The 288,358-nt window shown below is 40.0% G+C and overlaps 4 protein-coding genes, 1 non-coding gene and 1 pseudogene across 8 annotated transcripts; 1 reads left to right on the top strand and 5 right to left on the bottom strand.

Annotated features, from left to right (window-relative positions):
• Positions 1-39,107: 39,107 nt before the first annotated feature.
• On the bottom strand, positions 39,108-46,846 carry SPIC (Spi-C transcription factor). Its single transcript, XM_077111774.1, has 6 exons — positions 46,749-46,846; positions 45,388-45,413; positions 44,714-44,807; positions 43,693-43,805; positions 41,686-41,794; positions 39,108-39,673 (listed from the first exon to the last, which is right to left on the bottom strand). Exons 2-6 carry the CDS (start codon positions 45,388-45,390, stop codon positions 39,243-39,245), a joined length of 750 nt encoding a protein of 249 aa, XP_076967889.1. The 5' UTR covers positions 45,391-45,413; positions 46,749-46,846; the 3' UTR covers positions 39,108-39,242.
• Positions 46,847-62,009: 15,163 nt separating this feature from the next.
• On the bottom strand, positions 62,010-63,007 carry LOC143690316 (nucleoporin NUP35 pseudogene; annotated as a pseudogene).
• Positions 63,008-64,477: 1,470 nt separating this feature from the next.
• On the bottom strand, positions 64,478-121,678 carry LOC143690733 (uncharacterized). The gene is made up of 2 exons (XM_077168294.1): positions 121,227-121,678; positions 64,478-64,983 (listed from the first exon to the last, which is right to left on the bottom strand). Exons 1-2 carry the CDS (start codon positions 121,676-121,678, stop codon positions 64,857-64,859), a joined length of 579 nt encoding a protein of 192 aa, XP_077024409.1. The 3' UTR covers positions 64,478-64,856.
• LOC143642974 (U6 spliceosomal RNA) lies at positions 98,818-98,924 on the bottom strand. Its single transcript, XR_013156031.1, has one exon. It is a non-coding gene; the product is annotated as a U6 spliceosomal RNA (small nuclear RNA).
• A 207-nt stretch (positions 121,679-121,885) lies between the features above and the next one.
• ARL1 (ARF like GTPase 1) lies at positions 121,886-131,470 on the top strand. Of its 3 annotated transcripts, none has more exons than XM_077111770.1 (6): positions 121,886-122,069; positions 124,492-124,629; positions 126,584-126,665; positions 127,262-127,373; positions 130,227-130,405; positions 131,049-131,470. In XM_077111770.1, exons 1-6 carry the CDS (start codon positions 122,066-122,068, stop codon positions 131,077-131,079), a joined length of 546 nt encoding a protein of 181 aa, XP_076967885.1. In that variant the 5' UTR covers positions 121,886-122,065; the 3' UTR covers positions 131,080-131,470. The 3 variants fall into 3 exon arrangements, with proteins under 3 accessions (XP_076967885.1, XP_076967888.1, XP_076967886.1); XM_077111771.1 differs by lacking the exon at positions 121,886-122,069 and adding an exon at positions 122,114-122,377; XM_077111773.1 differs by lacking the exon at positions 124,492-124,629.
• Positions 131,471-148,091: 16,621 nt separating this feature from the next.
• Positions 148,092-269,980, bottom strand: UTP20 (UTP20 small subunit processome component). Of its 2 annotated transcripts, XM_077111768.1 has the most exons (62): positions 269,731-269,978; positions 262,154-262,234; positions 260,021-260,087; positions 259,775-259,907; positions 259,125-259,313; positions 256,646-256,727; positions 255,830-255,967; positions 255,254-255,409; positions 254,544-254,690; positions 254,315-254,449; positions 253,066-253,143; positions 251,120-251,298; positions 247,077-247,232; positions 246,851-246,939; positions 245,220-245,325; positions 243,860-244,010; positions 243,060-243,122; positions 241,616-241,774; positions 234,287-234,363; positions 232,793-232,872; positions 231,924-232,167; positions 228,351-228,536; positions 225,800-225,890; positions 224,637-224,722; positions 223,959-224,084; positions 213,134-213,300; positions 209,597-209,805; positions 204,631-204,774; positions 203,833-203,912; positions 196,839-197,065; positions 196,121-196,265; positions 194,862-194,949; positions 193,785-193,928; positions 193,544-193,594; positions 193,281-193,433; positions 191,956-192,111; positions 191,460-191,600; positions 190,887-191,024; positions 179,223-179,362; positions 178,854-178,936; positions 178,389-178,645; positions 177,238-177,377; positions 176,868-177,024; positions 171,971-172,069; positions 170,908-171,075; positions 169,267-169,433; positions 167,768-167,909; positions 166,796-166,912; positions 165,362-165,532; positions 164,988-165,119; positions 164,516-164,626; positions 162,636-162,715; positions 162,158-162,227; positions 161,865-162,047; positions 161,027-161,158; positions 160,427-160,559; positions 158,672-158,859; positions 157,953-158,024; positions 155,590-155,886; positions 155,205-155,331; positions 152,445-152,590; positions 148,092-152,187 (listed from the first exon to the last, which is right to left on the bottom strand). In XM_077111768.1, the coding sequence occupies exons 1-62, from the start codon at positions 269,773-269,775 to the stop codon at positions 152,032-152,034; spliced, it is 8,355 nt and encodes a 2,784-aa protein (XP_076967883.1). In that variant the 5' UTR covers positions 269,776-269,978; the 3' UTR covers positions 148,092-152,031. The 2 variants fall into 2 exon arrangements, with proteins under 2 accessions (XP_076967883.1, XP_076967884.1); XM_077111769.1 differs by lacking the exons at positions 148,092-152,187; positions 152,445-152,590 and adding an exon at positions 153,984-154,690 and having other exon boundaries at positions 269,731-269,980.
• Between the last annotated feature and the right edge of the window lie 18,378 nt (positions 269,981-288,358).

The following is a 288,358-nucleotide window of genomic DNA, read 5'->3' as shown; positions in this document are numbered from 1 at the left end:
TAACAAATCTAACAATAAAAAAAAGTTAAAAAAAAAGTTAAAAAAAAAAATAACAAATCACACTAAGGAAATTGAAGATATGGCCCAGTCAAAGGAACAAACCAACAATTCAAATGACATACAGGAGCTGAAACAACTAATTCAGAATATACGAACAGACATGGAAAACCTCATCAAAAACCAAATCAATGAATTAAGGGAGGATATAAAAAAGGCAAGGAAGGAACAAAAAGAAGAAACTGAAAGTCAAAAAACAAATCACAGAACTTATGGGAATGAAAGACACAGTAGAAGAGATGAAAAAAAACAATGGAAACCTACAATGGTAGATTTCGAGAGGCAGAACATAGGATTAATGAACCGGAGGACAGAACATCTGAAATCCAACAAGAAACAGAAACTATAGGGAAAAAATGGAAAAATATGAGCAGGGACTCAGGGAATTGAAAGACAATATGAAGTGCACGAATATATGTGTTGTGGGTGTCCCAGAAGGAGAAAAGAATGGAAAAGGAGGAGAAAAACTAATGGAGGACATTATCACTGAAAATTTCCCAACTCTTATGAAAGACTTAAAATTACAGATCCAAGAAGTGCAGCGTACCCCAAAGAGAACAGATCCAAATAGACATACTCCAAGACATTTAATAATCAGAATGTCCAAGGTCAAAGAGAAAGAAAGGATCTTGAAAGCAGCAAGAGAAAAGCAATCCATCACATACAAGGGAAGCCCAATAAGACTATGCGCAGATCTCTCAGCAGAAACCATGGAGGCGAGAAGACAGTGGGATAATATATTTAAATTATTAAAAGAGAAAAACTGCCAACCAAGAATTCTATATCCAGCAAAATTGTCCTTCAAAAATGAGGGAGAAATGAAAACATTTTCAGACAAAAAATCACTGAGAGAATTTGTGACCAAGAGACCAGCTCTGCAAGAAATACTAAAGGGAACACTAGAGACAGATACGAAGACAGAAGAGAGAGGTGTGGAGAAGAGTGTAGAAAGGAAGACTATGAGTAAAGGTAACAGGAAGGAAAATTAGATATGACATATAAAATCCAGAAAGCAAAATAGTAGAAGAAAGTACTACCCATACAGTAATAACACTGAATGTTAATGGATTAAACTCTCCAATCAAAAGACATAGTCTGGCAGAATGGTTTAAAAAACAGCACCCATGTATATGCTGTCTCTACTCAAAGGTCACGAGGCCAAGGACACAAATGGACATTTACATGTTTATAGCAGCATTATTAACAATTACCAAGTGATGGAAACAGCCAAAATGTCCATCAACAGACAGTTGACTAAGCAAACTGTGACATTTACATAAGATGGAATATTATGCAGCTGTAAGACAGAATAAAGTTATGAAGTATGTAACAACATGAATGGACCTTAAGGACATTATGCTGAGTGTGATTAGCCAGAAACGAAAGGACAAATACTGTATGGTCTCACTGATATGAACTGACATTAGTGAATAAACTTGGAATATTTCCTTGGTAACAGAGACCATCAGGAGATAGAAATAGGGTGAGATATTGGGTGATTGGAGCTGAAGGGATACAGATTGTGCAACAGGACTGAATATAAAATCTCAGATATGGACAGCACAATACTACCTAACAGTAATGTAATTATGTTAAAACACTGAATGAACCTGCATGTGAGAATGATAGGACTGGGGACATAAATGAAATCAGAAAGAAAGATAGATGGTAAATCTCGAGATGGTATAATCTAGGAATGCCTAGAGTGTATAATAATAGTGAAATGTACAATGTACAAATTTAAGAAATGTTTTTGCCTGAGGAAGAACAAAGGGATGTCATTATTGCAGGGTGTAGAAAATAGATGATAATTAATACTTTAAAATGTCACCTTATGTGTGAGACTAAAGCAAAAAATGTTTATTTGTTACAAAATTTATATTTTGACTAGAGCATTTCCTAATATAACTCATGTAGATAGTTTGACTGAATGCCATAAGTACTAGGAATCTCAGGTAGGACATGAGGTTTTGTTGGTTTGTCCAGAGTGATGCCCCAATGAATCCCAGAGTGATTTGATCAGTGACTGGAAAAGTATTTGCAAGCCCCCTTCGGGGAATGGTAAGAGTGGGGAGAAATTCAACTTCCCCAAGTTGAATTCTTGATATTCTCACAAGCAGTGTGGAAAACCAAAGCTATAGGCTGAGCCCCCAGGCTTGGGGTTTGTTCACATGAAACTTAACCCCACAAAGGATAGGTCAAGTCTACTTAAAATTTAGGCCTAAGAGTCACCCCCAGGAGAGCCTCTTTTGTTGCTCAGATGTGGCCTCTCTCTCCAGCCAACACAACGAGCATTCTCACCACCCTCCCCCTCTCTGCGTGGGACATGACTCCCAGGGGTGTGGACCTTCCTGGCAATGTGGGACAGAGATCCTGGAATGAGCTGAGACTCAGTGTCAAGGGACTGAGACAAACCCTAGAATGAGCTGAGAATTAACATCAGGGGATTGAGGGAACCTTCTCGACCAAAGGGGGAAGAGTGAAATGAGACTAAGTGTCAATGGCTGAAAGATTCCAAACAGAGTTGAGAGGTTATCCTGGAGGTTATTCTTATGCATTAAGTAGATATCATCTTGTTGTTCAAAATGTAGTGGAGAGGCTGGAGGGAACTGCCTGAAAATGTAGAGCTGTGTTCCAGTAGCCATGTTTCTTGATGATGACTGAACAATGATATAGCTTTCACAATGAGACTCTGTGAATGTGAAAACCTTGTGTCTGATGCTCCTTTTAGCTACTATATCAGCAGAAGAGTAGAACATACGGAATAAAAATAAATAATAGGGGGAACAAATGTTAAAATAAATTTAGTTTGAAATGCTAGTGGTAAATGAAAGCGAGGGGTAAGGGGTATGGTATGTATAATCTTGTTTTTCTCTGTTATCGTTTTATTTCTTTTTCTGTTGTCTTTTTACTTCTTTTTCTAAATTGATGCAAATGTTCTAAGAAATGATGAATATGCAACTATGTGATGATATTAAGAATTACCGATTGTATATGTAGAATGGAATGATCTCTTAATGTTTTGTTTGTTAATTTTTTTTAATTAATAAAAAAAGTTAAAAAAACAAACAAAAAAAGTATAGAGAATTGAAAACTCTATAGCTCCTCTCTAAACCTGCCCTGCGATTTATAGGGAGCAGCAAGTACAAAAGAAGAGCTGGCCAGGCTGGCCTCAGGGCACACATAGCCTGTACCCCTGACCTTCTCTTCCCAGCTTCGAGGACTCCTGTGCGTGTCGCCAGGATCTCTTACCCCCGTGGAGACAGGAGGCTGGCCAGCTCCGCGCGTCTGCATTCCCACTTGCTGTCCCAAGGGTCCAGCTGCCGGCAGCTTCCAGCATTATGTCCTGATCGCTCACTCAGGTCTGGCACAGGGGCAGAGAGACTGCAAGGCCTCGTTGTCGAGAATTCTTGCTGGCCAGCTAGCACGGACGAGATGCCGGCATGCTAAAAGAGGGAGTGCTATTTCTGAATCTCTTCAAGTAAGGTTTCACGGTGGGAAAGTGATGGCAAGCAGCATCGGACTGTGACCCGACACGAGTTACAGCTCAGGTGTCAGTGTCCTGGGTTTCTATTTTTATTGCTAAAACTTGCGGTTTGAACTCTAAAAAGTCCGGCCGCTGGGACAGAGGTAAAAGTGGGTGTGCAATATAGAAAATCTTCTGGAAAATGTCGTAAATGAAGATTGGAGGGTTAGTCTGTGGAACGTATCATAATACAACTCTATAAAGAAATACCACACAGTTATTTAAATGATAATATGGAGCTCTATTTGATGAAAAGGAAATATGTCCATGTACATTTTCCCATGAAAAGAGTTGATCATAAAACACAGTGTACATTATGGCATAATTTTTGTAAAATAAATGCATGTTTATATGTGTACGGAGTAACTTTGATGGAATACATGCAAAAATGTAGACGGTGGTTATTTGTGTCTTGTGCTGGTCTGAAGCTATTACATACCCCAGAAAAGCCATGTCCTTTTCATCCTAATCCAATCTTGTGGGAGCAAACCTATTATTTGGGTGGGACCTTTTGATTAGATTATTTCCATTGAAATGTGACCCCACCATTCAAAGTGGGTCTTAATTAGCTTACTGGAGTCCTTAAAGGAACTGACACAGAGAGCAGAGAGATGAAACCAAGACACAAACATTTGGAGATGCTAAACTAAGAGATAGATCTCAGAGTTTGCCCTGAAGACGCTAAGAGAAGATCCACAGAAGCTCAGAGAGGAGGCCACTGGAAGTGGGAGCTGAAAGCAAAGGGCCAGCAGATGTCACCATGTGACTTCCCACGTCACAGAGAAACCCGGGAGTGATCGGCCTTTCCATAGTGAAGGTAGCCTCTTGTTAAGGCCTTAATTTGGGTCTTTTCATGGCCTTAGAATTGTAAATTTGTTCTAACTTAATAAGTCCCCTTTGTGAAAGCCAATCTATTTCTGGTATATTGCATTCTGGCATCATTAGCAAACTGAAATATGCCTTTAAATGTATTTTATGAATTTTTCATAAGTAGCAATGGATTATGTATATATAATTGAAAATAAAGCAGTTTTCATCTTAAAGGGAAAAGATGGTGATGGAAGGGTTCCCTGAACAAGTAACGAAGGGAACTATGTGGGAAAAGGATTGGGTAAGCAAGGGGTAAAGTTCTCAGCTCAAGCTTTGTTTCTAGAGTTCCTATGAAAGCAGAGTGCTCTGTGGCCCCAAATTGTTTATATTATGTGGATTCGAGTGAGGTATAGATTAGCTATGTATGTTTATGTTGAAAAACATTTTAAAAATCAGCCAGGGAGAAAGGAAGAAAGAGTTCACAAATGTAAAATTAATTAGTGATAACATCCACAAATATATAGTGAGTGCATAGGAACTAATTAACTCTGAATGCTTCAGTGGAGGCCAGGACCACTAGAACTCTGCTAAGGCAGAGAGATAAGGTGTGGATTAACTCTAAGATAGGAGATGAAAGTGCTTCCAGCATCTTGACTATGAGAGTCAATATGGAAAATACATTGCAGAGGGGAAATGGAAAGCTTATCTCACCATCCCACATTCAATTTTCCTCACTTTTCAATTTAGAGTGTCCCCACCCCCCTGCCACCTGCTGCTGAATTTACCCTCTACTGGATATTTTGCCTAAATGTTGACATATTTGAACGACAAAAGATATTTTGAGTAAATATTTAACTGGAAAGACATTTCCTCATCAAGACTTTGTAAAATATAGTAAGTATATATTAAGTATTATGCAACTTCCAGTATGTAACACAAAGTTCTATGTGGATATATCCTAATGATATATTCATCTCTACCAGCAGGCATTTCAGATGGGTCATCACATTCTCCTCATTTACGTGGGAATGTCATGGAAACTAACAAGTGAAGGGCTTGCCCAAGATCAGTTAGAGGAGACGCTGCATCCATGTTCTCTTCCTAGATCTGAGTGCTTCTCAGATCTCAACCAAAATTGTTAGAACATCGCAGATGGTAAAGCCGTATGTCTTGATCTAACCAACCCTTTGCTTGGAATGCAAACTTTTCTACCCTGGCGTTGAAGGGTGTTTTAGTTTGCAAGCTGCCAGAATCAATATACCTGAAATGGAATGGCTTTTAAAAGGAGGAATTTAATAAGCTACAAGTTTACTAAGTTTTAAGGAAGTGAAAGTATCCAAAGTAAGGCACCAACAAGAGGTTACCTTCACCCAAGAAAGGCTGATGGGTCAGGAACACCTCTGTCAGCTGGGAAGTCATGTGGCTGCATCTGCTGGTCCCTTGCTCCTGGGCTCTGTTGCTTTCAGCCTCTGTTCCTGTGGGGGTTCCTCACTTTGCTTCCCTGGGTCTGACTTTCATCTCTTGGCTTCCCTTGGCTCACTCCAGGTTCTGGCTTGCTTAATATGTCATGGTGATGTCTGCTGGGCTCCACGCATCTCCAGACATCCATGTCTCTGTTCTCCACATGTCCACATCTGTGTCAGCTCTACTGTGAAATTTCTGACAATTCTGAGGCTTCTGTCATTTCCCGCAGTTCTGTCATTTCTGAGGTTTCTCCAAAACGTTTCCTCTTTTAAAGGATTCCGGTAATCTAATTAAGACCCAGCTGGAATTGGTGGAGCCACATCTCCATTTAATCAAAAGTTAATACCACAGATGCTCATAAGAGCAACAAATAGTTGCTCTTGCTCTTTGGTTTTCCCAACCATAGTCAAGTGAGTTTTCAAAGTGGATTCAGGGAGAGTGGCATTTTGGTTGTTAAAAGCTGCCAGCATGCAATATACAAGAAATGGTTGGATTTCATAAAGGGGATTTATGAAGTCACTTATTACAACTGTAAGACCATGAAAATGTCCACATTAAGGCAACAACAAGAGGATACCTTCTTGGAGGAAAGACTGCTGGCATCAGGTTTCTCTGTCACGTGGGAAGGCACATGGTGACATCCACTGTCCTTCTCTCCTGGTTTCTGGTTTCAAATGGCTCTCTCAGCGTCTAGCGTCTGCTGGAGAGTTTTACCTCTGCATTTCCAAATGTCTGTGTCTGAGCTTTCTCCAAAACGCTTCCCTCTTAAAGGACTCCAGCAAGCTGATTAACATCCACCTTGAGTGGGCTGGGCCACATCTCCACAGAAACCGCTTAATCAGAAGATCCCACCCCAAAATAGGTCTACCCCACAAGATGGAATTTTAAAATGTGGCTTTTCTGGAGTGCATAACGGTTTCATACCAGCACAGTGGGCATCCCTGGGGAGTGAAGTATTAATGCACCAAGGAGAGACAAGGTTAAACAAATAGTGCAAATGCAGTTCCTCCAATATTGCTCCTCAAAAAACATGTCTTGTATTCTGGGGCACTCCCAAAACTATACGACACAACTCTTTTTGGGAAAGAAATACTTGCCTGAACCCACCTCAATCAAGGTTAGTCTTAACAAAATTGGTAAAAAACGGAGGCAAAATATTGAACACAGATTTAGTCATTATTCTTAAGAATGTAACTTCACAATTGTGAGTGATGGATGTTGGTGCAACAAGTTTTTTTAGCATTTTCTTTATAAATCAATGTAAAATATAAATTGACGTAATGTTAGCAAATGAGTACTTGCCTTTGAGTAAACTGTCTCAAGATAGAACCATAACTTATTCAAGCAGACCTATAGAGCAAAAATTCAGAGGGTAGGGAAAAATTGGGTTGTTACAAAGTGGTTCCTTGGCCTGGATGCAAAGGATGCATGTAAAAGTATGAATAAAAATATTTCAAAGAACATGAATGCTATTAAGAAAATCAACATTTCTGAATTAGTATTTATATTATTGATATAATTGCAAATTATTATTTATTTTGCATATGTAATTCTAACTATGTATGAGGAACAAAATCCTTATACTAAATATGAATAGTTATTTGGCTAGTTATTTGAAACCCTAGATTTCACATTACTAAACACTTATTTTTCTAACTTCATATTGAGAAAATGAGGGATTGAGTTATATTTGGGATTTGCTTTTATTTGGGGTGAACATGGTATTTTTTGAAGCACATATGTCATTTATCCTTCAGAACAACCTTATAAGAGAGATGGTAATATCTACATTATAATATGAATAAATTGTGTCTCAGGTGATTTAATTCACTTAACCAAGAGTGAAGATTCAAACTCAGATTTTTCTACTCTAAGTCTGGAGAACAGTCACAGAGGAAACCAAATACTCCTTAACATTACACATCTTTTAAAAACGCAATGCCTCCATATTTGGTTATATCAGTAACTGTCACAACATTTCTATGTCATAAGCCTCATAGTAACACACTTTTTTCTATTTAATATACTTGCAATTTCTTTTCCCCTAAAACTTAATCTCCAGGCAGCCACATTCTCCTCATCAAAAAGCCTATGCCTTGAGATTTTGTTGGTTTGTCCAGAGTGATGCCCCGATGAATCCCAGAGTGATTTGAACAGTGAATAAAAAAGTATCTGCAAAGTCCCCTTCAGGGAATGGTGAGAAAAGGGGAAAATTCATCTTCCCCAAGTTGAATTCTTGATATTCTCACAAACAGTATGGACAACCAAAGCTTTACGCTGAGCCCCCAGTCTTGGGGTTTGTTCATATGAAACTTAACCCCACAAAGGAGAGGTCAAGCCTACTTAAAATTAGGTCTAATAGTCACCCCCCAGAGAACCTCTTTTATTGCTCAGATGTGGCCTCTCTCTCCAGCCAACACAATAAGCAAACTCACCACCCTCCCCCTGTCTATGTGGGACATGACTCCCAGGGGTGTGGACCTTCTTGGCAAAGTGGGACAGAAATCCTAGAATGAGTTGAGACTCAGCATCAAGAGATTGAGAAAACCTTCTTGACCAAAAGAGGGAAGATTGAAATGAGACAAAATAAAGTGTCAGTGGCTGAGAGAGTCCAAGCAGAGTCGAGAGGCTATCCTGGAGGTTATTCTTACGCATTAAGTAGATATCACCTTGTTATTCAAGATGTTAATGGAGAGGCTGGAGGGAACTGCCTGAAAATGTAGAGCTGTGTTCCAGTAGTCATGTTTCTTGAAGATGATTGTATAATGATATAACTTTCACAATGTGACTGTGTGATTGTGAAAGCCTTGTGTCTGATGCTCCTTTTATCTGCCTTATCAACAGACGAGTAAAACATGGAATAAAAATAAATAATGGGGGGAACAAATGTTAAAATAAATTTAGATTGAAATACTAGTGATCAGTGAAAGGAAGGGTAAGGGGTATGGTATGTATAAATTTTTTCTTGTCTTTTTATTTCTTTTTCTGAATTGATGCAAATGTTCTAAGAAATGTTCATGATGATGAATATGCAACTATGTGATGATATTGTGAATTACTGATTATATATGTAGAACAGAATGATCAAAAGTTAAGAATGTTTGTGTGTGTTTGTTGTTATATTTTTTTAAAAAATTTTTTAATTAAAAAAAAAAAAGAAGCCAGGAGAGAAAACTAGCAGACTTCATCATGTTTCCTTCCAGCTGTCAGAGAAACCCTGAACTTTATTGGCCTTTTTTGAGTGATGGTAACCTCTTGTTGGTGCCTTAATTTGGACATTTTCATAGCCTTAGAACTGTGAACTTGCAACTTAATAAATTCCTTTAAAAAAAAGTCCTATGCCTAATGTTCTAAGAAATGATCATGATGATAAATATGCAACTATGTGATGATATTGTGAATTACTGATTATATAGGTAGAACAGAAAAAAAATTTCTGCCAATAAAAAAATGAATTGTAGAAAAAAAATCCTACGCCAATTAAAAAAGATTTCCAACTTATTTTAAAGTTTTCTCATTTATTGCAATAAAAATGAATCTCTGTAACAAAAGCAAATGAACTGAATAAATTATTCAGCATGTGGTAATAAGATAGCAAAAATATTTTTATGAGTTGGATTGACATATTCCTTCTGCCATTCAGGGAACATGATAGAGATATTCTTACTTTGCAAAAATGTTTTTACGTCATCCTGCTATCATGTAGTCCCTTCATATAAATGCTTCTAAAAATATCCACAGTAAATGTAGGGTTGCTTTAGCCTCTGAAAAATTTGTATGGGGAAATCTAAAAGAAATCCTAATTACCTGTATCCAAATTAGTTAACACTGATGGTTTTCCTTGTATTTTAAAGTGCCACACAAAATTAATAAATCATGCCACTGTCTTTGAAGACAACTCATTCAGTTATATTTGACTTACAAAAAAAATTATGAATAAAAGAATCAATGCAAAGTTATATATATGTGTATGTGTGTATACAAAAGAGAGGTAATTGTACCAGACACCATGAATGGGAGTGTTTTAGTAAGTACATTAATAATTTAATGGGATTTATTATTACTGAGTGTCTATTACATGACTTTCTTAATTTCCTTGCAATCAGTGCAATACGGAAGGATAAGGAAGTGAAATAAGATGTAATCAGTAGTTCTCAAACTTTTCTCTAAAGCATTAAATGTTCAAAGAAAATGAAACAGTCCACTAGAATTGAGAAATCATTTTATAATTTACCATTAGAATTCATGGAGACATTGCATTCTATACATTAATGCATTAGAATTGGTTTTAATGGGAAAAAAACTTATATTGTCCTTAACTGTGAGTAGAATTTGTTCTCCTGAATGATGTATTGTGATTATCACCATGTTCCCACAACATGGTACATTTTCTCTGAGTCATGGAAATAAATACACATAATTTGAGAAGCATAGATTTGCAGTTTTAAAATCATATGACAGGCAAAGTCCATTGGAGGATGAGAGAAAATATATGAAACTATTAAACTTCACCACTGGGGAACCCCTTGATACTGTGTCAGACATTAGGGGCACACAAATCATTAGGCCAAGCCCTTGATCTTGAGTCTTGCTCTTGTGAAGTTTATGTATATAGTAGAGAAGCTCAGACTACCTATAGGTATGCCTGAGTGTTACTTCTGGAGGACCTCTTTTGTTGCTCAGATGTGGCCTCAGTCTCTCTAAGCCCAACTCTGCACGTGAAATCATTGCCCTCCCCCTACATGGGACATGACATCCAGGAGTGAAAGTCTCCCTGACAGCATGGGAGGTGACGCCAAGGGATGAATCTGGCCCCGGCACTGTGGGATCAACAGTACCATCCTGACCAAAAGGGGGAAAAGAAGTGTAACCAATAAAGCATCGTGGCTGAAAGAGTTCAAATGGAGTCAAGAGGCTACTCTGGAGGTCACTCTTACACAAGCTTTAGTTAGACATTGCTACCTATCGCAACCTGCCAAAACCCAACCAAAACCATCTCTGCCAATCCTAAAGAACGCCTAGGGCAATATTTAATATTCTACAATGTTTCCGTGCATTGGAGTAACTTTCCAGAAACCTGCAATCTCCAAATGGGTGCCTGGACCAGATAAGTCCTGAAATGCAGAGAGGCCAGCCTCTCCAGAACATCCACTAGTTCCATCCCCCTATCCCATATTATTGGGATATCCCTTCCAACATGAAGTTAGAATAGACATAGCCCTAAAGAGTGGGAGAAAGATCAAAGGTGATGGTGGAGTTACACAGAGAAGGTAGGGTTTAGCAAATGAGGATGAGTCCTGAATCATTAAACTGATATTTCTTTTAGTCTCTAGTATCTTAAAGGAGCTAGAAGGAAAACCTAAAATTGTGGAATTGTAACCCATACCAAACTTTTCACACACACACACACGAAAGTTGGTTATGATGAAAAAGAACAGTGATTACTAAACGAGAAGCCCAGAGAAGAGGATGGGGAAACACAGAAGGAAACCTGGAATGGCTAAAGGATCTGGTGCTTGTTTCACTTCACTCTCATTGAATGACAACAGAGAAATATGTGGGGAAATTGTGAAACCCACTTTTGGTTGCAACTTTAGACTGAGCTCCTTGAGGACAAGTTGAATAAATGTTTAACTGAAAAAAAAATTCTAGAAGGATAATTCTGGATCAATATTTAGGCATAGCTGGAAGATTTCCATACATTGCCCATTTTTATAATTTCACATAATCAGGAAAACAATTTTAAGATATTTTTACCATTCCATTAGATTAAGTCTTATTGTGGATTTGATAAAAATTCTAATTTTATAGGTGTTTATTTGTGATTTGCGTTCTTTTTTATATAAATTCTTTTTTTTTCAAAAAAATTATACAACAGAGTTTTTTGAATTCAAAACAGTTTAACAGTAAAGAATAAAGAAGAAATCTCAATAACGTATTTCTAGCATTCAAAGTTTGACTCTTCAAATTTGAAAACTTAGCATAAACAGTTTTCATGACTGCAAGAAGCGGTAGCAACAAAATATAATTATCTATTTGTCTCAATACAACCACAATTTTCAGGTAACATGAAATTCTTACATATTTAGGGCAAAATATAAAAATATAAATAATGAGGGTGGGCCACAGTGGCTCAGCAGGCAAGAATGCTTGCCTGCCATGCCAGAGGACCCGGGTTCAATTCCCGGTGCCTGCCCATGTAAAAAATATATATAAATATATATATATATATATATATACATATATAAATAATGAAACAAATTCATTGTGCAACTACAAAAATTTTTCAATTTCTAGATATAGTTTGGCTCTTTGGAAAATAAGAATTAAAAAAATTAACTATAAGTTCAAGGTTATTAGTCTCATTAATTACATGGATTTTCTGAAGTTAAACAAGTAGCTTTTCTGCTTTCTTTATTTTTTTCTTCCTATCTATTTTAGCAATTGTGGTCCAAGAATCATCCTGTATTTTTCTCATGGCTCCAACGTCAGCGTAGACCCAGGGATTATTAGAGAGGAAGGGTCTTTTTTGATTGAAGCAGAAAGATCAGAGGCAGGTGGATTATTATTCTTGTAGATTTTTAAAAATGTTTCTTCCTCTGAAACTGTGTTCAAAAGATCAGTTATCTGAATTAATATCGAATTCAAAGACCATTTTTCTCTTTTTAATAAATGCTTCAATGGTTAAATTCCGATTTTCTCTTTGCTGTGTTTTTACCTTCGTTGGCATCTTCACAGTATATTCCTGTGGTGATGGTATAAAGTACTTTTGGCAGATGTCCTCAGATAGTCTTTTTTATTTTTGGATTTTCCATTATCAGCTGGTGTAAATTTTTGAGATATGCTCTGTGAAGGATCTGCTTAAGGATCAAATTTCTGATAACTATTTTTAGGAGTTTCCAATCAAGACAGTCTGTGTTTAGTTGTCCTTTTTTTCTTTGAGAGTAACTGTGTTTTCTTTTGCATCTCTTTGGAATTTTTATTTTTCTTCTCTTTCTCGGTCAAGTGTTTCTTACTGGATAGAAGTTCATTTTTGAGGTCGGATAGTTCAACTTATGTTCTTGTTCTTCGGTCTTATAAAATCCAAATTCTGAGTCTCTTTCTTCAACAATTTTATCATATTGGTATGACACTCAAGAAAGGCCAATGATATTGTGTAATATATGTTATAAGCACAATATTATCTTTCTCAGATCCAAAAATTCTGAGTTCCAAAACATATCTGGCCCTAAAGGTTTCAGACAAGAGATTGTGGACTTTTAGAACGATTCATTTTTTATGTTCCTCTGACAAGGTGGAACATTTATGTGTCTATTAAAAATAATAACTCAAGGTTCCGGGTCAAGATGGCGGCTTAACAACGTGTGCGTTTTAGTTCGTCCTCCAGAACAACTGCTAAATAACCAGAAACAGTACCAAACAGCTCCTGGGGCCACGTCAGTGACCAGACACACAGCGTACCCCAGTCTGGACCAGCCGGACCGGCTGCGAGCACCCACCAAAACCGTGAGTTCCCAAAGCTGTGGCAGCCAGTGCTCCTCCCCCACAGGCCACTTCCCAGAGGGGAAAGGAAAGGACTTTACCAGCAGCAGTGACTGGGCACAATCAAACGCCAATTGTGGAATTAATTAACAAATTCTGACTACTAAAAATAGGCCCCCAGCTTAGGTGAATCCGATCAAAGCGGAGGTTGCTCATTTTTGCCCCGGCACCAAGTGGGCAGGACTGACAGAAAAAGGGGGAAAAAAAAGAAGGAAACAGGTTTTTGTAGCTGTGTATCTACAAAGGCTTGACTGCCTCTGGATACAGAAGCAGGACTTTTCAGGCTGCAACTGCCCCAGACATAGGCAGAAGTGAGCTCTTTTAGGGCTTATCTGGAGCCTGTGCCTTCCCCAGGGGAGGGGTGAAGGCCCACCCAGGTGGAATCCCTCCATCAAGGAATTCAGACCCCAGGGCTTGGTAATTTGAAGCCATTAAAACCAGCCTACAACCTCTCCTCTGTCTCCAACAACCCCCCAGCCAAAGTTGAAGGTACCGCATCATCTTATGCTGGTGGGACCTGCAGTCAGACAAGCGCCACACACAGGGCAGGATAAGAAAAGCAGAGTCCAGAGACTTCACAGGAAAGTCTTTCAACCTGCTGGGTCTCACCCTCAGGGAAAAACGATGCAGGTGACTCTTTCTTCCTGATAGGAGGCCAGTTTGGTCTGGGAAAATCTGGCTGGGGTCTACAATATCTAAGCAGACCCTTCTAAGTGAGTGTGGGGGAAAGGTACCACACAAGCAGGGCAAGAAACAAGAAAACAAGAACTGAAAAATTCTCCTCTGTTAAACAAAACTTAAGCTAAAGGTTCAGATAAAGCTGAACAGAATGTCAAAGAACAGATAGACAACAAATTCATCCAGCAAGAAAACCCTAGATAAAAGAAGTGAAAGCAATCTCCAGAATAAACTAATTAAGGTAATTAAATGCCTAGACGCCAGCAAAAAATAAAAATTCACACTAAGGAAATTGAAGATATGGCCCAGTCAAAGGAACAAACCAACAATTCAAATGACATACAGGAGCTGAAACAACTAATTCAGAATATACGAACAGACATGGAAAACCTCATCAAAAACCAAATCAATGAATTGAGGGAGGATATAAAAAAGGCAAGGAAGGAACAAAAAGAAGAAACTGAAAGTCTGAAAAAACAAATCACAGAACTTATGGGAATGAAAGACACAGTAGAAGAGATGAAAAAAACAATGGAAACCTACAATGGTAGATTTCGAGAGGCAGAACATAGGATTAATGAACCGGAGGACAGAACATCTGAAATCCAACAAGAAACAGAAACTATAGGGAAAAAAATGGAAAAATATGAGCAGGGACTCAGGGAATTGAAAGACAATATGAAGCGCATGAATATACGTGTTGTGGGTGTCCCAGAAGGAGAAGAGAAGGGAAAAGGAGGAGAAAAACTAATGGAGGAAATTATCACTGAAAATTTCCCAACTCTTATGAAAGACTTAAAATTACAGATCCAAGAAGTGCAGCGTACCCCAAAGAGAACAGATCCAAATAGACATACTCCAAGACATTTAATAATCAGAATGTCCAAGGTCAAAGAGAAAGAGAGGATCTTGACAGCAGCAAGAGAAAAACAATCCATCACATACAAGGGAAGCCCAATAAGACTATGTGCAGATCTCTCAGCAGAAACTATGGAGGCAAGAAGACAGTGGGATAATATATTTAAATTATTAAAAGAGAAAAACTGCCAACCAAGAATTCTATATCCAGCAAAATTGTCCTTCAAAAATGAGGGAGAAATGAAAACATTTTCCGGCAAAAAATCACTGAGAGAATTTGTGACCAAGAGACCAGCTCTGCAAGAAATACTAAAGGGAACACTAGAGACAGATACGAAGACAGAAGAGAGAGGTGTGGAGAAGAGTGTAGAAAGGAAGACTATGAGTAAAGGTAACAGGAAGGAAAATTAGATATGACATATAAAATCCAGAAGGCAAAATAGTAGAAGAAAGTACTACCCATACAGTAATAACACTGAATGTTAATGGATTAAACTCTCCAATCAAAAGACATAGTCTGGCAGAATGGTTTAAAAAACAGGACCCATGTATATGCTGTCTCTACTCAAAGGTCACGAGGCCAAGGACACAAATGGACATTTACATGTTTATAGCAGCATTATTAACAATTACCAAGTGATGGAAACAGTCAAAATGTCCATCAACAGACAGTTGACTAAACAAACTGTGACATTTACATAAGATGGAATATTATGCAGCTGTAAGACAGAATAAAGTTATGAAGTATGTAACAACATGAATGGACCTTAAGGACATTATGCTGAGTGTGATTAGCCAGAAACGAAAGGACAAATACTGTATGGTCTCACTGGCATGAACTGACATTAGTGAATAAACTTAGAATATTTCCTTGGTAACAGAGACCATCAGGAGATAGAAATAGGGTGAGATATTGGGTGATTGGAGCTGAAGGGATACAGATTGTGCAACAGGACTGAATATAAAAACTCAGAAATGGACAGCACAATACTACCTAACAGTAATGTAATTATGTTAAAACACTGAATGAACCTGCATGTGAGAATGATAGAGGGAGGAGGACTGGGGACATAAATGAAATCAGAAAGAAAGATAGATGGTAAAGATCGAGATGGTATAATCTAGGAATGCCTAGAGTGTATAATAATAGTGATATGTACAATGTACAAATTTAAGAAATGTTTTTGCCTGAGGAAGAACAAAAGAATGTCATTATTGCAGGGTGTTGAAAATAGATGATAATTAATACTTTAAAATGTCACCTTATGTGTGAGACTAAAGCAAAAAAATGTTTATTTGGCACAAAATTTATGTTTTGACTAGAGCATTTTCTAATATAACTCATGTAAATAGTTTGATTGAATGTCATAAGTACTTGGAACCTCAGGTAGGACATGAGGTTTTGTTGGTTTGTCCAGAGTGATGCCCCGATGAATCCCAGAGTGATTTGATCAGTGACTGGAAACGTATTTGCAAGCCCCCTTCGGGGAATGGTAAGAGTGGGGAGAAATTCAACTTCCCCAAGTTGAATTCTTGATATTCTCACAAGCAGTGTGGACAACCAAAGCTATAGGCTGAGCCTCCAGGCTTGGGGTTTGTTCACATGAAACTTAACCCCACAAAGAATAGGTCAAGTCTACTTAAAATTTAGGCCTAAGAGTCACCCCCAGGAGAGCCTCTTTTGTTGATCAGATGTGGCCCCTCTCTCCAGCCAACACAACGAGCAGTCTCACCACCCTCCCCCTCTCTGCGTGGGACATGACTCCCAGGGTTGTGGACCTTCCTGGCAACGTGGGACGGGGATCCTGGAATGAGCTGAGACTCAGCATTAAGGGACTGAGAAAAACCCTAGAATGAACTGAGAATTAACATCAGGGGATTGAGAGAAACTTCTCGACCAAAGGGGGAAGAGTGAAATGAGACTAAGTGTCAATGGCTGAGAGATTTCAAACAGAGTTGAGAGGTTATCCTGGAGGTTATTCTTGTGCATTAAGTAGATATCACCTTGTTGTTCAAGATGTAGTGGAGAGGCTGGAGGTAACTGCCTGAAAATGTAGAGCTGTGTTCCAGTAGCCATGTTTCTTGATGATGACTGAACAATGATACAGCTTTCACAATGAGACTCTGCGAATGTGAAAACCTTGTGTCTGATGCTCCTTTTAGCTACTATATCAGCAGAAGAGTAGAACATATGGAATTAAAATAAATAATAGGGGGAACAAATGTTAAAATAAATTTAGTTTGAAATGCTAGTGGTAAATGAAAGCGAGGGGTAAGGGGTATGGTATGTATAATCTTGTTTTTCTCTGTTATCGTTTTATTTCTTTTTCTGTTGTCTTTTTATTTCTTTTTCTAAATCGATGCAAATGTTCTAAGAAATGATGAATATGCAACTATGTGATGATATTCAGAATTACCGATTGTATATGTAGAATGGAATGATCTGAATGTTTTGTTTGTTAATTTTTTTAATAATAAAAAAACTTAAAAAAAATAATAATAACTCAATAACAAAAATGCAAGCAACAGTTTGCATTAAACTATTAGAAATGATTTTAAAATGGGAAAATGAATTGAATAGACATTTTTCCAAAGATTTACAAATAGCCAACAATAACATGAAAAGATGCTCAACATTGTTAATTATTAGAAAAATACAAATCAAAACCACACTGATGTGCCACTTCAGACACACTAGGGGGCCATTAGGGCCCCCCTACAACAATGAAACTGACAATGAAACTACAACAATGAAAATAACAAGGGTTGGCAAAGATGCAAAGAAACTAAGTCTCATATATTGCTACTGGGAATATAAAATGGAGCAGTTATCAGTGGCTAAGAGATTTCAAGTAGAGTTGAAAGGCTCTCCTGGAGGTTACCACTATGCAAGCTTCAGCAAGATATTGCAAAATGCTATGGTAGGCCAAGCTTCAACCACAGTATTCCTGAAAACCCTAAAGAATACCCAGGGCTCTATCTGAGACTGTATAAAAGTTTCATTCACTAAGTTTGTTTTTCAGAAGCTTAAAACCACCAGATGGTTCCTAGGCCAGATAAGACCTGAAGCCCAGAGGCACCCATCTCTCCAAGAACATCAACCAGTTACATCCCCCACCCCATAATTTCAACACCCCATTTCAATAGGAAGTTTGAATGGTCATTGCCCAAATATCCTAAAGATTGAGAGAAGAATCAGATGAGAAGGAAGAGTTGTAACAGAGAAGATAGGATTTAACATATGGTTATGACGACTGAATCATTATATTGATATTTCTTTTTAGTCTCCAGTGTCTTGGAGCAGCTAGAAGGAAATACCTGAAACTGTAGTACTGTAACCCATACGATACTTTGAAATGGGTTCTTTAACTACTTGTTAAAATGTACTTTGAAATTTATCACTTTCTTGCATATATATTTCATAATTAAAAAAATGTTAAAAAATTGTGCAGTTGTTTTAGAAAACAGTTTAGCAGTTCAAAAAGTTCACTTAGAGCTTCCATATAATCCAGTAATTCCATTCCTAAGTATATACCCAAACAAATGAAAATTAGTACTCTAATACATGTACATTTACATTCATAACAGCACTATTCATAACAGCAAAAGGTGGAAGTAGTATAACTGTCCATCAATTGATAACCATATACACAAATTGGGATAGATCCATACAATGGAATATTATTCATCCATAAAAAGGAATGGACAATGGATACATGCTATAACATGGATGAACCCGTAAACATCATGCTAATTTAAAGAAGCTAGACACAAACAGCCACGCAGCCGGAATAGGTAACTCCATAGCGACGGAACACAGACTGATGGTCGCCGGAATAGGTGACTCCATAGCGATGGAACACAGACTGATGGTCGCCGGAATAGGTGACTCCATAGCGACGGAACACAGACTGATGGTCGCCGGAATAGGTGACTCCATAGCGACGGAACACAGACTGATGGTCGCCAGAGGCTGTGGGAAGAGAGTAAAGGGAAGCAACTGCTTAATTGGTATCAGGTTTCCTTTTGGGGTGATAAAAATGTTTTGAAATTATACAGAGGTAGTGGTTATACAATACTGTGAATTTACTAGATGCTACTGAACTGAATTGTCCACTTTAAAATAGTAACTTTATGTTATGTGAATCACTCAATAAAATTAAAAAGTAATATACAATAAGAATTATTTTACATAAAATAAAAAAAAAAAAGAAAGGCCAATGAAGTTTGGGGTTTCTCTCTCAGCTGGAGGGCACGTGGTGACATCTGCTAGCTTTCTCTCCAGGCTTCTTGTTTCATGAAGCTCCCCTTGGGGTGTTTTCCTTCTTCATCTCCAAAGGTCTCTGGCTGCATGGCCTCCGTTGATTCCGGTAGCTCTACAACAGACTTTTTAAAATGAGACATGTTGATGTAAGTTTGGTTCATATGCAGAAAAGTGCATATACTGCATATATGCATCGAGCACAATGGGTCAATTAGCACAAAGTGAACATCCTCATGAAGTGAATACCCAGATCACAAAACAGAACTTTGCTACAAAATCAGAAGCTCCATCTGCCTCTTCCTGGTCATTGCCCACTGGAAAAATAAGAACAATTATCTTGAATTCTCTCCCTATGTAGTGTTTTTGTCTGTTTTGAATGTCATGATTGAAATCTGATAGCATATACTCTTTTCTGAGCAGCCGCTCTTGCTTAATAATTGATTGTAAGATTCGATTGTATTGTTACTTATGCTGGTCTATTTCTGAACTCTCTATTCTGTGCATTGGTCTGTTTTTCTATCTTTGAACTAAATCACTTTCTTAATTTCTATAGTTTATAGCTATTGTTTAATATATGGTAGCATAAGTCCCCCAACTTTGTACTTCTTGTTTAAGATTGTCTTTAGGATTCTAAGTCTTGCATTTTTCCAAACACTATTTAAAATCAACTTTCCAATTTCCACACAGACACAAACATCTGCTGGTATTTTATTTGAATTGTCAATTTTTAACAATATTAAGTCTTCCATCTTCCATAAACATTTATTTATACCTTTTCAATTTTGGGCAGTAATATTTTGTAGTTTCCTGTGTGGAGAACTTGCACATTTTTCTTCGATTTAGTCTTATGAATTTGATATTTAAAATTTTCGTTGCAAGTATATAGCAGCACAATTGATTTTTGTATTTTGACCTTTTATTCAGAAATCTTGCTAAATTTACTTATTAATTCTAATTATTTATGTGGCTTCATAATTAGATTGCCTGTTTTCAGTCATATTGTCTACCAATAATGACAATTTAATTCATTTCCAAGTCTTATGCTTTTTGTTTCTTTTTCTTGCCTATTGCACTTGATTGTCCTCCAGGACAAAGTCAATAGGAGTCAAATCCCAACCTAGAGAAAAAACTCCAGTATTTCAGCAAGATAATGTTTGCTGAAGGCATGTTGTAAATACCCTTCACTAAGATTAAGAAAATGCCTGCTGTCTGTGGCACTCCACCATGAATGCACCAGATCTTGTCCGATCTCGGAGGCTAAGCAGGGTCGGGAGAAAATACCTACTCTCGATGGGAGAAAATACCGACTTTGCTAAGGGTCTATTTTATCACCAGTGCAGTTGAATTTAATAAAATGATTTGGTATCTCTATTGAGGTGACTTTTTCCTTCTTTGTTCTGTTAATGAGGTGAATTATATTGACTGATTTTCAAATCCTAAACCAAACTGGCTTTCTGAAATAAGCCCAGCTCAGTACTGTTTGCTGTGTGCTTTGTTTTATTTCATTAGTCTATTTTTAAAAAAGATTTTTGGTTTTACATGATAGAAATTGGTGTGTAATTGGCCTACTGGCCTATTTTCTTTCTTTTTTAAAAAAATTGCCTATTTGGGTTTGGTATCAAGGTTGACCTGGCTTCATAAAATGAATTGGGAAACATCTGTCTTATCTATTTTCTGGAAAGAAAAATTATGTAATGTTATTATTTCTTAAATGTTATTATCTCTTAAATAATTCATGGTGAAGTCATCTGGGCCTAGAGTTCTCTGTGTGGGAAGATTAATTAATTTAATTAGGATTCAGTTGTTACAGGAATATTCAGGTATTCTTTTTTAGGGTGTCACTTTTGGTAAGTTGTGTTTTTCAAGAAATCAGTCAATTTCATTTAATTAAAAGTTTTGGCTTGGGCAGTGTGACGGTGGCTCAGTGGCAGAGTTCTCACCTGCCATGCCAGAGACCTGGGTTTGGTTCCCAGTGCCAGCCCATGCAAACAAAAAAATTTGGCCTAAGGTTATTCACAACATCATTTTATAATCTTTTCAATTTCTGTAGGATCTTTAGGGATATTCCCTTTTTTATTTCTGATACAGGTAATTTTTGCCTTTTCCCTTTTTTCTTGACTAGTACTGTTCAGATCTATCAATTTCTTTAGTCTTTTCCAAAGTCTCAGCTTTTCATAACTATCCTCCTTATCAAAATGTACATATATGTCAATGATACAATGTCAGAGATCAGTAATAGAAAGAAAAACATGTTCACCTCTAAATGTTAACATTAGTGATTTCCAGCTGCAATACAGATGTTTTTGTTTAAGAATGCTTCCTTAAACTTATAAATTTAAACTTAAGTACACTTGTCAAGTGTACTTCCTATTTTCTTTACAACAGCCATGGATTGTTTTTGGAATATATGTTTAAGATACTTTATTAAAGGCATGTTTTTCAAAAAGTAGATGAAAAGAGGCTCACTGTTGTCTTTAGGTTAGATTTACAGCTCTGCATATTCTAAATGCGTTCGACTATGTATGATTTATCTTACATTCCCTTCCAATTTACTATTAATTTGAAAAAAAAGAATCAGTTTTTGATGTTAGATTTTTCTCTATTTTAAATTTGCTTTATATTTTTTAATCACTTCATCTCCTTCTTTTGACTTACTCTATATTTAATTTGCTATCCTTTTCTTTAAAAATTTTTTATAAGACAGCTTGTGGGTTTATAGAAAAAGCATGAAGAAAATAGAGTTGCTGTATACTCTTCCTCAGACACACAGTTTTCCCTATTATTAATACTTTGCATTACTCTGATACATGAGTTATAATTGATGGGACAATGTTATAATTATGCTATTAAATGTAGTCCACAGTTCCTTTAGGGTTCACTGTTTGTGTTGTACAATCATACTGTTTGTTTACATTTTTATTCTCGTAACACATATGCAACCCCAAATTTCTCCTTTTAACCACATTCAAATATATAATTCACTGGTGTTAATTACGTTTATAATGATGTGCTACCATAACCACCATCAATTACCAAAACTTTCCCATCACCCCAGGCAGAAACCCTATACCAGTTAAGTGTTGCCTTCCAATTCCCCACCTCCCACCTCGGCTCCTGGTACCCTCCATTCTAGTTTCTGACTCTATGAATTTGCATATCCTAATAGCTCATATCAGTGATATCCTACTACATTTGTCCTTTTCTGTGTGGCTTTCCCCGCTCAACATGATGTCTTCAAGGTTCATCCATGTTGTCATATGTATCAGACTTCATTCCTTTTTATGGCTGAATAATATTCCATTCTATTTATCTACCATATTTTGTTTATCCATTCACATACTGATGGGCATTTGGGTTGCTTCCAACATTTAGCAGTCGTGAATCATGCTTCTAGAATGTGATGGCTACTATCTGGGTTCCCACTTTCTATTCTTTTGGGTATATTGCTGGGGTAAAAAAAAGAATATGTGCTCTGGAATCAAACTATCTGGGTTCAAGTTCCAGATTTTTGCTTTTTAGCTATGTAACATGTTTCACATGTCTTTAAACTCTCTGACACTCAATTTCCTCTTTTTAAAACTAGATATTATCTCAAAAGATTACTGTGAGATGAAATAAGAAAAGTGCTTAGTAGAGTGCTAATCTCTTAGTAAGAACCAATAAATATTTGCCATTATCATTCTATTTTGGGGGGTCTTCTAATAATTCCTTCAATGAACAGTCATTTACATTTTAAGTACTTTTTTTTTTTTTTTTTTAATATGGGCAGTCACGGGGAAACTAACCCAGGTCTCTGGCATGGCAGGTGAGAACTCTGCCCCTGAACCATGGTTGCCTGCCCAGTACATTTGTTTTTGAAAGTGTTTAGCCATAGAATAAATTCCTAGTTGAGAACTTTTTAGATGAAAAATATTTTAAAAGCCTTTCAATTAAACATATTAGATTGGCTTATGAATTTATCTCTCCTTCCTCATGAGATATAATGGGGGGAGTGAAGTCATACAAAAAAGGTATAAAATGATAAAATAAAAAAGAATGTTAAAAGAAACACCAGTGGACAAGAGGTTTTGTCAAATTTTCAAAGAGGCAAAAGAATAGACGGGGTAGTAACTGACTTGGCCAATAAAGGAAAGTTCCAGTCTACATATCCAGAGAAGGGGAAACTTAAGAGCCAAGCTGATGTGCCTCTGCCTGAGAAGCTCAGAATTTGGAGGGCCCAGGGAGGGGAGAACGTAAGTTTGGAAACAGGGTGATCATTTGAAAGTGTTTCAACAGAATATTTGCATTCCCAATTCTCCTCCCTGGGTAAGTAACCTTTCCATCTGGTAAAGATCACAGATGTGTTACCTGGAGAAATTGAATCAGGAAAGTTCCAACTTGGGGGCTATGGGTAGCAGAGGGCAGGGTGAAGTGTGAGGCTGAAAACACAAGTGTTAAGTGAATGTTTGCTCATCGGAAGATCCCCAGACATGCCTCAACCTGCTCTGAGAACCACAAGAGCCAGGCATAAGCCCCTCTAGTTAGGAGATTGGAGGATTCTTCTCGGGAAGATTCTTCTCCATGTAGTGGTATGTGGGTTCGCCAAAGAAATAGCCAGCTCCCAACCACATCATCTTAAAATGAAGCCCTATAATTTGAAAATTCTACCCATGAACACTTTTTAATGCTCACACTTACATATTGGTGGTAGGACAAGAATCACCAGACATTTGAAGACAGTTATGAGCATAAAAGAGAGGGAAAAGCACATAGGAAGAAATAAAGGGGAGGGGGTGCTTAGAAAAGGGAGAAGCTTTACTAGAAATGAAGAAAACTTAAAGTTGCTTCTACTTAAAAGCCTTAGAAAGAAAGTAAAGGATAATGTATTCATAAAACAAACAAAAAGATATAGAAAATAAAACAATCAGAAAACAAGATAAAACACTTGGAAGTTATAAAAATATGGCAAAAATAATTTAATTGAAAAGTTGAGAAAATCTCCTAGGATGTAGAACAGAAAAGAGATGAATAAAAGAAGAGAAATGATAAAAGTTACAGGATCAATTCATGAGGTCTAACAATTTCAAATTGAGAGAAAATAGTAGGAGAGAAATTTTCAGAGGAATAATAAGAAAAATGTCTTAGAATTGAAGAACCTAGGTCTTCATGTTGAAAAGGCCCATCAATTGCACATTACAACATATTTTAAAAATACCCACATCAGTGAAAATAGATGGTGTATGGGAAAAAGTACAATCAATGTAAGCTAGGGTCTATAGTCAACAGTAACATTGCAATATGCTTCCATTGAATGTAACAAAGGCATTATGCCAAAACTAAATGTCAACTGGTGGGGGGGTTGGGAAACGGGTATGGATTCTTTGTAGAAGAAAAGGAAAATTAGGCTGGATTGTATGATGTGTGACTAAAACTGTTTAAAAATGAACAGAGAGAAGTGCTGGAGAAAATGCAGAGAAAGAGACGTACCTTTTCACTGACAGGAGGGAAGAAAACTTGTGCAGCCCTTGGTGGGCAGTGTGGTGATTCCATAGGAGGCTAGGGGTGGGGTTACCATATGAGTCTGAAGCTCAGTATATACCTGGAGGAGCTGAGAGTGGGGACACGAATGGACATTTGCAAACTGGCAGCAGTGTTCACAATCCACAATGGATGGAGATGACCTAAGGATACAACAACTGAGGAATGGAAGGTGGAACTATGGTGTTTACATACTGTGGACTACTGAGTGGCCATAAGAAGGAATGAAGCTGTGAGGCATGCAGTTAGGTGAATGAACCTTAAGAGCTGTATGTTGAAGGAAATGTCAGGAAAAAAGACAAACTTTATCATGCCTCAATCATATGGGCTAACTATAATATAAAATTCAGTGAAATAAAGTCAAGAGCATGGGTTATCATGTTGGGGCTTATTGTAAATTGTCCTAGGTTGTAAGCTCTTATAGCAGTCACACATATTCAGGAGGTGTCATTGTTGATTCTAAATTCTGAAATACTGAGCTGTTTGTATATATCATGGTCGTTCCCAGAAACTTTAGGTACTTACGTGACACCTGAGACTCAGAGTTAGAGCTCTGGAGCTATGAACATCAGCAGTGCCCCACACGGGAACTGTGTGTAAAAGCTGAAAAAGAGATCAGACATCACCTAGAGATATGAATGAAGCTGAAATGGATAGGACTAAGGTATATGAGAAGGCTGGATAAAGGATGATATCGTCCATATTTTAAAACCTCAACTTCTGGGTGAGACTAAAGGATGAGATGTTTATGTACAAAATTTATACTTTGAATAGAGCATTTTTTTAATTTAACTTGTATGGTCAGTCTAGTTGAGCACCATAAATACATGGAATCGAATAGGGGCATGGGGAGAAAGGAGGAAATATCTCCCCATTTGGAGAATTTCTAATACTCTTGCAAGCAATGGGGACAACCAAATCAATAGGCTGAGCCCTCGATTTGGGATTTACCCCCATGAAACTTGTTCCTACAAAGGATAGGTTAAGCCTACTTAAAATTAGGTCTAAGAGTCACTCCCAGAGAACCTCTTTTATTGCTCAAATGTGGCCTCTCTCTTTAAGCCAGCTTAGCATGTGAACGCACTGCCCTCCCTCCTAGGTGGGACTGACTCCCAGAAGTGTAAACCTCCCTGGCAACATGGGACAGAAAGCCTGGCATAAGCCAGGACTCAGTATCAAGAGGTTTAGAAAGCCTTCTTAACCAAAAGGGGGAAGAGAGAAATGAGACAAAATAAAGTGTCAGTGGCTAAGAGAGTTCAAACAGAGTCAAGAGGTTATCCTGGAGATTATTCTTATGCATTATATAGATATCCGTTTTTAGTTTATGAGGTATTGGAGTGGCTGGAGGCAAGTACCTGAAACTGTTGAGCTGTTTTCCAATAGTCTAGATTCTTAAAGAGAACTGTATAAAGATATAACGTTTACAATGTGACTGTGGGATTGTGAGAAACTTGTGTCTGATGCTCCTTATATCCAGGGTATGGACAGATGAGTAAAAAATATGGATATAAATAAATAAATAATAGGGGGGGAAAGGTAAAATAAATTGGGTAGATGGAAACACTCATGGTCAATGAGAGGGAGGGGTAAGGTGGTATGCTATGTTTGAGTTTATTCTTTTTTCTTTTTATTTCTTTTTCTGGAGTGATGCAAATATTCTAAAAAATGATCATGGTGATGAATACACAACTATGTGATGATATTGTGAGCCATTGATTGTACACCATGTATGGAATGTTTGTATGTCAAGTATGTTCCTATGTTAAGGTTTTACAATAAAATAAAAACATTAAAAAAAAATACCCACACCAGGTGAAGGTAACATGGAATTATGATAATAATTAGCAGTGCTAAATGGTGTGTGAGTGTAGTAAAAAGGGGAACTTTAGAGTCCAGAAGGAAAGTTGGAGGTTAAAACAAGGAATATATAACACAGTGAATTTTGTGGTGGATAATGTCCATGATTAACTCTACAAATATTAAAAAGTTCTTTCATGAACTACAGCAAATGTACAACACTGTTCTAAGGAGCTCATTATAGAGGGTACGTGGGGAAAATGCACGTACTGCAAACTATGGACTACAGTTAACAGTAGTATTTAATATTCTTTCACCAACAAGAACAGATGTACCACACCAGTACTATGGATCAAAATGGGGGTAAGGACAATGAGGGAATTGGGGGTTTCTTTTTTATCCTCATTTCTTTTCTGGGGTAATGAAAATATTCTAAAATTGACCATTGGCAATGTATACACAACTATGTGATGACCCCGGGAGCCAGTGATTGTGTACTTTGGGTGGTTTGTATGGCACATGAATATATCTCAATAAAACTGCATTTAAAAAATATTTTAAAAAGTATTAACACCAGGACACAAATCAAGAAATTTTCTGGTACACAGGATAAGAAGATCCCCAAGCTTTTAGAAAGGAAAATAAAAGGCCACTTACAAAGGACCTGCTATCAGAGTGACACTTGAGGTCTCAAAAAAAGTGACTCTGAGAAGGCAATGGAGAAAGGCCTTCAGTTTGGAAGGAAAACAGTTTTCAACATTTAAGTCTTTCCTCAGTCAAACTATAAAATCATATATGAGAGGAAAAATGAAGATACTTTTCAACAAACAGACTGAAAACATTTACCTACTATGAAGTTATATTAAGACACTCTTTGAATCTGTGTTTTATAGACGTCTGATATCATATGAGTTGGGACCCAGCACATACAAGAAAATAGTAAGCTGATTATGTCAATTGGTAACATCTAAAATTAGGAAACTAAGAAAAGGCAGGATGAGCATCTATTTAGATAGTTATAGTACATCGGAAAAAGAGCCGGGAGTGGTTGTCTCTGGAGACCAAGACCAGAAAAGAAGTTTGCATCAGAGAACTACGCTTTTTATTTTAAGCCTTTCAGAACTATTTGAAGCTTAAAATCTGTACATAAATACCTTAACAAATTAAAAAATAATTTTCAGTCATTTAAAAACTTTGATTACTTTTGCTTCCTTGCCCTCTAATAGGTGGCTGTTTTGTATATGATCTTTGTTAATAGTTGAGTAAACTCAGCAAAAGTTTTCTGCAAAATGAGAATGTTCTGAAGCGCTAGCATTGGCGTGGTTAGAGAACCTCCAGGAACGTGTGATAAGACAGCCCTTACATCGGTGGGCAGTGTGGCACAGCAACAAGAAAAAAGATGAAACTGAGTTCAAATCGTCTCCAAGACACCCACTAACTGAATGACTTTGAAAAGATATTTAAATTCTCCCAGCATCAGTTTCTCTATGTGTGAAATGGAGCTACCACCCACCCTAATTCATGGTGCAAACATGTGTCAGTGCAAACATACTAGTATTTCATAAGCTGCAACTTCCTCCACTGCAACTGGCTGGTAATTGAGTTATCTGAGAGCCACAAGTAGATCTGATTCAGTTAATGACTTGAGTTGGTTCCTCTCCTGCTTACCTAAAATAGACTTTGAAATAAGAATGTAAATATTAGTACTTTATTTGAGAGGTTATCCCAGAAAAGCACCCGCAGGGGATAGGAAGGGAAGATAGTGAAGGGAAGAAAACAAACTAAGGGCAAGCTACTCTAGAAGACGGTTTGGAACGTATCTCAGTTATCCCAACTAAGAGGTGAGGAGGGAGAGCTGTGTATGTGCCAGCTCCCAGGGGCTGCTCTAGGATTCACATTCCCGGCACTTCCAAGGTACCCCTCCCAAATTCAGAGGGAGCTTTGGCAACCAGAAAATGCTGCTGGCAAAAATTCAGCATCAGTTATCTTTTGTAATTGTAACTGAAGTTGAAATTGGTTGATTGTATTATTTAAAGATCTTCAAACTTAATTCAGTGAAATTAAGTCATGCACTTAAAAAATTATAAGACCTTCCACAAAGAAGGAAAACAGTTATACAACACCTTCATGTTGTGAAAGTTAGAAATTATAGGTTTTTAATTTCTTAAATTAGCTTCCGTTAAAGAAATGTAAGTTACAATTTTACTTGGTTGTTAAAATTGCCTTTCCAGAAAGATAAGAAAAAGTAGTTTAGGGACTAGATAAATTCCTTTGGCCACAGAAGTACTAGGAACAAAAAGACTTTTTTGGACATTGGCCAGGTGGGGGGCAAAGGTTTTTAGAATTAAGCTATATATATCCTGACCCTTGTTACTGTGGTTAAGAATTCTGATGCGCATTTCTCATTTTTTTTGGCTGCCCAGCATCTGAACCCCTTCCCATGTTGGGAAATTTTCATCCTTACAAGCCTTGGTAGGAAGCAGAAATATGTCTCCCATTCTAAGAGTTGAAAATGTCAGAGACATTTTTCTGGCTTTCTTTATAGCCCAGCAGGACACAGGACCAGGGTCAGGTGGTCAGAAACCCTCTTTCCAGAATTTGAAAGGGGAGCTAGTGTAGACAGAAGCAGGGATGGTGGAGAAGTCTCTCTGAATGCAATGGTACCTGCAGCAAGGTAGTTTCTGGGGCCAGCAGGGATGCTCAGGGACAGAGTGATTGCCGACACCCATAGGTGTATCCTCACTTCCCCAGATGTTTGGTGTGCACTGGGACTTGGTGTCTGGCTGCATGATCTCCAGCCCTCTCAGAAATTCTGGAAGCAGTGCAATACTTCTCAACAAATTCCTTTTCTACTTAAATTAGTCAAAGCAGATTTAAATTAGTTACAACCAAGAAAGTTTGCTGCTTCAAAATTTGGTACCAAGAATATGGTGCTATTGGTAGGAAATCCTAAAAATGTGGAATTGGCAATTCCAGAGCAGGGAACTCTTATTAACAGGTTTCTATAGCGTTATGTAGTACTAAGAAAATGCATCTCTCTAAAGCCTATCTCAGATAAGACCACAGAGGAGAATAAATAGGGAGAATATCTCAGAAGGCAGGACCAAGGATCTTGAAGGACATGATAAAGAGCATTTCCAGAAGAAAGCAGAAATAGGGTCAGTCAGATTGACTGACCAAGGAACTTACTCCTGTTCTAGGCAACTTCACCACTCCTGTGTAGGAGGATAAATGTGCCATGGACAAGTGACTGCAAGTTGCTTTCTGCTCTTGCCTTTTCTAAAGCAGATGCTATATTGTGGTTCATTTCCAGACCATGAAGAGTAGATACAAGCATGGATCCTGGGAGAAAATTAAACCTTCCTCAGCAATCCTGGACTTAGTAACCTACAGTCTGGATGACTTCCCAGCTGACAGAGTGTTCCAGACCCATTGACCTCCCTTGAGTTAAGGTATCTTTTCCTGGATGCCTTAGTTTGGACATTTTCATATGTTTAGAACTGCAAGCTTATAACTTATAAAATTCCCTTTATAAAAGCCATTCCATTTCAGGTATATTGCATTCTAGCAACTTAAACTAAAATAGTAGTGAACTTTGTTGGTTTCATACTTGTTGGTTTCATCCTTTCAGGCAAAATCCCAGTTTTCTGTAGGCATCCACCCTTTCACCTGTGACTCAAGGGGCATTAACCCTTTCCTTCTTCCAGGGTAAATCCTATTTAATCTAAGCCAGTCACAGCTGACCTTTTCCCCTTGCCCATGATTGTTTAGGGCTAGATATAGAACTGATTTCTTGTCAATAGACATGATAAGAAGTGTCCTAGGGGCTCTGGGAGATTTCTTCATGCATACAAGAAAGGAACACTAGAAGACATAACCCTTTCTGCTCCTTTGCTGTGGCAGGATGTGGCCTGCAACTGAGCAGTCACCACACTCCCCCCCTGCAGACAAGTTCAGTGGCAAACCGTGAAGCCAGAGTAATGATGTATCATGACTGGATCACGAATGAACTTCTTGATCTGTGAGATAATGGATTTTATTATAACAAAGAGTTCTGGGTCAGGGTTTTTTGCTACATCATGCCCAAAACATACCACCTGACCTCCCTGATCCCACTAAGAGTTGATGAGAATAAATGAAGTATTCTAGGAGACATCATTTGGACCCCAAAACTTATATATGTGACCACTGACCACATGACCTGCTATAATTTAATTGCTTACATAAAATATGTTTGTTATATGCGTTTTTATCTGTTCACCTATGTCATAAAATGTTTATTATGAGAAAGTGAATTTGTTCACTATACTGCATATGAACTCACTGGCATCTTGTTGATTACTCCAGCACTACAAATCCTAGATGGGTTTGCCTGTCAAAGGGCGGCTTCACTAGCTGTACAGGTATAGAAAATAAAGCTATCTCTGATAGTGCGCATGCAAACACTATGAAAGCGTTGTTCTCCCGCCATTTGTATGTGGTCATATTTGAATAACGTTTGACTTCTCTGGCACCATGATTGACTCAGCACATCACTATTAAAATATTCACATGGTCCTCTGCCTTACTTTCCTAGGTCTGTTGTTCAAATCACCACAAACTTGTGGTTGGATGACTGCCCCAAGAGTCATTCCAGCTCTTTAGAGAGCAGGTATTGATGACATTTGAATGAAGCAACACTATCCGTGTGAACCCATGAATGTTCAGGGGTCAGTTTATATCTAAAAAGTCCAGCAACTAAAGGAGAAATTTCAGGGCTGTTAAAAATAAAATTGAGATTGTCCTTTAAAGAGCAGGGGCTGAGGGGGTGCATGGATGGTTCAGTGGTAGAGTATTCACCTTCCATGTGGAGACCTGGGATCAATTCCTGGACCATGCACTCCCCTCAAAAACAAACAGTTATAAAAAGAGCAGGGATTGAAAAGCATAAAAAAAGAAAAAAATTCTTGTACATACAGTAACATTGATAAGCTTCATAAATATTAGAACAAGGGAAATAAAGTCAGACTCAAAAGAGTACATACTGCATGATATCCAAGAACAGGCAAATTGAATCAATGATGATAGAAGTCAGAATAATGGTTATCCCTGAGGGTGAGAATAGACTGGGAAGAGGCATGAGGAAACATCATGGGGTGCTAGAAATGTTCTAAATCTTGATCTGGGTGATGGTTATAAAAGTTAATATTAGTGTACTTCACACACTTTACTGTGTATGTGTATATGATAACTCAAAAAATATCACATGCTGAATTTAACAAAGCTGGTATCTACTTGATGCCAGCAAGCAGGAGTCTTAGAACAACTTCAAATTAGATATATCTTTGAATATTTGAGATTGGAAAATAATAAGAAAGTGTTTAAATAGAATAGCATATGCCTCAAGGCATTTGTGCTAGTTTGAAACTGTTATGTACCCCACTAAAAGCCATATTCTTTTCTAATCCAATTTTGTGGGAACAGACCCATCGATTGGGGTGGAAACTTTGATTGGATCATTTCCACGGAGATGTGACATGCCCAACTGTGGACGTGAACCTGGATGGAGATATGGCTCTGCCTGTTCGAGGTGGATCTGACTAGCTTACTGCAGTCCTCTAAAAAGGGAACAAAATCACAGTTGCTTCAGAGCCGACAGAGACACAGATGCTTGGAGATGCTTGGAGTGCCAAAAGAGAGAACAGATGCCTAGACACGGATGTTTGGATATGTAGAACCCAACTGATATTGCCGTGTGCCTTCCCATGAGATGCTAAGAAAGCCAGATCCCAGAGTTTTGCCCCAGTGCAGCTAAGTCAGGACCCACAAATGCTTAGAGAAGAAGCCACTGGAAGCAGGAGCTGGAAGTAATGAAACCAGGAACACAGAAGACACCAGCCACATGCCTTCTCGTGTGACAGACACCATCCTTCTCTTCAAAGTCAAAGGATCTTTCTCTGGATGCTTTGGATTGGACATTTTTATGGACTTAGAACTGTAGATTTGTAACTCAATAAACCCCTTTATAAAAGCCATTCTGGTATATAGCACACTGGCAGTATTAGCAAACTAAAACAGCATTCTTAGTTTGTTTTATATTTATGAGCTACAGGAGCTATAGATTGTTTCTCTCTGCCATAGGTTTTGAAGTTGATCCAGTTAAATTATATATATGAATTCCACTCATTTGAATGAACACAAGTCAGATTATTTAACTTCTCAGTGTCTCGGTTTGCTTATTTGTAAAACGATTGTTTAAAACAATTCATGTAAGATGGTGATAGTAGTGCAATGTTGTAAAAGTAATTAATGTCACTGAATTGTACACTTAAAATGGTTAAAATGGCAACTTTTAATTCAGATATTTGCCACAATTTAAAAAATCTAAAAACAAAAACTTATTTTATAGGACTTGTGAAAATAAAATGTTAAGTACTTAGCAGAATGCCTGGCAATAAAAGTACCCAATCAACATTAGTCTTTGTTGTCATTAAGTAAGTGGCCCCAAGGTGAGCTCACCAGTCAGCCTTGTTCCAGCTGTGCCGGCTTCAGCCCTCTGTAGAGCTACTCGTGTCGCTTCTGGCAGAAGGGGAGAGGGACCCAGTAAGAAGAAGGAAACAGTCAGAGAAGGTGATGGAGAAAAGACTTGGGGAACAAAGCTGCTCTTAGCAAGATGGAAGGAGAAAGTGGCAAACAACCCTAATAAGAGCAGAAAGCACTGAGCCACGCAGTAGCACATGGATGTGCCTGTCACCAAGAGAACTGGCTGAGAAAGCAGCAGTCACTCAAAGGGTCTCTTCTCCTTTACCTATTTTAAATGAGATGATATCACTACTTTGCAGGTGGCAGCATTTACTGCAACTCTAAGCTTGGAATTTGTACTGACTTTTGCTCTAGGAAATACCATCATTGTATGCACAGCCACATTTATTTTTTAAAATAGGGCTGTTAAGGAAGGGAGCCCAAGTACTAGCGATTGAAGTGAAGGACACTGTTTTCATTTGCTAATGCTGCTGGACCGAAATATAACAGAAATGGAATGGATTTATTAAGTTACAAGTTTACAGTTTTAAGGTCTTAAAAATGTCTGAACTATGGAATCCAGAGAAAAATGCCTTGACTCTGAAGAAAGGCCGATGTTTGTCACATGGGAAGACACATGGCTGGCATCTGCTGATCCTTGTTCCTGGTTCCATTGCTTCCAGCTTCTGATTTCAGTGGCTTCCTCTCTAAGCATCAGTGGGTCCTCACTTGGCTATTCCAGAGCAAACCTCTGGGTTTCATCTCTTAGCCTAGCATCTCCAGACATCTGATCTCTGTATCAGCTACCCAAGCATCTGCGTCAGCAGTCCAAGCATCTCTGTTGGCACTCCAAGCTGACTATGTCTATGTCAGTTCTGAAATCTTTCCCTCCTCAGGAGCTCTCTTAAAGACTCGAATAAACTAATTATGACCCACCTTGGATGGGCGGAGTCACATTTCCATCTAATCAAAAGGTGACACCCACAATTGTGTGTGTCACATCTCCATGGAAACAATCTAATCAAGAGGTCCTGCCCCGCACTATTGGATCAGGATTACAGGCACACAGCTGCCCCGCAGATGGGATTAGGGTTAGAAGAACACGGCTTTTCTGGGGTACATAACAGTTTCAAACCAGCACAGATGCCCAGGGAAATGACTGCTCATTTCAGAACAAATATCTAGGAGTAAATCTCACCAAGGATATGAAAGACTTCTACACAATAAACTATGAAACATTGCTAAAAGATATTAAAGACCTACATAAAGGGACCTAAAAAAAAATGTTCATGGCTTGAAGGTTAAATATCATTAAGATGCTATTATTACCCAAAGCAATTTATAGACTCAATGTAATCCCACTAAAAATTCCAACAATCTTCTTTGCAGAAATGGAAAAGCTACCATCAAATTTATATGGGACAGTAATGGTCTCGAATAGCTAAAGCCACCTTGAAAAACAAGAATGAAGTTGTAAGTCTCACACGTCCAGATCTTGAACCTTATTACAAAGCCACAGTAATCCAAACAGCACGGTACTGGCACAAGGACAGACATACAGACATAGAGATCAGTGGAATAGAACTGAGAGCTCACAATCAACCCTCACATTTATGGCCAACTGACTTTTGACAAGCAGCGAAGACCACTCAATTGGGGAAAACTGGATCTCCACTTGCGAAAAAAAAAAGGAGGACCCCCTACCTCACAAATACACAAAATATACAAAAATCAACTCAAAATAGATCATGACCTAAATATAAGAGAACTATAAAACTCCTGAAAGAAAATGCAGGAAAGTGTCTTCAGTACCCTGTGTTGTGCAATTGTTTCATAGACTTTATACCCAAAGCGCAAACAACAAATGAGACCTCATTAAAAAAAAAATGTTCCTTTAAGGACTTTACTATGAAAGGATAAAGGTATCCTACACAATGGGAGAAAATATTTGGAAACCTCATATCCAATAAAGGATGTATATAAAGAAATACTTCAACTTAACAACAACAAAAAACCCAGTTTAAAAATGGGCAGAAGACTTGCATAGACATCACTCCTAAGAACTACAAATGGTCAAAAAAACACATGAAAAGAAAAGGATGCTCAATATCATCAGCCACACTAAAGCAAATCAAAACCATGAGATACCATTTCACACCCATTAGAATGGCTACTATTTAAAAAAATGGAAACTAGGGGAAGATGGCTGACGAAGAGGCACTCGAGATTACCCTGCTCCACAGAAAAGTTAGAGAAGGGACAGGAGGGAGACTGAGGCAGCGATTCGGGAGTGCGGCTGGCCTGGGAGAGGGTCTGTGCCACATGCGGCAGCCCTGGTTGCAGGGGCCGAGGACCTGAGAGGCAGAGAGCTGGAGCCTGGCGTGGAGACACGGAGCCCGCGGGAGTGCACGGATGGGAACTCGGGCCTAGGAAGCGAGCCAGGCCCGTTTCTTGGGCGCTACCCTCACCAGCGCAGCCCCATGACCGGTGACTCACCCCACACTCCATGCACCCGAACTTCATCACCCACTCCCATTCCCCGCGTTCCAGAAGCCCCACCCCACCAGGGCCCGGTGCACGTAGCTGCCTCACAGCCCCACCCCTAGTGCAGCCCAGCCCGCCCCTCCTGCACCCCTCCCAAGCACTGCCTCCCCACCTCCCTGTTCCCTGCAGGCTTTTGCCAGCACATAAAGGCTGCCGGCACTGACCTCCATCCCAGGCTACCCCTGCCCCCCACCCATAGTGCCGCACAGCCTCACCCCGCCCTCCCTGAGCTGGGCGCATCCCTTTACGGCACTTCCAGGCCCACGCATGCGCACGGGCCCCCAACACGTCACTCAGCTCTGGGAACCGCGCTTTACAGCAGTCCTAGAATGGCACGTGCGCACAACCCTCAGCCTCACTTCCCAGCTCTGAGGAAGAGCCAACCGCACAGCTGGGTCACAGCTGCCTCCAGTCCACAAAGTTGTAATGCCCACCTGCGGCCACAGCTCTGCGCATGCGCACACAGGGCCCCATGCCTTAGACCAGTGCACACCAGGGTTACGCCCCCCAGACCCGTGCACCCGCACAGCTTCTTCCTCCCTGGCCACTGGGCGCCCACGTTCACAAGTGCCAGTGTAACATCCCCAACCTGTGCCCATACCTGCCCTGAAACAAATCACTGCACTGAGTGCCCCACCCCGTGCCCTGCTCCCTGCTGTACAACCATCCCACAAACACAAGGCCTTAGACTACTGAAAGAAATCAACTCCCAAAGTAAATCAATCAGGATATTTACATGCCACGAAGACAGCAGAAGATCACTAAGCATATCACAATGCAGACAGATACAGCCCTGCCTAATGACCAAATGAAAACACCAGAGAAGACACAGATGCTGGGACAACTAATCAGAGATGTTCATACAAATCTACTTAATAAAATAAGTGGGACAGCAAATGGCATAAAGGAGATGAAGAAGACAGTAGAAGAGCACAAAGAGGAATTTGAAAGAATTAATACAAAAATAGCAGATATCACAGAGATGAAAGATTCTGTTGACCAAATAAAAGACATACTAGAGTTACACAACACCAGACTTGAAGAGACAGAAGAAAGAATAAGTGATATAGAGGTCAGGATAACTGATTGTGAACACTCAAAACAGCAAATGGCAAAAAAGGTGGGAAAACTTGAATTGGATCTCAGGCAAATGACAGACAAAACAACACACACAAATATAAGAATCATCGGTGTCCCAGAAGGAGAAGAGAGGAGTACAGGGCTAGGAAGAATAGTTGAGGATAAAATGGAAAAATATGAGAGATCATGTGGTTAGCCTATGACAAACTCTGGGATCTGTCCCGTAAATACTTTTTGAAGAGTGCTTTAAAAACTATTGATTTTTACTTCTTTGCTTTATATATATGTTATACTATACAACAAAAAAAGTTAAAAAAAAAAAAGTTAGAATGGGCAGAGCCTAAATACCCCTAGAAAATGTGAGAAAGATCAGAGGTGATGGTGGAATTATACAGAGAAAGCTGGGTTTAGCGAATGAGTGCTGAATCATTATACTGATATTTCTTTTAGCCCCCAGTACCTTTGAGCAGCTAGAAATAAAAACCTAATATTGTGGAATTGTAACTCATACCAAACTGTCAAATCTGTTCTACAACTATTTGTTGCGATGTACTTTGAAATGTATTGCTTTTAGGTATATATGTTGTTTAAAGAGAAGGAGTATAACAGAGAAGATAGGATCTAACAAATGAGTATGACTGCTGAATCAATGTATTGACATTTCTGTCGTTCTCCAGTGTCTTGGAGGCAATAGAAGGAAAAACCTGAAATTGTGGAACTATAACCCATACCAAACTGTGAAATCTATTCCATAGCTACTTCTTAGAATGTACACTGAAATTTATTGCTTTTTTGTATATATTTCACAATAAAATAACATTAAACATTAAAAAAAAAAGGAAAATAAGTGTTGGAGAGGATGTGGAGAAATAGGAACACTCATATATTGCTGGAAGCAATACAAGATGGTGCAGCCAGTATGGAAGACAGTCTGGTGGAAAGCTAAGTATAGAGCCACCATATGACCCTCAGTCCCACTACACAGTATATACACAAAAGAATGGAAAGGAGCGGCTCCAACAGATATTTGCACACCAATTGTCATAGCAGCATTATTCAAAACTGCCAAAAGATGAAAGCAACCCACGTGTCCACCAACCAATAAATGGATAAATGAAATGTGGAGTTCACATTTCATTTGTGCAGCCAGATGTCCAACCAGATGAAAAGTTGGAGTTGGGATACACCCGGGAACAGGGCAGAAGTCTCTCTCCCTCCTCCTTGGGTGGCAACAGGGAAGAGTAGCCCTGTTTATCATTTTCCATGATATATGAAGAGAGTTTAGTCCCTGCGCCGTTGGACTAGAGTGTTTCTTTTATAAGGAAGCACCTCCTTGTGAAAATGGGATTTGGTCGGCCCACTCATGGGTGGAAGGCAGAGCCCAGGTGTCTGAGGAAGCAACTCTGCTTTATGGCACAGAGTTGCAGCTGATTGGGGGTTCTTGGAAGATCTGTGAAGGACAGGTCCTGCTGAAGTTGGCACTAGGTGTGAGAGGGACTACGGGGAACCCTCTTCATTATTTCACTTCTGGAATCTTTGGTAAAATCTGCATTGCTTTCTAATGCTTTATAAAGTATATTTTCTTTGGGGAGGAGTGAGGGTAAATGCTAAATCCTGTTTCGAGGTTGAAACCCAGACTATATGTGGAAACGTTTGATAGTCACACTGAGCCTAGGATTTTGTGGAGCAGGCTCCAGAAGGACACAAAGGAAAAGGCTGGGAAATCTTCCCTCTTGGGCTGGACTGAGGACAGTCCATTATCTAGAAAGCTTCCCTGCTCTGTATTAATAGGAAACAGGGTTTCTTCCCAGTGCCCCTTGTGGAATATGGAAAGTAAGCCATATCCATCAAGACAGACTGCCTAAACCCCAATTTAGGTTTATGATTTTCTAGTCCTTTTTTTGTCCCCTGATTGCAGCCTTGGTCTCAACTGGGCTAGGTCAAGGGTAAAAGGAAGAGATCTTGTCCCAAGGTTGAGCCATCTCCCTGTGGCCAAGTGGTGGGACAGCAGTGGACAGCAAGAAATGTCAGCCAGTTTCTTCTACCCAAGTTAAAAGTGAAATGCAAAGAGGTGGCTTGTGGAAGGTGCATGTTTCTGAGTTTTATTATTAAGGAGGGTGGCATTTCCCTTAGACGTGTTTCTTTAGCTCCAGATCATGAGAGGACGTGCAGAGGAAATACAGGTTTAGGGTAGCCCTGGAAGTCTTTGACATCATGAACTTATTTTGGCATAAAGTTTGTATCATATGCAGTCAGTTTTTGTTTTCTCATTAAAGCCATCAGATATTCAAGTGATTTTTTTCACCTAAGTTTATGATAGGCAAATACCACATAAACCAAACCATCTCTGTTGACATGGTTAATCTAGAAGAATGCAGTTGCATAGAAAGTAGTAAGACGAAGGACGTACTTTCAAGTGGAGCTTGGTCATTTAAAGTTTTTCCCAGACAGAATTTTCCACCAAGTCAGTATAGATGATGTGTTTTTAATAAAAATAGCAACCACAAAATTAATCATTATTTTTTCTCTTCAATATTTAAGAGGAAAATTCTGAAGCCTGCAGGGATTTCTGATGCCAGAAAATGATTACATGTAAGTTTGTATTTAGCAACCAGGGTTATTTAACTCATGGTAATTGGGACATGGGTAATTAAAATTTGCAGCATTCCAGTTATTTAAACTATGATATTCTTGGTTAGGTTGAACAAAATGTGAATAGAAGATCTCTTTCCCCAAGAAATAAGATGGAGAGAGTCTTTGGAGAACGGCCTCACTGAACTGGTAAGTTAGCTTTCTCCGGATTTTGGTGATTTCCCCAGTTCTTCCATAATTCCTCAGTGCTCTGGCCATTTTCTGGTAGGTCATGGTTTTCCGGTTGCCTTTTCGTTTCCCCCAAAGTTCTGCAAGTTTTTCTTTGTTCTTCGATACAAACTGAAAGATGCCTTTGGGCCTGTCCACCCACTGAATGCAGGCCGCCATGTCAGGGTTGCACAGGGAATCGTAGAGGTACTCGTACAGCCGGAGCTTTTTCCTGCCTGGAACAGAGGGGAACAACATCAGGCGGTGGGGGCGCTGCACGCAGGCATCACAGAACTAGGACAGCAGAGGTTCTGGCCTCCGACTCACCCACCCCCTCTGAAATTCCCTTAGGGCATCATTTCTGGGGCGTTGAAGGCGAGGGGCTCCTTGGCCTTTCTTTGTTGGGGATGTTGTGGGAAACTTAGTACTGCCCTCCGCTGGGCCAGAGGAGGCTGGAGCCTCCTGACCTCCCATTTGCCATGAGGTCTTTTTTCACAGTTAAGTCTTGACCACCGGGTTTGTGGTCAACAAATGCGAATCTTTCTACAGAACAGCAAAACTGAGCAAATTGACTGCAGAGTTCAGTGGTTTTAAAGAGAAACCTCAAAAGCCACTTCCAGAAAGCAAGTCCTTCGAAGGGACTTCATTGAAATGAACTAAGCTAAAGGAGGTAGGGGATGAGTGCATTTTGTAAAATGCAAAACAGGATGCAAATATAAGGTAATATTAGTGAACTTAATAACAATGGCAGGTAAAAAGGCTAACCCTGGGTTTGCATGATTACTGGGAAGTTTTTAAAAACTGGGGTGGAAAATGCCAAAAGTATTTCCATGGGATTTTGACGTTTTCCGTGAGCACTGACAATGAGCATTGTGATATGTTTCATTGCCATGAAATTCAATGAAACTACCAGAGTCCTTTTTCTTTTTATAAATACAGCTATTTATAGTTCAAATTAGCTAGATAGGAAACCTTGACAGGATTTATTGTGGGTTTTTGTTCAATTGGACTTCTTTGGCCTGACTGACTACTCGTGAGTGTGACAGTCCATTTGGCCATGCCTGCCTGAATCGGCCTGAAAATACCATGAACCACCAGAAGCTAAAAGACGTGCAGCCAAATCCCATTTTTCCATTAAGAAACTAAAACAGCGGGTTCCCAAAGTGCTGCATCAGTCTCTGGGGAGTCATATTCTTTCATCAGTCATTATTCATCCAAAAACTTCAAAGGGTCTTACAAAGATTATATTTTACATTACATTATCTTGAGTTTGGAACTTGAGAAATGTAAGGGACTTACCAAAAAGCACATCATAAATTAAAGTCACAGAACTTTTCTGTCTCTTATGCAATGACTGAGTCCATTCTAACGGATTGCCATTTCTAAACATTTGTTTTTATTTTTTCTTAACCATTTATATACAACTCTGAGTTACCCATTCTAGCCACTTTCAGATGTATCATTGAAAGTGGCATTAATTACAGTCACAGTAGTGTGCTACCATCACCAATTAATATTACTCTAACTTTTCCATCACCTCAAGCGGAAGTCCTGCACCCATTAAGCCAGAACTGCTTTCTTTTGTTCTCCCCATTCCCAGCCCCTGGTAACCTATAAGCTAATATCTGTCTCTATGAAATTCACTTAGTCTAGATCGAGATCATACAATATTTGTCTTTTTGTGTCTGGGTTATTTTTCTCAACGTGAGGTCTATACATTTTATCCACATTGTTGAACTTCCTTTTTATGACTGAAAAATATTCCAATATGTGAATATGCCACATTTTGTTATTCCAGTCATCTGTTGATGAACGCTTGGGTTGCCCCCACCTTTTGGCTGTTATGAATAATGCTGATATAAATACTGATGTACCTCTTGTTCAAATTTTTTTACAAATTTTGTGCCAAATTTTCAAAATTAAATTTTTATTAAAAACAGTCATATATGCTCATGGTAAGAGTCAGATGGTATACATATAAAGGGAAAGTAAAAGTTCCTGTCTATCCTACATAGTTCTAGAAAACTTGACATATTTCCAGAAAAAGTTATTTTATAAAAATGCATGATAAGGGCCGTGCAACAGTGGCTCAGGGGCAGAGTTCTCACCTGCCATGCCCGAGACCCGGGGTTCGATTCCCGGAACCTGCCCATGCCAAAAAAAAAAAAAAAAAAACCATGATAAAATTGTGATACTTCTTATCCCTCTCTGGTTCTTTTATCTCCATAAGAACTGAAGGATCACATACCTTTTCCCCCCTTCTGCTGGAGGGCAGCAGGTTGTACTAGTTGGTTTTCAGCGGCATTCTGTAGAGCTTGATGAATATTTCCTTCAAAGTAGAAGTCTGCGGCACTGTTCTGTATAAATAATGCAGCAGGATGTTAAGTGGGGTGTTCCCTGGAGCCCCGGATTGGTGGCTATAGTTCAAAATAGAGGGCAAAAAGTGCTAAGCATCCTCCAAATTCTAAAAGGTGCCGTTCCCAACTGCAGCCAGACGTCTCCCCAGGAGGAACTAGCCTCAAGCATCAAATCCCCTTTCCCTCCCCACATACAAGCCCATCTAAGTAGAGACCAGAGGCAGAGGAGAATCTCTGGCTTAGTGGGAGTTCCTGTTGTCTCCTCCTTATGAAACAGGGAGTTTTCCTCTTTCCCCCGAAAAAGCTCAGTGAGAGAGGAGACTCCAAAAGAATCATTAAGCCACTGCATTGTACACTTTAAGCTGGCTACTTTTATGTTGTGTGAATTTCACCTCAACAACAACAAAAAGAATCGTTAATGGAGACTGAGGTCAGAGAGGAGGGAAGGTGGGTTTCCATTCCTGTGTAGGATGCCATCTAGACAAGAGGGATTAACAGGAAAAAGATGGTGGTCAAGGGAGGGCAAGGCCAAGAGAGGGGTCAGCATGCCCACCTATGTGACAATCAAGGGGGTAGACAATGGTCCGACCACATGCGGTTAGAACTTGTGGGTTCCAAAGGTCAGGGAGACACTGTGGAAACAGCTGGGGCCGAGCCATGCTCCAGTGGGCATGAGGGCTGGCCAGCAGGCAAGGTCCCCAACCACAATGGGCTATGCAGCGTATGCTGGGGAGGGGGGGGTTGAAGTGGAGGTAGGATGTCCAGATTTAGCAAATAAAGGTATTAGGCGTGCTGCATTTTACCTTCCAACCCTAAGACGGAAGAGGTTAGGCTGGATCTAAAATTCCCTCCTCAAAGAAAAGTCTTGTGGAGAGGCCCTGAGAGAATGAGGTTTATACACACATCTTACAGAACCACCTCAGGCTGCAAGGCTCCTCAGGGAAGCTGATGCAAACAGAAATAGTCAAAGACGGGGCTACCAATGTACCTTGCTAAGTAATAAGACATTTGACATTTTCCCCTTGTTCTTCCTTCTTCCACTCCCCCAATTCCCTAAGCCGGACCCAGAAGAGGGATGGGCAGGAAGGCAAGATGAGAGTCCGCCCTCTAGGTCAGGTCTCTCTGCACGGGCAAAAGCTGTGCTGGAAAGACAGGCTTCAAGTTGGGTTTGAGACTGAGGTTTGGAACTGGGCATTTAATAACAAAATACCACTGGGAAAGTTGTAGAATCTGCCCAAGATGTCGCTAAAGGGACAGGAAAGCGCATTTAACAACGGATGGTGGAAGAAGTTACTAAAGAAAACTAAAAACCATTTCATTTTTATCCCCCACCACATTTAGACTCCTTAATACACTAGGTGCATGAAGAAAACAATGTACAAGAGCAGATGAATGGAGAGATGGTGGGGACATTTCTCTTTGCAGGGAGCTTTTGAAATATAAGTGAACTGGTCGAATGCATGTCGCTAGCTGTGTACCTGGGAGGGAAAATGGAACAGATAATATAAAATGGTAAGTAAAGCCAAATCAGGGAAAATCTGGGCCTTTGCCCCGCAGTGTTTAAGGGAACCATCATTTTTTGCAGTTTTCTGGATAGACTAAGGAGTCACCATAGCTCGAGAACCCTCAAAGTACCAACCCTTTGCCTGATTGCTTTACAGAACCAGGCGAGGCTGCGTGAAGAGCAGTGACAAGGGGCAATTTCTTCTTGACAGATTTGCTGATTTTCAACCACACTGACGGTCAAGCGGAGACCACTACTGATGACCGCGGGTAGTATGTGTACAATCTGTGCGGCCTTTAAGCCGGGGTTCTGGTAGCCTACACCAAACGGATGGCTAGTGCAAACGGAAAACATGCCCGCTACCCAGGAGTGGTCTCCTCAGAAATACACTCACAATTACGGTTCTCCAATTATAGACAGGTTCCTCTGGAGGCAGCATTCCATAGCAGTTGGAATTTCCTCTGACATGAGGGCAATGGTTGATGAAAGCCAGGTAATTTTTGTAATCTAATTAAAAATCAGAAAGAAACAGAAACAGCCAAAAGTGTAAAAATCAAAGTTTTACGTAAAACAGCTTTCCTAGAACAATTGCTCCCTTCTATGTCCCTGACCACTTTGTGGTTTATTTCACATGGTGCTGGTGTTACAGAGACTTGTTTATACACCCCAGTCCCCTTGCAGGCTGAGGCCATGATCCTTTTATCTTAGTGTCCAAGCCCCACCCTCCGCCCCCAATTCCATGTCTGAATTCAACAGGAAAAATATTTGCATCTCACTTAGATTCCATCTCTATAGTCTCGTTCTTCCGAGTAGAATATATTCTTGGGTGGGTGGAGGGGCTCTAACATAAATCACAACAATTGAAAAGCCGTTGCCGAATGGTTGAAATAATGCTCATTAGATAAATAAATGCCAACAAGGTATTCTTCTTTTGTTTGTTTGTTTTGTTTTTATTTTTTTAATTTATTTTTTATTTATGATACATAATCACATGCAAACACAAACATTCTTATCATATGATCATTCCAGAAAAAGCAGTAAAAAGAAAACATCAATTCAGAAAAAGCAGTAAAAAGAAAACAGAAAAAAATTCATACATACCATACCCCTTACCCCTCGCCTTCACCGATCACCAGCATTTCAATCTAGTAAATTTATTTTCCCAACAAGGTATTCTTAACGGAGATAATAATCTGTTTTCATATTCCTGTGTGGAATGTCATCCTCTGCATTTTTCTATGTAAGACTTTAAATTTAATTAGGCTGCGTAAACCTGGATGCTTTTTTGCCTTTGTCTTAGAGTTAATCTAGATGCTTTAGGTAAAAGTGATCTCTTCCCTTTGGCTCATTGTCATTACATGTGTGGATCGACAAGCTATCTCATGTGCCAGTGGAAGGGAATGGCTTTGCTTTACCTGGGGTGGACTGAAGATCTGCAGATGAATGTTGTCTTAGTACTTCAAAGGCATCTTCAAATGCTTGGCCCAGCTTGTCTTGTTCAACGCAATTCTGTTGGAGCAATGGCAGAATGCTGGAGTTATAAAATTATCAGTTAATTTCCCCAATATAAATTAGCATTTGGTCTATAGGAGTGTTTCTTGACCTCAGTACTGTTGACATTTGGGGCAGGATAAAACTTCGATGTGGGGGACTGACCTGGCCACTGTAGGATGCTCAGCGGCATCCATGGCTTCTCCCATCCAGAAGCCAGTAGCCCCCCACCCCCCGCCCCCGCCCTCAGCTGTGACAACCAGACACTGCCAAGTGTTCCTGGGAAGGCAAAACGACCCTGATTGAGGACCACCATGCTGTAGGACAGCAGAGAAAATGGTATTCCTTCTATGATACAGTGTTTAATGATCTTGAGATTATTTTAGGGTAGAGAAGGTTGACTTGGGAAAAAGGGCCAAGGAAACATCTTTAATCAAATAGAATCTATGAATCATTACTTCAAAGTGAAAATACTCTTAATTTCAAAGGACCAAGATTGAACTGCTTTGCAAATCATTTCTTCCCCTTATTAATACAATCCAAATATTTTAACTTCAAGATGAAGAGAGAGAAAGGAGATTTTAAAATGCCAACTTACCATTCTTCATTAATAAGTTGATGATTCTGAAAAAGTTTAATATTTAAAAAGCAAAATTAAATACAGTCTTTTAATTTGTCTGAGTTAAAAGATCTTGCTCAAAAAACACTTTCTGAAAATATCTTACACAAAAAATACTATATGAATTTCTTTTGATGAGTACAAAGTTTCTTTCTACAAAATTTCCTGCAGACATTTCTTTATCCTTTTCTATCATTACAAAAAAACGTTAGCATTAAAAATGGACCTACAAGTTTTGACATTAAACTTTATTATCTAAATGCTTAACTTAATAAGACATTATAAGATAAATAACTTGGGAGTATATACCAAAAACATTTAAGTACTTCAAAATTCCTGAAGCAACAAAATCCTTTTTACTTTAGCATAGCTCTCCACTTATAATAAGGATTTCAAAAGTCTTTTTGGTGTCGTGGAGCCTTTGAGCAGCTGATGAAAGGTATGCTTCTCCTCTCACAGAAAGTGCATTTACATTACAAATAAAATTAAGCCTATGAAGTCCATCCACGGACTTCCCAGAATCCTAGGCTCAGAACCCCAGTCTATAATTTTATATTACCTATCTTCTTTTTTCACGTAAGTGATTTAGATTTTGTTTTAATTTGATTGTTGTTCTCACACAGTCCCCGGTAAAATGCTATTTAACTCTATGTTCTATAGAACTACACAAACAAACAAACCCACTTAAGAGTGTGCTAAAGATTCCAACATTCTTTATCATTCAATTTAGCACATCTAACAACTCCATTAATCCAATTTCTTAGCATTTACTCTGCAAGCATAGTCAGCTTACTCTTAAGTCTTTAACATTATGCAATACACTGAGTTAATATGATTTATATCAATTATACACATATCCATAATGTATAGGTATAATGTCAAATATCAAAATTCTGTTCCTGTCTTTGAAATCACTATATCACATCAGCTAAAAGAGAGTATGAGAACAAAATGCACAGACCACTGTTTGGGATTTGGTCCATAATGAGTGTTATCAGTTGCACATATTTTTTAAAAAGTCATGTCACTGTCTCAGTCAACTGTGCCTCAGTTTGTAAGCAACAAAGCAACGACATAACACAAGCGTTGTACATTTTGAATTGATTACATTAAGCTGCTCTCTTTAACTAAAATTCCCCCATTCACTAAGACTATTAGTAAGTCTTTTTAAAATATCAAACTCAAAGGGAAGAAAAAAGATCGAAAGCATTATTGATGACTTCAGTAGCCCAATATTTCCTAAAACAGAAGACGCAGTCAATGGGAAACACTTAATTAGCACAAAGGAAAAATGGGCAGTTATTTTAATGTATTTTGAAATCTATAAACTGAACACTTACCAGTAATGCACTTCAGCTCTTTACAAAGATGTTTCATTAATATCAGAAGTGTGAAAGACAGAATTGTTCAAGAGCGCACTGGCAGAGTTGCATTAAATAGCTGTTTTTAAGGAAGTGCTACAAAGGGGAATTTTTTTAAAAGATACAGAGCCTTCGTAATTTCCATGTCATGATACAGCCGGCAGACAGCTGGGGCTATTATTTTGAAGAGGTACATAATCCTCTGCGCCCGGTGGACCCAAAGCATCGTGGCCGGACCCCCTGCCCAGCATGGGTTGCAGATCATCTAGCCCACACAGACCCAACTTTGACTTGGACAGCTTGCATCCATCCCTTCTTAATTATTTTGATTAATTCCCCCCAATTCTGGGCCTTATATTGCCCATCTTGCTTGGACTATTAGCAACTTCATTCCAGCCTCCACATGTTGGAGCCCTTGCCTCTGACACCCCTAGACTCACACTGACCGTGCTATCTAGAGCTCTTCGAGGCTTCGGGCCCTCAGCCTGGCAGTGGGGCTCTCCGTGTCTGGCCTCGGCTGTATCTCCCACCGCGCATTCCCCAGGGGGAGTGAGTCCAGGCTTCCGTGCAGCCTCCACATCTAGACCCAGCCGAGGCCCCAGAGCGATGGGGAGAGGCTCACGGGTGGCATCTGGTACGACCTGCCTCAAAGCTGTTGCACTGGCAGAGCCAGCCCAGTCCTGAACTGGGTTGGAGGGCTTATGTGGGATATCGTTGGGTGGCTCCCAGGGAAATTGGGGACCAGAGAGCTCAAACCTCTCACCAAGCTACCTCCAGGCGCTGGTCCTGTAAGCTCCTGACTTGCCAGCTTAGCCACTGCTCCCTCCACCTGCAATCTTTCCCCTCAGCCCACACACCTACCCATTCACCCACTCTGTCTTACCTGTCCATCAGAGTCCAGTCTAGCGCCCGCACCGTCTCTTCTGAAACACGTCGCTGCCTCGCCCTGGCCTATCTCGTAACCTTCTGCCATTTTAATGACTGTCACATTTGGCCAGGGGGGATACTGCCTCAAGTTTTTTGGTAAATCTCCTGGGTGGGGAGGGGTAGGAGGAGGGTGGGATTTCAAAGCTGCCAGTGATTTTCTGTTTTGCATTGTTGGGACCTGAGCTCACCTCTGATATGGGACTATTGTTCTGGACCAACTCCTTTTTCAAGTCAATTTGTTATGCAAATGAAACAGTAATCCCCCCTTGTGAAATGTAGATGTTATAATAGCAAGCATGAAACCGTAATCACCAATGGTGATTTTTTATCTGTACTCGCTCCTTGTTTACACCCTTTACAGTCTGCCTGATTGCATTTATTTCATTCATTCAGCAAGTATGCATTACTGAGCATTTTACTTTGCTGGGCAATGCCTTGCACCTGGGAATACAGCCCTGCACAGGTTCTGGTAAGAAATGATAAACAAAGAAGCAAAGGAAATGATAAACAAAAATATATAAAAATATATAAAAGAAATGATAAACAAATAAGCAAAGGAGAAAATGATCAGAGCGCGGTAAGTGCTGAGAAAACAAACAGAGAAAGTGGCTGTAGAGAATGTGTGGAGTTGTGGTAAATGGCCGGGAAAAGTTTCTGAGAAGTGAGTGCATGAGCTGAAACCAGAGGAGTGAGCAAAAAAAAAAAAAAGAAAAGTAGATTCAAAGGTCTGGAAGCTGTGCCTCCTGGCAGGGGAAACAAGTGCAAACAGCCTCAAATGGAAACGTGGTGGCCTTTTCAAGGCACAGAAGGAAAGCCAGTGGGGCTGGAGCAAAGTGAGCCTGGAGCTAAGAGAAATATTATCCAGCTGTGAAAAGGGAATGCCATTCTGATACATGCGAAAAACATGGAGGAACCTTGGTGGTACCATGTTGAGTGAAATGAGCCAGACACAAAAGGACAAATATTGTGTGATCTCACTGATATGAAATTAGAATAAGCAAATTCATAGAGTCAGAAACTAGAACACCAGGTTACCAGAGGGCTGGTTTAGGAGATGGGGAGTTAATTATTATTTTTAATGCAATTTTATTGAGATACATCCACACACCAAAAATCCATCCAAAGTATACAATCAATGGCTCACAGTATCATTACTGTGTTTCATCACCACAATCAATTTTAGGACATTTTCAGTCCAAGAAAACACTAAAAATAAAAAAGAATACTGAAAACATCCCGTACTCCTCACTCTCCCTCCCATGATTTATTTATTTATTTTGCCTTTATTTTATCGCTCATCTGCCTAATCACTGAATAAAGGGAGTGTCAGTCATGAGGTTTTCACAATTGCACGGTCCCACAGTAAAAGTTATATGGTTGTTCATTCATCATCAGGGATACAGTCTGCTGGTTTAGGGGAGTTAACTCTGAATTGGTGGAGAGTTTCTGTTTTGAATGATGGAAAATTTTTGGTAATGTTTAGTGGGGTGATGAGGTCACAACACTGTGAATGTAATGAACTGATTTGTATGTCTGAATGTGATTAATAGCAGGAAGTTTTAGGTGCCATATATGTTGCTAGAATAAAAATTAACAACTACAAAAAATGACTGTAGGACCGTAGTACACCAACAGTGAATCCTAATATAAACTATGGACTATGGCTAATATTGCAGTTATAATAATATTCTCTCAGTAGTTGTAACAGAGTTACCTCACTAATGCAAACGTTGAAGATGGGAGCTCTGTATTTTGTATAAGATCTTTCTGTAAATCTCTAAAAAAAAGGAAGATTGGGTAAGGAGAATCTAGATATCTGTTCATGAAGCCTAAAAAGAACCAAAACTCACATATGGCAGTGGTTGCTTCCATTACCCCATCTCACAGATGAAGATCTGAACCAAGGCTCAAAGATGTTCATTGGTTTTCCTAAGACCCAGCTGCCAATGAGAGGTCAACTGGGGTCACACCTGGGACCTTTGAACCTGAAGCACGCACGCTCAGCTGCCCAGCTGCCCAGCTGGGCCCCAGGTCTGCACTCCAGGTTCCATTCAAACAGGGTTCTCATTCTGAGCCAGATTTCATGGCTACCTGGGAGCACTTGGATAAGTATTTGAGCTGAAGGAAAAAAATAAACAAGTGAACTTTCTAAACCAGCATTTCCCCAACTGGTGTCTCCAGAGCTTTCTTCTACAAGATATTAATAAATAGACCCTGAGGAAGTTGTTGCATGGACGCCAAGGTTCCTGCCTATAACTTCTTTAATGAAGCCAGTGAGTGCATTGAACGTGTTTTGATATGACCCTGTATTAGAAATGCAGCCTTGGGGTCCTTTGGAGGGCTAATATGGGAAGATGCTTTCAATGACTGGAAAAGAAAATGTGATAGTCCTTTTAGCATTTTAGACGTCAAGTGTCCCCCCTTCCTTTAGAATCTTATCAAAGTCATGCGTCCTCTCCCCAGGAAAATGCCATTAGCATGTGTGTTTTCAGGCAAACGGTCCCAGTAGCACCCATGGGCCCCAGTTTAGCTGCCGCTGCCATATTTGATTTTCAAAGGCCTCTTATTTAAGGACTCAGGTCTGCCTCTTGAGACATTAGTACCCAACACACACGGCATGTGTTTTTAAAAGTTTTTGGAGGGGGAGGGGAAGAGTGATGGAGAAGGCAGGAATATCATTTCACAAGTGAGCTCTGAAAACAAGATTTCTGATTGACAAATTCTCTTTTGCAGAAGTTCATTGTCCCCAGTGGCAATTGAGATTATTTTAGAAAATCTTAAGCATCACATACGCTAGTGTCTAAATCATAACGTATCAAGCTTCAGGTGGAAGATGGCATTTTCTGAGAATAGGGAATGAAATAACAGAGTAAAAGGGAAACTAAATTTGAGCTTTTATCACTCCTAGCAGTTTCTATTTAAATAATTCAATAGATTAAGAGCTTTAAAAACTGGGTCCGATCTCTGGAAACCTAGTAAGCAAATAATAATAATTGTTAGTAGACTGGGGAAAAGGTGCTAGAAAATTCCCCATGTTACAATAGGAGAACTCACAGAACCATGGATTCAATGAGACAAATAGCTAACCCTTACCCTCATCTTAATAATAATTACCTGTAATAATAAAATACCCATAATAGATTATTCTTTGAAGTATACTGAAACTAATTTTGTGGCCCAACACAGAGTCTATCTTGATAAATGTTCCATTTACACATGAAATAACGTATATTTTGCAGTTATTATATGTAATGCCCTATAAATGTCAATTAGCTCTATTTGGTTAATAATGTGCAAATCCTATCCTTTTTGTGTGTGTTGTCTTTTGGTTTTACTCTATCAATTAAACTCTCTAGTGATGTTTGTGCATTTGTCTACTTGTCCTTTTAGTTCTATCAACTTTTCCTTCATGTCTTTTGAAGCCCTGTCATTAGGTCCGTACTCATTTAGAATCTTTATGTGTTTTTGATGAATTAAGCTTTTGATCATAAAAGTTCTGGATTTCGTTCTGGTAACCCTCCATCTCTTGAAGTCTACTTTGATAGTAACCATATCGATATACTCATCCTTACTGTCTGTATAATGTATTTTACTTTCACCCTGTCCAACATGCCCGCGCTTGTATTTCAAGTATGTTTGTTTTAAGCAGCATATGACTAAATATTGCTTTTTTTAATCCAGTTTGCCAATCTGTCTGTTTGTTTAGTCCAATTTAGTAACTACTGATATAGTTGGCCTTGGTTGCTATTTGTTTTCTATTTGATCCATTTATTTTTTGTTCTTTGTTCTTCTTTTCCTGCCTTCTTTTGGATTAAACATTTTTATTATTTCAATTTATTTCCTCTATTAGCTTTTTATAATGGGATATGATATGCTGTATAATAGGATAGACTTATGTAATTGTTAGTGGTTCCTCTCCAGGGATTATAATAAGCACCCTTAACTTATCACAGTCTACTTTGAGTTAATACTATGCACTTTAGGTATAATGTAAGAACTGATTACAGTATAATTCCATTTATACCCCCTTTCCATCCTTTGTGCTACTCTTGTCATATATTTACTTCTACCTATGTTATTGCAATAGGTTATTTAAATGTTACTTTAGTGGTGCGAGGTAGGATTACTTTTCCTGAGCTCAAATTGTGCTCCACATCTCTTAGCTGTGCAAACTGGGACAAATTACTTAACCTCACAGTTCCTCTTCCATAAATGTGAATAAGAATTTTACTCATCACATGGGGTTACTGTGAAAATTACATAAGCAGGTCCATGTAATGTTCGTGGGAGAATCCCAGCACTTAATAAGTGACCAACAAATCTTAACGCCAACTTTATAATTATCCCCATTTTACAGATGAAGAGACAGGAGGCTCTGGGAGGCAAGGTAGTTCACCCAAGGTCACAAGCTAGCCTCCGCAGAGGTGAAGGTTTTCAAACCAGTTCTATCTGACTTTAACCAAAGACTTCTAACCATTTAACCAGACTTTGCTTCCTTATCTACTGAGTGGGAATGCGAATGCGAATGCGATAACGGCCTTATGAAAGGTTTTGCTGAAATAATGCATGGGAGAGTAGTAAATATGTACTAAGGTAACTGTTATTATCACAAACAACACTTCAGTTTACGTGATCCGGGACCTGCAGATAAGCTGGTAGGTGGCAGAGCCACAACTCAAACCCAGGTCTTCATTTGCCAAATCTGCTATCTCTTCCCAATAACGAGGCTAGTCTCTGTGTACTTTAATAGCTCCTACTGGTGTTGCTACAATGCAGGAGACACCTCTGACTCAAACCTAGTAGAAAACCACCCAGCTCCACAGTGAAGGTTGAGTCAACAGAACTCCTGGCATGTCCCCAGAGACGCACCAGAGAATTCAGGATTTGTAAGTCCTTGTGTTCTGCACCTTGATTGATCCTGTACAAGGAAACTCTCTGGCCTTTAAGTCAGCCAAACCCTGATGACCTACTGGTATACCTGACTGCATTCTGGGCAGGGAGAGGGGAGCCAAACCCAACCAGGTACTTTATACATTTTTGTATCCTGGATCTCTCCACTGAACACACATCTCTCCATGGTAGTCCTTCAGGTCTCAGGAGCTTCTAGATCTAAAGTGACCACCAGCTTGGGAGAGAGAAGAGAGGAAGATACCCCCCTTCTTCTTTTAGTGGGCTCAAAATTTCTCTTTTCATTTTCTGGTTCACCGAGAAGACAGGCTGGCAAATGATTCCTTTCAGATGGAATATTTTTTTCTAGCGATTTATGAATGACAACTCTTTATGGTTAGCAGCATCCCGTCCCTACAGAGGTTAGCTGGTTAACTGTGGGGAGGATCTTCTGAGCTCAAAAAGTTGGGGAAACGGGCACATTGATGGGCTCCCAAGTCATATCTTTGTGTCTATAATTGGCTATAAATTTCTGGTACCAGTTGACATTCATTATTAAACACATGGTCTATTTATAATCACCTCATATGAGATAAATGCAATTGACAATGAAAATATCTGTTATTAAAAATCTAGATGTACCTTTGGTAAGGCTAGGAGAGGAAGAGAAACATTCCAAAGAGCTTCTTTAAGGAGCTCTCAGGATTGCTTTGCTCCTGTTTTTGCTTTATAATACAATTTTATAACTATCAAGCAATCTTACTGATAATCACTACCACCACCATTTAGCCTTAAAACTTTGCACATTTGTTGGACTATGTCATTTTTAACATTATCATCACTATGTTGGTTTGACCGTTCCAGAGGGAAAACAGATCAGTTTTCACATGTTTTTTGCTTTCCCAAAGCTAGGGGCAAACATAACCCAACAGAGAGCTAAATAAGAGCAGGATGAATAAACCTAAAAATTCGTTCACTCTATCACCTGGATTGGTGGGAATTCTCCACATTATTCCACACTGGTGGTAGTCTAAATTGTTATAACCGTGTAGGAAAACAATTATCAATACATGCATGCATTTTCCAGCCCGTGCTCAAGAGAAACCTTCATACACGAACCCAGAAGGACATACTTAGAAGAATGATGCTGGAATACTAGTTTATGATGGGAAAAACTGCAAACAACTACGGAACCCTGAAAATGAAGGAATAGCAGCTGAATGCAATGATGCGGAAGAATGATGCATGTTCAATGGTCAGTGAAATAGAGAACACCTAGAAGGCTCCTTACAAAATGATAGAATTTCTACAGAGCTCAAAAACAAGCAAAACTAAACATTATATTTTTAGCCAGCCATGTATTCATGTATTTGTGCATGTGTGTGTGTGTATAAAGTAAGGAAATGATAGGGACAACATTTGGGGCAGTGGATGCATATGGGAATAGGGAGATAGGAAGATAGTCTAAGGAGAATTATGTAATTTAGTAAAAACTTTGTAGTTGTTATTCCGTTACATGAACACACCACAATATTGTTAATGTAATTAATGCCACTGAATTGTGCACTTAGAAATGGTTAAAATGACAAATTTTATGTGATACATATATCACCACAATAAAAAAAATTCTATGGTGCAACAAATAGATGCTGATTTGGTTGCCTGAGGTAGATCAATGGATGAAGCAAACAGAGACCCGTCTTCCCATTTTTGCTGATATGACACTCCTGGCTTTGGGTGGTGCGGTGGTAGAAGGCGCACCCTCCATGCAGGAGACCCGGGTGCGATTGCCGGACCATGCACCAAAAAAAAAAAAAAAGAAAGAAAGAAAGAAAGAAAAGAAGAGAAAAAACTACAACCTGGCATGCTGCATAAGTAAATTTATACAGCAGAGTGGAAGATGTATAGTTTATGGGGAATAAAGAGAAAGCTCAGCATGATACAGGGAATCAGGAATAGTGGGGTTCCAGTTTTAAATAGGGTGACACCCTCCCTGTCCCACAGCTTGTCAAACCTTTTTTTTTTTTTACCAACTACATATCGTCTTGTCCTCAAGGGGAATTCTGAGAAGTATGTGCCGGCAGCGCCGCACACACCTCCCCAGGCTCCTCATCTGTGGTGAGTTCTTTGCAGGTTGTTGCTGTTCCCGAGCCCCCCGGCCGGGTCCCTCCACATCTGGCTGGGCATCTCATCCCAAGGGGTGGCCTCTTCTGATGCCTGGAATAGTCTCACGTCCACCAGCCCTACATCCATCCCCGTCCCCATGACTCTGCCCAGAATTGCGATTCCTTCCTTCTGCAGAATGGTTTTGGGATGGTTTGCCCAAAGGCTTCTTCCTCTGGTCTCACAATTAGCAGCCCTTCCTTCCAAATGCCTCGTTCCCACTCCTTTCGGATAGTCTGATGGCCATTTTCCTTCCGCGCTCAGCAGGTGGCCATGGGATCTGACTCCGTTTCCCAGTTCCTGAGACCCTCACCCCCTGCACCGCCAGGGCCTGTCAGGTCCGGGTCCATTAGGCTTGTTATCCACGACCACAGGCGCTGGCATCTGCATAGAGAGCGTCCTCTTGCCCTCAGAAGCTGGGGAGTCACAGTGCGCAAACAAAAGGAAAACAGCGGAGGGGGTGCCAGGGTGGCTCAGTGGTAAAATTCCCCCTGCCACGCTGGAGACCCGTGTTTGATTCCTGGCCCATGCACTTCCAAAAAAACAAGCAAACAAGGACACAGAAAAACAAATATTCAACAAATGGTGCTGCAGTGATGGGATACTCACATGGAAAGAGAATGAAATGTGACGCCCGCCATACAGCATACAAAGAAAAAAAAGGAAAATAATTTAGCTCTTTTTTCCTCATTAAATATTTTTGTTAGTCTCTCTTGTTCCTCATTAAGCAAAATAAAGCAGAGCATAGGGGATGTACCAAATAGGTTTAAAACCTGTAAGCATGTATACTTTTTGATTTTCCATTGTAAAACACCAAGAAACATGAATGTAGAGAGTCCATGTATTAGATGGCAAAATTATTCCCATTTGAGTATAGAGTGCTAAACAAAAAAATGTCATTAGAAATTGATTAGGCATTGAGATTGGGGGACAGAATTGATTTTCAAAATGGTCACAATTTATTTCTGTCATCAATATGCACAGGTTATGTTTAAATCAGGTAGGAGTTTTATAGACTGAAAAATGCAATTTACAACCCTGATAAGAATGCTTTTTCTGTTCAAAGCAAACTTATTCCCCTAGAATTTTCTGTTTTGAGACTTCGCTTACTCTTTTAAGTTGACCCTCTTCTTCTTTTTTTTCTTTTGTCACTGGTGTTCGTTATTATTTGGGGTGTGTTATTTGAAACATGGAAAAGCATATATGCAAACAACAGCAAAAAAGTTTAATGAGCCATGGGGTGGGGATGGGAAGTGAGAGCCCTGACAGATATCTTTCTGTGTCCACAAAGGTCTCTTTTATTCATTCAACAAAAAAACCCTCAAAATGTGGCATAGACGTCGAATGGAATGTCATTCTGCCATAAAAAGGAATGAAGCTCTGATACATGTTATAACATGGAGGAACCTAGAAAATATGAAAGAAGTGAAAGGAGCCAGACACAGGACACATGCACCAGGAGTCCACTTCCATGAAATATCTAAAATAAGCACATTCAGAGGCAGAAAGCAGATGACAGCCTGCCAGGGGCTGTGGGGAGAGGGGAAAGGAGAGCTGCTGCTTAGAGGGTACAGAGCTGTGCTGGAGACGATGAAAGCGTTTTGGTAATGGATGGTGGTAATGGCTCACAGCATTGTCAATGTAATTAGTGCTCCAGAATTGTACACTTAAAAATAGTAAAAATGACACATTTTATGTTATATATCTTACCACAATTAAAAAAAAAAACAACGCATAAAGAAAAACAAATTTAAAAACTATTGAGCACCAAACAGATGTGGTTCTAAATATTTGGTGGGTATTAAGGGGGAAGCAGTCAGAGCTCTCGTCTTTGTGGCGCTGTGTTCCTGCGGGACTGAGGGCATGGCGAATAAGTAAGTCCCGAGGCATGAGTGGCTCAAGAAAAAACCAGAAAGCTCAGCAGGGTCAGGGGAATCAGTAATGAGAGGGGGTCCCCTTTAAAATGGCGTCATAAGGCCACGCAACGTGAAGAAGATGACAACTGGGCGAAGCCTTGAAGAGGGAAGAGTGGCGCACATGGACATCTGTGGGAAGAGAACCTGGGCCGAGGGAGCAGCGGGTGGGACTGTAGGTCATGGGGTGAGAGGGTAGGTCACTGGATGAGGAGGGGGGATGGGAGTGAAGGAGTGGAGACTCGGCTGCCCTTTCAGGGAGGGAGTATCCCATCAGTTGCAGGGTGATTCCGGTTGCTCGCGGGCAATGATGAAAGTGATCTTTATTCCACCCTTCCTGCAGGCAGAACTCACTTCTGAGTACTTTAAATGTTGAATTGAAATTTAAGCGGTCTGAGATGGTGCACCATCCCATTTGTTTCCATCTCTTCCTTTGCCATGAATATCCCGCGTGACTTGCTCAACCCAGGCTCTCCACACACCTACTGCAGGAGACTTGGCCTCCCTTCCAAGGTCAGAAGGTGCTGCCTCCTGGACCGCGGCTATTTTAGTGCCTGTGATGGTGAATTCTCATCACAAATAGTGCCATGGATTGGGTTGTGCTCTGGTTTTCCGTGCAGCTGACATTCTTAATTTCACACCTGGCTCTTTAGTCATTCCCCAGCCCCTACGGGGCACCTTCTTCCAGTTAAAGGGAACTCTTCCTGTCAGTTTTGTCAGACTTAACAGTTTGGCATTTATTTCATGCTCTATGTTCTGTTCAGCCCACCAGTTCGTTTCTCTTTGCGCCAGTGCCTCAGTGAACAAATTACTACTGCTCCATCATGTCCTGATATTTTTTAAAATGTCCCTTTTCCTTATCCAGAGTAAGGTTCCTCTCAGCCCCTTGCTCTTCCATATAAATTCGATAATAAATGCCAAAAGTTCCATAGAAAATCTTTTTGATTTGGGGATTGATAGCCTTAGGACGGTAAGTCTTTTCTACAGATGAACACAGGCTAATGCTCCAACTCTTTAATGTTCCATAATGTTTTTCAGCAAAGCTTTATAATTTTTGCTATGGAAATCTTACAAACTCCTTATTAAAATGGTTGTAATACGTGCTACAGCATGGATGAACCCTGAAGACACATGGTCAGTGAAATAAGGCAGACCCAAAAAGACAGTTTATATGAGCTCACGTATATGAAATAATTATATAACTATTTCATTTATAGTGTCAGAAATTAGAATACAGGTCGTGGGTGGCAGAGGAGAAGGTGGGGAATAGCAAGTGAGTGCTCAGCGGGCACAGGACTTCTGTCTGGGGTGGTGGAAAACTGTAGGAAATGGCGGTGTTGATGGTGGGACTATGTTGTGAATGTAATTAACAGCCCAAACTGTGTACTTGAAAGGGGTTAAAATGGGAAATTTTATGATGTGTATGTGCTACCATAAGAAAAAAAAAAAGTAAAAATCCAAGAACTGTACAACACAAAAAGTAAACCCTAATGTAAACTATGGATTTTAGTTAATAATATAACTATGAGAATATTGATTCATCAGTTGTACCTAATGTAACATACTAATGCAAAATGTTAATAATAGGGAAAACTGTGGGGTGCGCTGCAGGGATATGGGAATGCCGTGCTTTCTGCATGGTTTTTCTGTAACCCTACAATGACTCTGAATATAAATTTAAAAAATGTATCCCAAAGTATTTTCCAGCTTTGTTCTATTATAAACGTTGTCTTTTTAATGATGCTGGTGCATAGAAATGCAATTGATCTTCAGAAATTGTCCGAAGGATCGTTCCAGACCATCTTTCACTGAAGACAGCTAGAAATGCTAGAGAAAAATAAAAATTAAATTCTGTTTGGAGATATTGAAGAGCTAACAAGGAAATGAAGAATTATTGTACCATGAATCAAGAGAGGAAGGAAATCCAGACATGGGCTTTCTCGGGAGCATTTGTCAATTCTGGGAAAGTGGGCTGGAACCCGAGCAAGGCTTTTTGGCATCTCACCGGGATGGACGGGCAGAGGCTGGAGTCCAGGCCCTACCAAGGGTTGGGAGAGCTGAACTCCTCCCTGGTGCTTCGGGTTAGAAGCCTGAGGACATGCACTTTAGGGGTAGGTTGAACTGGAAGTAGCCCTGCCCTCCCAGAGGCTGAAGCCAGGGTGTGTGGCGACCATCCCAGAGGTGAAGATTAAGCCAAAGTTGCTGGTGCGCCCTTCGGGCAGGAGATAACATCATGATCTCAGATGATCGTAGGGGTTTCCAATACAACGCCTAATCTATGTTAAAAAATAGCTGCTTGCCAAAAGATGGAAACAATCTAGTGCCCGTCAATGGATGAATGGATAAGCAAATGTGGTCTACAGATTGGATGGAATTCAGCAGTAGGAAGAAATGAAGTCCTGGGAGCCTGCGGCAATGGGCGAACCTTGAGGATACTATGAAATGTCAGACGCCGAAGGACAAATGTGTGATTTCGCTAACATGAATGAATTATAAGACGTAAACTCAAAGTCATAAAATCTAGAATATACATAACCAAGAGACAGAATGAAGCTAGAGAGTGGGGAGCAGTTGCTCAGTCTGTACAGACTGTTTAACTAAGCTGAGCTAGGCTGGGCAGAGGGGCAGAAGCGTTAAGTGGTGTTGGAAGGATAAGTGATACTCCTGCATTGTCTGTGAAGGGGGTTGAAAGGGGCGGTCTAGGGATAAGTGTTTTGTCACCAGAAGGAAAGGAGAGATTAAAATACGGGAACACATAACACAGTAGTACATGGGGAAAAATACACCTATGGCAAACCACAGACTAGAGTTAACAGTAATATCTTACTATTCTCTGTAGCAGACGTACCACACCAAAATTAGGGGTCAACAGCGGGTGGGAAGGATAAGGGAAGGGGGTGTTTGGGGTTTTCTTTTTTATGTCTATTTCTAATTTTTCTTTTTGGAGTCATGAAGACATTCTAAAATTGATTGTGGTGATGATGTTTGCACAACTATGTGATGATACAGTAGCCATCGACTGCATATGTCCCATGGATAATACGGTACGTGTAACTATCTCAATACAATTTGCATTAAAAAAATAACAAGGCATGTAAGAAAATTAGGCTAGTTGAAGGAGAATCAATAGTGACAATGGACAAGAAAATCACGCACACAAGGACTCCTGATTTGGGGGTTGTCTGCCACAGACTTTCCATGCTTCTTTTTATCTTTTTGGGTGCACAGGCCAGGAATAGAACCCGGGTCTCCACGTGGCAGGCGAATGGCCTACCACTGAACCGCCGTGTGTCCTGCCGCAGACTTATTTAGTTATACATATAGGGAGGGAGAAGTCAAGATGGAGAATTTCAGCAGAGAACTGGAAGCTTTTTTTTTTTAATGGCCAGGGGTAGGGGAAGGACGTAGCAGATGGGAAAAAGAATCAAGTAAAAATTCTACAACTGAGAAAAACATAGTAGCCAAAAATAATAACTCAACACATCTATTCATGCTTTTTCTATTTTAAAAAGCAAAATTATTTTGATGATCATTTCAGTCATTTGACTTTGTTGATATTCACTGTTGTTTTTACTCATTCTCACCTTTATTATCACCTTCCTATATTTTCTAGATATAGTCTGTTTCTTTTCTAATTTCTTATTGGATGTATGTCATTAGTTTTCAGCATTTAAAAAAAACTGATAGAACCATTTAAGACTAAAAGCATCATTGTCACTGTATCCCACAGGTTTTTATATAGAGCATTTTCATTATCATAACTGAGTTATAAATGATCCTAATTTTGAGTTCATTTGAACTCATAACTGAGTTCTATTTATTAATTTTTCTAAGTTCAATTTTTAAAAAAAAATTTATTGTATACTATAACATATACACAAAACAAAGAAATAAAAAAGCAGTAGTTTTCCAAGCACTCATCAACAAGTAGTTACAGGACAGATCCCAGAGTTTGTCGTGGTGATGGTGGCATTACACAGAGAAGGTTGGGCTTAATAAACGAATATGATTGCTGAATCATTATATTGATATTTCTTTTCGTCTCCAGCACCTTAGAGCAGCTAGAAGTAAAAATCTAAAATTGTGGAACTGTAACCCATACCAAACTTTGAAATCTGTTCTACAACTAATTGTGGTGCTGTGCTTTGAAATTTATCACTTTTTTGTATATATGCTATTTTTCACAGAAAAGAAAGAAAAAGTAGATTGTGATGATAAAAAAATATTTAATCCTTCTAACTTCTAATGTTCTGGAGCAACTAGAAGGAAAAATCTGAGGTGATGGAATGGTAGCCCTGACTCATAACTGTCTGTTATGGTCTCTCCTTTTTCTCAGGAGTTACTGATAAGCATATTTTAAATTTCTAAAATATAGTATATGAGGGTTTTAGATGTTTTTGTTAATTTTTTTTATATTCTGGATAAGCCAACCATAAATATATTTTGTAGATAACAGAGAAATATGAAAATGGACTGGATATTAGAATTAAAAAATTAAGAAATATTATTAGTATTTACTGGGCACGACATATCATAATTATATATGAAAAGCTCTTTTTTGATATCACATCTGAGATATGTTTTAAGTTAAATAAAAGGGGGAAAGAAGAAACAAGTATGGAAAAATACTGATGATTAAAGCTGGATTACAGATGTATGGAGGTTCATGACACATCCTACTTCAGTAAACATTTACAATTTTTCATAACAATTTTTAAAAATAAATCACCCTTTCAGAAAAATATTCCATACATATAATTAACAAATTTTATTATCAAGAAACTTGAGTACTTGAGTAGTAGGGTACTAGGGTTTTTAAAAAAGACTGTTTTGGATTTAGAACACTGAAAGATGACCATTCATAACAGGACATATACAAAAGCAAAGATAATTAAAATATTAAATACTAACTAAGTTGAAAGACCATGATTCAAACTTCTAATTATAATCTTTATGTCTTGGTGAAGCAGCTGCACAATTCCCATTCATGAAATGTATCCCAGCCTCTTATGCAGACTAAGAAGTCTCACCACAAACTTAACATAATTTTCAGTAATCAATGCTGGGGTTTTTTGTGTTTAAGCATGCACTATCACAGAAAGCACAAAATCCTATTTACAAGGATTTTCAGTTTCTTAAAAACGTCGCTTATGCATCTTTCAAAGTGCAAGCTACAAATATGCTGTACGCATCCTTAAAGAAAAAGGCTTCTAAAAGAAGCACGAGATAGCATCCCAATGTGCCAAGACTGGGTATATAACTAACTGAAGGAAACTGGCAGTACTGTGCTAACTCTTTCTTTAGTGTAGCAATCTCCATTTCTGTAGTTCAATCCTCCATTTTTATTACACTACCAACCGAGCATGTACTCCACTGCTTAGGATACAAGACTTTCATCTTTTCTGGGAGTTTGTCTGTCAGAAATAGCCTGATAGCCACTAGTAGAAGCTTTATATGCTGTAGCAAGAGGTGTCATGGTAGGTATCCTAGGAATACTTCCAGATTGGGGTGGTGGACCTAAGGTTTTGATTGGTGCGGTAAAGACTAGAGATGGAGATGACAAAGCACACCTGTCACTGTTTTCCATAACACTTTTATCTATACATGGCTTATACCAATCATGATAGACGCTCCAAAAATCCTCCCATCTTTGCTTAAGGCTCTCCGGCCTGTAGTTTAGGGTGATAACGAATATGCATCCAATATCCCGGGCCAGACATCACATGTTTTAAGATATTCCCATACTGTGCAAATTGTAGTAATATGTAGGCTACAGATGCTTGAGGAAACCCAAACCTGTCACCCAAGTGTCACCCAGGAGATCTTCTGAAGCCAGAAGCCTTGAGTATAAAAAGGATCCAAGTGGGCAGAAGATAACGTGGTCTTTCGTGGTTGGCTGATATTTGCTGGACTAAGCATACTTTGTCCTGTTCCAGGAGCAGTGGCTGTAACTCTGGCAGGAGGACTCCGCATCACTGGAAGGTTTGGCTGTCTCCTTGAAGTTAAAAGGGTTGATCTAAGTCCCGGGCTGGGAACATCATCATACACACATCTAACTGGTGGGGCTCCACTTTCACCTTTATGAGCTGGTATGACTGGTTGTGGTGGCGACCCACCTGCAAGTAAAGGTGATCTCATTTCCCGTACTCCTACTGAAGGACCACCAGTTGATCGAGGTTGTGGAGTCACTGGAGCTGGCAAATCCCCCATTAGGAATCCAGGTGAGAACTGGACATTAACTCCGGGCTTTGGAGAGGTAGGTGAGCCCAGCATCATTGGTTCAGACCCAAGCATGGGCGCCGGGGGTGCCACGGCAAAGGCTGCCATGGCAACAGCAACTACACTTATCTTAGGACCTTCATGATCTTCAAAAATGGCAGAAACTCTGTTTTTGTTCATTTTTAGCTGAATAGTGAGTGATGAGAGAATATGATCTATAGCAGAAGTCATTAAACTTCCAATAAAGGATCAAATAGGAAATAGTTTAGGTTTTGCAGACAGAATATAATTCCTGTTACAAAGTCTTCTTGTTTATTTTTAAAAACTTTATAAAAATGTAAAACCCATTCTTAGCACCCATGCTGTGGAAAACCAGGCTGTGGGCTGGGTCTGGCCTATGGGTTGTAGTTTTCTGACTCTCAGTCTCTAGGTTTATTTTCTATAAAATACTTTGTAACATATATAACTTATAAATAATCAATTTTTGAAACTGTTTCTGTGTATTTGAGAAGAATTGTTGGACTCAGAACGCTACATATGTCCACTAGATAAAGCTTGTTAATGTGTTGTCTAAACCTTCATCTTTGCTTACTTTTTGTCTGCTTAAACTATCAATAATTAAGAGATGTGTATTGAAATCTTCTGCTATGGTGGAGACTTAATCCGATTTTCCTAATAGTTTTATCAATTTTTGCTCTGTTTATTTTGAGGATATTTTATTAGGGACACACATGTTTAAAAATATCCTATCTTCCTAATGACCTGCATCATTATATATGGCTATGTATCATTATGTGTCATTAGGTATCATTATGTAGTGACTTTGGGGGGATTGAGTCACATCTCCCACAAGACTTGCTCAGGTTCTAACCTGGATCCTGTGGGTGAGAACTTATTGGTAAATAAGATTTTCGGAGACCCTATTAAGATGAGACCAAATTGAATCAGGTGGGGCCTTAATTCTATACAACTGAATTACAACCAAAGAAAACTTGGACACAGAACTAAAAGCCCTAGTTGGAGATGGAAAGAGACAGATGGCCATGTCATAAAAAAAAAAAAAGAGATCGATTGGCAGCAAGCCATCACCAGAATGCTACAGATTTAAGAGAAAGTATGACTTTCTAATGCTTTGATTTTGGACTTCTAGCCTCCAAAACTGTGAGACAATAAGTTCCTGTTGTTTAAGCCAATCGATTGGGTTATCTGTTGTAGCAGCCCTGGCAAACTACCACCATAACCCTCCCTATGGTGAATGGTTTTTGCCTTGAAGAGCGACTTTGTCCGGCTGTTGTATTGCTATAACCCTGAACTGCCCTTGGCTTAGTATTTGACTAATACTTTGAAATATGGAAGACCTCATAAAGGGGAAAAGAGACTATCCAATAAATGGAGCCAGAAAAAAAAAAAGGTAATCCTGATGGAAAAAATGAAATGACTTCCTTGCCACACACTAAATTAAGAATCAAATCCAGATGGATTAGGAACTTAAATGTAAATACCAAACTTTTAACTTTTAACAGAAAATATGGCAAATAGCCTTATATCTTGAGGCTATGAAAGAATTTCTTTAAGGCAGACACATGCAACAAACACTAATTCAAATAAAAATTCTTTATTTCCCTTTAATATGAAGAACTTCTGTATCAGTTAGCAAAAAATAGATGGCAAATTCAAAATTAGGATGACTCAAGGAGGCTTATTTATAAAGGGATTAATAACAAAAGCATGGGTAAGGTTTTGGGGAACCATAAAAAACAATGCAGGAAGCCTGGGGCTGGCAGTTAAAGGAGCTGCCAACCACCTCAAGACCCAGAGAAAACAAGGAGGGAGGGGTAATGTGAACCTGAAAGAGACAGAATCTTCTAGAGCGGGCTTCCTTTTGTCAAGGAACACAGGAAGAAGCCAGGAATTTAGAAAGCTGACCTCGCTCCCTGCTTCTCTCCCTCCAGTTTCCAGCTGGGGCTCCTCTTACTGGTCAAACCGAATGAGACACCAGGAAGCACTGCGCCCTGTGATGAAGTCCACATGTCAGCTTCGTGGGGCAAAGAGCAGGTGGAGGCGGAGCTGAGGAGCCAACGCAACATCCATGAGTTAAAAAGCACCTGAAAGAAAGTGAAAAAAATGCAACTAGAAGACGAGCACCAAAGGAAATTCAGATATTGAAGGTAGAAGCGTTCACTGGTACAATAATTTTAGAATGTAGTTTGGTATTTCACAAATTGGAACATTCATAAATATTCGCATGTAGAAAAAGAAGGAAATAACTCATCTCCATTGACAGAATAATGGATAAATTGGAGTTAGCCAAGCCAAGGAAAGCCTGGTGCCACCAGGAGCTGGAAGGGGCAAGGGAATATTCTTCTTTAGAGCCCTCCAGACACCTAGCTTTCAGACTTCCAGCCTTCTGGATTGTGAGCCAATTAGTTTCTTTTGTTTGAAGCCATCCACCTGGTCTTGGGACTTTGTTGAGGTGTTGGACACTAAGGCACTTCCTCTCCCCATGGTCCAATAGAGGAGGAAATACGAGTGACGGAAATGCTGTTTAAAATTTTTTTTTAGAGTTAGAAGAAAATTAGAAAACAGTGTTCTTACAGAACAATTTCATTATTTTTTAAAATTTATTTATTTATAAATTTTAAAAAACAACAAATGAATTGAGACATTAATGTGATCATTCCGCAGAACAATTTTATTTTATACTCTATAAACCACTGAATAACTGATTAAAAAGCCAGTGATTACCAGATGCTTTAAAGTTGTAAAAAGGAGAAGTAATAAGGTTTGTAAGGTTTAATTGCCACTTTTATTTCAATGTCTTCACAAGATTGAATTTATTAAACAACAACAAAAAAGACATTCTATATATTTGGAAGTTGGAACTTTTAATATACCAGTTGGAATTGATATTGTTCTTAGATGCATAATTCAAGGAAATTAACTCCAAATTATTTTTGTGTCCAGATGCTATAGATGAGTGTATATTACTAAAAATATATTATGTATCAATGCGGTTTGTCCATAAAATACAGAACTTAGAATTTAAATGAAAGATTAAGAAAGTATACACTCAGATATTAAATTGTAGAAAATTATACATTTTTTTGAAACGAGATTGGTGACTACAGATAGACTATTAATAAAGAGTAGTTTTTCATCATCAATAATTTCTCTTCATTTATTGCTCTATCCCTATTTATGAATAGCTTTTTCAAGCATTTCTTAAAGTTCATCATCTGTTAAATTTTCTTTTATAATGCTTTCTGTATCACCATCATCATCAAATACTTTGAAAACCCTCATTATTTTTTTCTTTTTTATCTTTCTCCACTATTTTCACACTTACAATCGTGATAAAAATTCTCCAACTTAATGGTGCCAATGAGTTCTTTCTCAATCTCAGCTCTCAATGCTTTTATTTCTATCTTCTTTTTTTCACATGGGCAGGCACCAGGAATCGAACCCGGGTCCTTGGGCTTGGCAGGCAAGCATTCTTACCTGCTGAGCCACCATGGCCCGCCCTCAATGCTTTTATTTCTGAGTGATGGAAATGCTGTTTTAAATTTTTTTCTTAGAGTTAGAAGAAAATTAGAAAATAATGTTCTTACAGAGCAATTTTATTTTATTTTTTTAATTAATTTATTTATTAATTAAAAAAATTAAAAACAAACAAATTAAAACATTAACATGTGGTCATTCTGCAGAACAATTTTATGGGCCTGAATCTATAATTCCATGCCCATTTTTTCTTTCTTTTTGAAAAAGCCTTTTTAATTATTTTATTTGGTGCTGCATTCAGTTCAATTTTTAAAAAATCAATGCTTTTGATTAACATGCAAGAAGGTGTATACATTTTATATATACAACTCTCTTCAAGATTTTGTGGAGGGACAAATACTTGTGTAATAAGGCAACAGAAAGGAATAAAACGCATACAAATTGGAAAGGAAGAAGTAAACAATATATATATTTTCCATGTCTCTCTAGGTATATGTACTTCTATATCTACACATACAAACATACACCCATGCAGAGGCAGTTATGTGGTTTGCGTATCATACAGAATTTTGTTCATGACTTTTTAATTTTTTTTAGGATGCATGGGCTGGGAAACCACACGACAGGCCAGAATTTTACCCCTGAACTACATGTGCATTCCTAAAATATCTCTATTTGAAGTTGATATGATTATATATGTGTGAAATCCTAAAAGATCCATTTAAAAGCCGCTAGTACTAATGCATTCATTTAGCAAGATTGAAGAATATAAAATTAGTATATTGAACATTAAATTTTAGCAACAAACAATTGAACATTAAAATTTCAAAACATGTTTTATCGTTTATAATCGCATTTTTTAAAACACTGAAAACTATAAAACATCATATAGAGAAATTGAAAAGCACTAAATAAGTGGATAAATATAAAATGATCATGAGTTAGAAGACTCAGTATTGTTAAGATGTCAATGCTCCTCAAATACATTTATAGACTCATGACAATTCTAAACAAAATACCTGCACATGTCTTGTAGAAACTGACAAGTGACTGTAAAATTTATATGAAAGTTAAAAAAATTAAATAAATAAAATAAAAATAAAATATTTACATGAAAGTGCAAAAAGCCTAGAACAACCCAAGCAATTTTTCAAAAGAAGAGTGCTGTAGACTTGTATGGAAGGACAGACGCATAGAGCAATGGCATAGGAGAGAGTCCATAAAGGGACCTACACATGTATGGTTGGGACATTTTTGGCAAATATGCCAATGCTATTCAATTAACAAAGCTTTTTAACAAATGAAACTGCAAAAATTTGATATCCATATGGCAAAAGTATTGGCCCTTGAGCATTATATGTAAGAATGTGTTAAAAAATGATTCAAAGATCTAAGGATAACAGGTAAGACAATAGAGCATGTGATGTGAAAACCTTGTGTTTATCCCTTTATCTAGGGTATAGACAGATGAGTAAAAAAATAAGGACAAAAATAAATAAATAATAGGGGAGAATAAAGGGTAAATATTGGGTAGACTAAAGTACCAGTGGGCAATGATAGGGAGGGGTGAGAGGTATGAGATGTATGAGCTTTTTCTTTTCCCTTTTCATTTTTTTCTTGATGTGATGCTAATGTTCTAAAAATGATCGTGGTTATGAATACACAACTATATGATATTGTGAGCCACTGATTGTATACCATATACAGACTGTGCGTGTGTGTGAAGATTTCCCAATGAAAAAAATGTATATATATATTTTTGTTGTTGTTGTTTGTTTGTTTGTTTTTACAACTTTAATGGTTTGGAAAAAACAAAAGAAGAATAATGTATTTATGATGCGAAAATTTGATGAGATTTAAATTTCAGGGTCCACAAATAAATTTGTATTGGAACACTGCGACATCCATTTGCTTACACCTTCTGTGATTGTGTCTGTGCTCTAACGGTGACACGGTAGTTGCGACGAGAGACTGTCAAAACCTAAAATATTTAATAGCTGTCCCTCTAGACAAAAAGCTTGCTGGGCCCTGTCCTAAGCCCTGCCCAAACTCCAGCTGAGCCTGCAGGAGCGTGCAGAGAAACTGTCTGGCCACTCTGCAGTGCTAGTCACCTGGAGCTTCGGCGCGTTTTCATTTTTCTTTCTTTCTTTTTTTTTTTTGCAAAAACATGAGAGCCACAGAGTCATGAGAAGAAAATCCTTGTTTTGTCCTAAACCACTAAGTTAGAGGGTGGCTCGTTATGCAGCAACAGGTAACCAAGACATCATTTACCCGGCTTCCAGTTAAGTGAAAACGATGTTTAATATTAAATCAAAGTAAAATACATCTGTTTTCAATAAAAATGTTTTTTAAGAAAAGAAGCAAGACAACAAAGTTTTCGTGAAAACATAGGAGAAAATTTCTGGGACTTTCTGTTAGAAAAATATTTGTAAAATAGGACGCAAAAAAAAAAAATCACAAAACCTAAAAGAACTGATAAATTGAGCCACATCAAAATTAAAACTCTCGCTCTTCAAAAGACATTGTGTAAAAAATTAATAAACAAATCATAAAGTGGGTGAATATATATGCAAAAGACATTTCTGATAAAAGTCTTATACAGAGAGTAAATAAAAACTCTAAAATTCAATAAAAAGACAAAAGTCTAATCTTAAAGTGGGGCAAAATATTTGAACAGATACTTCACTAAAGAAAATATATGAATCACACAAAAAACGCATGAAAAGATGCTCAGACATTTGTAATTAGGGAAAATGCAAATCAAAACAAGGGATGCCTCAACACACACACTAGAATGGCTGTAATAAAGAAGACTGACAATACCAAGTGTCACAAAGGATAGGAAGCAACTGGAGCTCATGCATGGCTGGTGGAAATGTAAACTGGTACAGCCACTTTGGAAATCATTTGTTCGTTTCTTTTGGAATTGGACAGGTACCTACCATCTGACCCAGCCATTATACTGCTAGGTATTTACCCAAGAGAAATGAAAACATATGTCCACACAAAGACTTTTATAAAAATGAACATAGCAGCTTTATTCATAATAGTAAAACAAACAAACAAACAAAAAACTGGAAACAACCCAAATTACCATCAACTCATGAATCAATAAACAAATTGTGGTGTGACATATCCGTGCGATGGAGCTTTACTCAGCAGAAAAGGGAAATAAACTATTGATATGGGCAGTAATGTGGATGAGTCTTAAAAGCATTATGCTAAGTGAAGCCAGACACAAAGCACTACATCCTGTAAGATCCAATTTCTCAGAAAATTAAGTATAGAATTACCCTATAACTGGGCTGGCAATTTCACGCCAAGGTATATACTCAAGGAATTGAAAGCAGGGGTTCAAACAATCTTTGTAAAACAATGCTCACAAAGCATGATTTACAATAGCCAAAAGGTGGAAATAACCCAAAGCATCCAATAACCGATGAGTAGATAAACCAAATGTAATACATACATATAACGGAACATCTTTCAATCATAAAGAGGAATGAAGGTATGATGTGTGCTATAACACGGATGAACCCTGAAAACATTTTGCTAAGGGAAATAAGTCAGACACAAAAGAACAAATACCATATGATGCCACTTAAATGAAATATCCAGGGTAAGCAAATTCATAGAGACGGTAGATTAGAGGTTACCGGGCAGAATGGAGAGTTATTGCTTAACGGGTAGAGAGTTTCTGTTTGGGGCAATAAGAAAATATTTGTAATGGAATTGGTGATGGTTGGATACATTGTAAAAGCAATTAACAGCAGTGAATTGAACATTTTTTAATGGTTAAATTGGTAGATTCTATTATACACATGTATATATAAATATGCACAATTTTAAAAGAAGTTAGGATGAAAAGAACAGGCTCTTAGAATAGTTTCTTTTCCCCTTTTGCCCTGTTCTTAAAATTCCCTACTTGCCTTTGGTAGAAAATCAAATATTACATAATATGTATCTATGAATATTTGATAGTGTGTAGGAGAGGAGAGTAAACCTCTGAATTTTTATTTTCCTTAAACAGAAAAGTATTAAATAAATTATGTCAGAAAGGTGAAGTTTTCAGTAAAATCTAGACCTAAAATATGAATTTGAATCCAAAAGTTATTGACCTTGCTTTTGTGAAATCTATACTTCATACTTTGATGGAAAACTCATTTACGTTGATATTTCCTCCTGTTTCTCCTCTGATATATCTTTGCTCTATCTTTTCTCCATTTATGAAATCAAGAAAACTGGTTAAGAGTTTAGGCTCTCAGGACAGCCCCTTTGGGTTGAAATCCAGCTCTGTCACTGACAAAATCCAACCCTCCTTCTGCCTAATATTAATAACCACAATGACAATATTATGGGCAGCGTTTATCAGGAGGCCCAGAGAGGACAAGTAACCCGCCCAGGGTCACACAGCATTGTCCACCTGCAGAGAAGCCTCACCCCACAGGAATACTAGGAAGACCCAAGTTACTCTGATCCATTCATGACCAGAAAAGCAAAATTCCGTTCAACCCCATCAGCACTGGCTGAGCCTCATTTAGGGACACAGGCAAAGCGAGCAGGACGAGGTTCTGATAGCCTCGAGGGAGGGGCGGAAGGGATGGCCCGAATCATTCAGCAAGAGAAACAGACAGAGGCACAGAGTTTGGGGAAGTGAGTCAGGCAGGGACTGAGGGCTAGAATGAATCCGGGAACGCCCCGGAGAGGTCGGGTCATAAACACTCTTCAGAATCTTCTCAATCAGGAACACAGCAGGGGTCCTTCCAAAGTCACTGGACTGGGATAGCTGTGGGTGACCAGCTGTCCCTGCTTGCCTGGGATTGACGAGCTCCCTAAGACATGGGACATTCGGTTTTAAAACTGGGACATCCCAAGCAAACCAGGATGGGTCCGTTGCCTCACGGGTAGGTATTACAGCTATAACAACACCAGCTGCAAGTTCTTGATTACTTACAATGTTCCAGACCCTGTTTTAAGTGTTTTCCATATATTAGCTCATTTAAGCCTCCTCCCAATTCCCCAAGCTGAGCTCTGTCGTTAGCCTCATTGCACAGTGAAGGAAACTGAGGCACGCAGTTTTCCCAGGTTGCACAGCTAGCAAGTGGCGGGACCAAACGCGGACAGTGTGACCCCAGAGCCCGCTCCCTTCCCAGCTGTGCTCCCTGCCGGGAAGCGCCAGAACACCAGGATCCTCCAGGGACATCTGAGCACCCACACATCCAATGCGCCCTCATGCAGGGGACAGCAGTCTGGACGCAGCTTGCATGGCCTTTCCGGGACAAAAGTCCTCCCGCTTCTGAAGTTCTTAAGAACATATTACAGTGGGTCCTCACTTAGTCCCAGGTAACTTTGGTTTAAGTGGGAGTCAACTCTGTTCAGCCATTAGTTTTAGTTTATATATTTTTAAAAATAGATAATACATCATTAACTGAGAACATACTATCATAGGCAGGCATTGTTTTAAGCCTTATATGTACACATTAAATAATTCATTTCCTGGGCTGGTCATAAGTTGCCTGCAAAAAAAAAAAAAGAGAAATTTGGAAGTTAAGCTTGGTCGACAAGTATATTAAATAAATCCTTTGAAATTGGGAAATATTACTGTCTTTCAACTAGGATTTTTCCTGTTATGCGAATGATTTTTTTTCTCTCATAGCTAACTGCTTCTTTTGCAAAATTCTGATTTATAACCTATTTGTGTCCCTTTTAAAACACAATTTCCTTTTTTCCGTGTGAGCTCTCCTATGTACTGGTTCTTGGTGATACGGAAGCTCTCTCACTTGGATGAGAAAGAGTTTTGGAGATGTAGATGTTAGTTTGCTTGTTTTTATAGGTCTTCTTTTTTTTTTTTTTTTTAATTTTTTTACATGGGGAGGCACCATGGCAGGCAAGCGTTCTTGCCGCTGAGCCACTGTGGCCTGCCCGTTTTTATAGGTCTTACCAGGCAGGTTTTTTGTTTTTGTTTTTTTCGCATGGGCAGGCACCAGCATTCGAATCCGGGTCCCCAGCATGGCGGGTGAGAACTCTGCCACTGCACCACTGTTGTCTGCCTGCCAGGCAGTTTTTGTGCACGGTGGAATCAGGTTTTACGGGAGCTCCATGTTCTTTGTTGAGCAACCACTTTCATGCACTAATGCTTTGAGGAAGAGACTACTCGAAGGGAAGCGACTGCTTTTCCAGCTCTCAGCCATTCCACCAGAGCCCTGGATTTCTGCTGCCAGAATGCCTTTGCTTTCAAAGGGGATTTTCATTTCTCCTCAATTTTTGTATTATCAGAGAACAGTCATAAAAAGGCATGGCCCTGCCTCGCCACCCCACATCAGAAACCTCACTTTTCCCCCTTCAAAATCTCCGGGGAGACAGCATACCCCGAGCCCAGTGGAGCAGCCCTTATGTGCAGAGGCCTGGCAGCTCCGTTCACGGGGCAGTCCCGTCAGCAACAGTAAATGGCGCTTCTATCGTCCTGGCCTCCTACCAGCCAGGTGGCCTGTAAGTCCTTCTTGTTTTTACCTTTTTATTTTGAAATCATTTCGAACTTCGAAGAGTTGTAAGAATAGCATTGATACAACACTTGCCTGTTGTGACTGTTCTCTTTAGTCTCTGAATCTGGAGGATTGCGTCACCTTTTCTTTATCGTTCATGACATTGGCTTGTGTGTGTATTTTTAATTTTTCTTCTGGTAAAATATGTATCACATAGAAGTTGCCATTTTAACCATTTTAAAATATAAAACCCAGTGGTACTAATCATTTCACGATGGTATGCAGCTATCACCATTATCTAGGACCAATCTTCTTTCAAAAGAGTCTTACCAAAAACAAGCAGAAACACTATATCCTTTAAGCAATAACCCCCCATTCCCCATCCCCCAGCCCCTGGGAACTTCTAATCTGTGTCTACGAATCTGCCCAGTCTAAATTTTTCATTTACGTGGAATCACACACTATTTGCCCTTCGTGTCTAGCTTCTTTCACGTTGCACAATGTTTTCGAGGTTCTCCGGTTGTAGCATGTTTCAGGATTCATTCTTTTTCCCGGCTGAGTAGTACTCCTTTGCGTACACACGCATTTTCCTTCTCCATTCATCCGTGGACGAATACTCAGGCTGTTCCCACCTTTGGGCTGTTGTGATGATCCTGCCACGGACACTGGTGTACCTCTGTGCGAATTTCTGTTTTCAATTCTTTGGGGCATCTACTTAGAAGCAGAATTGCTGGGTGGGGACACGGGCATTATTGACGCGTGTGGGCCAGTTGTTGTGTCGACTGTCCTTCAAACTGCGCTCCCTCGATGAGACTCTGACTGAACACTGGGAACACAGGGTCTCACCCTCAGTGTGCCACATCAGAAGGAACACAATCTCCTTTTTCTCCATGATTTTTAGTGATACTAACGATAGATGCTTCTAGAACCAAGGCTGTTTATAATCACACAAATGGGTCTTATCATTCTTTCCTATCCTGCATTTGTGTTAGGAAACCCCAACCTGGCATTCTTCCAAACCCTACAATGATAACATGCCAACACGGGGTTGAGGCTGGGGGACCAAACTTAGAGCCTTTGGTGCCAGATTGTGTTAAATCCCAGATCCCACTGATCAATTGTGACCTTGAGCAAATTAACTAATCCCTTAGTTTCTTATTCGGAAACTGATCATAATGAGAATACCTGCAGCTCATTTTCCATGGGAATTAAATGAAGCAACGGATGTAATAAAGCTAGCACTTGACCTGGCACAAAGTAAGTGTTCAATAAACATTCATGATTGTTACTATAAGTAACCCATACAAGGGCAAGCAGAGACAGTTCTCACTAAACAAGTAGGTGCTCCTCTTCCTTTCTCAGCCTCATAGGATACGTTCCTATGATTAATTCTGGCCAAAGGATTATATGTGGAAGTGCCACGTGTCACTTCCAGACTGAGGACCTAAAGTCTGGTGTGCTGCCTCAACTCGCTCTCTCACTGCTGTTGACCTTGGAGACTGCGTATTCTAGCTACAAGGTGAAGATGTGCTGCCCATCCTGCATAGAATTCCAAACAATAAGAAGTCAGCCTTTTTTATCTTCAGCTTCTGAGGTTTCTATATGTATATTTTATTGCAGCAGATCATAACATTTCCTTGACTACTTTAAATAGCATGTCACCATAATGTGTGAATGATAACTTGGCAATTAGAGTAAATATACTGTTGACTTTATGTTTATTGACAGTCATTAATTTATTCATTCAAAAAATATTCATTGTTTGCTTCCTGGTGCCTGCCCAAGCAAAAATATATATATATTCATTGAGCACTAAGCATGTGCCTGACACAGCTCTGGCCAATGATGAGCCAAGCCATACCTGTTCCTGCCATCAGAAAAGGAATAGTCTAGTGGAGGGTGGTAGGAACTGATTAAACAATGGTATAAGAAAGTCCCCTTGGGGGAATGGTGAGAAAGGGGGGAAATTCGACTTCCCCAAGTGGAGAATTCTTGATATTCTCACAAGCAGTGCGGACAGCCAAAGCAATAGACTGAACCCCCCAATCTTGTGGGGTTTGTTCATTTGAAACTTAATCCCACAAAGGATAGGCTAAGCCTACTTAAAATTAGGCCTAAGAGTCATCCCCAAGAGAACCTTTTTTGTTGCTCAGATGTGGCCTCTCTCTCTCTCCAGCCAACACGACAAGCAAACTCATTGCCCTCCCCATCTCTACATGGGACATGACTCCCAGGGGTGTGGACCTTCCTGGCAACGTGGGACCGAAATCCTAGAATGAGTTGGGACTCAGCATCAAGGGATTGAGAAAACCTTCTTGACTGAAAGAGGGAAGAGAGAAATGAGATAAAATAAAGTGTCAGTGGCTGAGAGATTCCAAACAGAGTCAAGAGGTTATCCTGGAGGTTATTCTTACGCATTAAATAGATATCACCTTTTTAGTTAAGGCATAACAGAGAGGCTGGAGGGAAGTGCCTGAAAATGTAGAGCTGTGTTCTAGTAGCCATGTTCCTTGAAGATGATTGTATAATGATACAGCTTCACGATGTGACTGTGAGATTGTGAAAACTTGTGTCTGATGCTCCTTTTATCTACCTTATGGACAGACGAGTAAAACATATGGATTAAGAATAAATAAGTAATAGAGGGAACAAATGTTAAAATAAATTTAGTAGACTGAAATGCTAGTGATCTAAGAAATGATCACGATGATGAATAAACAACTACGTGATGAAAAAAAGAATGTTAAAAAAATAAATAAATAATGGTGTAAGAAGATGCAAACGTGTAGCCGATGTCATGTTAGGAGAAAGCTATGAAAAAGAGACAGGCCAGGTGCTGTGAGAGAGAAAGTCTGTTTCTAACAGGGTAATCGCAAATACCTTATTTAACTTCAATAAATCTTTCTCTGTCAAACAAGTTCATTGGCCTAGCTGATCCCTCTAGCTCAACAGTATATTTTTCTTTGTGAAGTTCTCTTTTTTTCCTATTTGTATGTGCACTTTTTTTTTTTATCACAACCAACAAAAATTGAATTTAGCAGAAACTTTAGCTACAAGATAAGGAAATGCAGCTCTTTTCATACTGCTCATTTAAATAGAACAGTCTTATGAGGCTTCCATCGAAGTTTTTGCTGAAACTTTGGGGTAATGCTAACTAATCATTTTAAGGGGAACTTTGTGAGCTATGAGTAAGCAATTTTCTTGAGTAAGGAAGACAGACAGCTTATATCTATCCATCTTCAAGGGAGAATTTGAAAAGCACCGGAAGAGAGCTTGGGATGGGGCGATAGCTTTCTCTCCAGGTACCGGAAATCCCAAATTATTCATAATTCTTCAGAAAGCCTTTGAATGGCTATGAAAGTGTTTACCTCAAAACACCACTTTTTTTTTTTCTTTCTGATGGTTGTTGATTAAATTAGCTCAAGTCCCTGAGGGAGGCTGAGGGAAAGAGCTCAGGAAGAGCTGGAGTTTGAGGGACTTGGTCAGAGAAAGCAGACTTGGGTTGGGGGGCAGAGACAGGAAGCCCTAGGAAACCCATCTAAAATGAAGGATCGAAGAAGGATAACTTTACTTCCCATTGTTTCCAAGGGCCAACATAAGAAGTTGGAAAGTTCATATCCAAATACGTTCACTCCTATTGCAAGTACCACAGTAAATGGAACAGTACTCTTACACAGTCTGAAGAAAGAAATGTAACCCAAACCTTTCGAACAAGAGAAGAAAGGAATGTGATTGTTTTTTAATGCAATAACTGAAGGTTTTTGCTACAAGAGTTTCATAAAATCCACATACCCTAGCCTAGATAGGTGTCAAAGAGAAAAAGGGCAGGAAAAATTACACAACTTGAATTCATGTGACTTTGATTCCCACGTTGATGCCAGCGAAAAAGTCAATACATAACTGCAAAATAACTTTTAGAAAATTACATGACTAAGCAACACTGGTATTTACAGGCCAGTTCTTCTTTTTCTAAAGGACTCGAAACTTGCTAACCTCATAGGAGCAGTTTTCTCATGCCCATAGCACCATTTTCACATCCCACATTTTGCCAGCTTGGTATTTCCTTCCTTATTGCTTAAAAGATTGACAGATATTGTGAAAGGAGGAAAATTCTGACAGGACAAGGATAATTTAAAACATCGGAAACAATTATATGTGGGTTTTGGGGGGATTTCTGACGCATTTTCAGCCTTCCAGGGGGAAATGTTTTAAAGGTGTTAAAAATAAATATGCTTTTCTGCATTCATTCAGGTGAAGTAATTCATTTCATTTCATGGTAGCTTTTTTTTTATTCAACATAACAATATACAAACACAAACATTCTTACCATATGATCATTCCATTCTTGATATCTAATCAATAACTCACAATATCATCACATAGTTGTATATTCATCATCATGATCATTTCTTAGAACATTTGCATCAATTCAGATTCATAGATACCATACCCCTTACCCTCCCTTTCATTGATCACTAGCATTTCAATATTTTAACATTTATTCCCCCTATTATTTATTTATTTTTAATCTATATGTTTTACTCGTCCGTCGATAAGGTAGATAAAAGGAGCATCAGACACAAGGTTTTCACAATCACAGTCACATTGCAAAAGCTATATCAATATACAATCATCTTCAAGAAACATGGCTACTGGAACACAGCTCTGCAGTTTCAGGCAGTTCCCTCCAGCCTCTCTCATGGTAGTTTTGAGTTGCCTCAAACATTACGTCCACGTAGAACTTGTAAGGAATTCTAAGAAAGAAGAAAGAAAAATTCCCCAAATAAAACTGGTCCAGCATTACAGAAGGGACTTTGGCGATCTGGTGGTTTTCAAGCTTTTTATTTTTTAACCAGAAGGATCCATTCTTAGAACAGACCCTCACATGGAATGACATTAATATCACAAACATGGGTAAACCGAGTCACAGACAGGTTGACAGGCTTTGCCCAAAGACATCCAGCTTGTTAAGAAGAAAAGCTGGAACCAGAAACTTGGGTCTTTAGCTTCCCAGCCCTGTATACATCCCAGCGAAACTTGACCTGCTTCACTGCTTTAGTACCAGAACAGCACAGGGCCTGGCATGTAGTAGAGACTGGATCAACATTTTTTGAAGGAGTAGATGATGTTGTCTCCATTGTTATCAAGTAGAGATTATTATGTATAAAAATAAATAAACAAATGATAAAAATGATCTTAGTGCACTTTTAATAACAGTTTAGGTCAGGGAATAGCTGGCCTTAAGATTAGTTTTCATCCTTGGCAGAGTGATGTGAATCCATTTTCAGTTGAGAAATATGTTTCAGGCTCAATGCTGTGCCATGCGGAGGGACCTGAGAAGATGGAGCAGCTGTCGTGCCTTTGCCTGGATGCTCTCCCTGTCCTGGCTGTGTGCTCCTCCTCTTCTCTCACCTTTCAGAATCCAGTCTTTGAGGCTGCCCTTACCCCTCGATCTAAAACAGGCCCTTAGTCAGCTACACTTTCTCACGTCACCCCACCCATTTCCTCTACAGCGCTTCGCGCAATGGTAGGTATCTTGTTTAATTATGTGTTTCCATGCCGAAGTTACATTTCCTACCTCCCACCAGAGAGTAAACCCCCTTCGGAGCAAGGGGGACCTGTGGCCAGGCCGCAGCAGACCTCTACTGAAAGGGCACATTGCCACCCAGTGATGAGCGTGGGATTTAACAGGAGTTTGACTGTAGGCCGTGCTCCGTGGGTTGTGGATAGAAGCTCCCCACCTGGGAGGCAATGTGGGGGACCAGAAGGCTTCAGTCCGTCAGTCACATGCACACCCCAGTCCCCCTTCTTTCCATCTATGGTACGTAACCTCGCCAAACCTCACTTTGCTCAGCTGGAAAATTACAACAAACAGCAGCAGCCACTTTGATGTCCACAAGTAAAAGTCCTTTTCCTCCGTCTGTGTCGTCCCACGAGGAGAGCTAATTTGCAGGAGCGTCTCCTTGTGTGTTGTGGGGAGGTAGGGAGGGAGGTTGGCTCAACTTAAGTTGATGAACAAAGTTGCATTTAAACTACTGAGACCCAACTGAGACTGTCCAGACCTTAGCTGGGGGACTCACCAGATGTCTCTTTGCATGAAAGATGCAGGAGCCTCCGGGGAAGACCTCGACTCCAATAAAAAAGAGACAGCTGAGTTACTGGAGGCCGATTTTGAGTGTCGCCTGTTGTTTATTACTCACATTTGAAGAACTTGTGCATCGTATCGAAACCAAGAATTAAACACGTTGCTTTGACGCCAAAATTTCAGTGATTCCTGCCATTACGTGGAGGCCGAGAGGCAGTGACTGTGGGCTCTGTAGGGGGTGGCTGGGGACCTTCAGAAGCAGAGCCTGGGAAGTGCCATTTACTGCTGTGGGTGAATTTCCACCTTTTCATTTCACTTTCTTTCCCCCGTGCCTCCCCAACAGAGTATTTTGCAGCTATTAAAAAGAAAGGAGGTGCACAGGTGGTTCAGTAGTAGAATGCTCGCCTCTCATGCAGGAGACCCCAGTTCGATTCCCGGACCACACACCCAAAAGAAAAAAATAAAGAATGAGGAAAATCTACATGTTTTGATGCAGAATATTTGCCAAGACATATTGTTAAGTGTAAGCAGCAGCTGTGCAATAGAAATAATATGCTATCATTTATGTCAAAGAAAAAAGACATATATATGGATATGTGCCTAGAACTCATTTAGAAGGATTCACAAGATACCATCACAAATGATACCTCTGAAAAGATGACTGGGGTATGGAAGTCAGGATGGGAGAGAGACTGAATTCTCATCCTTCACATGCATTCTTCCATACTGCTTGAATTCTTATTTTGGCCATATATACACATAGGTTTTTAAGAGCTATGCACTGCAAAAATAAAATTTAATTTAAAATGATGGGTAGACATCTCAGTTTTCTCATATTGGCTATGTACCGAATAAAATGAGAACAAGAGCACACTTTTTCAAAAACAGTATGTAAACCTTTCCATATATTTATGTATCTATACAGAAGGATATATAGTTGTTTGCTTGTTTTTTTGTTTTTTAATAATGGCCCTTCTTATCTTGGGCCAATTTCTTTCCTTGAAGCAAAACAGCCACTGTGCTTAAGTGATCTCATTCTGAAGTCAAATTGCTTGCAATCCCACCCTAGTTCTCACACTTACTGCTTATGCATCTTGGGCAAATTACTTACCTACACTTCACTTCAATCTTTAAAATGTAGAACAGTGGTGTCTATTCCGTAGGACTGTTTAAGAGAACTGAATAATGTAATGCACCTGAAGCAGTGGGCACTTGGATTGACCCAAGGTTAGTACTTGACAAGTATCGGCGGTTTTCATTAAAAGTGTATAAGATGACAACACTGCACGCAACAGCGAGGAGGATGCGAGGAGGATGCGGGGCATAAAGTGAACATTTGTTTTCCCTTTTGAAAACTGTGGATATGACAGGGACAAATACAGGTAATGAGACACATTCCATTTGTGTAGTTAACAACTAAGGCATTTCCAGCTGCAGGTTGCTGTTTAAGTCCTTCAAGGCTGGGCGGTCAGGGAGGCGCAGGGCACAGACTTGAAAAAAGGTGTCTCCTGATTTTCGATTCACTGTATCGAGAGAGGGCAGGAGTGCGGAGGGGGCAGGCATTGAGCGGCAGGGCTTCCCCACAGGGAGAGAAGAGACTTGGCTACCTCCGTCATCTACTCGTGTGTGTTGACCCTCTTACTAGTCTTGTCATGTAGCAAAATGGAAAGAATCGCAAACTGAAGAGAAAGATGAGAAGGCATCAAGCCTGACTTGGTGATTACGGGCTAAGTGACCTCAGGGCCAGCATCCCATACATAAAACACGCAGACAGGACCAGACCGTGTCCGAGGTTTTTCTGATGCGAACAATTCTATAAAAATGTCATGCCCGCTTCAGCCCTTCTGGTGTCTACCAATTCTGTGTGCCACATTGCTCCATTCTGATGAGCTGTTTAGGACCTGGCAGAGAGCTCTGCAAAACCAGAACTAAAAAATGATCTCCTCCCACAAATATTTTAGCAGAAACTAGAGAACTAAAATAAAATAGCAATAATTAAAAATCAGTATTAATGCTTGCTTTCTGAGATTTCTCATTTTGCTTATTTATTTTGCAAAAGGAATTCTGCAAGATGGGTGCACTGGAAGAATGGAAATTCTTTAGAATTCAAATAAAACACACTATTTTAAATTATAGAATTCTGTTAATGGGGGTGCAAGGGCAGTCCAGTGGTAGAATTCTCGCCTGCCGTGCGGAGACCTGAGTTCGATTTCTGGTCTGTGCACTTCCCAAACAAGCAAGCAAGAAAACAAAAAACCAACCAAACAAAAATTCAACAAATGGTGCTGCAATCATGGGATGCTCATGAAAAAAGAATGCAATGTGACCTCACCATACAGCATACACAAAAAAGAGATTCTATTAAGATTTATTATACTTTTATCTCTAAACCAAGTGATACAATAGTTTTACTAAGTTTACTTGTTTAGCATATATTTTGCAACATTTGGCAGAAATGTTACACCTTACAGAACTGGTGATAATAAAGATTAAAATTTGTTACATTTGTGGCAGTAGGGCTTTACAGTTTACCAGAGCTTTTACAATAAATTTCAATACTAATAGCTTGCATTCAAAACATCTAACTGCTGAAGAATTTGATGATATACTGTACAGCTCTTTTCTCCTTCAAAAATGATAAATCAATATTTGGGTTAAAGTTTATCTTATAAAACAAACAGTGCCAGCTGGCCTAAAGAAAAAACAAACAGTTCAATGAAGATGCAAAATAGGGTGGTATGGTCTGAAATGCCCTAACTTATTTCCCACAGTAATGAGTCAGGCAATATTCAAAGAACTTCCTTATTTTAACTTTAAAATTTGAAACAACTTCTCTATGTCAATAATAAAGATTCTTTGTTTTTCACTGACAGGGAGTTTATTTCATTATATGCTATGCAACATGGTATTTACTTAAAAGCAGGTTGTTTCACCAGTCAAAACCCTCTCCTTCAAAAGACCATTCTTTTATTCTATGCAAGTTCTCATGCCTAATAAATGGGTTTTGGTATGGAAGAGGGGGACAGAAACTGCATTTGAAAATTTTGTTTCAGAAACAGAAGAGAGAGATTTGAATTTTAACACAAACTAAATTTTTAGTATCATTAACTTTCAAATATATTAAAATGCCGTGGCCTCATTTGAATAGACTGGGGAAATTCCGCATAGGTTATTTCCTCCAAGTTCCGTGAAAAAATAATAAAGTATAAGATTTCTCTCTGGAGTAGTAATACTGTTAAGAGGCATTCATTCACTCATCCATTATTCAACAATGATTTGTGGAGTACTTGCTATAGGTAAGGCGTATATAGCTACCACGTATGAAGCATTGTGCTATGCCTTATAGTAAAGAAAAAAAGCATATAACTGGGACTTACATACACACAATGACAGCCAGTAATTACCGGCTGTAGATGTTGAGTGTCAAGTTCTAAGTACCAATAGAGTAAAGAAAGATGGGGGCTGCAGCAAGTGCGGTCAGAGAAGATTTGTCCAGGAGAAAGAGTTTCGAAAGATGATTGGATTCATAGAGAGAGAAATAAATGGAGGAAGCATTCCAGGGGGTAGAAACAGCAAACAGAATGTGATGGCATCAGGCCTGCAGAAAACATGTCCAGCAGGCAGTTATAGGGCATAGGGACATACACTGTTGGCTACCCCAAGGAAGGGTCCTGCCCTAGCTGTATCGGCACCGACCGGGGGCTCGCAGAAATGCACAGAGCCACCACTGCACCCAGGGTCTTCGGATGCTTCATCCCATATTAAAGCTTCAGGGGTTCTCATCGAGGCCAGCCCTTCATTTTGCAGAGGAATCTGAACCTCAGGAGGGTGGGTCGGCGATGATAATGACATGCTTTACTTGAGAACTGAAACTTAGAGAAGCCTAGACATGGTGGCATGTCCTCCAATTCCCCACAGTGTTGGCCTCGGTGGGCAAGAGGAGGTAAGTTGCACCAGATGACGGACACTTTGGAATACCAAGCTAAGAGGCTCATTGCCTTAACAAATACTGAGTTCCAGTGTGGCAGCACTGAGCCCTGCCCTTAAGGGGCCTGCAGCCTTCAGGGAGAGAAAGGAAGTGACCAAAGTCATAAGCATCTTTATGCAGTGAATTTTAAAGGTTTAGAGTAGAGAAATTAACATAAAGTACTCAGTAAGCATTTATGGAGTACTAGTATACGGTAGGGGTCTGTTAGATGAGAAGTGATGGTGTTCAGGAGCATTTGAGAGGAGGACAAAAAAGGAACTGGCGATTTTCCAGGAGTAGGAGACGATGGACGTATGAATGGGGTTTGGCCACTGTGATATAGATGGGAGGCCAGGGAATGATTAAGTCTGGGTGAGCCTGAGGTAAAAATTTGTGCATGTTAAGTGGGAAGTTGGGAGAGTAACCCAGATTCAGGGGTATGTATTTGATTTACTTTTTAGAAAATGAAGAAATAGATGGGCTTGGGTCACGTGAAGCAGAGTGGAATAAAGAACTCTCTGGCAAGGAGCTGGAGCTTTAGAACTAGAGCTCAAGGGAATAATTGAGCTGAAGAACCGATGGATTGATGCTTTGTCTTCCTTACAACCATTTGACTCACCGGGAAAGGACTGATTGTGCAGCTCCGTGTTTTCTGTTGCTTGATTGGCTATTTGTCTGTTTGAAAATTAAGCTCAGTGTTGAATTGTGTGTGCACATGGTTGAAAGGGGAAGTTTAGAGTCATGTGTGTCTCTGGAAGGAAAGCTAGAGGTTAAAACGTGGGGCTGTATAACCCAGTCAATCTCGTGGTGGATGATGACTGTGATTAATAGAACAAATATTAAAAGTTCTTTCATGAATTAAAAAAAAAAAAGACTAAGCTCGAAAGCATTTGCTTTCTTAGCTACAAGCAAAGCAAGCTGGGTTACCGATCTGACTCTCAACCACTGTTCTCACAAACATCACCGAATTTCTTTTACCTGGTAGTCTAATGGTAACAGCAAAAATGCCAGCAGTCAAGGTTTTCACTCCAAATCCCACTGTTGCACATTGTGTCAAGTAATGGCTGATTTTTTTTTTTTTAATATTGGCTAACTTCAGAAACAAGAGTTATCCTATCTCCTATGGAATTTGACCACTGCACAAATGGTTTTCATGGCTTATGCGCAGTTGGGTAGTTTAAACCCTTCTAAAACTAATTGTATAACAAATAATCTAATTTAATATCAGGATTTAGGAACTGTTACATGTATATTTAACTCCTTCCTTTTTGTCTTCTTCAGTATTGACTATTGGAGTTGCCAGTTCCCGCCGGCTCCTCTATCCTGTGCCTACACGGTGCCATTGGCCATCTGGTCAGGCCACAGTCAGTCCTGCTGCCTGAGACCCGGTGAGTGGCGAGCCCGGGGGTGACTCCCAGCTGGAGTAATGGCTGGTAATGCCATTACTTGATGATAGCTCTCACCTGCAGACCTACCACATTGGCTCATTTCAAGTAATGGAGCTTCCGGGTCCATCTCAAAGGACAGTGTTGTGGTCTGGACTAAGACTTCACTTTACAGCAAGAGAACTGAGGCTCAGTAGCGGAAACTTAGAGTCATGATGAGTGGGGGGGGGGGCCTGTGGGATTAGATCAGTTTAGACTCAAATCCAAGCTCTGTCACTTTTTAATTAGATGATCTCAAACAAGTAACTTAAAGAAAAAAAGACAACTATTTCTTTTTATTGAAAGTGTCCTATATGCAAATTGTATAAAAGTCAAACAATACAAAAGGTTATATGATAAAAAATGTCTTCCTGTATGTCAGCTCCTCAGACTTCTTTGCTGAGTAATCACTCAAACAGTTCTTGTGGGAACTTTCAGAATTTCCATACATATACAGCCATGGTGTAATACAAACATGGCTCTGTGAATGTGCAAACATAGCTGTAAGATCAATTCCCCAAAGTGCAACTGCAGAGGCAGGGGATGTGCATTTAAAATTTAGCGTACACAAAATTTTGCCAATTAAATAGATGAAATGACATTGCGTTTTCTTTAAACACTTTCAGAAATATAATACATCTATGGACAAACTCATAAAACAAATGCATAGTTCAATGAACTATCGAAAAGCAAACAATCCAACCCAAGACACAGAATATTAGAGCATTCTAAAAGCTTTCCTTATGCTTCTACCAAATCGCTACCATCTTTCTCCTTCCACAAAATTAACATAGTTTAGTTTTGCCTGCTCTGGAATTTACTATATGTAGAACTAAATACCATATGTATTGTTTGGTGTCTGACTTCTTTTGCTCGACAATGTAATTGTGAGATTTCTCCATATTGTTGTATGAAACTCTAGTTTTTTTCATTTGCATTACTATGTAGACTTCCATTATGTGAATAAATATCAACTTATGAATCATTATATTGTTGATGGACATTTGAGTTATTTACAGTTTTTTTTTTAACTTTTACGAATAATGCTATATAAATTATCTTGCACGTGGCTCTTGGCACACATGTGCATATGCATTCTGTTGGGGCATGTTCCTAGGAGCAGAAATACTCAGTTGTAGGGTATGCAGATGACAAACTTAAGTAGGTCATGCCAAACTTTTCAAAATAATTGTATCAATTTATGCTCTCCTAGCTGTGTGTGAGAGTTCCTGTTGCTTCACATTCTTATTATCAGTCTGATGGGTATGCAGGAGTATTTCACTATGCTTTAAATGTGCATTTCCCTGATTGTTACTGAGGTTAAGCACATTTACAAATGTGTTTATTGGCTATTTATTTCATTTTTTTAAAAGGAGTGCCTAGATAAGATCTTCCTTCTGTTTTTCTTGGGATTGTGTCTTTTTTTTTCTTAATTTTTTTTGGTAAGAGTTCTTTATATATTCTGATATTATCTGTTGCCAGTTTTATGCTTTGCAAATGTCAGCTCCTGTGTTGTGACTTCCTTTTTGACTTTCTTAATGGTATCTTTTGATTAAAATTAAAATTCTTAATTTTAATACTGTTCGAGTAATCATTGTCTTCTTGATGGTCAGTGTTGGTGTTATTGAGATGTTTCTCCATCCCAAGGTCATCAGCAAGGCCTCTAGAAGCATTTTGAATTTCGCCTTTCACATTCAGATCTATGGTTGACTTGGAACAGATGCTTTGTGTGTCACAGAAGTTGGAGGTCAAGCTCCACCCTGCTCCCTGCGGATTCCTGTGGTGGATGCTTTACTGGCACTGGTTCTTCAGTCCCCACGCTCACTCTCGCCTGAGGCTCTGCATTCCCTGAATGCAAGGGGCTGAGTGCATTTCCCGGCCCCTCAACCGTGGACTCGCTCACGTGGCGGGCAGAACGAAGCGGAGGTGACCATGTGTCCGTTCTGAGGCTGTGCCTTCGGCGTTCTCAAATGTTTCCATTTGCTCACTTGCACTTACGCCCTCACTGCAAGAAGAGTTTCCAGGGTAGCTGTTGTCCCCTCACCCTGGGTCCAAGAATTAATAAACATGGGACAGACATGCACCAAGGCTTGGCAAGGAGCCCACCTAGAAAGAGCCACTGCCCAGCCTCATGAGCCTGAGCTGGATATGCTGACATCCTGACAATCCTTAGACATATAAGCACTCTTAAATTTTGTCATAAACCAGTGACTTTTAGGATGGTTTGTCACATAACAGCAAAATGATACAATATACAATTAACTCAAACCACTAATTGAAAGGACCCTCTTTTTCTCAAACCTTTGCCGTTACAACTTTATCATAATTCAAATTCAAATGCTATAAATGCAGGGGTCTGCTTCCAGACTTTCTGTTCTATGTGGTATTTTCTATCCTTCACTTATCTTGAGAACCCTAGCAGATAGAGTAGTGATATCCAGTAGAGCAAATCCTTCCATCTTCTTTTTCAGAAGTCTTAGTTATTCTTGACTCTTCACATTTGTATGTAGACTTTAGAATCTGCTGGATTAACCCCGTTTGTTTCTCTGCTTCCTCCATGCCCCAATGGTTGTGATTTTACCCAGGTTCATTGATCTCCAATGAACTATATAATTTTGAGTCTTCCAATCCACAAGCACGATAAAGCCCTCCATTTGCTAAAGTTGTGCAGTAAGTAGCATAGCCTACAAAAAGAGGTTTAGCCAAGAACAAATGTGAACAACTATTACAAGGAGGTAATTGTAGAGTGGTATATGGGGGGAAATGCATCACCTGCAAACTATGGACTATAGTTAAGAGTAAAATCTTAATATTCTTTCATCAACAGTAACAAATGTACTGCACCAGTGCTTGGGATCAATGACATGGGGATAAGGGGTACAGGATGTTTTGGGTTTTCTGTTTGGTTTTCTTCTTGCTTCTTGAACTAATAGAAGTGTTCAAAAATTGATGGTGGTGAGGTGCATGGGTAGTTCTGTGGTTACAATGCCTGCCTCTCCTGCGGGAGACCCCATTTCGAATCCTGGACCATGCACCCCCCCAAAAAAAATTGATGATGGTGATGAATGTGCAACCATGTGATGAGACTGTGAGCCATTGATTGCATACGTTGGATGGCTTGTCTGGTGTGTGAATATATCTCAATAAAACTGCATTAAAAAAAAATAAAAAGAGGTCTAGACTTTGCCCTGGCTCCTTGGGAGGTAACTTCTACATCCTTGGAATTTCTTGTGATAGGGGTGTATTTTTGTCATTCATGGTGGGCTGCAGACCACACCTGATAGTTGATATGCTAACGAGATTCCAGAGAAGATAAGATCCATCATTGTGTGGGGGGGTGGGGGACAGGTGGGAGGGGTGGGAAGTAGTAACTCCTCACTGAGAGCATAGGGACAGGGAGCTTGAGTTGCAGACCCTCCCAGGCCTTGCTCTATGGACTCTTGTGGCCTTTTGATTGGTAGACTTCTCCTCAAATAAAACTATAATTGAGAGTATAGCCCTTTCAGTGAGTTCTGAAACAGACACTGCAATGGGAAGGGATTTTCCTTCCTGGCTCCAGGATGCTTGCTGGGCAGGCTCCTGAGATGCCCGCAGCCCCTCCAGCACCCAGCTCCTGCAGTGCACAGCGGTCTTCCTTGGTCCTTCCCTCAGAAGGGTTAGGATACCTCCTATGGAGACATTACCCCGGCACTTCAGGGGTGGATTCACCATCACTCCCCATCTCCCTTCCCCTGCCCAGCCCAGCAAGCAGAGTCAAACACTAGTTTCTATCACCATAGATTAGTTTTTACTGCAATTTCATGTAAATGGATTTATCTGGTATGCACTCTTTTGTGTCTAGCTTCTTTCATTCGATCTAATGTTTCGGAGCCATCCATGCGGAATGTATCGGTAGTTTCATTTATTATTTAATGGTATCCTATTATGTGACTGTAACATAATTGTCAATCTGTTCATCTGTTGATGGAAATTTGGGTTGTTTCCAGTTTTTGTCAATTTTGAATGAAGCTTCCATGAATATTCTTGTATAAGCATTTTTGTCGAAACATGTTTTCATTTTTATTGGGTAAATGGTTAGGTGCGGAATTGCCAGGTGCAAGGTTTCTGTTGCTGTTATTGGGGATATGTTGAACTTTATAAGAAACTGTCAAACTGCATTCTAAAAATGTTTGTGGCATTTTTTTTTTCATTCCCTTCAGGTATGTATGAGAGTTTTGGCTGTTCCACATCCTTGCTAAGATTTTAATATTGTCAGTCTTTTAAATTTAGGCCAATTTAGTGGGTATGAGACTATCTCTCTGTGGTCTTGAATTGCACTTCCCTAATGACTAATGATTTTTAATACTCTTCATATGCCTATTGTCCATCACATCTGTTTTGTAAAGATATGATGACCTTGGAGGAAGGTCTTTAAGTTAACACTACATTACCAATCTGTATATGTATTTTTTCCCATAAGAGGCAAGCAAGCATTCAGCAGCAGTGCACCTATGACCACTAATTTGAGATAAATCAAGAATTTGGTCCATTGCATTGTCATTTTATTGAGCTGTAGGAGTTCTTTATATATTCTGGACGCAAGTTCTTTGTCAAACATATGTATTGTATTTTCTCCCAATCTGTGTCACGGCTTTTTGTTTTTTAGGTCATGACTTTGGATGAACAGAAATGTTTTGATTCTGATGAAGTCAATTTATCAAATATCTTTTTTGGTTAGTGATTTTCAGTCCTAACTAAATAATCTTTGCCTATTGCAAACTTGTGAAAACATTCACCTATGTTTTTTTCTAGAATTTTTTTATTATTATTTTTTTAAATTTAGATTCTTGGTTTATCTCAAATTAGTGGTCATAGGTGCACTGCTGCTGAATGCTTGCTTGCCTCTTATGGGAAAAAATACATATACAGATTGGTAATGTAGTGTTAACTTAAAGACCTTCCTTCAAATTTGCAAAGTACCTTCAGCAACTGATAGCTTGGATAGTTGAACAAGAACTGAACATTCACAAATGTTGAAGATGTCAGTGCGTTAAGAGACAGTACCTGCTGCATAAGCAATTTCTGAAAGTTCTGTTTTCAATTACCCTTCTTTGCAGTTTAGGGTAAAAGAAAAAGCATGTGTAAGCCTATATTCTGAGATTTATTCATAAAATAAATCTTCTTTCTCCCTGGAAGAAAGAGATGCAAAAAGTCACACTATGCTTAGAATTCAGATCATATGTTTTAGACTGAAACACACCCATAATTTCAGATAATTTTGTGACTGGTCTTCAAGGATTAGGTTGAAGAATATTCTTATTTAAAACACTTATCCTTCTTAAAGCATATTGTTATATCAATATACTCACACACTCTAGTTTCTACGTCTCTTGTGGCCACTCCATCCAAAATGTGGTTCCATGTCAAGATTGATGACCCCCAATCTTGACATGGAAAAGGCTTATTACTCACATAGTGAGGTTTTCTGGGAAAGAGCAGGTGGCTTCCAAGCATATAAAAAAAATTACTTGAGAGAGCAAGGAAGGGATTTTGGCTGGGGGGTTTATGAAGGTCGGGAGTGGGGCTGGGCTGAGTGTTCTTATGCATGGTTTGAACTTAGTATTAGTGCAAAGGCAGTAGCAGAGAAGAAGAATGGATGAGACTTAATAGACGTCAGTAGTCAAGCATCCAAAAGTGGAGTCAGACTTTAATCTCAGGTGGCCACCTTCCACACTGATCTGTGCTTGGACACGGGACCTGCTTTGCCAACAGGATGTCAGCAAATGTGATGCAAGCAGTGAGACTGACAGAAAGATCTGAGATGAGGAACACTTTTATTTTCGAACAGCAAGTCCTGAGCCCTCCTGAGTTGATCTAAATTCTTCCTAAAATGTGAACAAGTTTTTTCTTTAATGCATGTCACTCTCTTCCCAAGGAAGCAGAGTCTCCATAGGTGGTCACACATTGGAATGTGCCCTCTTGCAGCACTGCCATAGCCATGTCAGGATCACTCCTGCCTTCTTGAGGTATAAAGACCACATGAGGAGAGACGCCAACCAACCCAACCAACCTACATAGTTGAACAGCTATGTTAGTAACTCCAAGCAAGACCAGAAAAAGAAGTGCCCAGCAAATCCATAAATTGTTAAAAATAATACATTATTGCTGTTTTAGGCCCCTAGGTTTTGAAGCAGTTTGTTGCACAACAATAGATAACTGACACAGAAACTAGAGCCCAAGTGGAGTGCATAGGAATTTAAAATACATGCCACAGGCTTTGGGACCAGATGGTGGGTGAAGGCTGGAAAAATGCTGAAAAGGCTGTTGGTAAAAGCTGGAGAAATGGCAAACAAATTGCTAGTGAAGGATAGCAAGGCGGTGAGGGAATGTTATTGGAAGCTAGGTAAAAAGTGAGCTGTGATTTGCTATTGTGGAATAACACAGAATAAATTACCCCTGTAACAACTTGATATATATATAGATTATATACCTAAGCAACTTTTGGAGTTGGCTAAGAGATTCCAAGGCAAAATATTGAAAGCACCAATTGGCTGCTTAAAGCTGAACATGATAAAATATGAGAATGGAGAGGCACTTATTCTGAATTAGTAAACTGGATTTTAAATTTGGGTCCTGGTGGAGGTTGGGTGTGACAGAATGGGAGAGAGGTCATTATGCATGAGAAAAGGTAGCATGTTCCTCACAGGCCCCAGAGAGAGAGGGAGGTGCCGGGAGAGGCCGATGGGATGTGTGATCAGTTCAGGAGGCTCAACTAGCAGGTGGGGGCACACAAGCAGGGAAAGAGGAACCTGTGGGCGTCTGCCATTATTGGGGCCCAGGGGTGGAGGCTAGAGCACTTCCTGCAGGAGTTAAGGATTAGTTAGTTTAAAGCAAGCACAGGCAAAAAGGGAAAGGGACTGGGGTTCGGAATGTGGTGGGGATATGGGACCAGCTGTGGGTGCAGCTGAGGTGCGTGGGCCATGAGGGTGGTGACCGCGAATGTGCGATGGCTCTGGTAGAGTTCGTTATGTCCCAGCGCTGGAAAGCTGCTCATTTACCAGGTGAAAGGTCAGTGTTGAGACAAGTGACTTAGCCAAAGTAAGATGGATGTTGGGGGCAAGAGACAAAAAAATTTTATAGTTTTAATGGTACTAAAGAGAGAACTGTTCATTTGGTACGAGGTTGGAGGAAACAGAGAGGGCCCAAGGTTTGCTGAACTGGAAAACAGAAGTCCACCTCCTGCCAAGTGTACCCAACTGGTCTCAAAATTCAAATGCCCTCAGGGGAGGAAAAACCAACAGTATGACTCCAAGACTCTGTGTTAAGAGCTCAGAAAGATTTAAGGTTGTGGTTGTTAGACCCTTTCAGGTAAATAAAAGGACTTTTGAAAATCTTAAAGGGATTGTTCAACATCACTCTGACACTTCCTTAGTGGTCTGTTTCTTAAAGAATTACGAATGTGGCTTCTGGGGCATGAAATGATTCCCAGTAAGATTCTTCGGAAGCCACAGTGTTTTAAAGAGAGTTATATTGGTGAACTTGTGGCCAGGTTAGACTAAGAGGGACAGAAACAATTTCAAATGAAAAGAGACCTATGAGCCCCCAAGATACTATAGGAAAGAAGCAGGTGAAAAGTGACTCAATTTTAGCAAACAGGAACCATTTCTCAGGGTGTGGCCAGAGCTCAGGGGGCAGATCCAGGAGCCACAGATTGATGTGGGTTACAGACAGCAGAATTGCATCATAACATGAGGAAACTTCCTTATTCCTGGAGTGGGGGTCTTGATCAAAGTTCTGAGGTATTCCAAATTCCTGTAATCCATAATCTAACCCAGTGTCACACCTCCCATTTCTCCCTTAGTTGAATGTCTGCTGTAGTTTTCCTCTCTTCTCACCACAGAAGTTTGGGAGAATGAATACCTCATCCGCATCCAGAATTGAGGCAGATCACAAAGCCAGGATTTCAAAATAATCCATGACTGGCTGAAACTTTTGGGGTCTTGGGAGGGAGGGAGTACAGTTTACCTGTGGGAAGTTTGTGAATTATTGAGACCAGAGAGTAGACTATGTGGTACATTACATAGTTTTTACAAATAGCTCCCAGCAGCTCACTTTTCTTGTACACTCAGCCCACACTGACTCCATGCTTGGTATGTGACTGGTTTTGGCTATGGGGAAATCAGCAAACATGATACAAGCAGAGATATAACAAGTGCTTTCACTCTGAGGTTTGCCATCTTGGAACATTGCTATAACCACGTGACAGATCTCTGCAATTTTCTTTTTAGAAAAGCATTTGCTAACATTTATTGAACCTCCCTCCATGGGGCTTCAAGCTACCAAGACACAATCCCCTCCCCCCGCTTTAATCTTCTCCTTATCTGCCAAAGAATTTGGCCTTCAAGATGTCAAGCTGCTTTGGGAGCCTCCCCTCCCAAGATGTGCAGTAGCGTGAGTGCACCACATACTGATGGGAGCCCCTCCAGTCTTGTATTTGGCAGCATTTACCTGTGTCTGCTCACTGACCAAGGTCCACAATTCATCAAGGTTGACACTTGGGCAGAACTCCTGGTTCCTCTTCAAGTGATGATGTCTCCTTATAGACCTTCCCAAAGTATCCTGGGCACTAAGATATTTGTTGAAGTTGATCTTGTGGTGATACATCCTCCGGCCTCCAGGGTGCTTCGGTGCTTGCCAGTGTGGCTGTAGAGTGGCTCATGTGGACCCAGGCTTTGTGGATCTTTCTCAATCTGGATGGCATGCTGTTGACCGAGAACAAAAGAGCTCTGGACTTTGCTTGAGGATGAGAGACTTCATGGACAGTGGCCAGTTACTCCAGCCACCTCATAAGCGGAACACAGTCGCATAAGTAAGCGTAGGCAAGATGAGCAAATGAATGGCTCAACAATCCACGTAACCATAGAACTAGTCAATTAATGTACTAAGTGACTGAATTTTGGAGGAGTCTGTCATGTGATAATAAATACTTGAAAGACCCCCATCTCTATAATGAAAATTAGAAGAAAGTAAAGTCAGGAGAGAGAAGCTCCCACTTCTGGTGTAACAACCTTGACAGATGGAACAGCAGCCTGGCCTCAGGGAAAGGAGGAAGTTGGGAGGGAGGTTGGGTTGGTAAAGACAGTCTGTGTAAGAGACCTGAGACCACAGGCTGTGGGTGGCTGTGGCTTATGTTGTGCCCTCCCTGGTGAGAGCGGTGGGCATCTGAGAGCCAGTCCGGCCTCCTCAGCTTTCAGGAGCATGAAGGACACAACAGCTAGCCAGGGTTTAAGAGGCACCATTAACACTCCATTTTCTGCCAGCCACAGCCACCCCGAGGCACAAAAATGGTGGTAGAAAATACTAATATTTTCTATTATATTAGTATAAATATAATATTATATTAGTATAAATAAATAATGGGAGGAGGATGGCAGGTGCAAATAACAGGAATATTGATGAAACCAGAGTGGCTATGAGGTGATGACTGATACAGGTGGGTACTAGGTAAAGAGGGGTTATTATAATTAGATAATATCCGAGTTCCCCAAAGAAACAGCTCAAGCTCTCTCTCTCTCCATATATATGCACAGTGGTGCCATGGCACTGATGTTTACTAAGAAGCCAGCAGTTTTATTCACCACTCAACACAGTGAAAAAGGCAAATAATATCTTGTTATTATTATGAAGATAGTTCTGACCTTGCAGATTCCATGAAAAGGCCTATGTGCCCCCTCCCCATAAAAATATATACATTTTTAGAGAGAGAGAGTGACAGAAAGAGATTTGTTTTAAGGAATCGGCTCGTGTGATAGTGTGGGCTGGCAAGCTGAAATCTGTGGAGCAGGCTGGCAGGCTGGCAACTCAGACAGGATTTAATGCTGCCGTCTTGAGACAGAATTTCTTCTTCTCCAGGAAACCTTAGTTCTGGCATTAAGGCTTTCAACTGATTGGGTGAGGCCAACTCACATTATTGAGGAGGATAAATAACCTCCTTTACAGAAACTCACCTGATTGTAGACACTAACCACATCTACCAAACACCCTCACAGCAACTCCTAGATCCAGACTGGATTAAATAACTGGGCACTTAACCAAGCCAAGCTGACACATAAAACTATACAAGACACTAGTCCATTTGTTTGTATTTAAAATTTTTCATTTTATGTTTTCTAAAAATCTAAATTAATTTTTATGTCATGCCAACTTACATTTATTTTTCAAGATTAAATTTTTAAATAAATACATAAATGAATATTCTCATTCCTAGGTGGAAGAATCGTGCTCAAAAGTAATAAAACCCCTGCTCTGAAAATCTCACACTCTAAAGCATCATCCATCTTTAACAAAAAAGGGGGAAAAATGTAATCCTATGTGTATAACCAAGAATGAAAACACTAGCACAGCAGAAAGGAATAATTCTTAAACCTTTCTGGGTCACAAAGAGATCTTTTGAGAATCTGATGGAAATTGTGGACTATCTTTCTTTAAAAAAATATGGATGTACATGTGCACATAAAATTCTGAAAATAACTTCAGTAGGTCTGAAGGCTCCCAGAAACCTATCTATGGCCCTACAGGGTGCCAGTTTACTCAAAAAGAATAAAATATTTAAGAATAAACTTAACCAAAGGAGTGTCAGACCTGTGCACTGAAAACTACAAAATGTTGCTGAAAGAAATGTAAGAAGACCTAAATAAATGGAAAGACATCCACGTTCATGGAGTGGAAGACAATACGATTAAGACAGCAATATTCCTCAATTTGATGTCCAGATTCAATGCAATCCCTATGAAAATTTCAGAAGTCTATTTTGCAGAAATGCATAAGTTTGGCCTGGAACTCACATGGACTGCTCTTTCACCAAAGACGTTCTTAAATGAACCTTTCTTTAAAACTGTGAGTGCAGAGCCATGCAGGCCACGGCGACCATGGCACAGTGGCGCCATGGCACTGGTGTTTACCAAGTGCCAGCAGTTCTACTAACCACCTGACACAGTGAAAAAGGCAAATAATGTTTTGTTATTATTATGAAGCTAGTCCTGAACTTGCAGATTCCATGAAAAGGCCTACCCCCCCATAAAAAATCATACAGAAATTCAAAGCACCAGAATAGCCAGGACACTATTGAGAAAGAACAAAGGTGGAGGACTCACACTTCCTGATTTCAAAACTTATTACAAAGCTACAGAAATCAAGACAGTATGGTACTGGCAAAGAACAGAAATATAAATCAAAGGAATGGAATGTAAAGTCCAGAAATAAATCCACACATTTATGGTCAACTGACTTTTTTTGTTAATAATTTTTTTTGGGGTGGAGGCATGGGCAGGCTCTGGGAAACGATTTTTCTTTATTTTTTCTTTCTTTTACATGGGCAGGTACCAGGAATCAAACCCGGGTCTCTGGCATGGCAGGCGAGAACTCCGCCACTGAGCCACCATGGCCCACCTGGTCAATTGACTTTTGACAAGGGTACTAAGACCATTCAATGAGGAAAAAATAGTATCTTCAACAAATGGTGCTGAGAAAACTGGATATCCATATGCAAAAGAAAAGATGAAAATTATAATAAAATTAATTCAAAATAGACCAAAGTCCTAAACATAAGAGCTAAAACTAGAAAATTCTTATAAGAAAACACAAGTGTCAATCTTCATGACCCTGGATTAGGCAATGGTTTCTTAGAGATGACACCAAAAGCACCAGCTACCAAAGAAAATAGATAATTTGGACTTTATCAAAATTAAAAGCTTTTGTGCATCAAAGGATACTATCAACAGAGTGGAAAGACAATTTACAGAATGGGAGAAAATATTTGCATGTTATATAAATCTGGTAAGGGTCTAGTATCCAGAAAATATAAAGAATTCTTACAAATCAACAATAAAAATACAAACAATCCAATTAAAAATGGGCAAAGGATTTGAAAAAACAATTTCCCAAAGAACTTATACATATGGCTAATAAGCATGTGAAAAAAGATAATCAGGAAACCAAAATGAGAGGGCATGCAAGGGTAGTTCAGTGGTTGAATTTTCATCCACCATGTGGGAGGCCCAGGTGTGACTCCTGGCCCATGCACTTCCCAAAACAAACATCAAGTAAACAAACAAAAAATTCAACAAATGGTGCTGCAATAACAGGATACTACATGGAAAAAGAATAAAATGTGACCCTGCCATACAGCAGACAAAACAAAGAAAAAACCACATGAGATACCAGTTCACATCCCCTAGGATAGCTAAAATTAAAAGGAAAAGAACAAGTGGTGGTGAGGATGTGGAGTAGGTGGAGAAATCAGAGCCCTCATAAACTGCTGGTGGAATTGTAAAATGGTGCAGCTGCTGTTTCTCAAACAATGACACATAGAGTCATCACATGACCCAGAAACTCCACTTCTAGGATGTAACCAAGATCACTGAGAAAAGTGTTCCCACAAAAACTTCTACATGATGATGCATAGCACCATTATTCAAATCTTCAAAAAGTGGGAACAGTCCAAGTGTCCAATTCAATGATGAATGGATAAATAAGATACAGCATACCCACACAGTGGAATATCATTCAGCCATAAGAAAGAAGGAAGTACGGAAATATTCTACAACATGAGATGAAACTTGAAAATATTATGCTAAACGAAAGAAAAAAAGCCACGTGTAGTATGAATCCATTTACATGAAATGTCCAGAAGAGGCAAATCTATATTGACAGAAGCAGCACCCTGGTGGCCAAGGAATGGGACAGGTGGAGGGAATGGGGAGTGACACTACTGGGCAGCAGCATCTTTTGCAGTGATAAAAACGTGGTGGAATTAAATACTGTAATACTACTAGTACTACTTAACCAAGGAAAGTGGTAGTAGTTGCAAATCTTGTGAATATACTAAAAACCACCGAAATGCCCACTTAATTAGGGAGAATGTGTTGTATGTTAATTAAAAAAAAAAAAACCGTAAAGAGAAATTCTGCTCTGTTGGCAAAGTGCATGCTAAAAGAAAACATTTGAAATACTACGCATATCCTCATTTGTGAAAAGCACATACGGAGCTGTTTCCAAAACACCCCTAATTTAAAAATACATTATAATTATATAATTACAAATACAATTATATTTCATAGGATTCCTTTTTCACAGACTAAAATCTGAGCAAAAGAATATAACTTCCACCACAATGGAACACACAGAAATACTAAGTTCTTTACTTCGGAAAACCTGCAGTAATTGTTGAGGCGTTTTCATGTACTTGAAAATCAACTTACCAAACCTATAGATAATGTATGAGGCATAACCTCGCCACTTCAGGCCCGGAGTCAAATAACCAAGGTGGCCCTGGCCTGTCTCACTTCGTTTCTTTCTGTTGCTCCATTTGTAAATGGGGTGGTTGGAACTGTGCCTGTGGCCCCTTCTGAGCTTTATTCTGAACTTATCTGATCTTATTGTGACCTTATAGTCAAAGGGGTTTTGGAATTACTTTGCTTGCTTTAACTGCTTTAAAACATTACATTTCAAAATTTAGTAGTTGTTGGGCCATAAGACCCTAAAAGGAGTCCACTGTCCATTCAGCTCGGACTACACTGGACCGACTGACAGGCGGCTATTGTGGATTTCAGCCTCAAGCAACAGCACCACCTGGCGGCTTCCCTGCCAAGAGGCGTCCTTGGACGTGGTCCATCCAGTTAGAGCAGGTGGTTCAGCTCTGCCTATTTCGGGAAACAAGTTTAATAACATTGCAGGAGACATCTCTAAGTTAAGAATTTAAGTTAAACTTAAAATTTTTAAGTTTATGGCTTTGGACTCACAAATTAAAAAATTCGACAAATTCTTTCAACAAATATTTGTTTAGTGCCTATGTGCAAGGACAAAGTCGTTTTGGTAATGGGTGCTGGTGACGGGAGCACAGCACTGTGAATGCCGTTAACGCCACTGAAGTATATAGTTGAAAGAGGCTAAAATGGAAAATGCTATGTTGTATGTATGTTACCACTGCAGTTTTTTTAAAGGACAAAATAGTGAACAAAATAGACCACTGTACCTGACTTCACAGCTCTCACATTCTAGTGAGGGGAGGCAGGCAAAAGAGATTAAGTACAATACAGATAAGTTATAACATGTTTGGGGAGAAGCTCTTTTAATAATACCAGGATACCGAAGTTGGGCTAGGTTATAATTTTAAATAGCATGACATTTAAGCAAACACTTGAAGGAAGTGGGGTCAGCTTTACATGGTTGTCTAAAGGATAAAATTCAATAATTTGGACTCTTAATACGTGGTTTTAATTCAAGTATGCTGCTATAATTCTGCTTCATCAAAAATTTCCTTTTATAAGCGGAACTGTATTATCAGGTCAATGTCAACAGGAATGACTACTTAAAAATTTCTTTATGAGAGCAGTTACGAGTTTACAAAAATGTCATGCAGAAAGTAGAGATTCCATATACCCTCTCTGACACACACCATTTTCCCTATTATCAACATTTTTAAAATATATTTTTTCTTTTTTTTTTTTAACATGGAATGCTTCACGAATTCGCGTGTCATCCTTGCGCAGGGGCCATGCTAATCTTCTCTATATTGTCCTAATTCTAGTATATGCGCTGCCAAAGCGAGCACTTAAATATTTTTATTGATAAGTCTTTACACACATACATCCCACACCTGGTGCACAATCAATGGCTCACAATATCATCACATAGGAGTATATTCATCACCATGATCATTTTTTAGGACATTTACATTACTCCAGAAAAAGAAATAAAAAGAAAAAAGAAGACACTTACACATACCATATACCTTATCCATTCCTCTCACTGACCACTAGTATTTTTTTTACATGAGAATATTTCCATTTATTCTGCAAATAAAGAGGAGAAAAGAAAAAAAGAAAAGATAAAGAGAGAAAAAGCATGACAGAAACAACAGCAGCAAGAGTCCCACACCCTTCCATTATATGCCCGTTATGCACACTTAGCTTTGTTATGTTGCCTTTGTTACAATTAATGAAAGAATATTACAATGTTACTGCTATGGACTCTAATTTGCATTAATTTTATTTTTTCCATACATCATTCCACTTTTAACACCTTGCAATGATGACATTCAGTTGTTTTCCCTCACGTAAAAACTTTCTCATACTTGTTCATTTAATCACCATACTTGTCTACTCTAGGTTTTACTGCCGCACAGTTTGTTTTTATCCTCGGCCTTTCCTTCTGGTGTTGTACATGTCCCTAACCTTCCTCTCTCAACCACCTTTGTTCATTATACTTATAATACTGTGCAACCACCACGCAGTATTTGTCACTTATTTCTACAGCTTTACAATCAATCCTGTTGAACATTCTGTATGTCTTCAACACTGACTGCCCAAATTCTACCCTCTATCTCCTGATAACCTGTGTTCTCAACTTTAATTCTCAGAGGTTGCTCATTATAGTTAGTTCATATTAGTAGGACCGTACAGTATTCATCCTTTTTCTCTGGCCTATTCTGCACACCACAAATTGTTCTCAAGATTCATCCATGTTTTTGCATGCTCCATGAGCTCATCCTGGCTTACAGCTGTGAAGTATTCCATTGTATGCTTATCTCACACACTTTATTCATCGACTTGTGGCACCCCAGTGGGCTGTATATCGCCACATACTGGTCATAGGCCAGTGCAGCCATTGTTTGAAAGTAGCATGCAGTAAATGCTAATTTATAAATTTTAGGAAGTATGTAAAGACCACAAATGATGAAGTATTGGACTATTCATCTTTAATGAAACATATTGGGAAGCCCAGAAATAAATATGCAAATATTTATTTAATAAGTAATATTTACATATATATTTATATTAATCAATTGTGCAACCTATTCATGAGAATGCAGAGAAAATTGTCTGAGACTACTTGTAAGTACAATGCAATTTTTTCCCCATTTTTTGAATGTACCCATTTTTGCTATAATGGTCTCCTTGATTTTCCAATATTTATTAGGTTTGTTACCATCACTCATAATAGGTCTGAATTATGAGGTTTTAAAACACCCATTGTGTACACTGTCTGTGCTTGTTTGAAACTGTTATGTATATACCTCAGAAAAGCCATGTCCTTTTAACCCTAACCCAGTACATCCTATTGTTTGGGTGAGACATTTTTATTAGTTTGATTCTGTGGAGATGGGACCCACGTTATTGTGGCTGGAACCTTTCGATAGATGAATATGTGACTGGGCCCATTCAAGGTGGTTCTCATTTAGTTTGCTAGAGTCCTTAAAAGAGTTGACACAGATTGCTCAGAGCCAGAGACTCTTCGAAAGCCGACACAGAGAACAGAGAGATGAAATTAAGACACAGATATTTGAAGCTGCTAAGCTAAGAGACGGATCCAGAATTTGCCCTGGAGAACTTTAGAAAGGACCCCACAGATGCTTAGAGAGAGAGTCAGTGGAATCAGAAGCCGAAAGCAATGAACCAGTAGCAAGCCCAAGCGGATGCCAGCCACTTGACTTCCCAGCTTACAGAAACGTTCTGGATGCTGCCTGCCTTTTATTCAAGAAGGTATTCTCTTGTGGGTGCCTTGACTTGGACATTTTCAGGGTATTAGAACTGTAAACTTGTAACTTAATACATCCTTGATAAGAGCCAATCCATTTCTGGTATATCGCATTCTGGTAGCTTTAGCTAATGGAAACACTGTCCATTAAAAAGGGGTCATGTTACACCATATCAACAAATCAAAGCAGAAAAATCACATGATCATCTCAATTGATGCAGAGAAGGCATTTGACAAGATTCAACATCCTTTCCTGTTGAAAACACTTTAAAAGATAGGAATACAAGGGAACTTCCTTAAAATGATAGAGGGAATATATGAAAAACCCACAACTAATATCATCCTCAATGGGGAAAAATTGAAAACTTCCCCCTAAGATCAGGAACAAGACAAGGATGTCCACTATCACCACTATTATTCAACATTGTGTTGGAGGTTCTAGTCAAAGCAATTAGACAAGAAAAAGAAATACAAGGCATCAAAATTGGAAAGGAAGAAGTAAAACTATCACTGCTTGCAGACGATATGATACTATACGTCGAAAACCCGGAAAAATCCACAACAAAACTACTAGAGCTAATAAATGAGTATAGCAAAGTAGCAGGTTACAAGATCAACATTCAAAAATCTGTAGTATTTCTATACACTAGTAATGAACAAGCTGAGGGGGAAATCAAGAAACGAATCCCATTTACAATCGCAACTAAAAGAATAAAATACCTAGGAATAAATTTAACTAAAGAGACAAAAAACCTATACAAAGAAAACTACAAAAAACTGCTAAAAGAAATCACAGAAGACCTAAATAGATGGAAGGGCATACCGTGTTCATGGATTGGAAGACTAAATATAGTTAAGATGTCAATCCTACCTAAATTGATCTACAGATGCAATGCAATACCAATCAAAATTCCAACAACTTATTTTTCAGAAATAGAAAAGCCAATAAGCAAATTTATCTGGAAGGGCAGGTTGCCCCGAATTGCTAAAAACATCTTGAGGAAAAAAGACTAAGCTGGAGGTCTTGCGCTGCCGGACTTTAAGACATATTATGAAGCCACAGTGGTCAAAACAGCATGGTATTGGCATAAAGATAGATATATCGACCAATGGAATCGAATAGAGTGCTCAGATATAGACCCTCTCATCTATGGACATTTGATCTTTGATAACGCAGTCAAGCCAACTCACCTGGGACAGAACAGTCTCTTCAATAAATGGTGCCTAGAGAACTGGATATCCATATGCAAAAGAATGAAAGAAGACCCATCTCTCACACCTTATATAAAAGTTAACTCAAAATGGATCAAAGATCTAAACATTAGGTCTAAGACCATAAAACAGTTAGAGGAAAATGTAGGGAGATATCTTATGAAACTTACAATTGGAGGCGGTTTTATGGACCTTAAACCTAAAGCAAGAGCACTGAAGAAGGAAATAAATAAATGGGAACTCCTCAAAATTAAACACTTTTGTGCATCAAAGAACTTCATCAAGAAAGTAGAAAGACAGCCTACACAATGGGAGATAATATTTGGAAACGACATATCAGATAAAGGTCTAGTATCCAGAATTTATAGAGATTGTCCAACTCAACAACAAAAAGACAGCCAACCCAATTACAAAATGGGAAAAAGACTTGAACAGACACCTACCAGAAGAGGAAATACGGATGGCCAAGAGGCACATGAAGAGATGCTCAATGTCCCTGGCCATTAGAGAAATGCAAATCAAAACCACAATGAGATGTCATCTCACACCCACCAGAATGGCCATTATCAACAAAACAGAAAATGACAAGTGCTGGAGAGGATGTGGAGAAAGAGGCACACTTATCCACTGTTGGTGGGAATGTCAAATGGTGCAACCACTGTGGAAGGCAGTTTGGCGGTTCCTCAAAAAGCTGAATATAGAATTGCCATACGACCCAGCAATACCATTGCTGGGTATCTACTCAAAGGACTTAAGGGCAAAGGCACAAACGGACATTTGCACACCAATGTTTATAGCAGTGTTATTTACAATTGCAAAGAGATGGAAACAGCCAAAATGTCCATCAACAGAAGAATGGCTAAATAAATTGTGGTATATACATACGATGGAATATTATGCAGCTTTAAGACAAGATAAACTTATGAAGCATGTAATAACATGGATGGACCTAGAGAACATTATGCTGAGTAAGTCCAGCCAAAAACTAAAGGACAAATACTGTATGGTCCCACTGATGTGAACGGACATTCGAGAATAAACTTGGAATATGTCATTGGTAACAGAGTCCAGTAGGCGTTAGAAATAGGGTAAGATAATGGGTAATTGGAGCTGAAGGGATACAGACTGTGCAACAGGACTAGATACAAAAACTCAAAAATGGACAGCACAATAATACCTAATTGTAAAGTAATCATGTTAAAACACTGAATGAAGCTTCATCTGAGCTATAGGTTTTTTTTGTTTTGTTTTTTTTTACTATTATTATTACTTTTATTTCTTTTCTCTATATTAACATTCTATATCTTTTTCTGTTGTGTTGCTAGTTCCTCTAAAGCGATGCAAATGTACTAAGAAACGATGATCATGCATCTATGTGATGATGTTAAGAATTACTGATTGCATATGTAGAATGGTATGATTTCTAAATGTTGGGTTAATTTCTTTTTTTTCCGTTAATTAAAAAAAAAAGTAATAAATTTCAAAGGATACCACAATAAAAAAAAAAAAAAGGGGTCATGTTATGCTGCATTTGTGCTCCACACAGCAATCTGTGCTAGGTTCTCAATACATGTATTCTCAGTTGATCGATAACATTTTAGTTCAGTTCAACCTTTATCAAGTATTAAAAACATAAAGGGTTATGACAAGACACTGGATACTGGGGTATGGGAGGCACAGATTGTGTGAAGGGTGAGACTGAAAAATTTATAGATTGTAGATATGACTCTTGAAAAGAAGTTCATAATCTAGAGTGAGAGTATAAATTATAGGTTCCTATCAAATTGCAATACAAGGTGAGATAAGTAATATAAAGAAGTGTGAACATATATTTTTGGAACATAAAGAATGAATATCAGAGTGACCAGAGAAAAGAAGGAAAGATTTTCAAAGAAGGTGTCATTTCAATGAATCCTTCAGATAAGTTGTTTTATAATAGGTGCTAGGCTTTTGGAAGGGCTGTTTCTTGTGGAATCACATGAATAAAGAAAGACCTGAGTGTTTAAACAGCAAGGTATAAGTGACCACTAGTATTTCCTTCCATCTACTCAATTTATTTTTCCCTTGTCCCCCCTATTATTTATTTAAATTTCTATCCATAATTTTTACTCATCCATTCATATCCTGGATAAAAGGGGCATCAGACATAAGGTTTTCACAATCACATGGTCACACTGTAAATGTTACATCTTTATACAATTGTCTTCAAGAACAAAGCTACTGGAACACAGCTCAACAGTTTCAGGTACTTCCCTCAATACACCATAAACTAAAAAGGGGTATCTATATAATACATAAGAATAACTTCCAGGATAACCTCTTGACTCTGTTTGAAATTTTCAGCCACTGACACTTTATTTTTTCTCACTTCTCTCTTCCCGTCTGTGGTCAAGAAGTTTTTCTCAATCCCTTGATGCTGGGCCCTGGTTCGTATCAGAAGTCCTGTCCCACATTGCCAGGGAGATTTACAATCCTGAGTGTCATGTCCCACATGGGGGGGGGGGGGGTGGGCAGTGAGTTCACCTGCCAAGTTGGCTTAGAGAGAGAGGCCACATCTAAGCAACAAAAGAGGTTCTCTGGGGGGTTACTCTTAGGCCTGTAGACTTACCCTATCCTTTGTAGGGATAAGTTTCAAAGGGGCGAACCCCAAGATTGAGAGCTCAGCCTATTGATTTGGTTGTCCCCACTACTTGCAAGAATATCAGAAATTCTCTCCAGATGGGGAAGTTGAATATTTCCTCCTTTCTCCCCATGCCCACAAGGGGACTTTGCAAATAGTTCTTTATTCATTGTCCAAATTACTCTGCGATATACTGGGGCATCACACTAACCTGGACAAACCAACAGAATCTCATGCCTTATTCAAGATCCATGTACTTATGGTGTTCAGCTAAACTGACCATACAAGTAAAAAAGGAAATGCACTACCCAAAGTATGAACTTTGCACCCAATAAACATCTCTCCTTTATTCTCACACAGAGGTTGAAGCTTTAAAATACGGACGGTGTCATCCTTTACCCTGTATTCTGATATACCTTAGTCCTATCCAGATCAGCTTCATTCATATCTCTACCTGAAGTCTGATCACTTTTTCAACTTTTAAAGCAGTTCCTGTATGAAGTACTGCTGACGTTCACAGCTTCAGAGCTCTAACTTTGAGTCTCAGGTGTTACATAAATACCCGAAGTTTCTGGGAATTACCATGTTATATACAAACAGTTCAGTATCTCAGAATTTAGAATTAACAGTTACACCTCCTGAATATATGTGACTGCTATAATCTAGGACCCTTTACAATAAGCCCCAACCTCATAACCATGCTCTCAACTTTAGTTCACTGAGTTTTTATATTATATTTAGTCCATATGATTGAGACATGATAAGATTTCTCTTTCTGTTCCTGACACTTCATTCAACATACTGTCCTTAAGATTCATTCACCTAATTGCATGCCTCACAACTTCATTCCTTCTTATGCCACTCGGTAGTCCATTGTGTGTATACACCACAGTTACTCCTTCCATTGCTTATTCATTGTACCCTTATTCATTGTACACCTCCATCCATTGTGGATTGTGAACACTGCTGCCATAGACACCAGTGTGCAAATGTCCATTCGTGTCCTCACTCTCAGCTCCTCCAGGTATACACTGAGCAACAGGGTTGCAGGATCATATTGCAACCCCACCCCTAGCCTCCTGTGGAACCACCACACTGCCCTCCAAGGGGCTGCACCTCTCATTTCCCTACCGACAGTGAATAGGTACATCTCCTTCTCCACATTTTCTCTAGCACTTGTTTCTCTCTGTTCATTTTTTCAACAGTTTTATTCATACAGCATACAATCCAACCTAAGTAAACAGGCATGCCTTCCCCACCATATTCTATCTGAAAACATTTCCTTTCCTTCCACAAAGAATATCCTTTCCCATTCCCCCTGCATGTTGACATTTAGTTTTGGCTTAATGCCTGTGTTACATTAGTGGAAGCATATTACAATGTTAGTGTTGACTATATGCCCTAGCTTACATTGATTATACTTTTTCCCATATACCATCTATTTTCAACACCCTGCAATACTGACATTCATTGTTCTCCCTCATGCAAAAACATTTTTAAATTTGTATATTTAATCGCCATTATTGTACACTCTAGGCATTCCTAAATCATACCATGTTAGTCTTTACCCTCTATCTTTTCTTCTGGTTTCATATATGCCCCCAGCTCTTCTCCCTGAACCATACTTGCATTCAGCTTTATTCAGTGCACGTACATTATTGTACTACAATCAGGCAGTATTGTGTGAGCCATTTCTGAATTTTTACAATTAGTCCTATTGCACAGTATGTATTCCTTCAGCGCCAAATGCCCAATCTCGACCCTCTTTCTATCGCCTGATAATCTGTGTTCTTAACTTTAACTCTCAAAGTTCACTCATTAATAATAGTTCATATTAGTGAGACCATACAGTATTTGTCTGCTTCTGGCTAACTTCACTCAGCATAATGTCCTCAAGGTCCATCCACATTGTTACATGTTTCATAATTTTATTCTGTCCTATAGCTTATAATATTCCATCATATGTATATACCACAGCTTGTTTAGCTGCTCATCTGTTGATGGACATTTGGGCTCTTTCTATGTCTTAGCAATCATAAATAATGCTGATATAAGCATTGGTGTGCAAATGCCCATTTGTGTCCTTGCCCTCATGTCCTCTGAATGGATACCCAGCAATGGGACTGCTGGATCATATGGCAATTCTATACTTAGCCTCCTGAGGAACTACCAAACTGCCTTCTAGAGCAGTTGTACCATTTTACATTCCCTCCAACAGTGGATTAATGTGCCTCTTTCTCTACATCCTCTCCAGTATTTGCTATTTTCTGTTTTTTTTTTTTTTTTTTTTTATAATGGCCATTCTAGTGGGTGTCAGATGATATCTCATTGCGGTTTTATTTATTTATTTTTAAACTTTTAAAATTTTTATTTTTTCTCATTGTGGTTTTGATTTGCATTTTCCTAATAGCCAGTCAAGTTGAGCATCTTTTCACATGCCTTTTAGCCCTCTTCTGAAAAACATTTATTTATTTTGCCCATTTTTTAATTGGGCTGTTTGTCTTTTTGTTGTCTGGTTGAAGAATCTCTTCATATATTCTAGATACTAAACTTTTATCACATATGTGGCTTCCAAATATTGTCTTCCATTGTGTAAGCTGCTTTTTTACCTTCTTGACAAAGTTCTTTGAGGCACAAAGTGTTTAATTTTGAGGAATTCCCATTTATCTATTTCTTTCTTCAATGCTCATGCTTTGGGTGTAAGGTGTAGGAAACTTCCTCCTATTACAAGTTCTATAAGATATTTTCCTACATGTTCTTCTAAAAGTTTTATGGTCATAACTCTAATGTCTAGGTCTTTGATCCATTTTGAGTTAATTTTTGTATAGAGTGTGAGATATAGATCCTCTTTCATTCTTTTACATATGGATATCCAGTTCTCCAAGCACCATTTATTGAAGAGGTTGCTTTGGCCCAGGTGGGTTGGCTTGATTGCCATATCAAAGATCAGAGGGTCTATATCTGAACACTCTATTCGATTCTATTGGTCTGTATATCTATCTTTATGCTAGTACAATGCTGTTTTGACCACTGTAGCTTTGTAATATGCTTTAAATCAGGTAGTGTAAGACCTCCCACTTCATTTTTCTTTCTCAAGATATTTTTAGCTATTTGGGGCACCCTTCACTTCCAAATAAATACGGTTATTGGCTTCTCTACTTCTGAAAAGTAAGTTTTGGGGATTTTAATTATATTACAATGAATCTGTAAATAAATTTGTGGAATTGACATCTTAACTATATTTAGTCTTCCAATCCATGAACATGGTATGCCCTTCCATTTATTTAGGTTTTTCATGATTTCTTTTAGCAATTTTCTTGTAGCTATCTTGTAGTTTTCTTGTAGTTTTGGTCTTTTATATCCCTACTTAAAATTATTCCCAAATATTTGATTTTGTTGTTATTGTAAATGGAATTTTTTTCTTAATTTCCTCCTCAGATTGCTCATTACTAATGAATAGAAATACTACTGATTTTGGGGTGTTGATCTTGTACCTTGCCACTCTGCTGTACTCATTTATTAGGTGTAGTAGCTTTGCTGTAGATTTTTCAGGATTTTCAACATATAGTATCATATTATGTGCAAATGGTGAGAGTTTTACTGCTTCCTTTCCAGTTTGGATGCCTTTTGTTTATTTATTTTTTTGTCTAATTGCTCTTCCAGCACAATGCTGAATAATAACAGTGACAGTGGGCATCCTTGTCTTGGTCTGATCTTAGAGAGAAAGCTTTCAGTCTTTCCCCATTGAGGATGATGTTAGCTGTGGGTTTTTCATAAATTCTCTTTATCATGTTGAGGAAGTTCCCTTCTATTCCTATCCCTTGAAGTGTTTTCATCAAGAAAGGATGATGAATTTTGTAAAACGCCTTTTCTGCATACATCGAGATGATCATGTGGTTTTTCAGCTTTGATTTGTTTGATGTAGTATATTACCTTAATTGATTTTCTTATATTGAACCATACTTGCATACCTGGAATAAACCCCACTTGGTCATGGTGTATAATTCTTTTAATGTGCTGCTGGATTTGATTTGCAAGTATTTTATTGAGGATTTTTTGCATCTATATTCATTAGAGATCCTGGTCTGTAATTTTCTTTTCTTGTAGTATTTTTGTCTGGCTTCGGTTTTAGGGTGATGTTCACTTCACAGAATGAGTTAAGCAGCTTTCCCTTCTCTACAATTTTTTTGAAGAGTCTGAGCAGGATTGGTACTAATTCTTTCTTGAATACTTGGTAGAATTCACATGTGAAGCCATCTGGTCCTGGACTTTTCTTTTTTGGGAGCTTCTCGGTGACTGATTCAATCTCTTTATTTGTGATTAGTTTGTTGAGGCCATCCATTTCTTCTTGAGTCAATGTTGGTTGTTCATTCTTTCTAGGAATTTGTCCATTTCATCTATGTTGTCTAGTTTATTAGAATAAGGTTGTTTCTAGTATCCTTACATTACCTCCTTTATTTCTGCAGGGTCAACAGCTATATCTCCTCCTCCATTTCTGATTTTATTTATTTGCATTCTCTCTATTTTTCTTTTTGTCAACCAAGCTAAGAGTCCATTAATTTTATCGATTTTCTCAAAAAACCAACTTCTGGTTTTGTTCATTTCTTCGATTGTTTTCATGTTCTCAATTTCATTTATTTATGCTCTAATCTTCTTTTCTTTCCTTTTGTTTGCCTTGAAGTTAGTTTTCTGTTCTTTCTATGGTTCTTCCAAGTGAACAGTTAATTCCTCGATTTTTGCTCTTCTTTTTTAATATATGCATTTAAGGAAATACATTTTGCTCTTAGAACTGCCTTTGTTGCATCCCATAAATTTTATTTTATTTTTTTTTAACTTTTTTTATTAACAAAAAAAATTAACAAACAAAACATCCCATAAATTTTAGCATGTTGTGTTTTCATTTTCATTTGCCTTGAGATATTTATTGATTTCTCTTGCAATTTCTTCCTTGACCCACAGGTCATTTAAGAATGTGTTGTTTAGCCTCCATGTATTTGTGAATTTTCTGGCCCTCTGCCTGTTATTGATTTCCGACTTCATTCCATTATGACCTGAGAAAGTGTTTCATATGATTTCAATCTTTTTTAATTTATTGAGGCTTGCTTGTGACCTAGCATATGGTCTATCCTTGAGGATGATCCACGAGAATTTGAGAAAAAGGTGTATCCTGCTGTTGTGGGGTGTAACGTTTTGTAAATGTGTGTTAAGTCTAGCTCCTTTATTGTATTATTCAAATTCTCTGTTTCTTTATTGATCTTCTGTCTTATGCTCTATCCATTGATGAGTGTGGGGAATTGAAGTCTCTAACTGTTATGGTAGAGGTGTCATGTACTTTGGAGCACTCTGGCTCAGTGCATAAAAGTTTAGTTTACTCATCTGTCCATACCCCAGCTAAAAGGAGCATCAGACACAAGGTTTTCACAATCACACAATTACAATGTAAAAGCTCATTATACAGTCATATTGTATATCATTATAAAATTATATTCAAGAATCAAGGCTACTGAAACACAGCTCAACAGTTTCTGGTACTTCCCTCCAGCCACTCCAATACACCATAAACTAAAAAGGGGATATCTATATAACGTGTAAGAATAACCTCCAGGATAACCTCTTGACTCTGAAATCATTCAGCCACTGACACTTAAGTTTTTCTCATTTCTCTCTTCCCCCTTTTGGTCAAGGTTTTTTTCAATCCTTTGATACTGTGTCCTGTTTCATCCTATGATTTCTGTTCCATATTGCCAGGGAGGTTTACACCCTTGGGAGTCATGTTCCATGTAGAGGTGAGGGCAGTGAGGTCACTAGCTGAGTTGGCTTAGAGAGAGAGGCCACATCTGAGCAACAAAAGCGGTTCTCTTGGGGTGACTCTCAGTCCTAATCTTAAGTAGGCTTAGCCTATCCTTTGCAGGAACAAGTTTCATAGAGATGCATCCCAAGATCAAGGGCTCAGTCTGTTGATCTGCTTGTCCTCACTGCTTGCTAGAAAATACAAATTCTCGAAATGGGAAAGTTGAATATTGTCCCCTTTGTCCCCATTCTCTGAAGGGGACTTGGCAAATAGTTCTTTATTCACTGTCCAAATCTCTCTGGGATTTATCAGGTCATCACACTAACCTGGACAGACCAACAAACTCTCATGCCCTATTCAAGATCCCATGTACTTATGGTGTTAACTAAACTGGCCATACAAGTTAAATTAGGAAATGTACTACCCAACATACAAATTTTGCACCAAATAAACATCTCTCCCTTTCATCTCACACAGAAGTTGAAGTTTTAAAACATGGAGGAGCATTGCTCTCTCGAGCTTGCCAACCCTCTACTTTTTGGTGTATACTTTCTTTTCTCACTTGCTTATACCTGTTTGTCTCACCCTTTGATTTCTTCTCCCATAAGATGTGGACAACAGAACCCCTGGAAAGGGGCTTTTTTGACAAAGGAGCTCTGGTAGCTTTTGTCCTAGTGAGCCAGCCAGGAGTTTCTTCGTAGGATATGCAAAAAAAACCCCAGCCCTGGCTAGCCTGACTGGAGAGAGCTGAGCCTGCAAGCTGGATTTGCAACAAGGTTGGGCTATAATTTACCTCACCCTACTATCACAATTTCTTGAATGGAGGACTACCACAAGAAAATAGAAGAATTTCAAAAGGCAAGCAAACTTTAGGATCCAGCAGAGAGAAGACTTTCCAATTTAAGACTGAGTTCAGTCTATTCAATAGGCACCATGGAGGTGAGAAGGCAGTAGTATGGTATTTATATTTATATGTTTATATTTATATTATTTATATTTATATTTATATTTATATTATATTTAAGTTCCTGAAAGAGAAAGACTTCCAGCCAAGAATTCTGTTCCCTGCCAAATAGTCCTTCAAAACTGAGGGAGAGATTAAAATTTTCACAGACAAATCCTGAAAGAATCTGTCAACAAGAGACCAGTCCTGCAAGAGATACTAAAGGAAGTTCTACTAGTTGAAAAAAAAAAGACAGGAGAGGGACGTCTGGAGGAGGGCGCAGAATTGAAGTGTACCAGGAAGGGTAACTTAAAGGATAAAAAGAGAAAGAGGGAAAAGAACATACAGATCTGACAAAATCTAAAAGACAGGATGGTGCATTCAAGAAACGCCTGTTCAGTAATAACTTTGAATGTTAATGGACTAAATACACCAGTTAAAAGATACAGATTAGCAGAATAGATTAAGAAATATAATCCAGCTATATGCTGCTTACAAGAGACTCATCTTAGACAAAAGGATACAAATAGATTGAAAGTGAAAGGATGGAAAAAGATTTTCCATGCAAGTTGTAAGCAAAAGAAAGCAGGAGTAGCTATGCTAATATCGGACAAAATAGACTTTAAATGTAAAGGCATCATAAGAGACAAAGAAGGACTCTATACACTAATAAAAGGGTCAATTCACCATGAAGATATGACAATCATAAATGTTTATGCTCCCAATCAAGGAGCTCCAAAGTACATGAGATAGACATTGACAAAACTGAAGAAAGCGATAGATGTTTCAACAATAACAGTAGGAAACTTCAGTACACCACTCTTCTCCATAGACAGAACAACCAGACAGAAGATCAACAAAGAAATAGAGAAGTTAAACAATTTAATAAATGAATTAGACCTAACAGACATATATAGGTCATTGCACCCCAAAACACCAGTATATACATTCTTCTCTAGTGCTCATGGAACATTTTCCAGGATAGATCATATGCTGGGGCACAAAACAGCTCTTCATAAATTTAAAGACATTTAAATTATTCAAAAAATCACTTTCTCTGATCACATGGAATGAAGCAGGATCTCATTAATCACCAAAGAAGTAGAATGTTCACAAATATGTGGAGATTAAATAACACACTCTTAAGCAACCAGTGGGTCAAAGAAGAAATTGCTAGAGAAATCAGTAGCTATCTGGAGATAAATGAAAATGAGACTACAACATATCAGAACTTATGGGATGTGGCAAAAGCTGTGCTGAGAGGGAAATCTATTGCCCTAAATGCCTATATTTAAAAAGCAAGAAAGAAAAATACTTGGAAAAGCATGAGGAATCTACAGCAAAGTTACTTCAGCTAATAAACAAATTTAGCAAGGTGGTAGGATATAAAACTAATGTGCAAAAATCAGTAATGTTTCTATCCACAAGCAATGACCTAACTGAGGAGTCAGTTAAGAAAAAAATTCCATTCAAAATAACAATTAAGAGAATCAATAAACTTAACTAGGGATGTAAAGGACTTGTACACAGAAAACTATATAACATTGCTAAAAGAAATCAAAGATGTTCTAAATAGGTGGAAAGACATTCCCTACTCATAGATAGGAAGGCTAAATATAGTTAAGATGTCAGTTCTACCCAAATTGATCTACAGATTCAATGCAGTACCAACCAAAATCCCAACAACCTACTTTGAAGACTTGGAAAAGTTAGTTGCCAAATTCATCTGGCAGGAAAAGAGACCTCAAATAGCTAAAAGCATCCTAAGAAAAGAATGAAGTGGGAGGATTAACACTCCTTGACTTTAAACCCTATTATAAAGCCACAGTGGTCAAAACAGCATGGTACGGGTACAAAGACAGAAGTATTGACCAATGGAATACAATCAAGAGTGCAGAAATAGACCACCTAATCTATGGTCAACCGATTTTTTTAATACAACATAACAATATACAAACACAAACATTTTTACCATATGACCACTCCATTCTTGATATATAATCAATAACTCACAATATCATCACATAGTTGTATATTCATCATGATAATTTCTTAGAACATTTGCATCAATTCAGAAAAAGAAATAAAAAGAAAACAGAAAAAAATTCATACATACCGTGCCCTTAGCCCTCCCTTTTATTGGTCACTAGCATTTCAATCTACTAAATTTATTTATTTTTTTCATTTTTTTATTAATTAAAAAAATTACAAGAAACACAAACATTCTTAACATATGCTCATTCCATGCTACATATATAATCAGTAATTCATAATATCATCATAGTTGCATATTCATCATGATCATTTCTTAGAACATCTGCATCAATTCAGAAAAAGAAATAAAAAGACAACAGAAAAATAAAGTGAAAACAGAAAAAATATATATACATACCATACCCCTTACCCCTCCCTTTCATTGATCACTAGCATTTCAAACTAAATTTATTTTAACATTTGTTCCCCCTATTACTTATTTTTATTCCACATGTTCTACTTGTCTGTTGACAAAGTAGATAAAAGGAGCATCAGACACAAGGTTTCCACAATCACACAGTCACATTGTGAAAGCTATATCATTATACAATCCTCATCAAGAAACATGGCTACTGGAACACAGCTCTACATTTTCAGGCAGTTCCCTCCAGCCTCTCCAGTACATCTTGGATTCAAGGTGATATCTATTTAATGCATAAGAATAACCTCCAGGATAACCTCTCGACTCTGTTTGGAATCTCTCAGAAACTGACACTTTGTCTCATTTCACTCTTTCCCCTTTTGGTTGAGAAGGTTTTCTCAATCCCTTGATGCTGAGTCTCAGCTCATTCTAGAATTTTTCTCAATGCCTTGATGCTGAGTCTCAGCTCATTCTAGGATTTCTGCCCCACGTTGCCAGGAAGGTCCACACCTCTGGGAGTCATGTTCCATGTAGATGGGGGAGGGTGGTGAGTTTGCTTGTTGTGTTGGCTAGAGAGAGAGGCCACATCTGAGCAACAAAAGAGGTTCTATTGGGGGTGACTCTTAGGCCTAATTTTAAGTAGGCTCTTGCAGAGCTGGTCTCTTGGTCACAAATTCTCTCAGTGATTTTTTGTCTGAAAATGTTTTAATTTCTCCCTCATTTTTGAAGGACAATTTTGCTGGATATAGAATTCTTGGTTGGCAATTTTTCTCTTTTAATAATTTAAATATATCATCCCACTGTCTTCTCGCCTCCATGGTTTCTGCTAAGAAATCTACACATAGTCTTATTGGGCTTTCTTTGTATGTTATGGGTTGCTTTTCTCTTGCTGCTTTCAAGATTCTCTCTTTCTCTTTGACCTCTGACATTCTGATTAGTAAATGTCTTTGAGTACGTCTATTTGGATCCATTCTCTTTGGGGTACGCTGCACTTCTTGGATCTGTAATTTTAAGTCTTTCATAAGAGTTGGGAAATTTTCTGTGATAATTTCCTCCATTAGTTTTTCTTCTCCTTTTCCCTTCTCTTCTCCTTATGGGACACCCACAACATGTATATTCATGAGCTTCATATCGTCATTCAATTCCCTGAGTCCCTGCACATATTTTTCCATTTTTTTCCTATATTTTCTTTTTCTTGTCGGATTTCAGATGTTCCATTCTCCAGTTCACTAATCCTATGTTCTGCCTCTCGAAATCTACCATTGTAGGTTTCCATTGTTTTTTTCATCTCTTCTGCCTTGCCTTTCATTCCCATAAGTTCTGTGATTTGTTTTTTCAGACTTTCAATTTCTTCTTTTTGTTCATTTCTTGCCTTCTTTATATCCTCCCTCAATTCATCAATGTGGTTTTTGATGAGGTTTTCCATGTCTGTTTGTATATTCTGAATTTATTATTTCAGCTCCTATATCTCATTTGAATTATTGGTTTGTTCCTTTGACTGGGCCATATCCTCAATTTTCCTAGTGTGATTTGTTATTTTTTGCTGGCATCTAGGCATTTAATTACCTTAATTAGTTTATTCTGGAGATTGCTTTCACTTCTTTTACCTAGGGTTTTCTTGCTGGATGAATTTGTTGTCTGTCTGTTCTTTGACATTCAGTTCAGCTTTTTCTGGACCTCTAGCTTAGGTTTTGTTTAACAGAGAATTTTTCAGTTCTTGTTTTCTTGTTTCTTGCCCTGCTTGTATGGTGCCTTCCCCCACCCCCCACCCTTAGGAGGGTCTACTTAGGTATTATAAACCCCAGCTGGATTTTCCCAGACCAAACTGGCCTCCTATCAGGAGGAAAGAGTCACCTGCGTCGGTTTTCCCTGAGGATGAGACCCAGCAGGTTGAAAGACTTTCCTGTGAAGTCTCTGGACTCTGCTTTTCTTATCCTGCCCAGTATGTGGTGCTTGTCTGACTGCAGGTCCCACCAGCATAAGATGATGCGGTACCTTTAACTTTGGCGGACTCTCCCTGCTGGGGATGTGGTGGAGACAGAGGAGAGGTTGTAGGCTGGTTTTAATGGCTTCAAATTACCAAACCCTGGTTTCTGAATTCCTTGAGGGAGGGATGCCACATGAGTTGGGCTTCATCCCTTCCCTAGAGAAAGCACAGGTTCCAGACAAGCCCTCAAACGAGCTTGTTTCTGCCTATGCCTGGGGCAGTTGCAGCCTAGAAGCCCTGCCGCTGTTTCCAAAGGCAGTCAAGCCTTTGTAGAAACACAGCCACAAAAACCTCTGTTTCCTTCTTTTTTTTTTTTTTTTTTCCATCAGCCCTGCCCCCTTGGCGCCAGGGCAAAAATGAGCGACCTCCTCTTTGACCAGGTTCACCTGAGCTGGGGGCCTATTTTTAGTAGTCATAATTTGTTAATTAATTCCACAATTGGCATTTGGTTGGGCTTAGTCCCTGCGGCTTGGGGGACTCACGGTTCTGGGGGGGGTGTAGCCGGTCCAGCAAGTCCAGACTGGGGTATGCTGTGTGTCTGGTCACTGATATGGCTCCAGGAGCTGTTCTGTACTGTTTCTGGTTATTTAGTCATTGTTCTGGAGGATGAACTAAAACGTGCACATTGCTAAGCCGCCATCTTGGCCCGGAAGTCCTACTAAATTTATTTTAACATTAGTTCCCCGTATTATTTATTTATTTTTAATCCATTTGTTTTACTCATCTGTCCATAGGTAGATAAAAGAAGCATCAGATACAAGGTTTTCACAATCACACAGTCACACTGTGAAAGCTATATCATTATACAATCATGTTCAAGAAACATGGCTACTGGAAAACGGCTCTACATTTTCACGCAGTTCCCTCCAGCCTTTCTGTTATACCTAAATTAAAAAGGTGATATCTACTTGATGGTAAGAATAACCTGCAAGATAACCTCTCAACTCTGTTTGGAATCTCTCAAAACCACTGACACTTCATTTTGTCTCATTTCTCTTTTCCCCATTTCAGTTGAGAAGGTTTTCTCAATCCTTGGTGCTGAGTCCCAGCTCATTCTAGGATTTCTGTCCCACATTACCAGGAAGGTTCACACCCCTGGGAATCATGTTCCATGTAGAGATGGGAGGGCAGTGATGGCTGAGAGAGAGAGAGAGAGAGGCCACATCTGAGTAACAAAAGAGGTTCTGTTGGGGCTGTTTCTTAGGCCTAATTTTAAGTAGGCTAAGCCTACCCTTTGTGGGGTTAAGTTCATATGAACAGCCCCCAAGATTGGGGGCTCAGCCTATTGCTTTGTTATCCCCACTGCTTGTGAGAATATAAAGACTTCTCCACATGGGGAAGTTGATTTTCCCCCTTTCTCACCATTCCCCCAAGGGGACTTTGCATATACTTTTTTATTCACTGTTCAAATCCTTCTGGGATTTATTGAGGCACCACTTTGGACAAACCTACAGAATCTCATGCCCTACTCAAGGTTCCATGTACTTACAGCGTTCACTTAAGCTGTTCACCTAAGTTATATTAGGAAATGTACTATTCAAAATATAAATTTTGTATCAAATAAACTTTTTTTGCTTTAGTCTCATACAGAAGTTAAAGTTTTAAAATATTAATTTCCATCTATTTTCAATACCCTGCAGTACTGACATTCCTTCGTTCTTCCTCATACAAAAACATTTTAAAATTTGTACATTTAGTCATTATCATTATACACTCTAGGCATTCCTAGATCATACCATCTCAGTCTTTATCATATATCTTTCCTTCTGATTTCATTTGTGCCCCCAGGCCTCCTCCCTCTATCATTCTCACATTCAGCTTCATTCAGTGTTCTAACATTATTGTGCTACAATCAGGTAGTATCGTGCTACTTATTTCTGAATTTTTACAATCAGTCCCAGGTCAAATGATTTTTACAAGGCCCCAAAAATCCACTGAACTGGGGTAAATTAGTTTTTTCAATAAATGAGCATGGGAGAACTGGATATCCATAGCCAAAAGAATGAAAGAGGACCCCATCTTACACTCTATATGAAAATTAACTCAAAGTAGATTAAACACCTAAATATAAGACTGAGCATAATAAAGCTTCTAGAAGAAAATGTAGGGAAACATCTTCAAGACCTAGTAATAGGAGGTAGCTTCCTAAACTTGACACCCAAAGCACAAGCAACAAAAGAAAAAATAGATAAGTGGGAACTCCTCAAAATCAAATGCTTCTGCACCTCAAGAGGCTTTATCAAAAAGGTGAAGAGGCAGCCAACTTAGTGGGAGAAAATATTTGGAAATCACATATTGGACAATGGTTTGATATCCTGTATACATAAAGAAAGCATACAACTCAACAACAAAAGAACAAACAACCCAATTATAAAATAGCCTAAAGATACGAATAGGCATTTTTCTGAAGAGCAAATACAGACGGCTCAAAAGCACATGAAAAGATGTTAATTTTCATTGGCTATAAGGGAAATGCAGATCAAGACTACAATGAGATACCACCTCACATCTGTAAGAATGGCTGCTATTAAACAAACAGGAAATTACAAATGTTGGAGAGGATGTGGAGAAATTAGGACACTTATGCACTGCTGGTGGAAAGGTATAATGGTGCAGTCAGTATGGAAGACAGTTTGATGGTTATTTAGGAAACTAAATAGACAGTTGCCCTATGTCCCAGCAATAGCAATACTTGGTATCCCAGCAACAGCACTACTTGGTATATACTCAGAAGAGCTGAAAGCAATGACACAAACAGATTGTGCTACAATCAGGTAGTATTCAAAATACTACCTGATTTTCTCACTGATGTTCATAGCAGCATTATTCACAATCTCCAAAAGATGGAAACAAATCAAATGCCCATCAACAAGTGGAACAACAAAATGTGTAATATACATATGATGGAATATTATGCAGCAGTAAGACAAAATGACATCCTGAAGCACATGACAAGATGGATGAGCCTTGTGGACATAATGCTGACTGAAATAAGCCAGACACAAAAGGATAGATACTATATGAGTCCATGACCATGGTAAAGGTAAAATCAGAGGCTTATAATACAGAATATAGGGGACTTAGAGATACATAGAAGCTAGAGATGGGTGAATGGTTAGCTAATAGGTTGAACTCTAATGTAAGGAAATAGATAGGGGTGAAGGTGGTTCTCTAGTAGGTCTATAAGTAATATTATATTGAAAATGAACAAGATTGAAAGGGATTGTATAGACCTATGTATTCCACTGATTAACGCTTGAAATGTAAATTAGTTCTTGCAAGAACTACTTCAAAGGTATGATTCGTGTACAAAGAGTGCTTAAGTCCAGGGTACAGGGGTAAAACTGCTATTGCATACTATAGGCTATGTTTAAAAGGAAAACATCAGCACTACCACAGCAACCGCAGAGGTAAATAATGGGAGGGAGGGACAAGAGTTAAGGGGGAGGTTTGGATTTCCCATTTGGTGAGTGTGTTTATTGGTGTGTATCTTTCTCTTGGGAACAATGAAATGATCTAAAATTGGGAGTGTTGATGGACTGCGGATGTTGGGTACAATACATGATCCCTGATGAATGCAGGTGGCTGAAGGATGCACTGACGGAGAAGTAGGTTGGCAAATGATGGTGTCGAATGTTGTGCTGATACAAAAAGGAACAGAGTCGTGAGGCATGCAGCAATGTGAATGAACGTGTGGGGCAACGGTGAGGCAATATAAGTCAGAAACGGAAGAACAACAATGGTACGGTCTCCTTTAGAAAATGCTTATAAGAAAACAGGGGCCTAGTTAGTAATTTAGAGTAGAAACATTTAGTCTGGAGTGGTAATTATTATTTCTGAATTTTGAGAGGCTGTTTTATATCTACATTTCTATGTAATCTGGTATTTAGAGATCAGAATGAACCCGATCAGGTCAGGGTTAAAATAATTCTGAACACAGGGGTAAGGAAGACATTGTCTATATTTAAGAATCACACATACTCTTTGAGACCAAAGGAGGAAAGTTTATTTGGTCTAGAACCGAAATTTTCTGTGGCACATAATGTAATACAACCTATCTGTATAGCTCATCTGAACAATTGAAACACAGGGAGCCCATAACAAGAAAGAGGTCCTTTAATCTTGTATAGATTATTGTAATACCTGAAAACATCCTAGAGTATCTTAAGCAGATAATCAAAAAGTATTGGCAAAGTCCCTTGAGGGATGGGAGAAAAAAATATAGGAACTATTAAATTTTACCATCAGGGAATCCCCTGATACTATATAAAACTTTAGGGACACCCAAATCAATAGGACAAGCCCTTGAGCTTGAGGCTTACTCTTGTGAAGCTTATGTAGGTAGCAGAGAAGCTTAGCCTACCTATAGGCATGCCTAAGAGTTACTTCTGGAGGACCTCTTTTATTGCTCAGATGTGGCCTCGGTCTCTCTAAGCCCAACTCTGCAAGTGAAATCACTGCCCTCCCCCCTACATGGGACATGACATCCAGGGGGGAAAGTCTCCCTGGTGACATGGAAGAGGACTCCCAGGGATGAATCCAGACCTGGCACCGTGGGATCAACAATTACATTCTGACCAAAATGGGGAAAATAAGTGTCACTAATACAGTATCAGTGGCAGAGAGAGTTCAAACAGCATCAAGAGGCTACTCTGGAGGTTGCTCTTACACAAGCTTCAGTCAGACTTTTAACCTGCCCAACCCTAACCAGGACCATTCCACCCAATTCTACAGAAGACCCAGGGCAATATATAAGATTCCACAAGGGTTCCTCTGGACTAGAGTAACTTTCCAGAAACCTACAACCTGCAGTTGGGTCCCTATTCCAGATGAGTCCCAAAACCTAGAGGGCTCAGCCTCTCTAGAACATCAGATAATTCCATCTTCCTACCCCATATTAGTGACAGACCCTTCCAACATGAAAAAGTTAGAATGTCCACAGCCCCAAAACCCCTAAAGTGAGGGATGGAAAGATCAAAGGTGATGGTGGAGTTCTACAGTGAAGATAGGATTTAACAAATGAATCATTATATTGATATCTCTTTTAGTCTCCAGTATCTTAGAGGAGTTAGAAGTAAAATCCTAAAATTGTGGGATTATAAACCATGCCAAAGTCTGCAATATGTTCTACAACTCATTGTGGTGCTGTGCTTTGAAATTTATCGTTTTTTTCCCTATGTATGTTATTTTTCACAAAAAAGAAGAAAAAAGTCGACTGTGGTGATAAAAAAAATCTTTATTCCCTCCAGCCTCCTACATTCGGGAGCGGCTAGAAGGAAAAATCTGAGAGGATCTTATGGTAGCCCCTGACAAACTCTGGAATCTGTCCTATAAGTACTTTTTGAAGAGTGCTTTGAAAACTATTGCTTTTTTTTCCCTTTGCTTTGTATATATGTTATACTATACAATAAAGAACAAACAAAACAAACCCGTGGAGGACGTCATCGGTTATCCAGTCTTCTGATAGACCTCGGACTTTTCCAACTTTCAAGATGCCTGCTGAACCTGGGCAGACTAGGAGCGCCCTTCCGGAGCTGCGCCCCTCCTGCTCCGGCCTCACCTGTCCCAGCCGCATTTCCCAGCCCGTCGTCCTGCAGGGAGCCGGCCCGAGGCCGGGCCAGCAGGTCCACCCCGAACATGGGAAAAAGGAGCCAGGGCGTGGGGAGGCACTAACGCTGCCCCCTAGGCCTCCGCGCCGCGCCAGGCGGCTCCTTCCTGCTATTATGACGCAGCCCGTCTCCTCCCGGGCCGAGGCGGCGGCCGGGCTCCCCCGCAGGGCGCCGCGGGACCTGCAGCCGCTCGCCGCCGCCCAAGCGCCCTCTGCGCCCTCGCGCCGCCTCTCCGCGGCCCGCCTCGCATTCTCGGATGGACGATTCGCCATTGTTTGGAGTCAGGACTTAAAATAAAAATGGTACCTGCCCCGTTTCGAAAACCCTTTTTGTCGGGGAAAACAGAATCACGAGGGTCTGCAGGGCCTTGATTTATTTTTTTGGTGTCCCACAGCGCCTACAGCCGGCCGGCGGGGCCGCGCCGAAAGCGCCGCCGCGGACACTCAGCCCGCCGCGCCCGGCGCCGCCGTGACGTCCCCGCCTCCGCCGCCGGGAGGCCGACGTGGAAGCCGCGAGGGGACCGAGCTCCGGGGGAAACCGCCTGGCAGCCGGCGCGGGAGGCACGGGAGCTGCGGTGGCGGCGCGGAGGCCCGCACAGGCGTCGCTGCCGAGGCCGGGCCCACCTCTGCGGATCGGCGAGGGCGGACCGGCGCTGCGCCATGGGTGAGGGGCCGCGGCCGGGAGGCGGGGCCGGCGGGGCGGAGGCCCGTCCGGGGAGGCTGAGGAGCCACGCTCTGAGGGGCAGGGCGCGGGCCACTCACCGCCCCTCGCACCTTCCCCTGCCTCCTGGGTTCGCTCCCGCCCCGGCAGCTTCCCACCCTCCCATTGCGTCCCTCCCTAGCGGGGCAGCGATGTCCGCAGAGAGCTGGGGCCGGGGAGACCGGGCCCGAGACCTTTCCCGGTTCCCGCTGAGGCCCGGCGAAGGCCGTCGGCCTGGCGGTCGGTGGTTCACTGAGCTGTGCTGGGTGGAGGTGAGATCTCACCCGATGGTGGGGGTGCCCCGGGCCGCTGGGGCTGCGTGGGCTCGACCCGACCCGGTGGTAGGGTACCCCGGGCCGCTGCGGCTGCGTGGGCTCGACCCGACCCGGTGGTAGGGTACCCCGGGCCGCTGGGGCTGCGTGGGCTCGACCCGACCCGATGGTGGGGGTACCCCGGACGATGGGGCTGCGTGGGCTCGACACGACCCGATGGTGGGGTACCCCGGACGATGGGGCTGCGTGGGCTCGACACGACCCGGTGGTGGGGTACCCCGGGCCGCTGCGGCTGCGTGGGCTCGACACGACCAGATGGTGGGGTAGCGCGGGCCGCTGCGGTTGCGTGGGCTCGACACGACCCGATGGTGGGGTACCCCGGGCCGCTGCGGCTGCGTGGGCTCGACACGACCCGATGGTGGGGGTACCCCGGACGATGGGGCTGCGTGGGCTCGACACGACCCGATGGTGGGGTACCCCGGGCCGCTGCGGCTGCGTGGGCTCGACACGACCCGATGGTGGGGATACCCCGGGCCGCTGCGGCTGCGTGGGCTCGACACGACCCGATGGTGGGGGTACCCCGGACGATGGGGCTGCGTGGGCTCGACACGACCCGATGGTGGGGTACCCCGGGCCGCTGCGGCTGCGTGGGCTCGACACGACCCGGTGGTGGGGTACCCCGGGCCGCTGCGGCTGCGTGGGCTCGACACGACCCGGTGGTGGGGTACCCCGGACGGTGGGGCTGCGTGGGCTCGACACGACCTGATGGTGGGGGTACCCCGGGCCGCTGCGGCTGCGTGGGCTCGACACGACCCGATGGTGGGGGTAGCCCGGGCCGCTGCGGTTGCGTGGGCTCGACACGACCCGATGGTGGGGCTACCTCGGATGATGGGGCTGCGTGGGCTCGACACGACCCGATGGTGGGGTACCCCGGGCCGCTGCGGCTGCGTGGGCTCGGAAAGTCCGCGTGGGGAGATGTTGCGCACAGCGTTGTTATATAACCAACTTCGCCCCTTGTCTGCTGATCTGTAGCTTTTCCTGTTACTAGAGTAAGATGAAGAAGGAAATGGGCGAGGGTGTTACTAGTCATGGTTGAACTTTCTAACCTCAGCTTTGGTCTCTAACCGAGGAAACTGCGTTATCACCTCAGCGTCTTGGAGCCCAAGTGAAGATGCACACCCTTTGGCGTGTTTAAATCCCTCCTCTGGGGAGTTTACTTCCTGCTGGGACCGGCACAAGCACTTTCCTATCTTCCTCCCTCCTTCCTTTGCCTTCGGTTTTGTTCTTCTGCCTCTTTTCTACCTCTGGGTAGAAAAAATCCTGTGGGAATTTGTCAATTTACACCCCTTGTATTAAACTTTACCACCTCCTCTAGCCCACGGTGTGTTTATATTCCCGAAACTCAAGGCTCTTAGCTGTGCCATTTTGTCACATTACCAGGTATTGTGTGTGGCATCATTTGTGTTGTCATTTCTAAAATATTGTTAATGTATCTTTGTTTTGGTGGGAAAGGGACTATGCTTTTACTTTATATTCCACAGTACCTTGCCTGTAGGAAATTTTCAGGAAACATTCAGTGATGCGTTTCATGTACCTTGAGTTTTATTTTTGTAATGGATTTTCTATTTTTTTTTTTTTTGGCCATTTTTGGCTTCCATGTCTGAATTTCTTGTGCCAATTGTTGTGTTACTGAATGGAGGCATCTTAGTGACAAAAAGTAGTTATAGTGGTACTGCTGCTGTATAACGATAATTGCTTTGCATGTGTAAGGACCTCATTGATCCACTGTCATTCTCAGTGGCCCTTTGGTTTTCAGGGTTATGATGGGATCATGCTAAGGTATCCATATTCTTGATTAGAAAGTGAGCTCCACTGGGGAATGATCAAGTGTCTCTTACTCTTTAGTCTACCCTCTGTGCTTACCTGTCCCAGGATCTGGCACATGGTAATCAGTAAATAATATATTTCATTGGGAACAAACATATGCACTTATAAATTGAGGTAGATAAAATACTATGTAATTTGGTATGGCTTTCAAAGGGCAAGATTAAATATTTTGTGGACCTGGTTCATAAAATGATATTGAAAATGTTTTGTTTTTATTATCTTTTTAGGTGGCTTTTTCTCAAGTATTTTTTCCAGTCTGTTTGGAACCCGGGAAATGAGAATTTTGATTTTGGGATTAGATGGAGCAGGAAAAACCACTATTTTGTACAGGTTACAGGTTGGAGAAGTTGTTACTACTATTCCTAGTAAGTGTTGGTGTGAGAAACTAATTGTAGGAGCTTTCTGGCTCCCATCTGCTATAACTATTTCTGAAGTCTAGGCTTGGAATTGATAAATATTTCATGTGATAAAGTAACTGTTAAGGTTTGTAAACTTCTAGTATTTAACGCTGTTTTTTTCATGAACCAAGAGGCAGTTTGAGTAATTTAAGTACCCTTGTAACTAGTCCATGACTAGGTTTTATTGCTTATAGCTGTTTAGAGGTTCGCTTTGATTAACTCAATCTCATTGAGAGCTAGTATCTTTATTAATAAAAGGAAGATAATATCTACTGGCTTTGAGGGGGAAATGAAGCATATAATAGTGATTTATAAACTTGTGTAAAGTATTGTATAAGCATTAAGTGATATTGTGCATATCAAGTGGTTTTCTTTCCATTGTTACCATTTTAGTTTCTCTTAATTTGGTTGACTTTTAAAGATCTGAGTTGTACAGACTGAATGGTAATCTGGGCTTAAAAGTACTAAGAGAAGAAACACCTCCACTTTAAATCAGTTATTGATAACTTAGAAAAATATTCTCAAACAGCCTTGTTTGTCTCAATAAGAATACTGTTATTTATGCCTTTTTCATTTGTTGACCTGAATATACTGAAAGAAGATAATACATTTAAGCTAACTTTGAGTTCATACAGTTTGCTGGAGGGTATTTTGATTAAGCCTATAAAATTATGCTATCACTGAAGGTATTTCTATATTATTTATATTTAAACTTCCACATTAAAAAGAAAAGCCTAGTATTTTTGAAGGTAGAACTTTTTGAACCCTGTAGCATCTACTATTTCTTTTTGCTACCTTCAGTAAATTTTAGTTCGCTTGTATTTTTCCCATATATGCTGTGGCATCTCTTGTGGCACCTGCAGTGCACACAGCCGAGTGGATTATGTATCTGTGTATGCTGGTTTATACCCCACTCTGTCCTTCACATGTAAATGATGTTCTTATTTGTGATGAAGATGTGGTGATTATATTCCTACCTAGTTCAGAGGGAGATTTCATGAACTTGAACTTTAGTTTTCACTCAAGTTGACATAGTGTGGTATTTTTTAGTTGTAAAAGACACCCTTGCTGCATACTCATAAGCATCATGTACCAATATAAACCTAAGTCTAAAACAAAAATTGTCCAGTTATAGCTGTAAGTAATTTTCCACATATGTAAAATATTAGTAATCTTTGTAAAACTCCCAACTTTTTTTGGCACCCTGTCCACTCTCCCTTCATTTCTTCTCAATGAAAGTAGTAGTAGCCACTCCCACCTGTGTGGTGCCAGCGCTCCATCTCAGAAGGACGGCAGAGAAGAGAGAGGGCCACCTTCCCTTTCACCATCCAGCTAAGACCTTAGTACAAGTGTGCTCTTTTGAGGATGTCTGGGGAGGGTCAGTGAGAGGCTAGCTCTAGAGAATCCGGTTTCCAAAAAGCAGTTTGCTTTTTGTTATGCCCTTACCCACTTGAAATTTTAAATCCAGTCTTTTTAAAATTTTGATCCCTGTTTACTTACTCCTAGCAAAATTCCAGTTTTTATAATTCACCTACAACTGTACTTTTTAAATATAACTTTTGAATACTTTTTATATGTCTGTACTGTATTATGAGGGAGCCTTAATATAATAAAATTTCCATTGAGCTAAGAATTAGGTATTTACAGAACTGCCCAGGGATTCTTTTTTATAGCCTGAAGGTGGTGCTGATCTTCTAATTGGTGTTGGTGTGTGTGTGTGTGTGTGTGTGTGTGTGTGTGTGTGTGTGTGTGTGTGTATTTGTGTGTGTGTAGTAGAGCACACTGTCTTGTCTTAGGTAGAGCAATATCTCAACCAATAATGTGATTCAACAATTATTTATTGCTAAAATGCAATTAGATTGGATACCTTGAAGGTAGAATGTGTTAGTCTGTACATACACTAATTCAATTTCTCTTTCAGCTATCGGATTTAATGTTGAGACAGTAACATATAAAAACCTTAAATTCCAAGTCTGGGATTTAGGAGGACAGACAAGTATCAGGTATGCTACTAAGACCAGATTATTTATTTTGTGGTATTTAACATTTTTTGGTTCTTTTAAGGGTCGATAGCAGTAAACCAAAATATAGCTTCCTTTGTAATTTAAATAGCTGCTTAGTTTAAAATGAGGTACAATTTGAAACTGCCCTCAGTGCATCCTTTGAATTAAAGTCTGTTAGGAAGCCAGTTTTTCAGGTATCATTTAAATGAAAAATCTTTTCCAAACATTCCAGGGCCCAGTTACTTCAGTAGTTCATATGTAAAAATGCTTATCCATTTAGTTCTTGTCAGTCCCTTCTTCTGTGAGATATATTGTTTTGGAAATCATAAAAATGCTTTGCAGTCTCAGCAGTTAGGACTAACGTGGACATAGGTGCACTCCAGAACTCAGGTCCCTACCTTGTGTTATGTGTTCGATGTGGTAACTGTGAATATTTGGTGACTTCATGGTTACTTATTCTGTTATCATCTTAAAAGATTAATAGCGCATTTCTCAAAATCCTGGCTCATTGTAACTCATATTTTTTGAAACTGGTTTTGTAATTTTAGCCGTTTTAAAAATTAACTATATATTCTTCCATTTTGAATTTTCTGTAGACCATACTGGAGATGTTATTATTCAAACACAGATGCAGTCATTTATGTTGTGGACAGCTGTGACCGAGACCGAATTGGCATTTCCAAATCAGAGTTAGTTGCCATGTTGGAGGTAAGAAAACTTTGTTAAAAGGTAGGGGCAGGGCGGGCCACGGTGGCTCAGCAGGTAAGAGTGCTTGCCTGCCATGCCTGAGGACCTGGGTTCGATTCCTGGTGCCTGCCCATGTTAAAAAAAAAAAAAAGAAAAGAAAAGGTAGGGGCAATAGTTTACATTTACTTGCTGTTCAGATGCAGATTTTGTTTGTTTGTGTACCTTGAGTGCCATTTTCTTATGTACATCACTTCCTGTTCCAGAAATGTGGCTGGGGGTGAGGGGAGAATGAGGTTGGAGGGAAAAAAAAAATCCAACCTTGTAACTTCCTTTTCAGGAAGTTCAGGGCTGAACTCTGTGAACTAAAGTAATGTAACTATTCTAAGTCACTCTGATGACATGACTTTAAAAAAATTTTATTTTTTTATTTTTAGCTATCTGAATTAGTTTTTGGAAGCATATAAGGGAATAAATGATATATACACACATATATAATTGTTTGTTTTAGAAGTTTTAATGTTTAAAGAAATGTACATTTCTGGGTTTCTGTCACAATTCTGGCCCCAGCTTACCTTTTCCAACTTGACCTTTCTTTACCCCTCACGGTGATTACAGTGCTCCCACCACACCGCCTCCTTTCTGTTCTTGAAACGCGCTGAGCTCGCATACCTGGCTTAGTACCTTTTGCATTTGCTGATCCTTCTAATTGGAGTACTCGGTCCCAAAATCTCCGCATGGCCGCCTTCTCTCTCATCCAGTCCTAACACAAATGTCACTTCCAAGAGAGAAGTTTCAGTTATTTTCTAAGCACCTTACCTTACGTATTCTTTATAGCATTTACCATTTCTTTTTATTATTTTGAAATGTATTTGTTTACTTATGTCTGTCTCCCTCACTAAAATGTAAGTTCTTGAGTTTCCCCTGGTATCCTTAATGTGTGCAGTAGTGTTTAACAATTAATTAAGAGTTCAGTATGGTTTATTCATGGATGTTAATAAGGTCATTTATTGACTGAATTCAGAGGATACATTAAATAATCAAATAAAAAGTTTTAAATGAGACTGCAAATGAACTATGACTAATTTAATTAATGCTGAAATTGCCTTTGGTAGCTATAGAAAATTAGATGGGTAAGTTTACTTTTACCACCAAAACTCTGATTCTGAATTGTCCTTTCACCTTATGTTGAAATATAAGTTCTGTGCCACTTGATACCCAGATAGAAGCATTCTCAGAAGAAGGACATGAATCACTGATTTCTTAGACTACTGACTTCTTAGTGGCTTCCAGGTTATAATTGCAGACCTAATAGTTTTAAACTTTTGCTTAATTTTTTCTACACTGTAGCGTCATATTTATTATAAAAGCTTTTTAGACCAAATCCAAGTATAAGGAACTGTTTAATTGTGTTGGGTATAATGGATTTTTAAAATAATACCTTTATTTAAATATAATTCACATGGTATAGTGGGTTTTTATCATATAAAGTATGATTATAAGAAATGGATTGTAAACTTCAATTTACAATTTTTTGAGTTGTGCAGAATTGTTAGGCTATTTGTGGTAATTTGACTTACGTAATCTTATGGAGAAAGAACTGAAAGTTGGATTCTTCCTTTAGGAAGTAACTTAACTGACTTAAATATTTATTATGTTATGTCAAACAAAAATAGAGTACAAGTCAGGACTATTAACATTAAAACATGTGGACACAAAATTACTATAGGTTTCATCTTTGTACACAAAAAATAATAATTCTAAACAGAGTAAAGAGTTAAATGTGAAGAATGGAGACCATTTTTATAAGAATAGAAAATTGAATATGTTTAAAGTTCCTGGCTTGAAAAGACTTTCTAAATCCAGTTTTGGGAGGAAGTACAGAAGGAAAGATAGATTTAATTGTCTTAGAAATAAGCAAAAAAATCCAAAAATCTTTGGTGTGCCAAATAATATAAACAAGAGTAAAACTGAAAACTGGGACACAGTTTTGCAACCAATGACTAAGGCTTAATGTTCTTAATCATATAAAGACCTTTTGTAAATCAGTAGAAGAATGAGCAAAAGGTATGAACGTAGAGTTCACAGGAGAAAAGCGTATTGTTAATGAACATTTGCATTTTAATACCCTAATACGTAACTGTAATAAGAGTCTATGCTTGAAAAATATGTAATTTCAATTCTATGAAGGCTGGATTGAGGATGGGCACTTTATACACTGTTGGCCGGAGTGGAGATTGTTACAGCCTTTCTAGAAAGCAGTGTATCAATATATGTGATGAGATCCTGAAAATAAAAAAGTCTACACTTTGATTCCATTTTTAGAGAGTTACCTTAAGGAATTAGAGTTTCACATAAAGCTGTATGTATAAAGATCTGTCACTTGGGTATACCTAACAGTCAGGTGAAAAGAATGCAGTTGAGTCAATTAACAGGAAAATAGGCAGTTTTTAATGCATCCATAGTGTAGAGTACATTTAGCCACTGAAAATGTTTTTTTAATTTTTTGGTGATTGTAAAGACATGCGTGATTTAAAGTTTGGTTGTTTTTGTTTTTAAGCAGGTTGTAGGACTATATATCAATGTGATCTCAAATGTGAAAATATATTTGCTGAATAAATTTTTTAAGTATCTGTAGAACAAAGGACTAGTAGAAAATATAAAAATTCTACCTCCGAAAATGTTGGGAGGTAGAATTATGGGTGTGGCTTTTTTTATTTATACTTCTAGGTAATTTCAGATAATTTATAGTGAATATGATATTTAATTAGTAATTAGAAAATACAGTTTAAAATAATACATTTCTGGCATTTTAATTTTTTACTCAATGGGAGCAAATTGGTTGGGTGAAATTAAATATTTTTCAATTTTAATTAGGAAGAAGAGCTGAGAAAAGCAATTTTAGTGGTGTTTGCAAATAAGCAAGATATGGAACAGGCCATGACTCCCTCAGAGATGGCAAACTCACTGGGGTTACCTGCCTTGAAGGACCGGAAATGGCAAATATTTAAAACTTCAGCAACCAAAGGCACTGGCCTTGATGAGGCAATGGAATGGCAAGTATTGTGTTTCCAGAAGCCGTCTTTGCATTTGTATGTGTGCATGCAGTAATTCTTGAGTCTTCAGGATAACACTCAGATTACATAGTTTATCATACTAAGTTCCTCCAGCCTTTCCTATCAGTTGGTCTTCATGTGCGTCTACCTTTATTTCAACCATACCTGCCTAATTATGGTTACTGAAGTCAGATGTGTGTCTTCTTCCCTGCCTCATCCCATCCCATCACCTCATCACACACACACAAATTAGATGCTGTTGTCAACAGGTCAGTGACATACAGTACTCGTTGACCTGTCTTATAATTGTTAGTTCGATTTGTCTGTCTACTCACTATATTATCAATTGAGGTTTGAGACTCGTTCTCACTTCTGAATCATCCACACGTAGTCTGTCAGTAGTTAGTAGCTTGGAAAATAGTAGATATTTGGTCTTTTTCATTTAAAAAATAGAGTTAAAGCTAAGACCCTCAGAAATTTCATCTTTAACATCCTTATTCTAATCTGTGTTAGTCTTCATCGTTTTAAATGTTTTGGAATTCATCCCCAGTCTGAAATTTATATTATAAATGATCATGCTCTGTACCTAAATGTTAACACAGTTGAAGCTGATTTGACTGAACTCTTCATTTTCTATTCACAGGTTAGTTGAAACATTAAAGAGCAGACAGTAATCCACCTGCTTCTCTGCTCCTCTGAAATGAAGGTTATGTCACATATCCCTTTGGAAACAGTCCCATGTGCTTCACACTACTAAATGTTAAAACTACATGATTGTTGGCATATGCTGGACTGACTGCAACATTTGTAATAAATATAAAAAATGAGTATTTGGTTGGAGGGGTAACTCATCTTGTTGAACCAACTGAATATCTGTTCTGTATAATATAAAAGATCCCATCCTTGCTTTCTTATGTTAAGGTGTATATTCTATTTGTATGGAATTCTTATTCAAATGCAGTTCTATTGAAGAATGCACTCTTTTTTGGGGGGGGAAGCCCTCTTATTTTTGAATTAGTAGTTGCAGCTTGTTTGTATAAACACTAATAAATATCTTAACTCAGATTTTTTCCCCCTACTATTAATTTAGTCCTTCCAAAGATTAGACTCAGTAGACTAGCATCACAGTGTGTACACTATTCTTTATTTATTCAACTGATTATTAAGCTGATTCACTTAAAAACTTTTGATTATAGGCATGAATTTGAAATCATTATTTTGGTGGTTAATTTCACTGACTTATCTGTAATTGTCATTTTATAGTTCATAGTTTTCAAAAAAATGTTTAACATATACTGACGTAGTCAACCTGTACAGCAACCCTGTGAGGTAGGTAGGACAAATTGTAACATCTACATTTAAGGGATATGGACCCGAGCTTCTGATGGCTTGTCCAAGATCACATGCTAGTGTACGAGTGTGGGGGGTGGTTCAGAGTGGGACTTAAGGGCCAGAAGGTTATTCCATACACTGCCCAAGTGCTACCCCACATATTCCTGAAAATGGCAACACTGACAACTTAAAATGAAATTGTGCTAATTGAAATCGTCACAGTACCTTTGAAGTAATATCTATAAACTTGTCTGATACAGTAGAGGTGATCAGTGGGTTAGGTAATAAAACAATACTACAATGTGTTTGATGGCATTCACAGCACATTAAAGAAAAAAGTACATTAAAAGAGAAAGGCTTGCCTTAAGAGGTATTGTAAAAGATGGCTCCACTGTGTTACGTTTTTATTTTTAAAATTAAGCATGTAAATTTGATAGGTAAAGAGTCAAAATCTTATTGGTTCTACAGGGAGAAATTAAATATTCCTGGTTTTAAAAATTAAGTTCATTTTTAGACTATCAGATAAATTTAAAAAGCAAACTGAATTCATATGCACAGGAGCTTATCAAACTACTCTGTCCACTGCAAGATTGACTGATGTGGCAGAAGAATGTAGTCCTTAGTAATTACTAAAATTAGGGGAAGCTTTTTAATTTAAATAAATTGGACCACCAACATTTTAAAAATAGGGGGCTGGTGAAGATAGCTTCATCCCATGGTGCCCTTCGAGTAAGAGAACTAGTCTCCCATGTGCCTAATACTTCTGGGATAGCACAGTGTTCACAGTTTCCATGTCACTTCTGATGGACAGAGCCTGTCATTTTCTTTTATACAATGCTGTATCCAGTGTGGTACCTGGCACATTGTGACTCCTCAGAATATGTTCATGGTTGGAACAGTGGGATATATATGTGTCAGCTGGGAAATGGCACCTCTGAAGCTGATACTTGGTTCCCCTTCCAGTCAGTGGTGCATGTTTGGGAAATAGCTGGCATCCAGGATGCAGTCTGTGGGCATACAGAAAATAAGTTCACTGACACACTGAGGGGCTGGGCTTACCTCTCACTGGCCGGGTTCTCCCCAGCAGTTCAGGAACTGCAGAGTTGAAGTTGAAGGGAATGAGGCCCGGGCAGGCCTATGCTGGATGGCCCATAACCTGTTGCCTTCCAAGCTGAGGGCATGAAGTTCTTGGAAAGGTCAGTACTTGGATGAGTCTGATTCGTCTGGTTTATTGCAAAGTAGGATGAGGTAATAGGGTGCATACTTACTAGGGTATAAATTAGAAGGCTGTTGCCTAGCAGGAAACAACTGTACAGGTGTGTCCCAGGAATTTGTTCATATTTGCAAAATAAATGTCTACTGAGTATTGTTTTGTAAGAAGCCTGATAATGGGCAAAGCACCAAACTTAAAATCAAAACACATGCTCTAGGCACAAATTGCCACTCCTTCAATTTCTTTTCAGTAAAACAAGAGGCCTTGAGAAATGATACCAAAGGTTTCTCTGAGCTCTAAAATTTAGCTTATAATTTTGATCCATAGTTTTGCTGTGTCATGTGGTCACTAACTCCAAAACAAAAAAGAAAATTCAGAGTGATAGAATTACTTCTGTTATCCGAATACCTGAGATGCACTTTAAATTGTGGAAATGTAAGTTCCTTGAGGGCAGGGACCATGCTTATTTACTGTTAGTATCCCTTGCATCTAATGCGGTGCACTGGCATGTAGTAGGTACTCAATAAATATTTATTGATTAAAAACAAATGCTCAATTTCTCTATTTGCTTTCAATAAACTTTAGCATTAACTTTTTGTTGTTGGTTTAAAACAGCTTTATCAAAGCAGTTCCTGTACTTGCTTTAAAAAGCTTGTGGGGGAGAAAAGGAAGTAGCACTTTCAATTCTTAGTTATAGCCTCTGGTCTTTGATATTGTATTTCTACTGAGTTTAAGACTCTTAAGTCTTAAGTTTTGCAATTTAAGACATTATTGGCTTTTGTTATGGTCACTGAAGAATAAGCTCTTTTAGACGCTGTTCCCTCCTTCCCCTCCCCTCTTCTCACAGACACTTGACTTGTTCCTCCACTTCCTAACGCTCTTGTTTGGTTAAATAAAGTCAGTGTCAACATGATGATTGTGTAAATATTTGTTTACTGCAGCACTGAATAGTGATGTAACTGATTATATAGTACAACTGTGTTTTCATTTTTCCTAGAATTGAAAATAACTTTTTTTTTAAAGCTGCTTAGATTGCTATGTCCCCCATGATTAATTTTTCTTCCAATAAACTATTAGTTTAGTTTTATCTCTTTGGAGACTTCGCTCACAACTCTGCCTTCCTGTTCCAACTTGTACTGGTAAGAGGCATAGCTGTAATCTTTTTTTTTTTTTTTTTTTTTTTTATTAATTAAAAAAAGAATTAACAAAACAATTAGAAATCATTCCAATCTACATGTACAATCAGTAATTCTTAATAACATCACATAGTTGCATATTCATCATTTCTTAGTACATTTGCATCGATTTAGAAAAAGAAATAAAAAGACAACAGAATAAGAATTAAAACAATAATAGAAAGAAAAAAAAAACAAAAACAAAAAACCTATACCTCACATGCAGCTTCATTCAGTGTTTTAACATAATTGCATTACAATTGGGTAGTATTGTGCTGTCCATTTCTGAGTTTTATATCCAGTCCCGTTGTACAGTCTGTATCCCTTCATCTCCAATTATCCCTTCTCTTTTTTCTTTTTTTTTTTTAATTAACGGAAAAAAAGAAATTAACCCAACATTTAGAGATCATACCATTCTACACATGCAATCATTAATTCTTAACATCATCACATAGATGCATGATCATCATTTCTTAGTACATTTGCATTGGTTTAGAAGAACTAGCAACATAACCGAAAAAGATATAGAATGTTAATATAGAGAAAAAAATAAAAGTAATAATAGTAAAATCAAAACAAAACAGAACAAAACAAAACAAAAACCTATAGCTCAGATGCAGCTTCATTCAGTGTTTTAACATGATTACTTTACAATTAGGTATTATTGTGCTGTCCATTTTTGAGTTTTTGTATCTAGTCCTGTTGCACAGTCTGTATCCCTTCAGCTTCAATTACCCATTGTCTTACCCTGTTTCTAACTCCTGCTGAACTCTGTTACCAATGACATATTTCAAGTTTATTCTCGAATGACCGTTCACATCAGTGGGACAATACAGTATTTGTCCTTTAGTTTTTGGCTGGATTCACTCAGCATAATATTCTCTAGGTCCATCCATGTTATTACATGGTTCATAAGTTTATCTTGTCTTAAAGCTGCATAATATTCCATCGTATGTATATACCACAGTTTGTTTAGCCACTCTTCTGTTGATGGAGATTTTGGCTGTTTCCATCTCTTTGCAATTGTAAATAATGCTGCTATAAACATTGGTGTGCAAATGTCCGTTTGTGTCTTTGCCCTTAAGTCCTTTGAGTAGATACCTAGCAATGGTATTGCTGGGTCATATGGCAATTCTATATTCAGCTTTTTGAGGAACCGCCAAACTGCCTTCCACAGTGGTTGCACCCTTTGACATTCCCACCAACAGTGGATAAGTGTGCCTCTTTCTCCGCATCCTCTCCAGCACTTGTCATTTTTTGTTTTGTTGATAATGGCCATTCTGGTGGGTGTGAGATGATATCTCATTGTGGTTTTGATTTGCATTTCTCTAATGGCCAGGGACATTGAGCATCTCTTCATGTGCCTCTTGGCCATCCGTATTTCCTCTTCTGAGAGGTGTCTGTTCAAGTCTTTTTCCCATTTTGTAATTGGGTTGGCTGTCTTTTTGTTGTTGAGATGAACAATCTCTATAAATTCTGGATACTAGACCTTTATCTGATATGTCGTTTCCAAATATTGTCTCCCATTGTGAAGGCTGTCTTTCTACTTTCTTGATGAAGTTCTTTGATGCACAAAAGTGTTTAATTTTGAGGAGTTCCCATTTATTTATTTCCTTCTTCAGTGCTCTTGCTTTAGGTTTAAGGTCCATAAAACCGCCTCCAGTTGTAAGATCCATAAGATATCTCCCAACATTTTCCTCTAACTGTTTTATGGTCTTAGACCTAATGTTTAGATCTTTGATCCATTTTGAGTTAACTTTTGTATAGGGTGTGAGAGATGGGTCTTCTTTCATTCTTTTGCATATGGATATCCAGTTCTCTAGGCACCATTTATTGAAGAGACTGCTCTGTCCCAGGTGAGTTGGCTTGACTGCGTTATCAAAGATCAAATGTCCATAGATGAGAGGGTCTATATCTGAGCACTCTATTCGATTCCATTGGTCGATATATCTATCTTTATGCCAATACCATGCTGTTTTGACCACTGTGGCTTCATAATATGCCTTAAAGTCAGGCAGCGCGAGACCTCCAGCTTCGTTTTTTTTCCTCAAGATGTTTTTAGCAATTCGGGGCACCCTGCCCTTCCAGATAAATTTGCTTATTGGTTTTTCTATTTCTGAAAAATAAGTTGTTGGGATTTTGATTGGTATTGCATTGAATCTGTAAATCAATTTAGGTAGGATTGACATCTTAACTATATTTAGTCTTCCAATCCATGAACACGGTATGCCCTTCCATCTATTTAGGTCTTCTGTGATTTCTTTTAGCAGTTTTTTGTAGTTTTCTTTATATAGGTTTTTTGTCTCTTTAGTTAAATTTATTCCTAGGTATTTTATTCTTTTAGTTGCAATTGTAAATGGGATTCGTTTCTTGATTTCCCCCTCAGCTTGTTCATTACTAGTGTATAGAAATGCTACAGATTTTTGAATGTTGATCTTGTAACCTGCTACTCTGCTGTACTCATTTATTAGCTCTAGTAGTTTTGCTGTGGATTTTTCCGGGTTTTCGACGTATAGTATCATATCGTCTGCAAACAGTGATAGTTTTACTTCTTCCTTTCCAATTTTGATGCCTTGTATTTCTTTTTCTTGTCTAATTGCTCTGGCTAGAACCTCCAACACAATGTTGAATAATAGTGGTGATAGTGGACATCCTTGTCTTGTTCCTGATCTTAGGGGGAAAGTTTTCAATTTTTCCCCATTGAGGATGATATTAGCTGTGGGTTTTTCATATATTCCCTCTATCATTTTAAGGAAGTTCCCTTGTATTCCTATCTTTTGAAGTGTTTTCAACAGGAAAGGATGTTGAATCTTGTCGAATGCCTTCTCTGCATCAATTGAGATGATCATGTGATTTTTCTGCTTTGATTTGTTGATATGGTGTATTACATTAATTGATTTTCTTATGTTGAACCATCCTTGCATACCTGGGATGAATCCTACTTGGTCATGATGTATAATTCTTTTAATGTGTTGTTGGATACGATTTGCTAGAATTTTATTGAGGATTTTTGCATCTGTATTCATTAGAGAGATTGGTCTGTAGTTTTCTTTTTTTGTAATATCTTTGCCTGGTTTTGGTATGAGGGTGATGTTGGCTTCATAGAATGAATTAGGTAGTTTTCCCTCCACTTCGATTTTTTTGAAGAGTTTGAAGAGAATTGGTACTAATTCTTTCTGGAACGTTTGGTAGAATTCACATGTGAAGCCATCTGGTCCTGGACTTTTCTTTTTAGGAAGCTTTTGAATGACTAATTCAATTTCTTTACTTGTGATTGGTTTGTTGAGGTCATCTATGTCTTCTTGAGTCAAAGTTGGTTGTTCATGTCTTTCCAGGAACCCGTCCATTTCCTCTAAATTGTTGTATTTATTAGCGTAAAGTTGTTCATAGTATCCTGTTATTACCTCCTTTATTTCTGTGAGGTCAGTAGTTATGTCTCCTCTTCCATTTCTGATCTTATTTATTTGCATCCTCTCTCTTCTTCTTTTTGTCAATCTTGCTAAGGGCCCATCAATCTTATTGATTTTCTCATAGAACCAACTTCTGGCCTTATTGATTTTCTCTATTGTTTTCATGTTTTCAATTTCATTTATTTGTGCTCTAATCTTTGTTATTTCTTTCCTTTTGCTTGCTTTGGGGTTAGCTTGCTGTTCTTTCTCCAGTTCTTCCAAATGGATAGTTAATTCCTGAATTTTTGCCTTTTCTTCTTTTCTGATATAGGCATTTAGAGCAATAAATTTCCCTCTTAGCACTGCCTTTGCTGCGTCCCATAAGTTTTGATATGTTGTGTTTTCATTTTCATTCGCCTTGAGGTATTTGCTAATTTCTCTTGCAATTTCTTCTTTGACCCAGTCGTTGTTTAGGAGTGTGTTGTTGAGCCTCCACGTATTTGTGAATTTTCTGGCACTCTGCCTATTATTGATTTCCAACATCATTCCTTTATGGTCCGAGAAAGTGTTGTGTAAGATTTCAATCTTTTTAAATTTGTTAAGACTTGCTTTGTGACCCAGCATATGGTCTATCTTTGAGAATGATCCATGAGCACTTGAGAAAAAGGTGTATCCTGCTGTTGTGGGATGTAATGTCCTATAAATGTCTATTAAGTCTAGTTCATTTATAGTAATATTCAGATTCTCTATTTCTTTGTTGATCCTCTGTCGAGATGTTCTGTCCCTTGATGAGAGTGGTGAGTTGAAGTCTCCAACTATTATGGTATATGAGTCTATTTCCCTTTTCAGTGTTTGCAGTATATTCCTCACGTATTTTGGGGCATTCTGATTCGGTGCGTAAATATTTATGATTGTTATGTCTTCTTGTTTAATTGTTCCTTTTATTAGTATATAGTGTCCTTCTTTGTCTCTTTTAACTGTTTTACATTTGAAGTCTAATTTGTTGGATATTAGTATAGCCACTCCTGCTCTTTTCTGGTTGTTATTTGCATGAAATATCTTTTCCCAACCTTTCACTTTCAACCTATGTTTATCTTTGGGTCTAAGATGTGTTTCCTGTAGACAGCATATAGAAGGATCCTGTTTTTTAATCCATTCTGCCAATCTATGTCTTTTGATTGGGGAATTCAGTCCATTGACATTTAGTGTTATTACTGTTTGGATAATATTTTCCTCTAACATTTTGCCTTTTGTATTATATATATCATATCTGATTTTCCTTCTTTCTACACTCTTTTCCATATCTCTCTCTTCTGTCTTTCTGTATCTGACTCTAGTGCTCCCTTTAGTATTTCTTGCAGAGCTGGTCTCTTGGTCACAAATTCTTTCAGTGACTTTTTGTCTGAGAATGTTTTAATTTCTCCCTCATTTTTGAAGGATAATTTTGCTGGATATAGGAGTCTTGGTTGGCAGTTTTTCTCTTTTAGTATTTTAAATATATCATCCCACTGTCTTCTAGCTTCCATGGTTTCTGCTGAGAAATCTACACAAAGTCTTATTGGGTTTCCCTTGTATGTAATGGATTGTTTTTCTCTTGCTGCTTTCAAGATCTTCTCTTTCTCTTTGACCTCTGACATTCTAACTAGTAAATGTCTTGGAGAACGCCTATTTGGGTCTAATCTCTTTGGGGTGCGCTGCACTTCTTGGATCTGTAATTTTAGGTCTTTCATAAGAGTTGGGAAATTTTCAGTGATAATTTCTTCCATTAGTTTTTCTCCTCCTTTTCCCTTCTCTTCTCCTTCTGGGACACCCACAACACGTATATTTGTGCGGTTCATATTGTCCTTGAGTTCCCTGATACCCTGTTCAAATTTTTCCATTCTTTTCCCTATAGTTTCTGTTTCTTTTTGGAATTCAGATGTTCCATCCTCCAAATCACTAATTCTATCTTCTGTCTCTTTAAATCTATCATTGTAGCTATCCATTATTTTTTCTATGTTTGCTACTTTATCCTTCACTTCCATAAGTTCTGCGATTTGTTTTTTCAGTTTTTCTATTTCTTCTTTATGTTCAGCCCATGTCCTCTTCATGTCCTCCCTCAATTTATCGATTTCATTTTTGAAGAGGTTTTCCATTTCTGTTCGTATATTCAGCATTAGTTGTCTCAGCTCTTGTGTCTCATTTGAGCTATTGGTTTGTTCCTTTGACTGAGCCATATTCTCAATCTTTTGAGCGTGGACAGTTATCTTCTGCTGCTGGCGTCTGGGCATTTATTCAGATTTCTCTTGGTGTTGGACCCAGCAAGGTTGTAATATTTTTCTGTGAAATCTCTGGGTTCTGTTTTTCTTATCCTGCCCAGTAGGTGGCGCTCGTGGCACACGTTTGTCTGCGGGTCCCACCAGTAAAAGGTGCTGTGGGACCTTAAACTTTGGAAAACTCTCGCCGTCCTGGGGGTTCGCTAGCCGAAACGGCTTGAGCCGGCCCGGGGTCCGAACGCAGGGAGGGTTGCTGGTCGCCGCAGCCAGGGAAAGAGCCCGTCCGAATTTCCTAGTCGGCCCTGGGCAACAAGCGTGGCGGGAGGGCGCCGGCGGCAGCGGCCCGCCCGAGAGAGTGCACATTCCCCGGGAGTCACGGGTTTGGAAGGGGCCTCCCCCACCCGTCACCGTTCTCCGCGGCCTGGGGGTTTCCGATCCGTTCTCTCAGTTGGTCCGGGGGCTGCGCGTGGTGTGGGCGCCAGCCGTCTTTGTTTCAGGGGACCGCCTCTCCAATTCTCCCAGCCGGCCCGGGAAGGGGGAAGGGAGTAACTCCGGCCGCTTGCCACCCCGCCCGGTAAGGCCCGCGCGCCTCGGCGATCTCACCCGAGCTGCTTCTCTCAGCCAGCCAGCCGTTCCAGGATGGGGTACGCTGTCTTTTTTATCTCTGTTGTGGCTTTGGGCGCTTTCTGTATCGTTTCTACTCCCCTAGTAGGTGTCCTGGAGAAGAAACTAAGATCCGCGCATCTTACTAAGCCGCCATCTTCCAGGAAGTCCCCCTCCGGATGGTGTTGCTCAAACTGCGCTGCAAATGTCGGGTAAGCGGAGCTCTAGACGCGACGCTCCTTTGCGGGAATCAGACGCCTCAGCCTCCCATAGCTGTAATCTTGAGACTTGTCTTTTATATTGTCTTGTTGGATATGGCTTTTTGGATTCCATTTCTTCCTTGTTTTGTTGAAGTATATTCTGAAGTAGGTTCCTTAGGGAGATTACATGGGAGATAACTTCTTTCTTAGTTCATGCATATCAGAAAATGTCCTTATTTATAACTGTGCCCCTTTGAAACTATTATGTACCCCAGAAAAGCCAGGTGTTAATCCTGCTCGGATCTTGTGGGACCAGACCTACCGCTTAGGGTGGAAACCTTTGACCTATTCAATGGTGGGTGTGATCTTTTGGTTAGACTACTTCATGGGGATGTGACACACCCAGTTGGGGGTGGCCTTTTGATTAGATGGAGATGTGCCTCCACCCTTTCAATGTGGGTCTTAGTTTACCAGAGTCCTTTAAAAGTGGAAACATTTTGGAGAGAGCTCAGAGCTGACACAGACATTTGGAGATGTTTCCAAATGTGTTTCCATTTGGAGATGGAAAGAACATGCATCCAGGAAATCTGTTTGAAACCAGAAGCCAAAGGACCAGCAGACAGAAGTGTTCCTGACCCATCACGGGCCTTTCTTAAGTTAATGTATCTTTCTCTGGATGCCTTAGTTGGACCTTTTTATGGCCTTAGAACTGTGAACTTGTAACTTACTAAATTACTTTTCAAAAGCCACTAAATTACTTTTCAAAAGCCACTCCATTTCTGGTATATTGCATTCTGGCAGCATTTAACAAACCAAAATACTAGCCTCATGCTTAATTGATTGATTGGCTATAGACTTCTAGGTTAAAAATTTTTCATCAAATCTAGGTATTTCTCAGCTGTCTTTTAGCAACTAGCATTGCTATTGATAAGTCTGATGTCTTTCTGTTTACGTTTCCTTGCCTTTGACTTAATTTCTGTTCTTTAAGCTTTTAGGATTGTCTCTTTACACATGCTGTTTAGTTTCATAGTATCTCAATGTGCCAAGCAATCTGTAGATGTTAGGGAGAGGCATTCTTCCATGGGCCCATGATTCCCTTCACATCCTTGCTAATTATCAGACTGCAAGAGCAACGTTTGCTTAATTCTGAGCCATTTTTATAGCTAGCCACATAGGCAATTGCGTAGTTCACAGTGACCACACCCAGACTACCACATAACCGCTCGCTCCCCAGGGTAGGGCGACTACCTGATTTACTGGGTTCTTCAGCTGTGTCACCACCCACTTCGTGCATAGCTGTTATCTGGGTTCACTGAGTCCCTGTGTACAGGGAAGCTGGCGCTGCTCTGCCTCTGCTCCTGCTGTCTGCTGTGCTGTGAGTAATGAAAGGCTGCACTCAGCACTAAGTCTCACTCCTGCCACCACCAGGGAGAGTGGTCAATCTCCCTGACAAAACTGGCATGCACGCATGGTGCCGAGATGGTGACTTGCCGACATGGTGACTTGCAAGAGCCCTAGGCTCGATCTGGGGGTATGAGGAAGCTCTCTGGAAGCCAATAGCTAATTTTTTTTATTAGAGTGGTTGTAAATTTACAGAAAAATCCTACAGATGGTAGAGTTCTTATATGCGCCCCCTACCAGTTTTCCCTATTATTATTTTGCACTTGTGTGGTATCTTTATTTCAATTCATGAAACGTAAGTATACTACTAATTATAGTCCATAGTTTACAACAGGACTGATTCATTCACTCTTTGTACTGTGTACAGTTCTATTTTTTTAATTTTTAAAAATTTTTTGTTCTGGTAACATTTATATATATACCTATATAATAATATTAAAAAAGCTGAACATTTCCATTTTATCTATTTTCACTTCTGCAATTCAGTGATGTTAATTACGTTCACAATATTGTGCCATCACCAATGTCCGTTACCAAAACTTCCATCACCCTGAACAGAAACCTGTACCAATTAAGCATTCACTCCCTCCTCCTCCTCACCCTGCCTTGATTGCCCCCCTGCTTACCCCTCATAGCCTGTATTCTGGTTTCTGACTTGTGCATTTGTATATTCTATATTGTTTCATATAAATGAAGTCATATAATAGTCCTTTGTGTCTGGCTTATTTCACCCAACCTATCTGCAAGGTTCATCCATGCTGTAGCCTGCATTGGAACTTCATTCCTTTTTATGGCTGAATAATATTCCATTGTATGTATATTTTATCCATTTATTTGTTGATAGATATTTGGGTTGCTTCCACCTTTTGGCAATTGTGAATAATGCCACTCTGAACATTGGTATGCAAATATCTAAGTCCCTGCTTTCAGTTCTTTTGTGTATATAACTAAAAGTGGGGTTGCTAGGTCAAAGGATACTTTTATACTTTGAAGGAACTGTCAGACTTTCCCATAGTAGCTGCACTACTTTACATTCCCAACAACAATGTAAGAGGGATTCCTCTTTCTCCCATCCTCTCCAACAGTTATTTCCTGTTTATAAAATAGCAACTATTGTAGTGGGTGTGACATGGTATCTCATTGTGGTTTTGTGCATTTCTGTAATGGCTAATGATGTGCATCTTTTCCATGTGCTTATTGGCTATTTGTATATCTTTGGAGAAATGTTTATTCAAGTTTTGGCCATTTCCAAACTGGGTTGTCTTTTTCGCTTTTGGGTTTTAGAAAGTTCTTTATATATTAAGGATATCAATCCTTATCAAACATGGTTTCCAAATATTTTCCTCCATTCTGTAGATTATGTTTTTACTTTCTTGATAAAGTCCTTTGATACACAAAGGTTTTTAATTTTGCTGAAGTCCTTTTTACCTATTTTTTTATTTTGTTGCTTGTGCTTTTGGTGTAAAGTCTATTAAACCATTGCTTAACACAAGGTCCTGAAGAAGCTTTCCTATAGGAGTTTTATAGCTTTGGATCTTATATTTAGGTCTTTGATCCATAGCTTATGTTCTTGCCCAGAAGATGGTGATGGTGGGATAAGTGATTCCCCACTGTACTAGCTGATGATTAACATGAATTGAGTCAAATACAGGCTGAGCAGTAAGAGATGGGATTGAAACAAGTTGCCTGGACAGTGCCATGTTAGTAGCTTGTTCTTCCAAAGGACAGGGGACCAGGAGCACACGCCAAGCCCCGTGAGAGAGGAAGGCATAACGGTATCCTGCTGTGACAAGTAGGACCATCCCTGGAGGGCAAGTATGCCTGGACAGAGCCACAGCGTGGACCTGTCATGAAGGAAGAGGAAGGAAATCTGGGAGTGCTTCGGTCAACAGGCAGGGGAAATATTAGAGATTCGGCTGGTGTGTCTGAGTGATGCAGGGACGATAAAGAGTCACACATCTTGAGGTCTATAGCTGCTGCCGAAGGAATGGCAGCCACAGTGATTAGCCCTCCCCCGGAAAATGAGCTTTGCAGATCTGCCTCTCCAGTGCTGAAGGCTTCTAAATGGGTGGTCAGTACACAGAGAGGGCCTGTGTGGGACGCTGTGATGACTAGGGGAAGCCTGGCTGGTTGCTTGTTAGGGTGGTACTTACCCTGTTGTTTCTACTACCACCGGTTTCAGTGAGTGGGTAAGATGTTACAGGCTGTGAGGATGGCACTCAGGCAGTGGAATCCGTGAACGCTGAGAAGCCCTGGGCTGGCCCGCTGGGTAGGGAAAAAGAATCACAAGCTGCTGCACATGCTGCCACTGTGCTCCAACAATCTCTTTTTTTATCGTGGTAACATGAGATTTCCCATTTTAACTGTTTTCAAATATTTGCTTGCTAGTGTGAAACTATTATGTACCCCAGAAAAGCCAAGTTTTAATTCTAATCCAATTTTGTGGGAGCAGCGATATTGTCAAATCCTAACCCGTCAATTGGAAACTTTTGATTAGATTATCTCCACAGGGATGTGACATGCCCGATTGTGGGTGTGACCTTTTGATTAGATGGAGATGTGACTCCAGCCCTTCCAGATGGGGCTTGATTAGCTTACTGGAATTCTTTAAAAGAGGAAACATTTTGGAGAGACCAGAAATGTCAAGCGTCAGAGCCACCAGAACTGACAGAGCTGACAGCTGACGTGGAGAACAGAGACATGGCTGTTTGGAGATGCTTGGAGCCCAGCAGATATTGCCATGAGATGTTAAGCCAGCCAAGGGAAGCCAAGAGATGAAAGCCAGCCCCAGAGAAGCAAAGTGAGGAGCCCCCACAGGAACAGAGGCTGAAAGCAACAGAGCTCAGGAGCAAGGGACCAGCAGATGCAGCCACATGACTTCCCAGCTAACAGAGGTGTTCCTCACCCATTAGCCTTCCTTGAATTAAGGTATCTTTCCCTGGATGCCTTGGTTTGGACATTTTTATAGCCTTACAACTATAAACATATAACTTATTAAATTCCCCTTTTTAAATGCCATTCTAGTTCCAGTATATCACATTTTGGCAGCTTGCAAACTAACATATCTGCCTTGATTTTTGTTTTGTATTTGTTTTTAAACACCCATTTAAAAATGAGCAATTTACGGATCTTTCTCTAATCCTAACCTAAAGTGTGTGTGTATGTGTGTAAAGTTACAGTACAATACATAAGCATCTATCATCAGTACATCCATATTTTGCTTCGCATTCCAAATCCACACAGCTCAGTCAGTGCATCATCAGTACAACAACAGGTTATTTAGGAAGGAAAAACCACATCAGACTGAAAACATACAGCATTAAAGTTATGTCACAGTTAATAAAAATAGGATTTGTATCACTAAGTGGACTATAGGGAAAATAAATTATTTGTGCTACTAAATTCCTAGCATTTTAAAATCAAGCCTCCTAATTTTGCTCTATTCAAGTAATTAAAATAGGTGGGTGAAATAGTTCTGGATGAAAAAGGGGTTTCAAAAAATCTCACTCTGGGGGTGGGCCATGGTGGCTTAGCAGGCAGAGTGCTCGCCTGCCATGCTCAGAAGACCCGGGTTTGATTCCTGGTGCCTGCCCATGTGAAAGAAAAAAAAAATCTCACTCTGGGAAGCATTTTGTATATACAGGGGCTGATTCAGTTGATATATTAGAGTTCAGACTCTGAGAAGGAAGGGCCTGGACATGTGTCTCATACCAACAATATGAACCCAGTTTGATAGAACAAGTATGTTCAAATACTCCATGAAATGGATTTAATTTAGAATGTTCCTTTATTTATAGATGCCACTGAACGCTACTTCAGGGGATTGAAAAACCAGGTTTTGTTTTATGAAATTAAAATTATCCAATTTCCAACAATCATCTTTAATTAGACTTTTAAAAAACTCTGAAAATGTGTACAAGCTAAGCAGATGTTTGGTTTCCTCTTCTTATTTTAATTTTTTTGCATGGGCAGGCTCCGGGAAACGAACCCCTCTTATTTTTAAACATGAAAGTTAATGTAGCTGGAAATTAAAAGTAAGATTTTAATTGCTGGGCAGGCCTTACAAACACCTGAACTTTGTACAGCTGCTATCAGGTGAGTGGGGACTTTATCTGGCAATTGTTCCCTGATGATTCTCGGTCCATGTCAGTAGTCCGGGTGCAGTGGGGGATGGCTGGGCAAGGGGAGAGAGTGGCCACTGATGCAGAACAGACTGTGTGGCCATGGAGAGAAAGCAACAACCCCAGCATGTGAACTTCAGATCCTGAGATGTAGGTGTGGGGGTGGGGATGTGTAACATTTTCTTTGTCTCCTGGATCCAGTACTGAAGGCCGGCAGAACAATCCCGTGGATTGCCTGAGTCAAGAAGCAGCTTTGGCTGGTACGCTGACCCATGAGAATTGAGAACAGAAAACTCATGTGGACTAATTGGCCCTGAACGATTCTGCCATGCTGACACCATCAGTGGCAGGTCCTGAACATGTGCTCCCCTTGTACAAGCACAAACAGCTGTGTGACCTGGTTTCAGTCACAGGCTTGCACAGGCTTGGCTTAGGCCATATATGGCTATCAAGACTGCAACGACTTGGTGGCAACGCCCGTGTAGTTTAACCAAATCAACGTAACTGATCCAAATGAGGTTTAACAAATCCTAAAATGGAGCCACCTTTGCCCTTTAGGTTATATGTTTATATGTGGAGGAGAGGAGGCCAAAGAATATCTTTTCATTGGGGATGAAAGTTGCTTTTTGGCCCATAGATTGCCCTTCATAATTACTGGCAGTGACGCCGTCCCTTGGACAATGCTCCCTTGTTGGGTCGCCAGGTCAGAGAGTTAAGCTGCCTGGGGGATACCACTACTGGCTGGTTCCAGACCTTCAGACAATGGTCATAAACCTACCCCTCATTTTAGATACTGTACTGGTTTGAAATTGTTATGTACTCCAGAAAGGCCATGTTCTTTCAGTCCTAATCCACAATGTGGGGGAAGACCTCGTATTTAGGGTGGAACCCTTGACTGGATTGTTCCCATGGAGATGTGTCACACCAAATTGTGGGTGTGATTTTTGATTAGATTACCTCCATGTAGATGTAGCCCGCCAATTGTAGGTAGGACCTTTTGGTTAAATGAAGATGTGACGCCACTCATTCAAGGTGGGTCTTGATTAGCTTACTGGAGTCCTTTAAAAGTGGAAGTATTTTGAAGAAGGCTCAGATGCAGATGTTTGGAGATGCTTCGAGTGCCAACAGAGATGTTTGGAGACTGAGACAGAAATAGCCTAGGTGCTAAGCAAGTACTCACAGAAATAGCCATAAATTGAAGAGAAGAAATCTCTGGCCCCAGGAATGGAAAAGCTAAGAGATGAAACTCAGAGTTTTGCCCCAGAGCAGCTAAGTCAGGACATACAGATCTTTACAGAGGAAGCCACTGGAATCAGAAGCTGTAAGCAATGGAACAGAGAACAAGGACCAGCAGATGCCAGCCACATGCCTTCCCACAGGACAGACAACAACCCTTCTGTGGAGTCAAGATCTTTCTCTCTGGACGCCTTACATTGGACATTTTTATGGTCTTAGAACTGTAAACTTGTAACTAAACAAATCCCCTTTATTAAAGCCGATCCATTTCTGGTATATTGCATTCCAGCAGCCTTAGCAAATTAAGAGCGATACCACAGTCAATGAGATGACATGAGGCCTATAAGGTCAGCAGCACAACCTACTCTTTTGCATGGGTTGTAACCGATAATAGACTGCCCAGACTATGTCTTGGCTGGAAGGGAAAGAGTATGGGTGGTCATCAACACCTCCTATTGTGTTTCAACTAATATCTCCCATCAGGTGGAACAATCCACACATGGCTTCCTTAACAAAGGAAGCCCTCACACCTATGAGAATGGCTGCTATTAAACTAACAGGAAATGACAAATGTTGAAGAGGATGTGGAGAAACTGGGACATGTATGCACTGCTAGTGGGAATGTATAATGGTGCAGCAGCTATGGAAGAGTCTGACAGTTCCTTAGAAAACTAAATATCAAGTTGCCCTATTACCCAGTAATACCACTAATTGGTATATACCCAGAACTGAAAGCAGTGACACAAACACAGTTGTACACAGATGTTCACAGCAGCATTATTCACAATCACCAAAAGATAGAAACAATCCAAGTGCGCATCAACAGATGAGTGGATAAACAAAATGTGGTATACATATACAATGGAATATTCTGCAGCAAGACAAAATGATGTCCTGAAGCACATGACAAGATGGATAAACTTTAAGGACATAATGCTGAGTGAAATAAGCCAGACACAAAAGGATAAATACTGTATGATTCCACTTTTATGACCATGGTAAAGGTAAACTCAGAGGCTTATAATATAGAATATAGGGGACCTGGAGATACATGGAAACTAGAGATGGGCTAGCTAATGAGGTTGAACTTTAATGTAAGGGAATGGATAGAAGTGAAGGCAGTTCATTAGGGGGTCTAAAAGTAATAATATTGCCATATTGAAGGTGAAAAGGATTGAAAGGGGTTGTATAGAGCCATGTGTCCCACCGATTAACTTAAACAAATTTAAGTTATTGCATGAACTACAAAGGTATGAATCTTGTAAAAAGAGTTTATAATACAAGGGTGTAGGGGGAAAACTACTATTGTATGCTATGGGCTATGTTTAACAGGAAGATATCAACAGTACTACAGCAATACCAGGGGTCATTAATGGAGGAATGGGGCAGGGGGAGGGACAAGGGTTTATGGGGAGGCTTGGATTTTCTATTTGGTGAAGGTATATTTTTTCGTTATTTTTCTCTTGGGAGCAATGAAAATTGTCTAAAATTGAGAGTGTTGATGGACTGTTGAATCTGCACATTATACATGATGCCCAATGGATGGTGGTAGCTGAAGGATTCATTGAATGGTAAGTAGAATGGCAAACTGTGGTGTATACATAGGATCAAACATTGTGCTAATACAAAAAGGAATGAAGTCTTGAGGTATACAATGTTGTGAATGAGCCTGGGGGACACTATGTGATGCAAAATAAGCCAGGAAGAGCAAATATTGTATAGTCTCATTTAGAAAATACTTGTAGGAAAATTGGGGCCTAGATTGCAAGCTCTTACAGCAGACACATTTAGCTGGACTGGTAACTGTTATTTCTAGATTTTGAGAGGCTGTGCTATATACGTATAAACTGGTATTTCCCTAGAACTTTGAGTACCTGTGTGACACCTAAGACAAGAGTAGGAGTTCTGCAGTTCTGAAGGTCAACATGTCCACATACAATAACAGTTAAAGAAATTGAAAAAGGAATAAAGCTTCAATTAGAGATAAGAATGAAGAAGCTTAATGGATCAGAACTAAAGTAAAGCAGAATACAGGGGTAAGGAAGACACTGTATTTTAGAACTTGACCTATTCTGTGAGATCAAAGGAAGAGAGGTTTATTTTGTCTGGAACCTACAATTTCCGTAGCACATAATCTAGCTCAACCCCTCTGGAATGATCAATTAACCCAGGATTTTCACCTCTCACCTCTTTTCTTATGAGAGTGCCTGTTATGTTTTCTCACATGCATTCTTAATAAATGTTCTGCCCGCTTAAAAAAAATAAGATAAAGGGAGCTAATTGCTATGTGAAGTATGGATTTGGTTCCAGCCTGTGTCTAATTCAGGTTGCTCATAGAATGTGGTATGCTCAAGTGCAAATTTGAGGTGGGCCAAGAACTTGTGGAATTGAGGGTGGATTATGGGGAGAGGCAAAACTGATATAGTCACTTCTGAAAGTATGGTAAAATTAAATCTTAAATGTGATTACTAAAAGTTTCAAAGAAACTTACTTGTTTAGCTTGTGTTAATAATATAGTGGTTTGGGTCACACATTTTACAAATGTATTTTCATGATGAATTAGTTGATGCACGCAAAATAACATATATAATGTAGACAGTCGAAATGAAGCCTAATGATGCTACGAAAACCAAACCGAAGGCACAGACCATTACTAAAACCGCTAAGGCCCTTCCCCCAACTCATGTGCCTCCCCTAAGCTGCCTTTCTTAGCTTCTGTGGGTCCTTCTCTCTGAGCTTCTCTGGCTTTCCTTTTGTCTTTTATCCTCTTATAAAGGACTCCAGTAAGAGGATTAAATTCCACCCTGAATGAGGTGGGTCACACCTCAACTTAAGATCCTACTCACCTTTTGCATAATAACCTCCAGGATGACCCCTCAACTCTGAAATCTCTCAGGCACTCACACTTTATTTTGTCTCATTTCTCTCTTCCCCCTTTTGGTCAAGAAGGTTTTCTCAATCTCTTGATGCCGAGTCCAAGCTCATGCCAGGATTTCTGTCCCATGTTACCAGGGAGATTCACACCCCTGGGAGTCATGTCCCACGTAGTGGGGAGGGCAGTGAGGTCGCCTGCCGAGTTGGCTTAGAGAGAGAGGCCACATCTGAGCAACCAAAGAGGTTGTCTAGGCTCAGCTTCTCCTTTGCAGGAATAAGTTTCATAGGGGTGAACCCCAAGATTGAGGGCTTGGCCTATTGATTTTGTTGGCCCCACCGCTTGCAAGAACATCAGGAATTCTCCAAATGGGGAGTTGAATATATCCTTTCTCTCCAGTCTCCCGAAGCAGACTCTGCAAATACTTCTTTATACACTGCCCATATTACTCTGGGATGTATTGGGGCATCACACTAACCTAGACAATTCAAAAAAATCTTATCCTATTCAAAATTTCATGTACTTATGGTGTTCAACTAAACTGACCATACAAGTTAAATTAGGAAATGCATTACCCAAAATAAAAATTTTGCACCCAATAAACATCTCTTCCTTTAGTCTCACACAGAAGTTGAAGTTTTAAAATATAGACGATATCATCCTTTACCCAGTATTCTGCTCTACCTTAATCCTATCCAGATTAACTTCCTTCATATCTCTACTCGAAGTCTGATTCCTTTCTCAACTTTTCTCTAGCACTCGTTTCTCTCTGTTCAGTTTTAAACAGTTTTATTCACATATCGTACAATCCAGCCTAAGTGTATAGACATGCCTTTGCCATCTTACTCTATTTTAAGACATTTCCTTTTCTTCCACAAAGAATCCATACCCCTTTCCCAAGCCCCCCACCTGCTGACATTTCCTCATAGCATAATGCTTTTGTTACATTCAGTGGAAGCATATTACAATGTTACTGTTGACTATAGATCCTAGCTTGCATTAATTGTACTTTTTCCTGTAAACCATCTATTTTCAATACCTTTTCAATACTGACATTCATTTGTTCTCCCTCCTGCAAAAGCATTTTTTAATTTGTACACTTAATTACCATCATTGTCTGCTCTAGGCATCCCTAGATCCTTATAAGCTTTCAGTTTGGAGGCCGTGAAAATGAGTTGAGACGACGGCCCCAAAGGCCAGCTGCTGGCAGTTCTGGACTCCCCAGCTACATGTCAAAGCACATGGCGGCATCGCCGTCTGTCCCTGGTCTTCTGGGTTTTGTTGCTCTCAATTTCGGCTTCCAGGGCTTTTCTCTCAGCTTCCGTGGCTCTCTCCCTGTTTCTCTCCATGCCCATCTCATTTATAAAGAACTTCAGTAAAAGGCTTTAGACCCCCCTGAGGCATGTGGCAACCGAGATAACCTAATCAAGAGGCCCAACCCACACCATGTCTACACCCAGAGGAACGGATTAACTCTAAGCGGTCTTCTGGGTCCATAAGGCCTCCAAACCATCACACTAACTATAGAAAACCATATCTTCTGTCATATTTTTATGTAGCAAATATAAATTTAAAAAAATTGCTAGTATCACATGTTTTTTAGACAGTGAAGATATAGTAGTAGGAAATGTTTTAATAAAAAAAATTATGAGCATGATTATATTAAACTGTATAATATACAATCTATGCCAAAGTTTAACTTAAATAGATGTAACCAATAAAACCCATTGTCAGTTCTGACTAGCAAAATACACCAGAAAGTCGCTGCTCTGGGGCGAGCTGAGATACCAGGTGCCAATCACTGCTTGGGCGTCAGCACAGCAAGTTCTTTACTCCACCATCGCTAAGTCTTTTAGACTGTGGCTTTTTTGTCTCTTGGCCTTATAGCCTGGACGTAGGAATTCTATTTTTCTCTTCTTTGCTTCACTTTTATTTTTGTGTTTCTTTAGCTTTTTCTTGGCAGCAATGTCAGGATTAGTTACAAACTTGGAAAAAGAACAGAAATTTTATGTTACTTTTTAAGCAATGTTAACCCAGTAAAAATTAAATATGGAAATTATCATTTTGTGTTCATTTTTTAATACCATGAATGCAATACATGCCCACTAAAGAAAATCTGGAATCTGGGAAAAGGCCCCAAATCTCCCCGCCTTTTCCCAGAACCGCCCCGTCTTTCTTCTGAGTGCCACGTACGCACACAGTTAACAATGGTTCTTAAGCCCAGTGCACACGACGCGCCTACCTCCAGAGCCTTCCTCTTTCTCCGGAGTGCTCTCTTCTCATTCGCCTGCTTCTGCACAGACGCAAAGGCCAGAGAGAAGCTCTCGAGCCCCACCAGCTTCTTGAGTAACTCTACGATTTCCTGGGATAGATTCTTCAGCAGAGGGTCTGGCCACACACAGAGAGTAATGATCAGGGACAGTCTCATAAGACACACTTAACAACAACAAAGTCAACCATATACAAAATGTAAAGCCCGGCAACATCACCCCTTTTATTTCTTCAACACTGAACGCTGATCTAAAACAGCCCGTTTCTGGGATGGAGGAACGAGCAGAGGTGCTGGAGACAGCATTCCCAGGCTCCATCTCACCCAGGAGCAGCAGGAGACAGCCGGGACCCCCGCCTCCCAGCCAAGTACAGCTCTGAAAACACCAGAGTGATCTGAGAACTGACAGGTATACTGTGGGTTACTTTATGAGCTGCTCAGCTCTGTGCAGTTCCTCCACCCCTCCCGGACCTGCAGGTCGAAGGCTCAGCTCTGCCCACGACAGCCTGTGCTCAGACTGAGGGCGCCACACTAGTGCTAGAAGGTGAGCTTCTCGAGGGCAGGGCTGGGCCTTTTCCACTGTGAACCCCCAGCGCCTCTCTCAGAGCCTGGCAAATGTCAGGCGCTCAGGAAATGCTGGCTGGACGGCAATTAAAGTAGCCCAGGAGCTGGCTATGACGACAGCCCCAGCCGTCTCACCTCTGCTTCTTCCTCTCTACCATCCTCAAGGTATGAAAACAGCGACTCAACTTTCCCTCAAAGTTGTATGATTAAAATCGCTCCCGCGTGCACACCTACTTCATTTGTTTTATTTTTATATTGTTTAACATCCACTTTACCTCCTCTCTTTCCAAACCCCAATCCCCTCTTTTTCTATTAAATTCAACAGAGATGATTAAGATCTGTGAGGGACAGGTATCAAATATACCAGGCAAGGAAAAAGAAGAAAAAGAGGAAAAATTAATATGATATTAAACTAAAATGTATTTCATGCAAAAATAATACTGCATATATTTTTGCCTTATATTTCAGAGGAGAATGAAACTTTTTTTTTTAATTTTTATTCATAAAACCCATCAACATATAACACGAACATTCTTAACTAATGAACATTCCATACTTGGTGTGCAATCAGTGGCTCACAATATCATCACATGGTTGTATATTCATCACCATGATCACTTCTCAAAACATCTTTCCAGAAAAAGAAATAAAAAGAAAAAAAAGAACTCATTCATACCATACCCCTTACCTCACCCTCTCATTAACCACTAGTATTTTCCTCTACCCAATTTATTTTAACATTTGTTTCCCCTATTATTTATTTACTTATTTGCATGGGTAGGCACTGGGAACCAAACCTGGAATTCCAGCACGGCAGGCAAGAACTCTGCCTGCTGAGCCACTGTGGCCTTATTTATTTATTTGTAATCCATATATATATTTTTTTAACTTTTTTTATTAATTAAAAAAAATTAACAAAACATTTAGATATCATTCCATTCTACATATACAATCAGTAATTCTTAATATCATCACATAGTTGCATATTCATCATTTCTTAGTACATTTGTATCAATTTAGGAAAAGAAATAAAAAGACAACAGAAAAAGAAATAAAATGATAAGAGAAAAAAAAAACATACATACCATATCCCTTACCCCTCGCTTTCATTTACCACTACTTCAAACTGAATTTATTTTAACATTTGTTCCCCTATTATTTATTTTTATTCCATATGTTCTACTCTTCTGTTGATACAGTAGCTAAAAGGAGCATCAGACACAAGGTTTTCACATTCACAGAGTCTCATTGTGAAAGCTATATCATTGTTCAATCATCATCAAGAAACATGGCTACTGGAACACAGAACTACATTTTCAGGCAATTCCCTTTAGCCTCTCCACTACATCTTGAACAACAAGGTGATATCTACTTAATGCGTAAGAATAACCTCCAGGATAACCTCTCGACTCTGTTTGGAATCTCTCAGCCATTGACACTTTGCCTCATTTCACTCTTCCCCCTTCTGGTCGAGAAGGTTCTCTTAATTCCTTGATGTTAATTCTCAGCTCATTCTAGGGTTTTTCTCAGTCCTTTGATGCTGAGTCTCAGCTCATTCCAGGATCTTTGTCCCACATTGCCAGGAAGGTCCACACCCCTGGGAGTCATGTCCCACGCAGAGAGGGGGAGGGTGGTGAGACTGCTCATCATATTGGCTGGAGAGAGAGGCCACATCTGAGCAACAAAAGAGGCTCTCTTGGGGGTGGCTCTTGAGCCTAAATTTTAAGTAGACTTGACCTATTCTTTGTGGGGTTAAGTTTCATGTGACCAAACCCAAGACTGGGGGCTCAGCCTATAGCTTTGGTTGTCCACACTGCTTGTGAGAATATCAAGAAGAGAATGAAACATTTTATTCACAGCTCACTACTGTTCACAGCACTAAGAGATTTAAAACTACCGAAACTTAGCTTTTGCTGAATATTTAATATATGTGTAAGAGTAAAACACCTCTTAGGATAGAAACATTCACTCTTAGACATGAGAAAGCATCAGTGAGAGGACAAATAAAAGAAAGTTGTTTGCTATCAATTGTCTTGATGCCTAACAAGTTTTCTTTCCTAAAAGCAAACTCTCTGGCAGGTAGTGTGGAGAGAAAGGAAGAGGGAAGCATTCAGGGGAGAGGCCATGCCTCCTCGAGTGAAAATATGCAGGAGCAGAGAGGCAGGTTACCTTGCTCAGCGTAGGTGCTGTTCAGTTCCCGAAAAAGGGGGGCTATGATCATCGGGAGATACGGCTGTACCTTGTCCATTCCAAGATCCACTGCTATGGCTCCGAGAAACTTAAAGATGCACGTTCTCTGAAAGTATAGAAATTTTTCACTTGAAACATTTCTCTTACACTTGCAGCTACACAACTGCAAAACTGAGAGGAAAACCAGGTTCGGTATATTTTGAGACAGATGTTATTGCTGCAGCTTGGGGTTGCAAAGGCAATGTCTTTAGAGGGAGTTTTTCTTGGGAAGATTACAGATGCCACCAAAATGCTTCTAAATGTACTCTGTGGCCACAGCAGAGCTACGTTTGATGACCACTTTCGGTCTTTCAACCGGCCGCACCTTTAATGGGTTTCGAGGTGAGTATGCAGCCTCCAGTCTTGCTATCCGGGACAACTTCCGGATCAGCCACAGCAGCGTGGCTGGCCTGCGGGGCTCTTCCTCTGCCTCTCCGGTCTCGTCTTTGCCCGACTCTGCCTTTTCACCAGCACGGGCCTCGTGTTCTAGCTCCCCTTTGGTCACACCATCTCCTAAAGCTTCTGGTTCTTCCATGCCTTCTCCCGTCTCATCTTGCTTATCCTCAGAATCAGGTTCCAGTAAATACAAGACTTTGGCCACAAACAACAAATTCTTAACAACCTTCAAAGAAAAGAAAGAAAGGGGGGAGGTGGGCTTTAATTTTTGAAATATGTATGGTTTGGTAAAGGAGAAGCTTAAGGAGGTGTTCTATAATGAGAAAATAAACAACCGGGATTTCCATTATTAAATTGATGATAGCCCAACTTCTAGATAATTCTTAAGTACTTCTTTACAGGGCATCCAAACCCATCTCCAGTTTGACTCAGTCTTACTCTTTAAAGTCACACAGAATAAAGTAAACAACTTCATTCTTGACCATCTATTTACATTTTAAAAGAGCTTTCATCCCCCTCCATTAAATTCTTTCAAGCATTCCTCTAGGGAATCATAAGAATTTCACTTATTGAGTACTGACTAGTTGCTTTATATACAGCATCCCAGTTCAACCTTAAAAAATCCCTGTCAGGTACTATTGCCAGGAGAGAATACCAAGGCTCAGAAATATTAAATAAGTAACCCAACAATAATGTGAGTGGCCAGCCAGGATTCAGAGATCTTCAGAATTCAAGCCCATGTACCTTAAAACTGAGCTCCTTCCTCCCCAAATCCCATCAGTTTAGTTACTCTGAAGAGCCCGGAGAATGGCTGCTTGTGTAATAATGGCACCCGTTTATAGAGCCTCTAACCTTGTGAAATATGAGGCTGGTATTTCACACCCACTAGGTGAAGGAAGAAACCAAATAAGCTGGGGCTCCCTCACTGTCCGGGCTGCTCTACTGGCCATGCCAGTGTCTGTCCAATGTAGTCTTCAGAACCCCCGCACTGTCCCCAGGCGAGCCTGGCCAGCAAGGGTCACCGCTGAGCTGCTACCCTCCCGCAAGCCTGGTCTTCATGGGTGCAGCCCAGGCTTGAGGGCCCCTCTCTCCTTTGGCAGCCACTTCGTATTATTGACTCACTCTAAGATTACAGTGAACTAAAATCTCCAATTCCTTTCCTCCTGTGTCAGTACTGGCAAATCCCTTCCCCGTGTGCTGAGTTTGTATGATCTGTTAAGAGTAGAACCGTCTTAAGAGTAGAAATGTCTCTGCGTGACACATGACTCACAGTCCAGCCTGGTGGGATTTCCTTGGCCCTACTTTGCCAACCACTGAAATCACCAACCCTTCCTTTTCTGGTCTTGCCACATCATGAAGAAAGCTACATCTTTATTTTTAAAAGTGACAGAAATATCAGTATTTATGACAAGCCACTTGAGGCTGCTCTGTAGATACGGGCACTGACTAATTTCTAGACACCTGTCACTTAGTCGACACTGCTCTGCCTTGTCCGTGAAGACTCATGAGAGACGTGATCGAGTGCTTTGCTCACGTCCACACCCCACATCTACGCTGGCTCAGCGTCTACTAGCTCAGCTCTCTATAAAGAGGAGAAGGTAAAAAGCAGCAGTACACCAGTCATTCAAAAATAGTTTATATTTCACAAGTGCTTTTTCTATATTTATGTTTTGTTTTGTGTATATATATATATATATTTTTTTTTTTTTTTTTGGGGGGGGGTGTATGGTCTGGGAATTGAAGCCAGGTCTCCTGCATGGAAGGGGAGCATTCTACCACGGAACCACCTGTGCACACAGTTATATTCTATAATATGAAAATACACACAATTTTGGCGGTAGAATTCCTGTGAAGCACAGACAACTGTCAAAACATGCTGTAACATGGACATTATTTTTGTTTTCTCTTTAACTGCCAAGGGTGAGGGGGGAAAATAAACATAGTTTAACAAAAAACAATCACTCAGTCGATCACTCAATCCTGCACTTGAAAGCGTCAGTGGCAGTGTGGAGGAGCGAGGCTCGGCGGGAGTGAAAGGGTCAGCGCCAGCCTCCCCTGCAGTGTTTCTGCTGGGACTTTACACAGGAGCCCAGAGAAATCCCAACAGGGACCCTCGAGCTGAGTGTATGTATGTAACTGCAAGTGGGCCTGGAGTGTCTCCGCAGCTTATCTAACTCCAGGCATTAAACCAGGCTGAAGAGCCGCAAAACAAGGACCAGATGCGAGCCTGGCCCTACACTGCCAGCACAATGACAGCCCCTTCTCTCACACCGGGAGGGCTGCAGTTCTTACCTGCTCTCCTAGAGACTGGTCCAAGAATTTGGAATGCAACTGATGGCAGGAGGCTAAAGAGATACTTCTCATCTGAGAAAAGAAAACGGACATTGGCAGACACAGCAGAGGACATTTTAAATTGGTTTTATAACTCTAAATAACTAACCCTAACCTTCTGAGGCACTAGATCCTGCTCGAATGACCACCTCTGTAGACATGGGCTCAAGGTTCCTAACCAAAACCGTCTAACTGTCTCCTTCTCCCTGCCCCGAGCCTATCACGGGACAAAGGGGATCCCATCAAGTCTGGAGAGGAGATGATAATCCCTTAAACTATTAGTAGAGCACTTTCAGGTGTTCCGAGTTTTTCCTTCTTCATTTCTTTCCTCCCATCCTCCCTTTATTCAGCATTTATGGAGTCCCCACGACGAGGAGACACTGAGCCAAACATGGCCTACCTGACCCTCCCGTGGGGTCCCGGACACTGTGAACTTATTTCCCAGTGGGGATAAAGAGCTTTCTGCACAGAAAGGAAGAATAACCTGATAAACAAGCCAAAAGTCCAACCAGCCCGAGGGTCTGAGCTGGTCTTTGAAGAGTCTTGGCCTTCAGGACTTCAGGGCGACCTCTGCCAGCGACGACAACTCCTGGGTTAGGGGTCCCTGAGTGTGAGCCCGCAGGGCCGGGATAAGCCCCAGGTGCGGACCGACGGGAGGGCAGGCTTTAGAGGAAGCTCACCTTTCGGTCCAGATCGACTGTTAGAAACCTGATGGCGACGGGCTGCGGGAGCCCCTTCCTGGTCTTCGCAGCTGTCCATTCCCTGGAGAGCTCTTCTGGGTGGCAGGAGGCGAAGAGCGACCCGAAAGCCCGGGCCGCGGTGAGCCCCACCCAGTGGTGTGGGTGTCGCAGGTGTGCGTGCACGTGGCCTGGGGAGCAAAGGACATGTCGGGTACCCCACGGCGTCCCCACCTCTGCGGCTGTGACTCGGACCATGTCTGGGCACCCCACGGCGCCCCCACCTCTGCGGCCGTGACTCTGACCGTGTCTGGGCACCCCACGGTGCCCCCCCTTTGTGGCTGTGACTCTGACCGTGTCTGGGCACCCCACAGCGCCCCCCCTCTGTGGCCGTGACTCTGACCATGTCTGGCATTCGCTGGAACTATGCCATGCTTGGAGTGGGGAATAAACAGGACAAAGCGGCCCAGCGTTCCAGAAGCTCACGAGGAATGAGGGTTGTGGCGGGAACGAGGGGCAGCTAGAAAACCAGCACCTGACGTAGGGACGGCACGCAGCAGGGACACGGAAGCCCAGCCACAGGTGTGACTCCACAGGAACTAGTTTCAGGTCCACATCTGACCACTAACTAGGTGGCATGAACAGTTAGAGTTTCTAATTGAGTGATGTAAGTCTGTGTGTTTATAAGTGATGAGGCACCCAAGCAGCTGAGTGGAAAGCCATCACTCAAGTGCCGGGGGCTTGAGGCTCGGTGGGCTGCGTTCACACCTCACAACACGTGGGGGTGGAAAGGTCACCTCCACTCTACAGGGAAGGAAACCAAGTTCCCAGACGCTGAGCAGCCCGACAAGCTGTAACGGGTGGAGCCAGGGCTGGGCCGGCTCCATCTGAGCTCCCAGCTCTTCCTTTGCAGCATCAGGCGACACGCCACCTTTGATATGTCAAATTCGGGAAGCAGACTGCAGGAGCGCTAGAATGCGAGTCCTGGGCTAAAATTCTGGGCTAAAATTCTGGATTAGCCACGCTGTATCTGAATCTTAGTCTATGCTGCTGCATTTTAAGAACAGGGGTTGCTTTTACTCTGTATGAATCCTTGTAATAATCTAGTCAGATTTCAGCAGATCCATACCACAATAAGTCATATAGTAACAATTATGCCATTTCTCACATAATTGGAAGTTCTGGTTCTTAAACTGGGTAGGTATCTCAAGAACTCATTAGTGTCTCTTTTCCACTGATTAATCAAAATTGAGTATGTTAAGTAACAATCACTGGGGTCTTATTTTTAATTTAAAAAGTTATTATATGTATGGGAGACCCGGGTTCAATTCCTGGACGATGCACGCCACCCCCCCAAAACAAAAGTTATTACATATAATCAATCACTTAGATGGTCCACAGAAGTGAAGTGGTTTAGCAAATTATGACACATTTACAAAATGGCTATTTATTAGGCTCCCTACTAAGTCTGTTATAATATGGAAATATGCTTATTTAGATAATTATTTCTTTTAAATGAAATGTATTATTTATGAAGTCAAATATATATATATATATTTTTTTCCCCTCCAGAAAGAAACATTTTCACTGAAATCACTCTAAAAGATCTCTTTACATTTTTTTCTCACTGATTTTTCCCCTGACATTATATACTTCCTGAAGTACTTGTATTCCAATTTCCCACCCTAAGTCTATTTTCAGTAATTTTATCAAAATAAATGTATTTGCCATTAGATTTAATAAAAAGGAAATACTTACTCCAGATTTTACTCAAAATCTCGGAGGGTTTGGTAAGTTGAATAATATGACATTCCTTGATGAGTTTGCTTATCAGAGTGAGAAAAGTGAAGAGAAGGCGATCTGCAGCTTTTTCTTCAGTCTCTTCCATTATCTAAAAATGACAGGGATATGAATGAATTAAAACAATACTTTGAAACTGTCTGATGGGCATTTTGCTCTAGCACGTACATCTGCTCCAGGGTTTTTCAGCCAGGAGTCCCCATTCTCCACTGGAGACCAGCAAAACTGTCCTGGCATTGGCAAGTGTCTCCTGGGGACAAAGTCACCCACTGTGAACTGTTGTTCTACGGACTCCAGGCAAGCTACTTTAACCCTATTTTTAAAAGAAGCTCCAACTGCACTAAGTTCTCGCTTTTACAAACAAAGAACATTTTTTTTTCTTTTGGGTGCATGGTCTGGGAATTGAACCCAAGTCTCCCACATGGAAGGTGGGCATTCAAACCACTAACCTACTCGAAGAACATTTTTTTTAAACTCACATAATATTTAATCTATTCACTATACCACTCAAGTAAAACTGTAAGTTAGCAAAAGTTTATTTCCTTGCAAACCACTCACATCCTGAAATTTCTCGGGGTCGATTTCCTTTTCGATGACAGGCAGGACAGCGCCGAGTCTCCTCTGAAAGGCGGTGCCTTCGCTTTCCACAAACACGCCGCACACCAGGGCAGCCAGCTGCCTGTTCAAGCTCTGCCACAGAGAAAATGCCATGGTGTCAATGCCAGCGGGTTGTTAAAACTGAGAATTACTGTGCTTTCAGCATTCAGAGACAATAAAAACATAACAGGGAGCTTTAGTGCAGACATGAAAAACATGTAGAAATCTTTAAACCCAAGAATAACATTTAAACAAAAAAACTGGAATTCATTATTATCCATGGAGCACTTTAACAAATTGTTTGTTTTAAACTAAAAAAAAAAAAAAGGTGGGGAGGTTTATTTTCTTCCCTGAAATAAGCAACAAGCTGCTCATTAATGTAGGAAACGTATTATTTATATTCCACAAAGACGAGCCCGAGATGACGGTGGCAGAGTGAGCAGGTGGAAACTATGATTGATGAAAATCAAATCAAGGAATTAAACAAAATCGGAAACCAAGGTATTCATCAGTTGGGGGGAGGAGAATAAGTAAATTATAATGAATCATGCTGTGGAGTACTTGTTAAATGATAAGAGGGTGGTAGTACGGGTGATTTTTATGTTCCTCTCTATAGCTTCTTATAGTTTCTAAAATTGTACTGTAAGAATATATTATCTTCACAGTCAGATAAAACTGACAAGTCTATTTCCATTTTGGATAAAAAAAAATCAATAATGCATAATGTGTATTCTTCTTTAAAGTATGAACACCAAAAGCCAAGAGCTGTCACTGAAATACGACTAAAATCAACTCTCACCTTTTCCGCTCCAAACCAGGTGAGGACCATATCGAAGAGCCAGTCTCTCTTCTCCAGGCTGATCTTCCCAAGCAGGGACCTGACCGTCACGGAGGCCATCTCTTTGCACGTGGCAGAGTCATCGTTCACCATCACAAGGCACAGAGGGATGAAGAACACGGCGCAGTTCTCATGGAGCAGACCCTGTGGGCGGTGACGCGCTCAGCAGGGGGCGCTCCGGCTGCGCAAACAGGCCAGGGCTTCGGGGCTTATGGGGAAACACAGCTGAAGGGTTTGCTTTCGTGACCCAGTACCTGAGGGAACGTGTCGAAGACATACGCTATCATTTCCAAGGTGGACTCTCTCCCAGTCTCGTGTTCATAACTAGGGCAAGAACATGAGAAGGACTTTTAGTATCTTTCAGATTTACCAATAATCCCCCCAAATATTACATTTTATATTGAGGGGTCACCCCAGTTTCCAAATTTTTTGTCTGTAATAGATCCACAATTGTGCATTCATAAATGCATTCTTGTTAGTTTTTAACATTCCCCTAAGTGAATGCTAAAGATAATTAATAGTTTATAAGTTTGTAGGACTGGATAGAAACTTGGAGAACTGCCATATAAAGCCAAACATAAGGTTTGATAATGAGGGCAACTATTAACACAATAACATCGCCAGAGGAAATGCCATCATTTCTAGTATCTGTCCTTTTCGAGTCAGCATGCCCTATTAAAAGGAAGGAAGACATGACCGCTGGTCCTTGTGTAGTTTATGGCTTGAACTTACTTCAGTTGAGCAAGCATGAATTCCAAGTTTGGTCTCAATTTGTCACCAAGTGGATAGTCAAGAATATATTTCAGAAAAACCTAGAAACAAAATTACACGGAGGGTTATTTGGATCTCACACGCCAGGATTCCTTTTCTAGACTATGCTCACCATGTAGAGGTGGATCACCAAGACCTTTCTGGAGGGTGACCGGCTTTCTAACCAGCCCAGGCTGAGTCTGCCCGTTCAACCAGCCCCCATGCCTCTGCCTCCCCACCGCATCTGTCCACATCCTGCCCCACAGGCCTGAGGGTCAAGGTCTGGCTGTGCACGGCCCCCGGCCGAGGCTTCCGTGCTGGAAGCTGGTCTCTCTGATAGCTGGTGTGGTGTGATGGGCTGAGTACAGACTTTGGTTCAGCCCCATGTCTTCTCCTGAATAATAATATTAATAATAGTGGCAACAATATTGGTAATAATAACTACCAATGCATTTACTAAATGCATTTATGTGCCAAGCACTGTGTTAAAAGTTTCCCGGTTAACCCATCATTCCATTAATAAACAGGTGTTATTATGGGAAGAGGATGCCACTGGTACAGACAGGTAAATAACTTCTTCAAGCGACAATGCCAGAGAGTTCCATGCTGGTCTACCTATGCCCAAAGGCTTTCAAACCACTCACCATCCAGCTCTAACTTTATTATAAACCGTGAGAGTAGGTATGTCACTAAACTTTTCAAGGTCTGCCTTTACCCTAGTCATAATTTCGGGATACTACTTCTTTTGGAGGGTGGCAGTAAGTAGAGATTATGTATGTGGAGTGTTGGGGACACAGCTAGTGCTTAAGAAATGACAGCTAGCCCTTCTTAGTCGAACACATTTTCCCCCTAATTCACGCACTCCCCCTCAGCCCCTGGCCTCCTGGCAGCCTTTGAGCCTTCAACCCCAAGTTCCTAATCAGACCATCCCACCTCTGGGCATGATATTCACTCACAGCATAGGGATATACAATCGTATAAACACAAATCTGATCCTGTCACTCTTTGGCTAATGATTTCAGTAGCTTTGTGCTTTTCCTATAAAAGCCCTAAATCTTTACCAAGACCACAAGATTCTGCTCGATCCTGCTCTCTTCCCACCTCACTCACCTACACTTAGCTCTGTGAACAAGCTAAGCTCTTAACACAGTCCAAGGCTCACTGCTTCAGGTACCTGCTGCACCCTTTACTGGGTGTCTAACTCAGTCTTCCTTCAAATGCTGGCTTCGAGGCCAAGCCTCAGGAAAGTCTTTCCTGACCTCCTGCTCTAAGCTGGCTCCCAAGGCTATCATTCGTGCCCACTGCACAGTTGCCAATTCCAAGATGCCCAGGTTTTCACATTTAAACATATCTGAATCAGTGAAATTGATATGCTTCTTATAAGCGATGGCTCCTTATCCTTGTGTCACAGTTCTTTCTTTCATCAGTGATGAAAGATGATACATGACTGTACTTTTTCCTCCTGGCACTTATGCTGACTGGAGTGGAATGGCTGTTTGTGATGCAGCACCCGGCACCCACCGACATGCAGAGCAGTCGAGGTGGGGCTGATGGATGGAACTCCTGCTGCAGGAGATCAAGCAGTGGAAGGAAAATGCACTTCTGCATCCCTTCTGAAACATGCCCTCTACAGAGATTCCACACAACTGATGCTCCTCGTGGAATGAAAACTACTAGCAAGACAAAGCAGAGGCCCTTCTCACACTTGGTATGGGAATGGGTTCCTGAGCTTCAGAATAAAGCAACAAGATGAGACAAGCCAGTCTTCAGTATTCGGTCAATGCTGACATCTCTCTACCCCAAAACAAAACAGACAGGGCAGGGCCCAGCCCTTGCTGTGGTAACTGGCTCTCTCTACAAACCTGTCTGCACTGGACTCTGACAGGCTCACTTTGTGCAGAAACTGCCAACTTGGACACTTTCCGCATGACATCATCGATTTCTGGGACCAACAGCTTTCTTGATAAAATGGCCTAAAATACAAAAGGGAAAAACAGACTCATTTATGTGGTTACTGCAGATGTAATAAGATGTCTGGATGTTAAAGTAGTTTTCAAACATAATTAAGGTCTTGTCAAAAGAAAAAGAACGATGTCCAGTATGATAAATGCAAGCAGAGTAGCTAATTTGGATGGAATTCCCCAGAAATGTTAAAATAGATCTCACATTAGAAATTCTAATAAGTAGATATGTTAGTTTCTAATTAACCCACCCAAAACAAAACAATCTCTATCAATTACTGATTTCCAGAAGTCTGTATCTAGTCAACTATGTTATTCAAAATACCTGCTGTGAAGGTCACAAACCACAGAGCTGGCTTGTGTGGCACCTTACCTTCAGAAGCCCAAAGGCAGTTGCTTGTCTTGAGCTGTCATAAATGTCCTCCTCCGCATACGCCAGCAGAACTTGAAGCTGCTTTTCAGTTACCTGGAAAGCCTTCACCTTCCTCACAAGTACACTCACACACTGCAAGTTGCAAGGGTGAAGTCAGCAGCGAACACGTCCCACAGATCAGGGCCCACCGAAGCGATGGGGGCTGAACACAGCTCTGGCACTGGTTTTCACCCGGGGTATTCACCCTCCCGCCTCAGCAATTTAATCTGGAACAGTTTCTGACCAAGACCACAAAGGACGACGGGGAAAACTAAATTCGATGGTGATCAAAATCTTGGCCCGCCTCTCTCTAAGTGTCAGTGCAAACACCTCACCTTGAAACAGTTCACGGCCAGGTGGAAGTTCTGGCCCCTGGCGGCCCCAAGTTTTGCGTAGTCCTTCAGCAGAAGGAAAAGGTGTCTCGTCAGCTGCTCTGCTTTTGTTTCTATGGAAGGCAGGGGGAACCTCAAGACCCAGATCAGGCATTGTAAAGCACCTGTGATCACCTGGAGGAAAAATAAATCACTTTATGAACCAAGCTAACTGGGTCGAATGAATAAAACTGCTCTGCCCAGTCCACTCTGTGAGAACCATGACAAGTTTAAGAAGAGGAGAGAGTTTTCTGTCCCCTGCAGAGGAGAACATACTGCTTAACCATAGCTAGGAAAGATAAATCACAAGCAAATAAGAAAAGGTATTCATTTTGCATATTCTTAAATGATATGGGTAAATGATTGAATGGGCTTGTCAATTTTAGGAACTCTTTGGAAAAGTGCATAAAAAATGACATGTTCAAAAATGATTTCTACTTTTATCCATTTCACTAAGCTTCTACTATGTGTACAAAGCACTCTACTGGATATTAGGAAAGGATAAAAAAGGACACGCAGGAAGTCCATGAATGCTCAGAAGTTATGAATGGGAACAATGAACTATAATTTAACATACGCCGTCCTAGACAAAGGCTATGAGAGCACGTGGCGGGGCTCTGTGCGTCCACATAGAATCCCTGAACCTCCGGGGCAAACCTCAGAGATGAACCCGATCAGCTGAGGCACCTGGTTCAGCTCTACCTGAGACAGCCCCCCTGCTCCACCCGCTGGGACGCCTTCCTCGGGCTGGACTTGGGGGAAAGAGGAAAGAGCTCGGGCTTTGGAGCCAGAGAATGTGGGGCGCAATTTCCAGCCCAGCACTCACCCTCTGCGAGCTGTCACTGCACCTCTCTGAGATGACACTTAACAGCTCAGCACCTGCCTCTGCAGAACAGGCCCTAGCGGGACGGGGTGTGGGCTTTGGAGTGAGACAGACCCTGATTACCCTAGGTCTCAGCCCTGAGACCCTGGGCAAGCCGCTGAACCCGAGCACATGCTCTCACTGCTCTAAAACAGAGCGGCCCCACTGTATGTCTCACGGTCGTCATGGGGAGTGAGACAGTGCCTCTGAGGGTCCCAGAATCGAGCAGCGGCTGGGACGGTGACAGTGATGATGCTGGCGACCACTGGCCTTAGGGACACCGTCCCCTGGGATCTGCTGTGAGGGTCTAATGAAATAATTAATGTTCCTGGAAGGGCTGTATAGGCAGATGGGATTATTAAGCTGGAGAAGCAATTTAATGCAGGGAATGCAGGTGATGGTTCATGCTGCCAGAAATCCCTCTAAAAACTTAATCATCACATGAAACACAAACCTAGACGTAAAATCTCGGTATTCTGCATAACACAGCTCTTGTGGAGGAAAAGATGCTCCGAAGGCTGTGAACCAGCGCTCACCTTCACATCCATGGAGCCCAGGCAGTCTATGAGGAGGGACACGAAAGGATCCAGCATCCCCAAAACATGCTCATTTGAAGACTTGATCTTGGAATTCTTCAGACTTAATTGCAGCAGCTATGAGATTTTAGGAAGATATTTCACATTAGTTGCCCATAAGACCAAATGAGCTGGGTAAATGATTTTAAGAGATAAATGTGAAATGTTGAGATGCTTCTATTTGGACAGACTAAATTTTTAAGAACCGGGAAACTGCCTGGGATGAGTTTTAGTAAATCAAGACGGTCAGAGCTCACTGTGCAGCTGACACACCAAGTTCATTTACCAACAAGTTACTCAAGGTTTATCATTCCCAACACTGGCTCAACACTCAGGACGTAGCAGCGACTAAGACAGGCTGTGGCGCCCGCCCTGCTGGATCTGAGGCAGAGGGAAGAGCACATGGGAAGGTCCTGGGGTAGGAAAAGGAAAAGGTGTGATGACGCTGATACTCGTATACTCTCATCCAACCAAAAGGCAGCGAGAGCGGCTGAAATGTGTGACAGAAGGATACTACATGAGGCTAAGACCTTGCAGCCCAAATGGAGACTGGGCTCTCTCCTAGGAAAATAGAATACAATGAATGGTTTTAAAGGACATAAAATTATTATATGTCAGTCTTTAAAGGTCATCACCTTTGAAAAACATCAAAAGTAGTTCGGAGGTGCTTGCTGGCAAAGCAACAGTGAAACTGCAGTAAACATCAGGCTTGAATCATTAATCCTGAGACAGATATATCATCAGAATAAGTACCAGATGAGACAAATATAGTAAATGGGCCTATACACATCTGAAAAAATGATTCATAATTTACTTATGAGAAGGCATTCACAGGTAATGGGAATGGCCATGAGCAGCACTGTAAATTCAGGAGAGGATAAAAGCGTGCGGCGTTGCTGTGGGCAGCAAGCCTCATTTAAGTTCCATTCTTACCTGAAGCCCAGACTCGATAAATACGTGCATGTTGGTTTTCCTGCTCACAACCGCTTTCTGCCCACCTCGAGCGGGAGCTGGGGGGAGCAGGAGACAGCTCTGGGGGGGCAGACGAGGATCCGGGGCGGGGGCTGCTGGACTTCTGTCAACCACAGGAATGGAAAAGAGGGAAAACAGTTCGCTGCATCCCGGGGAGGAGGGTCCAGGACTAACTCGCGCACCATTTGCATCTGTCCCCTCCACCACCATTTACTAGGTTGGGGATCAGGGTTATAGGACAATCCCCGAAAGAGGTCAGGGGGATGAGAGCACACTTAATTAAGACAAGCAGCAAGGGGACACTCCTATTGTTTGATTGAAAACCAATGCCAAGGAGTCTCTTTCAGAACACAGAAACAAAATCTAAAGGAAGTTTATTAATAGGCAAAGGATTTTTAAATATTTTAAGATCCAAAACTCTGATTAGAACTAGAGGTATATATTTAAATCTATCCTAACTTAGACTCAATAAACATTTAAAACATGGTATCAGAGAAATGCCCAAACAGCTAACTGTTAATTCAACTGGAAAAATCATCTCACGTTGAGATACACCACTTAGAAAGAGCTCAGCGCAAACACAATAGCACAAAGGAGTTCCAACTTAGAATTCTGATGAATATAAATATATATATATATATATATATATATTTTTTTTTTTATCAGAGCAAATGGCCACTTAAGAGTAAATAACCCAGGGATGAGTGTGGCCCTGGCACTGTGCTATTAACAATGCCTTCCTGTCCAAAAGGGTGAAAAGAAATGTAGCAAATAAGATACCAGTGGCTGAGAGAGTCCAAAGAGAGTCGAGAGGCTACTCTGGAGGCTAATCTTCTGCAAACTTCAGCTAGATATTGCTAATTACCACGATTTGCCAAACCCCAACCAACATTATTCCTGTTTCCCCTAAAGAACACCCGGTGTTCTGTCTGAGATCCTACAAAAGTTACACACACTAAGTTTATTCTTTAGAAACAAAAAACCCTCAGATGGTTCTGAGGCCAAATAAGTCCTGAAACCCAGAGGGCCCAGCCTCTCCAAGAGCATCAACCAGCTCCACCCCCCTGCCCCATATTGTCGACACCTCTTTCCAACATAAAAAAAAGTTAGAATGGGCATAACCCAAATACCCCTAAAGATTGGGAGAAGGACTTGTAACAGAGAAGTTAGGCTTTAAATAATGAGTATGACTTTTGAATCATTATATTTAATATTTCTTTTTTAGCCCTCAGTGTTTCGGAGCAGCTAGAAGGGAAAAACTGAAATCGTGGAACAGTAACCCATGCTAAATTTTGAACTCTGTTCTATACTTGTTATAATATACTTTAAAACTTACTGGGTTTTTTGGTATATATATTTCACAATAAAAAATGTTAAAAAAAAAAAAGAGTAAATAAGAGCTGAATAGCCTAACACAAGAAAGAAAGCCCCTAGAGACAATACCCTCTCCCCAAACTTACTTTTCTTTTTCTGTTAACAGAGGGAGATTTTCACTGACCAAACCATAACTGAGCAATAGAATGGATTCTGCTGTCATTTCCTGATTTACAATTAATCCTGTTATAATTCGGCGTAAGGTTTCGTGAACTTTCCGGGCCAATTTTAAACTTGTGGTGTTTTGTAAGATCTAAAGGCAAACACAAACGTCATCCTGAAGTAACAAAGAACTGCATTTGGACTTGTTGTAATGGTAGTTTTCTTCTATATAATTGCTGTGTAATATATGATCAAATTTTTTTTAATGAAAAAAAGGACATTCTTATATAATTTCAAACATATAAAGGTTACCCCTGATGTCAACCCCAGAGGTAACCATTGCTGACACTGCCTGTGCCTCCTGATTTCTTATGCTCAAGACACGCTGTGCTCAGAGACTGCTAAGAAGTCAGCCCTCTGCACTGTTAATGTGGGTGACAGCGCAAGCACATGCGCTCTGGACCACCACGCATGCAATCACTACCAGGAAGCCGTGCGAGTGAGGCGCCACGGTCGCCAAGCCCGGGGGCCTGGTCTGAGTTGGTGGTCAGGTCAGAAGCAGCTGATGGAACCACATGGTCCGCAGCAGGACCATTGGCTCGTCCAAGCCCTGACCCGGCACAGGACACAGCAGTCGTAATTTTCACTACCTTGGAGCGACCTTTATATGGGGTATATGAAAACTACATGTGCCCTGTTGACTTAAAAAAAAAAATCCTCATTTGAAAGAATTTCAAACTTACAGAATAGATGCAAAAATAATACAAATCCTGTACAGAGAGCTCCAACAGACCCACCCTCCCCAGCAACCCAGGATCCACCCATTTCTTTGTTGACTTTGTTCTACCCTTAAAAAGTATCTAATGTTCTCAGATCAAGCTCAGGTAAGACTAAAGGCATACTAATAGCAATTATGGAGTTAATCTAGTACTAAAACATTTGGAATCGCAGTAATTCACATCGTTAGACACTAATTTTTTGTGCTGGTTTTAGTACACAGCACTTTAAATTTCACTCCTGCAGTGGGCAGAGAGAACAAGATAAAGGTGGGTAAATCATCATTCCAGCCCTCTAGGTGGAAGGCAGAAGGAAAGAGTGGGAAGACTGAGAGCTTTGCATCACAAAGGTATGGAACTAAATCTGGGTTCTCTCCACTTCTCTGAGCCCGAGTGTTCCTATCTGGAGGATGGAAACACCATCCCCCTCACAGGTGGCTGTGCAGATGAGAAGAGCTAATGCAGCCCAGTGCTCAGAACCCTTTAATGCCAGGTCTGTTTGCCGTGACAATGTGGAAGCAGTGGTTGGCTCCCGAGCTGTGGTCTCAGCTGCTGAGCTGACCTCACTGTGAGGTTCACCTGCACTCCACTTCTTGCTACCTTCCCTTCCGCACTCCACTTCTCGCTGCCTTCCCTTCTGCACTCCATGGCCGGCCCCACGGCCCACCTTTTGGTTTAGGTTGGCCAACTCAGGGCTGCCACCTAGTGGCCACACAGTACCACACCCTAAGCGCTCAAGGAAACCCTGGGGATCTAACACAGGGTTAAGGTTTGCACGGCAGGGCTCTTCAGGAATGCACTCTCGGTCTCATAAACTCTGGGATCTCCGCCTCCCATTCGTGTCCTCACCTCTTTTAATGGAAGGATAAGTTTTGTAACCTGATCTTTTCCTACAAACTTGCCCAGGATTTCATATGAATCGTAACTCTTGCTTCTCCGTGCTTCCATGATTTTGGAAAGGATCTGCTTTACTTCTTTCTCTTCAGCAATGGCACCAAATAACTCACGGTTAAAAATCTTTGGGAACAAAAAGGCCAGATGGCAATTAGGTACACTTAGCAAAATATGCCAGCATAGGCAGTCTTTGAAAAAAAGCAATGGTTTGTCCAACCCAAAGGAAATCAAGCTGAGCTAGGTGGAAATTAGACAGTAGGAGTTTCTATTACATTTTACCTGTTTTCAATTCAGTTTGGGAACCAAAATCGAAAAAACAAATAACATCTCAAAGGTTACACTAATGGGAAGCAAAATTTTAAAACTGCACAAGTTTATATCTTATTATATAACTATAGATAGGTATTTCTTTTTGGATACAACCAAAAAGTAGCTCAATTTCTCTGTAAGAACTCCTCATGATACTTACAACACAATTATCAAAATTAATACAAATATTTAAATTTAGGTTCCAAATTTAAGCGTCCATATTTCTTATAAATGAACAAAAGAGTGTATGACAAATTCTGTCTTTTCCTAACCTCACCCCTAGTTCATTACATTATTCAATCTTAAAAGCTGATTATTAACTTTTCACTATTATAAGCATGTTCTGGGGAACATATTTTTATATAAACCTCAGACAACATCATCAATTATGTCTTTAAAGCAGATTCTTACAAGTGGCTGAAAGTTGCTGCTCATTTCAAATGCTCCTGGTACACAATGCCGCTTTCTTTCAAGAAGCATTACACCAGCTTACGACCTGCTAGCAACTGCACACCTTTCCACGTCACTGGAGTCCTCACTTTCAAACCTCTGCTAATCTAAATGATGAAACTGTACATTATTTTGTTTCCATATTATATCAGTCTATATAATATACTATTATATTAATTATTTCTTATTGTGTGAACTGTTCCTGTACCCCCTTTATCCGTATTTAAAAAAACTTGGAATTCCTTTCACTAAATCTTACCTCAATCATTATGTCTAAACAAGAGTCCAAATTGCCTGCGCACAGCTTGCCGGTGAGGCCATGCAGCAACATGTGAACAGTGAACGTGAGCACATGGACCTGGAATGACATGCGTGTAAGAAGAGGCACGGCTGAGGACAACACACCAGAAAAGCAGAATAAGAGAGCAGACAAGTACTGCAAAGAGATCACTCAGTTTATATTTCTGTTGTTATTGCAGGGAGATGCTCTGACATATGATTATATCACCACCTAAAATCCTTTAACCTAACGGTCACTTTGTACAAAAGACATTCAGAAACATCTTACCTTGCTCAGACTCCACTATAGCAATGGAATGAGGCCAGTTACACTCAGTAGCTTGGCGGTGTGGAATGTAGTCACACAGCAGGGACGTAAAGTGTTAGGAGGTTTGGCCCCTCGGCAGGGACACTGCTGGCATTTACTGAGAGCTTCCACGGCCAGGCCTGTGCACACACGTCACACGGACTAAACCGTTGAGCCCTCACCCCCTATCTGGGTGTGGCTGCTGTGCTATCAGCATTTTGCACAGGAGGAAGTGGGGGCACAGAGGGGCCAAATGGGTCACCCAAGGCCGCCTAGGTAGGAAGTGGTGCTGTCACCTGACACCCAGCAGTCCTGACATAAACGAAGTGGATGGAAGGTGAGGGTACCTCCACTGGCCCCCACTGAAAGGAGCCAAAAGACCCGGCAGGAAGCAGGCAGCAGCCACGGGGAAGAAGAGCGCAACCCACGTTCCCCCAGCAGCCCTCCAGCCTGTCACATAGTTTCCCCTATGGCTTCAGGATGCAGAGACTCCAGGGGCCCTTCTTGAAGGACAGGGGGGACTTCACAATGTTCCCAGGGTAAGGAAATCCCTTGATTTTCCTCTCTTTCTCTTCTCCATTCTTCTGCACCCCAGCCCCAAGCTCTGGCAGTGTGGGCAGCAGCTCGGAAATGGGGGCTGAAAGGAGCCGAAATCCTGAGGGAAGGGACACCCTCCTCCCCCTTCAGTGGACTGCGGTGCTGAGGGTGGGCCAGCCCTGGTCGTGCATTTCCTCTGTCTTCCCACTGGCTGGTCCCGGACGTGGACACAGCTACAGGAAGTGCATGGCAAAGGGGAAGAAATAAGCCCCAGCCTTCTAGCTGCAGGAGAGAAACAAATGGGAAAACAAAAAGTGTCAGCAAAGAAATGGGAGATATAAAGAAGAACCAAATGAAAATGTTAGAATTGAAAAACACAAAAACTGAAATAAGAAACTCACTGGATAGGCTTGAAGGCAGAGTGCAGGTGAAAGAACTCAGTGAACCTGATACACAACAATACAAATTATCTGAACTAAACAACAAAGAGGAAAACAAGATTGGGAAAAAAAATATGAACAGAGCCTCAGGGATCCACAGCAGAGGGGTGGAGGATCTACAACATCCATTTCACTGAATCAATCCCAGAAGGAAAGGAGAACAAGCGCAGCACAGAAAAAGAATTCGAAACTAATGGTGGAAAACTCCCAACTTTGGTGAAGGGCATAAAACAGAATCTACAACCAGTGCCGATATTCCTCAGGAATGAAGGTGAAATGAAGACACTCATAGATGAAGGAAAATTAAGGGCAACCTGCTTTACAAGATTACTAAAGAATGTTCTGTTTCTCCATCTTCAGATGGGAGAAAAACAGACAAGAAAGGAGCACGGGACATCAAGAACAAAGGAAAAGCAAAAGAAATGGTTAAGATCTGGGTAAACAAGTAAACTACTTTTCTCCTCTTGAGTTCTTTAAAATAGACTTGATGATTAAAAGCAAAAATTAGAGCCCTGCCTGGAGGAGTTTTCAATATATGGAGATGTAATACAGAAGACAACAAGAGCACATGGGGGGAGGACAAAGGGGCCTTGTGGTCAGGGCCCTACATTCCACTTGAAGGAAAAATACTGATTCTAAGTAGATCTTAAAAATTAAATATGTATATGGTTCTCTCTAGAGTAACCACTAAAGAAACTATATAAGAGATAGTCAAATGAATACTGATATTTCCAGTGTGTTAAGATGCATAGTCTACAGAATAGGAAACTAGCTCTCAACTAACTAGGAGAGAGAAGGTGAAGCTAACCGAGTCTTCGCTGGGCACTAGAAGAGAACAGGGTGTCCCATTTCTCAACTTTGCATCACCCAGGGGTCTTACTCACTGCAGATTTGGTACCTGTAGGTCAGGTGTGCGATCCTGCATTTCTAACTAGCTCCTGGGGGTACCAGTTGTGGGACCCCACTCTAGATAACAAGAACCCAGGTACAGTTACAGTCACTACTCACAGAAGTGTTTCATGATCCACTGGAGGCTGTTGTTATTTTTATGACTTATAACAGTATGCTTTCAACTCTTAAATATGCCCGTTCTTTATTGTTTGCATTTGTGGCAACACATTCAATACATTTAATAAGGCATTTTGTTTTTCTTTTTGTTGTTGTCCGTTTGTTTTCTTTCTTCTTCAATAAGTAAATTATTAAGAACTCAGAGAACACAAACTATTGCATCAAGTGGTTTGAAAGAAACAGACGGGTCATGTAACACGGGCCCATTAGGATCTTTTAAAAAGTCAAACAATAGGGGCTTTTTAAAAGAGTTATTTCTCTGGAGAAAATGCAGAGAGAAGTACCTATTCACTGCCAGTAGGCAGCTAAGAGGTGCAGTCCCTCGGAGGGCAGTGTGGAGGTCCCACGGGAGGCTGGGGGTGGGGCTGCCACACGATCCTGAAACCCCGCTGCTCAGTATATACCTGGAGGACCTGAGTGTGGGGACGGGAGTGCAGATTTGCACACTGGGGTTTTTGGCAGCATTGTTCACAATCCACAACGGATGGAGGTGGACTAAGGATATAATGACTGAGGAATGGAGGGGAACTATGGTGTTTACATACAACAGACTACTGAATAGCCGCAAGAAGGAATGAAGTTGTGAGGCATGCAACTAGGTGAATGAACCTTAAGAGCTGTATGTTGAATGAAATGTCAGGAACGAAAAGACAAATATTATCATGCCTCACTCATATGGACTAACTATAATATAAAATCTCGGTGAACTGAAGTCGAGAGCATGAGTTATCAGGCTGGGGCCTATTGTAAAGGGTCTGAGATTGTAAGCTCTTACAGCAGTCGCATATATTCAGGAGGTGTAACTGTTATTTCTTAATTCTGAGATACTGAGCTGTTTGTATATAACATGGTTGTTCCCAGAAACTTCAGGGATGTACGTGACACCTGGGACTCAGAGTTAGAGCTCTGAAGCTATGAAAGTCAGCAGCACCCATACAGGACTGGTTAAAAAGTTGAAAAGTGATCAGACTGTGAGTAGAAATATGAAGGAAGTTGACCTGGATAGAATTAAGGCAGAGCAGAATACAGGGTAAAGGATGATATCATCTATATATTATTTATTTATTTATTTTTATGGATAACCACCATTTATTTATTTATTTATTTTGTACTGGCAGGCACTGGGAATCAAACCCGGGTCTCTGGCATGGCAGGTGAGAACTCTGCCACTGTGCTACCATCGCTCTCATCTATATTTTAAAACTTCAACTTCTGTGTGAGATCAAAGGGAGAGATGTTTATTTGGTGCAAAATTTATATTTTGGGTAGTGCATTACCTTGTATACAATTTAACCTGTATGGTCAATTTAGTTGAACACCCTAAGTACATGGAATCTTGAATAGGGTGTTAGATCTTGTTGGTTTGTCTAAGTTAGTGTGATGCCTCAATATATCATAGAGTAATTTGGACAGTAAATGAAGAAGTAAATGCAAAGTCCCGCTGGGGAACAGGGGAGAAATGAGGAAATATTCAACTTCTCCATTTGGAGAATTTCTGGTATCCTCACAAGAAGTGGGGGCAACCAAATCAATAGGCCAAACCCTCAATCTTGGTTGAAACTTATTCCTGCAAAGGACAGGATAAATGTACCTAAAATTAGGCTTAAGAGTCACCCCCAGAGAACCTCTTTTATTGCTCAGATGTGGCCTCTGTCTCTAAGAACCCACTGTCCTTCCAGTACCCTCCCACCCCGAAGTGGGACATTTACTCTCAGGGGTGTAAATCTCTCTGGCAACGTGGGACAGAACTCCTGCAATGAACCAGGACCTGGCATCAAGGGATTGAGAAAGTCTTCTCTACCAAAAGGGAGAAGAAAATGAGAAAAATAAAGTTTCAATAGCTGAGAGATTTCAAACAGAGTTGAGAGGTTATCCTGGGGGTTATTCTTATGCATCATATAGATGTTCCTTTTTAGTTCATGGTGTATTGGAGTGGCTGGAAGGAAGTACCTGAAACTGTTGCACTGTGTTCCAGTAGGCTTGATTCTTGAAGACCACTGTATAAAGATGTAACCTTTACAGTGTGACTGTGTGATTGTGAAAACCTTGTGTCTGATGCTTCTTTTATCCAGGGTATGGACTGATGAGTATAGAAAATGGAAAACAAATAAATAATAGAGGGAATAAGGGACAAAATTAATGGGGTAGATGGAAATACTAGTGGTCAGTCTGAGGGAAGGTGAGCGGTATGGAATAAATGATTTTTTTCTTTTTGTGGAGTGATACAAATGTTCTATAAAAATGATGGTGGTGAATACACAACTATGTGATGATATTGTGAGCCATGGACTATACACCATGGATGGAATGCATGTGTGTATGTAAAGATTTGTCAACAACAACAACAACAACAAAAAAGACCTATTTCCTTACTACTGACTAGAAACTTCTGAATGTTCTTATTTGCTGTCTCAGTGGCTCAAACTTACTAAAGACAGGCCCAAAGTACTGTGACTGACCATGCTCACATCGCAAACATTTGAATCTCAAGCCAAATTGGATGTAAAGCCCAGGACGCATTTTACCTGGTATCCACGCACAAGGGTAGTTTGTAATTCCTTCAAAACATACTGCAGGTAGTTCACACCCAGGTCCTCTATTATTTTTGCAAGAGTGCTGCGTGCAATGTCTCTAACTTCCTGGGCTCTGTTCTTGAGAAGGGCACATACTTTCAGCAAAATACTAGAAAATAAGAAATTTTAAAATGATTAACTAAATATAAATCTGAATAGCCTTCTATCTTAGTTATTCATAACACAAATTTTCTAATTAGGATTCTAAATCACAGCAAAAAGTGACAGTACTTCTCTTTCTTACAAAAGAGATTCAAAAGTCAAGAAGAAAAAAACAATTTTTGAGCTTCACTCAACTTTTCCAATTTGCCACAAAACACACCTTGGCAGATTAGCGTCCAGAACTTCTGGTGGAAGGGACTGCATTAATTTAACCATGGCAAAAGCTAAAGGAACGCGAGCTACTTCCTCATCATTAACAATCTTCGACTTTATAAGTTTGTGTTCTTCTTCCCTTTTAGTCTGCAAGAAAAGTTTAGATTAACATGGGCCCCTAACACTTAACAGATGAGTTCATTTTGTAAATCCTAACCCCATTTCTGAGTTTAGTGGTTTCCAAGACAAAGCACATTGAGATATTTGAGAATAACCCTCTAAGAATTATATTAATAAGAATGTTTTACTTTTAAAAGGAGCAGTCACAAAAAATACAGTCAATTTTCATTAGCTTGGATAAAGAATGCTATTAAATTAAAAAAAAAAAGATCACCTAAAATGTGCATCGATTTGGGACTCAAGTGTTCGAGTAATACACACTTGGCCCTAAATTAAAAAATGATATTGACTTTTTGGTACAAAAGAAATTCAGTGCCTCAAAAAAGATGATTTATTTACAAACATACAAAATGGCCAAGTCAATATTTCACACCAGGGGTTGGCAAACTTTTTCTGCAAATGGCCAGATAGTACATATTTTGGCTTTGTGAACCTTAATGACCACGCTGGAATTAACCAATTTTCCCCTTGTAGCACAAAAGCAGCCTGGACGGTATGTAAACAAACAGGTGTGGCTGTGTCCCAATAACATTTATTTTACAAAAAAAAGCCACAGGTTGGACTCAGCTCATGGGCTACAGCTTACCAACGTACAACTTAGATGGAGAAGAAAAGGCTCTGGCTTCTTGAAACTGCATTGCTAAAACAATTATCTCTGTTAAGTAGGGGAAAGATGAATTTTGAAGAGTAGAGAAGTGGTCAAGGAGTAGAAAAGGGAAAGGTAACCTAAATTTAATGACTTTTTTAGGAAACGTGAGTCATCTTAATATCTATTATAGATTCTGATCTACCACATCAAAATTATAACAGAGAACCTGCAGCAGGAGATGAGCTTGAGGTTGATGAGGTAAGAAAGGGAGGTGTGATGTGAAATAAGAGACAAACCAAAAGCTGAAGCCAACTGATAACAGCTGTGAGTCTTGGCCTGACACCCAAGTTCATATAAACTCTCCGCTGGACCCCAAAAAGAATGATTACCGTAGATGCAAGGCATTTATGTAGCCTGGGCAGGATATCCTCAGTTATGGTTCCTTGGATATTTCTAATTGTTCTCTTCAATTCTTCCTTATTCTGAGGAAGGAAAGAGACGGACTTGGGGATGCTCTCGGATTCCGCAGATGGCATCTCTTCAGAATCAGCTGCACCAGGGTTTCCTTTCTGTTCTCGTCTGCCTCGGTGCTCTAACTCCACAGCTCCCTGCTCTGGGCCCTCGGTCGCTTCCATTGTGTCCATGCCTAGTAATCAACAGAAGTCACCTTAAATCCGCTAAGGAAACAAAGCAGCTGTGGTGAGAGTCTTTTCTGCCAGTACCCAGAAAAGGTATATAGGTATATAAAATATACCTAATCACCAACAATGGCAGGACATGTAAGTGTGATCTCTCACTCATATTCGTAAGTTACCCAAGAAAAGAATGGACTTAAGGAAGTTTTAAAAACTTACTTTCTTCATTCTGAATTTTTCCCATTTGTTCTTCGAGAGTTTTGTGGTCAAAGTGGAATGCATCTAACACTGTTACTAGCAAACTATTAAAAAAAAAAGGCACACAGAAGTGTTCATTTAATTATTACTATTAATACCATTTCACAATTTAAAGAACAGAGTCTGATTCAGAGAGGGAATATGAAGACTTATGGACATTAAAATTATTTTTATCAATTTTAGATATTTTTGACTTTAACAAGCATTAACATAAACTCATTAGTACTAGGTAAAAGTAAATTGAGATTACAGAAAAACAAACTCAGAAATGATTTAAAAATTATGTTTTAACAACAAAAGATAACAAATATACAAGAAGTGTGACCATACCTGACACCCAACTTTTGATTGATCTGTCCTGTCTGTAACACATGAATGAAATGTTTCAAGTAATAAATATATGCTGACCAAGAGAGATGTTTGCAAATAGCACCAATAACCTCAGTGGCAGCAATGGTTATATTTTCATGCTGTAAAACAAATCAAGAGCATTAATATAGAACAAGTTATTTGTTAATAAAATACAAGACTGACTTAGTACATGAGAAAGCTTAGATAGTAGGTGATCCAGCAATTATAGAAAGGAAAGAATGCCCAAACTATACTCCATTTTCTGCCTAACTTTAGGAAAAGGTGCATAAAGTTCAAGGATGGCTTCTTTTTCTTTTTTTTTTTAATATTGTAAATGTTTATTGATTTTTTTCATAAGTTATCAGGGTTCCCTGGGAAAGCAATTAGGAATTTCAGACAAGCAGAACGAAAAATGCATCTATAGTCCCAATCCCTAGAGATAACCAATATTAGCATTTGGATGGCTCATTCTAGACATTTTATTTATTATCATATCACTGTATAACAGAACACCAATGAAACTTTTAGTATATCCCATCACAGAACAATTATGCACTGTTTATTATTATAGGCACTTGTTGTTATTTTTACTTTTAATTTCCAATATATAACATTCATTATGCCAACCAATACTAGTAAACAACAGAGATTTGTCTCTAACATTCTGACACTCTGATTGGCAGGGAGGAATTCATTGATCTTGATATACAGAAAACAGAATAAGCTCTCGCTGTCTGCTCTGGACTCTGGGCTTCCTGTTAGATCACCAGTTGACTACCCTGGAACCAATGCCTGATTAAAATGCTATAGCTAAACCAAAGAATATGTATACTTTCCTTTTCATGTGAAAAATAACATAGACACAAAAAAGCAATAAATTTCAAAGCATATTGTAAGAATTAGTTGTAGAATAGATTTCAGAGTTTGGTATGAGTTACAATTCTACAATTTTAAGTTTTTACTTCTATTCTAAAATACTGGAGACTAAAAGAGATATCAATATAATGATTCAGCAATCATACTCAGATTGTTAAACCCTACCTTCTCCATATAACTCCACTATCACTTTTGATCCCACTCTTTAAGGATATTTGGGCTATAACCATTCTAACTTTTTCTTGTTGGAAGGGGCTGTCGATAATATGGGTTAGGGAGATGGAACTGGTTGATGTTCTGGAGAGGCTGGTCCCTCTGCATGACACCTTATGTCAACTAAAGAAAATTAACATACTTTAGCTGCATTTCTTCTCAGACCTCTCTGATGGGTACCATTTTAAGACCACAGACAATGAAAGGAGTTAATACAACATGTAAAATTTGATAACAACAAAGTTAACTACCGATTATGCTGTTCAGGACTCAAAATACATTGCCGAAGAGAAAGGAGAGGGCAGCACAACATGATGGAACAGCCAGGGGCTGCCAGCTACGGAGAACAACTGAGCTGAGAGGAAGCAAGCCTTCCAGCCTCTGAACTGATACCGACATGAGGAAGAGGAAGAGCAGCCGTGATATGTCTAGGAGGCAACCAGGGGCTGGACGCCACATGCTGAGGTCAGAGGAGCCAAATGTAAAGTAGCCTGGAACCCTGACTGCACTGTGCAGCCAAGCTCCGGTATTTTCCATCTCTTATGATGGAAAGCAAACACTATGAGAGAAGAAAGCTTTCTGTCGTGTTCACCACTGCAGCCTCACTTCTGGGCACAAACAGAGCATGGGTTAAATATTTATTCCGCCTCACCCCATGACTGGCCACCCGCCTTTCTCCCCCTAGACCAGTCACCCACCCCCTCCAAGACGCAGGGACCTGCTGACCCCCTGCCCACTGCCCACCCCACTCCCCACCCCAGGACCAGCCGCCCAGCATTTCTGGGCTGGCTGTGGGCAGGGACAGCTGATACACTCAGTTCTAGGAGTATTTCCAAGCAGGAGTTCTAGTGGCCATGGTAGGTTCCTGGTGAGGTATGCACTGCAAATCAAAGCAGCACAGTGAACCCCAGATAGAATAAATCCAAACAGACCCACTCCAAAACACATACTAATCAGTCTGTCAAATGTAGAAGAGAAGACAGAAAATCCTGGAAGTAGCATGAGAAAAGCAGCTCACCACATACAAGGGAAATCACATAAGACTGAGTTTGGACTTTTCAACTGGGTGGAGGCAAGAAGGCAGTGGTATGATACATTTAAGATCCTGAATGAGAAAGGCTTCCAGCCAAGAATTCTTTATCTAGCCATGTTTGTCCCTCAAAATTGAGGGAGAGATTAAAATCTTCTCAGACAAACAAAGGCTGAGAGAATTTGTCAACAAGAGACCGGCCCCACAAGAAGTACTAAAAGGAGACCTATTTGCCGAAGGAAAAAGAAGACAGGAGAGGGAGGTCTGGAGAGGGGCACAGAATTGAAGAGTAATTTTTTTTTTTTTTATATATGGGCGGGCACTGAGAATTGAACCTGGATCTCCGGCAGGGCAGGGGGGAATTCTGCCACTGAGCCACCACTACACCACCCCCAGTAAGGGTAATTTAAAGTATAAAGAAGGAGAGGAAAAGAATAAATAGGTCTGACAAATAAAAACTGAAGGATAAGAGAGTCGATCCAGGAACTGCTTTTGCAGTAATAACTTTGAGTGTTAATGGACTAAACTCATAATTTAAAGATACAGATTAGGGGAATGGATTAAAAGACATGATGCATCTATATGTTGCTTTACAAGAGACTCATCTTAGACCCAAGGATACAAATAGATTGAAAGTGGAAGGTTGGAAAAAGATGTTTTATGCAAGCTGTAACCAAGAGAAAACAGGAATGGCTATACTAATATTAGACAAAATAGACTTTAAATGTAAAGACATAAAAGACAAAGGACTATATATTAATAAAAGGGACAACCAAGAAGAAATAAAAATCATAAATGTTCATGCTCTCAATTAAGAAGCTCCAAAGTACATGAGGCAAATACTGACAAAACTGAAGGGAGCTATAGACATTTCAACAACAATAGTAGGAGACTTCAATATACCACTCTCCTCTACAGATAGAACAATCAGACAGAGGGTCAACAAGGCAATAGAGAACTAAGACAATGCGATAAATGCATTAGATCTAACAGACATCTATAGCTCATTATACCTCAAAACACCAGGATATATATTTTCTATAGTTCTCATGGAATGTTCTCCAGGATAGATCATATGTTGGGACACAAAACAGTTCTTTAAAAATTTTAAAAGACTGAAATTATTCAAAGCACTTTCTCTGACTACAATGGATTGAAGCTAGAAATTAACCACCAAAGAACCAGAACCTATACAAGCGTATGGAGATTAAACAACACACTCTTAAACAACCAATAGGTCAAAGAAGAAATTGCTAAATTAGTAAGTACCTGGAGATGGATGAAAATGAGAATACAACATACCAGAATGTATGGATGAAGCAAAGTAGTACAGAGAAGGAAATTTATTGTCCTAGATGCCTATAGTAAGAAAAGAAGAAAGAGCAAAAATCCAGGTCCTAACTGCTCACCTGGAGGAACTAGAGAAAGAATAGCAAACTAACCCCAAAGCAAACAGAAGAAAATAAATAACAAAGATCAAGGCAGAAATAAACTGGAGAAAAAAAAACAACAGAATCAACAAAATCTTTTTTTGTTTGTTTCTTATTGATTTTAAGAAAATCAATAAAATCCATGCACCCCTAGCTAGGCTGATGAAGAAAAAGAGAAAGAGGACACAAATAAATCAGAAATGAGAGGGGGTCATTACCATGGATGCTGGAGAAATAAAAAAAATCATAAGAGGATTCTGTGAACAACTATACACTAATAAAAGAGACAACTTAGATGAAATGGACAAATTCCTTGAAACACAAAAAAAGCCTACACTGATTTGAGAAGAAATAGAAGATCTCAACAAATCAATCACAAGTAAAGAGATTCAATCAGTTATCAGAAATCTTCCTACAAAAAAAAGCTCAGGGCCAGATGGCTTCACAGGGAAATTATAGCAAACATTTGAAAAAGAACTAACACCAATTCTGCTCAAATTCTTCCAAAAAACTGAGAAAAAAGGAATGCTACCTAATTCATTCTATGAAGCTAATATACTCTACCAAACCAGATAAAGACACTACAAGAAAGGAAAACTATAGACCGATCTCCCTAATGAATACAGATGCAAAAATTCTCAACAAAATACTAGCAAATTGAATCTAATGACACATGAAAAGAATTATACATCACAACCAAGAAGGGTTTATATCAGGAATGCAGGGGTGGTTCAACACAAGAAAATCAGTGCACAATATGGCACATTAACAAATTGAAAGGGAAAATTCACACTATCATATTGACTGGATGAAAAAGCATTCGCAAAATTCACCATCCTTTTCTGATAAAAACACTTCAAAAGATAGAAATTGAAGGAAACCGCCTCAATATCATAAAGGGCATATAGGAAAAACCATAACCAGCATCAAACTTAATGGTGAGAGACTGAAAGCTCTCCCTCTAAGATGGGAAATGAGACAAGGACAGCTGTTGTCACCACTATTATTCAACACCGTACTAGAAGTTCTAGGTAGAATGATCAAGCAGGAGAAAGGAATAAAAGACATACATATAGGAAAGGAAGAAGCAAAACTTTAATTATTTGCAAGTGACATGATTCTCTACTTGGAAAACCCTTACAAGTCTATGACAAAGCTACTTGAGCTAATAAACAAACTTAAGCGGCAGATAGAAGATTAATGTACAAAAATCAGTAATGTTATATACCCAAGTAATGATCTGAGGAAATAATTAAGGAAAATAATTCCATTCAAAAAGCAACTGAAAGAGTCAAGTTATCTATGAATAAGTTTACCTAGGAATGTTAAGGGTCTGTACACAGAAAATATAAAACACTGCTAAAAGAAATCAAAGAAAACCTAAATAGATGGAAAGACACTGCATGCTCATGGACAGGAAGGTTGAAGTCATTAAGATGTCAGTTCTACCCAAACTGATCTACTGATTCAATGCAATACCAATCAAAATTCCAACAACCTACTTTGAAGACGTGGAAAAGCAAGTTATCAAATTTATATGGAAGGGAAAGAGACCCTGAACAGCTAAAGATACACTTAAGAAGAGTTAAGTGGGAGGACTAACACTTTCCAACTTTAAAGCTTATTATACAGCTACAGTGGTCAAAATAGCATGGTACTGGCACAAAGAGAGAAGTACTGACCAATAGAATCAAATCAAGAGTATGGAGATACACCACCAAATCAACTGATCTTCAACAAGGCTCCCAAATCCACTGAACTGGGACAGAATAGCCTTTTCAATAAATGGGCATGGGAGAATTGGTTATCAAAAGTCAAAAGAATGAGGGTGAACCACGGTGGTTCAGCAGGCAGAATTCTCTCCTGCCATGCCAGAGACCCAAGTTCAATTGCCAGTGACTGACCATGCAAAAAAAAAAAAAAAAAGTAATAATAATAAAAACAAAAATAAAAAAAATTTTTTTAAAAAGTCAAAAGAATGAAAGAGAACCCCTACCTAACAGCCTATACAAAAATTAATTCAAAATTATTTAAAGAACTAAATATAAGAGCCAGTACCATAAGACTCCTACAAAAACTACAGGGAAACATCTTCCAGACTTAGTAATAGGAAGTAGCTTGTACTTTACAACCAAAGCACAAGCAATGAAAGAAAAAATAAATAAATAAATGGGAACTCCTTAAAATCAAAAGCTTCTGTACGTCAAAAGACTTTGTCAAAAAGGTGAAGAGGCAGCCCAACTCAATGGAATAAATATTTGGAAACCACGTATCAGAAAAATGTTTGATATCCTGTGTATATGAAGAAATTATATAGCTCAACAACAAAGGAACAAACAACCCAATTATGTAACGGGCAAAAGAGATGAATAGACATTTTTTCAAAGAGCAAATACAAATGGCTTAAAAGCACATAAAGAAATGCTCACCTTCATTAGCTATAAGGGAAATGCAAATCAAGACTATACCTACAAGAATGGCTGCTAACAGAAAACTGTAAATGTTGGAGAGGATGTGGAGAAACTGACACTTATTCACTGTTGGTGGGAATGTATAATGGTACAGTTGCTGAAGAAGACAGTTTGGTGGTTCCTCAGAAGACTAAATACTGAGTTGCCCTAAAACTTGGTAATACCAATACCATATACCCAGAAGATATGAAAGCAGTAACAAGAACAGACATTTGCACACCAGTGTTCATAGCAGCTCTATTCACAATTGCCAAAAGATGGAAACAATCCAAATGGCCAGCAACAGACGAGTAGATAAACAAACTGTGGCACATACATATGATAGAATACTATGCAGGAGTAAGAGGAAATGAGGTCCTGAAGCATATGACAACATGGATGAACCTTGAGGACATAACGCTGCGTGAAATAAGCCAGACACTTAAAAGGATAGATACTGTATGATTTCACTATTATGACTGTGGCAAAGGTAAACTCAGAGTCTTACAATGTAGAATATAGGGGACCTAGAAGTACACAGAAGCTAGAAATGGGTGAACAGTTACGCTATGAGGTTGAACTTAACTGTAAGGGAATGGATAGAAGTGATAGTAGTTCTTTAGTGGCATTATAAGTAAAACTGCCATACTGAAGGTAACTATGATTGAAAGGAGCTGCACAGAGCCATGTATCTCACCGATTAACTCTACAATTATAAGTAAGTTCTTACATGAACTACTTCAAAGATTGGATCTTGTACAAAGAGTAAACAATAAAGGGTACAGGGGGAAAACTAATATTGCATGCTATGGCCTATAGTTAACAGGAAGACAGCAACAGTACCACAGCAATACCTGGGGTAAATAATTGGGGGGAGGGACAAGGTTTTAATTGGATATTTGGTGAAGCTGTGTTTATCAGTTCATTGCCTCTTTGGATCAATGAAAATTGTCTAAAATAGAAAGTGCTGATGATTGTACAACAAAGTGGGACACTATAAGACATGGCTTGTTTATTTTGGACATTATCCATGATGCTGAAAGGATGGAGGGGGCTGAAGGGTACAATGACTTGAGAAGTAGAAAGGTGAACTGTTCTGTATACATACGATGGAATATCGTTTGACTACAGAAAGGAATGAAGTCATGAGGCACACAATGAACAGAACAAACCTTTGGGACATTGTGTTGTGCAAAATAAGCCAGAAACAAAAGGACAAACACATATGGCCTCTTTCAGAAAATACTTATAAAAAAATTGGAGCCTAAATTGTCGGCTCTTACAGAAGTCATACAGTCCTCAGTTGTGAGTGTATTTCTACATTCTGAGATGTTGTGCTATATGTGTGTAAGATGGCATTTCCCTGGATCTCTGGGTACCTCTGTGATACTGAAGACTGAGAACTGGCATCAGTGCTATATACAATAACTGCTAAAATAGCTGAAAAAGAGATCAGGCTTCAATTAGAGATAAAAACTAAGCTGATTTGGTTGGGACTAAGGAAATCAGAATATAGGGCAAAATATGATAGTGGATGTACTCTAGAGCTTCACCTATTGCATGAGACCAAAGGCAGAGAAGTTTATTTTGTCTAGCACCTAAATTTTCTGTACATTTAATCTAAATCACCCTGTTTAGATAGCTCATTTAAACAACCCAAACAAATGGAAACAAGGCCTTGTAACTCTGTACAACTGTAATACTCAGGTACATCCAAGATGGGTTGATAATTTAAAAGGTATTGGTAAAGTCCCTTGATGAAATGGAGAAAAAATATGGTACTATTATATTTTCCCATCTGGGAAACCCCTGGTATTCTCTTAAACATTAGGGGCTCCCAAGAAAAAGAGGCCAAGTACTTGATTTTGAGGCTTGCCCTTATTTTTGTAGTGGAGAAGCTAAAACTACCTAAGAGTTGTTTCCAGGAAATCTCTTTAGTTGCTCAGATGTGGTCTCTCACTTTCTCTCTAAGCCCATCTCTGCAAGGAAAATTATTTTCCTTCCACTTATGTGGGACATGACTCTCAGGGACATGCCTGGCCCTGGCACTGTGGGATCAACAACATCTTCCTGACCAAGAGGGAGAAAACAAATGTAAAGGTATCAGTGGCTAAGAGAGTTCAAATAGAGTCGAGAGGAACTCTCAGGGCTACTTTTATGCAAGCTTCAGCTAGATACCACTAATAACCATGGTTTGCCAAACCCCAATCAAAACTATTCCTGTTAATGTTCTCATATAGATTGTGGCAGCAAATGCATAAGTAGGTGATTACACCAGAGGCCACTGATTGTACATGTAGAATGGATTGTATGGTGTGCAAGAAAAAAACATTCCTGTTAATCCTAAATAACACCTAGGGCTCTAATTAAGACACTACAAAGTTTCATGCACTAAGTTTAACCTTTGACCTCCAGAGAATTCCTAGGCCAGATTAGTTCTGAAGAAACCCAGAGAGGCCAGCCTCTACAAAAATATCAAGTAATTCCATCCCCTTATGCTATATTGTTGACACTTCTTTTCAACATGAAAAAGTTAAAATGGGCATAGTCCAAATATTCCCACAGAGTGGGAGAAAGATTAAAGGAAAAGGAGGAATTGTACCTGAGAAGATAGGATTTAACAAACAAGCATGAATACTGAATCACTAAATTGATACTTCTTTTAGCCTCCAGTGTTTTGGAGCAGCTAGAAGGAAAAACCTGAAATCGGGGAACTGTAATCCATACCAAAGTTCTATTCTGTAACTACCTGTTAAAATGCAGTTTGAAAATTTTTGCTTTTTCTTTTTTCTGTATATATGTTATATTTTACAATAAAAATGTTAAAATACGAAAAAAAAAAGTACATTATCTTGGAGACTTCTCTTTCAGACCATCAAGGAAAATAGGGACTAGATTTATCCTCACCTTAGACAACCAGAAAACTTAACAAAACACTGGAAAGAACAGCTTTCAGCTTTCAGGCAGCAAGCAATGCAGGATAGTGCTCTTTGAGAGAACGGAACCAAACAACATTTGTCATTCAGCCTTATAATGACCCCAGCTTATTGTCTTATGGGAACTGTCAAATCACAAAAAGGGGAAACTGAAAAAGAGACCAGTGTTCTTTATGAGGTGGGAGGACAGGGGTGAGGATGTGGGGAAGTTGTGGCAGCTGAAGTCCACAAGGCAAAGTACTGGAGAGAAGACACCTGCAGAGTCTCCCCTGAATCTTCAGCTAAGTACCGACAGGCATATGTGAGTAAGGAAGGGACAGGGAAAGAATCACCAAAGAGGACAAGGTGGAACAATCATCAAAGAACATAAAGTGCTGTGAACAGTTCACCCTCCTATCAGTCAGACTGAAAATGCTGATAATACCTGAGAAATTCATTATTCAAGGTACTCAGGAAGATAGGGCCTCAGTAGTACAGCCAAATTAGAACTAAACTAAAGGCTGCTCTGTACCTGGCTAACAAATGTCAGCATCCCCCTTGAAAAGATCAGACTACTTACAAGTCACTTAACTGTGTGAGAACAACTCTCAGGAATATTTAAAGAAGTGTAAGGATACCCAGCTTTCAAAACACTAAAATACACAATGTCTAGCAACTAATAAAAAATTACTAGGCATGCAAAGAGGGAGGAAAATACCTATAACAAGAAAAATGAATCAACAGAAACAGACCTAGAAACGACATGGATGAATTAGTTGGTAGAAAAGACATAAAATAATTGATATAACTATATTCTATATGTTCAAGAAGGAAGAAAGCATGAGCATGTTAAGGAGAGATATGGAAGATGTAAAAACGACCCAAACTGAACTTCTAGAGATGAAAAAGACAATATCTGAAAGAGAAAATACACTGGATTGGAATAATGGAAAATTAGGCACTGTAGAAGAAAAGATTAATGAATTTGAAATTACAGCATACAAACTAATGAAATAAAATGAAACTCAGAAAAACATAACAAAATTTGAGCCCCAATAAGTTATGGGACAATTTCAGGTGGCACAAAATACACTGACCCATCAAAGGTGAGGAGGGGACTCAAAAATTGATTTGAAGAAATAACAGCCAAAAATCTTCGTTTGACAAAAATTCTAACTCTAACAGATTCAAGAGTTTCAACAAACATCAAGCACCAGAAACATGAAGAAAACCACACTAAGGCACATCACAATCAAATTGCTTTAAACCAGTGATAAAAATAAAATCTTAAAGGCAGCCTGAAAAACAGACACATTACATTCAGAAGAAAAAAAAGATAAGAATGACTGCCCACTGGAAACAATATAAGATAAAAGACAATAGAGCAACTTCTTTAAAATACTGAGGGGAAAAAATTGCCAATCTAGAAATTTATACCCAGCAGTAAAATCTCTGAAAACAAATACGCGAAAAGACAAAAAAAAGATGAAGAATGCATGAGCAGCAGATCTGCACTACATGAAATTTAAAGGAAGTCCTTCTGTCAGAAAGAAAATGATCTATACAAATGAATGAAGAGCACCAGAAATTATACATATGTGAGCAAATATTAAAAAGTTTTATCTTTGACAACCCTTAAAAAGATAAGTGACAGTTTAAAGCAAAAATAATGAACTGTACCAGGGGGTTTTAAATTAATGTAGTGGTAAAATATTGAAAAAAAAAAAAATAGCACAACAAAGGACATAAAATAAAACCAATCAAAATATTCAACTGACACAATAAAAGGAAAAGAAAAAGAGAATAAATGGAATAAATGGAAAAAGAGTAGTAAAATCATAGATTTAGATGATAAAGAATAATATTAATAATCATATTAAATGTAAATGGTGTAAATATCCAATTATAGGGCAAAGAATACCAGATTAGGTAACAAAAAAGCAAGACCCAACTTTAAATGCAAAGTCACAAAAAAATCAAAAGTAAAAAGACATACATGCTAAGTAATCAAAGCCAAAAAGTTATTTTTCCATCTGTACCTCTTTCTTATTTCATTGTCATCAAACTCTGAGTTGGTTGCACATACTAGCTTTTTAAACTGGAATTTAAGGGAACATTCTTTTATTTAGTAAAATCTTTATCATATGTCAGGCACTGCTCTAGGCACTAAGTAGTATAATGGTTTAGAAAGTACTGAGTTCAAATAGCTCTGTGTGTATCTTTGAAAAAGTTTTATAATCCTACTTCTTTCAGTATACTCTCCAGTAAAAAAATGGTAAGACCAGTACCTCACATATAGAGTTGAACTGTTATCAGGATGAAGTAAGATTACATATTTAAAGTACTTAGAATAGCATGTTATACACCTTGTATGGTGCTCAGGAAAAGGCAATTATTGTTTTATTTCATTTCTTATGAGTCATATGGGAAAATAATGACTGTGTGATTAGTGAAGTTTACCAGAATTAAGCCCTGTCATAAAAAGAAAATTATGGTATCTGTAAAAATTTCTGGAAATGGAAGTATTTTATGGTTGGTCTTGGCGAGCTAATAATAGTAACAATATAAATGACATATATAGCATTTATATATATCACTTACCATTTATACAGCATTTACTATGTACCAGGCACAATTCTAAGCCTCTAATTATGGTAACAATCGTTTACATTGTGGAAAAGTATGTAATGGAAGTATAAGCTTATTGGTTTCAAGATTTAATGCCCTACCTTCAGCATTTTCTCATCAAAAATTGGGGTCATGGCATAAGGAATAATATAATTCTGAAGAGATTTAGAAGACAGCACAATTTTGCCTTCCATTAGTTGTTTTGAAAGTTTCTTCAAGGCTCGTGCTCTTCTGTGGATCTATTAGTAAGAGGAAATATTAATTAGTTACCAAAAAATCTTGTCTACAACCTTCTCCATTTCACTATTATGCTCTTTTCCCATGAAAAGATTAAAGAAGTGAAATACAGTCAACCCATGTGTTATATCAATCAGCAAATACCTGTGCTTTGATGTGCTTTCAGAGACATAATCCATAGCATTTGTTTAACAATGGATTCCAAATCATTTAAATTTCTTAAGAAAAGGCAGAGAAATGTGACACTATTAATAACTATGGCTTGTGATACCACCAAAGAAATCATACCCCAAGAAGTGATCAGCTTATATGCAAATTTAACAATGAAGACCAGATTATAGGAAGCTTAAAACTTTTTGGAAAGCTGAGATATGTCTTTCTAAGTGAGCAGAATTGTTTGAAATGTCCATTATGTAGAATGGAGAACTGTCCTTTACCTGAATGTGCTTCATATTCTCAAAGAAGTCCATTTCCGGATCATGGAAATCGGTAAGCTGTACCAGGTCTTTAAATTCCGGTTGACCTGGGAAGGTTTGAATTAAACAGGAGAGCAGCGTGGTATAATCCTGTTGAATACTCTACAAAGAGTAAATTGAGAAAAAAAATTTTACTTTTATTTTCAAAAAATCAGAAATTTGCTTCCTTGATAATACAAATACAAAAAAAAATCATTACATATTTTTGAATAAGTAAAACATTCCCACTGTAAAAATAATTCAAATAATAGTTCTCTTTTCCATTCTCCTTTGGTTAATATTTTGGTCATATTTAATATTTTCACCATCAAGCATTTTAACTAAATGTACTAAGCCCGACTGCTTTTCTATGAAACAATAGTGCAAGTGGAAAAAGATGAGAGGAAAGAAAAAGGAAAAAAAAAACAAACCTCAGAGAGCACTTTAAAGACAAAATTACAATTGCGAATCCTATTACCTCTGTCTGGCTCTTCAACCCTTTTCTCAGTTTCTCCAGGAGGGAATGATGAATGATCTCTCTATATTCTTTTTCTGTGATGCCCAAGGCAGCCAGCCTTTTGATGAGACTCATCAAACACATGCTGGCACTGTCACTTAAAGACATGTCCCCTAACTGGAAAAGGGGAAAACAAATTATTCTGTGTGAAAACTATAATGTGGAACATAATTTCCCAATGAAAGAGTACTTACAAAAATGTGCCAGCACTTCGCACAAAAAGCCCTACTAAGAAATGTCCCCACAAGTACTTCATACCTCAGGAAGAACCAAATGTAGCGGTGTGGGGAAAATAAAAAAATAACCAAAAACATCAGGCTTACTGAGAAATGCCGCTTAATTTTAGAAAGTTCTACTTTTAGTTAGTTTTACTTCCTAAAGCAGGGAGAATAAAAGGTTTTATTTTTATTTTAAAGACAGTTTTCAATATTCAAATTCAGGTCATCAGTGAAAATGGCCGAGATGTGGTTTGCAGAATTCGGGTTAATTCTGAGTTCCCAGTTTGAGGAACACAGGCAGTAATTAATTAAGCACAGCGAAGTGCTCCCAACACTACCAACTACATGAATTACTAACACTAAAATTTGACATGATGTGTCAAGAAATGATGCCCAAGTTGGGGGGGAGGGCATATTTTCATATATTACATAAATCCTTAACATCACAAAGAAATTACTGATGCCACTACATCATTAATTATAATCAAAGGTCTAATTTTTCCCATTTTGGTAAACACAAAATAAACCTCATTAATTTCTACTATATCGACAATAAAAGGCCAAATTTTCAAATAATACTTTAGTGTTACATAGCTTTATTTTTGAGGTATAATTCATATAGTATAAAAATCATGTCTTTAAAGTATATGATTCAGTGGTTGTTAATATGTTCACAAGTTGTGCCAACATCACTGACTAATTACAGAACATTTTCATCATCCCAGAAAGAACCCCTGTGCCCCTTAGAAGTCACTCCAATGTCCTGCTTACCCCAGCCTCTGGCAACCGCTATTACTATGGATTTATTTATTCTAACACGTAAGTTTTAACTATTCAAACTGCTTCCATATATTATTTTATTTGAAATATTTGTCTTACAAAGCATGAGAATAACAATATGCTCTTTGCCAAACAAAAAATTCTGCAATTGAAAGAAACTATATTAAAACCTTTGTATCCACTCTATAAAAATCAAAACAGAAAACATCCTTGAAGAAATTAAGTTGTGAAATTCTATCACTAAAACAATTAAAAAACAAATAATATTTTTTTTGCTATAAGACCTACCTCCAGATTATAAAAACAATTATGCATAACTGGAATTAGGTAATTAACATCCACGGTTTGCATTTCTTTAATATAAGACACAATGGTCTGGAATGTTGAGAAGCGAACATCAAAATCAATATCATCCAGATGTCTTTGATCAAAGGTGTTAAGCTACGAGAAATATCATTGAAACCATATAAATTAAGGTATATAAATCTTAAATAAACAAAAGGAACAAAAATACTTTTGAAGTAAAAGAAAAAAAAGATTTTCTTTTTTACCTTGACCACATCAGTAATATATTGTAATCCATCCTCAAAATCAGAAAGACTCTAAAAGGAAAGAAAACACAACAGTATTAGTGAATAAAACCTCAGCTTTAGTGTCCTCCTCCTGTCAATTCCCTGCCCCCACACAAATTCACAAAGAAATATTTTCTTGGCACCAAGAAAGCACCTCATCTACGTTACATGTTATCTTCTAAGGAAAAGGGTGATTTGGGGCTCAATGTATATCACAGACCTGGAAAACTGTACAAAGCAATTGTCGCGACAACTTGTTCTTAACGACTGAAAACAGTTTTGCTAGAGGCTTGAGGAAGCTTGTAGGGTCCATGCAATGTTTTAACAAATTTTGTATTGTCACAAGAATATCAATCTCTGTATCCTTAAGAAGAAAAATTAAGAAAAAAACGTATTTCAGTAATTTATAAAACTAGTTAACTTAGGTATTGTAGCATCAAAAAAAACTATAGAAAAGAAAAGTATTAATTTGCTGAATTATTTCATAGTTTTTAAAAGCATTTAGCATTTTAAACTTAACATAAAATCCACACTAATATCTATATTAGTTTCTCTATTCTAATAGAGAATTAACAAAATCCACACGAATGTCTATATCAGTTTCCTCGATTCTAATAGAGAACATACATGATTTGAGGCATAATTTCTTCCATTCCCTAGTCAAAAAAGAGTCATCAAAATGAGCTTGGTGAAGAATAATACACACTTCTAGTTGTCTTCAGATTTGTAGGCTTTTAAACTAAACTGCTAGGATAAAAATGTTCAGGGCAGCTACCGAGGCCTTACAAATAAGCTTGAGCTAATAGCGAACTCTTTTAATCAGGAATAACTAGGCTTGACAATCATATCAGAAATTCTTCTTAGCTATGACTGAATATCAAAGCAGTCTGACTTTTCACTCAAGCTTTGCCACTGTGATCAGCATTTTTAGATGACCTCGCCTGCCATGCTGGAGACCCAGGCTTCATTCCCGGTGCCTGCCCATGAAAACAATAAAAGATGCACTACTTGTTTTCCAGATCTGTCACTGATCCAAGTTGGAGAAAACACACAAAATCCTGAAACGGGTTAGAAGCTAAGCAAAGAAAAGGAGAGGCTGTATACTTTAGATCAGCATATAAAATCTAACTCCTGTCTCCCTTTATTTATGTTCTAACTTTTCTCCTCTATTTTGTAGTTTATATTTCTATATACTATCTTTTATATTCTTTAGAACAAATGCAATACATAATCTAACCAGTAAAATTATTGTTCACATAGAAGCCTTTGCCACTTCAAAGACAAAATGAGTTTGTACCTGGGCGATACTGCTCCGGTGCAGGAAAGGAAGGAGAAGCCCAATGAGTAGAGAGCTCTGCTCTTTGTCCTTCATAAACTTGCTGATTCTAGAGAAGGAAAATAAAGGTTTGTAAGCAAGGAATGAAAGTTAAGAATATTTCTCTAAAAGATAAACTTCCTGTAGAAAAACAATGAAGATATTTTAAACATTTTAACACACTGGTGGCTTTTAAGAATATGTGCATATATAAAAAGCTTAGCTCAATTATTTAGCCCTACTCACTCTTATTTCTCTCCAAATTTGGACTCACAGCTGCTATTTCTCTCTTTTGTGATGTCTCACGGCATAGGCAGTTGTACTGAACTTCAAGGCTACAATCTAGCAATTAGTAATTTCTACTGCTTAAGTGCTTCACGTTCAGATTTCATCTTAACTCCCGCACCTGCCGTGCAGTAGTCCCATCAGCACCATGTGGCTTAGAGGAAGCTGAGGCTCAAAGAAGTTGATGTCACAAAGCCAGTGAATGCTAGGGCAGTTCTTCCATGAAAACCTGGTCTTTCTGGTGCCTAATTGCTCATCCTTTTTTCACTAACGAATAGTCTGTGATGGAATTTCATGAGTACATTTAGTGTGGTTTCACATTTTGCATGGTTAAAAAAGACAACAGTACCCCCACCCCACCCACCCCCCAATTGCAAAGATGCTTCTGGGATGATTTCAATATGCCGTTATTATTTTCCTGTTCCTGGAAGTAGCAGAAACAATAAATTTTCAGAGGTAAGTCTAATATCTAACAGTCAGTTTAAAGTATAAGATAGGATCATTTATTGCACTCACTCAGGTTTAACAACGTTGCCCTTTATGGAAGTTATAAATATACACTACAGGAACTATTGCCACGTAGACTCCTTAAAAACCAAACCTGCTTTTTAAAATTATTTTTATCAGTTAAACTAAAAAAATTGTGACCTCACAAACCTGAAAACTTAAACTGAACAAAATATGCAAAGGTAAAACAAGCAATCTATTAGTTTATTTAAAGATTCTGAAGGCTGTTTCCTTTAATATAATGAAATGAAGGAAGATACCATAAAAGATACCATATTCCAGCAGAGAAATATGCTTCTACATTATCTTAATAGTAGAGTGCATTCAAAATACCAAACAGCTTTTTAGGTTTTCATAACCACTTTCAAACAACTGAAAAACAAGTGATAAAGATACATCTATGCTTGAAACTGGCTGTTAATGTTATCTTTCAAGTATGCGTCACTTACTTTGAAAGAATGCCAAGTTCCTTGCTGACCTGCGCCCTGTTCTTTTTCTTCTTCACCTTCTCTGCACTTATTGTGGTTTTGCTGAGATACTGAAGAATTGCAGGTACATGAGGTAGAATTAATCTTCCTCCTAGCGTGACAGACTCTGAAATGGTGATTCATGTTTTGATTTTAATGAAGTATCCATAGCCTAATTATACAGTATCTTCATAATAACAGACAAGGTGCTCAGCTACTATGAAAATGTAAATACATTTCAACTCCAAAGATTAAATAACTTTCTTCAGAACTGAAACGGCTATATCACTAGCTAAATTTAACATTACATAAGATGATGGTGGTGATGGTGGTGCAGTGGCAGAGTTTTCACCTGCCATGCCGGAGACCCAGGTTTGATTCTCGGAGCCTACCCATGCAAAAAAAAAACCAAAAAACAAAACGATATAAGAGATCCCATGGGTCTTTATTTAAACTATTTTGGGTTGTAGTAAAGGACATGTTGGTATAATATGTTATGAAGAATTCAGAAACACAGCAGTGGAAATCACTTGATAATTTCCTAGAGAAAAAAAATCTGAATTTCCCCTACAAGGAAAATTCAGGTTAGGCATGCATACAAGCTATTAAAAGAGTTACATTTTACTGACATTTTCCTTTCCGAGGAAGAAGCAGCTACCTCAGGAGTTGAAGGATCATTTGCTCTGTACAGCGTACATACCATTCGTGTTTTCTGCAGCGTCGGCATAAACACATCCTGTCACTGGCAAGCTTAGAACAGTTTCTGTGGGTTCAAAGTCTGGCAGGCTAAGGAGATCGTCAGCTATCTCCATCACAACACTGGCTGTGGCTTCTGAGAGATTCTTTGCTGAGAGAATTGCAAAAACATTTGCCAGGATATCACATTCTGGGTGCCCAGGTTTCTGTTTGGCCAAAAAAGGGAAATATCTGCAAGAAAAACATTGAAATAATCATTTTACTTTTCAATACATTTATTTCTAAAAACATGTCCCATATGAATTTTATACTGAGCTTAACAAATATACGTTATTTATGTATGTAAGAGTGTGTGTGTGTGTGTGTATGTGTGTTTATGAACATTAATTCATGGAAAATATTTAAGGGGTAAATAACATTAAAATCTAAAAGTTGATGGATAATAAATCAAAGCATACTTATAAACATTACATTATTTAGGCACTTAATGTATATTTTCACTTACTCCTTACCACCTTTTCATGATGTAATATCATTATCCCATATTATACATGAAGACTTGCCTAAAGCCACAGAGCTAAAAAGTGGTAAAGCTCTGATGTTTTTTTAAAGGCTACCTATTTCATTTTTTATTAATACTCTACACCCATCAAACAACAGTTCTCCTTCCCTCCACTCCCACCTGTTAGCAGTTTCTGATCTATGCTCTGCTTCTAGAGATTTGCTATTTCTCGATATCTCATACAGGTGAAATCATACAGTATTTGTCCTCATGTCCTTGCTTATTTCACTCGGCATACTTTTTCAAGGTTCGTCCACGTTACAGCCTGTTTAGAACTTCATTTCTTCTTCTGGTTGAATAACATTCCATCACATTTATATGCAATACTTTGTTTATTCATTCATCTGTTGATGGACACGAGTTATTCCACTTTGGCTATCATGAATAACGCTGTTACACACATTGATGCACAAGCTTACACCTCCCATTTTCAATTTCTCTGGAATATGTACATAGGAATGGAATACAGAAATTCTATATTTAACTTCTGAGGAACTGCCATACTGCCCTTCACAGTGGCTGCAGCATTTTATATTCCTAGCATCCATTCAGGAGGGTTCCAATTCCTCTGCATTTTCTCCAACACTTGCTATTTTCCATTTTATATTCATTTATTTTTAAAATAATAGCCATCCTTGTGGCTATGAAGTGGTGCCTCACTGTAGTTTTGACTTGCATTTCCCTAATGATTAATAGTGTTGAGCATCTTTCCATGTTTACTGTTATTTGTATATCCACTGGTAAAATGTCTAAATCTTTTGCCCATTTTAAAATTGGATTGTCTTTTTTTTGTTGTTGACTCATAAGAGTTGTTTTTATAGGCTGGATAGCAAGTTTTATCAGATACATGATCTGCAACTATTTTCTTTCATTTGGTAGGCTGTCTTTTCACTTTCTTGATAATGTCCTTTGATGCACAAAAGTTTTTATTTTGATGAAGTTCAATTTATCTACTGTTTCTTTTGGCACACATTTTTGGTGCCATATTGAAAAATCCATTGCCAAATCCAAGGTCATGAAGATTCGCCTTGATGCTATCTTCTAAGACTTTTATGGTTTTAGTTCTTAAATTTAGACATTCTATTTTGAGTTAATTTTTATTTATGGTGTGAGGTAGGGATTCAACATTCAGTTTTCCCAATATGATTTGCTGAAGAGACTATTCTTTCCCCACTTTGCATGTACTTGGCACCCTTGTCAAATATCAGTTGGCCACAGATGTGTGGGTCAACTTCTGGACTTTCAATTTTATTCTACTTGTCTATATGCCTATCCTTGTGCTAGAACCACACTGTTTTGAATAAGGTGGCGATGGCAGACTAAGTTACGTAGCTGAGAAAAACCATGTTCCCAATCTTAATCACCATAAATTAGACTCTTTGAAATGGTTATTTTTTGTTAAGGTGTGGCCAAGTAAATCAGAATGGGTCTTAATACTATTACTAGAGGTCTTATAAAGAGAGAAAGCCACAGGGAGACGCCTGAGAGTTGCACATCAGCTGGAACCCAGCAGAGAAAGGAGCAGACATCACCATGTGAGAGGAGAGCCAAGGACCCTGAGGACTGCCAGACTGCTGCCAATCCAGGAGGAAACAGGCCTTCCAACCTCTGAAACTGTGTGACAAGAAATTCCCATTGCTCAGCTAACCAATACGCACCATTTGTTGCAGCAGTCTGGAAACTAGATAGTAGCTTTGTTGTAAGTTTTGAAATCAGAGAGTGTGAGTCCTCCAACTTTTTTTGTTGTTGAGTTATCCAACATTGTTCTTCTTTTTCAAAACTGTTTTGGCTAGCTGAGGACCTTTGCAATTCCATAAGAATTTGATGATCAGCTTTTCCAGTTCTGCAAAAGAGCTGCTGGTATTCTGAAAGGGATTGCATTGAATCTGTAGATTATTTTGGGCAGGATGTTCAACTTAACTATATTAAGTATTCCAATCATGACTACTGCATATATTTAGGTCCTCTTTAATTTTTTTCAGCAATGTTTTATAGTTTTCAGTGTATACAAGTATTTTACACCCTTGGATAAATTTATTTGTACATATTTTATTCTTTAAGTGGCTATTATAATGGAACAGCTTTCTTAATTTCCTCTTCAGTTTGTCCCTCACTTATGTATAGAATTACAGCAGATTTTTGCGTGTTGATTATGCACCATACAAGTTTACTGAGCTCATTTATTAGCTCTAATAGTTTTCTAGTGTATTCCTTTGGATTTTCTATATATATATGATAATATTGTCTGCAAATAGAGGTGGTTTTCACAATTGAGTGTGATGTTAACTGCAGGTTTCTCATTAATACCCTTATTTTTCTGAATGTTTTAACCATGAAAGGGTGTTGAGTTTTGTCAAATCCCTTTTCTGCATTTATTGAGATAATTTTCTCTCTTCATTTTATTTATGCAGTGTATTACACTAAATGATTTCCTTAGGTCAAACCACCCTTGCATTCCTTGGATAAAGCCTACTCGGGTAGATGTATAATCTCTTTAAATATATTGTTAGATTTGGTCGTTAGTATTTTTTTAGAAGATTGTTGCATCTAAATTCTTACAGGAAGTTGGTCTGTCATTTTCTTTTCTTGTAATGTCTTTGTCTGGCTTTGTACCAGGATAACTAATGTTAGCTTCATAGAATGAATTAAGAAATATTCTCTCCTCTTGACATTTTTGGTAGACTAAGAGTTGAGTCACTGTCTAACTCCAAAGTCTAAGCCCATTCAGGGGTGAAAGTCTCTCTGACAATGTGGGACAGAACTCCCACGGATGCCACCATGGGACAACACTTTTCTGACTAAAAGGAGGAAAAAGTATAACAAAATAAAGCAGCAGTGGCTAAGATAGTTCAAATAGAGTTGAGAGGCTATTCTGGAGCTACTTTTATGCAAACTTCAGGCAGACACTGCTAACTTCTATTATTTGCCAAACCCTAACCAACATTACTACTGTTAACTATTACAACACCTAGAGCTCTAACTGAGACGCTATAAAGTTTCATGCACTAAGTTTATTTTCCTGAAATCTATAACCTCTAAAGAGTTCCTAGGTCAGGTAAATCCTGAAACCCAGAGGGACCAGCCTCTCCAAGATTATCAACTAATTACATCCCCCATCCCCTACTGTTGACACCCCTTTCCAACATGAAAAAGTTAGAATAGGCATTGCCCAAAGATCCCTAAGGATTGGGAGAAGGATCAAAGGAGAAGGAGGAGTCATAACAGAGAAAATAGAATTTACCAAATGAACATGACTGCTGAATCTTATATTGTTATTTCTTTTAGTCTCCAGTGTCCTGGAGTAGCTAGAAGGAAAAAAATCTCAATTTTTGTGGAACTAAAATCCATCCCAACTTTGAAATCTCTTCTGTAACTACTTGTTAAAATGTACTTTGAAAATTTTTTCTTTTCTTTTTATATATGTGATATTTTTCAATAAAAAGGTAAAAAAAAAAAAAAAGCTAATATACTGTAACCTAGGAGTCAGAAGTACAGTCAAATAATCATTTCTTTTATCAGGCTATGTAATATTCAGAGATTAGATTCATTTTTCATGGGGGAGAAAGGGTGATTCCATCCTCAGTAATGAAAGACTCAGCACTGTGCTGTACATGGCCTTTACATTTTTTTAAGCAGCAAAGGGGAGAATGCTGCTTTCAACTGTTCGCAAAATCCTAGCAACAGCCCATTAATCGAATGCAACCCTGAAGGGTCCAAGCTGTTTTTCTGGAACAACCATGTAACTTGCCACAATCCACTGGATATCCTCCATGCTCAGTGGATGGCTATGTCAAGAATTTCATGCATTCATTCAAAATGCAGCATATATCAACTAAACGTGGACTGAAAGCTTTAATCCTCTGTGGAGGAAGACACAATAATGAGAAATGGTCTGTGCCCTCAGGAAGCTTAAGGCAGATAAGGGATGAAGACAGATGAGTACATTAAAGGCGATATGGGATGACAGGGCTTATGGAAGTTCAAAGAGCTCAGAAGAGGAGACAGAGTCACACAGGTCACAGCGATCAGAGCCAGAGCAGCTACTGAAGGAGTGACCAGCAGGGGAGGAGACAGAGTCACACAGGTCACAGTGATCGAGCCAGAGCAGCTACTGAAGGAGTGACCAGTAGAGGAGGAGACAGAGTCACACAGGTCACGGCGATCGAGCCAGAGCAGCTACTGCAGGAGTGACCAGTAGGGGATGAGACAGAGTCACACAGGTCATGGCGATCAAGCCAGAGCAGCTACTGAAGGAGTGACCAGTAGAGGAGGAGACAGAGTCACACAGGTCACGGCGATCAGAACCAGGGCAGCTACTGAAGGAGTGACCAGTAGGGGATGAGACAGAGTCACACAGGTCACAGCGATCAGAGCCAGGGCAGCTACTGAAGGAGTGACCAGTGACAGTCACCGTTTACAGTGAGTGTCTTGGCTGAAATAGTTTTAGCATCTTTCTTCATTCTTAGGACTGTTGCAGCTTGGGCAATAAATTATAGATCACTCTAACTAGCAAGCAAGATTTTGTTGTCCCAAGTTCAGCTAGTTTCTAAGACAATGCAACCTTATTTGTAAGCTTAAATATTTGGCTATGGTTCAGCTTTAATTGCATTTATACAAATAAAAAATAAAATGCAAAACTTTTGGATATTAAAAACTTTTTAAAACACATTGCTTTAATATCTGATTAATATTATACATACTAACTATACTTCAAAATCAAAATTTATTTTTTATTGAAGAGTAACATTCCCATCAGGTAATTCTAAAACATTCATTCATTCACTCTTCCACACACAACTACACCTGCTATCTGCTGCTATAAGATTTCAAGGGAAGTCAATCTTTCTAGAGATTTTCTTCAGTTGAGTATTATACATCAAAAAGATCCTGTCACTTACCTTCGCTGTTGCTATGGACTCCTACTTCCTCTAACCAGAAATGAGAGAAACTGAGGAAGGGGATGAAGTGGCAACCACGGATGCAGACCTGGGGTCAGGACCCAGCTAACATAAAGCTGAGCCTCAGCCATCTCCCTGGATGAAATCCTTTATGTCTTATTTGCATAGAAATGACATACTATAAAACATTTCTCAACTATACCTATGAAGTTTCTGCTTATAAATGTTCAGTGATAAAAGCAAGACATGAAATTGCTTTATTAACTTGGGAAATAAAGGAATAGAGCCCTAATTCCCAGATTAATAAAACAGGTTTTCCTGAGGAGGACAATGTCAAAACTTTTGGTTTGTTTTTGAAGACTATTTAATGACTATAAAATGTTCATGTTATTTTGGTACAAAAAGAACAAAATCAAATCCAGTTACACAGTATGATCTCAATTTTATAAGAACCAATGCCAAGACTTAAAACATTGCTGAATCAATATTAAACTTTTTTCTTTTATTCTCTATCCCATTTCTCAAACTAGATAAGAACAAACTTTATCTGTCTCTATCACTCAAACAACACAGGTGAGGTTTCCGCACTACACAGTAAGTGTGCATCTGGTCTGTATCGCAACATCTCTGAGCTGTCAATAAATGCAGGTTCTGTAAACAGCACATAATGTGCTCAAAAGGATGCTGATTTATAATCAGGATAACTGGTGTATATTTAAGCTGGAATTTTTCAAATAGATGGAAATGGCCCAGAAATGAAGACGCTTGTGGGACTTTTCCGACTAAAAGTAGGAACTGGAGAAAAGATACAGAATGCCAATTACAAATCAGCTCTTATTCTTAAACAAGTACGGAGAACGGCAGTGCCTGCGTGTGATGACACAACCACGTGCGGTGTTTCACGTTCTGCCTCTCCTGCTCCTGCCCCCTCCCCCGCCAGGCCGCATCAAATTGCTAAGGTGACATCAAACACACCCCCTCAATGCCAACACTTCTGATCTTAGTGTTTAATGAAACCAGAAAAACATCAAAACTGTATTAGCTGATGTAATATATATTCTGTAATTTTAATTTATATTAAACTGCAAAAACTTACTTTGTTCTTTTCTCAAAAAATATCTCATATTATTATAGATAGCTCAAACATTCCAAAGGATATATCATGAAAAACTTCCTTCCCCACTCTGGCCCACCCAAACCTCAACCACTTTTCATAACCATTATTAACAGCTTCGCATGCATTCTAAGCATTTTCTGTTTCATTTCAAGCATACACACACACATGCGCACACACACATTTTTGTGGATCACGCTACAATCCTTATTGCTTACCAACTTACATTTTTTAATTATATATTTTGATATATGCTTTAATTCCATGCTTTAATTCAACTGCCTTATTTTCTTTAACTGTACTTAAAGTATTCCACTGTATGAAAAGACCATAAATTATATTAGTTCCCCAGACAAGTTTTAACTACCTTAGTTTAAAACATTCCCCCTTTTTAAAGGGGGGAGGCAGGGACACAGGGTTATACCTTGCATTTCTGCTCCAGATACTAATTAGCTTCAGCAGAGGAGTAGGGGAATATTGGCTCTCAGATCCAAGCCTGCTGATCTAGGAGACAAAGTATAAACAGAACAAAATAAAAATTTATATTGAATTATGGAAAAAGACAAAAATGACTAAAAACCAGAACAAGCAAAGAAATCTCCCCAGCAGATAAAAGAGTCAAGGGATTAACATTTAAAGGAAACTGGGGATAAATAAAGGAATCCAAAGTATCGTCCATACAGGAAAAGCTAGCAAAGAAAGTGAATGGAAGTGCTAGACATCTGAAAAGTATTAATTTCTATTATACCTATAATATCAGGCACTTCAGGTTTCTAAAGGTCAAAAATAACCGAGAGCTCATGTAGCTAGAAATAATCTTCCCTAAAACCAATTCGACAGTTTCTACACTATACTGACACCAGCTATCATCACCAAGAGGTTACAACCACAGGAAGCAAAAGTAACAGAAACACCTGCTTATCCTTCTTTACCCAAGTCAACAGACAGAGGCGTGGAACGTAAGGAACTATGGAAGTTATGCTCCATTTCCTTAGGAGATAGGATCATATTCAAATTAATCTCAAGTATAAATGCCAAGGTGCTGCAGGAAGCAAAGAAACGTGTTCTGACTTTCAGAATAAAGACAGGCTTGGAGTCAAATAAAAGACAGGAGCAGCGCTGATGTCTGAGTGCCTGCACTGTCACACGGTACACTGCTGTACACTATGCAGCGGGGAGGCACTGACAGAGGAAGGAGCAGGACGCAAAATCCCAGGCTTACCTGGGGCCACACCACACCGTGGAACACAGCATCGACTTCTTCCACTCTGAACTGATAGGACTCCCAGTCCAAAAAGACAGCAGTTACCATCCTGATTCCAAGACGTCTCAAATTTTTCAGTGGGTTAATAAACCTCAGCTGTATCTGTAAAGCAAAGATCTTCTATTTAAAAGCATCATTTATAGCTTAGCATTAATGTCACGGTTAAATCATTGATCTTGGCTCTAATTTATTTGGAAACCCTGATGCTTTTCTCATCAAGCAAGAGAGGACAGTGGAGACACTGTTAAAAACTCAAACGGTGAGATGTGAGCCATTACCAATGCCCAGTAAAATCTCGCTAAAATGTTGTTAGGAAAAATCAAAACCACAGTCAGAGCAGCTATTTTAGATTTCACATTGCTTTATTTTGTATTCAAGTAACTGTCTTAGAAAAAAACTCTGATTTCTTCCTACGAACATAACATTCTAAACAAAACAAAACTTATTTTGCCACCACAGTGGCTTAGACTAGGAAAAAAATATATTAAACCTTCTCTTCAAATGAGAAGGTTTATCCTTGTTTTCATATTTGCCCTTTTTTTTCTTTTACCTTTTGAAAATTAGGAGTTTAGTCTTGTTAAAATTAGTCTAGAGGACTGTTAAACAATTTACAATGGAATACTTTGTGATGTTAAAGAGAATGAAGCGACTGATTAAAGAATGGGGAGATCTCAAAATAGAGTTAGAAGAAAACTGTATTTTGGGAAAAAAAGTAAGATTTGTGTATGCATGTGTATGCTCACCACGGCAGCTGGAGCAGGGGATGTCTGACTCAGCAGCATCCTTTATTTCTAACAGACATCGCCGCTTCCACTGCCGCCCTCTTCCTGAGGGGTTAGGAACAACTGAGCTGCCGATTTGTCCAGGCTCAGGGCCACTGACTAAGTCGCCACCAGCGGGTCCACAGGTGCCCGGCTAGCCACGGTCCTGACCTCAGCTTAAACTCTAATGGAGGAAAACGTGCTCAGTGATGTGATGGATTGAAAGTACCAAAGGTATTCGACAGGGCAGGAATTACTGTAAATTTTGAGAAGAGTAAATAAAGCTTCGAATCAGAATTTCCACTGGATCACAAAGGAGGCTTAAGCCAGGCAGAGAAGATAAAGGCCTCAGAGAAACTTCTCACGCGCACAGAATGTTGTAACAACTAAACAAATGGAGGAAAAATCAATCCCTAATTTCTTCCCCCCCCTTGATTAATATACTGCAGGCTCTGAATAAACAAGTGGCTACTTATTTCTACATATGACCTACATATGTATTACCTATAAGAAAATTTAAAAATCACTGTGGAATTTATGAAGACCATATACACTCTAATATAATGAATCTGATCAATTCTTATGGCCAAGATATAATGAAGACAATTAATATGATTTCAGGGGGAGCTACATTTCATGAAAATCAGGTACCCTGATCAACAGATCACATTTTTAATACAAACAAATATGAACAAGAATGCCACTAACTGTGTACGTTTGGGGAATCATGATATCTCACACACCCATTATGTTTATACCATCTACTTTTAGAAACTGTTTAATTATACAAGTTATAGGGACAGAGGAAATGGAAGGCAAGCACAGGATGGTGGCACAGTTATAAGCTATTCTGTTCTGCTTCAACTCCACTGGTAACATTTTCATAACCAGCTATATCATATTTGGTGAAAGAAAAAGATTACTATATATTAGGAAACACAGTATCACGATGCCTGGGAGCAAACAGGAAGCCAACATTACCAAAACATCATGAGATAAGACAGCCCTGCCCTGCGCCCACAACCCCCAGCCTCCTCTCCACCCCAGGACAAGGCGCAGTGTTCTGTCTTGTCCGTGACACAGCGCCAGCTGCCCTGTTTACTCAGCAATGCTGAACCACCTGGAGAAAAACCCTGAATGTGGGAAACCGAAGAAGATTAACTCCTAGAAGAACAGTCAACATGACCAAGTTCATGCACATTTAAGCAAGGCACCCTATTGCTTAAATGTACCAAAAAAATAAAACAAAACAATAAGCCTCTTGATAGGTATTTCACTGCCGGTCAATACCTGAAAGATACGAAAGATGCAAAAAAGTAAATGTATAACTTAGCTCAAACACATTAATGTAGAGCTTTAACTCATTTAAGTCATATTATTATGTAATAATTCATTATAGTTCCTCAAGGAATACACTGAATTATCCAAGAATTTAAAGAAAAAAAGGAAGAAAGCTCACTCATCTCTGTCAACAAGTTTGACATTTGAACCTAATGAACTGTGAAATTGCATAAATGATCCTGAGTTACCAATGTTCACGCAGAAGTAAGGCAGATTACTGAGTAACTTCTAAGTTCATCAAAAATTTAGAAGTCTTAGAAAAGATTTATAAAACCTCTAATTTTTCATAATTTCATATTCATGGAGGTATCACTATCATTCTCTATAAAGCATAAACAAAAATTCTCAAATAATTCTTATGACCCTTAAACTCTCATATAACATAGGGAAAGAATTTTCCAAGACCTCTTTTTTCAGCTTCCACTTTTTCCCCAAAGCAGACAAAATGTTACTTTTAAATGCCTCACAGACCTTATCACTCACTGCTGAAACCTTTCGGTGGTTTCTAGTACACACAGAAGAAAACCCAGTTCCTCATCAGAGCCCGTGAGACCATACACCTACCCCTCAGACTCATTAGTGTCCCAGCCACATCAGCTTCTGTCTGTTCTTAGAACACGCCAAGAACGGTCCCATCCGAGGGCCTTGAAGCGAATTGTTTCCTTCACCTGAGACCTAGTTCCCCTGGCCACACAGGTGTAAGCACAAATGCCGCCTCCTCAGAGGCCATGTTGGCCACCCCGGCCACAGCAGCACCATCTCCGCCCAGCCACTACTGCGCTACCTCGTTTTATTTTAAAATTTTTATATCATCTATGCTTCCCCTTAATACGCTTGTGCTTTCCGCTACTTTCATGAGTACAGGCAATATATTTATAGTAGCAGTTTTAATGTCCTTGCCTAATTCTATCACCTGGGCCATTTCTGGGTCTGTTTCTATTGACTGATGTTTCTTCTCATATCGGGTGAAATTTCCTTTCCTCTTTACATGCCTGGTAATATTTAACTGAACGTTAAGACATTGTAAATTTTATGTTGGTCATTTAAATCTTTCAGAAGTTTTTGAGCTTTGTTCTGGGATACAGTTAATTCACCTGGAAAAGGTTTGACCTTTTAAGCTTTGTTAGGTGGCAGGGCAGCGGCCCCACCTCCGAGGCAATACCCTCCTGTGCCCCATGCGTTACAGGTGTCGGGCTGCCGGGCCAGGGACCACTGCCAGCTGTGCCAGCCCCGGGGCTGTCCTGCCCACTGCACCCGGCAGGCTTCACCACTCCCAGCCAAGATGGAGGAACAGGACAGACTGATCGCCCCCCACCCCATGAAGCAACTAAAAAACTGAACAGTATATATGAAACAGTGATTTTTCATACAGGGGACATGAGGAAGCTGAGTGCAGTGATCCCAAGAGAGGAGAAAAAATGAAGTGAGCCCTAATTTCACCTGACTGAGTGCCTCGAGTTTCCAGGCTTTCTGCAGGGAGGCAGGGCTAGGAGAGCCCAGCAATCCCTGAGATGAGGGGATGGAAAAGGGAATTTGGGAAGGCCAGGGCTGAGAACTGGAATGGGGACAGGCACACAGAGCATGATTTCAGAGCTCTGCAGCAGGTCCCCTAGCTCATCTTTGTTTAAGAACATACATGATATGAAATTATTCTACTTATCTGATAGTCATTTGCTATTTTTCTCCCCATGACACTAGGTCCTTACGTTTCTCATTTCCCACCTAGAATAATGTCTGGCACCTAGTAGGTGCTCAATGAGTACGCATTGAATACATGAACTGACAGAGTCCCTGCGTGTCTGGTTCACTGCTTCACCTCCATTGCCTAGAACAGTGCCTGACACATAGTAGGGCTGCAAAATTTGTTGAAGGAATAAAAGACTGAGGGAAACATTACAGCATCTACAAAAATGGAAGGTTTGTTCTACATCTCCGAATCTTGATAATTAGATAATATTTCATTACTAAAGATTTAAATACATGCTTAGCCAAAAAGAGGAGCAAATGGTGGGCTGTTACTTTTTATTTACACTGACTGTATTTGAGAGGCCATTCCCTAGGTATATCCATAGATCAAATGAAATGAATTTTAGCCAAAATAAAACTGTGCCTATTACTCATTAACTGGGAGTCAATGGCAGCAATCAGGCCTAGGGCTTTACTTCAAGTCCCAAATTCCCAGGAAGGCTCCAGGCAATAAAGACGGAAGTTTCTCTAGACCTCAAAGAGATGGCAGATCATGCTTCAACACAACATGAATGCATTACCGTGAATGCAATTCAAAAGATACTTACTGAGCACTACCTTGGCAAGCCTCCTGGTAGTGGGCCAGCTGGCCTGGCCTGCCCAATCTCACTGCTTTTCTCTGTTTAAACATCCCCCCAGCAGTGGGCAAGCATTAACCTCTGAAAGCAGCTTTGGAAAGCTCTCTCAAAACAATAAGGATGATGTTAACATTGCTTTCCAATTTGAATAAATGAAAGTTGAAAGATGCTCTACATCTCTGGGCTCTTGGAAATAAAATTTACAAAATATCAGCTTTAGCACCCTTGACTTTCGTGTCTGAGAAATAAAGACAGAACCCATCCACACACTCCACTCCACTTCCTGTTTAAACATCCCTTGATACAATCTGTATTTTCTATCTGCCACTCATAAACATTTATAACAATGAAGATCCTAACTAAGTGGAAGATGGTTCTAAAGAATACCTTCGAAGGGTTACATAAGGATTTAGTCTGGAAGGAAGTTAGTAATTCAGGTTCCGACCCAATTCCCAAGTGAAACACAGACTTGTGTTAGCACTGCAGTAAAGCTCTCACCTTGTCTCGCTGCTCAAGGGCGTGCGAGACGGCTGCGGTCATGCAGAGCAGCACCTGCAGGATCTTCGGGAGGTAGGCACTGATCAGGTGACTAATGCTCTTCAGCACAACTTCAAGGCTATTTAACACACCGTGCTGACGGCCCAAAGGAAGGACTTTCGACAAATCCAAATCTTCTACTGCTCGAATGACCGCCAAATGGCACTCTCCTAGAGTAACAAGGAGGAACAGAGAAATGTCAGTATGCTTCCACTAGTAATTACAGCTTCCTTTCAACTTCCCTCCAAAATAAAGCATTTTCTGTATTTATGATGCTTTAGAGTCGATTCCGCATTTACTATTGCCTTTGGATTCTTGTAAGCAGGTGTACTATTCCCACTTTATAGATGAGGAAACAGAGGAATAAAGAAAGTTGAGATTCTTGTGCAAGCATTAAGTTTCTCAGCCCAATTCTCGTCCTATTATCCCATTCCTTAAAACCTGAGTTACTAAGTCTTTTATTCCATCTGGCAACTTTCCACAAGTTTTTTTCACGCTCATATTTTATTAAGCTGTGCTAAGTTCAGCAGTTTCACAATGGCTGGCTACATTATATGCTCCATGGAAGCTGAGAATCAAATATCTTATTTCTCTTGTAGCCCACTGGTGGACACATAAAACAACAGTCCCTTATAAATAGCCACAAGGATTTCAGAATTACTTGTAAGACTTGAATCGTCACAATTGAACTTGATTTTAAACCATCTGGCTACAGGCAATTGCGTACTGATGGGTGTAACTAAATGGCCCATCGCCATGAGTATCATTTATATTTACCCCCATAAGGGGGACTATTACACTGATCAGAAACTTATGTATTAAAAAACTGTCTGACCATTATGCAACCAACTGAGGACACTGTAAGACATGGATTGTTCAATTTGGACATTATCCATGATGTTCAATGGATGGAGGGGGACACAGGGTACAATGACTGAGAAGACAAAAGGCAAACTGTGAAATATATATAAAATGTGGGAATACTGTGCAGTTATAAAAAAGGAATGACATGAGGCATGCAATGACCTAAATGAACCTTGGGTACAATGTGCTGAGAAAATAAGCCAGAAACATAAGAATAAATACGCTATGGTCTCTTTTAGAAAATACTTACAAGAAAACAGATTCTAAGCTCTCATAGCAGCCACACTTAGTCTGAAGTTGTTAAGTGTATTTCTAGATTCTGAGATACTGAGCTGTATGTATATAAGCTGGTATTTCCCTGTCATTTGCTGTGACACCTAAGATTCAGAGCTGGATCTCTGCAGCTCTGAAAGTCAGCATTGCTACATACATAACAGTTAAAGTAACCGAGTAAGAGCTTAGGCTTCCATTGGTGATAAAGACAAAGCTCATCTACCTGGGACAAAGGTAAATCGGAATAGGGGGCAAAAGATGATAGTGTAAGTCCTCTAGAGCTTCACCTACTTCAGGAGAACAAAGGCAGAGAGGTTTATTTTGTCTAGAACTTAAATTTTCAGTAACAGTCTAAATCAACCTCTCTGGATATCATTTAAACAACCTAAACACATGCAGCCCAGAAGGGAACAAGGCCTTGTAATTCTGTACAGGTTAATGTAATAACCGGAGACATCTCAGACTCTCATGGGCTGATAATTAAAAAGTACTGGTAGAATCCCTTTAAAAAAATCAGAACTATCAAACTGAACCATCTGGGAAAACCTTGTTTTTTTTCCCCCAAGAAAATAGGTCAAGCCCTTGATTTCAGGCTTGCCCTGATGAAACTTATTTTTATAGTGGAGAAGCTAAAACTACCAACAATCATGCCTAAGACTGGCTTCCACGAAACCTCTTTAGTTGCTCAGATGTGGCCTCTCTCTCTCTCTCTGCCCAATTCTGCAAGGAAAATCATACTCTCACCTCTATGAGAGATGTGACATTCAGGGATGAAAGTTTCCTTACAATGTGGGACATGATTCCCAGGGATAAGCCTAGCCCTGGCCTTTTTGGACCAAAAAGGGGAAAAGAAAGGTAATAAAACAAGATAACCCGTGGCTAATAAATTTCAAATAGATTTGAGAGGCTACTCTGGAGACTACTCTAATGTAAGCTTCAGCTGGATATTGCTAATTCACATGGTTTGTCAAACCCCAACCAACGTCATTCCTGTTAACCCTAAAGAACACCTTAGGCTCTGAGACTCTGCTAAGTCACGCCTTAAGTTTACTTTCCTGAAGCCTATGACTTTCAGAGGCTCCTGGCTTACTGAAGCCCTGAAACCCTGGGGGCCCAGCTCCTCCAAGAATATCAACTAATTCCATCCCCCATCCTATATTTTCAACATGAAAAAATTAGAAAGGGCATAACCCAAAGATCCATAGAGAGTGGGAGAAGGATCAAAGGAGTTATAACAGAGAAGAGAGGATTTAGCAAATAAGTACGACTGCTCAATCACTAAACTGATCATTCTTTTAGCTTCCAGTGGTTTGGAGCAACTAGAAGGAAAAACTTGAAACAGTAGAATGTTAACCCATACCAATTATGAAATCTGTTCTGTAGCTTTGTGCTTTCAAAGCGCACTTTGAAAATTATTCCTTTTTCTTTTCTGTATTTATCTTGTATTTCATAGTAAAAAACATTAAAAAACAAAACAAAACCAGACTTAGGTATTCATTAGAGCCACTCTCCTTCACAGGGCTTCATTACATTGAATGAAAACCTAAGAAACATCTGGATCCACTGTTATAGAAAAAAACACAAGACAAACACAACACAGCTACCCTGTAAATAAGTATCTAAGGTTGACGAAAGCATAGCAATTATGGGATTAGAACAGAGACTCTGTTGTCAGAAAAATCTGGGTTCAGTCTGAACTCAGCCACTTCTTAGCTATTTGGCCACGGGCAGAATACAATCTTTCCAAGCCTCAGTTTCATTACCTGGTTGTAATGAAACCCCAGGTGGCTGTGCTGATCAACTGGGTGGTATGAACAGTGGGCCATCATGATATCGGGCAAAGAGGAAGTACCCAACAAATTATCAGTATTAGTTATAGGTATCAAATCCTTACACTGCACAGCACAGGGCATGACAGCTCGCTGCACACTCTATTATATCCGCCTCATCTACACTGTGAGGCTGACAGGGCAGAGAACAGCATTACTCACTCTCCTGTCCCTAACTGAGCAGAGTGTCTGGGGTAAGGAGGTCAGGAGGTGTCCTACCAATCATTACTCAGTACATGAATGTCCAGTGAAGATTAGTTTGCAGCAGGTTTTAAGTCTCTTAGAAGAAATGTATTTTTTGCCTAGGGATAAGTATTTACCATTTTTACCATTTTTCAAATGGCCCAAATGCACAACAAAAAATCACACATTTCCTAATCAGAGGCTTACAATTCCCAGGTCTAGTTGTGAGCTTCAACCAATCCGGGGCTGAGGGCGCAGCCCTGTAAGAGCTGCCAGGGGCTGGGGAGCCTGGACAGCGGCATCAGAAGCTGAAGCAGGCAAGGGACCGAGGTGGACGCAGGGACCCTACCTTGCTGGAAGTGCCTGACGGGCTCACACAGCAGGTCTAAGAATACGTGGATCTCCTCGGGCCGGGACCCAGCCAGGAACCGCAAGACGGTGGCCATGCGGGTGCCAGAGGCTGCCCTCCCCTGAGTTTTACTCCCTGTCTTGTTCTTCATTCGCCCATACAAAACCCTAAAAGCCAGAGGAATGTTAGTGTTGCACACGGATCCTAAAACATACCGCTTGTTTTATTTTTCCTAAAAAGGCTAGAACACCAACTCAGATTTAACTGGACTTGTTATGAAACAAGGGAAAATGAAAACAGAACGTAGATATTTAACAACAGACATTAAAACATAAACTAAGAGACACAGGTGGAAGAAAATGGTAAAGACAAAGGCCAGAAATCAATACACTGGAGAGCAGTGGAGTCAATAAAATCAGAAGGTGGTATTTTGTGGGAGAAAAATGCAATAAAATAGCCCCTGAAAACTCACTCTAATGAAGGAAAATGACAATATGAACATAAAGATTAAAAAGACATAAAAGTGCATAACTATAAGCAATAAAAGGGAAAGATGACAACTAAAAGGGTATTTTTGGGAAAACTTAACTAAATATAACTTAGCAAAAAATTAAGACAAAGAAAACCTGAATAGATCAATAGTCATGGGAAAACATGGAGCTCATACAGTTTTACAAGTGAATTTTTTAAACTTTCAAGGAAAAAATAATTTCCATCCAATAAAGTTTCATAGCAGAGAGAAAGAAGGGAAATCTTTCATTTATGAAGGTGAGAAATCATGATACTGAGACAGGCCAATGAACAAAAATACAAATACATACAAATCTTGCTTAACACAACACACAACATTTCTAAACACAGTATCCAGCACTGAATTAAAATAATATTGAAACCAAATAAGGATTATTCAAGGAATGCAAGTGCCATTAGTAAAATTTATTAGATAAATATAGTTCAGTGGGGCATAAAAAAAAGTTAATATGATCATTTAATAAATGCCCAATGACCAATGAAATAAAATTCAACATCCATTCTTGGTAAATTTCTCAAAAATTAGTAACAGAAGCTACTTTCTTAACATAAAACTTATTAATTTAACATTAAAAATTCAAAGACAGTATTTCCTTTTTGATACTAGGATCCCTTTATTCTCTTAAAAATTAGTGAGGTCCCAAAAGAGCTCTGTGATAAATATTGGTTTTATTTATCACTATTTACCATAATAGAAATAAAAATTGAGGAATTGAAAAAATACTGATCTACTAATTCATTTAAAAAATAATAAATTTATTAGATGCTAGCATAAATAATATATATTTAATGAAAACAATCATATTTCCCACCACCTCCCCAATAAGTGAGAATAGTGGCATTGTCATATTTATTTCTTTGAAAATATCTTTATTGTCTGGCTTACTAGGAGATAACTGTATTCTTATATCTGCTTCTACATTCAATCTGTTGAAATATATTGTGTTAAAGAAAGTCCAAGATACAAAAACTCAAAAATGGACAGCACAATACTACCTAATTGCAATGTAATTATGTTAAAACACTGAATGAAGCTGCATCTGAGCTATAGCTTTTTTTTATATATATGTTTTTTGTATTTTTTATTTTTATTTCTTTCTCTGTATTATCATTTTATTTCTTTTTCTGTTGTCTTGCTATTTCTTTTTCTAAATCGATGCAAATGTACTAAGAAATGATGATCATACATCTATGTGATGATATTAAGAATTACTGATTGCATACGTAGAATGGAATGATTTCTAAATGTTGTGTTAGTTAATTTTTTTTTAATTAATAAAAAAAAAAATTAAGGATACTGGAACACAGCTCAATAGTTTCATGTATTTTCACTCTAGCCACTCCAATGCAGTATAAGCTAAAAAGGGATATCTTTATAATGCATAAGAATAACCTCCAGGATATCCTCTTGAATCTGTTTGAATTCTCTTAACCACTGAAACTTTATTTTATTATTTTCTTCCCCTTTTTGTCAAGAAGGCTTTATCAACCCCATGATGCTGGTCCCAGAAAAAAAAAAAAGAAAGTCCAGCCTCACAAGGTATGTAGTTAGAGAAGGGAGAAACATTTTAATAAACTTTTCAGATATTATGGATATTCCACTCTGATACTACACCAAAGCTCAAAGAGTGTGTTTCTTTTTTTTTTTTTAATTTTTTAAAAATACCAAAAACACCAAACGCAAACATTCTTAACTTTTGATCATTCCATTCTACATATATAATCAGTAATTCACAATACATCACATAGTTGCATATTCATCATCATGATTGTTTCTTGGAACATATGCATCCATTCAGAAAAAGAAATAAAAAGAAAACAGAAAAAAATTCATACATACCACACCCTTTACCTCTCCCCTTCACTGATCACTAGCATTTCGAACTAAATTTATTTTAACATTTGTTCCCCCTATTGTTTATTTTTATTCTATATATTCTACTCATCTGTTACAAGGTAGATAAAAGGAGAATCAGATGCAAGGTTTTCACAATCACACAGTCACACTGTGAAAGCTATATCATTATACAATCATATTCAAGAAACATGGCTACTGGAACACAGTTCTGCATTTTCAGGCAGTTCCCTCCAGCCTCTCCATTACATCTTGAATAACAAGGTGATATCTATTTAATGTGTTAAGAATAACCTCCAGGATAACCTCTCGACTCTGTTTGGAATCTCTCAGTCATTGACACTTGATTTTGTCTCATTTCACTCTTGCCCCTTTTGGTTGAGAAGTTTTTCTCAATCCCCGGATGCTGAGTTTCAGCTCATTCTAGGATTTCTGTCCCACGTTCCCAGGAAGGTCCACACCCCTGGGAGTCATGTCCCACGTAGACAGGGGGAGGGTTTGTCCCCTGGTGAGTTTGCTTGTTGTGCTGGTTGGAGAGAGAGGGCACATCTGACCAACAAAGAGGTTCTCTTGGGGGTGACTCTTAGGCCTAATTTTAAGTAGGCTTGACCTATTCTTTGTGGGGTTAAGTTTCATATCAACAACCCCCAAGACTGGGGGTTCAGTCTATATAGCTTTGGTTGTCCACACTGCTTGTGAGAATATCAAGAATTCAACTTGGGGAAGTTGAATTTTCCCCCTTTCTCACCATTTCCCAAAGGGGACTTTGCAAATACTTTTTTATTCACTGTTCAAATCACTCTGGGATTTATTGTGGCATGATTCTTGACAAACCAACAAAATCTCATGTCCTACTCAAGGTTCCATGTACTTATGGTGTTCAATTAAGCTGCCTACATAAGTTATATTAGGTAATGCACTAGTCAAAATATAAATTTTGTACCAAATAAACATTTTTTACTTTAGTCTCACACATAAGTTGAAATTTTAAAATATTAATTACCATCTATTTTCAGCACCCTGCAGTAATGACATTCCTTTGTTCTTCCTCATGCAAAAACATTTTTAAAATTTGTACATTTAGTCACTATCATTATACACTCTAGGCATTCCTAGATTATACCATCTCAATCTTTATCGTCTTTCTTTCTGATTTCATTTGTGCCCCCAGCCCTCCTCCCTCTATCATTCTCACATGCAGCTTCATTCAGTATTTTAACATAATTGTATTACAGTTAGGAGTATTGTGCTATCCATTTCTGAGCTATTACATTCAGTCCTGTTGCACAACTGTATCCCTTCAGCTCCAATTACCCAATATCTTACCCTATTTCTACCTCCTGATGGTCTCTGTTACCAATGAAATTCTCCAAGCTTATTCACTAATGTCAGTTCATATCAGTGAGACCATACAGTACTTGTCCTTTTGTTTCTGGCTAATCTCACTCAGAATAATGTCTTTAAGGTCCATCCACGTTATTACATGCTTCATAACTTTATTCTGTCTTACAGCTGCATAATATTTCATCGTATGTATATACTACAGTTTGTTTAGCCACTCGTCTGTTGATGGACATTTTGGCTGTTTCCATCTCTTGGCAATTGTAAATAATGCGGCTATAAACATTGGTGTGCAAATGTCTGTTTGTGTCCTTGCCCTCATGTCCTCTGAGTAGATACCTAGCAATGGTATTGCCAGGTCATATGGCAATTCTATATTTAGCTTTTTGAGGAACTGTCAAACTGCCTTCCACAGTGGTTGCACCATTTGACATTCCTACCAACAGTGAATAAGTGTGTCTCTTTCTCCACATCCTCTCCAGCACTTGTCATTTTCTGTTTTATTGATAATGGCCATTCTGGTGGGTGTGAGATGATATCTCATTGTGGTTTTGATTTGCATTTCTCTAATAGCCAGGGAAGGTGAGCCTTCATGTGCCTTTTGGCCATTTGTATTTCCTCTTCTGAGAAGTGTCTGTTCAAGTCTTTTGTCCATTTTGTAATTGGATTGGCTGTCTTATTTTGTTGTTGAGTTCAACAATCTCTTTATAGATTCTGGATACTAGACCTTTATCAGATATATCATTTCCAAATATTGTCTCCCATTGTGTAGGCTGTCTTTTTACTTTCTTTTTTTTTTTTGACTCCAAAAAGACATTTTATTTCCATATACAAACTATAGTAATTCCACCACAATATCACAAAAGCCTTAAATAATTTCAGTAATTGTATTAAGCACAAAGACTAATAGACATCAGTTATAACATGAACTGTACTGGTAAATAATTCTCCTCTGGCTATGGACATGTGAAACTTAGAACCAGTTATCTGTTTCCAATATATATAACACTTTGAAACACCTTTCATCATATTAAGACTTCCATTTCCTTACATATGTTCTGTGACTAAGCATGTAATCAGTCTGTTCTGGCTTAATAATTAGATCACCTCTAACTTCACATCTCAATCCATTGTGCCTGTTGTCCTAAAATCTGCCCAACTTCTGGATACTATAAATTTATCAGAGTTACCATAGTTTTGGAAAGTGATTTTAGGCCAATAGGCCATCTGATCTCCTCCTTTGTGGTTAGTAATAAATCCTTTATTTTTCTGAAATGGTAGTGTCTGAAGCATTGATCATTTGAGTGCATTTAGCAGAGAATCCACCATTGTTGATAAGTACAATTGTGACTCAGAAACAGAAAATTTTATAAATACCTCTTTCTTCCTCACATGCTTAATAATCAACAAATAGAAATGGGCAATTATTCATGCATATAACCTTGTAAACACCCATAAAGGTAGCTTTGGTGTAATAGAAAATGTACTTGATCTTAAGATTCCTGGTTTCAAATTTTCACCCTGAATCTGCCTATTTTCATAACCTTCAATAAAATATTTACATATGAAGTACCTCTTTCTTTTCATCTAACAGATTGGATCAATAATGCCAAATAATATGCATGAAGTCCTTAGCATATACTAGGGTTCAATAAATATCTTTAGATATCACTACTGGTAGTATTATCATAGGGAAAAGTAAGAAGCCTTCTGAAGTTACCCAAATAAATGTGCACATTGCAGCCTCATTGTGCTGGATAGATATAGATGTTTCCTTTTGACACATGGGGAAAAAATAAAGCTCTCACTATTGGGAGAGCCATGGGGCATGAAATTGGACAGAAAGTCTTAAGAGGTCAGAAGCTAAGAACTGGATGAGGTTCACATGCCATTGACTTACGTCCGCAGCAATAGAACTAAGCACCTTCACCTAGCCAAGTTGACAGCTGAATCTAACTACCACACATCAACCCCTTGTCAACTTGGCAACTATATGCTTCACCATAAATGATATTAAAGTTGTACAAATTGTCTTCTGGCTGTGGACCTATGTATCTCAAATCAGATTATCTGGTGCCAATATGCAAAGGAGGGACAGTCACAGGATCCTGAGGGAGAAATTGGAAGGAAAACCTGCAGGGCAAACACCACTGGATTTCAAAGTCTGAAAGTCATCTATCCTTCAGCTTTAGAGTCAGTCCCATCCTTTTCAAGGGCCTATGCAGTGGCCTGCCTCTTTCCAAATCAACCTTGGGGAACATTGAGGAGACCACCTTTATCTTGGCTCCACTCTCCAGTCATCAGGGCCACCCCTGGTCTCTCTGCAATTTCTAAGGTACATACTCAACCCCTCCATGTGGTGGCAGCCAGGCTATTCCCAGTCCCCCAAGAAGCATGCTGTACCTTCTCCAAAGCCTGAGGCTGCACGACTGTTCCACTGCAACAAAGTGGGAGACTCATCCTTGTCCTTCAGGGTAAATTCACCCACTCCATGCATATGGGTAGGCCCACTCTCCTGGCACATGTTTCTTGGCTCCAGACACAAGCTTACATGGTTTTCACTCTGTGAATTCCTATTTGTCCCTTTTGTGTCCACTTTTGTCCAGATTGGCAGTGGTTCTGTTTACACCCACAGTCTCTTCAAGCACTCCAGGACTTCTACATCATTCTCTTCACAGTTCCTCCAAATTCTCACCCCTTAGCCATCCAAAAACCATTCCAACATATGGCATTTGCAAACTGCAGCAGCACCTCACTCTCTAGTACCAAATTCTGTCCTAGATTGCTAGCTACCAGAATGCAACACATCAAAGATGGATTGGCTTTTAATAAAAGGGGATTGATTTCAGTAGTTCTTCAGAGGGCTTTTTACTTTGTTGACGAAGTTCTTTGATGTGCAAAAGTGTTTAATTTTGAGGAGTTCCCATTTATTTATATCTTTCTTCAATGCTCTTGCTTTGGGTGTAAGGTCTAGGAAACCGCCTCCTAGTTTAAGATTTATAAGATTTTTCCATACATTTTCTTCTAACAGTTTTATGGTCTTAGAGCTAATGTTTAGGTCTTTGATCCATTTTGAGTTAACTTGTATAGGGTGTGAGATATGGGTCCTCTTTCCTTCTCTTGCATATGGATATCCAGTTCTCTAGGCACCATTTATTGAAGAGACTGTTCTGTCCCAAATGAGTTGGCTTGACTGCCTTATCAAAGATTAATTGTCCATAGATGAGAGAGGGTCTATATCTGAACACTCTATTCTATTCCATTGGTCAGTAAATCTGTCTTTATGCCAGCACCATGCTGGTTTGACCACTGTAGCTTCATAACACACCTTAAAGTCAGGTACGTGAGACCTCCTATTTCACCTTTTTTTCCTCAGGATACTTTTAGTTATTTGGGGCACTCTGCCCTTCCAGATAAATTTGGTTATTGGTTTCTCTATTTCTGAAAAGTAAGTTTTTGGGATTTTAATTGGTATTGCATTGAATCTGTAGATCAATTTAGGTAGAATTGACATCTCAACTATATTCAATCTTCCAATCCATGAACATGGTATGCTCTTCCATCTATTTAGGTCTTCTGTGGTTTCTTTTGACAATTTCTTATAGTTTTCTTTGTATAGGTCTTCTGTCTCTTTAGTTAAATTTATTTCTAAATATTTTATTTTTTTGGTTACAACTGTAAATGGAATTGTTTTCTTGATTTCGCCCTCAGATTGTTCATTACTAGTGTATAGAAACATTACAGATTTTTGAGTGTTGATCTTGTAACCTGCCATTTTGCTGTACTCATTTATTAGCTCTAGTAGTTCTGCTGTGGATTTTTCAGGGTTTTTGACATATAGTATCATATTATCTGCAAACAGTGATAGTTTTACTTCTTCCTTTCCAATTCAGATGCCTTGTATTTCTTTTTCTTGTCTAATTGCTCTGGCTAGAACTTCCAACACAATGTTGAATAACAGTGGTGATAATGAACATCCATGTCTTGTTTCTGATCTTAGGGGGAAAGTTTTCAGTTTTCCCCCATTGAGGATGATGTTAGCTGTGGGTTTTTCATATATTCCCTTTATCATGTTGAGGAAGTTCCCTTCTATTCCTATTCTTCGAAGTGTTTTCAACAGGAAAAGATATTGAGTTTTGTCAAATGCCTTTTTTGCATCAATCAAGATGATCATGTGGTTTTTCTGTATTACATTAATTGATTTTATGTTGAACCATCCTTGCATACCTGGGATGAATCCTATTTGGTCATGATGTATAATTCTTTTAATGTGTTGCTGGATTTGATTTGTTAGAATTTTTTGAGGATTTTTGAATCTATATTCATTAGAGAGATTAGTCTGTAGTTTTCTTTTTTTGTAATATCTTTGTCTGGCTTTGGTATGAGGGTGATGTTGGTTTTGTAGAGTGAGTTAGGTAGCTTTCCCTCCTCTTCAATTTTTTGAAGAGTTTGAGCAGGAGTGGTACTAATTCTTTCTGGAATGTTTGGTAGAATTCATCTGTGAAGTCATCTGGTACTGGACTTTACTTTTTGGGGAGCTTCTTAATGACTGATTCAATTTCTTTACTTAAGATTGGTTTGTTGAGGTCATCTATTTCTTCTTGCATGAAAGTTGGTTGCTCATGCCTTTCTAGAAAGCTGTCCATTTCATCTACATTGTTGTATTTGTTAGCATAAAGTTGTTCATAGTATCCTCTCATTACTTCCTTTATTTCTGTGAGGTCAGTGGTTATGTCTCCTCTTCCATTTCTGATCTTATTTATTTGTATCCTCTCTCTTCTTCTTTTTGTCAATTTTGCTAAGGGTCCATCAATCTTATTGATTTTCTCATAGAACTAGTTTCTGATTTTGTTGATTTTCTCAATTGTTTCCATGTTCTCAATTTCATTTATTTCTGCTCTAATCTTCGTTATTTCTTTCCTTTTGCTTGCTTCAGGGTTAGTTTGCTGTTCTTTCTCTATTTCTTCCAAGTAAACAGTTAATTCCTCGATTTTCACCCTTTCTTCTTTTTTGATATAGGCATTTAGGGCAATACATTTCCCTCTTAGCACTGCCTTTGCTGCATCCCATAAGTTTTGATATGTTGTGTTTTCATTTTCATTTGCCTTGAGATATTTACTGATTTCTCTTGTAATTTCTTCCTTGACCCACTGGTTGTTTAAGAGTGTGTTGTTGAGCCTCCACATATTTGTGCATTTTCTGGCACTCTGCCTATTATTGATTTCCAACGTCATTCCTTTATGATCTGAGAAAGTGTTTTGTATAATTTCAATCTTTTTAAATTTATTGAAACTTGCTTTGCGACCCAGCATATGGTCTATCCTTGAGAATGATCTATGAGCACTTGAGAATAAGGTGTATCCTGCTTTTGTGGGGTGTAATGTCCTATAAATGTCTGTTAAGTCTAGCTCATTTATTGTATTATTCAAATTCTCTGTTTCTTTATTGATCCTCTGCCTAGATGTTCTGTCCATTGATGAGAGTGTGGAACTGAAGTCTCTAACTATTATGGTAGATGTGTCTATTTCTGTTTGCAGTGTTTGCCTCATGTATTTTGGAGCATTCTGGCTCAGTTACAAATATTTATGATTGCTATGTCTTCTTGTTGAATTGTTCCTTTTATTAATACATAGTGTCCTTCTTTATTTTAACTGTTTTACATTTGAAGTCTAATTTGTTGGATATTAGTATAGCTAATCCTGCTCTTTTCTGATTGTTATTTGCATGAAATATCTTTTCCCAACCTTTCACTTTCAAACTATATTTATCCTTGGATCTAAGATGTGTTTCCTGTAGACAGAATATAATGGGTTCTGTTTTTTAATCCATTCTGCTAGTCTATGTCTTTTGATTGGGGAGTTTAATCCACTAACATTTAATGTTATTACTGTACGGGTAGTACTTTCTTCTACCATTTTGCCTTTTGGATTTTATATGTCATATCTAATTTTTCTTCTTTTTACCTTAACTGACAGTGTTCCTTTCTACACTCTTCTCCACACCTCTCTCTCCTGTCTTTTCATATCTGCCTCTAGTGCTCCCTTTAGTATTTCTTGCAGAACAGGTCTCTTGGTCACAAATTCTCTCAGTGATTTTTTTTGTCTGAAAATGTTTTAATTTCTCCTTCATTTTTGAAGGACAATTTTGCTGGATATAGAATTCTTGGTTGGCAGTTTTCTCTTTTAGTAATTTAAATATATCATCCCACTGTCTTCTCACCTCCATAGTTTCTGCTGAGAAATCTACATATAGTCTTATTGGGCTTCCCTTGTATGTAATGGATTGTTTTTCTCTTGCCACTTTCAAGGGGCCAAAGTTATTTTTGAGTGGTAGGATAAGGTGATTTGTATTTTCCAATTTTATTGTGCCTGTAATGTACTAATAACTGTTACTTTATATATTCATTTATTCACTCATTTAAATATTTTAATTAAAAAAATATTTTTATATTAAAAAAATATACCTCCTAATGAGGGCTATAAAGAGAATCAAATAGACATCAGATTAGAGCTGGCAGGGGACCCAGAGAATATCTGACTTAGCTCTAGTTAAGGGAATGGAAGCCCAGTGAGTTAAAAAGGCATGCCCCCATCAATAGTGCTGTGTAGTTGAAGGGCTGGATGACAAAGGGCTTTTAAATCCCTGTCCTGGGATCTTTCCAATTCCTATCACTCTAGACTGGTGACTTAAAAGGCCCAAGCATTTTTTTTTTTTTTTTGTACCCAGAAAATATGATCTTTGGATAATTTATAGACTATTTCTGTGCTTCATCATTTGTAATAAAAAGAGTAGTACCATTAAGTATCACCTGATATTTAGAAATTGAATTGTTTTTACTATTTTTCAACAGTAAAACCTAGAGAAATATTGGATTTAATTTTAACTTGACTGTTAAAATAGTGCCAACAGTTTTCTTTATATTAGGGTCAAAATATTCTAATCAAAAGTCCTTATAACAATTTGGCTTGTCCAAAGGTACAAAAAAAAGAAAATACAAAATAAAAAATTCCATTACAATTGCCCAAAGACTCATAATACTATACTCACAATTGTTTTGTGATCACTTTTTTAAAAATCAATTTTTAAAAATATAAATACCTCATTAGAATGGGAAAGAGATCTGCTCGGTGGACTGTTTTCACTGCTGTATTATCTTCTGAAATGCTAAAATGCACTATCTCTTCCTTAAAGCTTCTGTCTTCAAGCAATCTTTGTAAGTTTTCCCTTTAAAAACAGAATATGGCACAAATCATCATTTAATAATCAACTGTACTTTTTAAAACTGCAAGCGAAAAGTAATACAATTAACTAAAATAAGGTAGAAAAGAGTAATCCATATTGTGGTTGATGTCTATAGAAAGAATTATTCTCAAAAAATGATGGGTTTTCAAAATTTGAAAGGTAAAAGGGATTATAAGGGATTGTATTTAGCTAATAATTCAGTTGTTTGAAAAACATGATACCAAAGCTTTCTCCAGTTCTCAGAGAGTAATTATGATTCCCTAAGTAGCACCGGGATTTTACAGGAGTATATTAGCAAGGAGACAGAAATGATAATTTTCTCAACACACATTTTTCTACTTTATTATTATGGAGAACCTCTCTTAAGCAAATACACTTCCAGTTTTCATTTCTTGCCTTGAAACTGCATTATGATTACATTAGAAAAGAGGGAAACTTCCCAGGCCTTCAAGGAATTATTTTAGAAGGAGCCCTCATTATAGAAAGATAAAAATCAGCCAAGAAACAGTATTTCTTTAGCACCAAATAACTTACCTGTAAGGGAGGATATGTGGATGTTTATATGTCATTATGCAATCCAGGGCTATTTTTTGAATGGTCTGATCTTGGTGCAGCAACAACTAAGAGTGATATATATAAAAATAAGTTAATAAAGTTAAATACAATAACATGGGGTAGCAGTTTACTTGAGTTAATTTGTTAAATTAGACTTTTTAAAATCTAAGATTTTAGATAAGAGTTTAGAGTTAAAGCTATTCTTGATAACAGGCTAACATTTTCCTGTGGGTTAAGGAAAGAAAAAGAACGCAACAAAAATTTTATGCCTTTATCTCACATGCTAGACCCTAACGTCTCATCAGTACTTGGCCATAGCCTACACTATATCTGGATTTAAACCAACGAGGCTTGTCATGCAATGGGGAAAATCTCTGATTACACTATGAAGGTTACTGCAGACAGTCAGATGCCAGGACAGAAGATCTAGCTCTGACAATTTTCTGACTAGTCAGTTCAGAATTTTGCTTGCTATGGACAACTGAGACCTTTGAGCTCTGCTTTAAAAGTAAGGTATACAGCTGAAATATGGACAAAACATGAATAAATTCTGTTGAAAAGATGTAAGCTTAATCTAAAAATATCCAGATGAAAAAGAAAATTTCATTTCTGCAGATGTTTTAGAATGACATTCAAAGCTTATTTCTGTGCTTCTGATGTTAAACTCATTTGGCAAACTTTTCTGGATCTCGGGGTCATACCTTGTGACTGTTACAGACTATTATTCCAACTCTGCTTTCACTTGATCTAACCTAACAGAGCCTGAAGTCTGACATTTTCCATGAGAGCAGACTTAACCAGGTGGGAAAGGGACCCAGCCGTGGGTGACACAGCCCCATGGCCTTCTAAAAGTGAATTCCCAATGATAAATTACTGCTTCGCCCAATACAGCCAGCCAACGTGCAGTCACCCAAAATGCTGTTATAAGCAGCTAAATCAGTGTTGCCTAAACTGTATAAAAATAACTGGAATTTTTTAAAAAGCACTTTTCTTTCCCATTCTTAAAATGGAGACATGGACCCTGTATAAGGAATTATCAACTTAATTCAACAACTATTGAAAACCTAAAAATTACTCTGGCAAAGAAAACAACAGAGATGAGTTTACAAAGAATTGCAGTGACCAGGATTTATTGTACTCACCTGAAGATACAGCTCATACAATTTGGATTCCAGATACAAGGCCCGGGGATTAGAAAACTTGGAGAAAACCTGTAAATGAGCTATTAATTGCCTAAAAAAATATGAAACAGAAAGGGGTAGTTACAAAATTAAAGAACAGAACTTATTTTCTCAAGATGCTATCACCCACCCACACCGTCAGGTATTCCCCACCCACTGGCCTCGCTGCTGGCGTGGAGCTCCAAGGAGGAGGAAGGATAGCAAGCTCCGCAGGAGGAACCAAGCAAATTCACAACCTGCTAAGTCACGTCGAGGAGGGCACGGCCACTGCACTTACCTGTCTGACTTCTGATCCAAAGACTCTAAGGAGGCTTTAAAAATACTTTGAGAGAACCTGTGGGATTTGTAGAACTTTTACAAACTCTGAATGAGTACATGGTTTTATCTGTCTGTCTGAGGGACATGAGCAGGCAGAAGTAAAGAGGGAGAAGGCAGAGACACAGCTGGACATAGTACAGTTCTTGGGGACAGATATTTCAGTATCGTCTCAGAGTCTCAGTGTCCTCGTTTAATAAGAGGGAGACCTCTTGGGTTTACTGTGAGGATTCATGAACGTGCACAGGCTGTGGTGTCTCCGCCTCTAACGGCTTAGCTGAACGTGTCAACAGTTCTCTAGTCTCTACTCCTGGGCAAAAGAAAAAAACTGTGGAAATTCTACTAGAGCTGAAAATAACTGGAAATTAAGACCTCTTTAGATATTATAAAGAAATAGGGGCTAAGGGACAGGATTGTTTATATTTAGCTTACATATCCCTGTCACTGAGCCCTCCACTTTACCAATAAAACTTGAAATTGTCTATTGAAACACCCAGTCCTTCCCCCAACATTTATTAAGTCTCTTCCATGTGCCATGTACCCTTAAAGAGCCAAAGAGAACAGGAACTAATTCACATATTCTCAATAAATACTTGCCAAAGAGGAGAGTGTTACATGAAGGATTATAAAGCAGTTAAGAATATATTGAGACGGCACCAGAAATATGTAATTATCAATTTATGAACTTTTCAAAGATGATACATGTGACTCTATACTAGGAGTGGCTACAGGAGACATTACAGCTCAGTAAGAGACGGAGCTGATCCTTCAAGGTTTTGATGTTCACAGAAAGAGCAAAGACCCAGGCAAGGAGCAGCATCATGAGAAGGTATGAATGGCTATTATGAAAGGCTGAAGTCGGGTAAGATAAATTTCAGTTTAAAACACAGGAAATGCTTTAGTGAAAAAGCAGCTCTGGATATGTGTGCTGAATGATAAATGGAATTTTGGTGGCAGAATTAAGGCAAGGGTGTGGTAGAAAGAGGGAAGGGCAGGGACAAAAGTCCAGGGATGAGAAAGGAAGAGGTACAAGTGGATAAATAACTTATTCACTTATTCAACAAACATGTTCTGAGAACTAGTTTTTTACCAGGTGTTTATTACGCTGGCTATAAAAAGAACACAGCAGTCTCTGTCCTAGAGGAAGCAGTAGGGGACAGAATGTTACGAGGAAGAGGCAGTGAGGAATCACTTTCGTGAAGCCTGGCCAGGAGTGCTCTTGCCCCTGGGCTTTAAACACCATGTCCCCTGCCTGGCAGGCTCTTCTTCCTGCTGGCTGCCGAGCCAACCCTTATCCTCCAGTGTCAACAGCAACCTCTCACTTGGTCTTCCTTGGGTCTTTTCGGTAGAGTTAATTGATTTTTGACCTCTGTTCCCATGGTTCCTTTACAAATACTTCTCTCATAACACAATAGACACTACACTGTGTCTCCTACACTGGGGTGGCTATGGACAGGTCATTGTCGTAGACCCAGTACGAAGCACAGAGGCACTCAACGCAACTGCTGAAGGAATCAAATTAATAAACAGCCCATGGGAAATGCAAATGGACAGAGATCAAGGTCTAAAGTGTGAAAATAACATGGTAGCACCAAGTGGATCTCTTATACTCTAATTCAGGCAATGCTCAAGTAAGCAGAAGATTACTGGGAAAGCAAAATCACTTCTTCTCTAAGGTTTCCAACAATTTAGGTAAGTGAATAGCCCAAAGAACAAAAAGAGTACAACAAAAGCATGGAAAAAAGTAATCTGGAAGAGACAAGTCAAAAGGCAGAACGAAAGTGCTGACATGCACTTTTATAGGAGAAAAGTGTTCCATCACGTGTACACTGCCCTGGTACTAGCAGAGTAGATGACAAAGGTCAAAAGACCATTTCATCGCTCCATGCCCTGATGCTGTCTCACCTGTAAAACAGAGTTATGATTAAATGATCTCCAAAGTCCCCCAACTCATATATTTTTTGAATAAACAAGAAAAAAATGAAATAAGTAATAAGCGACCAACATAAAAACTAAGAAAACTGACAGTTTTTCCTTTGGGCTGTAAAAGAAAACCCCATGAAGATGTAGCACTTATTGTAAATAATGATCTGAGTGGCACATCTGGTATGGTGATTCCACACTAAGCCACAGCGGCAGTGTCTCTCGGTTCCTCCTGGCCTGTGGATGTGCGATCTTTCAGTAACAAGCAACTTACTTGGCGGCAGCTCTTCTGGTCTTTTTTTGCTGTGTGGGCTCCTCTTGGGCCACCACCTCTTCTTCCAGCTCAACGTCCCCTCCGGCAGCAGGATCCTCTTCTATCTCCTCTGCTGCCACCCTTTTGCCTTTTTTTCGCAGATCTTGGGTTGGGGCAACTTGCAAATCTGCTGGGTAGTACTCATTGCTACAGTGGAAAGGGAGTGATACAGAACGGATAAACAGTGCATGCTGATCTGAGATGCCACACTCTGTTTGTGAGACAGGTGTCCCCACCTCACAGGATCGCACTCTGTTTGTGAGATAGGTGTCCCCACCTCACAGGATCGCACTCTGTTTGTGAGATAGATGTCCCCACCTCACAGGATCGCACTCTGTTTGTGAGATAGGTGTCCCCACCTCACAGGATCGCACTCTGTTTGTGAGATAGGTGTCCCCACCTCACAGGATCGCACTCTGTTTGTGAGATAGGTGTCCCCACCTCACAGGATCGCACACTGTTTGTGAGATAGGTGTCCCCACCTCACAGGATCGCACTCTGTTTGTGAGATAGGTGTCCCCACCTCAAAGGATCGCACACTGCAGAGACACTGGAAGCCTTAGTCAGGCCTCTCCTACAGCCCTATGCTTCCTGACTCAGCACCTCTTAACTGCCCTATGTGATGAGCAGTCCACTCTATTTTCACAACTGTTAGAAATAATGGAAATGTCTACTTTCAACTGAGCCGAAATCAGCCTCCATACCGCTGGAGTTGACAATGAGGGGCAGATTACACTAAATGGTCCAAGTATACATTAGGACCATGATGGTCACTTCATCAGAAAGATTCTACTCTGCCAATTCTTTTGGAAAAAGCCCAGCCCAGGGGTGTCTGGTAAGGCAGATGGAGCTATTGCCACCATTCCTGTCAGTGGCAGCCACGATGCGACCCTGTTCAAACTGTAATGAAAATCAGTAAGTGCAGTAACTCCCCAGAGTTAGTTCAGATTGCACAGGAGAAGGACCCAGTCCCCACAAGACTACTTTCTTCAGCTACAAGTTAGGGGTACCCAGGCCACCCACACTTCTGTCCAACTGGCTACAAATTTGGTTATTTTCACTACTCTCTTAGGTGCTATAACTCACTAGAACAATTCAAAGAATAAAGGAATTCTCTGTACTTATGATTATAGTTTTATTATGGTAAAAGAATACAAATAGGCCAAAAGAAATGCATAGGGTGAGGTCTGCGAGGACCTTAAATGTAGGTTCTGTGTCCTCTCCCCAGTGAGTCAGATCTATAACCCTCCAGGCACATCAATGTGAATTATCACTCAGGGACACCCACGAGAGCTTCGGCGCCCAGTTTTTTTTGGTTTCACTACGTAGGCAGGATTGATCGGCTGAATACAATCTCCAGGCCAACTCCCCTCCCTAGAGGTCTGGCTGATACTACGTGGTTCAAAGCCCAAATTTTCTCATAACATGGGTAATCTTTCTAACATGGCTAGCTCCTCCCCTAAGACTACAAATGTGGCCACCCCCACCTTGAGTCATCGCCTTAGCATTAAACTATCAGGTGTGGTCCAGAGGGCTCACCATAAATAATAGACACTTCTACCGTAGGAAATTCCCAGGGCGTTACAGGTTATCTTCCAGGAACCCGGGAAAATGCCACCCAATTTCTTTATCATACAAACTGTAGGTCTTGATGTTCTTATGCAGTTGGTATCCTTAACTCCATCTCTTTAATTTTAGCCCATTGTTGTGTTTCACTAATATCAACTCGAAACCTGTCACTTTCATTAATTTATTCAACAATTATTTCCTTGTCTATTACATGCACAGCACTGAGCTAAAGATGCAAGGAAATGGATCAGACAGACTTTAAAGTTCTCACTCAAAAACACACTGATAAAATAACAAACATCTGAGAATAGCAGACTACCAATGCACCTGAAATAGGCTTCGGGTTAATACATGAAACTACAACTTGAGAGCTGGGACATTACCTTATTCAACTTTGCATTTTTAGCTAGCAGGCTCTAGTATTCAATATCTATAAAACGGATGAATGAATGAAATAAGCAAAGTTGTTCTGTAAGTTACAAACTGTACCTTCAATCATCACTTACAACATCCCCATTACGAAACTCAATAAACCACATGTGCAGTATTTTTAATCTTATCTCCATGCACAGCATGTCTGCTTAGTCATTTATTAAATGAGATAACCCACACCAAGCACTTATAAGAGTGCCTGGCACACAGTAAGCACTTGCTAAGATTCACTCATTTTTGAGATGTAGTCACCACTGCTAGTTACTCCTTCCTGCTCCAGGTTTGGCTCCACTCAGAGAATGTATCCACGAAATTCATAAGTTAGTTCTAACACAAATTAATAGAAACATATTCAGAAACACAAATTTCTAGCTAAATAAAAACCACATAATATATCTCAAAGCCAGAATTAAAGATGACACTTGGGTTTTCCATGAACTGGGGTCATCCATAAAATTACCAGTTATAGTTAATCAGTACCAATTAATTTTAAAATGTTCTTAAACTTAAAGACCCTTTTCTATTATAGGTGCCAACCTCCATTTTCACAGCACCTTGTACTCCTAGATTGAGGTCTTTATCCTAAACTAAGGTGTAATCTATTTCTTTCTTTAGGGAAAAACTTGGAAATTACCATGGCAGGCAGCTTAGCCTGGGCTTTTGCAATCTCCTCCTGACTGGCTTCCCTGCATCCTAGAGTCTATTTTAAACAGAGCAGTCAGAGAAATCCTTAAGAAAACTTAGGTCATGTCAGGCTTCAGCTTAAACACTCCCATGGCTTCCCACTTCACTGAAAGTCAAAGTCAAAGTACTCACTACCACTTAAGGGCCCTATCCAACTTGGTCTCCTGTTACTTTTTCGACCTCGTCTCCAAGTGCATCCTCTGTGCATCACTCTTCCGTCACCACTCAGATCCTCCTGCTGCTCCTTGGACAAGCCAGGCACACTGCAGTTTGTAGCTTGCTTCACCTAACCCTGCAGCATTTCCCTACGTAATGAATCATCCCAGGAAAACACACTTCAGTGATTGTTTGGTATTGACCTATGCACTGTGTCCCTAATCTTTCCAGTCAAAACAAAGCAACACCCCAGAAAGCTCTTCCTATTCTTTGAGGCTGCAACCCTTCCCACTATGGAGAACATCAAGACGCTCAAAAAAGAGTGGACTATCTCCTTCTGAAGCTGTGAGCAGGAAGCCTCTGTGGCTGGCCTGGGCCAGTGAAGAAAATCCTTAAGCCCTAGGCAGACAGTGAACCAAACAGGGCAAGAAATAACAAGACCTTTGCACACTGATCTATCTCAGTATAGCTTTTCTTATTCTGTAACCTGGAATTTTTATCAACACCACTGTGGGCTGGTTTAATTTGGACTCATATAAAATTAAACAGTGAATAAAATTAGTTTAGTTTTGACGCCAATGATTTGAAAACATGACAGACATATGAAGAACTCAGCCTGTCTGGGAGGTTAATACTTCTCACCTTCTCTTCCTTACCCCAACCAGAGACATAGTCCCAGAAGAGAAGACTTACTTAATAAATCTCAAGAAGAGTGGAGACAGCTCCCGGGACCGTGGCTCTATTCTCTCTGGGAATTTTGCCAGAGCTCGCCAGAGCAAAAATCGGAAGTTGGTATGGTCCAGTCTCTCCCGACAGTCAGTTTTCGATGTTAACTGCTCATGGTAAAGAGTGCCAACGTCTCCTTCCTGGGTCTGCTCCCAGTCTCCATCTCCAATGGACGGCTCCTCATCGCTGAGATCATTTTGCAGTTCTTTCTCTGTAATAAAAAGCCCTTATAACCACTACAGAAATGTTAATACTTGTTCTATATGTTTCTTCAGGAGAGGGCATCTCTTTCTTTAGTACAAGAAACAATAAATCATATCCAAAGTTTCCAAAGATAAGACATTTCTCCTTTCTGTTTTCCTAATTTCATGTGTAATTAGGCAGTAAAACCTAAATGTTGCAGTCTTTCAGCAACCCCTGCAAAATAAAAGACACAGACGCGGACACTTCCTGCGGAATGAGACACACACACACACACAGAAGACAGACAAGATGACTGCAGCCCCGAAGAGCTCCAGCTGCTTTATTTTATATCATTTCCAATAGTTTTGCTGATTATTTTCAATCTAGCCTCCTGGATACCTGGGTAGCAAAAAGGGAACATTCCAAACTTCGTGTGTGAAAGTAGGAACAAAGCAAATCTGTTTGCATACCTGTTCCTCCCCAGATAAGGCTCACAGCTGGGAGCTCGCTGTTTGCAGCAGACCTCCTCAAGGCCAATTTGAAGCCAGTCACTCCCAATAAATTCTGCAGGTTTTCTGTTAACCCTTTGGCTCCTACACCTAAACACCTTAACAACCACCTTTCTTCCTAGCTCCTCAGATCCTCTTACATACCAGCTTGTGTAGCTGCTTTTTCCAGATGTTCATAGTAGACTTTCCAGAATTGTTTATTTTCCATTTCATGTGCGTGAGAACTAAGAGAAAAGATCAGAAAACAAAACGATCCTTATTTTGTGATATTGCATAGGAAAAAAAACGAAAAGGATTTAACTAAAATGTTAATTAGGTTCCCCCTGAGTATGGGGTTGTAAGCAACTTTTGCATATTTCTGTATTTTTTCAAAATGCCTGCACAAATTATACAGTCATAAGAACTGAAAGGCATTAAAAAAAAAATCTAAATAGAGCCCTTATAAGAAGACTAACCCTAAAAACACAATATTCAGAAGGGGTGTGGGGTAAGGCTCACTATGGGAAGGAAAAGGCCTTTGTTTGAACAGAATATTTGGTTTGTTCAAAGCCAACTTAAAAATGTTGGGTTCTCATCGACCACATTCAAATATGCTTATCATTAACACAAAGGCAAAATAAACATTTACCAACTACATGAAATATGTCTTCCAGAACTTAGAGAAATTAGATGAACTATACAAAATGTTTATATAATTAAATATCCTAGCAACAATACTGCCTCAAAATTTTGATATTCTTTCCTCTTAATTTTCTAAGAACAGGCATAAACTTTATAGAAGACATGAACTATATGTCATGGCATCATAGGGAAAGTACGCTAAGTTTCACACAGAGGGCATGCTCAGTCGGAGGACAGTCCACACAGCATGGAGGCCACCAAAGGCATGCAGGAGTGGGGACCCGACAGATTTAGTAATGGGCTACCAGTAACGCATATCACACTCCTTCTGCCTTCTGAGAAGCACAGTAAGTAAGCAAAAGAACGAAGCTGCTGTTAGAGGGCACTTACTTTCAGCCTATTGGTTTGACGGTTTTGAAAGACAGTAAAAGGCAGACAAATTGGATTCAAATTAGAAAGGAATCTGTTTATTCTGCTTAATGTCAAATATGAATTGATGGCTGGGGTTTCAAAAGGCCATATATACATATTTCAAATCTGAAGTGAAGTCAGAGTAGACCATCTCAGACAAACACATCTCTACATACGAGCCCCAGCATGTGCGTTTTTGTATGTGACTACTAAGGTCCTTTTTAGAGCTAAAGGGACTTTGGGTTCTGAAGGTCATTATTCTTACTTAGAGTTTGGCTCAATGACTCTCTCTCTATATATAAATTATGCAATTATTTTATGAAATGTCCTTTTACTATTAAAAAGCAATATAAAGTAAAAGGAGAAAGTCTTTCTAATATCCTCCAAATCTTTTTCAATGCACAAAGAAACACACATATAACATTTAAACTGTGGAAAATTGGCACTGAGAGAAAAACTAATAGCTATTCTTTCTTCACCTTGTCCCACAAAGGATTTAAGGTGACTGTAAATACTGTATACACCCATTTGTTTAAATCACACTACACTACAAGGAGTCCTGGAGTAGTTATTAACCAACAGCTTCATCCTTTAATCCACACTTACCTTATGAGTTCAATCACAGGGTCCCAAAGGGCACTGAAGTTAATATACAGCATACCCAGCAAATAGCGAAGGGGCACCTGCAGTAAGGGAAGATTAGTTTAGTAATAGGAAATGAGCTACAATAGGCAGAAATACTGAAACAGAAAGCCCTGAAATGTAAAATACCTGAGATTTGGGAAGAGGCTTGTGCTTCAGTAAGAGAAAGCTGTAGACACCACTCAAAAACTGTGCATAATCATTTCCCTTCTCTCCCCAAAATGCCACTTGCTATTCAACACAGAAGACGCACAAAACACACACAGTATCCAGACTCACTTCAGATGTTCACACACTGGGATTTATTTGACTCAGGATTAGATCCCTTCCTAACAAACAGTGCCAACACCTGATAAGACTAAGCAGCCAGCAAAGCACAGATGCAAGAGAATCCAGGAAACAACACCGAGAATGGCAGCTAAGGCTTCGCAAGCAGGTGTCTGCACTGTAGAATCTATACGTTAAAGGAATTCAGTTCAGAGAATCTAAAGTTCACCCTTAACACCTCCACGTGCTGGGGAGGCATCGGGTAGGTGGTAGGTTTGTTATCATTTGGGGGTGGAGTGGGTGGTGGTAGCTATTTTAGGGGCAAAGCCCTAATGAGCCCAACATAGGACCCTACCTGGTCAGAGAGGTAAGAGCCCACGCTGCTCTGTGGAAAGGGGAATGCCTCCTGCCCCTTATTCTCAAAGGTCCTGCTGTATCTTCAAGGACCATGGACTAAAACCCCCTGACACGAAACAGAGGGCAGATTTTCTGCAGCAGTGATCAAAGACTTAAACCGACTAGAGCCCCCAGCTTCGTTCCTCATGTACTACCTGAGCCTGGCACAATGGCTGGCACTTAGGGGCTCAATAAACACTGTAGAATGAATGAATGCTACCTTATGCCAAGAAGGGTAGAAACTCCAAGCAGAAAAGAGACTGACAAGGGTCCAGGTGAAACATTCTCTGGCTTACAGGACATGGCTTGTGCCTGTTGCCAGTTTCACCATGTAATCCCTGGTCCCCTGCTCCAGGCATCCTGAATAAGCTCGCTCCTCAGGCACCCTTCCTGTGCCCATCCTGTTTCCTCTGGCTGGAATATCCTCCTCACCTGCCTTCTTCAACATCTAATTCCTTGTTCAGGGCACAGCTTGAGAGTCCCTCTCTCCAGGAGGCCTCTTCTGGCGCCACCTGTCCCCTCTTCCTGAAAGAATGGAGCCCTTATTCCCAGCCCTGCCTGCGCCTCACTGCACTTGGTGTGCACAGCTGCTCAGCCCGACTAGACTACAGATCTTAGGAGACAGGATGTGTTCTCAACTGTCCACGGATCCTTAGCATGTAATCTGGCATTTAAAATGGAGTAAGTGCTTATAGAATGGCTGAATAAACACAGGTTACTGAGTAAAAAATTCATTCCTATCATAATATAAGCATTTTCTAAACAGAATTCATAGGCTGTAGGGCCAGGCTGTAAAATATGTTCCCTCTGGAGATGGAGACACTAAGGCGCAGAAGTCAAGGATACTAGGCCCTGAGCACAAAACAAGTGAGCTCTCTGCAGGGTTCCAGGGCTCTCTGGTATATTCCATGCTGCCTTTCAACAAACAGAGACCCTTACCTTTAATACCTTATAACTACATCAGCCATTGGATACTGGGATTTCTCAAAGTGAAGTGGCATTATGGCACAGCACACAGAAAGAATGGAAGCCACAATGCTTCCAGCTCCCCACCCTTCCCCAGGGCCTCTAAACCCAGCAAAACAATGTCTGGCTTTTAAAATGTAAGGTGTTTTTCAGATAATAGATTATCAGGAAGTAAAAGAGCATTATCTTTCTGGGAATGGAAAAGGATAGAAGTCAGGATCAAGGTTAAGAACTATTTTACTTCTTGTAGGCATATTTTATTCTTACATATTTTATAGGCAGAGTAAAATGTATTTGTTTTTATTGCTGCCTATTTCATGGCCACTGTCCAAATCTTAAATCCCAGTCACCGTCGATTTTTTGAAAAGCATATGCTGCCAGGTCCCCATGGCATGAATGGACAGTGTCTTGTTTCCCAGCAGGCCCACTTTCAGTGGACTCAGTGGGTGTCTGTCTGCCTTTCAAAGGAGCTACCTACTGTTAAAAAGCCTTCCAATGTATTGGAGTTATTTTGTTCTAAAAACATATATTGCTTTTATATGTTTTTAAAAACAATTTAATAAAGAACATTATAAAAGTTAAAGACAAATGCCACTTGGAGAATAACAGGAATGAACCAGAATAATTTCTTTGTCATTCATTTATTCTAAGAACAAACTGCCATTGAAAACGTACTATGTGGGGCAAAGCGCCACGCTCAGATGATTAATACAAGACTTAAATTCCTCAAGAAACATAATAAAGCTAGTAAATGTATTAAGTAACTTTAAAGTAACATTAAAGAAAAAAGACCACCTATCCACTGACAAACAGAACAACCATCTCTTAATTAGGCAACAGAGCAACGGAAATGGGATGAAAGAGAAAACGTGTAACGTGAGCCAGGCCTGCCATGTTCCCTGACACCCGCCCACATCAACCACGCCAAACGAGACCTGCTCCTGGTGAACAGGCCACACCTCTCAGACCTCACCAACCTCCTGCCTGTGTTCCCCTGGCGCGTCAAGGCCCACGCCCTCTTCCGCATCTATTACCGCACACGCCCCACTGCACGACCCCTGTCCCGCTGCCCCGAGACCGAGTTCTCTTTACAGGCCAGGCTGAGTGTTTGCACTCCAGCACCCAGTCACAGGCGGTCAATACCTGTTTGATGGATGATTACTAATAACAATCACGACAGCTACCTGTCAGTGACGTGCTTAATGTGCGCCAGGCACCGCCACAAGCATTTTATATCTATTTCACGTAATTCTATGAACAACCCAATGAGTTAGGAACTGCTACTTCCTCCACTTTACGATTAAGGAAACTGAGGCACAGAGAGGTTCCAGTGCAGCGAGTGGCGGAGCGGGGCCTGCGGTCCTGCCTCTTCTACCTAAACTGCTGTGTGCACCTGCTGACCAGGACAACCAGTTCTGCTTCTCTATTTAACATGCTGCCCCACCCCCAGGCCACATGCACTCACACTCAACCCTTAAAACTTTCTTTGTGACTTCCAGGTCAAGATGGCAGCTTAACAATGTACGCATTTTAGTTCGTCCTCCAGAACAACTACTAAATAACCAGAAACAGTAGTACAAAACAGCTCCTGGGGCCACGTCAGTGACCAGACACACATCATATCCCAGTCTGGACCAGCTGGACCCGCTGCAAGCACCCCCAGAACCGGAGAGTCTGCCAAAGTTAAAGGTACCGCATCATCTTATGCTGGTGGGACCTGCAGTCAGACAAGTGCCACACACAGGGCAGGATAAGAAAAACAGAGTCCAGAGACTTCACAGGAAAGTCTTTCAACCTGCTGGGTCTCACCCTCAGGGAAAATCGACGCAGGTGACTCTCTCCTCCTGATAGGAGGCCAGTTTGGCCTGGGAAAATCTGGCTGGGGTCTATAATATCTAAGTAGACCCTCCTAAGTGTGTGTGTGTGTGGGGGAAGGCAACACACAAGCAGGGCAAGAAACAAGAAAACAAGAACTGAAAAATTTTCCTCTGTTAAACAAAACTTAAGCTAAAGGTCCAGATAAAGCTGAATGGAATGTCAAAGAACAGACAGACAACAAATTCATCCAGCAAGAAAACCCTAGATAAAAGAAGTGAAAGCAATCTCCAGAATAAACTAATTAAGGTAATTAAATGCCTAGACACCAGCAAAAAATAATAAATCACACTAGGAAAACTGAAGATATGGCCCAGTCAAAGGAACAAACCAACAATTCAAATGACATACAGGAGCTGAAACAATTAATTCAGAATGTATGAACAGACATGGAAAACCTCATCAAAAACCAAATCAATGAATTGAGGGAGGATATAAAGAAGGCAAGGAAAGAACAAAAAGAAGAAACTGAAAGTCTGAAAAAACAAATCACAGAACTTATGTGAATGAAAGACACAGCAGAAGAGATGAAAAAAACAATGGAAACCTACAATGGTAGATTTCAAGAGACAGAATATAGGATTTCTGAACTGGAGGACGGAACATCTGAAATCCAACAAGAAATAGAAACTATAGGAAAAAAAATGGAAAAATACGAGCAGGGACTCAGGGAACTGAAAGACAATATGAAGCGCATGAATATACGTGTTGTGGGTGTCCCAGAAGGAGAAGAGAAGGGAAAAGGAGAAGAAAAACTAATGGAGGAAATTATCACTCAAAATTTCCCAACTCTTATGAAAGACTTAAAATTACAGATTCAAGAAGTGCAGCGTACCCCAAAGAGAATAGATTCAAATAAACATACTCCAAGACATTTACTAATCAGAATGTCCAAGGTCAAAGAGAAAGAGAGGATCTTGACAGCAGCAAGAGAAAAGCAATCCATCACATACAAGCGAAGCCCAACGAGACTATGCTCAGATCTCTCGGCAGAAACCAAGGAGGCAAGAAGACAGTGGGATAATACATTTAAATTATTAAATGAGAAAAACTGCCAACCAAGAATTCTATATCCAGCAAAACTGTCCTTCAAAAATGAGGGAGAAATGAAAACATTTTCAGACAAAAAATCACTGAGAGAATTTGTGACCAAGAGACCAGCTCTGCAAGAAATACTAAAGGGAGCACTAGAGACAGATACAAAGACAGACGAGAGAGGTGTGGAGAAGAGTGTAGAAAGGAAGACTATGAGTAAAGATAAAAAGAAGGAAAATTAGATATGACATAAAATCCAGAAGGCAAAATAGTAGAAGAAAGTACTACCCATGCAGTAATAACACTGAATGTTAATGGATTAAACTCTCCAATCAAAAGACATAGTCTGGCAGAATGGATTAAAAAACAGGACCCATATATATGCTGTCTCTACTCAAAGGACACGAGGCCAAGGACACAAATGGACATTTACACACCAATGTTTATAGCAGCATTATTAACAATTACCAAGAGATGGAAACAGCCAAAATGTCCATCAACAGACAGGTGGCTAAACAAACTGTGACATTTACATACGATGGAATATTATGCAGCTGTAAGACAGATAAAGTTATGAAGTATATAACAACATGAATGGACCTTCAGGACATTATGCTGAATGTGATTAGCCAGAAACAAAAGGACAAATACTGTATGGTCTCACTGATATGAACTGACATTAGTGAATAAACTTGGAATATTTCCCTGGTAACAGAGACCATCAGGAGATAGAAATAGGGTAAGATATTGGGTAATTGGAGCTGAAGGGATACAGATTGTGCAACGGGACTGAATATAAAAACTAATGGACAGCACAATATTACCTAACTGTAATACAATTATGTTAAAACACTGAATGAAGCTGCATATGAGAATGATAGAGGGAGGAGGGCTGGGGTATAAATGAAATCACAAAGAAAAATAGATGACAAAGATTGAGATGGTATAATCTAGGAATGCCTAGAGTGTATAATGATAGTGACTAAATGTACAAATTTTAAAAATGTTTTTGCATGAGGAAGAACAAAAGAATGTCATTACTGCAGTGTGCTAAAAATAGATGGTAATTAATATTTTAAAATTTCAACTAATGTGTGAGACTAAAGCAAAAAATGTTTATTTGGTACAAATCTACACTTTGACTAGTGCATCTCCTAATATAACTTATGTAGATAGTTGACTGAACACCTTAAGTACATGGAACTTTGCATAGGACATGAGATTTTGTTGGTGCGTTCAGGTGATGCCCTGATGAATCCCAGAGTGATTTGATCAGTGAGTGGAAAAGTATTTGCAAAGAATGGTGAGAATGGGGGAAAACTCAACTTCCCCAAACTGAATTCTTGATATTCTCACAAGCACTGTGGACAATCAAAGCTATAGGCTGAGCCTTGGGGTTTGTTCATATGAAACTTAACCCCACAAAGGATAAGTCAAGCCTACTTAAAATTTAGCCTAAGAGTCGCCCCCAACAGAACCTCTTTTGTTGCTCAGATGTGGCCTCTCTCTCCAGCCAACACAGCAAGCAGTCTCACCACCCTCTGTCTACGTGGGACATGACTACCAGGGGTGTGGATCTTCCTGGCAGCGTGGGACAGAAATCCCAGAATGAGCTGAGATTCAGCATCAAGGGATTGAGAAAACCTTCTCGACCAAAAGGGGGAAGAGTGAAATGAGACAAAGTGTCAATGGCTGAGAGATTCTAAACAGAGTCAAAGGTTATCCTGGAGGTTATTCTTATGCATTACATAGATATCACCTTGTTATCCAAGATGTAATGGAGAGGCTGGAGGGAACTGCCTGAAAATGTAGAGCTGTATTCCAGTAGCCATGTTTCTTGATGATATGTTTCTTGTATAATGACATAGCTTTCTCAATGTGATTGTGTGATTGTGAAAACCTTGCATCTGATGCTCCTTTTATCTACCTTGTCAACAGCTGAGAGGAACATATGGAATAAAAATAAATAATAGGGGGAACAAATGTTAAAATAGATTTAGTCTGAAATGCTAGTGATCAATGAAGCAGATCAGTAAGGGGTATGGCATGTAAAATTATTTTTTTTTTCTGTTTGTTATATTTTTCTGTTGTCTTTTTATTTCTTTTTCTGAATTGATGCTAATGTTCTGGGCAATGATCATGATGATGAATATGCAACTATGTGATGACATTGTGAATTGTTGAGTGTATGTGTTGGGAATGTTTGTGTTTCTTGTAATTTTTTTTAATTAATAAAAAATTAAAAATAAAATAAAGTGTTAAAAAAAAAAACTTCCTTTGTGTTTTCCATGAAAGTGTAGTTTAGAACTATAATATTCAACAAAACTAGGGTGACGGGTTCTTCATGTTTTTTTAAATATAAGAAAGTCTTTGCAAAGTTACCCAACTCTAGTGTCTATGACTGATGAAGTTGGACAGCTGACAAAAACGAAGTATTTCACTTCAAATGCTCACATGCTATGTGCTGTGAACGGATAGTAACAATACAGCAGAGAGCCCCAAGCAAAACAGGTGCTAAGTGGCCACTCCCTGTGCCAGCAGGACAGGCGACACCACCCCTTCCACACCGCCACACCAGGGGAGGTGAGGCCAGGAAGGGGTGCCCACTATTACAAATTAAAAACACCTAAGAGGACTGCACTTGTTCTAGAAATTCTTTTACTTTTTGCAACTGCGTGGCATGCTTCCCTTCTTGCAAACCAGCAAACAGGTTTCGGAGTGTAACAAAGCGCAAACAAGAACAGCATGGCTCACCTCCTGCAGCGGCCCATCGGGGACCGCGGTCCGCACCACGTCGCGCCTCAGCTTCCGCAGGTGAAGAAGCTTCTCTCGGTAGTCGCTCACGGTGGCGGGAACCAGCTCCGCCTGGCGCAGCACAGCGAGGGCACACTGGCGCTCAGAAAGCCCATCATCCTGCACAGCCAGAGAACACAAACCAGCAGGTCAGTGTCTGCATTTTCTAAAAGGAATGTTCAATGGAACCAAGCTTTTAAGAGGAAAGCACTGGAATGGGTAAGCAGTTTTTGTTTATTTTTATTATTATTTTTTTTAGGTGCAAGGTCCAGGAATCGAACCAGTTCTCCTGCATGGAAGGCGAGCATTCTACCACTGAACCACCTGTGCACCCAGTTTTTTAAATTAAATATGCAACATTCTTTGTTATAAATCATTTACTTTTCCTAATATCTTTTACTTTTTGGTAGATAATTTAGATTTAGTCTCTGACAGAAATGACAAGTAAAAACTAGGAAATTTATTCTCAAAATGAGTTGACTGGCAACTTTTTAACTTTATTTCTTAAAAATTTTTAAAAAGTTACTACACTTTCACTCAACAATTCTACTTATAATTATCTGCATTATGGAAAAATTTCCCTATACAAAGATATTTGCGCAAGGAAGTTGACTGCAACATTGTTCGAAGTGCTGAAAAACTAGAAACAATCCACATGGAGGGGGCTGAACCATACAGCCCCACAAAAGGTAACTGTGAGCCCAAATCCCAGGATGTGCACACGTGCCCTGACTTGAAAACAGGGTCTCTGTGGCTCTAATGAAGTTAGGACGAGGGCACATCAGCCTTGGGCGATAACTTAAAGAGGAGGAAGCTCTGGGGACCGAGGCAGAGATGCCATCACAGCCAAGGACACCGGGACTCAGGGGCCCCAGGAGTGAGCGTGAGGCAGGGGCCCCCCAGAACTGCTCGAGGAGCCAGACCCCACCTGCACCTGCTATGGACTTCCAGCCATGCAGTTATGACGGAACAAACGTCTGCTGTTTTAAGCCGACCAGTTTGTGGTATTTGCTATGGAAACTAATACGCCACCTAACCATCCATCAACTGGGAACTGGTTATGTAAATGAAGATATTTTTAACTGTAGAAAATGTGGTAGAACGAGAGGTATTATATGGGGTAAAAAAAACCATGATAGCTTTTTTTATAGATTCATCTATGACTACCAAACAAGAATAAAATGTGTGTGTAAACAAAAAATCTAAAAGAATATTTGCCAATTAAATGTGGGTTTTAAGAGGTGGTCTTCTTGATGGGTAGGAATACGAATTCAAAAAAATAATAATTGTTATGAAATGTATATGATGTTTGAATTTTCTGCCAATGTTTCATTCTTCTTGGCAGTAAAAAATATATATGTAAAACTTTATTATTAAAAAAATCTGAATCAAATAGTTAAAATACCTCCATCAATTCTGGAAGCCGAACATCAAAATGGTTTAGGATCCGTATTGTCAAAAGCCGAATCTAAAGAAAGTAAAAGGCAAATTTCAAACTCCAAAGTTTAACCATAGGAAGAAACTGATTAACAATCAGTAAGATTTAAGTTTCATATAAAAAAGGGAAAAATATCCTTTGGCTTATCTGTTCTACGCCCATTTCAAGCCAAACCAGATGTTATTCACATAGTATGTGGAACAAATAATTATCAGACAAGACTGAGGAGGACAAGGCTGTTCAAAAATCATGCTGTTTCTCTGAATGTTGACACTCTAAGTGTCTCAATAAATAAGTGGAAAGAATCGAATTAAGCTTAAAATTCAATTAAAATGAGTGAGTTTTATTCCTAAGTCATGTATTCTGGCATTTCCATGAGCAACAAAATCAGCAAGAGAGGGCTGGAAAAACTATGGAAATTTTCAGTTCCACCCTAACCCCACTGAGTCCATACTTTAGAGGCAGGGATCATGAGTCTAGGTTTTTAAGTTCCCCACCCAATCTCGCTTCCATCAGTTTGCAGACCAACGTCAGGAAGCTCTGCTTTAAACAGGCATCACCCCATGGCAGCACTCTCCGCTTTAACAGGTATCACCTACAGCAGCACTCTCTGCTTTAACAGGCATCACCCATGGTAGCACTCTCCATTTTAACAGGTATCGCCCCAGAGCAGCACTCCCTGATGTAAGGAGGCCTGACCATGCACTGGCAGTGTACACAGAGAACAAAAGAGGAGACATAGACCACACACCACAAGACAGTATTACCTTGGAAACACCAGTTGAGATGTTTGCTCGCAACTTGGAAAATAATTCCATTAAAGCTTCCTCAGAAAGTGGCCCCTTGCAGCCACACAAGGATAACCTCTGGTAATAGAGATCGGCCAACAGCAATGCAGACGGCTCCAAGGGAAACATTCTGCAACAAGGTATTTATCAGACCATACACCACAGGTATTCAACTATAACATACAGTCTAGAAGTCATCACTGATGAAGCAATTGTAAAAGGTGAGTTGAAATCTTTCATGGACATTTAGCATCATTTTTCTCTTTTTTCTTTTTCACAGGGACAGGCACTGGGAAACTAACCTGGGTCTCCGACATGGCAGGTGACAACTCTGTCACTGAGCCACTGTTGCCTGCCCTTAGCATCAGTTCATAGATGAAGAATCTGAGGGCTAGCAACAGCGATTGACCTGGGATCAACCACACACAGCCAGGTGGACAAAACAGAGGACATTCCCAGGACAGAGATGCAGAGCTGTCTTTCAGCTCTGTCTAGCTGCACATGAAACTCACACAAAAGGATGCTGATACCATTTGCTAGGTGTCTACTGTGTGCCAGGCACAGCATGAATGAGGGAGGTGACACAGGGGACCAGGGCGAGGAAATCTGGGTTTGGAACAATCGCAGCATTCAACAGCAGTGTAACTTCAGGTAAGAGTTGTTCAACCTCTCCAAGCTATCCTCCTTCAACAAACAGTCATGAGCGCCTACTACAGGGCAGTGCAGATACAGCAGAAAAGAGAAGTCCTCAAAGTAACGGGGGGTGGAAGCCAGCAAGTAAATGCACTGTTAAATAAATGAGAAGACTGACAGTGACCAGTGACGAGAAGTAAAAGGGGATCAGGGGAAGAGGGCTAGGAAGTGATGGGGACTAGGCAAGTAAGAGGGAGGGGAGTGAGAAGAGGTGAGTGATAGCGGCTGGGATGTATATAACAAAAGGCCAGCAGACAAATTTTTTCAAATGCTGACCATGTCAAGCTGAGGCCGAACAGCAAGCAAGAGCAGTAAAATGTGCATGCTGGAACCAGTACAGAAGTCACAAAAGGTCCACACTGTCCTGCTGAGAGCAAGTCAGCATTACCTAACCTTCACAATCTACAACACTAGTGTACACAACTATAAAATACTCTTCACAAAAATGAGTTTGTTTTTAAAGACTGAAAAAAGGTAATTATTTTAATTAGAGTATCTGAATCAATGTAAATTTCACTTTGTGAACATAATGCAGGTATAAAACATATCAAAGCAAGGATTTTTACTATGTCCAAGATTTCACAAGAACAAAAGCTTCTACATTTTACTCATTACTAAGGTAAGTGGAAAATATACTTTCACTTACAATACTAAATTCTTCACACGTTCCACAGGAACCAAATGAAGAAGTTCAGATGACTCCTCCAAACTTAGCAGAGTGCTTACAGCTTGACAAAGAACAAACAAAGTTCCTAAAGGCAGAAAAACAGAAGAAACCACATTACTTATTTCTTTGATGCAAGAACTATCAAAATCTCATTTATATGACCCATGGTACGTAAAAAAGTTCTGAAATTAAAGTGAATTTGTGTTTTCTAAAGAATTATTGGTGAAATGTTAGATCATAAAAGAAAGGAACAAAAAACAGAAGTCCATAGTCACACTTCATTTCTCATAAGAGAAAAATATATTTAGAGTTAGAGGAAGCTAAAAGGTTCTGCCCATTAACATTATCAAAATAAGAATTTTCAAGGAGAAAAGCCTTGGGCTTTTCAACAACCAAAAGCTCACCTCTGTGTAACTCACGTCAATTCTACTTCTCTAATTTATAAGAAGTCACGTATCCAGTGGCTCTTGCCTACGACCCACTCAATTGCTGATACTGACCCACTCAACTGCTGATACTGAATAACACTCATCTCGTCTTTGCACCAAGGCTGGCAGCTGTGGCCCCCAGGCCAAATCCGGTAGGCAGCCTGTTTTATGTAGCCAGTTTGCTAAGAGTGGTTTTACATTTTTAAAAGGGTGCTTAAAAAAGCAAAAAACAAAGAATATACCATAAAAACTGAGTGTGGGCCACAAAGCTTAAAATAATTACTATCCAGTCCTTTACTGAAACGGCTGCGAGCCCCTGCCCCAGTCTGCAGCCCAGCCCAGCCCCAGAAAACTTTCCGCAGGGCTGGTATGTTCCATACTTGTGCCATCCCATCAGCAGGTGAAATATGTAAAATCTATCTTATTCTTCCCTATATCTGCTCCATGTCTAACCAGACCTTAGCACATTCATATTAAAGGAATGAATGACTATACACATGCTAGAAAAACGAATGTGCTAGAATAAAGTAAAATTATCCACATGGAAGCTGCCTTCTCAGGACTGTGGGAGACCCACGTGTGTGTCACAGGAAATGGTGCTTTGGGCATCCGGCTCTCCTAGAAGAGTCCCGATGGACTTCCTAGGGCAGCTGCACTTGAGCTGAGGTTGAAGGGCAAGGGAGAGTTTACCCAGTGACAGGAGGGCAGGCCGGCAGGAGGAAGGCGTAGGCAAGGGCAGCCAGAGGCCTGTACGGAGAGTGCTTGCTCAGGGCTAGCACCGGGACAGGTGGGGAAGGAGGGGCATGCCAGGGCAAGGGTGTGGGGGGAGATGGAACACAAGAAACAAGGCCTGAAAAATGAGGGGTCTTCTCTGCCACATCCTTTTTTTAAAATGCAATTTTACTGAGGTATATTCACACCCCAAACAAACATCTGGTGTCATGCTATCCTTTCAACACTTCACCTTCAGATTCAGCTTACACTCATGCCACCCTGCCCTGGTCACATTATGAAGTACAACAGTACCACACCTCCATCTTACCCTCCTTTGTCCTGGTTTATCATACAGAGGGCATGCCAGAAGACAATGCTTTCACTGTTCTCTGGAATTCCACATGCTTACAGTGACTTGGGGCATGCCAGAAAAGAAAAGGAAGAGAACAGGTGCTGATAGTAACTGACCTTTTCCAAAGCTCCCCCTGTCAACAGCCATGAAGAGGGACTCAATGAAGCATGTGACCAGTGGTATCACCTTGTCTTTCTCAAGTGGTCTGCCAAGAAGTGGGAAAAGGGAACAGTTCAAACTGGCATCCAATGGCTTTTCATCCAACAGCAAGGAACAGCTAACACTATTTCAGTCAGTACACTAAGTAGCGTTTTTGAAATTAAGCACAGTTTCTTTTCTTACCTAATATGAGGTAACACTACAAGGGCTGCCCAGGAGTTTGAAAGGTAGGTAGTATCTTTATTCGGGGGCAATTGAATTATAGATAAGAGATGGTCCAATACTGGAATCTGTGCCTTTTCTCCAGTGGATCTAGTCTTCTTCTGCTTTATGTAGGATCTAAAGGATGAAAAGGTGAACAAGTGCTTAAAACAGAGAATAGAACTGTGCTTGCCCTCTGAAGCATGAAATAAAATTGCCTCCTTTCTGTGTGTGGAGAATTTGGGGGTTGGGAGGAGGACGCTGTTGGCACCAGAACACAAATAACTAAGCAAATGTGAGTCATTAATTGCCATGTAATTCCCCTGCTTCACAACTTACAATGATCTCCTTCAACAAAATCCATTCCTTACCTCAACCTGTAAGACTGTGTGATCTGGCACTCGCCTACCTCTCTCTCTCATTCCAGTCCTCCTCTGCTTGGTGGCTGCTGGCCACATGGACCTTCTTTCTGTTTCTTAAAAATGCTAAGCATTCCCTCTGCCGGGAAAGCCTTTTGCCCAGATCTTTGCACGGCTGAACCCTTCCCACCACTCAATCGTGGTCCAGATGTCCTCCTCCAGAAGGCACTGCCGTCCTAACCCACTCTCCCTCTCAACACCTGCTTTATGCTCTTCTTAGGACCATCTAAAATCATGGTTCATCTGCCTCACCATACCCCTGGTCCTGAAGAATGGAGATCTCCAAAAGAAGGCACCTTTCCTTACTCACTGTTACAAACCCAAGGTCTAGAACAGTGCCTGATACAGTAAGTATCTGTCAAATGACTAGGAATAAATTTATCTTCTGAAGAATCCTTTTGCATCTATCATCTCTTTCTACTCTTGCAACAAATCTCTGAGATGGGTGGATCAGAGTATTACTAAGAACAATCAAACTATTAATTACAGAGGGGTCAAGGTGATCTCACAGACCTTAGCTCCGGGAGGGGGGGTGGCAGAGGAATACTTTCTCAGAGAAAGTCACACAGAAGTTGACACTTGTCCTACATTAATATGCCTGCATTTATTTATTTATTTTTATCCTCCCACATTCCAAAGAGGATTTGGCAAGGCTATAGAAGGACACTGTCAGGCCCTTGGCTTCATCTCACAGGAGCCAACAACAAAGCAGTTTCATCCATGCACAGAGCCCAGAGTTTGTTACTTCTAAGCAAATTGCAGACTGGGTAGGCGTTGAAAAATCAAGAGAAATGTTCCAAGGGAATAATTCTAAAGGAGTTACTCATTACCCATTCTTCAGGAATCAGAACTCAGTAAATTATAAAAAGCCAACTAAACTGTGTGAGCATGTGCTAGCAAATAGGGAAGCTACTTTTAAGGTCAGCAGAGAGTGGCGTGGCAAGAGAAAAGATTCCTCTAGAATCTTAAGCTTATCAGGTTCAAAAACTCTCTGCTGACCACGGTTGGACAACGGCATCCGTCCTAGTGGACATTATGAAGCTTCAGTGCTTAGCACTAGGAAAACACTCAAGCATTGTCCTTCCATTCCTTTTGCCCCAAAGCAAACCACAAATGCAGCAACAAGTTTAATTCAATAAAACTAAAAAAACTGAATATAAAAAAACAAAAGAATGATAAGGAACTAATTCCCTCAACTATAATTTCATGTATAACCAATAAACGATAATGAAAACAACAGAAGCAGACTCTAGCATATTTAAATAAACTTGGTTTTATACTTCTAAAAGGTATGTATTATTTTGTTTTACTTAGAATGTAATCCATGGTCCTTTTGACAATTTAAGGCAATGCAAAGGTATATAACTGAAAAATTAACAGTCAATTTTTTTTTCTTTTTCTTACCATCCTCCTGATATAAAAAACAGTAAACAGTTTTGGGTATCCTTGGGAAGATGTCAACTCTCCCCAAACTGATCTAAAGGTTCAATGCAATGCCTACGAAAATCCCATCAAGTTTTTTCGTAGATTATGGCAAGCTTATTCTAAAATTCGCATAGAAAGGCAAAGGACCTGGAATGCTAAAACAATTTTGAAAAGAAGAATAAAGTGGGAGAAATCAGCCTATCCAATTTCAAACCTTGTTTTACAGCTGCCGTGATAAAGACAGTGCGGCACTGGAGGAGGAAAGAAACCCAGATCAATAGAACAGAATCGAGGCCCGAGAAGAGACCCACACAAATGCGCCCTTTGACAAAGGTGTAAAAGCAATACCATGGAGGAAACACAGCCTTTCCATCAAATGGGGCAGAAACTTTTTCCAAGGTAAAAAAAAAAAAAAAAACCTGATCTAATGTATCTCTTATAAAAAATAATACAAAATGGATCAGGGACTTAAACGTTAAAAAAAAACATTAAACTAAAAACTTTTAGGAAGAAAAACAGGAGAAAATCCTTGGGACTGATGGATAGGCAGAGTTCTTAGAATTGATACTCAATGCACGATCCATAAAAGGAAAAATTAATAAATCGAACTTCATTAAAATTCAAAATTTCTGCTCTGTAAAAAGTTTAAGAAAATAAAATGACAAGCTACAGAGTGGGAGAACATATTTGCAAACCACATAACTGGCAAAAGTACTAGTATATAGAATAGACAAAGCACTCTTAAAACTCAACACTAAAAACAATCTAATTAGAAAATGGGTCAAAGATATGAAAATACATTTCACTGAAGATGGCAAACAGGCACATTAACATCAATGTCATTAGCTTTTAGGGAAATGCAAATTAAAATCACAATGAGATATCACTACACACCCATCAGAATGGCAAAAATAAAAGACAGTGATGATCCTAAATGCTGGCGGGGAGGTAGAAAGACTGCGCTACTCGTATCTGCTTGTGGAAACATAAAATGGCAGTTTCTTATAAAACTAAACAAGAACTTATCACGCAACACAGCAATTCCACCTCTGGGCATCTGTCCCAGAGAAATGAAAACCTACATACATGAATATTCATAGCAACCTTATTGTAATAGCCCAAATCTGGAAACAGCCTAACAGGTGAATGATTAAACAAACCACAATACATCCATACCATAAAATACTATTCAGCAATAAAAAGGAATGAAGTATTGATACACATAGCAACTTGGTTAGATCTCAAGGGAATTACACTGATGAAAAAAAGCCAATCTCAAAAGTTCACATACTGTATGTTTACATATTGTATGATTTCATAGCAGTCTTGAAATGACAAAATTATAGAAATGGAGAACAGGTTAGTGGTTGCAAAGATCAGGGACAGGGTGGGGAGGGGAAGGATGAGTGTGGTTATTAAAAGGTAGGACAAGGGGGCCTTGTGGTGACCAACAATTCTAATCTTGACTGTGACGGTGGTCACACAAGTCTACACGTGATAAAGCTGCACAGGACTAAACACAGTCAGGCACACACACACACAAATGAGTGAAATGTGGACAAGGTTGATGGATTGTACTAATGCCAATTTTCTGGTTGTGATACGGCAATATAGTTAGGCAAGATCTTATCGTTGGGGGAAACTTGGGTAACGAGTACATGGAATCTCTTTGCACGGTTTCTTCCAACTGCACATGAACTTATAACTACTTAAAAAGAAAAATTTTTAAAAAATAAAGTCAACTCTTTCTCTCCCTTATCATATTCCTAATGCAAACAAAATTAATTAGCCTGTGTAACCTTTCATACTTTCTTTTTTTTTTTTTTTTTAAGGCCTCATGTTGTCACTTTATTGGGGACTCCAAATTGTTAGGATTATTAGCTAAAATGCCTCCCCCTACAAACACACACAGAAGGGTCAGGCGCCAGGCCCCCAGGTTTCTCCGGGAGCTCCCACCTTTCATACTTTCTTATGTTTCTATATACTTGAATTTGGCAAAAGGGGCACACTCTATGTGTACTATTTGACAGCTTGCTTTTATCACATCATAATATATCATGGACATTTTTCTAGTTAATAAATATAGATCTTCATGCATATATCCATGTATGTATTCTTGAAGCATTCTATTTAAATGGGCAAACTTACCAACATTACAGTGAATAAAGACTTAGAACTTACCCTACTGTTGGCTGTGAGAAAACCAGAGGGTACTTTTCAATTGCCATTGAACCAGCGGTGGGAGGTGGTGCTTTGTTCAGAATGAGTTTGGTCAAAATGGCCAGAGCTTCATCTTTGACGATAGCATCATCAATCAAGAAACTATTCTCAATATATAAGAGAAAGCTTGGTAGAAAAAGCTAGAAATAACAAAGGAAATTATACTTATTAACATATAAATTTCAGATCACCTAATAAAACAGTAGATTCTAATACTTCTAGAGAGGAACAAAAAATGACATTAGGTCTCTGCACAGGAACAATGCATGCTAGGTTAGCAGGGCTTTCAAAACTCAGAAGGAAAATGATTTAGAATCTAGAATTCCATACCCAGCTAAACTAGTAATACAGTGTGAAAAGATCTTAAAGACATTTCAGATGTACTATATCTCAAAATTTTACCCCCAGTCACCCTTTCTCAGGAACCTCTGGAGAACGTCTCCATCAAAATACAGAGAAAGACACGGGATCCAAGAAACAGAAGTGAAGCAAAGGGAAGGTCTATTATGGCGTCCATGCACCAGGCTGAGAAAGCAACCCACTGAGATGGAAACTGTTCCAGGAAGACTGTCTCTCAGAAAGGGGGAAGTAAAATGAGCTGTTAAATTTGGACAGTTGGCCCTGCAGAAGGCATTTTACAACTGCTAGAAGATAAACTCACTGATTAGATATTAAAAAAAAAAAACCCAACAATTTCCAATTTTTTAAGAATCAAGAAATTTTGAAACAGGAAAAATGAAAAGGTATACAAAAAAGAAAATATAATCATACGATGCTCCTTGTTTATATGGTCTAATTAGATGGTGAATATGCATTCACCCAAGGGAGAGAAAGAGGTTGTTAAAGAACCAACATCCACCTAACATAGGAAGAAGTCTTCAGATAAGGACTAAAATTAACAAATTAAGGGAAAGCTATATATTTAGATGAATTAAAAATATAAAGTAAATATACCAGCTAAAATTCATTAGATGTGGTTGTGCCTGGTAAGAAAAATAGGAGTGGAAAGTGAGTGACTGCTTTTCAGCCCTGTTTACTTTCTAAACTATACTATATACCATAGCATATACTCCTGTGGCGAAATGAGATTAAGAAAAGAACAAAAGGAGAATGAGTCGATGCAGTTGCTAAGAAAAACAGACCAAGACAAAGAGCCCTTACTGGACAGGAAATGCCAGGATCTAGGACACATTCGAACAAGATTTCTTTAAGATGAGTGAGAATATACATTATTAAAAGTCTAGAGGGAAAAATGAAAAAAATAGGGCCACGGTGGCTCAGCAGGCAAGAATGCTCACCTGCCATGCCAGAGGACCCGGGTTCGATTCCTGGTGCCTGCCCACGTAAAACAAACAAACAAACAAACAAAAAAAAACAAAAAAGAAAAAAATAGAAAAAACAATTCCATGAAGTATCTTGTAGGGTTACTGCATATGAGGAATGGCAAATGGCCAGTGTAGCAGAGGAGGTAGGAGAGAGATCAGATGAACTCAGGCTTTGACGAGAAAGATTTCCACTTCATTCTGTCAGACATTCCTTTTGTAGCTATGAAAAAAATCCACAATCTTTCTCCAGTGCAAATTCTTTCAAAAATCATATTCTATGCTACAAATTCACAAAAAAGTTCCTTAAATTATTTTTTCCATTATACCATGTAGTTCTGTAGCTCCTTAAATGATTATTTAAAAACAAGCTAAGCTGGCTACCTTCTATCATTTTAAATGTCTCAGCGTATGATAAACTGTACTTGTCACTTCGAATTGAAATGTAATTTCTTTTTTAAAAAGTCTTGACTGAAACATCAAGTGTTTATTTTGTTCCTCTCAAAAAAAATCACTAAGAAATTCAAATTTGGTAATTTTACAACCGATTAAAATTAAAATCCCTAAATTTATTACTTTTCTTACCTGCTCAAACTGCTGCATAGCAAACATGATTTCAGAAAAATCCAAAATTAAACGTCTTTCAAATTCACTTTCAAAAATCTGTGGACCACAGGTACAAAAATATTAACATAAGTACACAGAGAATACTACCCCATTCCTGAAAATAAAAAAATTCTAAACCTGCAAGGTCCTTTAATGTGTGAGCACAGGAAGTTCTGGGGTGCATGGTACAAGTGCATATAATCAAAGGTGACAAGAGCTTGATTCTTCATTTGCCCCCGGGCAGAAGGAAACAGCCCAGATGTGACACTCAGCACCGAGGCTGCCTCCCCGGGAAAGAAGGCAGAGTCAGGGAACAGCGGACACATCTCACCAACACGCTGTCCGAATGCTCGGCGTTCTACAAAGGACTTACGCACATGCAAAGGGAGCTACCTCTTCCAGCGGTTACATAAGAGGCTGCCTGATTCTTTTTCAACCACAGAGAATTATGAAAGGACAAAGAGCCCAATTTTATACTTTCCTAAAAGGTGTACTACTACACGTCATGAAAGTAGATTCCAACTAGGATTCACTCCAATCTACGTCCCAAACTGTCTAAAGAACTTTATCAAATCATTTCCCTGCTTAAAATCCTTCCTGCCCTCAGCCCTCCACCCAACCCCACTACTTGCAGGGTAAAACCCAAGCTAATCTTTCAAAGCCGAGAGGAGCCCTGCTGACCCCACACCACACCTGCTAGCGCGCCCGTGAGCCAGGCATGGGAGCCGACAGCACCTGGCCCTGCTGTCCATGCTGCTAGGGCGCACCCCTCTCTGACTGGTAGACTGCTATCCAACCCCCACGGACCTTGTATGTCCCCCCAGAAGTCCTCTGAAAGATCCTCTCTGCTCCTCAACCCCAGGCAGAATCAATAATTTAGTTTTAATATAGTCTTTTCCTCCTACATTTATAATCATTCACTCCCAAACCACCCACCCTCCCACCCCAGAAGCAATTTAAAAACCACAGGCACCAGTGTTCAATCTGGAATGCCCAGCCCCTCTCCAGCACATGGTAAGCGTCTGCTGAATATATCCTGCTGAACAGATTTAGCTTTCATCACACTTTGTGGTGCTTATTTCCTTTATAGCCTACAGGTCACATCTCTTCAATGAGATTACAAATTCCGAGTGCAAGCCCTTTGTTATGCTTCATCTGTATTCCCCAGGAGGCTCCCTCAATGCTAAACATATTAACTACCCAATTAATATCTGTAGAAAAAAATTACTTTTTCTATAGTTTCTTTGATGAGAGTGTCTGGTAAGGAAACATTCTCCCCTAAGATCAAAGCAGAAATTACATCCAAGAGGGTTTTCCGGCAGGACATGGAAAGGTGGACTACTTGTAACGTCTGAGACAATACCTGCAAAATAAATACAAATTAAAAAAAAATCTTTTAAAGTGCACACTTACCAGTTTTTAATGAACAGACTAAGCAAATGAAGTTGGGCTCTCACCTTACACACTTTAACAGGTGTGGTTATCTTTGCTCCATTTCCATGTTTCACAAGTATCAGATAAGTTTCTAACAACCTTCTCATCTGTTCAGAGCTTTCACAAGAGTTAGCTTTAGTTCCTTTCAAATGTAGATCCAGGAGGGATTCCTGTGAACCGAGAATTTAAGAAGGAGAACAGCTAAAGGATGTCAAACTCATCTATGACCCCCATAATGAAAACACTGTGAAGCAGTTCAACTATACAAATTATTTTGCTTGGGGGAAAAAAAGGTGCGTTTGCCAGGAGTCCCTAAGAATGACATGCGCTCCCACCGGGCGGCACTGCTCGAGCAGGGCATCCCTTACACGTAGTGCTCGCAGCCCTCACAGCTGCCCCAGGAAGGGAATCACCCCATCCACCAGACCAGGAGACTGAGAAACAGGGACATTAATAACTTTCCCAAGCAAGACCATGAGTAAAAGGCAGAGCCAAGGTTCATCGCGGCCTGACCCCAAAGCCTGTGCCCTGAACCACTAAGCTCGGCCGCGTCTCAGGACAGCAAACAAAAGCAGCTACGGAGTGGTGGGGGAGGGAGAAAAGAGGACCTTAACTTGTGTATAAAGCATAAAGGACAGTCACAAAGTACCATCTCCAGGAATGGTCCTAAACCAAGAATAACAATAAATTCTTAGGTTCCATTATACATAAATCCTTAAAGCTTAGAACTTACCTGCAAACATTCAAAAAATGCACCAAAATGTTCCTTGTAGACGTAGAAGGCAGCAGACCTCGCCATGTGCTTGAATGTTTCTCCAACTAAAACCCACGGTAGCTGAATATCTGGTTCAGTAACTGGTCCAAGCTTTTGCAAAATGAGCTTCACTGCCTGTGGGAACCCAAGAGCCATTAAAGCTAACATGTAAACCCTATTTTTAAGAACAGTCGATTTTATTAACTACCTTAAAATAAAAAACATGGCAGCTTTGTTGGTTAAGAAAGCTACGTGTCACCTACGGAATTTCCAAACTAGGATGGAGAATTTTATCATCAAACTACCTAATCTCCACCCCACCCAGGAGTCGACATTTTGCTTCTCGGTGCTCAGGGTGAGGATAACAGCAATGATTTCGTGAGTGAAATCCAATCCCCAGGTGCCTGCACTAGGCAATCACTGTCACTGAGCCCCATGAGACTTCTAATGCTTTCTGTTTATCCTAGCTTATGCTCTCTTGACATCATCTGCATTCTTCTTTTCTATTTTCTTTTTACTTCCTTCCACTAGACCCAAAGTAGTCTTCTTATTTACCTTGCCTGTACAGGAATGAAACATATTTCTCACTCCTCTGCACATTTCAAACAGCAACTGTCCAACTCCTTCTACTTTTTCAGGATGGTTATCAAGATCAAGAAACATTAAATTGAAAAGTGCATTTTTATCAGAAACCTAAAATACAAAATATAAATACGAGTTTATATTTACAACATAAACATCTCCAAATGAAGAAATCTTGTTTGCTATTACACAGTTTACATGTAAGTATAGTTAAGAAGAAGTTCCAAAATGAATACATTTATAATGAAATGAAACTACCATAATAACATACTCTCAATTGGAATGCCATACAGAAAAATGATTAATTCACTGATGTGGGAAGTACCAAGCAAAACTACGTAAGGTGACATTCAATTTTTTAAAGTAAATCATAAAGACTTACAGTTATAAGCATAAGAGAAATCTAATATCAATGCTTTTGTTTCATTACAAAAGTTCTCTAAAATTTACTATGGAAACAAATACAGATGAATTACGTAATCAGTTCCAGAAAATTATTTTTAAAATTCCTGTTGTCTCACTGTGTATAAACTGACTTGGGAATTGGAGGGTACTTTTTCTAATATATATATATATACAATGAAAATTGCCAAAAGCCTAAATGACAGTAAAGAGTGACCCAAATTATTTCGTATTGGTGAGCAAAGACCAAACCGTACATTGACATACACTCAAAATAATATAGAAAGTTTCTGTTTATATAAAAAACATGAGTCCATAAAAACAACAGAAAAAAAAACCCCAATGTTTCTGTTCATTAGCAAAAAGCCTATAAAATACCAGACTAACCTTTCTCATCAAAAACGTAAAGCTCTCAGCAGCAAAATTTCTTATGTGTAGTTTGTTATGAGCCAGCAGTGTACTGTACATGCTACAATAAGAAGATAAGATGTTTTGTTAATCACATAATTGCTATAAAGGTGTGCATGATGTCCACTGCACGTCCCACACCGCCAGGTGCACCAGTGACAGACGTAAGACCAGCAGTTCCGCTCTCCCGCAATTAACGAGACCTCATGTGTTAAGCAGTTAGAAGGCTGGAGGGTCACAGACATGAAGAGCCCGAGGCTGGTGGTACAGGTCTTCCAGGAAAGGCTCCATAAGAACTGAAGCTCACAGTGAGCCCTGAACGAAGGGTTCACGTGGGGACTGGAGGCACATTACAAGAGGTAAAAGCATAGCAAAGATGGGAGTGGACAGATGCGACCACAGCCAAGTGACAGTGACAGTAAGGGGCTGGGGCTGGTTCATCTAAAAGAGGAAGGGTCATGTGGTCAGAAAGGGCAGCTGCAGAGAAAGCTCTGAACACCATGTGGAGAAGTCTGGGCTATCCTACATTTATTGAGCACTTACTCTGTTACTTCAGTTAATCAGTACAACTCTATGGGATGGTATCCCAGTATGAATTTGTTGTATACCCCAGAAAAGCCATGTCCTTTATCCTCATTCAATACTGCTGGGTGGGAGCTTTTTGATTATCCATGGAGATGTGATCCACCCAGTTGTGGGTGGTTTCCATGGAGCTGTGTTTCCACCTACTCAAGGGGAGGTTGCTTACTGGAGCCCTGTAAGGAGGAGTCATTTTGAAAAGAGCCAGGAGAGCAGGGAGAGCCCATGTAGCCAGAGACCTTTGAAGATGAAGAAGAAAAATGCCAAAGAAGGAAACAAGAAGTTGGGAGAGAAAGGTAGCAGATGTAGCCATGTGTCTTTCCAGCTAAGAGAGAAACCCTGAACTTCAGCGGCCTTTTTGAGTGAAGGTAACGTCTTGCTGGTGCCTTAATTTGGAAATTTTCATAGCCTTGCCTTAATTTGGACATTTTCATGGGCTTAGAACTGTAAACATGCAACTTCACAAATTCTCCTTTTTAAAAGCTGTTTTGTTTCTGATATAGCACTTTCTGGCAACTAGCAACTGGAACAGAAAGGTATTATTATTATCTCAATTCTACAGATAATGCAATTAAAGCCAAAAGGCTAAACAATTTGCTCAAGCTCACAACTATAACTGAAGAACTGTATAATTAAATTATTTAACTTGGTCTTTCCAATGTCAGGACAGAATGGAATATGTGCTGATAAAAAGATATAAAGATATAAGAGATATTTTTACCATATCCCCAGTATCTAATAGCAGGTACTCAAAAAATATTGAATGAATGAGAAATGAATATTTTCAGAAAGATTACTTTGGTGACAGGGTACAAAATGATATGAAGGGAGAAAAAAGAAGATAATAGTCCAATTAGAAAGCTGCTTAAGTCATGTAAGTTTGAGTAAACAAATGCATGAAAGAGGCTTGTAGTAGAGGGAAATTGCAGAGGATGGGCCCAAGAGACACTTCAAGAGTTTCTGCAATACACCAAGGACCTTGTAATGGTCCCAAGGCCCTTTACAAGCTGGCCCTCCCCTCCTACTTGTCTGACATTGCCCAACTGCTCTGTCCCTTATTCACGCTGCTCCAGCCACTCAGGACTCCCTGTGTTCCTCCAACACAAACTCTGCAAGAGCAGGGATTTTCATCTGTTTTATATGTGAATGTATCTCAAGTGTCTGACACATAAAGGGTGTTCAATAAATACTCACAGAGGAAGTAAGTGAATAAGACATAAGAGGATTTGCAGTCCTGGAAGATAACTGGGCCAAAGATGCCTCTGAGGACCAAGTCCTGGTGACCAGAGAGAGGTGGTGTCGATGCTGGAAACTGGGCAACCAGAACCCAACAGGTAGCAGGCCGTGAACACACAATTACCAAACACATGAATGAAGGAAGAGGTAAGGAAGGCTGACGTGAAAAGGAATGCACTGAGTTTGGTTTCAGTAATACTCAATCCACGCTGCTGGGGATGTTACGCTAAAAAGAAATAAATTAGAGCTGGAAAGCCAGATTAAGGACATGCAAAAGTGACAGTTGAAGTCATACAACCAAAGAAACTATATTCCCTAAAGATCTTGTTGGTTATTTAAAGAAGTAACTTTGTTTCTTATACATTTTACCAAAATTGAGGCGCTTGGGGATGTTTGTGGAGGTTGTGGAACCCAAGGCAGGCGGTGATGGGTGGGGATGACTTCAACTGCTGGAGTTAAGAGAAAGTAGGGCAGACTTAAGACACATTTAACACAGAATGGGGGAGTAGATCCCAAACCAAACTTTTGGCTGGAGAGCCCACTCTGTATAAGGCAATAGAGATCAAGCTGGAAAGGTAGTTTGGAGTCAGCCAGAAGGGAGAGGAAAAGACAATTAAAAAAATACATTAGAAAAAAGGGTCACCTGTATATATTAGGCATGTCCTTCACCATCAGCCTCCACAGGTACTTGTACAGATATGACAGCGAGGTAAAAGCCCATTCTAACAGCTCTGTGTCCTGAGTTTCCAGGACTGGAGTGATAGTCAGAAAAAAATCTGGAAAATGTGGATAGAAGTCTGTCTGCAGATCTCGTGCCAACTGTACAACCAAACTGGAATTAAAATAAATAAAAGCAACTGCTTCTGAGACATGTAGATCAAAAAAATAAAGGCTGCAAATTTATTTCACAAATGATAGTACATGGTCTGTGATCACAGATGAATTAAACCAATATAGTTTTAAACAAAGTATCAAGATAGGTATAAAACTCTTCACATCTTAAGAGTTCAGCATGGAAATCAGGCTAGAGCAAGAGTACATTTTATCACAATACTATGGTCACTAACTTCTATAGTGTCAAAGAAAAATGGCATTCTCTTAGAAACTTAAAAGCAAAAAAGCATTCTGCTTTACAGTAATATATTTTTTCCTAATATTTTCATCTAACAGAAAAGGTAAATTCTTTTGGTTTTTAAATTGCAAATACCTGATCTAAGTCATATGTAGTTATGAAACACAACTTCTCTTTAAATTCGGATACTTTGCCAATCTGTCTCTCAAGATGCTACTTACTCCAAAAGGGGTTGATAGGCAAAACTGTTCTTAATTTGAAGGTGAGTCTTCAAACTCTGAACTATCTCTTTCTGATGATAGACCAACTGATTGAATGATTGGCATTTGTCCATAACTTCTTTATAAAATTTCCCTGGGTGAAAAAAAAGAATATGATTTGCTTTTCCATCATACCACAATTTACTAGTTTTGAACTTGTAAAGAACAAATGATAGGTGAATAAGATAGGAACAAAACAGAAAATACCAAAGTGTTCCGTAAGGTTCAATTCTCTCCATTTCAGCAGCCCCTCAAAAAAGTAGGTTTCAACTTCCTGCCAAGATCAAAGAAATTCATCAGACAATTCAAAGAAAAACTGTGATCAAAGTAAAAAAGAGTAATATTAAAATCTCAAGTCAGTGATGCTGGCTGAGTTTAAAACTTCTTTTTGTTTTTTTAAAAAAGGGCATTAATGCTTAAAAAAAGCAACCAGAAGTACAATATGGACAGATGACTTTACAAGAATGATGTTTTGTTAATTTGGTTATAGCAAATAACTCTCTAAAACACACACAATAGTCATACAAACAGAAATTTTTTCTATGTTTCTTACAATTCTAGGCCCAGAAAACAGATCCTACCATCACGTTGAGAAGCCTGGCCAAGCTTACTGGAGAAGGCCATGAGGAGAATGCAGGCCGACAAGCCTCAGCCAACTCCACATATAGGACTGGACCCCGGGGCCCTCGAGCCCAGGAGTCTGTCCTAGGCTCTCTTCTTTGCTCACCTACTCTACCTTTGGTACATTCAATCTCTCCAGTGGCTTAAACTTGTAACCACAAGCTGAGTCCCAAATCTGTAATTCTACCTCCAATGTCTCCTGCATTCTGAATCCACGTATACAACCATCTTCTGAACACCATCATTTGGATGGCCAAAGGAACATCAAACTCAGTAAGACCCCAAAGGAATTCATTATCTTTCCACCATAACCTTGTGCTCCTCTTTCTATAAATCTATCTTGGTGAGCAACGTCCCCAACCACCCATTAATGGAACCAAAACCTTGACCACATCCCCTTCCTCCCTGCATATTCAGCAGGTCACAAATCCTATCCTTTCTACTTCCTCAGTATCTCTGGAATCATTTCTCTTCTGTCCATATTGACTAGCCCTTCCATAATCATTTCTTACCTGGATGAGTCCCAGATCTTCACAACTGGTTTTTCCCTGACTCCAGTCCTGCGCTTACCTCCACAATAAAGCCAGAGAGACTTAAAACTTTAACCCAATCATGTCACTGCTCTACTTACAATCCTGGAATGACACCTCATAGCTCAGGATAAAATTCAAACCTCTTAGCCTAACATATGAAGCCCTTTGTGATCACTGCTTTTCTCTCCAGCTTTACCTCCCCTCATCCCCTTTCCCCATGCCAGCCACCATCAAAACACACACACACCCTACGCTCACTTGTAATTGCACAAATTACATTACAATTTCTTGACTGTAACACGCGCTCTCTAGTCCTTCTGCCTTTATAAAGGCTTGTCCCGCACTATACTACATACAGCCTTTCTTGTTCTCTTTGCCAGGCTAAAACCTAAGCAATCAACAAAACACAATTCAAGCATCACCTACTAGACTGCCTTTGACATCCCATTCAATGTCCCCACAGAATTCAGGTTAGGCTCCCTTTGCTATGAGCTGCCGAAACATTAGGTCTTTACCAAACAACTGCATTTACCATACTGAACTGTAAACAATGGAGACAATACATCCAAATAACAGTGAACAGAGTCTGACTAAAACCAAGTGATGAACAGTAAGAACTGAGGATGAATACTTAATTTCAAGGCATATTACACAGAAGCTCAAAAGGCTAGCAGAGGAAACTGACTTAAGCAGGAAAGAGGAAAAGATTTCTGACAGAGGGATTACACAGAACTGGCAAAAAAATCATGCCGCCTAGCCCCTTTCTTCTTTATAGAGGAGGAAATGAAGCAACAGACAAGCCCCTTGCTCAAAGTCATGTTAAAATAATAGTTGCAAGAATATGGATCTACAGCAGTGTTCAAAATATATATGGGAAGGGAGAGACCGAAGCTAGCTGAGTATTAAATCAAGTAATTGTCTAATACTATCGAACAGAACCTTCTACAATGATGGAAATGGTCCCTATCTGCACTTGTCCAACCTGGTAGCAAACAGCCACATTCGACTACTGAGCACTTGGACTTTTAATTCAGTTTAATACAAATCTAATTTGCCACATGCAGCTACTGTTTTGGACAGCACAGTTCACATCCAAAAAAGGAACGACTTGAAAAACAATTCACTTCTACTAATAGTGAGAAACTAAAAAAAGATTAATACTTGAAGATTTGGCTCACATTCTTACCTCATTATAGCTTGCAATCCTATCAATCCGATGAATAATATCAATATTCACATTCCCTAGTCGTTCAGCAAATGTAAGAAACTGTGGGGAAAGCACATTTAAGATACATTATCATTTAATACTCATCACATCTTGAATATCTTTTTGAGGGCTGTATGGTAATCACATGTGGACAATTTCCTTATGATGTGCAGAAATTTTATAGCTTCAGTCTTCAACTTCTTTTGAATACATTAATAAAACTCTCCATTTACTAGCATTACAAATAATGGTGTGTTTTGCTCGTTTTAATGATTAATTTTGGAATTGTTTTCTATCAATCATAAAATCAAGTAGACAACACTGATAAATCTCTAGGGATAAGAGAATCCCAAAGTGAAAGATATAAAACCTTAAGTAGATACACTGCGTTCTGATTCAATGACATTGAACACTTCTACAAATGTTTGCATAACTTCTTCCAGTTTTATCTTTTCATATACAATTTCCACACTGAACCCGTCGCGAACCTAGGTGAACATCGGAGATGTGGCCTCGCAAGATTGGCTGTTAAATAAGCAGGTACAAGAACAGGGATTTGGAGGTCTCCCAGTCCTCGCCAGCACTTGTCGTGTTGTTCCTTTCTCCTGTTTGAAAACTCCTGGAGTCCCAGGCAATTATCAAGATTTTAATCTTCACTCAAAGTGTTTAAAACTTTAGGTTAGACTTCCGGAGAAGATGGCGGCTTAGTAAGACGCGCGGATCTTAGTTTCTCCTTCAGGACAGCTACTAGGGGAGTAGAAACGATACAGAACAGCTCCCAAAGCCACAACAGAGATAAAAAAGACAGCGTACCCCATCCTGGAACGGTTGGCTGGCTGAGAGAAACTGCTCTGGTGAGATCGCCGAGGGGCGCGGGCTTCACCGGGCGGGGCGGCAAGCGGCCGGAGTCACTCCCTTCCCCCTTTCCGGGCCAGCTGGGAGAATTGGACAGGCGGTCCCCTCAAACCGCGGTGGCTGGCGCCCACACCACGCGCGGTTGCCCGGACCAACTGAGAGAATTGGATCGGAAGTCCCCAGGCCGCGGAGAGCGGTGACGGGGGAGTCCCTTCCAAACCCGTGACTCCCCGGGAATGGTGCACTCTCCCGGGCGGGCGGCTGCGGCTGGCGCCCTCCCGCCACGCTTGGAGCCCCGGGCCGACTAGGAAACTCGGACGGGCGCTTTCCCAGGCTGCGGCGGCCAGCGACCCTCCCCGCATTCGGACCCCGGGCCGGCTGGCACTCTTCCAAGCCGCTTCGGCTAACGAACCTCCCGGACAGCGAGAGTTTTCCAAAGTTAAAGGACCCACAGCACCTTTTACTGGTGGGACCCGCAGACAAACGTGTGCCACGAGTGCCACCTACTGGGCAGGATAAGAAAAACAGAACCCAGAGATTTCACAGAAAAATCTTTCAAATTTTTGGATCCAACACCCAGGGAAATCTGTGTAAATGCGCAGACGCCAGCAGAAGATAACGGATCACGCACAAAAAGTTGAAAATATGGCCCAGTCAAAGGAACAAACCAATAGTTCAAATGAGATACAAGAGCTGAGACAACTAATGCTGAATATACGAACAGAAATGGAAAACCTCTTCAAAAATGAAATCGATAAATTGAGGGAGGACATGAAGAAGACATGGGCTGAACATAAAGAAGAAATAGAAAAACTGAAAAAACAAATCACAGAACTTATGGAAGTGAAGGATAAAGTAGAAAAGATGGAAAAAACAATGGATACCTACAATGATAGATTTAAAGAGACAGAAGATAGAATTAGTGATTTGGAGGATGGAACATCTGAATTCCAAAAAGAAACAGAAAATATCGGGAAAAGAATGGAAAAATTTGAACAGGGTATCAAGGAACTCAGGGACAATATGAACCACACAAATATACGTGTTGTGGGTGTCCCAGAAGGAGAAGAGAAGGGAAAAGGAGGAGAAAAACTAATGGAAGAAATTATCACTGAAAATTTCCCAACCCTTATGAAAGACCTAAAATTACAGATCCAAGAAGTGCAGCGCACCCCAAAGAGATCAGACCCAAATAGGCGTTCTCCAAGACACTTACTACTTAGAATGTCAGAGGTCAAAGAGAAAGAGAGGATCTTGAAAGCAGCAAGAGAAAAACAATCCATCACATACAAGGGAAACCCAATAAGACTATGTGTAGATTTCTCAGCAGAAACCATGGAAGCTAGAAGACAGTGGGATGATATATTTAAATTACTAAAAGAGAAAAACTGCCAACCAAGACTCCTATATTCAGCAAAATTATCCTTCAAAAATGAGGGAGAAATTAAAACATTCTCAGACAAAAAGTCACTGAGAGAATTTGTGACCAAGAGACCAGCTCTGCAAGAAATACTAAAGAGAGCACTAGAGTCAGATACAAAAAGACAGAAGAGAGAGGTATGGAGAAGAGTGTAGAAAGAAGGAAAATCAGATATGATATATATAATACAAAAGGCAAAATGTTAGAGGAAAATATTATCTAAACAATAATAACACTAAATGTCAATGGACTGAATTCCCCAATCAAAAGACATAGATTGGCAGAATGGATTAAAAAACAGGATCCTTCTATATGCTGTCTACAGGAAACACATCTTAGACCCAAAAGATAAACATAGGTTGAAAGTGAAAGGTTGGGAAAAGATATTTCATGCAAATAACAACCAGAAAAGAGCAGGAGTGGCTACACTAATATCCAACAAATTAGACTTCAAATGTAAAGCAGTTAAAAGAGACAAAGAAGGACACTTTATACTAATAAAAGGAACAATTAAACAAGAAGACATAGCAATCATAAATATTTACGCACCGAACCAGAATGCCCCAAAATACGTGAGGAATACACTGCAAACACTGAAAAGGGAAATAGACTCATATACCATAATAGTTGGAGACTTCAATTCCCCACTCTCATCAATGGACAGAACATCTAGACAGAGGATCAATAAAGAAATAGAGAATCTGAATATTACTATAAATGAGCTAGACTTAACAGACATTTATAGGACATTACATCCCACAACAGCAGGATACACCTTTTTCTCAAGTGCTCATGGATCATTCTCAAAGATAGACCATATGCTGGGTCACAAAGCAAGTCTTAACAAATTTAAAAAGATTGAAATCATACACAACACTTTCTCGGATCATAAAGGAATGAAGTTGGAAATCAATAATAGGCGGAGTGCCAAAAAATTCACAAATACGTGGAGGCTCAACAACACACTCCTAAACAACGAGTGGGTCAAAGAAGAAATTGCTAGAGAAATTAGCAAATACCTCGAGGTGAATGAAAATGAAAACACAACATATCAAAACTTATGGGACGCAGCAAAGGCAGTGCTAAGAGGGAATTTATTGCCCTAAATGCCTATATCAGAAAAGAAGAAAAGGCAAAAATGCAGGAATTAACTGTCCACTTGGAAGAACTGGAGAAAGAACAGCAAACTAATCCCAAAGCAAGCAAAAGGAAAGAAATAACAAAGATTAGAGCAGAAATAAATGCAACTGAAAACATGAAAACAATAGAGAAAATCAATAAGGCCAGAAGTTGGTTCTATGAGAAAATCAATAAGATTGATGGGCCCTTAGCAAGATTGACAAAAAGAAGAAGAGAGAGGATGCAAATAAATAAGATCAGAAATGGAAGAGGAGACATAACTACTGACCTCACAGAAATAAAGGAGGTAATAACAGGATACTATGAACAACTTTACGCTAATAAATACAGCAATTTAGAGGAAATGGACGGGTTCCTGGAAAGACATGAACAACGAACTTTGACTCAAGAAGACATAGATGACCTCAACAAACTAATCACAAGTAAAGAAATTGAATCAGTCATTCAAAAGCTTCCTAAAAAGAAAAGTCCAGGACCAGACGGCTTCACATCTGAATTCTATCAAACATTCCAGAAAGAATTAGTACCAACTCTCCTCAAACTCTTCAAAATAATCGAAGCGGAGGGAAAACTACCTAATTCATTCTATGAAGCCAACATCACCCTCATACCAAAACCAGGCAAAGATATTACAAAAAAAGAAAACTACAGGCCAATCTCTCTAATGAATATAGATGCAAAAATCCTCAACAAAATTCTAGCAAATCGAATCCAGCAACACATTACAAGAATTATACATCATGACCAAGTAGGATTCATCCCAGGTATGCAAGGATGGTTCAACATAAGAAAATCAATTAATGTAATACACCATATCAACAAATCAAAGCAGAAAAATCACATGATCATCTCAATTGATGCAGAGAAGGCATTTGACAAGATTCAACATCCTTTCCTGTTGAAAACACTTCAAAGGATAGGAATACAAGGGAACTTCCTTAAAATGATAGAGGGAATATATGAAAAACCCACAGCTAATATCATCCTCAATGGGGAAAAATTGAAAACTTTCCCCCTAAGATCAGGAACAAGACAAGGATGTCCACTATCACCACTATTATTCAACATTGTGTTGGAGGTTCTAGCCAGAGCAATTAGACAAGAAAAAGAAATACAAGGCATCACAATTGGAAAGGAAGAAGTAAAACTATCACTGTTTGCAGTCAATATGATACTATACGTCGAAAACCCGGAAAAATCCACAACAAAACTACTAGAGCTAATAAATGAGTACAGCAAAGTAGCAGGTTACAAGATCAACATTCAAAAATCTGTAGCATTTCTATACACTAGTAATGAACAAGCTGAGGGGGAAATCAAGAAACGAATCCCATTTACAATTGCAACTAAAAGAATAAAATACCTAGGAATAAATTTAACTAAAGAGACAAAAAACCTATATAAAGAAAACTATAAAAAACTGCTAAAAGAAATCACAGAAGACCTAAATAGATGGAAGGGCATACCGTGTTCATGGATTGGAAGACTAAATATAGTTAAGATGTCAATCCTACCTAAATTGATTTACAGATTCAATGCAATACCAATCAAAATCCCAACAACTTATTTTTCAGAATTAGAAAAACCAATAAGCAAATTTATCTGGAAGGGCAGGGTGCCCCAAATTGCTAAAAACATCTTGAGGAAAAAAAACGAAGCTGGAGGTCTTGCACTGCCTGACTTTAAGGCATATTATGAAGCCACAGTGGTCAAAACAGCATGGTATTGGCATAAAGATAGATATATCGACCAATGGAATCGAATAGAGTGCTCAGATATAGACCCTCTCATCTATGGACATTTGATCTTTGATAAGGCAGTCAAGCCAACTCACGTGGGATAGAACAGTCTCTTCAATAAATGGTGCCTAGAGAACTGGATATCCATATGCAAAAGAATGAAAGAAGACCCATATCTCACACCCTACACAAAAGTTAACTCAAAATGGATCAAAGATCTAAACATTAGGTCTAAGACCATAAAACAGAGGAAAATATAGGGAGATATCTTATGAATCTTACAACTGGAGGCGGTTTTATGGACCTTAACCCTAAAGCAAGACCACTGAAGAAGGAAATAAATAAATGGGAACTCCTCAAAATTAAACACTTTTGTGCATCAAAGAACTTCATCAAGAAAGTAGAAAGACAGCCTACACAATGGGAATCAATATTTGGAAACGACATATCAGATAAAGGTCTAGTATCCAGAATTTATAATGAGATTGTTCAACTCAACAACAAAAAGACAGCCAACCCAATTACAAAATGGGAAAAAGACTTGAATAGACACCTCTCAGAGGAGGAAATACAAATGGCCAAAAGGCACATGAAGAGATGCTCAATGTCCCTGGCCATTAGAGAAATGCAAATCAAAACCACAATGAGATATCATCTCACACCCACCAGAATGGCCATTATCAACAAAACAGAAAATGACAAGTGCTGGAGAGGATGCGGTGAAAGAGGCACACTTATCCACTGTTGGTGGGAATGTCAAATGGTGCAACCACTGTGGAAGGCAGTTTGGCGGTTCCTCAAAAAGCTGAATATAGAATTGCCATACGACCCAGCAATACCATTGCTGGGTATCTACTCAAAGGACTTAAGGGCAAAGACACAAACGGACATTTGCACACCAATGTTTATAGCAGCGTTATTTACAATTGCAAAGAGATGGAAACAGCCAAAATGTCCATCAACAGACGAGTGGCTAAACAAACTGTGGTATATACATACGATGGAATATTATGCAGCTTTAAGGCAGGATAAACTTATGAAGCATGTAATAACATGGATGGACCTAGAGAACATTATGCTGAGTGAGTCTAGCCAAAAACTAAAGGACAAATACTGTATGGTCCCACTGATGTGAACAGACATTCGAGAATAAATTTGGAATATGTCATTGGTAACAGAGTTCAGCAGGAGTTAGAAACAGGGTAAGATAATGGGTAATTGGAGCTGATGGGATACAGACTGTGCAATAGGACTAGATACAAAAACTCAAAAATAGACAGCACAATAATACCTAATTGTAAAGTAATCATGTTAAAACACTGAATGAAGCTGCATCCGAGCTATAGGTTTTTGTTTTGTTTTGTTTTGTTTTGTTCTTACTATTATTACTTTTATTTTTTTTCTCTATATTAACATTCTATATCTTTTTCGGTTATATTGCTAGTTCTTCTAAACCGATGCAAATGTACTAAGAAACGATGATCATGCATCTATGTGATGATGTTAAGAATTACTGATTGCATAAGTAGAATGGTATGATTTCTAAAAAAAAAAAAAAAAAATGGACAGCACAATACTACCTAATTGTAATGTAATTATGTTAAAACACTGAATGAAGCGGCATCTGAGCTATAGTTTTTCTTTCTTATGTATTTTTGTATTTTTTATTTTTATTTTTATTTTTTCTCTATATTAGCATTTTATTTCTTTTTCTGTTGTCTTGCTATTTCTTTTTCTAAATCGATGCATATGTACTAAGAAATGATGATCATACATCTATGTGATGATATTAAGAATTACTGATTGCATATGTAGAATGGAATGATTTCTAAATGTTGTGTTAGTTAATTTTTTTTAATTAATAAAAAAAAAAAAAAAAGAACAGGGATTTGGCTAACTCGGTCCAAAAACAGGGTTCTTAAACTTGTACAAACTAAAAGCTGTGTGGTAACGAAGTCCTGGAGAAAAACTATCAAGGGGCAAGCAAAGAAAGTTGTAGTTGTCTTCGGCTAGATGACTCTCCTCCTCCCGCCGGCCAGCCCACCAATTTGATCTTTAAAGTCAAAAAGCAGAGGAAAACAGGCCCTCAGCATTCTGCGTATGTTAAAGAATTCAATCGTGGACGGAAGGAAATATCCAGGGCGGGCCAGACTCCACAGATTACAGGCGGAATCTGCTGTCCCAGGAACTTGGCCGGTCAAGCAAAAGGAGATGTACATCTTGCCCCCTCCATACCCACCCCTTGTTGGAGACACCCAGAATCGCCCTCTTTCGCCAGAGCCTCCTGTCAAGTAAACCACGGTAGACCCAGAACTCTGCAGGCCTAGGAGTTCCGCCCAAAGCCAGCCCTACAAGTGAGGCAGCGGGAACCGGCGGATCCCGACCCAAGCTGTCTAGCTCACCCGGTACGTGTTCTCGGTCTTGTGAGAAACGGGCTTTGTCTTCATGGCTGTAGAAGGGCAGCAACCCGCGAAGGGCTCGGCAAAGGTCAAAGCGATGCAGCTGACTGCAGGGAAGAGAAACTGGCTCACACACTTGCACTCTGCAGATGCCCAGACTCTTTCTCACGTGCGGCCTGAATTCCTGGGCGCCGCCATGTTGGAGGCAGGGCGCGGCCTGAAGTGGTCACGTGGCCGGAAGGCACCCACGGAGCAGGCGCGCCCTCCCCGGCGCCTACGGCGGGCGAGGAGGGACCAACGGCGCGCGCGGGGCGGCCGTGCGGTTCCTCCCCGGAGGCCCGCGGCTGAAGACGTGTCCGGAAAGTGTATCTTTACTAAACAAGGCGGTCGCCACTCTCAGCTAATATATACTGATTTTATGTTCCCTGCCCCGCGCAAAGCTCTTTCCATCCTGCTCCAGGAGATAAAGCACGTGGCGACCGCCGAGCAGGGATCGATGAGGAACTGACCATGAGTCCCCTTGGACACGGGGGGAAGCCGAGGCGTTGGCTCCGGATGAAGGTGGACAGTGGGAGAGGAGTCAAAGCGCAGAGGAGGGAACGAGTCCTGTCACTCGGCCCTTCCTGCGCGGTCGGCCGTCGTGAGCGGCGCTGTCCTCGTGGTCTGCGCCTGCGTGTTTTCAGGCTCGACTGTGCCGCGTGGTGCGCGGCTTTTCCCTGCGCGCGGGCGCCCCGCAGTGAACTTCCCGGGAGCCGGTTCCGGGCGCTGCTCCGGGCGCGGAGCGAAGCGCAGCCGCCGCGTGGATCCCGGGGCTCGCCGTTGGCAGGGTTGGGGCCGCGGGCTGTGGCCGCGGGCGGCGGGGCGGGGCGGGGCGGGGGGCCAGGCGCCCCGGAGCCGCCGGGGAGAGGGGAGGGCTCACCGCGACCCGGAGTCAGCGAGGGGGCATCGGAAGCCGCGCCGGGCTGCCCGCCCGGTGCTGGAAGCGGGCGATGGAGAAGCAGCCGCCGGAGGGGCTAGGCGAAGGTCGCCGTGACCTTGGCAGCCGCGGTCTGTGGATCGGAGGAAGCGAAGGAGGCGGGACACTGCAGATTGCTGTTGTTGGCATCGCAGCATCAACGTTTTCTGCCTCATCACAGAGTTTTTGTGACTATGTTGAACGACTCCGTAGCTTTTAAGGATTTTATTTTTAATGAACTATTGACATGGCAATATTTGGTTGGCCTTCATAGGCTCACAATTGGCTCTTTTTCTTGAGGGTGTTCTTAGCCTTTCTTGGGAGTTGGAGAAAACTGTAGACCTTCTCCCCAGGAAAATGCAAGTACGCTCATTCAGGCTGAAATGTGCGGATTTCAGAGGGTGGAAACCCTGCGCCCTAACCAGTGTTCCCAGGCTGAGGCCTAAATCACACCCATATGGTTGTGCCCTTCTCCTTTGTCCAGCATCTTTGGAGATTACAGGGCCAAGAGGAGGTGTAGTGGGCTGGATGGTGGCCCCAACCTGGCAGGGCCTGATGCCTGCAATTGGTAGATGTTGCCTTATTTGGAAAAAGGGTCTTTGTGAAGGTGATTATGTTAAGTATCTTGAGATGGGAGATGATCCTGAATTATCCAGGCAGGTCCTAAATGCCATCTTCTTTCTTATGGTAAGGAGGCAGAGGCTGTGACAGACACCACACAGAGGAGAAGCAGCTGTGGGCTGCCAGCTGCAGCGTGCACTCCTCTGGAGCTTCTGGAGGGAGTGCAACTCTGCTGGCACCTTGATTTCGGGCCAGTGAAAATGAATTTGGACTTCTGGCCTCCAAAATTGTGAGATAGTAAATCTCTGTTGTTTTAAGCCACCAAGTTCATGATCATTTGTTACAGTAACCACAGGCAATTGATAAAACAATGGAGAGAAAAACAAAACTTCACAGAAACTATTAAAAGAAAAACTTTTCATGCAATTTAGGATCTCACAACTTTATTGAGCAGTTCATGGACTGGACAGCATCCTAATCAGAATGTAGAAGGGTGCTCCCTGAGGGGGTGGAAAGGGGAAGTGTACATAGGACGGACATGGTAGCAAGTGAGGAAATGTTCTGAGTGGCTGATGTTTCCATTTCACAAAGGGAGGTCTCACAAAATGGGGAACAGACACACATTGATTCGTGTGGTATGCTCGTCCATTCTAAAAGCTGTTTCTCCTGGACCACACCTGGTTTATCACTACATATTGCAGCTCTGTAGAGTGCATTCCGTTTTCTCAGAAAGCCCCTGCAGGTTGGTTGGTATTTGTCTTCTGGGAAAGCCCTTCTCAGAAAGGGACTCCCTCCTGGCAATGCCCAATGTGGTGGCCATTTTATTATACATGCAGATAACTAAAGGGACTGATGCTTGTATCGTGTCTACAGTTTATCTTTTGCATTGCTGCTCATTATATAAGCCCCATGCACTGATTTAATTAATCGGTCAAACAATATACCGACACAGCATGGTATATTGGAATCAGACTGTCATTGATTAATGGGGTGACTTTGGCTAGGTTAACCTCTGCACCTCATTTCCAACAATCGTACCTACCCCATAGAGGGTTGTGAAGTCTAAATAGTCTGATAGCTGCAGGCAACATAATTGCACAATCTTTGACAACTTACTTAACCTTTCAGAGACCCACCTTCCTCATTTATAAAATGGAGGTGATAATAATACCTATTTCAAGATGTTAAGCTAATACGAAGTGCACAAAATCAATGTTTACTGAATGGATAAATAAATGACCATTTATTCTCTACGATCTGAGTAACTGGCAAGTTCCTTGGAAGCAGAAACCATGTATTGAATTTCAACTCTGAATCGCCAATGTGTCCCTTGAACTTAAGAGTTGTTTGGTAAATGTCTTTCTTTTTCAAATTAACTAAGCACACAATGCTTTATTTAATCCTGACAAACACAATGGTAATATAATTCCTGCCTTAGTGTGAATTGTGGTCCATGATATGCACAGTCTCTTCTAAAGCCAAGTTCCTGAGGTTCTATGGAATGTCCAAAGCAGCATTGAAATTATAAATATCTCCTTGTCTCCAGCTTTTGCACTAGGTACTCAGACTGTAAATACTCCATACCACCTTTATTTCCTTTCTCCACCGTGGTTCTGCCTGCCTTTCCATTGCAGGTAACAGGAAATCTGTAAACACTGTTCTCTCATTCCTTCCTTTGTAAGCTTCTCCCTGAGCTCCTGGAGGGTTTGCTTTTCCGTCTTTGTCTCCATAGTGACCACACGTTGCAATTTCGAGCCCACAGGGAGGAGCTGGGGCGTCCACCCAGCCTAGACGTGGAAGTGGGGTCCACGGAAGGCTTCTGGATGGAGACGGTGTCCAAGTGGAGACCTAGAGGACGGGGAGTCAGCGGCAAGGGCAGTGCAGGGCAGGAATGGGGTTACCTGGATAGAGGGAGTAGCACGTGCAGAAGTTCCAAACGGTTGGGTAAAAAGTCACCTATTTTTAGCTCCTAACCCAAAGCCACACCTGGCAAGTTAGCACACTGATGTTGTCCTTTGCATCCTTGGAAAGAATGAGGGTGAAGCTCAGGAGTGGGGCAAGCCTCAGTTCCCTTCTCTGTGAAGTGGAAACAGCAGCAATACAAGGCTGTTGAATGGCTTCCTGAGATACTGTGTGTGACGGCCTAGAAGAGGACAAAGCAGAGTCCTGGCGGCTCCTGGCTAGACAGGGCCCTGATCAAGTGCACTAGATCAACTTGGAACAAGGAAAAAGGAAGGTCTCAAACCAATAAAGTGGGGTGAAGTAAAGGAGCGTCAAGAGAGGACCAAACAAGTTACCGTAGTAGCTATTGTACTTTTATTATTATTAATTAGGGTAGTAAGGTAATCTGCGCCAAAGGTCAATTCCTTCTTGAGGAATCGTGTAGTTCTCACAGTTGTATATAGATCTGGAGAAGGCAAGAGCATGGGGTTTGAATTTGGAAGAATAACCTGTCCCAGTCCCAGATTTTCCATGTGCTGGTTGTGAATGGACCAGTGACTTAGCCTCTCTGAGCCTCAGTTTCCTCATCCGTAAAACAGACATACTAACTGCATCTGCCTTTGTTCTTACTGGTTGTGCAGAGGATGAGTTGATAAAAAGTAGGCCAAAGTCACTTGTAACCTATACAGAGCTATATAAATGTCAATTATTATTATTTTTTTATTTTGAATTCTATGACTTTTCTGTATTGGGACCACTGAACTTCTATCCTGCTTTCCCTTGTTTAAAACTTAGGCATCAGAGACATTAGACAAAAAGTTGCAAATTGGCAGGCCTTGTAAGCCCAAGGTAGCCCCCAGATGTGTAATGTTTACTAAGCACTATTCTGGAAATATTTGAATTTGTTAAAAATCTGGAGATTTGGGGTAAAAATCCAGATTTACAGCTTCTTTTGAAAAATCAAGTCCTCTAACAACATCAGGCCCACGTTCTGAAAAGTACCAACCAGCTGAAGTTGAGAGATAGCTGCCCCTTCAGATGCAGCTACTTTGCCTCTGTCCACACCAGTCCCTCCTATCGTACATGGGGCCGGTGAGTGAGAAGCAGGCTTTAGGGGATGATTTTGATTACTGAAACATATGATGCTCCTTTTTGCTTTCTGGTATATTAGAGTAGACAGTGGGGTAAATACCTGACACATCTGAATTATAATCCAGCTGCCTTGATCTCTGATAATGATCGAATAGCCTTTGTCTTGTGCCTTTGTGGTTGTAAAAACCTTGGGACTGACCCTCTTTTGTAAGTTTTACTCAGTTTTTCAACTTTTCAATCCTAAAAGACAGCACCTAATGTTTATTACTGGAGAGCCTTCGGTCAACTCAGAACTGACCCAACCTAATTCCAAAGCTACTTAATAAATGAAACTTGATCTAACCAAAATGGGTCCTCCTGACACACATAGTAGGTTAAACTCTAGGTGACCTGTGCCCCATTATAACACCAAAAATCATGCCCGTCATCATTTAAGACCACCGTTTTCTTACATATGTTCAGTGACTAAGCATGTCATCAATCTGCGTGTGCTCAATAATTAGATCACCTCTAATTACATCATCTTGGCCACTGGGCTCATTATCCTAACACCTGCCCATCTTTTGGTACTATAAAATTATGGGAATTACTGCAGTTCAGGGAGACAGAGTTTTAGGCCGATAGGCCATCTCATCTCCCACTTTGGGCCTAACAATAAACTTTCTCAGACACCTGCTGTGTCAGGAATTGTTATTAGAGCGCATCAGGCAGAGAACTGATCACTTAGATGGGTGTCAGCCCAGACCCTGACTTAAGCTTCCCATCCGGCCCCATTTCAGCTTTAAGCCCCTGCACTGGGCCCCTCCTCAGGGGAAAGCTCTTCCTGCCTTTGATTTTACCCATGCCTCTTGTAGGCAGCAGGTTGCTGCTGCTGCTGCTGCTGCTGCTGCTGCTGCTGCTGCTGCTGCTGCTTTTGTTAACATGGTGAACGACCCAACCTTTTCATTGAGAAGTTGGTGCAGTTTTGGAGTAGGTGCTCAGATATTTGTAACATCCTTCCCCAGTTCCTGACAACACACACACACACACACACACACACACACACACACACACACACACACCCCCCATTGCTTTATGTATTTATCTTGTTTTCCTTCCTTACTTTCACTTACCATGTGCATTTCTTTCTTGTATTGTTAATTCCTTATTATTCTTTTAAGAGAGTAATCTTTAAGAGGATAACTTAGATTAACCTGCTTTTTGAGCAATTTAAACTTCAGCATATTTTTTCATGATCTTTGCCTCTACCCTTACCTAGGCTGTTGATTTCTTTTGGAAGGATGAGGGGTCTGTCTGGATTTATCTCCTGTCTCCATTTTTCCATTTGCCTCTGAGTTGGATTCTGTCCCTAGTGTTGCGCTTCAGTTGTTGCATGGAGGCAGTACATCACAGCCCGTCCTAGCACACTGGAGAGCTTTAGAGCATGGGCTCTGCTCCCCAGTGCTCCGAGCTTGCACCCGGCTCAGCCACAGTTGTGGGAGCTTCTGTTTACTCATCTGAAAACTCAGGGCAATACTACTTCCCCTCATGAGGTGTGATGAGGAGTCCGTGCCCCAAGGCATCAGTTCTCAAAGGCACCATCAGCACCACCTGGGAACTGCTTAGAGACACAGATTCTCAGGTCCTACCCCAAACCTACTGAATCGGAACGCTGAAGGCAGAGCCCAGCAATCTAGGCTTTCACAAGCCCTCCAGGTGATTCTAATGCAGGCTCTAGTTTTAGAATCACTGACTTAGAGTATCTTAAAGCACTTAGAACACATACCACGCAGTGCTTCTTATTATTACTGTTTAATCCTTATGTAAGTGTTTGTTGTTGTTGTTATCATTTAATTCTCCTAGCCATCCCTGTGAACTGGGTGCTACCATCTTCATTTTAAATATGAGGGATCTGAAGCGCAGACAGCTGGTAAGTGATGGACAGATTTGAATCGGGTCTTCTAACCCCACTGGCCCACATCTCATGAGTGAACTAGAAGGAACATTGCAGGGTTCAAACAGGTTTACAGAAATACATGGTTGGCCATTGTGGTGGACATTTGCAGATTCCCTGACCGGTGTCTGTTCTGTTTTCCTTTGGAAGCAGCATCCTGATTTTCCTTGGAGGAATCCTTTTGTCTTCCTCTCTTGGTCTGAGGCTCAGCTGCTCAAGCAAATACCATGAAATGGGTTAGGTTAAACAATGGGAATTTATTTGCTCGGGGCTTGAGCGTGGGAAGAGTGCAAATCGAGGCATTGTCAAGGTATCAGTTCCGCCTTAGGACTGGCGTTCTCAGGCTGGCTGTGGATGTTGGTCCTTAGTTTGCCCCATGGCGCATCTCGCCGTGTCGCCGTGTCTCCTTCTCTTCCGGGCTCCTTTGTTGTTCAGCTTTTTGCTTCCCATGGCTTACTCCTCTCTCTATCTGTCCGAGTTTCACTCTGCTTTCAAAGGACTAATAATAGGATTGAGCCCCGTGTTGGTTGAGGTGGCCCACACCTTAACCAAAGTGACCTACTTCAGTGGGTCCACACCCATGGGAATGGATTAGATTTAGGGATGTGTTTTTGGGGGGCACACACCGCTCCACACCACCGCAATGGGGGTGGGAGAGCAATTCTGGGCTTCTTCTATACTATTCCTTAATCTAGTTGATAGAATACCTTAAAGGTAGATCTGAAATGCATCTCCCTCTAAGTCTTTCTCCCTCCAAACCTGAAGTCATTTGGAGAACTTCATGGTCATTTTTGATGGAATCAAGAAAGACAAGAACCTGATTTTGAATCTTGGGAGCACCAAGAAGGAGGACCAGATTTCATCAACACTAGAAATCAAGAAATTTTGGATTCAAAAGAGAAGTGAGTGCTGCAGACACTAGCTAGGGAAAAAATTCATTTACTAAGGCAATGGATATTTAATGAGTGCCTAGTATGTGACAGGCACTGGACTAAAGGCAAGAGTTACAAGCAAAACCTTGCCTGTTTTAGTTTGCTAAAGCTGCAAGAATGCAATATACCAGAAACAGAATGTCTTTTAAAAAAGGAAATTGATCAATTTGCAAGTTTATAGTTCTAAGGCTGTGAAAATGTCCACATTAAGGCTAGCCTATAAAACTGTCCAAACTAAGGCATCCATGGAAAGATGCCTTGGTTCAAGAAGGCCAATGGTGTTCAGGGTTTCTCTCAGCTGGAAAGGCACATGGTGACGTCTGCTAGCTTCCTCTGTAGGCTTCATCAGCCACTTCCTCCAGAGGTGTTTTCTTTCTGTATCTCCAATGGTCTCTGTTTGTGTGCGCTCGGGTGGCTCTAAAGCTGTTTCCATAATGGTTCCCTTTTAAAGGGCTCCAGTAAGCAACCCACCTTGAATGGGTGGAGACACGTCTCCATGTGTCACAATAAAAAAGATCCCACTCAGCAATATTGAATGAGGATTAAAGAACTTGGCTTTTCTGGGGTACATGACAGATTCAAACTGGCACACTGGCCTCATGGGCTCATATTCTAGTATGAGGAGACAAAAAGAAACATACAAATGTGTAGACTGTCAGATAGTAACAAATGCTATGGAGATAAATATAGCTGGCTGAGGTGGCTAGAGAGTTTCCCTCACATCCTTGCAGGCCAATGGGACATAAGTGGGAGTGTTTTCATAATATCCAGGTCATTTGCTGAAAGATGAAGCCACTGTCCCCCTTGGCCAGGAAAGGGTAGTGACTGCAGCCTCTTCAGAGGCCAAGTGTGAAGGAGGACTGAGTCCCCAGCCTCAGGCTGCCTCATGCTTGACAGTTACTGTAAGAGAGAAGGAAACTTCCATATAATATAAACCACTTTGGTTTGGGAGCTCTTTATTGGTGGCCATGATAGATTGAATTATGCAGTCGGATTTGGGCATGTTCTTAATCTTAGCATTCCTGTGGGTGTGAACCCATTGCAAACAGGACCTCTTGAAGGCGTCTAATTTTGGTTAAGGTGTGGTCCAGCTGATTATTGGAGTCCTTTATACAGAAGAAATTCAGAAATAGAAAGAGAAAGCCAGGGGAGGAGCCAGAAGGGGGAAGTCAGAAGAGAAATGAGAGGGTATCACCGTGTGGTGAGAACATCAAGGAAAGCAAGGACTACAGGCCAGCTAGGATACGATTAACCCCAGAGAGAAGCAAGCCTTCCCCCTCCCAACCTGTGAGCCAATAAACTTCCATTGTTTAAGCCTATTTATTGTACGATATCCATCATACCTGGCAAACTAAAGTAGTGGCTTAGTGGGTACCTAACTCAGGGAGTGCCAGGGCAAAAGCACATATGTTGCTCTGTTACATAAGGTGCTCATAAAAGGTCTCAATGAGAAGATAACATAAAGTGAAGCCTGAGGAAAAGGGGAGAGGGAACCATGGGGCTGTTTGGCGGAAGACAGGTGCAGGCAGAGGAACAGCAAGCAAGGACCCTAAGGTGGGATTGCACCTGGCCAGGCTCAGGAGCAGCCAGGAGCTCAGCCTGGCTGGAATGGAGAGACCTTGGAGGAGAGCAGGTGAACGCGTCCGTGGAGGAGGCAGATCACGTAGGGCCGTAGGGATTGCTGAAACAGCCTCTTAACAAAGAGCTGACAGAGTCCCGAGGCAGTGGAGAACAGAAGAGAGTCCATCAAGGGGCCGGTGGCTGGTGCCTCATGGGACTGCAGAAGGGAGGATTGCCATATTCTCCGCAGCATCTATAAACCCATCTGGGGTCACACAGACAGGGACTGCCAGAAATGGAGACATGGTGGAGCTCAACTGTAGGGTAGGATTTATTCTGTTAATTGAGTACTGTGTTTGTACTCGCGTGCTGTCTGCAAGGATGTATTCAAGAGAATTAACAGGGATTTATCCCAAATGACAAATAATGTTCCACCAGGAAGTGAGCAGAAGCCTTCTGTGCAGTCACAGAATTAAAAGCATTCATCCAACCTTCATTTACAGACTAGGCAAAAGCAGAGAAATAAATGCTGCACTCAAGATGACACAGTAAATTAACAGCAGAACTGGGAGCTTGGATCCAGCTGCCCTGGCCCCAGTCTTAATAATACCCTTCCTGTTAAAATCAACTTTAATTCATGATACAAAAGGCGATGGTGGCTATTTCAAATCATAAAACAATTCTAAGGACTTTTGTAATGTGTTTGGCTGGAGAAGTCCATTATTTGGTATAAGCAGCAGATTTTCTTTCCTAATTATTCTTTGTACTAAACAGCCTGGGATAAAAAACTGCCCTGGTTACATACAAATCAGATAACCCGGATGGAGATAATTAGTATTATTTTTGAGGTTTTCCCAGATTTAGCATCCATTATCTCCTTGGAACCTTCCCCGCAGTCTGTGAGGTAAGCAGAGCAGATGTAATTTCCATCGTATTACAGAAGGAGAAATAAAACCGGTGACAATTAGTGACTCAGCTGAGGTCACACACCTTTTCTTGATGGTGCCAGGTCTGTTTCGGCTTGCTAAAGCTGCTGGAATGCAATGTACCAGAAATAGGTTGGCTTCTACAAATGGGGATTTTTATTTTAATTACTTAATTAATTTCGTATGCTGTAGGGTGGGGTCACATTTCATTATTTTACCATGTGAGTATCCCATTATTGCAGCACCATTTGCTGAATTTTTGTTTTGCCTGTGTGTGTGTTTTTGGAAGTGCGTGGACGAGGAATAGAACCCGGGTCTTCTGCAAGGCAGGTGAGAATTCTACCACTGAACTACCCCTGCACCCCCTACTATGGGGATTTATTAGTTTACATCTTTGTAGTCCTAAGGCCATGAAAATGTCCAATTTAAGGCATCAAGAGGAAGATGACTTCTCTGAAGAAAAAGGCTGCTGGCATCCGTGTTTCCCCTGTCACATGGGAAGGCACCTGGTCCTTTACTCCTGGAATTTTCATTGCTTTCAGCTCCTGGTTTCAGTAGCTTTCTCTCCCAGCTCCTCCAGGCACTTTTCCTCTCTGCTCTCTGGGCTCTCTCTGTCTTTTTATCCTCTCAAAAAGGACTCCAGTAAAGGTTGAAGACCCTCCTTGAATGGGCTGGGTCACATCTCAATTAAATCTAAAGGTCCCACCCACAGTAGTTCTGCCTTCACAGGGACGGATTAAAAGAACATGGCCTTTTCTGGGGTACAGAACAGATTCATCCAAGCACAAGGTCCAAAGGACTTGCCAACACATGCCAGATGATTCACGACTGACATTTTATAGTTTTTCCATGTATCACACACTGTTCCAAGAGCTTTGCATATAGTGACCCATTTTGTTCTCTTACAAGGTACGTTCCATTATTATCCCCATTTGCTGATGGGAAAACTGAGGTACAGAGAGACTCACTTGTCCAAGACCTCATGCACAGGCTACGTCCAGAATCTGAGCTCTCAGCCACTGCACTCTGTGACTTTGCCAGTTAGAACTCGGAAGCAATTTTGTGTTTTTGGTAGCTGATGGGAACACTTCAAGAGCCTTTGAAATCAAGTGTGGATGCCACATAGCTACTGGGATTGTTGCAGCTCCTCCTTTAGCATGTGTGGCCATTTAGTCTTATAACCCACTCACACGACAGGGAGCTGTGAGATTTTTGGTTTTCGCACCCTGCATCTGGGTGTGGGGGAGAAGCACCGTGCATTGTGAAGTCTGCTTTGGCATCAGTGTTGAAAAGTTTTCCAGAAGAAGCTTTCTTCCACTGTTCTGAAGAAGAATCAGTGCTGAACAGCCATCGCTTTACCCCTTTTTTCTTTAATTCATCAGTAATATGGGGGATTATTGTGGACATGTATTGTTTTCATCTATCCCCCCCTTTTTGGTAGCACTACCTAATGTTTTTTTAGGGGGGCTCTGCCTGCCTTCATTCTCAGTCCTTATAGTTTTTATAGCAACACCGACAGCACTGCCTCCTTTTGAGAAAAAAAAGTGTTTGTTTCAGGGATAGGGGTGTGATCCTAGCAAGTCCTGTGAAAATCGCCTCTAGGATTTTCACTTGACCTCTCAGGAAGCAGAAGCCCCTCTTTCCACCACAGGCTAAGATGGCACAGCCTAAGGACGAGGCTGTGAGTGGCCCCCCCACCTATGAGAGGAGACTTGCCTGAGAATGTACCTAAGACAGACAGACACAGAACCAGGAGGTGGAGGGAATGGTTTTGGGGCACCTGGATATCTTTGGATTTTTTTGATAACATATGCCAATAAATTCCCTTCTGTGTTTAAAAAAGTCTGAACTGGATTGATGTCACCTTAAACTTGGAGTTCTGATTAACACAGGCATAACTCATATACCAGACTTCCTGCCTCCCCTGGAAACTTGGAAGATCAATATATCAGTGATTTATGGCCACAACAAAGCTGCCTGAAAAAATGACCACAAAACCTCAATGTCATGCAATGCCTCTCTGGGCTGCTGGGCAGCGGGGCTGCTTGGGCCCAGCTCAGCTGAGCTCAGTGGCCTTATTCGGTGCCTTTGGCCAGGGACAGGGTAGGGGGGCTGGCCAATCGAGGGTTGCCTTGGTGGGGATAACTTGCCTACTTGGCTGGGCTTTGCAGCGTCTCTTACCTTCCAGCCGAGTAGCCTGGGCTTTTCCCCTAGTGAGGCGGTGGTCTGAGGGAGACCAACAAATTCAGGGGAAGTGTCCATACTCAAGGGGCGGATAGCATAGTCTCCACCTCTTAAGGGGAATACCTGCAAGTCCCCTTTGCAAATTCCCAATGGCTAGGAGCATTGGGGTCATTTTTGAAACTGGCCAACCACACTTATCCTGTTCCGTGTATAAAATGATGGTGGTGAAAGGATAAAATGAGCATGTGTGCGCGTATGTGCATAGAGATACTGGAATTCATCCACACGCTTTTACTAAACAGCCAATTCCTTCAGTGCATCTCTATGGCATACTACCCTGCCCTCATCCCGCTCATTTAGCCTGTGTGATTCTTAAAACTTGGATATAGACACGGAAACCCTGAAAGAGAACTTAAAGCTCATTGGACCCAGACTTCTTCTTTTTCAAAAGAGAAAACGAATCCCCCCAAATGATAGGACTTGCCCAAGGCCACGTGGTTGGTGAGCAGCCGAAGTGCGTCTGGAGCTTCTGTGCGGTGGCTTTCCCCCCCACACACAGGTGGCTCCGTACTGAGCTTTGGAGTCAGTGTGCCTGGGTTCTAATCTGGGCCCCAGCACTGGTTAGTTAGGTGACTCTGGACGGTGGTGATGATGCTTAGTGCATGGAATTGTGGTGAGGATTAAATGAGAGAATGGTAGAGAAAGCCCAAAATAAGTATTCCATTAACTTTATCATTTCTTCTTAAAACACACCATTTTTCTATTTTCATTTCTGCTTGTGTTTAGTCTGGATTTGGGAGTACAGGAGAGCTAAAAATATCATAACTTCTAATCTTTAAATGACAGAGAATAATTTCTTCCTTTAAAATTATGCTGGAGTAGAGCCTGTGTTTTCTTAGAAGAAATGGTGCTGGTAGGTGGTTTATTTGTTCATGTGAGAAATATCTGCCGAGGTTGTACTTAAAAGCCAGGCACTGGATTGTTTTCCCATTGCTGTAACAGACGGTCACAAATGGAGTGGCTGCAAGCGCGCTGGTTCTGGAGGTCAGCAGCCCCCACGAATCCAGCAGGCCTGCATTCCTCTGGGGGCTGTCGGGAGAAAGCCTCCCTTTGCCTCTCCCAGCTGCTGTACACTGCCAGCGTTCCTGGGATTTAGTCCTGCCTCGCTCCAGCTCCCGCTTCCTTTGTTACGCCACCTGCCCTGACTCCTACTTCCTTCTTACGTGGGCCCTCGTGATGACACTGCCCCCTGGGTGGTCCAGGCAAGCTCCCTTGCAGAGGACCCCCTTTCACCACGCCTGCCAAGTCCCACTAGCCGTGGGAGGTGACATGGTCACTGGGGTCTGTGGCTCCTGTGGGGCTGTTATCCAGCCTACCCCAGCCTCTGTAGGTACCCAGATGTTAAAGCCTGACTCTACTCCTGAGAGGCCACGGGAAAAAGTCACAGACAGCTGCTTAGTATCGAACTCCTCCCAGCCCGGGGGCCACGGTGGCTCCTGTGAGCCCTTGTGCCTGGCCGCCATCCCCTCAGCCCGGAGCTGCTCTCACGCCACTCTTGGGGCCTGCAGAGGCGCTGCCTGGATTCTCACATGTGCAGGTGCAAGGGAACTGGCGTCCTCTAGGACAATTCAGCCACGGAGAGATGGGAGACGGTGGACAGCTGCTCCCCTCTTCCCACCCTGGGGCAGGCAATTCTGAAGGGGACCCACCCATCTTGGTTTGCCTGGGACTTGCACTTGCTTGGTTTTAGCACCAAAAGTTCTGCACCTTGGGGACCCCCTCAGTGGGTCACCCCAGTTCTGAAGCACATCCTGCGTGAATGCTCAGGGGCTCCCAGTGGGGTCCAGCCTCAGCTGCCCACGTCCTTGCACTGCCTTTCCCTGCTTCCCTGGATGGCTTCCCCGTAAACCTCCTCCGTGCAAGCCTCTGTCTTGGGCCCTGCTTTCCATGGGGGATCGAGCTGGTCTCGGTCCTCCTCAGCCATAAGCTGACCTCGCCGGGGATGAGAGCGTCCACTGGGCACACAGAGGCACAGCGATCGAGTCAGGGCCCAAAGCAGCCCGGTGATCACTTTCCTGATGATGCTACAAAGTTACTTTGGAAGATATAGTACAGTTTAAAGATAATATAATGAAATATTTACTATAAGACTTAATTGTTTGAATAGCAGGTGTTAGAATTGTTTGAACAATTAATTGTTTGAACACAGGCTGACAGCCAGGAGATTTAATTTTTAGTCTCACTACTAGTACTTAAAATCCTATGTGATCTTGGGAACGTCTCCTTGGGCCTCAGTTTCCCCATTTGTGAAACGAAGAGGTTGGACTAGTCCCTTTGGTTTTTTACCATGTGTCCTGCCCATGGCTGATGCAGTTTCTCATGGAGGGCTTGACGGGGCACGGGGCCTGTCGGGGCCATGGACAGCTGGGCAGAGACGGGGCTGAGGGTTCAGCCCCCAGCAACTGAGGACATGCCGCAGGAAGGGCTTATAAACGGATCATGGGGGGCCACGAAGGGCCCCAACTCATTCTCCCAACACTCTTGAGATTTAACTTTCGCCCCAAGTCACCTCTCCATGGTGCCAGCAGACAAGATTTCAGAGCCAAGGTGGATTGTTCAAGTATATTCGCCTCTGAGGTTTAAGAAAGCTCCTTCTTAACCTGAAGGGCTGGAGGCCATGATCATCCAGGCTGGCTGACCACCAGCCAGAGGTGTGCTGGAGCTGCTTGTTCCTGCTTGTGGGAGCTGATGGGACCAAGCCAAACATCCCTTGGTACCTTGAAATTAGCCACGAGGGAAGGATTGACCCCAGAGCAATTGGGAGACGCTACAAATCAGTGCTTCTCATCTCCTGTCCCTACTCCCCCCTGCCCTGCCACTAGAAAGCTGGTTTATCCAGTTTTCAACACTCTCTAGCATTTTATCCAGGAGTGTAGCAAAACTAAGTATGCCTGTCTTATAAAGAAACGCCCCCTCCCCCTCCCACCACTGCTGCTTTTCAGTTTGTGGGCACAAACAGCAGAGTCATGAAAAACCTGTCCCTCTCCTTTCCTCAACAGTGGCTCTCCTTACAGAGTCCAGGAGTTGGAAAGACGCAGGTGCCTGCGTATGTCGTGGCAGCATTCCACTCCCCCAAGCCTTGCAAGTTCCGGCAGGTGCTGGGCTCTGCCAGCAGACTCACGGAACCACATCAAGGGACCACGCTGCTGCTTCAGGGGACTTTGTCCTCATGAACTGTCTATTTGGGAGCTTTGCGAAATTCTTGAGGGATTTTGGGAAGCCTGGTTAGAATCCTTGCTCTGTCGCTTGGAAGTTCTGTGACTAAGCAAATTGCTTCACCTCGTTGAACTTTTGGGTATGTGAAGTGGGCAATCCGCACTCATGGGTAAACCCGTGAGCTTACCACGAAGCTGAGGAAGCTTAAGTTTCAAGGTACAGAACTCATATGGGCCCCTCGCGAGGAGGCCTCAAGCATGCTGTATTTGGGGTTTCGTATTCTAAGTCACCCCACCCAAGGGTGTATACACTCACCGCTTGGGAGAAGGAAGGACAACGCGTGGAAAGCAGCATCTTACCACAGCACGAGCACCATAAATAGTTCCTGTCGCTGTTAGCGTGGGGACTTCCTGTCTCCACCCATCCCACAAAATCTTTTCTCATCCCCATTCTGTCCACAACTTGCTCCTCTTCGTCATGTGATGTCAGCTTCTTGTCAATCACTCACCACTTCTCGCATTGCCAAACTTCTTTCTTAAAGTGGGACATGCACCTCCTCTTTCTGCATGCCTTTGGATGGTAGGGAAACGTCCAGCAATTACGTGTGTCGCAGAACTGAGCTGATGTGATGGCAAGGAGAGACCATAAAGGAATTGTCTGGAGCTCCTTGGTGTGATGTGGCATCAAAGTCGCATTAATCTTTAAGGAACGATCTGACAGGACAGGGAAACAAAGGGCAGAGGAAGCAAAGCTGCGATGTTTTGCCGCTTACTAAAACAAGAGGTTGATTGTCAGCCAACCACGATGCAGAGACGCTTCCCAGAAGAGCATAAGAATCTCGGAATTATCAAAGGCTTCTGCGTAACCCTAATTATGGGCCTTTACCCCGAGCAGAGAGGATACAACCTTTGTTGAGTCTTAAAAGACCCAGCACTTGGCAGTGCGAGACTCAGGGGTGATGAAGGCGCTGGGAGGGGTGCCTCAGCTGGGCGTGGCACTCCTTCCCCAAGCCACAAGAATGAAACTTGCACTTAGATGCAACCAAGGTACGACCATTATCAAGTGCCTACTGTATACAAGGCATCACAGATGTTGATGAGGCAAACCAAGTCCCAGCACTTTCTATGATGCTGGGCGAAGCTGTGTGGTCAAGTGGGCGAGTGTCCTTTGGGATCAGATGAGCCCGGTTTGCACTAGATATAGGACCTAGAGTATTTACATAACCTACCTGAACCTCAAGTTTCCTCACTTGTAAAATGAAAACAATACCACTCACCTTCTAGAATTGCCATGAGGGTTAAAAGAAAGAATGAAGTGTCTGAAACATAGCAAGGACTTACTATATGTTAGCTTCCTAATCCCCTTCTGGAAGCATAGATGGTAATTGCAATTTTGATACTTTCATGAACTTTATGTAGCTCTTCTGAGTTTTATATTATTTTAGTAGTTGAAACATTTTGTCTTACTGCAAAAGCAACACATATTTGTCATACAAAAATTAGAATATATAAACAAAGCAGTGGGATTAAAATCAAAATTACACCCAATTCCAATATGTAGTTACCATCTGTAACACCCTTGGGTGTATCCTTCCAGAACATTTTTTAAGCCTTTAAGTAAATATATATTATTAAAAATATAATTACACAATACATACTACTTTATAGACTGCTCCTTTTATGCAATAGAACATTATTATGAGAATCCCTTGGGAAAATCTCTTTCATGACAAGGTCGGGTAATTTTTCCTTGTCATTGGAAACATTTGAGATTAATAGACTATTACAATTGTTTATTGTTATTAAGCAAGTTACACCAAAATTTTGGTGTCCCTTTCCCAGAGAAAAGCCGTGCAGCTGCTATAAAGGAAGAAAACAAGTAATATCTGCATATCTTCTTGAAGCCCCTTTGTTGAGAAATCATGCTTGTTTGCTTTTTTTTTTTAACTTTTTTATTGTATAGTAAAACATATATACAAAGCAAAGAAATAAAAAAGCAAGTTTTCAACAAGTAGTTACAGGATAGATCCCAGAGTTTGTCATGGGCTACCATATGATCCTCTCAGATTTTTTTCCTTCTAGCTGCTCCAGAATATAGGAGGCTAGAAGGCTTAAATATTATTTTTATCATCACAATCGCCTTTTTTCCCTTCTTTTTTGTAAAAAATAACATACATACAAAAAAGCAATAAATTTCAAAGCACAGCACCACAATTAGTTGTAGAACATATTTCAGAGTTTGGCATGAGTTACAATTCCACAATTTTAAGTTTTTACTTCTAGCTGCTCTAAGATACGGGAGACTAAAAGAGATATCAGTTTAATGATTCAGCACATTCATTTGTTAAATCCTGTCTTCTCTGTATAACTCCACCATCACTTTTGATCTTTCCATCCCTCTCTTTAGGGGTGTTTGGGCAATGGCAATTCTAAATTTTCCGTGTTGGAAGGGTCTGTCACTAATATGGGTTAGGGAGATAGAACTATCTGATGTTCTGGAGAGTCTGGGCCCTCTAGGTTTCAGGACTTATCTGGATCAGGGACCCATCTGGAGGTTGTAGGTTTCTGGAAAGTTACTCTAGTGTACGAACCCTTGTGGAATCTTATATATTGCCCTAGGTGTTCTTTAGGATTGGCTGGAATGGTCCTGGTTGGGGGTTGGCAGGTCTAACTGAAGCTTGTGTAAGAGCGACCGCCAGAGTAGCCTCTCGGCTCTATTTGAACTCTCTCTGCCACTGATACTTTATTAGTTACACTTCTTTTCCTCCTTTTGATCAGGGTGGAATTGTTGATCCCATGGTGCCAGGGCTGAAGCTTATTTGCTTTTAATGGTTTTATAAAAACTAAGAAGAAATTTATCCTTATGAGTCCCAAACAAGACAAGAGTATACTCCTGATTGGGTATGGGTTTGGGCTTACAGTTTCTGCCCTGGGGAAGGTAATAAAAAGTTTCAAAATATCTCTACTCTGTACAGCCCCACTGATGGAAAATAACTGTATTGGCCATGCAGGGGTGTAGACAGGGGACTATGCTAGTGTTCGGACGCTAGAGGAATCTCATCTTCCCGTGTAAAGAGAGGAAATTGGGAGGCTGTCAGAGAAGCCAGAGTCAGAGGAAGTCGCTGACGACCGTACGATGGAAGCAGAGATGTAAGCCAAAGAATTCCAAGGATTTTGGGAAGCCAGCCACAAACTCTAGGGAGAAAGTGTGGCGTATGGAGATCTCAATGTTGGATTTCTACCCTTCAAAACCATGAGAATAAATTATTGTTGTTCAAACCAACCCATTTTATTTACCATGCAAATGTCTCCTGTTTGTTGAAGTAAACCAC

Source organism: Tamandua tetradactyla, chromosome 7, assembly GCF_023851605.1.
Source record: "Tamandua tetradactyla isolate mTamTet1 chromosome 7, mTamTet1.pri, whole genome shotgun sequence".
In the NCBI taxonomy this organism is placed as follows: domain Eukaryota; kingdom Metazoa; phylum Chordata; class Mammalia; order Pilosa; family Myrmecophagidae; genus Tamandua; species Tamandua tetradactyla.
This window is presented reverse-complemented; position numbering and strand designations above follow the sequence as displayed.

Excerpts from the sequence above, each read along its gene's own strand:
- ARL1 (XM_077111770.1), top strand. Across the intron at positions 124,630-126,583 it reads AGTTGTTACTACTATTCCTA|CTATCGGATTTAATGTTGAG; the intron begins GTAAGTGTTGGT and ends TTTCTCTTTCAG. Across the intron at positions 127,374-130,226 it reads AGTTAGTTGCCATGTTGGAG|GAAGAAGAGCTGAGAAAAGC; the intron begins GTAAGAAAACTT and ends AATTTTAATTAG.
- UTP20 (XM_077111768.1), bottom strand. The coding sequence starts at position 269,775 with ATGAAGACAAAGCCCGTTTCTCACAAGACCGAGAACACGTACCGG. Across the intron at positions 259,908-260,020 it reads GAACCTTACGGAACACTTTG|GGAAATTTTATAAAGAAGTT; the intron begins GTATTTTCTGTT and ends TTTTTCACCCAG. Across the intron at positions 165,533-166,795 it reads TGGGCTCCATGGATGTGAAG|GTGATCACAGGTGCTTTACA; the intron begins GTGAGCGCTGGT and ends TTTTTCCTCCAG.
- LOC143690733 (XM_077168294.1), bottom strand. The coding sequence starts at position 121,678 with ATGGCGAATCGTCCATCCGAGAATGCGAGGCGGGCCGCGGAGAGGCGG. Across the intron at positions 64,984-121,226 it reads ACCGATGACGTCCTCCACGG|GTGCTTTTTAACTCATGGAT; the intron begins GTTTGTTTTGTT and ends ACTTTCTTTCAG.
- SPIC (XM_077111774.1), bottom strand. Across the intron at positions 43,806-44,713 it reads AGATCTTCAGTCCACCCCAG|ATTACAAAAATTACCTGGCT; the intron begins GTAAAGCAAAGC and ends ATTTTTAATTAG. Across the intron at positions 39,674-41,685 it reads CCAGCAGAAGGGGGGAAAAG|GCAGGAAAAAGCTCCGGCTG; the intron begins GTATGTGATCCT and ends CCTCTGTTCCAG.